Source organism: Nansenia antarctica (genome assembly GCF_963989245.1).
Source record: "Nansenia antarctica genome assembly, chromosome: 1".
NCBI classification, from domain to species: domain Eukaryota; kingdom Metazoa; phylum Chordata; class Actinopteri; order Argentiniformes; family Microstomatidae; genus Nansenia; species Nansenia antarctica.
The window spans coordinates 24,971,876-25,260,233 of record NC_137674.1 but is presented as its reverse complement, the minus strand read 5'-3'; the positions used below and the strand labels follow the sequence as shown (position 1 = coordinate 25,260,233).

Genomic DNA, 288,358 nt, shown 5'->3' with positions numbered 1-288,358 from the left:
AAGACATTCCCCCGTACAGTTGTTCAATGTACCGAAGCTTCAGGTCGACCGACAGGACAGTAGTTAATTAAAACCTGGTGTCGGACTTCGGCGTAAAGGCGCGGAGAGGCGAGGTTGGAGAGAGTAGGCGACTACATGCATGCTCGTTGGCTTTTCGCATTCGCTCCAGTAGTAAGAAGATCAACACTTTCCTTACTTTAAAGAATTGACGGATCGCTCTTTTTGAGGGAGATCAATTGCAGAGGATCCCACCAAATATGTTTTTTGAAGTACATGGCTTGAGGGTTTGGACATACGCAAGGTTAGTGAATTGTTTCGGTCCTAGATTTGATTGTGAAAGTCATAGCCATAGATGCGCCTGGGTTTACGACAAGTTGTGTCTATAGTTGAACTATGTATGAATATTTTTAGCCATAGCCTTTGTCACCAATAGTGCTTTTTATTGCACGAAGGGCAGTTCTCAACCTTCTAAACTGCCTTTGTAGGTTTGGATCATTGAATGCTATGTTGGGAGAATACGATTTGAATTAGTCTATTCATGAGGAAATCTAAAGTACTGAAACAACTCCCATCTTTTCAGAATGTTGACAGCTCTGGTATTTACTTTATTTTGCATCCACTCCGGAAATGGTCAGGTAAGATATATTATGCTTTCAATTATTCTTGAGATTGACCTCATGCATGGGTTTCATTCATTCCTAGCCCAGTGAGTGGGTTTGGAATGAGTTGTGTTGTGTGGCAGTTTGCCATTACAGCTTATGGGGGGTAGACTATCCTATTGAACCATAATAAGGAATTAAACTAATGTGTTGCTCCAAGTATTTCTATTTTTATTTTTACATGAAAAGCAGCTCACTAAAAGCATCCACTCTTTATTTAGTTGATTTAGTTGATCTATTCTAGATAGTGTATTTGCCATCACTGGTTCCACAAAACAAGCCTCTTTCCCCTTAGACCTGCACAGAGGGCTTCGCCTATGACCGCAGAGCAAGACAGTGTGTCGGTAAGATACTAAGTCATTTCTTATCGTGTGGATCTGTGTGGATCTTCTGAAAGCTGAACACCAGCTTAACCGATCTCTTTATCTACTAGATGTGGATGAGTGCCGTACCGTGCCAGAGGCCTGTCGAGGCGACATGCAGTGTGTGAATCAGAACGGAGGTTACATGTGTATCCCGCGGGGCCTGTACAGCCAACCTTACCCCAGGTCTGGCTCGCAGTCCGCACCTGAGCCGTCCTACTCTGAGACGTCGCTGGGCTTCCCCGACACCTTCCCCCCGCCCCCGCCGGGCCCCGTGGCGCCCAGCTACCCCATCGTGAGCCGCACCGCCCCATGTGTCCTTGGCTACACGCTTGGAGAGGATGGTGTTTGTAACGGTGAGCAGCACTCTTCTTATTCATCATCAGAGATTCTCTTCAAGTCTCCTAAATGCTATGTATGACCTACTACATGCTGAAATGAGTCTGTTCAATAGACTATGAGTTTTGTGGTCATGTTAAATAGATTAAGGTTAGACTGCATAATCCTACATAATCATAGTGGATCAAACTGAAGCCGACTATTTTTTTCTTAAGAGGCAGAATCCATCCAGACTAATTAAGATGCCGGTCTATAATTCTCTCATCTCTGTGGTGATGCTAATGAGGCAGTGGGCTATAGGAGGATGACTGTTAAACCAGACTTGCAGAAACCTTTGAAGCAACAGTGGTCAATTTCAATGTCAATTATTTTCTTTCTGCTAGTTCAGTATCTAATTCGGTTGTGCACAGTAACACATTACATATTAAGTCTAGATTTCTTGACTGAGATTTTCCCTGACTGGCCGATTCACATCTGCTACAATTGCTTTTGTCCCAATGAATCTTAAGGTGAAAAAAAAGCATTATGACTGGCCGCTGGCCCAAGCAGAGATTACTTTTCTTGCGATGACTGATGCATAGATGACTCACTCACTTACTTAGACACATGTATTTGTTGTAAGTCACTTTGGATAAAGGTGTCGGCTAAATGCCAAAAATGTAAATGTAACGTTATCTGGTAGGGACTCACTCTCTGCTCATTGGCTGAGGCAGCTCATGTTTGAGGTCCACAAGCCAGACTTCTAAAGCAGCCAATAGCAGCACTCCTGCCAGCACTTCTCCCTGGGTTAGTCCAGTTCTGTTGGCCAGCTGTGTAGGATGTTTTCCTATAGACTGCAGGTAGATAACATTGCACTGTACTGTAGCTAATTCGTGATATATATAATTAGAATTATAAGGTTCTATCTCCATTTTTGTCAAAATGTAGTGTTTTACATAATCTGATCCATTAGGTGTTTATTAATGCCTGTGTGATGTTATTTTTTCAAATGTTGACATTTTTTAGTTAGTAATTCATAAAATACAAAGGTTCCATCTCACAAAACATAATGGAATGTAAAAGCTTTGACGCTCCATATCTCTGAACTACCCTAAACGGAGATAGAACCTTGTAATTCTTAGCTCACAAATTGTCATTGTAGTGATCTGTCATCACACATGATTTTGGAAGGAAAACAGACTCACACTGAGCAAAATCAACTCTTTGGTAGATTGCACAACAGATCCAATTTTGATGTTAGAGAGTCTGTGGAATTTACAAAAGAGTACTGGATGCCAAAGGTTTAACACAATAGCAAATGTAACATAACCATAACATTAATAGATGCCAGGTTGCTAAACATAAGTTTACATAAGTTTACTTATGTTCTGCTGCCCTGTTCTACATACATTTTGGACTTGCATCATCAGGTAGAAACTCTCAAACCCTTAGGGTGTAGTGTTTCTGTAATTCCATCTAAATCAAGTGTCACGAAAGTAATAAGCGGAACATGTGTGCGTAACCGTACTCCAAGGCATGCTTTCAGCTCTGACACAAATATGCCTCTCTTTATGGGAAGGAAAAGCTCTCGGAGATCTTACTCTAAACCTTGTTTGGGTAAACCGCAGATCCAAGAGCTGCTATTTTCAACCGTCTGCAATGCCCATCAGCCAATGATGAGGTCATCTGTTGCCAAATCTGTGCCTTGTTGGCAGAACAGACATTCCACAGAGCTGGGTTAATAGCTGTGAGTCGTCCAACCTCACAAGGTGTGTGTGTGTGTGTGTGTGTGTGTCTGTGTCTGTGTCTGTGTCTGTGTCTGTGTCTGTGTGTGTGTCTGTGTGTGTGTGTGTGTGTGTGTGTGTGTGTGTGTGCGTGTGTGTGTGTGTGGAGGGTGATGTAAGAGGTTGTTGAGTGACACAGTTATGGACCAGCGACTTCACAGACCATGACATCCTGCCCCCTGCAGCCTGGGACAGACAGACAGGGCTTTGTCTTGTGCTTAATGTCAATGTCACCAAGGCATCAGTTAGGCAGAATGAAACAGCCAATCAGCCCTCTGGTACGGCCTTTCATACTATAAGAAGCTCTTCTGTCAATAACAGTATTTGTTTGCTTATTGCTACCACATGCAGGGAGCTCCAATAGGACTAGGTTATTTCAGGGTTCCCGCACTGGTCTTAAAAAGCCTTTAAGTCTAAAATCCAGCAGTCTGATTTATAAGGCCTAAAAAGGTCTCACATTTCAGTTATTTGGTCTAAAAATTAGGTGCTAGGTCTTAAAAATGAGATGAAATCAGTCCGACCACATCTATTTACACGGAAATTAATCAAGCTGGAACCAAAGAAATCCAATTCGCTTCCTTTTTTGTCTGTATGGCAGTGAAATCCCTAATTTCATCACCTCGAGGATGACAAAAAAGCTATCATATGGTGTTGCGAATAGGTCTAAAATTATATTCAAAGATGTCTAAAAAAAGGTCTAAAAAGGTCTTAAATTTGACTTGTTGAAACTTGTAGGAACCCTGTTATTTGTTATTCTTCTACTCGTATCCAATACTGTGCTCATGTACTCGTAAAACCACTCCCATACATCGGATCCCGATAACGCGGGTATCGTTATGTACCAGGTATCATAGGTGTCCCGACATTTATGGCAACATAACGTAACCTCTTGTAGAATATACGCAGAGGAGGAATAATGTCAGCAGTTTGGAGATATCTTAGGATAAGAGATGATGACGACAAAAGTAGAGCAGACTGCAAACTATGCTCTGCTAGATTCTGTATATGTGACAGGGTCTGGTGAAAGACAAGTTGGGAATCAAAAATGAAAGTTTAAGTGTTGAAGAGCCCACTCAATATAACAAACAAAAGTTTTTAGATCACTAAATACTTATAATTTGTCAGCGAATTCAGCTTGTTTTTGATTCACTGTAGCGTCTGCCTACCTGGTTTGTACCTGGGTGAGTGTTAGTGATACATGGCTTGTAAACAAACTTACATTTTAGGACTGTTCAAAAGCAAGGATTGTGTGATCATCTAGTTATGTGTAGTTATGTGTTTTTAGCATGTTTATCATCTTATCAGAATGTTGTGATGTGCTAAACATGCAGTTAGATAAGCTAATATAAAGCTATTTAGCAGTTTTTCTTTGTAGGAAGCAGGCTAATTTACAAGTGGTCGTTGTGTGTAAATAGCAGCTTTCCATTGTAAAGACTATGGTCATTTGACCCCGGAGGCGGCTCTTATAGTAGGTAACAGACACGGCTGTTCTAGTGTTAAGTACTCTTATCGGTACTCAGTATCGGCTACTACACAAATGTAAGTACCGGTACTTGGTCAGAAAAAAAGTGTTAGTGCTGCATCCCTACCTGAGTGTGGTCTCACCTGGTTTCACTGGTTTTTGTTTTGTTTGTATTATTATGTTTTTAATAGACTGTATGTTTTTCGATTGTTTGTTTGTCTATTTTGCATATCGTTTCATTTTAATCTGACGGCACAAATGTGTATGTCTCTTGTCCTCCCTCAAGTTGATGGAGATTGTTTACCCCAGCCATGTGGCCTGTTCACCAAACAGCCTATATAAGGAGCTGGACTGAAACGCTCCCGGTGTGAGACACAGTTCAGCACGCCGGGGTCACGGCACACATGGGGTGCAGATGCTCTGCCTGCCGTACGGAGGGTTCTAGAAGGACTGTTAACTGCAAGCAGGTGCTGGGCTGTGTTGTTGTTGGCCACCTGCCCAGGGCTCCAGCCTCCAACCCTGTCCTTCCCCCACAGAGGTCCAGTTGGACCAACTTGGCACAAAGACCTAACACTCGCCATCAGACATTATCAGCTTATCATGGCTGGCCTGTTTAAACAAAAAAGCGTTGCTGGACTTCATACTTCAGACTTCCCACCAACTTCTCACCCCGTTTCTTGTATCTTGATGACCTCATGGTCTGAGAACCATAAACATTGACATTGTGATTTGTGATGTCCACATAAGGAAATATGCTGATTATGAGGTAGTGTGTGAGCTGAGCTAAAGAGAGTTAATCTCTCTTATCTTGTGTAATGGCGTAATTAAACTGTGTTTGTGTAAATGTACAGTACATGCAGTTGCTGGCATATTGAAACTAATTGAATGAATATTTTGTAAGACAGAAAACGGTCCCTCTCTCACGGTCCCGGTCCCGCAACACTATGAACATGCAGAACTAACCACATTTCTTCTTCCCCCATCTCACTCTTTTTCTGTTCCAGACATTGATGAATGTGAGGCAAACTCCCACCAGTGCAACCCCACCCAGGCATGCATCAACACCGCAGGAGGCTACACCTGCACCTGTACTGAGGGGTACTGGCTCGTGAGTGGACAGTGCCAGGGTAAGAACTCCTTACGTACTTGGTAAATGGTAAATGGACTGACTTATATAGCCCCTTTATCCGAAGTGCTTTACAACGGCCTCTCATTCACCCATTCACACACACATTCACACACACATTCACACACCAATGGCGGCAAGCTACCATGCAAGGCGCCGGACGGCCCGCTCACTGGGAGCAATTTGGGGTTCAGTGTCTTGCCCAAGGACACTTCCACATGTGGCCAGCCCTGGGCTCGAACCGCCGATCTGCCAACCTTGCGATCATTAGACGGCGGCTCTACCTCCTGCGCCACAGCCGCCCCAACTCCTTTACGTACTTAAGTACTCCTTGCTCCTTAAGAACTTCTTCAAGAGAGAAATATGATGTCTGATTGAAAGGTGAGGATCAGGATTTAGTTTGACACACAATGAATCCTAATATTTCCAGAGTAATGCAGATCATATTGAAGGGGTTGTTTTGCTCGGTCAGTATGGGTCATGTCGAGCATTAATATACACTATGTACTATAGTTTCTGTGTAATTTCTTATTCTGTATGCGTTATTAAACCGTTTCCTCTCTCTGACCAGATATTGATGAGTGTCGCTATGGATACTGCCAGCAGCTGTGTGCCAACGTGCCAGGCTCGTACTCCTGCTCCTGTAACCCTGGCTTCTTCATCAACACAGACAGCAGGACCTGTCAAGGTACACACACACACACACACACACACACACACACACACACACACACACACTAACACTAACACGTACGCTAACACGTACACACCAAGAGACACAGACACAAACACACACACACACACACACACACACACTCACACACACAAACATGCTAACACGAACACACCAAGAGACACACACACACACACACACACACACACACACACACACACTCAGTCATGCACACACAAACTTGCATGACACAGCCCTTTGGATGGTCTGGCCATAGTGTGTTTCTAGTGTGTTTCTAGTGTGAGTATAGTGTGTTTCTAGTGTGATTCTAGTGTGATTCTAACAGCTCCCCCCCTCCCCTCCAACCCCCCCCCCCCCCCCCCCCCCCTCCCTAGACGTGGACGAGTGTGAGGACGACCCCTGCACCCACGGCTGCTTCAACACCTACGGCTCCTACCTGTGCAACTGTGACGAGGGATTTGAGCTGGCGGCCGACGGGACCTCGTGTATCGGTGATGAGAGCTAATTATGTTCTGTACCACAACAACCTAAGCAGTTCGTGACGTTAGAATTATAAGGTTCTATCTCAATTTTTGTCAAAATTGAGTTTTTTTTACATAATCTGATCCATTAGGTGTTTATTAATGCCTGTGTGGTGTTATTTTTTAAACGTTGACATTTTTTAGTTAGTAATTCATAAAATACAAAGGTTCCGTCTCACAAAACATAATGGAATGTTAAAACTTTGGCGCTCAATATCTCTGAACTGTCCTAAACGGAGATGGAACCTTATAATTCTAAGCTCAGGAGTTAGTTGAGCAAGGCAGAAGGGACGTGTGCCCATGGAGGTAGAACACTGGAGGTAGAACACTGGAGGTAGAACACTGGAGGTAGAACACTGGAGGTAGAACACTGGAGGTAGAACACTGGAGGTAGAACACTGTTCAGTCCTCTATGGGTGTGGTGTCCCTACCTACTTTCACCTGGGTGCTTTATGGGGATTGGAAATGAACTCCTTGACTTGTTATAATGTTTTGGTGAGTCGATACTAGTGTGGTAAAAAGGCATGTACAATTCAGAGACTGCTGCTAAACATGTATTTCTTTTGTTGTTTCAACAGTGAGTGATTACTTATGAATGAATGATCTTTATTGTCATTGTAACAGGTACAACGCTAGGTGCTAACAAACAAACACAGTCCTAAGATAATAAAAAAAACAAGAATGAGACATAAATAGGGGGGGATATAAATAAAAATATGGGGATAAGTGATCGGTAGACATCTGAGAATGTTGTTTGTGTCTGAGAATTGTTTGTGATGAGTGTTAATACTCTGTGTGTTGCTTGTAGACCTGGACGAGTGTGGCTTCTCTGAGTTCTTGTGTCAGCACACATGTGTGAACACCCCTGGATCTTTCAACTGTCATTGCCCCCCGGGGTACTACATATTTGAGGATGGCAGGAGTTGTGAAGGTAATGGGGACTATGATGATGACCCTGACTGACTTTGTGACCAACTTAACCATAACCTTTTCTTTTAGACATTTTGACAGTTGTCAAAATTGATGACTTTGGGGCATTTTTTTTTTTACATTGTTATTGTTACATGGGATTTGTACTATTTTGTACAAAAACAATTGCTCATTTCGCAATGTCTATACCCCTAGTGGATGTTATTTGCTATGATTAATGCTGTGATGTTATTTTGTTGTTGTTGTTGTTTATGTTGTTGATGTTGATGATGATGATATCTAAACTGACTTTAATTGTTGTGTGTTTGATTTTGAAGATATCAATGAATGTGAGTCTGGTAACAACACCTGTACAACAGCACAAGTATGTTTCAATTTCCAGGGAGGTTACACATGCCTGGATCCCTTGAAATGTGACCCACCTTACGTAGAACTCAGTGACAAGTGAGTATCTCATTGCTAGGTGATAATGTTAGCAATAGCTAGCTATGTACTGTAAACTTATCTTTGAAAAGTCTATCTGACCCAGTGACTAACACTGACAGATATTGACAGCTGACAGGGTGGTGGTACTCATGCCGTCTTCAATTTTTTCTCGATTTCAATGTATGACGCATCATTTGAAAGCTTACAATCTGTAGTTTAAGCTTATGTAAAAAACAGAAAAATGCCTACTTGTTGCTCATTTCACTAGAGCATGTCACATATTTCGACATCTCTCTCATTATAACTTAATTGCTACCCAAAAAATAATGTGCAGAATGGAAATGTTTGCTTTTTAGGTGTCTATACTATTATTATAGTATTTACACTGTCGTATTATTCTAAAAATATCTCTCTTCCTCTCCTTCCTCACCCCATCCCTCCCCCTCCCCCTTAGTCAGTGTATGTGTTCCGCTGAGAACCCTGCCTGCAAAGAAAAGCCCTTCACCATCCTGTACAGGCATATGGACCTGTCCTCCGGCCGCAGCGTGCCTGTAGACATCTTCCAGATGCAGGCCACCACGCGCTACCTGGGGGCCTTTTACATCTTCCAGATTAAGACAGGGAACGAAGGCCGGGAGTTCTACATGAGGGTGAGTGAGGCTAAAGGGTTCTACATGAGGGTGAGTGAGTGAGAGTTCTACATGAGGGGGAGTGAGAGTTCTACATGAGGGTAAGTGAGGCCCAAGAGTTCTACATGAGGGTGAGTGAGAGTTCTACATGAGGGTGAGTGAGTGAGAGTTCTACATGAGGGTGAGTGAGTGAGAGTTCTACATGAGGGTGAGTGAGTGAGAGTTCTACATGAGGGTGAGTGAGTGAGAGTTCTACATGAGGGTGAGTGAGTGAGAGTTCTACATGAGGGTAAGTGAGGCCCAAGGGTTCTACATGAGGGTGAGTGAGAGTTCTACATGAGGGTGAGTGAGAGTTCCACATGAGGGTGAGTGAGAGTTCTACATGAGGGTGAGTGAGAGTTCTACATGAGGGTGAGTGAGGCTCAAGGCCCCAGGGCTGGAGTAGAGGATGCTCCCAGGCCTTCAGTATTGACTGGAGCTGTTAAAATGATGATCTCTCAGTGAGATAAGGACTAGGGGCACTCTGCTGTCACTCAGCATGTGCACTATGTAAGGAGGAGTGGCCAGCAGGTGGAGCAATACGTGTGCAAAGTGTTTCAAGATGGGGCGGAGCCCCGTAGAGATGGGGTGGTGCTCCGTAGAGATGGGGTGGAGCTCCGTAGAGATGAGGTGGAGACCCGTAGACGTAGAGCCAGTGACTGGAGGAGATTCTGATTGCCATATCTTTAATGATAGGGCATTCCCTGAGTTGTTTGTTTTTGGTGTGAAAAAGTAATAATGAAAATATTTATGAAATGCAATGAGTACATTACAGCTATTGGCCAGCTGCAATTAGTCCAAAATGCAGCAGCGAGAGTTTTAACCAAAACAAGCAAACAAGCTCATATAACTCTGGAAACTCTACACTGGCTTCCTGTTAAGTTCAGAATAGATTTCAAGATCCTTCTGCTTGTTTATAAAGCTCTCACTGGCATAGCACCAGAATATTTGAAAGACCTTTTGCTAGCATATCAGCCCAATAGAGCTCTCAGGTCTTCTGACGCTGGTTTTCTCTGTGTACCACATGTACAAAAGAAGAGATTTGGTGAGGCTGCATTCTCATTTTATGCACCCAGATTGTGGAATGCACTGCCAGTTTACATTAGGGATGCAACCTCAGCAAAACTAAAAACCCATCTTTTTAATATTGCCTTTAAATGACTAAATAATTAAATTATGATTATATAATGATTGGAGCACTTTGAGCTGCAACGTTTGCAGGAAAAGCGCTATACAAATAAAAGTTATTATTATTATTATTATTATATTATTAAGACTGAGCCCAGAGTACATCCTGTTTGCCCTGGACGCAATCTGTGTTTGGTCTTACATTGTCACTCCTACATGAAAGAAATGGTGAACAGCAGAAAGTATACAGTAGGAACGCAACTCATTTAGGTGTCCTCATGGAAATCACAACCAACAGCCCTTGTATAAGGAAGCAATTTACCATGAGAGGAAGGGGGTTGTGGACTCATTTACCACTGGTACAGGGTTGTGTTGGAAAACCCTGTACAGTGGTAAATGAGTCCACAACCCTCGCCCTAAAAAATAAATACACAGTTTTTTAACATTAAATTCATTTATTTACAATCATTAATCGTTTCAGAATACATACACGTATCCTTCCGCCACTGAATATAGTCCCATAAACAAGATCAACCATTGCATTGTGGAAATGCGGTCTGAACAGTGGATTGTTGGGTTATTTACCACTGCTGCTAGCCAATCAGAATCCAGTATCCAAACATGCTGTTGTAGAACTAGTGTTCTATCCTGCAGCATTAAGATAACTCTCCTTTCTCTTATTTTACAGCAAACCAGCAATGTCAGCGCCACTCTGGTTCTGAACCGACCCATCAAGGGGCCCAAAGAACTGGTCCTGGACCTGGAGATGGTCACAGTCAACAATCTCATCAACTTCCGCGGCAGCTCCATCATACGGCTCACGATATACGTCTCAGAGCATCCTTACTGAAGGCCTCCCTCCCTCCCTGAGCTCTGATAGTTCCTCCTCGTGGTTGAAGGATACCCAGCATCCTGTTCTCTAACCGTCGTCCACCAGGCAGTTCCACTTGACTCAGTTAACGTTGATGGTGTTCATCTCACCAATCATTATCGTCAAAACCAGACTTTCACCTCTAAAGGGAACCACCTTGCTCTCCATTTCATCTTCACCGTCCCCATCCCCCCATTTGACTCTTTTCATGGCTGTATTTTACGCCAGACGTCAACACAGAAGGATATTTATGTTGTAAAGACAAAAATAGTTTTTCTCTGCTCTTGAAAACATGTAATCCAGCGTTGTCAGTGTTATCTGTTAGTCCTGCATACACGTTCTCTGTCATTTACTCACCATCACCTTATTTTCTGTGAACCATTATCCTTTAAATAAGCTGTGAAGTGAGCTTACAATATGTGAGTTGATGTATTAGTGATGCTTTATGATTTGTAATAACGGGCTCTCTGGGGCATACAAATCGTGACGTTAGAATGATATGGTTCTATCTCCATTTTTGTCAAAATTGTGTTTTTTACATAATCTGATCCATTAGGTGTTTATTAATGCCTGTGTGGTGTTATTTTTTAAAATGTTGACATTTTTGAGTTAGTAATTAGTATAAAATACAACGGTTCCATCTCACAGAACATAATGGAATGTAAAAACTTTGACGCTCAATATCTCTGAACTACCCTAAACGGAGATAGAACCTTATCATTCTAAGCTCACGAAATGTCATCAAGCCATCAAGGGACAGTGATGTATGACGTTAAGTATATGATCAGTATGACGTTTATTGAATTTGTCAGGTATATTTTCTATACCTGACTGAACTTTTAGCACACATTGTTTCTGTCACTGTATTGGGAAAGTACAACACAGGTACAACTGTATCTCTGATTGCTACAGGGCAGCTCCGATGAGCTGTATTATATACTTGAGTGGAGAAGACAGGATATTACTGCACATTGGTCATGTCCTATTTTATGAACTATTACATTTTGTTTTAATTTTCTCAAAAGCGTTTTAATGTTTTTAAGCGATGCTATAGAGAAAGTATAATAATAATAATAATAATAATAATAAAGTAACTTGGATTTGTATAGCGCCTTTCATAAAACCCAAGGACGCTTTACAATTCTAATGGTCCGACAGACAAACAGAAAACAAACAAAACAAAACCGAAACAGTGACTATATTAGGCTTTTATATTAGGTATAGGCTTTGTTGTTAAAACGTTTCCCCATTAAAAACCCAAGGTCAGTAATGTTTTCGGGGTTAGTTGATGAAGACTGTCATATTTCAGATTCCCCTTCTGTGAGAACCTGTAAGTGAGCCTGGTCAGTAAAATAAAACATAAGATATACTAGACCTGAAATCTGGATTTGGTGAAAGTTATTCCGATGAGACTGACAATCGTTCATTCGTGTGTATTTTGAGAATAAACAAAGGGAACAAATAGTCATATAATCAGGCCTATTGTAGCCTATAACCACTGGAATGTATGAATGTATGCACTCTATTTCCTTCGGGGTTTTCGGAGAAGGAATCCGAGAAAGGGAGAAGGGCAAACCACTCAGTAAAGAGAGAGAGAGAGAGAGAGAGAGAGAGAGAGAGAGAGAGAGAGAGAGAGAGAGAGAGAGAGAGAGAGAGAGAGAGAGAGAGAGAGAGAGAGAGAGAGAGAGAGAGAGAGAGAGAGAGAGAGAGAGAGAGAGAGAGAGAGAGAGAGAGAGAGAGAGAGAGAGAGAGAGAGAGAGAGAGAGAGAGAGAGAGAGAGAGAGAGAGAGAGAGGGAGGGAGATAGAGAGGGAGAGTCAGAGAGAGAGAGAGAGAGAGAGAGAGAGAGAGGGACAGTCAGAGAGAGAGAGGGAGAGCCAGAGAGAGAGTCAGAGAGGGAGAGTCGGAGAGAGAGAGGGTTACTGGAATGAGCGCTGGAGAGCTCTCGTCTTCCACCTGTCTTCATCGCGGAAGGATTTATTTAGGATTGAAGTTTCTCACGCGGTACAACAAACAGGTATTTCTACATGGTTTGACTTGGTAGCTAGCAATTATAAGATGATTTATTTCAGTGCAATATTGTTAACATTAGCTTTTCTAGATTTGACATTTTCATAGGATAGAAGACTGTCAGTCGTACTCTATAAATGAATGTAATTCAAGGCTATTCTATGGTCATAAAGAAGTTATATCACCAATCAATGTTTTCATATAGATCATAGGAAACTTTCACAGGTGTTCTCCTGTGTTCAGTGCTGCTGTACAGCCTGTCCTCCACTCTGAATCTACACATCTTTCAGTATGGCGATGGAATGCCTCAAAAACTGTTGCAAGAGCGTCCTAGTCAAGGAGGAACCGGAGACCCAAGGTGAGTTCCCAAAACGATTATATCGTGACGTTAGAATTATAAGGTTCTATCTCCATTTTTGTCAAAATTGAGTTTTTTACATAATCTGATCCATTAGGTGTTTATTAATGCCTGTGTGGTGTATTTTTAAAATGTTGACATTTTTGAGTTAGTAATTCATAAAATACAAAGGTTCCATCTCACAAAACGTAATGGAATGTAAAAACTTTGACGCTCAATATCTCTGAACTACCCTAAACGGAGATAGAACCTTATAATTCTAAGCGTCTTGTAATGGATTTTTTTCCCCACATGTATGGCAGTTCATAATGCTCTATACTGATCTTGTAAAGGATTTTTAACATGTATGTATTGTATGTATGCATGGTCTATCCATTTTCACGCAGAGTGTAACAGTAGATTTCCATGGAGTAATTCCCTGTGGGATTGTTGAGAGTCTGGCTGTCCTGTTTATGAACACAGAGCTCTGGTTGAGGGCCTTGTGTTCATGGACAGTGATGGAATGCAGACTCGTTATCAATGTTGTGACTATGTTGACGACTATGTTAATCAAATGTAGCAATGTGAAAGTTGTGTGGCAGTCTTTGAAAGCTTCCCATTATGAAGTCGATTTGACTGTCCCAACTCGAGTTTTCATTTTCAAGATCATTTTCTTTAATAAATATTATATATAGATTTAAAGCAAGTTCCTATCTTGAGTCTCATAATTCATCCACAACAGTCTTAACTAGCCTGTTTGTGTTTTTGATGGATTTCTTCTTCTGCTCTAAAGTGATTAGGGTGAAGATGCCCTCTCCCAAGGCTTTAACCAGGTCAGGTGACTCTAGGAAGGGGGTGGGGGTGTCAGAAGACTACCTCCTCTCCAAGCTGCCCCCAGATGGAAAGGATGTGCCGTTCGTCCTGCCTACCTTCAAGCCCTCCTACATCCAACCCAGGGGCTCTCGCTACCCCAGCTACCAGTCCAACGCACAGAGTATGTACTAACATGACCTAGTCGTCTGTGAAAAGTATGCTTTCTTTGTGTTATGTGCGATAAGGGCTTGTTGTATTTGAAAAATGGCCTAATTCAAATGACTAGCCACTGAGCACACATATAACTGTACTTACGTTAATCATTATGCTTATGATGCAGTGGTGGGCTGTGTGTTTTACACCTAGGCCTTCAGCGATATCCTCCCACAATTAGACCGCCTTGGAATAACCAATTCAATTCAATTTCAATTTCTGTATTGGCGTGGGAAACATACGTTAACATTGCCAAAGTACGTGTGAAGATAAAAAAATAAAAACATTTACATATACATTTTTGGCATTTAGCAGACGCCTTATTCCAAAGCAATTTAAAACTATAACATAACTCTCTAAGTCTGAACACAATGCATGTTGGGAAACAGGAAGGTACAATGCTAAGTGTGTAGCCCCGTCGCTATAATACGTTTTAAGGCATTAGACGGCTAGGCCAGATGGAAGGCTACGGCATGGCAAAGAATACGCCCAACATGGCAAACTTGAAATCTGATTGGTTAAAGAATATGACAATCAACAACATTGTGCCCATTTGCTTCAACAGCAAAGGGGATTCACTCGAAATTCTGAAGGCCTCAAGGGTAGATTTTACCAGAGACGGCACAGGTGGAAAATCTGATTGGATAAAAGCACTAATTTGTGACATGTTCTAATGCTTTGGTCCTCATATCGGGATCCGGTGTAATGATTGATTGATTGATTGATTGAATTGATTGAAAACTTTATTAGAAGATTTGCAGAAGTAGGTACATGAAAGTACATATTACATACAAGGTCAACTAAAAGGATAAAAACCCAAGAAAGCCACTGGCTTATTTCAATTGGGGTCCTTAAGACTTTTCTTTCGAAAAATGTGAATACATTTCCGCTTTGTTGAAAATCAATGACACATCGCTAGTCAACTAACACAGCTTGTTTTGTGAGCCTGCTAACAATGTAAAGTAGTGTTATTATAGTTAACTAGGTAGCAGTGTGGATTACTCACTGAATCCATTGCCTTGTTGCAGTATTTTGGCTTGACTAGTGAGTTTGTGTTGTGATTCTCAACAACGTTGAAACGTAGTTCAGTGTTTCAAGAGAAAAGTCAGAACATTTTGATTGGTTGCCGATATGAGGACCAAAGCATTAGAACGTGTCACATACTATATGAGCTGCACTGGAACCAGCGCAACTGAGGGAGAGAGTAGCAATGAAATGACGTTAATAGACTGATGGGAACTAACGTTGTAAAATACATATAGCATTAATTAAAATATATCTTAAATTATAGAAATATACTTTTCCGATTCTGACAATCTCTAGGCCAGCAGAGAAGGCCTTGCTGGCCCCGACGGCCCACCTATGCTTAAAGAAGCCATTTACCATGAGAGTAGAAAAACCCTGTACAGTGGTAAATGAGTCCACAACCACCGCCCTTCAATGGTCAATTGCTTTTCTACAACAGCCACCACATAATATAAAAAATAAATACATAGTTGTAACATTAAATTCATGTATTTACAATCATTAATCGTTTCAGAATACATATATCCTTCCGCCACAGAATATAGTCCCATAAACAAGATCAACCATTGCATTGTAGGTCAGCACAGGTGTTCTTCATCAGATTGATTGGGAGGCGCATTGATACTGGAAATGCAGTCTGAACTGTGGGTTGTTGGAGTATTTACCACTGTTGCTAGCCAATCAGAATCCAGTATCCAAACATGCTGTTGTAGAAATCAGATTTGATAATAATGCCTTATGATAGTTGCGGACACCAGAGAGTCGAAGACATTGTTGCACTTGCATGTGGTCCTCCGCCAAGCGGTCTTACTAGGGAGAAGGAAGAACATAACAGCCTGAGTGAACACCTGCCTTAAGTAGCTGGAAAAACCCTTTACAATAGTGTGGTGCTCCAAGTCAACACACGAACAGTCAGTTAAAGAAAAGGCTTTTATTCGCTAGGTCAAATTCAAATGTAACAAACCACAGGGGAACAGGACTAAGGGCCATGAAAGTGGGCCACCACAGAACAAACGAAAAATATCAAAAAGGCCCTAAGCTTGCCTACACCTCTTCCCTGATCCTAATCCAAATGCCTAGCTAACTAACCATCCCTACCCCGGAACCAAACCTACCTGCTACAGAAACAATGGGCGTGACACCACTTGCTTTTAAACTAGTGTACATAGACAGTAGTTGCCTACGTGATGCTGTGTGTACCCGGTGTGTCTAACCTAGCCCTTGTCCCAAGAAGACGGATTGGACAGGGGATCAGCACAACAAAACTATATTCGGTTGTTAAGTCTGACGTCACTCGTGACGTTTAGCAATTTCCGGGTCCAAATAAAGAATTCCCCGCACCATAGTACCAGTGTACTAAAGCGGTAGAATGACAGTTCAATCGTTTTTTAGACTCTGATCTATTCATACAACAAGGGACACAGCACTTTCCCGTTTTTCCCATATTGTCAGCGTCTTTGAGCCTCGGAAAAGCGCTATACAAATATAATGAATTATTATTATTACTGCGGCATTTCGAAGAGAGCGCCTCAGCCAACGTTTGACCCAGAAACACGTCACGACTTAACAACCGAATAGCAAGCTAGGGGAGACTGGGGGACTGGGGGAGACAGAGGAACACAACACAACAAAACACAAAAACAGCACAGACACATACCAGGTCGTAACACACTGCAGGCTGCTTATGAGCACTTGCAGTCTACACACATATAGGTTCATCTTTATAGAGCCTGCAATGTCTAATCGTGAGTTTAGAATTATAAGGTTCTATCTCCGTTTAGGGTAGTTCAGAGATATTGAGCGTCAAAGATTTTACATTCCATTATGTTTTGTGAGATGGAACCTTTGTATTTTATTACTAACTCAAAAATGTCAACATTTTAACAATAACACCACACAGGCATTAATAAACAACATTTGGACAAAAATGAAGATAGAACCTTATAATTCTAACGTCACGTAATGTCTAAGTACGCTGTAACCTCTGTAAACCAGGCTCTGCCAGGACCACCTATGCAGAGAGGAAGGCTGAGCTCTCTGGGAACAGTAACATCGCCTTCAACCCCGACAGTAGCTTCCATCATGGTCAGATATCTCCTAGAGCAAAGAACTGTCCCCAAGGTCCAGGTATGTATGTCATGTCCCTGTTGAGAATTTCCCATCAAGGTTACTTACTTTGTTTCTGTGATTGTGTGATTAATTTATCTTGTGACTTATCTGAAATTATCTTACCGGTGTTTCAAAAACAATGTGTATAAAGTGTATTTTGACCTGTTAACATTTTTTTTCATTGCTAAGTTGAAAAATAACAATAATAATAATAATTTAAAAAAAGATAATTGAAACTGATGATTGATATTTGTCTAGCTCTTCAAGCTCGCCTTCACCAGTTAACCCTCTCCCCCTCCCCTTCCCATGTGTTCCCAGCACTACCTTCATTAGGCCCCTATACTTTCTTTTATTTATTTTTTGTGTCTTTTTATTATTACTACTCAATCTTTTCAAAAAAGTGCTATATAAGTCTAATGTATTATTATTATTATTATTATTATTATTATAATATTTCATTTAGCTACAGAACAAAATGTCTGAAAGGAGCACCCTCAAGTTCTCTAGTATATATATGTGTTACGGTACATGTGGGAATACGGTACATGTGGGAAAACTAGGGTTAGGTGCTAGGATGCTAGGGTTATGGTTAGGGTTAGGGGTAGGGTTAGGGCTAGGGTTAAGGTTAGGGTTAGGGTTAGACATGCCAGCATGTACCAAGTCACCCTAGCACCTAACCCTAACCCTAGTTTTCCCACATGTACCGTATTCCCACATGTACCGTAACATATGTATTATATAATGGCATATTAGCACGTGTAACTCCTTGTTTGCTTGCCTTCCAGTTTGGGATCTGAAAAGACAAAGGCTGAGTACCTCCATGTTTGATCTATCCAGCCCTCAGGCACATCTGCAAGTGAGGATGTTTATACAATCAAACACCTTCGACCATTTCAATGAGATGCCCTTGTATACCAAGCACTAAATCCAATAGGCAATAGGCAACATCTATTTCTGTACTCCCTATGAAGTCATTGTGCGTCATTGGGTTCTAGAATATTGTCATTGACCAACAGTATTTATAAAGAAGGAGCAAAGCTTTAGTGATTGTGTTGGATGAAGTGGTCATTAATCACTGTTCACGTTTAGTGTTTTACAATGGGTGACGTCTGGGCTGGTCTGGGTGTGTTCTCTTTGCTGTATTAGTTATATAAAGGGAATTGTATCTGCTTGTCATTAACACTCCATTAGTTAGAACATAAATATTTGATAGCCAATGGGTTTGAGCACTCTGTCTGATGTCTCGCCCCAAAACCACCATAAACACTCTACAATGTCTCATTCAAAACGTCATTGTTGAGTTTGCAGAAATATAACTTTAAAGTTCTCCTTTATGTCTTAACACATTTTCTCTTGGTTTGTCCGTAGCGTTTTGACTCAGTGTCCAGTGTCCGAAGCAGCACGTCCTCCAAGATAGATTCCCTTGAAAGCCGAAGTCTCGGTAATTATTTCAGTTTCTTTTTTTTTGGGCAGTCCCACTCATATTTTTCTTTTTATTGTGATAGAGATAGTAGAGATATGACAGGAAGTATGGGTGAGAGAGAGAGAAGGGATGACATGCAGGACATGTCCGCGGCCGGAATCGAACCGGGAACCCTGCGGTTACATGGTCAACGCTTAGTCCGCTACACCACCTAAGCGCCCATTATTTCAGTTTCTAGCATTGTTTTTTTTTTACGAGGTTAATTTTGCCTCTTCTTCTTTTAGAGGAACATTAGAAAATGAAACAGTCTACATCTCTCACAGTCCCCACTCCCCCCCTCCACCTCTCCACCCCTCCACCTCTCCACCCCTCCACCCCTCCATCACTCCACCCCTCCACCACTCCACCTCTCCATCACTCCACTTCTCCAACACTCCACCCCTCCACCCCTCCATCACTCCACCCCTCCACCACTCCACCCCTCCATCACTCCACTTCTCCACCTCTCCACCTCTCCACCCTTCCACCACTCCACCACTCCACCCCTCCACCTCTCCACCCCTCCACCCCTCCACCCCTCCACCTCTCCACCCCTCCACCTCTCCACCCTCCACCCCTCCATCACTCCACCCCTCCACCACTCCACCTCTCCACCTCTCCACCCTTCCACCACTCCACCACTCCACCCCTCCACCTCTCCACCCCTCCACCTCTCCACCTCTCCACCCTTCCACCTTTCCACCACTTCACCCCTCCACCTCTCCACCTCTCCACCTCTCCACCCCTCCACCTCTCCACCCTTCCACCTCTCCACCTCTCCACCTCTCCACCCCTCCACCTCTCCACCCCTCCACCTCTCCACCTCTCCACCTCTCCACCCCTCCACCTCTCCACCCTTCCACCCCTCCACCTCTCCACCCCTCCACCCCTCCATCTCTCCACCCCTCCACCCCTCCACCTCTCCACCCCTCCACCACTCCACCTCTCCACCCCTCCACCCCTCCACCTCTCCACCCCTCCATCACTCCACCCCTCCACCTCTCCACCTCTCCACCACTCCACCCCTCCACCTCTCCACCCCTCCACCTCGACACTCCACCTTCCTGCGCAGTGTGACTGAGTTAGATAGAACTTGCTCTACATTGAGCAATCGTGAAAGGGAAGACAGTAATTGCTTCCAAATGTTTTAACTTCAGTCATGCGTTGGGATCCTCAGATAACTCTCAGATAACACTCAGATAACTCTCAGATAACTCTCAGATAACCCTCAGATAACTCTCAGATAACCCTCAGATAACTCTCAGATAACCCTCAGATAACTCTCAGATAACTCTCAGATAACACTCAGATAACACTCAGATAACTCTCAGATAACACTCAGATAACTCTCAGATAACTCTCAGATAACACTCAGATAACTCTCAGATAACTCTCAGATAACTCTCAGATAACTCTCAGATAACTCTCAGATAACACTCAGATAACTCTCAGATAACTCTCAGATAACTCTCAGATAACACTCAGATAACTCTCAGATAACACTCAGATAACTCTCAGATAACACTCAGATAACTCTCAGATAACACTCAGATAACTCTCAGATAACTCTCAGATAACTCTCAGATAACACTCAGATAACTCTCAGATAACTCTCAGATAACTCTCAGATAACTCTCAGATAACTCTCAGATAACACTCAGATAACTCTCAGATAACACTCAGATAACTCTCAGATAACACTCAGATAACTCTCAGATAACACTCAGATAACTCTCAGATAACTCTCAGATAACTCTCAGATAACTCTCAGATAACTCTCAGATAACACTCAGATAACTCTCAGATAACACCCAGATAACACTCAGATAACTCTCAGATAACACTCAGATAACTCTCAGATAACTCTCAGATAACTCTCAGACGCACACGCACACACACACACACACACACACACACATAAACACTCTCTCTTACCACACACACACATACACACACACACACACACACTCGCACGCACACACACACACACACACACACAGAAACACACGCACACACACACACACACACACACGCACACTCGCACACACACACACACGCACACACACACACACACACACACACACACACAAACACTCTCTCTTACCACACACACACATACACACACACACACGCACACACACACACTCACACACACACATTTCAGCGGACATTTGAGGATGTGAGCCTGTGTTGTAGAGTCCATCACCCTGTCGGGGGATGAGAGGGAGCTGGGGAAGGTGTGTGTCCGGCTGAGCTACCAGGAGGCCCAGGAGCAGGTGTGGATCATGCTGGTGCAGGTAAGGTTACAGGCCTGGAGGAGAGCGCGTTCAGGGGGGACAAAATGCTCCATTGTGTCTCCCTCCTTGGAGGCTGAATGGCCCCTCTGTCTGTATAGAACCCAGGAACCACGAAACTTCATCCCAATAACTCCCAATGACTGCTCTATTAACTTAGCTCACTTTTTTAGTTAGTAATTAATAAAATACAAAGGTTCCATCTCACAAAACATAATGGAATGTAAAAACTTTGACGCTCAATACCTCTGAACTACCCTAAACGGAGATAGAACCTTATCATTCTAAGCTCACGATGTGTAGTAAATACACTGTACTCCATACATACTGTAGTAGCGTAATCTCTAACGATGTTTTCTTTCCCTTTTCATCAGTGTAAGGATCTGAACTTTCCTGTGGAGGGCATCGAACAGCATAGGATGGGGATCAAAGGGATCATCACTATGACCAAACCCATCCAGTTCAAGAGCTCCGTCAAGGAGGGCTCCTCAGTAAGTTAGCAGGGTTCCTGGTCTTAAAAAGACCTGCGCTGGTCTTAAAAAGCCTTGAAGTCTAAAATCAAGCAATCCAATTCACTCCAAGGCCTAAAAAGGTCTCAATGTCCAGTTATTCAGTCTGAAAATGAGGTGCTAGGTCTTAAAAAAAATGTGATCCTGCAAAGAAATCAGTCCGACCAGATCTATTTACGTGGAAATGAATCAAGTTGGGACCCCAAAAAATGCCAATTCGCTTCCTTTTTTGTCTGTATGGCGGTGAAATCCCTAATTTCATCACCTCGAGGATGACAAAAAGCTATCATATGGTGTCGCGAACAGGTCTAAAATTCCATTCAAAGAGGTCTATAAAAAGGTCTTAAAAGGTCTTCAATTTGACTTGTTGAAACTTGTAGGAACCCTGAGTTAGGACACATTATTTTTTATTTTTTATTAAATCAATTAAATTGGCTCACAGATAAAGAATAAAAGAAAGAGCTTCATCACTGGTGGTCTGTTACCTTCTCATCTCACCAGCAACCCTGGCTGCCCATGTCTTCTTGTCTTTAACATTGGGCCTCTGTTTGGTAAGCCAGAGGAAAGGTTATTCTGTCTGGCAGCTGGCCTTCCCATCCCCTGGGCATTCATTTACTATTGGCCCCCCTACTGCTAGTTTACTAATAGAGACACAATGTCTCTATTGAGCTGTTGCATTTCACGGGCTACAGGTCGATTTGATAGACCAGGAATGAGTTAGATAGCACATTGATGAGAGTGATGTGATGAGATGATATTGTCTAGTTATTGTGACTCATTCAAACTGATCAGAGAGTAACAGAGTAGGTTGACTATACCCATTCCAGGGTTCACATGTTAACAGAGTTAACATTTTGTGATACTACATCTCGTGAGCTTAGTTCAGAGATATTGAGCGTCAACGTTTTTACATTCCATTATGTTTTGTGAGATGGAACCTTTGTATTATATTAATTACTAACTAAAAAATGTCAACATTTAAAAAAATAACACCACACAGGCATTAATAAACACCTAATGGATCAGATTATGTAAAAAAACTAAATTATGAGCTCTTGTTTTTCCTTCTTAGGACGTTGTCTTCATGGAGACCTTCGTGTTCTCGCTGCTCTTGCATCAGCTGCGCGGCAGCGCGCTGGTCCTGCGGCTACAGACGTACCACCCCAAGAAGCGCACGGTGGCTGAGTGTGTCCTCTCCCTACGCGAGTTGGACACCCAGGAGACGGAGCACTGGCTGGACCTCAGCCCACTGTCCAAAACCTCTGTGAGTGTCCCACTATTCGGTTGTTAAGTCGTGACGTGTTTCCGGGTCCAAAGTTGGCTGAGGCGCTCTCTTCTAAATGCCGCAGTAATAATAATAACTCATTATATTTGTGTAGCGCTTTTCCGAGGATCAAAGACGCTGACAAATATGGGAAAAACGGGAAAGTGCTGTGTCCCTTGTTGTATGAATAGATCTGAGTCTAAAAAATTGAACTGTCATTCTACCGCTTTAGTACACTGGTACTCTGGTGCGGGGAATTTCTGGTTTGGACCCGGAAATTGCTAAACGTCACGTTTGACGTCAGACTTAACAACCGAATAGTGTCCCATTGAGAACGGGGAGTAAAGAGAGAGTTTTTACTGTCAGCGTCCCTTGTCTACTCTTGGGAAATGTCAACAATATACTGTTTCCTTGACTACCCAACTGTCACGTATTCTATTCTTCTCACTTTACTGTCTCCTGCTCTTATTCATTACTTTCTTTTTTATTTACTGACCGAAAGAACTGCAACCACTGGACTTGTTAGTATAATTCTTTAGTATCATGTCATGTCATAGGGTATCAATAGGGTTTGTTGAAGCAGATGATGCTTAATGGTTTTGCAACATTCTGTTACAGAATGTAATAATAATCATAATAATAATAATAATGATAATAATAACTTGGATTTGTATAGCGCCTTTCATAAAACCCAAGGACGCTTTACAGTTCTGAGGAAATGGTCAGACAGACAAAACAGAAAACAAACAAAGCAAAACAGAAACAGTGACTAGGGGCCAAAGGCCTATGGACATGTTGTCCTGACAATTATTTGGTAGGAGGAATTGTATATTGACTTGAATTACGTATCATCTTCTCTTTGTCTTTTGTAGTAGGCCTTCTGTAATTGTTGCCAAGAGGATATGCCTGTCATGTATAGTGATTATATAATGATTAAAGCACTTTGAGCTGCAACGTTTGCAGGTCAAGCGCTATACAAATATTATTATTATTATTATTATTATTATTATTATTATTATTATTATTATTATTATTATGTGGGAAAAGCCCAGAAAGACCTAGGTCAATTATGTTATTTATTCTAAACTGTAGCTATTCTCAATCTCAACTTTCTTTTTATTATGACTCTTTATCAGAACACTACATGCACAATGAAACCAAGAGCTGCATGTGTCTCATAAAACTGTGTTTTCCTTTTGATATATTGCTGGCTGCTGGCACCTAAAGTAACCTGTCAATATTGATATACTGGGCCTCTATGCCATTGCATAATTTGAGAAGGAGGAGTATTAACAGGAGTATTAAGGAAGTTTTAGAGAAATGGGGGAATTGGAAGGGAAATGTTTATTGGGGAAAAAAACAAGGGTTGTGGATGGCTGGAAATGTAACAGAGGGGAAAGTAGGTCAACCAACAATTCAGACGAGAGAGGTTTTGTCGATAATGGCGCTTGTATCTGTGAAAGTGACAGTAATGTAAATGTGGGCCGTTTCTGCGGTTTAGAGATCAGGTGGCGGGTGAATCATCAACGCGCTCTTCGAGGGGGAGTTCCACACAATTCTCCCGGTTAACAGACATATGTTAGACGGTAAAAATGACCTCAATACCGCAATTCACAGTCAGACAGACAGACACACAAGCACAGTAACATATTTCTCTTTGATTCCACTCGTGAAAACGTCAAGAAAAGGGTTATGTCTGTGTTGTATTTCTCTACTCACTCTCTCATATTTGCTTGTGTGTTTGTCTCCTTCAAACCAGTCTGTGATGTTGTTGGCAGTTTGGCAAGCATACTTTTATTTTGTCTGCATTCCTGTAATTCAAAAAACTCATTTTAGATGTTTCTTTTATACAACAGTTCTACAGCACGATTTATTAGTTAACAGTAATAAGCGACAACAGAGTATGATTTGTTTGTTTATTTAATCATAAAAATAAACAAAAAATAGTTCCGCAACTGAACTTCAAATGGACTGTTGCCTAGTAACCTGAACACAAACATGTAGTCTAATTAACGGTCAGAACATCTGTGCGGCGGAGTGATACCTATAGTTAAAGGTCCCAGTGCTGTTATACTGTATATCAGCACTCATGGAATGCCTCTTGTCCAATCAAATCACTTGGTCGGAACTAACTGTTGTATAATAGATAGTACAGTGTTTTAACCAAGTCTTTAAGTAACCTCTTGAGATAAAATTATAAAAATATACAAAATAAAATAAATAAAATGTTTGCGACTGTACAAATCTATACTGCCCCCAGTGGCTGAAGCTCTCCAGGGGTGCAAACTTGTCTCCTTTCTTAGCTGTTTTTACCTGAAAATAGCTCATCCATGTGAATCGTGTAGATCTGCACAAAAAACTAAAAAACTTGGGGGGGGGGGGGGGGGGGGGGGGGAGGGGGTCCTCATCCAAGTCGCATGATGTGCGAGCTAACTAATCTTCCTGTCTGCTAAACTCCGCTGCTGTTTAAATAACTTTTAACTGTTTTCGAAGTAATTAGGCAGGTGTTACGGTCAGGGGTGTGCCGCTACGTACTAACTAGTGATATCCATTTAGCACCATTAGTGCTAGCGCTACCCCCCCCCCCCCCCCTCCTCTAAGGTTAGCTGCCATGATCATTGATCATTTTCTTTGTTTTCAGGCAAAAAATGTATGTCACCTTTTTGGGCCATCACCAGTTCGTGCAGTGGTGTGCCGTCAGGGCCAGCAAGGCCTTCTCTGCTGGCCTAAACATCATCAGAATATACATTTTATTTTAATATATTTTTTCCACAAATATGTATTAATGATTCCCCATAGTCTATTCTCTTCATTTCATAGCTTTCCTCTTGGTTGCGCTGCTTCCAGTCTCCAATTGAGATTTGGAGGGCTGGCCTTTATGTTAGAGCTTTTATCCAATCAAAATGTGTTGCTAGGGGGCTCCAAAATCTGCCCAGCCTGCACGCTAAACGGTGCCGCGGATACGACCTGTAACTTAACGTTGGAACGAGAAAACCTGTGGCGTTCCTAGTAAACCTACGTAGATGCGAGCAAAAGCAACAACGGCGCCTGCTGTAAGGCTCAATGATGTCAGCACCCAGCACGTCTTTTGATTGGATACGCACTATTGATACGCACTATTGATACGCACTATTTATATTCACTATTGAGATGCGTAACTATGCCGGTAGATGTGAAACTTTTGAAAGTGCCAGGGAAACGGAGCGCCACAACGAAAGCTTTCGTTGACTGATCGATAATACTGATCGATTGTGTCCTGTTTTTGGGTAAACAATAACTTTCATTTAGGGGACACGATAAAAGCGCCGAGTCCACAAACAGCAAACTACGTTGAGCTTCTTTCTTTTCTGGCTGAAAACAACCCAGATTTACATTACCACCTGTCCACAAACAAAGTGTTTACTGGGACGTCAGGCAAAATACAAAACGACCTGATTTTTGCTATTGCTGAAGTGGGAGAAGAGATCAAAATGGAGATTAAAAAGGCACCCTTTGTCGCTATTATGGTGGACGAGACGACAGACGTGGGTAATGTAGCGATCTTAAAGATGTTAGTTTAACACTCTTCATTGTAAATGCGGATTTATTGATTAAAAATGCTTCGGAAATATTAATATAACTCTGTTGTACTTGTCTGACTATGTTAAGGTGATGCAATGCCCGGTTATACTGTGTTTCTGTCTAGTTTCTAGAGCCATGGCGTCATAACGATGGTATTAAGAGGTAGAATAATTCAGGTAGGAATGTGTCGGACATCACTGAAGGCCTAGGTGTGAAATGCACCGCCCGCCACTGAGTTCGTGAGCTTAGAATTATATGGTTCTATCTCCATTTAGGGTAGTTCAGAGATATTGAGCGTCAAAGTTCTTACATTCCATTATGTTTTGTGAGATGGAACCTTTGTATTTTATGAATTACTAACTCAAAAATGTCAACTTTTTAAAAACAACACCACACAGGCATTAATAAACACCTAATGGATCAGATTATGTAAAAAAACTCAATTTTGACAAAAATGGAGATAGAACCTTACCTTATAATTCTAACGTCACCAGTTTGCGCCCCTTCCTTCCTCAGGTCTGCCATGCGGAGCTGCACCTGGCCACCTGCTTCCAGCCTGTCACTGGCCGCATCCAGCTCCAGGTCCTCGCTGCCCAAAATCTCCCAGCATCCTCTGCTCCCCTCAGCCAGGGTAGGTGTCTAGAACAGCCGTGCCTATTTTACCTACTAGTAGAGCCGCCGTGGGGGTCAAATAGACCCCCTTTTTAGAATGTAAATCTGCTATTTACACACAGAGATCACTAGAGGTGATCGCTTCTTTTTTTTAGCCTGCCTCTTACACAGAAAAACTGCAAAATAGCTTTATACTATCTTACCCTGAAGTGATTTTGAAAATGTAAGGATACTGGGTGGTAGAACGCATATATCTAGGAAAAGTCATGAAAGGAGGGTCCTGAAATTTGATCGAGTGCAAAGATAGATTTGATTTTTTACTCACAGGGGTCACCGTGACCCCTCACGGCTCGTCTAGTGCTAGATAGCCTGACCAACAACAGCATCTCATTGACATCATTTTATAAAACAGGTCAAATCAAGAAGTAACACATTTGTTTATGTTTTTCCCTTGTCAAAAAGCGTTCTTTGTAAAGACAGAGATGCACCAGCTGGGTAGGTTGGTGACCAAGAAGAAGACCCGTGCGCTGAAGTCCTCTGGAGGCCAACTACAGTGGACTGAGATCTTCTACTTCCCTGTGGCGTCTCTAGACCAGGGCTTCCAACTGTCAGTTAAACTCTACAGCCGCAGCTCTGTCCGAAGAAAATACTTCCTCGGGCAGGTGAGCATGACCGTACCAGACTCAGACCCACAATATTTATATGTCCACTATGACTATATGCCCACACACACTTCCTCTATTTGGGGCGGCTGTGGCGCAGGAGGTAGAGTCGCCGCCTAATGATCACAAGGTTGGCAGATCGGCGGTTTGAGCCCCGGCTGGCCACATGTCGAGGTGTCCTTGGGCAAGACACTGAACCCCAAAATTGCTCCCAGTGAGCGGGCCGGCGTCTTGCATGGCAGCTTGCCGCCATTGGTGTGTGAATGTGTGTGTGAATGGGTGAATGAGAGGCCTTTGTAAAGCGCTTTGGATCAGCTTTGGAGCAGCAAAAAAGGCGCTACATAAGTGCAGTCCATTTACCATTTATATTTCTCTCACCTGAAAAAACAGGTAGAAAGTAACAGCTGAGATAACTATTATGTGACATTTTCTACAGGTTCACCTGGGATTCGACAGCCCCACACTAGAAGCTGACGAGCAGTGGAGAGACACCATAGCACACCCTGAGAAGGTGGTGGCCACTTGGCACAGACTGAACGGATCCTGAAAGACTCCAGGCAGTAGACAGCTTTATCTATACTGCCGTATATGCTGCCATATGCTCGCTTTACAAGAGGACAGGGGACACTTCGTTACAGCTAAGCTTCTGGCCCTTCACTGTTTGCTGAAATGGATTGTAAAACACCACACATTCTGTGAATGTCTAGGGGGGGGGGGGGGGCGGTGTCCATGGCGATAGGTCAGATTTTAAGTTTATATAATTGTGTAGATATGATGTCAAACATTTTGTGCTACTTAGATTGATTGTAATGTATTTTGCCATATGGTGCCATGTGATCAAAGGGCAGATATCATGATGTTCTGAGGGATGGGGTTTCGCTTCTGTCTGAACGGAAACTCTCTTAAGCTCCGATGTAGGATGTTTATATTTAAGAGACTGCCAGGAATTGTGTTGAGTAATCCCAGGTCTTGTGCATCAACAGTGTTTAGTGTTTCAACATGCTGTACTAACTAAGTTAATTGCCTTATCTATACTGACGCCTAGAAGATGACTGCATGGTAAGAAGTCATGGTTTGTACTTACAATAATAATACATTTTAAATAGTTTGAAAGTACCTTGAGACTCTTTCTCATTTTGTTTCATGTCGTAGCGAACTAGTGAGTTTAAAAACGTTCATGCAGAGTAATAGTGTGACGTAGAGTTAAATAGTGGTGTGAAATTGGTCAGTCTATTCAGTAGAGGCCAGTGTGGACCAACTGTCAAATTGGGTCAACAACAATGACCCATTGGTCAGAATACAATACAGTGTCTGACATTTTTTTTGTCTGCTCATTTTTCAGAAGTGAAAAATGTATTTTAGCTAACATGAGCTAGTCATTTGTTGACTGCCCTATATAAAGAAAAAGACCAAAAATAATTTGTATCTGGGAATTTTAACAGATTGTTTATTGATAAATAAAAAAGTACCTTGTTAAAGTATGATAAGTAAAATAATTACAATTTAACTGAAAATAAAAGAGCACTGATATGGTTGATCTGCTCTTCTTCCAATATAGTTTTATTGGAGTTAGATACATATTATGGGTGTCAGATCAGTGAACAGCATTGTGTGACCATCTGTGGATGTAGTGGTTCTACAAACACACCCAAGGAACAATTACATTGTGAACTAAGACAACAATGTGTAGAGTGCACGTCAAAGTGTGTGTGACCAGATCATACTCCACGCAGCGCTCCACAAGAGCCCTGCTGTGTCAGATAACCAACATCCTGTGTGTTGGTGTTGAATCACCATCACTATTTACTCTTCATAATAAATGTTTGATTTAAGTTAATGTTTAGCCAGGACACATTCCAGAAACACACCTTGGACAAGGGCTTTGCCTCCTAGCACCCAACAGCACCTTGACAAAAACAGCTGAAAAGAGTCTGAAAAAAAGCATAGGGAAAGCATGTCCCTCATGTAGGGAGATCCTGTTAAAGAGGACTTGCCTCAGGAGTTTGTGTTGAACAGATGCTCTCCATGATCACGCTGGCAAGATACCAGATTGATTCGGTAACACATTCCGAACAGCCTTTTGTGCCCTCTTGTATGAACAAGTTCATTCCTCCACCACAGAGGGCTTGTGTGTTCTCTTTCCTATTCTAGTTGAATCCATGTCCACTGTGTCTACATTTCCCCATGTCTGGCACCACCTGCCACACTCACCTCATTGGCCACAGCTGTTACGGACCACAGGGGCTGTTGTTTACCTGCGCTGCTGTTTGCATTGCTGTCATTCATGCAAACGTGTCATTCCTCATTCCTGTCATTCATTAGATGTTCATACAACCATACAAAAGAGACTGAACGACTGCATAGATTCAAATGACTAGAACAACAACAACAACAACAACAACAACAACAACTCTAATATTCACAGTCATTAGATTTACAGTGTTTTAACCAAGTCTATAAGTAACCTCTTGGATAGATAGAATAAATATGTTCAATAGCATGGAGGCCATTTTTGCAACTGTACAAATCTCTGCTGTTTGTCCCCAGTGGCCGAAGCTCTCCCTCCCCGGGTCTGTCATCCTGAGCTGAACAACAACAAGTTCATTCCTCTACCACAGAGGGCTTGTGTGTTCTCTTTCCTGGATATCCCTGTTCTAGTTGAATACATGTCGTGAGCTTAGAATTATAAGGTTCTATCTCCGTTTAAGGCAGTTCAGAGATATTGAGCGTCAAAGTTTTTACATTCCATTATGTTTTGTGAGATGGAACCTTTGTATTTGATTAATTACTGACTCAGTTTAAAAATAACACCACACAGGCATTAATAAACACCTAATGGATCAGATTATGTAAAAAAATGTTTGACAAAAATGGAGATAGAACCTTATAATTCTAACGTCACGATGTCCACTGTGTGATGCCCCTGGTCTGGCCCCACCTGCCCCACGTCCCCATTGGCCACAGCTGTTACAACAGACCAGAGGGCCGGTTGTTTACCTGCACGGCTGTTTTTTAATCAAAAGAGGATCATCTCCTTGGTTACAACCTGTTTCTGATGTGACTGTCTGTCTCCAGGATCTGGGTTCCTCACATTCCTCACTCAAAATAATAGGGAACTAAGTCGCCATGGAATAAGAACACACACACACACACACATGCATGCACACGCACACACACATGCATGCATGCACACGCACACACACACACACACACACACACATGCATGCACGCGCACACACACACACACACGCACCCGCACACACACACACACACACACACACACACACACACACACACACACACACAACGTTTGTTTTTATTCAAAGAGTACATATACAAAGTAATAGACAAATATCACAGATGACTCTTTGGCTTTTAAAAAAAATATATTAACATGAACATCATACTCCCCCCCCACCCCTCCCCCCGTCCCCCAACCAACCCTGGTCTCCCTTTGGACAAAATAAAAATAACAACAAACGATACTCAGAACCCAGACAGTACAGAGAATAAATAAATAAAAGTGCACTTTAAAGCCATATTGCGAAAGCCAGACTACATGACCCTAAAAGACTAAAAGACCCCTGCAGCCAACAAGAGTCCCGCGAGAACTTCCTTATCCCCCCCCCACACAAGACTCCCACACCACATAGCCTCAAAGCCCTATCTTTCTATCTGATCTATCTTATAACTAAGTGATTATAAGACAGATTGCCTTGCTCCCTTTAAACAAAAATGATTATTTTAGATTTTTTTTTTGTTGTTGAAAATGTTGATTTCTTCACGACCATCGGGATGCACTGGTTAAAATGAGAAACTTTTAATGCAGTTAATCCGTTGGGATTGGGAATGACAGCCGATATTCCCAAATTGCAGAGATAGAAGGGACATAATTGGAATGGCATTGCTCCTCATAATGCATTCACGGAGTGAGCGCGCCCTCTAGTGGGAGCTTGCAGTAGTGGTCTATGTTACCGGTGCTGTGAACTATGTGCCTACAGGCTATGTGTCTGCACTTGCTTCCCGTAAATATCCGATGTTCTGACACATTTAATTTATGGTGGGTGTGCCACAATGACGCTCTCACTGGGGAACGATGCCATGCCTCGGTTGAGAACACAGGTACCAGGAACCGTGCGTGCAACATGGACGCGGACCAGAAATCGTCTATCCTAAAAGAGGGATTCTTAGTGAAGCGGGTGAGATTAAGATAACACAAAAACCGAATAGTTATTCAGTTGAACCACTAAACATGTATAAATTAGCCTGTTTATGACATTTATTCACATTTTTCATTTTGTTCAAGGGTCATATGGTTCATAACTGGAAGGCGCGCTGGTTTGTGTTGATGCCAGATAAATTGCTATATTATAAGTATGATGGGGGCAAAAGAGATTCATGTCAACGTGGGAGGATATTGTTGAACGGCTGTGTGATTACCTGCCCGTTTCTGGACCACGACAACCGGCCGGTGAGTATAGCCCTATCTATGGAACTTTGATTTAACCTACTGGAATCAAAGTCAATACACTGCAAAAAGGAAATCTCAGAGTCAGATGAAAGATCTTAAATCAAGGCAATATATGCATTTTTTGTTGTTGACTGCACTGGTTTTAAGATGTCTTTTACTTGTTTTAAGAAAATCTTGGGAAGTGACATTTTCCTGTTCTGTTGGCAGATAATTTAGCTTATTTTAAGTAATACTTCCCCCATTTTATACCTTTTTTTTTCTTGTTTTTGAGAGCTGACTTTTTGCAGTGTATTAATTCATTTGGAATCACCTAAATTCCATCATGGGAGCTTCTCCTCATAGGAATCGTTAATTTGACTTTACTGAGGCAGCCACACAGGGGCGGCGCTAAGGGGTAGCTACTGGGGCTCAAGCCCCGGATGTTTTCTGAAAAGCCCCGAATGTTTTACTTAAAAAATAAAATAAAAATAAAATACTCTCGTGAGTAACGTGCAGTACCGGAGTCCAACAGAGAGGCAGAAGCTGCGCGACATTAGCCTGCATACTGCGTAGCCTACCCTGCCCTGAAGAAGAAGTGATCTCAATCAGTGCCTGACTTGCAAAATTGTAAGGATGGATATCCGAAAGTTGTTTTCAACAAAACAAGTGCCAAGAACTGTTGCAGCAGCCATATCAGCAGCTGACAACAATGACATCACCAGCAGTGATGACATAGATGATGTTTCAGGTTTGTGAATCTTATTAGAAAGGTGACTGACTCACTGACACTACTTTTCCGGTTTGCTAATGCTAGCTGGCTATCATAACATAACGTTATGTTATAATGAAAATGAAACATAGCAAGGTACTGTTACAGTACATGGTAAGAAATCAAACAAAGGATAATACTTATACAAATAAAGTGAATAACAGGCTGATAGTCTTTGATATCTGCACTCTGGTTGACTGAGTAACAAGTGAAAAAGAATGATGTAACGTTAATGTTACAGCTAGTAAACATGGAGTAACCATAAGTATGCCCTTATGGTAGTATGTATGTATACAGAACATGACTCAAATCTATCCTAAGATGTAACGCTAACTAACTAAGTTTGTTTAATGTCCCAGGGGGGATTTGATTTCACAGTACTATACACAGGCCAACAATACATGTAATATATCGTCATATAACACAGGACAAGACTCTAAATACAATATAAGTGGTGAGCACAGAGTCTGCCCTGATATACATACTGTAACATAACTAGCCTCAGCCCATCAATTATGTAATTCTATACAAATATAAATGATGGTGACTGACAGGGGGAGCTACGTGTGCTGACCTCCCTCTGTGCCCAGAACCACCACAATTAGTTTGCTTCATTAAAGGGTGTGAATGTATATGTGTTCTCCAATGCCTTTTGTCCGCTTTAAGGTGGTGGTAAGTTGAAGGTTGAAGGCAAAATTTTCCGGCGCGCTCCGCGTGCACATTATATTCTCCCTCTGGGCTAAGCCCCGGATCTCCTACGATCCGAAATCCACCCCTGCAGCCACATATCAAGATCAGAAGCTATCCATAGAGTTTTACAGGGAGTGTTACTAACCTTTAAAGACCAAATCAGATGGGGTTACTCTGCTGTTATTAAATGAAATATTCTCCAAAAGATGGCATTGTGCTTATCAAACATATCAGGCTCTCTGAAGTTCTCTAAGGCTGTGTCATTGCTTTTGTTTAGTATAGAATCAGAAATATCTCTTTTTTTTTTTTTAAGTCTGTATCTGAATGAAATGAAAGTTAGTTTAGATTACCGTAAACTACTTTACATCCTACTTTAAATACTTTCAGATGCTCTTGGAAGCATCGTCTTCTTGTGTCCCCACGGTTGAAAAACGTCTTTCTTAAGTGCCCTTTTGAGTGGCGAAAATGAGAGGACGTGCCCTATTGGTGCCCCTCCAATGGTCTAAACTTGACCATGTGCCCCCACAGTTGAAAAATGTCACACTTACAGTAAGTGCCCTTTTGAGTGGCAAAATTTTAAGATGTGCCCTATTGGCTGCCCTTCCAATGGTCTAAACTTGACCATGTGCACTGATGGGGTCCCATGTTGTGCAGTAGGTGCCCTTTTTTTCTTTTCGCCCCTGCCCTTCAAACAGCCTGAGTCCGCCACTGTCTCCTATATTGACCCTCATTGTGATTCACCTCAGCTGGTCTTCAAGCTGCAGACACAGAGTTCTGTGGATCACTTCCTGGAGGCGTGCTCTCGGGAGGAGCGGGACGAATGGGCTGGCGTTATCGCTACGGCGGTCGAGAAGCTCCGCCCACCTGATGCCCCGCCCACCAATCAGCCGGACCCCACTGGACCCCAATCACTACAACTGCACAACGTCAATCTGAAGTGAGTCCTGGCTGGCTACTAATACTTTTGTTTGTGAATTTGATTGTGAATCTAATCCATATGTTTCTCTCACACAAACTTCACAGCTCTAGTGTGTTATGTGGAGATGTTTGACAATTAAGTCCATTGCTTATAAATTGTATATTGTACTCTCAGCCAGGTGGTGGACTCTATGTATGACATTCACAGTGGGCTAAAGATGACCAACCATGTAGAGCAGGGCAACTCCTACACCAACTGCTTCTCAGGTAAACTCCATAGGTCTCATACTGCATCTACTGCTGCTGTGACGGTGGTGGACAGAAAGAATATTGATGTGGGTGTTCATGAATGCAATGACTCTGCAGGGTTCCCGCGCTGGTCTTAAAAAGCCTTAAAGTCTAAAATCCAGCAATCCAATGTATAAGGCCTAAAAAGGCCCCAAATTTCAGTTATTCAGTCTAAAAATGAGGTGATAGGTCTTAAAAATGTGATCCTGGAAATTAGTCCGAATTTACGCGGAAATTAATCAAGCTGGAACCTAATAAAAAGCCAATTCGCTTCCTTTTTTGTCTGTATGGCAGTGAAATCCCTAATTTCATCACCTCAAGGGTGACTAAAAGCTATCATATGGTGTCGCGAATAGGTCTAAAATTCTATTCAAAGAGGTAAAAAGGTTCAAAAAGGTCTAAAAAGGTCTTAAATTTGACTTGTTGAAACTTGTAGGAACCCTGTCTCTGTCTCTTTACAGGCTCAGAGGTGGTGGACTGGCTGGTGTTCATGCAGCTGGCTCTGTCCCGCGTCGAGGCTGTCACACTGGCCTCCGCGGTGCTAGAGGAGGGGTTCGTGCGTCCGGTGGGGCTGAGGAGTGTAGAGGCCCTCCGCAGCGCAGGACTCGGCGAGCAGTTCCTGGACGACTCCACTGCACTCTACAGCTTTGTGAGTGTCCCCTCGCTAACTAACCGCTCATCTCCATTCGGTTGTTAACACTACAACAGCCCTACCTATTTTACCGACTAGTAGAGCCGCCTTGGGGGTCAAATTGACCCCCTTTTTAGAATGTACAAGATTTTGCTAAGTGATTTTGAAAATGTAAGGATACTGGGTGGTAGAACGCACATATCTAGGAAAAGTCATGAAAGGAGGGTCCTGAAATGTGATCGAGTGCAAAGATAGATTTTTTTTTACTCATAGGGGTCACCGTGACCCCTCACGGCTCTTCTAGTGTTAAGTCTGACGTCAAACGTGACGTTTAGCAATTTCCGGGTCCAAACCAGAAATTCCCCGCACCACAGTACCAGTGTACTAAAGCGGTAGAATGACAGTTCAATCGTTTTTTAGACTAGGATCTATTCATACAACAAGGGACACGGCACTTTCCCGTTTTCCCCATATTGTCAGCGTCTTTGAGCCTCGGAAAAGTGCTATATTATTATTACTGAGGCATTTCGAAGAGAGCGCCTCAGCCAACTTTGGACCCGGAAACACGTCACGACTTAACAACCGAATGGAAGTGGCACTTCTCGGCCAACACAAGCATGCTCTCGTGTATCACAGTGTTTTAAATGAATTTAAAAGTCCTCATAATGGCGTGACGTTAGAATTATAAGGTTCTATCTCAAATTTTGTCAAAATTGAGTTTTTTACATAATCTGATCCATTAGGTGTTTATTAATGCCTGTGTGGTGTTATTTTTAAAATACAAAGATTCCATCTCACAAAACATAATGGAATGTAAAAACTTTGACGCTCAATATCTCTGAACTGCCCTAAACGGAGATAGAACCGTATCATTCTAAACTCACGACATGCATGCTCTCGTGTATTACAGTGTTTAAATGAATTGAATGAATAAAAGTCCTCATAATGTGTCAATGTTCTCTCTCAGTCGGAGAGCTTCAAGAAGCGGGGCAGCGTGAAGGCGGAGCCCTCCCAGTCAGCAGTGCAGATGAGCGGGAAAGTCATAAAGAGAGGCTATCTGCTCAAACAGGTAAACTCAGCGCCAGTGGGTTATTACTTTCACAAATGTATATGTTACGGTACATGTGGGAATGCGCCGGTACATGTGGGAAAACTAGGGTTAGGGTTAGGTGCTACGGTGCTAGGGTTAAGGTTAGGGTTAGGGGTAGGGGTAGGGTTAGGGTTAGGATTACGGTTAGGGTTAGACATGCCAGCATGTACCAAGTCGACGTAGCACCTAACCCTAACCCTAGTTTTCGTAACATATATATTTTTTTTCTCTCTGTATGTTTCTCACACTTTAGTATCATTCTCTGCTCCTCCTTCCTTTAAAACAGGGACACAAAAGAAAGAACTGGAAGGTGCGACTGTTTGTGCTTCGGTCAGAGCCAGGTTTCTTGCATTACTATGACCCCAGTAGGGTGAGTAACCATTCATGGCCACTTAAAACTCTTTTCTTTCTTACTCATTTTTATTTGGTCTCTGTGGTAAAATTACCTGTTGTGTACTAGACTCTGTCTCATCCACATCCTGTGTGATGTCATACCTGTTAGGATGACATCACCCCCGCCGGTGGACTCTGTCTCAGAGGGTGCTTGGTCTCCTCCCTGGACGACAACGGCGTACCCTCAGGTGAGTCAATCATTGGCTCTCACCTGTCATCACAGGCGGGGCTGCTGAGAACAGTCTGGGACTGAACATTTACACAGGGTTCCCGTGTTGGTCTTAAAAAGCCATAAAGTCTAAAATCCAGCAGTCCGATTTATAAGGCCTAAAAAGATTATCCTACATTTCAGTTATTCGGTCTAACAACGAGGTGCTAGGTCTTAAGAATGAGATCCTGCAAGGAAATCAGTCCGACCACATCCATTTTCCCCGGAAATGAATCAAGCTGGAACCCCAAAAATGCCAATTCGCTTCCTTTTTTGTCTGTATGGCAGTGAAATCCCTAATTTCATCACCTCGAGGATGACAAAAAGCTATCATATGGTGTCACGAATAGGTCTAAAATGCTATCCAAAGAGGTCTAAAAAAGGTCTAAAAAGGTCTTATATTTGACTTGAAACTTGTAGGAACCCTGTTTACAGCAGTCTAATTCTCACCTCTCTCCTCATCCAGGTGTGAAGGGCAACGTACAGGGCAACTTATTCAAAATCATCACACAATCAAACACACATTACTTTATCCAGGCTCCAACTCGCCAAGACAAGATGGACTGGATAGATGCCATCAGGGAACAGACTTAAGTGTGTTAAGTTCTGTTAGCATCTGGACACAGCCCAGGAAATAAGATGCACATGTGGAGTAGGGGGAAGACTGTTCTCTTCTTCAAAATCAGTTTGGTTAACTTGTCCTTTTAACCATTTAAACAATATTTTCAGGCCTATTCGGTTGTTAAGTCGTGACGTGTTTCCGGGTCCAACGTTGGCTGAGGCGCTCTCTTCGAAATGCCGCAGTAATAATAATAATTCATTATATTTATATAGCGCTTTTCCGAGGCTCAAAGACCCTGACAATATGGGAAAAAACGGGAAAGTGCTGTGTCCCTTGTTGTATGAATAGATCCGAGTCTAAAAAACGATTGAACTGTCATTCTACCGCTGTAGTACACTGGTACTCTGGTGCGGGGATTTTTTTTATTTGGACCGGGACATTGCTAAACGTCACGCGTGACGTCAGACTTAACAACCGAATTGTACTTCTTTTAACGTGAGACTTTGTAGAACTATAATGTACATTCCATGAATGTAGTCACATAATGGGTGTGCACTATCCAAAGGAAGGTTTGGAATAGTTGGGGTTTAGACATGTACATAACTTTTATACTATATTTATCTTGTGTATCTGTTAAAGAAAATAAAGTGATTTCCCCCCCATTGATGTTCAGTCTGTCTGTAATATTTTCAGATGAGTTCAAGTGCACACAGGCTGTGCTTCAGGGTGTTTGTGTTCACATCCGTGTGGTTCAAGTGGAGACATGCAGAGCCTCGGGTGAAGGGTCTCACACCCACAACGAGCTGACGCATGCCTCTTCTCTCCTGGCATCAGGGGCGGCTGTGGTGCAGGAGGTAGAGTCGCCGTCTAATGATCACAAGGTTGGCAGATCGGCGGTTCTGGTGATCAGGGGTTATCAGACGTAAACCAAAAACTGTAGTTTGGGAAAAGAGTATCCGCAAGCCAGCATGACTGCAGCCTAGCCCTCCATTTAGGTCATGTTCTCACATGAAAATCGAATCATGACCCCGGAGAAAGTGGATGAGATTGCAACATTGTTGCATAAATTATTTCTCTGATTTGTGTTCTCACAGCCCTTTATGTAAACTAAGTAACATACGCAATCGAAGCAACAGACAGTGGTAGTTGATTGGTCAGAAAAATGTAACATTGCCCGTTCGTCCCGCTCTTATCCAGTCAACACGCATGCGCTGTTGTTTTCCTATGGACAGCCTCGATGCGTCGTTTCTAATCGGAGCGAAACCACCCTTTTCAAGCGGAGCATGCGTTGGTTGTTTGCTCCGGGAGCGACTTCGAATGCGCGTTCTCACAGCTCCAAACGACGCAGAGCAAAGCGAATTTTATCCTAAACTCCAATTCCAAGTGAAGCAAATGTTCTAGTGAGAACACACCCTTAGACTGCCAAACATATTGTATCCTTCCTTGAGGACTTGACGACACGATCATATTTTTGGAAAAAATTAAAGCTTTATTGCAGTAAGTTCTACAATCCATTTCAAACATTAAATTAAATATTGAGATACATGAGCAGTAAAAAAAAAAAAGACAAAAGGTGTGTATCTACAGGCAATTCATTTGCAACGCTGTTGCTAAGACTTGTTTTACAAGGTGAATGAATAGACCTTTTTAAGAGCAATGTTACTGTAAGTGCTGACAGAACGCTGACAGCAGTGCTGTAGATACTGTACATATGCTGCATATGGAATAACCCTACCCCCTAACCCTAAATCAGATTGTTCAAATGAGTAATTGATGGCTAAAATAACATACTGACCAATAGACAAAAGCATTGGCATGCACTAATTACTTGTACATCACTTAGCTGGGCACAGTATTAGCTAGGACATTATTCTTTTTTTGTTTTTTAGGAACTTTCAAGTACCGGTAGCTGCCTTTTTGGCGCATGAGCATTCATGTTTAAGAGGATTTATAGATGACAATCCAATTTCTTCTTCTTCTTCTTCTTCTTCTTCACATTAGAGAACAATTTCTTCTTCTTCTTCTTCACATTATAGAGAACAATGTGCTTTTACCCTATTTGCAGCATCACAGTTATTTAACGCAGCATATTTCGTGAGCTTAGAAGGATAAGGTTCTATCTCCGTTTAGGGTAGTTCAGAGATATTGAGCATCAAAGTTTTTACAGTCCATTATGTTTTGTGAGATGGAACCTTTGCATTTCATTAATTACTAACTAAAACATTTCAAAATACCACACAGGCATTAATAAACACCTAATGGATCAGATTATGTAAAAAACTAAATTTTGACAAAATTGGAGATAGAACCTTGTAATTCTAACGTCACGATTTGATTAGCTAACAAAACAAGTAGGTTATACACAAACGCTTCCAACCCTGTTGCCTTACTGGATTCCTCACCTACGAACATCGACCCACCGTTACATTCCAAAGTAAACACTAGTGAAGGCACTTGTCTCTTAACCAATGAGAAAGAAGCAGGTGTAATTTGTTGTGATCAACATTTGAAAAACATTCACTTGAATCAAGTTCTTCTATACCCCCCTCCCCCCCCTCCCACACACCCCTACCGCCCATCTTTACCTAATCTGCCAACTGTGAGTTAGGGCCTTAGGGTATCAGGCCACCTTGGTGAGCTCTAGATCTCCAGAGACTCGTAGGGCAGTGAGAGACGCCAGGGGTGAGACCCGATGTGTGAAGCCACACAGAGGCTGTCCGTCCACCAGGATACGGAACTGCTGGTGCTCGCAAACTATCTCCATCTGAGAAAGAGAAAGAGATCGTTATGTTAGAGCCCATGACATGTTAGTCAATTGCAAACTCGTGAGCTTAGAATGATAAGGTTCTATCTCCGTTTAGGGTACCGGTAGTTCAGAGATATTGAGCGTCAACGTTTTTACATTCCATTATGTTCTGTGAGATGGAACCTTTGTATTTTATTAATTACTAACTCGAAAATGTCAACATTTTAAAAATAACACCACACAGGCATTAATAAACACCTAATGGATCAGGTTATGTAAAAAATGTTGACCATAAATGGAGATGGAACCTTATAATTCTAACGTCACGAACTGTTCAATATGTTGGGCTGTTAATGAGTATACCTTGAAGGGCTCTCCGGCTGCGAAGGGGAAGTAGGACATAATATTTTCGGAGACTCCCCACTTCCCTGCCAGACGAGCGTTGCGCTGGATGGCCTTGTCCATGAAGCTGACCTTCAGCTGCAGACCCACGTCGCCCTCCGTGTCGTCATCCTGCATGTCGCTGGACACGGACACCTCCATGCTGTTCAGACACAAGATTGGTCAGGGTCTGATGAAGTGAGTGAATTACATTTTCTGGGCAGAATCGAAATTGCAAAACAACATTAGTTTAATATCAAATTGGGTAATTCATAGGTTAAATGGAATGAAGTAGGTGTATAAAAAGCTTATCATAATTAAACTACAACTATATATTTGTGTCAGTGATATAGCAGTGACATCTGCTCAATGGATGATCCTCATCCATTGTTCCCCTCACTGTCCCACCCTCAAAACTCAAAGGCTTCGGTCACCGTGCCTTTTCACGAGCTGCACCCCGCCTCTGGAACTCTCTCCCTCAACCACTCAGAGACTCACCCTCACTCCTCACTTTTAAATCCCACCTCAAAACCTACCTGTTCTCCCATGCATACAACCTCCCCTACCCCTACCCATCTATCTACCACTATCCATGCTGTTCAGATACAAGATTGGTCAGGGTCTGATGAAGTGAGTGAATTACATTTTCTGGGCAGAATCTAAATTGCAGTGGCCTGGGGTGGTCTAGTGGTCTAGCACCGCGGTCTACAGCGCACACATATGCCCATGTCGGCATGGGTTCGACTCCGGCCCATGCCCTGCTGACATGCCCTCTCTCCCTTCTTCTCCTTACTTTCCTGTCTCTCTTCACTATATCTGTCCAATAAAATGAAAAACTATGAGTGGGACTGCCCCACTCAGAATAAATAACTTTATTTTTTTTTAAAAATAATCTAAATTGCAAAACAACATCAGTTTAATATCAAATTGGACATAGGTTAAACGGAATGAAGTAGGTGTATAAAAAGCTTATCATAATTAAACTACAACTATATATTTGTGTCAGTGATATAGCAGTGACATCTGCTGGCTTTTGGGACTGGCACAATTTGTCAATACAATTTGCTGTAATCATGGCTTGCTGTGCTACTGTAACTGTCAATACAATTTGCTGTAATCATGGCTTGCTCTGGTACTGTAACAAATGTGCTATTTCAGTTTACATTGATGTATGGCTGTCGGGAACAAACCATTCAGAAACTCTTTTTATATGAAGCTGAGATTCTCATAATTATAAGAATTTTGATGTTGATGTTTTATTGGAGACAGAAACTCATAGCGGCCCAACATTTAGGATTGAAAAATAATGTTGTACTATAGGAAGTTGCACTATGATCACCTCAAAATCCTGCTTTCTATCCCCCTCCATTCACTCTAAATGAACAGGCACATGAACAGCCAAATAAGGACATGGTCTTATCTCAACAAACATTCATGGGATTTGCAATTTTCCCATCCACTGAATTAAGAAATGCAGTTTGTTTATTTATTGGAAGGATCCCCAGTAATGTTATATTTTCAAGAAAGACTAGTGCATGTTTTCAAAACAGGGATAATCTCCAATGTTGTCAACTGTCACTTCCTGAACATACAGCTCTGGAAGAAATTGCACATTTCTCTGCATGTATGGCAGCCATTCCATTCTCAGTAATCTCTTGGTACTGATTAGGTGATCACCTGAACCGAATCTTATTTAACAAGGAAAAGTATGAAAAACACTTCTGTGATCATCACTATCCTCTTTGTGACATTAGAATTATAAGGTTCTATCTCCATTTTTGGTCAAAATTGAGTTTTTTACTTAATCTGATCCATCTGAACCTTATAATTCTAAACGGAGATAGAACCTTATCATTCTAAACGGAGATAGAACCTTATCATTCTAAACGGAGATAGAACCTTATCATTCTAAGCTCACGTCTTGCAATAGGACCAGCTGGCGGACGAAAACAGTGCTAGCAGTACCTCAAAAGTAATTGGAATAAAGAAATAACTATTGACCATGCAAAAAGAGTTGAAAGGAAAAGTTTTGAGTGAGGAAAAGAAGGGTTCAATTTCGGTTTTACTGGCAGAGGGATAGTGAGCATCAGGTTGCTAGCTACCATCCTTAAAAACATTTCAAAGATGGCTCATATGATAAGATGTTCATGAACATGGTCAAGCAGCAGACGTTGACGAAAAATGACAAAACAGCAAAATGACTCTCCACTGACCAGGATGACCGCGGCACCAACTCACTCAAAAGTCACTCAACAACAACCGTAGGATGACGTCAAGTGACCTTAAAAAAAAGGCAAACGGCAGCTGGGGTGAAGTGCACAGTGAGGACGATTCGAAACAGGCTCTTTGAAACAGGGCTGAAGTCGTGCAAAGTTCGAAAATCACCCTTGTGGGGCGGCTGTGGCGCAGGAGGTAGAGCTGCCGTCTAATGATCGCAAGGTTGGCAGATCAGCGGTTCGAGCCCCGGCTAGCCACATGTCGAAGTGTCCTTGGGCAAGACACTGAACCTCAAATTGCTCTCAATGAGCGGGGCCGGCGCCTTGCATGGTAGCTTGCCGCCATTGGTGTGTGAATGTGTGTGTGAATGGGTGAATGAGCGGCCGTTGTAAAGAGCTTTGGATAAAGGCGCTAGATAAGTGCAGTTCATTTACCCTTCATCAATGAGAAGTGAAGAAGAGCCAAGCTGAGGTTTGCAAAAGACCATAAGGACCATAAGGACCATAGAGGACTGGAGTAAGGTCAGTCTGATTAGTCCAATTTGATGGATGAGTCTGAGTCCAATTTCCAGCTTTTCCCAACACCTGGTAGTCTAATAGTTAGACGGAAGCATGGAGAGGTCTACAAGCCACAGTGTCTCACACCCATTGTGAAATTTGGTGGAAGATTGGTGATAATCTGGGGATGCTTCAGCAAGGCTGGAATCGGGTTGTGAAGGACGCATGAATCAAGCCATGTACAAGGTTGTCCTGGAAGAGAAATTGCTTCCTTCTGCTGTGACAATGTTCCCCAACACTGAGGATTGTTGTTTTCCTGTAGGACAGTGGGCTGCGGCTGTGGCGCAGGAGGTAGAGCTGCCGTCTAATGATCGCAAGGTTGGCAGATCAGGGGTTCGAGCCCCGGCTAGCCACATGTCTAAGTGTCCTTGAGCAAGACACTGAACCACAAATTGCTCCCAGTGAGCGGGCCGGCGCCTTGCATGGTAGCTTGCCGCCATTGGTGTGTGAATGGGTGAATGAGAGGCCATTGTAAAGCGCTTTGGATAAAGACGCTATACTGTATAAGTGCAGTCCATTTACCAGTCCATTTACCATTTGCTCCATGCCACACAGCCAGGTCAATCAAGGTGTGGATGGAGGACCACCAGATCAAGAACCTGCCTTGGCCAGCTCAATCTCCAGACCTGAACCCCACTGAAAACCTCTGGAATGTGATCAAGAGGAAGATGGCCGGTCACAAGCCATCAAACAAAGCCGAGCTGCTTGACTTTTTGTGGCAGGAGTGGCATAAAGTCACTAAACTCCATCTGTGAAAGACTGATGGAGAGCATGCCAACACATGAAAACTATGATTGAAAATCAGGGTTATTCCATCAAATATTGATGTCTTAACTCTTCCTAAGTTAAAACATTAGTTTAAAACATTAGTATTGTGTTGTTTAAAAATGTATATGAACTTGTTTTCTTGGCATTATTCGAGGTCTGCATCAAAACACTGCATCTTATTTTGTTATTTTGACCAGTTGTAATTTTCTGCAAATAAATGCTCAAATTGAATAAATATTTGTATTTGGAATTTGGTAGAAATGTTGTCAGTATAGAATAAACCCAAAATGTTCAGTTTACTCAAACACATACCGATCAATAGTAAAAACCAGAGAAACTGATAATTTTGCAGTGGTCTCTCAGTGGTAATTTTGTCAAGAGCTGTATTTTCTAGCCAAGTCGGTATCACTCTCGGCTGGCAGTAGCCTACATTATTTAATATTTTGAAATAGGAGCATGCATTGTCTTTCGGGATTTCATTCCCTCCTGATCTTAACTAGCCTACGGTGTGATGCGCTGCACAATCCTCCCATTGTCTGAAACTTTTGGATGTACATGCAGCCAATATTAGCACCTGCTCAACCACCGAAACTCACTATTATTAGAGGTACAGAAAACAGGAATGTCTACCAACCTCTTTGGCTTCTTGTCAACAATCCCCACGACAATCAGTTTCATAGAGGGCCGCAGTCCACCTTTTATTTCCCCGACATAGTCCCCCTGAATAAGAAACATCGCATATCTGCTATAAACAGGCCTGAATGGCATTGCAACACAAACATAATCTCATACATGCTTGAATAATAACCACATAGCTGCATGACAGCTGTTGAAAGTTAATCGTTTTCCTTATCCCTATTTTCCTATTTGAAATGGGCTATCAGGGCGCAGCTAACTTTCAATACAAGGCAACACAATTCTATCAGAAAAATTCCTTTTGGATTAATAGATTTACATTTCCTATTTCTTTTTTCACCGTAATTCCGTTATGATGAAGATACATTAAGATAGACAAAGCGAGTGCTTTGAATGCTTTGTGTTGCAGCCCTATCCAATAGCTCTATTCCAACAGCTCTATTCTATTCAGTGATATATGTATCAGGCAAAATAAAATGAATTCGTACAAAGCAAATGTTCGAAAAAGGTTTACATACATTTTCTTTCTTGTCCTCCTTGTCTGCCATTCCCTTTTCGTTTCAGATGATGGCTAGACTACCAGGTGATTTTCTAGCGGCGATGCCAAGCTGATGAATTCAGATACAGTAGCCTGGTCCCCAGCTGGCAAACCCCGCCTGTTCGTTGTCATAGAGACAGGGTCCTGCCAAATTTGGCACTGATGGTTAGGCGACATTAAATATTCATAGAAGCCTGTCAGTGCGTGCGTGTATGTGTGTGTGTGTCTCCATTACACACTTTAAAAAACTGTCTACTTGCGAAATGTAAAGGTAAATGTAATTCAATAATTAATAGGCTCATTAGTTTGTCTATAGGCCTACATAAACATAACATTCCCCATCCGAGCAACTGTTGAATTGGGGCATTTAAAAGAGCACACGCATAATGCAGTATATTACAATTTATTGCACGATCGTGTGAACGCGGGCTCCTTCTTCGCCAGACAGCGCCAACGTTCGGAGGTTTGAACCGGCGTTCGGAACCGCCGGTGTGAAAGCCCTATGTCTGGACTGTGGAGGGAGCGCACCCAACCCAACACAGCGCACAGAGCGAGCGCACCAAAGATGTCTTTTTAGCGCACCGTCACTGGACACGCCCATGTCAACCTTTGAACCAACCGGCGTTCATCAGCTGATTTCGTCACATGACCCGCTTGCTCTCTTGCATGGCTTTGCGTCTGGCATAACACTTCTTCTGAAGAAGAGAGAGAAATCCACCTCCACTAGGGATAAGTGCACCTGAATGAAGAGTAAGCTATTCTATATCCCATTCAGTGCTTAAACTAGCTATGCATAATGTACGGTTGTTTTTCTCCAGGCCGCCTGGCAACACTGTCATAGTCATTTGAAATGTCACTTTCTCCTTCTTGCTTCATTTGACAGCTAGCTAGGTGGTGGCTAATGTTAGCTATCGTCTTGCTTATGAGACGTTTGGTTTATGTGATTTAGTCATTGTTGTTGCATCTCTTAAAAACATTCAAAGATGTCCCTCTTGCTCAAGTTATACATGTGTAGTGTTGCCTTCGAGATCAACTTTCTAATGCATTGATTTGTTGTTGTAGCCACATGTGTAGCTAGCTACAGTCAGTAGCCAAAGTGTTCACTACTGCAAACAGAAGTTACCTAAATATGTGAAGAAGTCATGTACCATCCTGTGATTTCATGTCCGTTCATCATCATATGAGCGCATGCCTATCGACATATGTCACGAGCATGTGGGTTCATCCACATCCTGTGATATCATGTGCTTTCATCATGACTACTATATGTTTTTTTTTTCTTTCTGTGCTCTAGATGTGGAAAGCTCCAGACCGCTCCTATGCTGTCCTGTTGTAGGAGTCAACCACCCAGTAGCGACCAGTCTGTGGTTGAGTGTCACAAGGGGCCAGATATGCAGCATTTAGGCTGTGAAGCAGAGAGTTCCCTTCAGGAGCTGTTTGGCTTCTTCACGCGGTGCCTCCAGCATGGAGAGTGGGGGCTGGCCGGTGCCTGCGTACCCCAGTTGGGGGACCCATCCTCAGGACTCTCAGGACGTCTGTGGGACATAGTCAAGGCCATCGTCACATATCCTTACCTGCTAAGGTGAGTTATTAAGATCAGGGAGAGGGAGATTTGTCGAAAAAATGCCAGGGCATTATATTCAAGTTTTAAGTTGTAGGGCTATGTCAATTAATTCTACAAGTATCCTACTTTTCTTTTAATGATATTGGGGCGGCTGTGGCACAGGAGGTAGAGCCACCCTCTAATGATCGCAAGGTTGGCAGATCGGCAGTTCGAGCCCCTGCTGGCTACATGTCGAAGTGTCCTTGGGCAAGACACTGAACCCCAAATTGCTCCCAGTGCGCGGGCTGGTGCCTTGCATGGCAGCTTGCCGCCATTGGTGTGTGAATGTGTGTGTGAATGGGTGAATGAGAGGCCGTTGTAAAGCGCTTTGGATAAAGGCGCTATATAAGTGCAGTCCATTTATATTGTCTTTGTGTGTTGGTAGATGGGATACTGCCGGGAGTCCTCACAGACTGGCTTGGCTTTGGCTTCAAGTCTTGGAGAAATGGACAAAGGAACAGGTATGGTATGAACAGGGAATAGGGAGTCTGAGAGATTCCATGTAGTTAGTTCCGACCAAGTCATTTGATTGGATTTGATTGGACAAGAGGCATTCCATGAGTGCTGATATACAGTATAACAGCACTGGGACTTTTAACTATAGGTATCACTCCGCCGCACAGATGTTCTACTAAATGACCGTTAATTAGACTACATGTTTGTGTTCAGGTAACTAGGCAACAGTCCATTTGAGGCCTGCGGCCTCGTACCTACGACCGAATCACAGCCGTGCTGATATTCAGTATAACAGCACTCCCTCTCGTGTGATATTGCTTAATTGTATCTTAAATGTGGTTCTTTTGTAACCTATGCCATCATATCTACAGTTTTTCACTGACTTTGATGCACCCCATTCTGCAGGTACCTGCCACGGTCAAGAGAGAGCTGGAGTTCCTGCTGCTCCTAGAGGAGCTGGGAGAGGAGGTTCCAGACACAGTGCTCAAGGTTTTTACTTTTGCTTATCTAAAAAAAAATAATCAGATGATCGGATGACAACAACTGCGTAAGCTAACTAAAACATTTATAGGACCATGAAGTTAACTACCCTTCAGAAAGCACAGACAGTAAGATGTTAAATATTACTTAGTGGCCGCGGGGCAGAGTGTTACATCACTCTCTCTGTGATGAATAATGTTCTTTTTTTCTTTGATTAGTACTAGTAATCCAATCAAGGGGAAATTATTAAGCACTATTCTCTCTTTTTATGTCTCTTTTTGTCTCTCCTTCCTAGGAGCTGCACCAGGCATTCTTAGAGACCCAGTCGGACAGAAAGGGACCAGAGGTAGCAGAGGCAACGGATACTCTGAGCACAGAGGTTACGTCCTGCTTCCATGCCTTACTGGAGCAGAGGAGGCCCCGACTCGCCCAGGCTCTTGTTGGTTTCCTGCAGGGGCACACAGCAGTGGGCGCGGGCACAGGAGACAACTCTCTGCACCACACGTTCATCCGATATCTCATGGAGAGAGTTGGACGGCCAGCGCCGGAGAAGATGGAGGTTTGGGCCGAAGAGATATGCACTGTGTTGTCTGTGATGCCCTTGCACTCGGAGCAAGGTGGGGGGGGGCAACTGGAAGCACTGTGTGAGGCCCTGTGGGGGGCCAGGGACGGACCCCTACGTGAGGAGAGGGTCCTGAGCTCCTTGTTACGCCCCCACTGCCACGCCCCGCTCTCCCTCTACTGCTCCACGGCTCTGCGGCTTCACAGAGACCGGCTGCTGAGGGAGGCGCCCAGCACACAAGGTGAGACCAGCGTCCGAGACTATGGCAGTGAAATCCCTAATTTCATCACCTCGAGGATGACAAAAAGCTATCATATGATGTCGCGAATAGGTCTAAAATTCTGTTCAACAAGGTAAAAAAAAGGTCTTAGATTTGACTTGTTGAAACTTGTAGGAACCCTGTTTACAGAACCCTTTTCTTCACGTCTGCATCTGTGGTTACAACTGCGTTGACATTTTTGTTTGCTGATTATCAGCATGTTTTCATGTGACTACTCTGCTGACACCTGTAACTCACCTTGCTCTGTTTTTAAGATCCACTAAAGTGTGAGTTTGTGTGTCACACGTCTTCACATATACAGATATGCAGTACAACAGGCTATACTGTATGTATGCATTTCCTGTTTGGTGAGAACATGTGAGCTCTCAAGGTAAATTCACATATTTTTTTGTTAGCCAACCCTTACCCTAACTCGTTAGCATGTTCTGTTTTAGGGCATGCTGTCACAACTGTCCCGGGTTGTTGCAGTTATCACAAGTTGACTGTATTATTGATAAGCAATTTATGTATGGCTATTGTGTTCACCAGCTGTCTGCTGTCTGTAACCTCACACCTTCTCTCCATCCCTCTTTCTCCATCCCTCTTTCTCCATCCCTCTTTCTCCATCCATCTCTCTCCATGCCGTCACAGTGGACCTACCTGAAGCAGAGAAGCTACTACTCAGCTTATGTTGTCATGGAGACCGACCCTCTGTTTGGAAAACTATCTATTTCGAGTGCCTTAGTAGTGGCAAGCACTTCCTAGAACAGATCCTAGTAAGTACAGCGCATGTTTTTGTTAGTACCACAGATGTTGACAAAAAAGTGACAAAAAACCCCGTAAATTATTATTAATTATGATTATTATTATTCTATTATGTAGAATTTAGACGTTTCTTGGTGACCCAGATGTAGATTCCTCCCATAATGCATCAGTCACAGGTATGACTTACCACCTCCTAAGGTCACTGCACTGGACCTGGTCAAACGGGAGGAGTTTGTTCGGCTGGAGGATCTGCTGAAGACGGAGTTCCAACCCCTCTCTCGCCTGCTGCTCCTCCTGGGCTGGACGCAGTGCCAGAGCCTGGGCTCGGCTCAGACCCTGCTGCGCATCCTCCACCACCAGCAGGACAAGGCCAGCGGAGGCCACTCTGTTTTGAGGGAGTTTGCCGACGTTCTGTCATCTCAGTTTCGAGTGCTTGAGTGGTGTGCTGAAAACAACCAGTGAGTACATTAATAATAATAATGTCATAGATGTATATGAATGAATGAAGAACGAACGAACGGACGGACGGACGGACAAACGAACGAACGAATGAATGAATCGTTTAATGAATGAATCGTTTGAATGAATGAATGAATAATGAATGAATGAATGGAATATAGCGCCTTTCTCAAACCAAAGGACGCTTAGGTTTGTTTTCTCTTTTCAAATATGTACCGGTAACCTTTTCGCCTTGATTTCTTGTGTTCTGATTGTTTGTTTTTTCATGTTTGTGAGAGTAGAGGGATTTCCAAGGAGGCGTTGCTTGCGCAGCTGCACACCCTGGACAACCACTCTGCCCTATTCATCCTGCACTCCCTCACCCCCCTGGCGCAGGTTGGGGAGCGGAGGGTGCTGGATCTACTGCAGGAGCTGCCAAAACGCCTAGGAGCAGGTCAAGCTTCTTTCCTACCTATCCACTTTTTAAATGTATTATTATTATTATTTTTCTTTTTTTTTAATCCTTTATTTAAGCTGCTCTAACCCGTTAACACGGGCGCAAAAAATTGAAACGCACACGCGCTGCTGAGGTTGACGCTTGGGGTGGTTTTTTTTCCGCCGTCAGTCTCTTTGGTGTCTTCTGTCATTGGCAGTTATCTTAAATAACCTGGTTCTCTCTTTCTCTCTCTCCCCTTGTGTAGAATGCGCTGAAGTCATCGGCACACCCAGTCTGACTGTACAGAGGAACGTGGTTCTGTTCCAGGGGTTCTGTGCCATGAAGTATGCCGTGTACGCTCTCTGTGTGAACGCACACAAGTACGCCCGCTGCCCCGGCTGTGAGGCCGCCAAGCAGCAGCCCTCTGTAGTAGAGGGGGACCAGAGGCAGTCTGCAGCTCCTTCAGAAGGTACAGCCGTGACTTTATGCATCCCTTATGGATCTTAGATCAGAACTATGGGGGCATTCAATATAGCCTGATGCTTGTTTATTTATTTTATTTAACTCCTGTCATTTATATGTATATATATACAGTATATATATATATTTATTTTTAAATTATTATTATTATTATTATTTTATTATTATATGTATATAATATATATATATAAAAAATATATATTAGTAGTATTTTCTATTGGCAATAGGTGTTTGGTTGATGGGTGGGTGGATACATAAGAAAAAGAAAAAATAGAAGGACCTTCATTCCTTATTTGTGTACCCATAAATGCTGTACTGCGTACTTCCTTCTAATATATATATTATTATTTTTTAAAGAAAAAAAAAGAAGGTACAGCCGTGCTGGATCCCTTGCAGTTATGCACCCTACAGACAGGGTTCCCGCGCTGGTCTTAAAAAGCCTTAAAATCTGAAATCCAGCAATCCAACTTATAAGGCCTGAAAAGGCAAAAAAATATGATATCAGTTATTCGGCCTGTTAATGAGGTGCTAGGTCTTAAAAATGAGATCCTGCAAGGAAATCAGTCCGACCACATCTATTTACGCGGAAATGAATCAAGCTGGAACCAAAAAAATGCCAATTCGCTTCCTTTTTTGTCTGTATGGCAGTGAAATCCCTAATTTAATCACCTCGAGGATGACAAAAAGCTACCATATGGTGTCACGAATAGCTCTAAAATTATATTCAAAGAGGCAAAAAAAAAAAAAAAAAGTCTTAAAAGGTCTTAAATTTGACTTGTTGAAACGTGTAGGAACCCTGTACAGATCTGTCTCTTCAAAGCCAAAATGAATGTTTGAAGGATTAGTGGTAGATTAGATCTGACGGCAAAGCCTTGGGGTATACACTAGAACGCCTGTCTGTTTGGTACGCAGTTTTGCCTTTGTACTAAAGCCAGGGTATCCGCGGTGTCTTGAAAAGTATTAAAAGTTGATAAATACATTTTGGGAAAATCAGGACCCTTAATAAGTATTAAAAAGTCTTATCACGATTTTATGAGGTCTTGAATTTTGTAGGTATTTTTCTGAATTAGACTGTCCAAAGAGTTTGAGTCCTAAAAACTTTTAGTAAAAGTTCGTGAATTTATTAGTTTTATTAAAAAACAAAGATGAACCGAGAATTCTGTTGTATGATAGTGGTCTAATCTATTGCAGACTAAAACTCTTAAGTTAAAGGTGTCACTGATGTAAATGGTTACAGCTCGAAGTGGCGGTGAGGTCTGGAAAAATATTGACAAGGTCTTTAAAAAGTCTTAGAAAGGTATTGAAATTAACCTCAAGATTCCTGTATATACCCTGCTTTGTACTAAAGTGCTCTTTGTTTGTTCAATTGTCAACTTAGACGGCCCACCACTGTTCCAGCACTACCTGTCAGAGTGTCAGCTCTACCTCGAAGCAGTACCAGCCATGTTCCGACTAGAACTCCTCGAGAACATCTTCTCTCTCCTCTTTCTGTCCAACACTGACATCAACCACCAAAACCACAACAGGGACATAAACACAGGACACCAAACAGACAAAGAGGTAAGGCACAAGAGAAGGGATGGAGAAGAGGTGGAAGAGAAAACAACCAAAGCCAAGATGGACCGCAGAGAGAAGGAGGAGGAGAGCACAAAGGAAAGAGCACAACAGCTGCCAAACCATCTCTCCGCAGCCCGTCGCACCCACCTGGACATGGGCCACTTCACGCAGTGCTGCCGGGGCTTCCTGGTGGACATGACGGCCATGGAGGGCTTCCTGAAGCTCCTGAGGGAGGGCCTGGAGGGCGTGTGTGTGGTGGGCCAGCGGGCGGGGCAGGAGGAGGGGCGGGCGCTGGCGGGAGAGGCGGAGATGGCGGAGAGCCTGGGCTGCTCTGTCACGGCGGAGACGTTCGGCGCTCGCCTCCAGAGACTGTCCAAACGCACCGCCGAGGCCCAGTGGAGGCTGCAGATCATCACCAGCAACCAGGGGAGTGGGAGTGGGAGTGGGAGTGGTGAGTAGCCATGGGAGTGGGAGTGGTGAGTAACCGTGGGAGTTGGAGTTGGAGTTGGAGTTGGAGTGGGAGTGGGAGTGGTGAGTAACCGTGGGAGTGGGAGTGGGAGTGGTGAGTAACCAGGGGAGTGGGAGTGGGAGTGGTGAGTAACCAGGGGAGTGGGAGTGGGAGTGGGAGTGGTGAGTAACCAGGGGAGTGGGAGTGGGAGTGGGAGTGGTGAGTAACCAGGGGAGTGGGAGTGGGAGTGGGAGTGGTGAGTAAGAGTAACCAGGGGAGTGGGAGTGGGAGTGGTGAGTAACCAGGGGAGTGGGAGTGGTGAGTAACCAGGGGAGTGGGAGTGGGAGTGGGAGTGGTGAGTAACCAGGGGAGTGGGAGTGGGAGTGGTGAGTAACCAGGGGAGTGGGAGTGGTGAGTAACCAGGGGACACACAGCTCTGTTGAATAATGTCTTTATTCTAGTCATACATTACATTCTTTTTTTTCCCTTGAAACTTTCTTCTCAATGGAAATGTTGTATGTTTCCCATGCCAATAAAGCCCTTTATTAAATTGAAATTGAATTGAACAATTGATGGATGGCAGCAACTGGTCTCTCTCCAGGCTCAGACAGCAGGCCCCTCCAGGCCTCGTCAGCGGCCCGCCCTCCTCCTTCCCAGAGGCAGAGCACCTCCTCTGGGGCGAGGAGGAGGAGGAGGCCTGGGCGCCACCCGTCTGAGAAGCAGGCCTCTGTAGAGAGACAGAATGGAGAGGCCAGCGCCAGCGCATCCGGTAAGACACAGAAATAATACATGATGCCTGACGTGCACTCCTCCTCCGACTCACTCACAACACCACTAGCCTTTTAAGTCGTTACATTATTGCACATTATACAACAGTTAGTTCCGACCAAGTAATTTGATTGGACAAGAGGCATTCCATGAGTGCTGATATACAGTATAACAGCACTGGGACTTTTAACTATATGAAATGACTGTTAATACAAAGTAGCTAGCCTGCAGATGTTTGTGTTCAGGTTACTAGGCAACAACAGTCCAGTTGCGGAACTATTTTTTGTTGATGGAGCCGAAATAAATGATTAAATAAACAAACAAATCATAATCTGTTGTCGCTTATTACTGTTAACTAATAAATTGCGCTGTAGAACTGTTGTATTAAAGCAATATCACACGAGAGGTCGGTCGTGCTGTTATACTGAATATCAACACGGCTGTGATTGTCTTCCTACCCGGCCTGCGGCCTCGTACCTACGACCCAATCACAGCCATGCTGATATTCAGTATAACAGCACGACCTCTTGTGTGATATTGCTTAATTAACATATTGGCTGTCATAGGAGCGCTGACATGGCTGGATCTCTCTCTCTCTCTCTCTCTCTCTCTCTGTCTCTCTGTCTCTCTCTCTCTCTCTCTCTCTCTGTCTCTCTCTGTCTCTCTCTGGTTTTGTCTGCTAGATGCAGGTGGAGGTGGAGGGGCAGAGGGTGCAGAGCAGGAGGTGTGTCTCTGCGGTGGTCCCCACGCCTGGCTGGTCCCCGCCATGCTGTCCCCTCCAGAGTCCCTGCTCATGTCCTGCATCCGCCGGGGGAACTTCATGGAGGCACACCAGGTCAGGGGGCCGAGCCCAGAGTGGGGTGGTCGATGGGGTGATATTTCGTGACGTTAGAATTATAAGGTTCTGATATGTGGAGATCTTTCTTTGTCAGGTGACCGGAAATGATATATATGATGACTCAGAGAGAAGGTTGAATCGTAATCATTGTATTAGGCAGATCTGGGTTACATTCTCTTGTACAGATGTTTCCAAGACAGCATGCTCTGTCAGGGCTCGACATTAAGGCTTGTCCGCTTGTCCGGGACAAGTACATTTTATGTTTGGACAAGTGGACTTCCTCCTGCAGTTGTCCGATGGACAAGTCAAAACAAAAAAACAAATCAATATGTATTAATATCTGCAAACATTAATTCCTCCTTCCGATCTGAATAGTAAAAAAAAAAAGCAAGCAAAGCGATGCCGCGCCTCATTCTCGCTGTTTCAGTCTCTCGTAGTTCGTTATCGTCATAGTTCGTAAATTCGCTCAGAGCGCACACTGCGTTCAACGTCATAAAGAGACCAAGTAATTTGATTGGACAAAAGGCATTCCATGAGTGCTGATCATATTCCAGAGCGAGTTTACGAACGCAGCCATAGTGTTGTAGGTCTCCTGTCACTAGTGCCATTCACGTGAACATGCGCATATTCGCTTCTTCTCAATGCCGCTTATTTTCATGTAGTTCGATGCGATCGTATATTTTAGGTTTGAAGTTTTAAGACCAGCACATCGCAATACGAACTTCAGAATGACACTAATGATAGATTTCTCAATTTGAATATAGAATACTATCCAAAGGCTAGCAAATAAGATTGCTTCCATTGGGGAGGGACTGTAGTTACAATTTTTTTATTTTTATATTCCTAGATATTCATCCCTTTTGTGGCCAATCTTAATCTAAAAGGGTTAGGGTTGGGGTAATCACTGATTACCCCTACGTTTTTAAATAATTACAAAATATTGTTTAATGAATACATTTGAAAATTAAGGATACATCATTATCAAATCAATAGTAGTCAAATGTGTTATTTGCATACACATACACTCACTGGCCACTTCATTAGGCACACCTTGGGGTTGGACCCCCTCTTTTGCCTTCAGAACTGCCATAATTCTTCGTGGCATAGATTCAACAAGGTGCTGGAAACATTCCTCAGAGATTTTGGTCCATATTGACACTATAATATCACGCAACAGCCCGTCTGGCACCAACAACCATGCCAGGTTCAAAGTCACTTAAATCACCTTTATTTCCCATTCTGATGCTGGTTTGAACTTCAGCAGATCGTCTTGACCATGTCTACGTGCCTAAATGCATTGAGTTGCTGCCACATGATTGGCTGATTAGGTATTTGCGTTAACAAGCAGTTGAAAAGGTGTACCTAATGAAGTGGCCGGTGAGAGTATAATATATGATTAATCATATATTAATCCTTTTTCAAAATCTTTGGATTTGGACAAGTAACTTGAGCTCTAGGACAAGTAAAAGATAAGTTCACTTGTCCGAAGGACAAATACCTGAAAAAGCTTAATGTCAAGTCCTGTCTGTTAAGTCCAAGCTTCAAGCATGGCTGCGACATAGGAGATGCCGAGCCTGGCTGCGGCATAAGGAGATGCCGAGCCTGGCTACGGCGGGTGCCGAGCAAAGTACTGATGTTTGTTACAGCTTATATACTTGTTCTCAGAGAGGGAATAGCTTTACCTCGTAACTTACAATACTGACATTGGTTCCCATATATGGCTCTATCCTGTGTCCATGCTGTTCTACCCTGCTGACCACTGGGCAAGGCTCCTATGTCCTTAGAGTTAAACTGGTCTCACTGTTACTTGATATGGTATATATGCCTGCTCCTAAGGATGTTGTTTACTACTGAGAGTGGGCAGTTTATGTCCTGAGAGTGGGCACACTTAAAGTATGTTTAAGGTTAAACAATGAGTATTGCTAGTATTGCTAATATTTGATAGTCACACAAAAACGCATCATATCAGGTTCTATCTCCATTTTTGGTTGAAATTGAGTTTTTTACATAATCTGATCCATTAGGTGTTTATTAATGCCTTTATTTTTTAAATGTTTACATTTTTGAGTTACTAATTCATAAAATACAAAGGTTCCATCTCACAAAACATAATCTCTGAACTACCCTAAACGGAGATAGAACCTTATAATTCTAAGCTCACGATTTGGTGCTGTGAATTGTGATAAGAACATCGGTTTAAGATAATCCTTGGGTTTATTATTGCGGGGCGGCTGTGGCGCAGGAGGTGGAGCTGCCGTCTAATGATCACAAGGTTGGCAGATTCGAGTTCGAGCCCCGGCTGGCCACATGTCGAAGTGTCCTTGGGCAAGACACCACTGAACCCCAAATTGCTCCCAGTGAGCGGGGCCAATGAGGCTCCTTGCATGGCAGCTTGCCGCCATTGGTGTGTGAATGTGTGTGTGAATGGGTGAATGAGAGGCCGTTGTAAAGCGCTTTGGAGCAGCTTTGGAGCAGCAAAAAAGGTGCTATATAAATGCAGTCCATTTACCATTTACTCTACTCTGGAGTGTCTTGCCCAGTGTCTTGCCCAACCCTCTGGAGATTAATCCTTGTTCTTTCCAGGTGTCCCTGATGTTTGGTCTGGAGGCGTCCGCGTGCTGTGGGGAGCTGGTGTTCATGGAGTGCTACAGGGAGGTTCTGGTGGAGTTGGGCCGCGTGGAGCAGAAGATCGAGACTCAGTCGTTATCTTCGTCCTCGTCTTCCTCGGAGGGCCTGGGCGCGGCGGTGGCGGCGGCGAGCGGTGGGCGGAGCCGCCTGGGCAGCAGTGGGCTGACCACCCTGCAGGCCATCGGGAGCGCAGCCGCTGCTGGTACTGCTGCATGCTTCGCCATTTACATTTTTGGGCATTTAGCAGACGCCTTATTCCAAAGTGACTTACAATCAATACATTTGACTAAGCAAGTGAATCATCAATCCACCAGTCGTAGCAGGAAGAGTAATCCAGCTCAGGCCCGGGGCCATTGATAGAAGGAAAAACCTTCTTCTATCACCATCTTCTAAACCTAGGTTTTTATTTTTATTTTTTATATTTAGATACTGGAGAAACAGAGAAACAGTACAAGGGGGGCAATAGAATGTTAGGGACACAGTAGAGGGGAAAAGCAGGTGTCTTCAGGAGACGCAGTGCTGGGGGGCAGTAGAAGTCTCAGGAGGAGCAGTTAAGGTGTAACCTGAAGAGATGGGTCTTCAGTCTACGACGGAAGATGGGTAGTGACGGGTAGTGGGTAGTGACGCCATATCTACACCTACGCCCTATGTACTCATCTGAATGACAATACAGCAGTGTGTTTTTCTTTCCTAACATAGAAAAAAACGTATATGAAGACTGTTTTATGTGGTTTGTCATTCCAGTTGTATTGTAGTGCTGTTAACAGGGTTCTCACGGGACCTTGAAATCCTTGAAAGTTTGTGAATTTGAGGAAAAAAAAATCAAGATCTTAAAAGTTTTTGAAAATAGACATAGTTCATTGAAAGTGCTTGAATTCCCTCTCTCTCTCTCTCTCTCTCTCTCTCTCTCTCTCTCTCTCTCTCTCTCTCTCTCTCTCTCTCTCTCTCTCTCTCTCTCTCTCTCTCTCTCTCTCTCAAATAATAATAATAATATATATTCAAAAATGTTTTACTTAGCTCGTCAACCAGTAAATAAGTCTCTGTATTGCTTAACTTTACACATATTTCACAATATATTGTTTTGCTGTGCTGTGGTAGAGAAGGCAAGAGACCATCTAGTGTTCACACATTCAAGCCTCATCTTTTTAATTGTTGTCTGTGAGCGGATAGTTCCTATTATATCAATTCTCATCTAGATCTGTCTCAAACTATGCCGTGTTGGGTCCTTGAATTTTAGGGAATTGAGTCTTGAAAGTCCTTGAAAGGTGCTTGAATGTGATGTTTCAGAAGGTGTGGGAACCCTGTGTTAACTTTTTTTGATACTACATCTTGTGAGCTTAGAATTATAAGGTTCTATCTCCGTTTAGGGTAGTTCAGAGATATTGAGCGACAACGTTTTTACATTCCATTATTTTGTGAGATGGAACCTTTGTATTTTATGAATTACTAACTAAAAAACGTCAACATTTTAAAAATAACACCACACAGGCATTAATAAACACCTAATGGATCAGATTATGTAAAAAAAAACTCAATTTTGACAAAAAAGGAGATAGAACCTTATAATTCTTTTATTTTTATTTTATTTGTTTTTCAGATTTTATCCCTTTTTCACCCAATTTGGTAGCCAATTTAACCCAACTTAGCATCCAATTATCCCCTGCCTATTGCATGGGATCCGCCGCACGACCCCGTGGCCGGCAGTCCCAGAGGAGGGCGCCAGGCAGACTAGGCTGACTGGCTCCTCGAGCCCAGTACCGTTATTCCGGCACCCAGGGGGCGGTGTTGCGCGACGGATCCTAGTCCAGAAATACTCCTATACCCCCCCTCGGAAGCGGCCGGCCAATATGCCGCTTCCCGTGTGCCTCGGCCATATCTGGATCTGGCGAGCCGGGATACGAACCCCGGCCCCGGTGGGCAGCATGCACTAGCGGCCAGTGCGTAGACCGCTACACCACCGCGGGGCGTAGAACCTTATAATTCTAACGTCACGATACTACATCTGAGTTTGACTCCCAGTGTTCCTCTGTGCGTAGGCATGGCCTTCTACTCCATCTCCGACGTGGCAGACCGGCTCCTCAGCACCCCGGGCCACCCGGTGCCCTCGCTGGAGGAAGGCTACTGGATGGACCCCTGCGTCCCGGACCCTCACGGCCTCCTGCGCCCCCTGCTGGAGGAACTCAGCCCCGCGGCCATGGCGGCCTTCGACCTGGCCTGCTGCCACTGCCAGCTGTGGAAGACGTCCCGGCAGCTCCTGGACACGGCGGAGCGCAGACTCACCAGCAGCCTGGAGGGCCGAGGTGGGGGCGGTTGTGCCGTGCTGGTCTTAAAAAGCCTTAAAAAGTCTAAAAATCCAGCAACCCAACCCACGGCCCAAGGCCTAAAAAGGTCCCAAATGTTAGGTATTAGGTAAAAAAATGAGGTGCTAGGTCTTAAAAATGAGATCCTGCAAGGAAATCAGTCCGACCACATCTATTTACGCGGAAATGAATCAAGCTGGAACCCCCCAAAAATGCCAATTCGCTTCCTTTTTTGTCTGTATGGCAGTGAAATCCCTAATTTCATCACCTCAAGGATGACAAAAAGCTATCATATGGTGTCGCGAATAGGTCTAAAATTCGAATCCAAAGAGGTCTTAAAAAGGTCTTAAAAGGTCTTAAATTTGACTTGTTGAAACTTGTAGGAACCCTGTGTACAGGGTGTTGTAGGGAATGTATACTTCTAGATGGGTTTGGGTTACTTGGGTGGGGTAAGACAGGGCATTGGCAACATGCGTTTGTGACTTCCGTCTGAGGTGGACATACCACAGCTGTCTCCCTCTCCTGAATAGTAAATGGTAAATGGACTGCACTTATATAGCGCCTTGTTCCAAAGAGCTTTACAACGGCCTCTCATTCACCCATTCACACACACATTCACACACCAATGGCGAGGTAGGCAAGCTGCCATGCAAGGCGCCGGCCGGCCCGCTCATTGAGAGCAATTTGGGGTTCAGTGTCTTGCCCAAGGACACCTCGACACGTGGCCAGCCGGGGATCGAACCGCCGACCTTGTGATCATTAGACGCCCTACGCTCTACCTCCTGAGCCACAGCCACCCCACCCTCCTCTGTCATCAAAATAGCACGTTGACACGACCTGTTGTTATGACAACAATGAGTGTGATCTCTCAGTATTACAGTAAATGTTTCTAGGGCAGAGGTCCCCTTTCTTTTCTTTTCTTTTTTTATCACTTGAGGTTCTATTGGGTTTCAGCGTAGACATGGACAGAACATCATATCTACATCTTATGATGGAACAAAGGGTAAAGAAACATAGCATAACCCATAAACAGATGGGTAAAAAAGTGAAAAGGAAAGGAAAAAAAGTAAGACAATAAGAAGAAATAAGAAGTCCGGAGGTGTTTCAATGAACATTGTTACTGGTAATATATTTTGAATGAGTATTAAATTAGAAGGTGTCACGTTTCATATAAATGTTACATTTTTCACAGTATTTTTCAAATATATTGAAGAGGTCCCCTTTCTAACCCCCACCTCCCTATATCCCTTCTCAGGACTGAGAGTGGATCCCAAGGTGCCCCATGCAGAGGGGATCATGGGGTTCCCCGTTGTGTTACAACAGATCAGCAAGATCCTGAGCCATGTAGCCAGCAGCAAGGGCTCTGCCAGCGCCAAAACAGGTAAGAGAAAAGGTGCGTAGAAATACACTCCGTGGCCTGGGGTGGTCCGGTGGTCTAGCACCGCGGTCTACAGTGCACATATGCCCATGTCGGCATGGGTTCGAATCCGGCCCATGCCCTGCTGACATGCCCTCCCTCCCTTCTTCTCCTTACTTTCCTGTCTGTCTTCACTGTCTCTGTCCAATAAAATGGAAAATATGAGTGGGACTGCTCCACTCAGAAAAAAATAAAATAATCAAGGCCTTAAAAGTTTTTGAAAATAGACAAGGGTCATTGAAAGTGCTTTGAATTCCCCTCTATCTCTCTCTCTCTCTAAAAAAATATACATATTAAAAAAATGTTTTACTTAATTATAGAGACCATCTAGTGTTCAAAAGCCTCTCTTTTTAATTGTTTGTGAGCGGATAGTTCCTATTATATAAATTCTCATCTAGATCTGTCTCAAACTATGCCATGTTGGGGCCTTGAATTTGAGGGAATTGAGTCTTGAAAGAAGTCCTTGAAAAGTGCTGTGGAGAATTTGATGTTGTTGTCAGAAGGTGTGGGAACCCTGCAGATAGAGCACAGAGCAGAGGGGTGTTCTTCCTCTCACTGGTCCCTTGTTTGCTTGTAGAAGGCATCGGCGAGGAGCATGTGGTGTCCAGCCCGTTCGGCTGCTGTGTCCAGGAGGTGCTGCTCTGCTGCCACCCCACGCTCAGCGAGGAGACCATTGCTGCCCGCCTCAGCCTGGCCCAGCGCCTGGAGCTCACCCTGCACACCCTGGCCGCCGCCACGGACCTCACAGGTCCGTCTGGTCTCACATTTTTACATTTCGCGACGTTAGAATTATAAGGTTCTATCTCCATTTTTGGTCAAAATTTAGTTTTTTACATAATCTGATCCGTTAGGTGTTTATTAATGCCTGTGTGGTGTTATTTTTTTAAATGTTGACATTTTTGAGTTAGTAATTAATAAAATACAAAGGTTCCATCTCACAAAACATAATGGAATGTAAAAACTTTGACGCTCAATATCTCTGAACTGCCCTAAACGGAGATAGAACCTTATAATTCTAAGCTCACAAACTCTTTAGTTCTGTTTATCTTAACTCACTGGGTTCCCCACGAAGGTGATAAGGATTCTTGACTTCCTGGCGTCAGGCCAAGACCCACGTGTACAAGATGTTTTGATGTTCAACTCGTTGACCACAGACTATAAGATATCTTTCATTCCTTTGTTCCTTGCTCATTCCCTGGTTAACCACAGATGACTCACCAGCCAGTTGTGTGAGCCCAGATCGATCTGAATAAAATTGTCTTAATCCAACTTACCTTTCCAACTTTCTGACCCATTTCAATGTCAGAAATCGTCATGGCACACTGCCATTCTGCCTCTAAAGTTGTGTATCTGTTATGGTACATGTGGGAATACGGTACATGTGGGAAAACTAGGGTTAGGGTTAGGTGCTAGGGTGCTAGGGTGCTAGGGTTAGGGTGCTAGGGTTAGGGGTAAGGTTAGACATGCCAGCATGTACCAAGTCGACGTATCACCTAACCATATGCTTACAACCTCCCCTACCCCTAACCATCTCCCCTAACCCTGCCACCCCCCCCCCCCCCCTGGACATGCATACAACCTCCCCTACCCCTAACCATCTCCCCTAACCCTGCCACCCCCCTCCCCCCCTGGACATGCATACAACCTCCCCTACCCCTAACCATCTCCCCTACCCCTGCCACCCCCCCTCCCCGTTCGTTAACTCTGTGTTCTATGTGCCCATGTTATCTGTTGCTTGTTGTTTCTGTGTTTTCCGTTTCACCCATATTGTCAGTGTGTTTGAGCCTCGGAAAAGCGCTATATAAATATAATGAATTATTATTATTATTATTATTATTATTAACCTGTAGCAGAGGGCCGTACAGGAGGGGCTCTGCTGGCGGCACTAGTGGAGCAGGCCGGGCTGAGGCAGGCGGAGCTGGACTCCCACCCTGTGCGCTCCCACATGAAGCAGCTGCTGCGCTCCCTGGACCAGCTCTGTCCCTTCGAGCCCGACGGAGACCCCCGCAGACCGGACTACATGCGCAGCTTCCTGGACTACGTCAACACGTTGGCGTCTGTGCTCGTGCGTAGCCTAAGTGCAGAGGGTGAGTGAGATGATTTAGTTAGTAGCTCTCATCAGGTACAACGTTGATTTGACTACTACGTTTACACAGGGTTCCCACGCTGGTCTTAAAAGGTATAAAATCCAGCGATCCGATTTACAAGGCCTAAAAAGGTCTTAAATGCAAGAGATTACCGTAGTCAAAATATGTCTAAAAAAAGAGGTGCTAGGTCTTAAAAAACGAGATTAGCTTGTCCTGCAAGGAAGCTTTTGTGCACTTTGTTCTCTTCACATTGAAGTGAATTTCTACAGTTAACTGTTAATGTTAATACATTTACTTTTGAGTAATTATGGGACTTATTTCTTTTTATAATAATTATCCTTCAGACTTTTTTTCTGTATGGCAGTGAAATCCCTAATCATCATCACCTCGAGGATGATAAAAAGCTATCATATGGTGTCTCAAAAAGGTCTAAAAAGAGGTCTTAAAAAGGTCTTAAAAAGGACTTGTGTGCTGTTCCCCTCCAGACCAAAGCGGGGAGGTGAAGTTGGGGAACCCCCTGCTGGTCTTGCTGCAGGCCCCCTCTCAGCTGCTCTCACACCTGCTGTTTGAACGGCAGGTGTCCCCTAACAGGTACGGGCACAATCCCTCTCTCTCATTGGCTGGATTTAAATATTGACCATAGCATGTGTTTTCAGTTGTAACGTTACTGTTTCATGTTGTGCCGTTCTCTTAGTTTTGGCTATAGCTCTTTGTTCATTATTTTGATGATAAATTCTAGCTAGCTATAACTTCTTCATATATATATATATATATATATATATATATATATATATATATATATACAGTATATCTCAAAAGTGAGTACACCCTTTAGATTTTTGCAAATATTCTGTTCTATCCTTTCAGGGGATAACATTATCCTACTGAAACTTTGATATAACTTAAAGTAGTCAGTGTGCTGCTTGAATAACAGTATAGATTTATTGTCCTTTGAAAATTACTCAGTACACAGCTGTTAATGTCTAAACAGCTGGCAACAAAAGTGAGTACACCCCATAGTGAACATGTCCTGATTGTGCCCAATGATGTTGTTTTCCCGCCCTGGTGTCATGTGACGCCACTTCATTAGGCACACCTTGGGGTTGGACCCCCTCTTTTGCCTTCAGAACTGCCTTAATTCTTCGTGGCATTGATTCAACAATGTGCTGGAAACATTCCTCAGAGATTTTGGTCCATATTGACACTATAATATCACGCAACAGCCCGTCTGGCACCAACAACCATGCCAGGTTCAAAGTCACTTAAATCACCTTTATTTCCCATTCTGATGCTGGTTTGAACTTCAGCAGATCGTCTTGACCATGTCTACATGCCTAAATGCATTGAGTTGCTGCCACATGATTGGCTGATTAGGTATTTGCGTTAACAAGCAGTTGAAAAGGTGTACCTAATGAAGTGGCCGGTGAGAGTATAATATATTATTATTCATATTATTGCTTTTTCAAAATCTTTGGATTTGGACAAGTAACTTGAGCTCTAGGACAAGTAAAAGATAAGTTCACTTATCCGAAGGACAAGTACCTGAAAAATGTCAAGCCCTTAATGTCAAGCCCTGTCGTTAGTGTTACAAGGATTCAGGTGTAAATGATAAGCAGGGCTGTTAAATTTGGTGTTTTGGGCACAATTCTCTCTGAATGCTGGACAACATGGCACCTCGTGGCAAGGAACTCTCTGAGCGGCTGAAAAAAATGATTATTACGCTTCACAAAGATGGCCTTGGCTATAAGAAGATTGACAACACCCTGTCCGTCGCCCCTGACAGAAGCCTCTTCTGAAACCGATGCATAAGAAAGACAATGAATCCAAGAACATGAGTTACTGGAACCATGTCCTGTGGTCTGATGAGACCAAAATAAACCTGTTTGGGTCAGATGGTGTCCGGCGTGTGTGGCGGCACCCTGGTGAGGAGTACCAAGACAAATGTGTTTTGCCTACAGTCAAGCATGGTGGTGGCAGCATCATGGTCTGGGGCTGCATGAGTGCTGCCGGCACTGGGGAGCTGCATTTCATTGAGGGACTCATGAATTCCAATATATACTGTGACATCCTGCAGCAGAGCATGATCCCCTCTCTTCGGAAACTGGGCCGTTTTTTAGGGCAGTTTTCCAACATGATAATGACCCTAAACACACCTCCAAGATGACAACGGCCTTGCTGAAGAAGCTGAAGGTTAAGGTGATGGACTGGCCAAGTATGTCTCCAGACCTAAACCCAATTGAGCACATGTGGGGCATCCTCAAGAGGAAGGTGGAGGAGTGCAAGGTGTCCAACATCCGTGGGCTCCGTGATGTCGTCATGGAGGAGTGGAAGAAGATTCCAGAAGCAACCTGTGCAGCTCTGGTGAATTCCATGCCCAGGAGGGTTAAAGCAATGCTAGATAACAATGGTGGTCACACAAAATATTGACACTTTGGGCACAATTTAGACATGTTCACTATGGGGTGTACTCACTTTTGTTGCCAGCTGTTTAGACATTAACAGCTGTGTACTGAGTAATTTTCAATGGACAATACATCTATACTGTTATTCAAGCAGCACACTGACTACTTTAAGTTATATCGAAGTTTCATTAAGATAGTGTTATCCCGTGCCCCACGGTGGTGTAGCGGTCTAAGCACTGGCCACTAGTGCATGCTGCCCACCGGGGACTGGGTTCGTATCCCAGCTCGCCAGATCCGGATATGGCTGGGGCACACACGGAGAGCGGCATATTGGGCGGCCGCTCCCGAGGGCGGGTATAGGAGTATTTCCGGACAAGGATCCGTCGCGCAACACCGCCCCCTAGGTGCCGGAATAACGGTGCTGGGCTCGAGGAGCCAGTCAGCTAGTCTGCCTGGCGGCCTCCTCTGGGACTGCCGGCCACGGGGTCGTGCGACGGATCCTATGCAATAGGCAGGGGATAATTGGATGCTAGGTTGGGTTCAATTGGCTACCAAATTGGGTGAAAAAGGGATAAAATCTGAAAAGTAAATGAAAAAAAAAAAAAAAAGATAGTGTTATCCCCTGAAAGGATATGACAGAATATTTGCAAAAATCTAAAGGGTGTACTCACTTTTGAGACTATGCAGGCTATATACTGATTAACGGTTCATCCCATTGGCAAATGCATCATCTATGCCTATTGAACAGATTTATTCATTATCCTATCTTAAGCAACTCAAAACAAATGTAACACTCATCTCGGACCCCTGGTCCTAGCATAGATGTTTTCCTTATGATGCCTGACGTACAGATGATTTCACTTACTTACTTACACAAATGCCCTTGTTGTTGTAAGTCACTCTGCAATCACAAAGGATTGACAAGAGGCGCTAAATGTCTCAAATGTAAATGTCAAACGCAGCCCTAACCCTGTGTTCCCCTCTCTCTAGGATGCTGTCTCTGCTGCAGCAAGAGGGCGTGCGTCTGAGCATGCAGCAGGTGATCGTCCAGCGCTGCTGTGAGCCTCTGCCTGTGTGGGCCTCCTGCCCCGGGGGGGGCCGTGGGCAGGCCAGGCCAGGGGACGAGGTGTTCGGGGTGGCCAGTATGACCGCCCTCCTCCAGCAGCACGCCCAGGAGCACATGCCGACACTCGGCCTCACCGAGCCGCCGTCTGACCCCAGCTCCGACTCCTCCGACGCCTCTGTTACATCCGTTTCCATCCTGTCTACCTCTCCGCCCTCTCCCTCACTCCCTTCCCCCTCTTCCTCCTCCTCTTTCCTCCTCACGCCGTCAGCCCTGTCTTTTTTAAAGTCTCGCTCCCCCCTCCTGGCGGCCCTGGCTTGCCTGAGCGCCAGCCGAGGGGCCGCCGCACGGGTGTCGTCATCGGGCTGGTCCGGCCTGCCCGCCTACTTCCGTGCAGGGCGTAAAGAGGCGGTGCTGGACGAGGAGCAGATCTCTAAGGAAGGAGACGGCCTCCTGAAAGACTTTCCCATCCTGCGAGCTTACCTGCAGGCCATGGCTCAGCCTGTGCTGGGGACCCTGGTGGGCGATAGCGAGGAGGGTGGTGGTGGTGGTGGAGGGTTGGGGACGGTCCTCTGTGGGAGACCCGTGGTCGGTCTGTTGCTCTCCGGGTCGCAGGGGGGGTCTGCTCAGGCTGTGGCGGCGGAGGCCTTCCAGCAGGCCCTCACCTCGCGGGACCTGGGGAGAGCCCTGAGTCTGCTGGAGCTCTACGGGCAGGACTGTGGCCAGGAGAGGGCGCTGCGAGACAAGCTGCTGGCCTGCGCTGCACTGGAAGGTGAGAGGGTAGAAAACATGGTATGAAGTCCAGTGGTTTTCAACCCTCTCCTCGGGGACCACCAGCTGTTCCACATATTTGATCTGTTCCACCACCAGCACACCTGATTCAACTAATCAAGTATAAACCATAATTGCTTTGTACTTGATTAGTTGAATCAGGTGTGCTGGTGGTGGAACAGATCAAATATGTGGAACGGCTGGTGGTCCCCGAGGAGAGGATTGAAAACCACTGGTATGAACAATATGGCATATTTAGTGGGAATGTTGTGATGGTGTACCTGCTTTCCTCAGAAATAAGCAATATAGTGTAGTTAGTATATACATAACTAATACTAGTAGTAACTAAGAAATATAAGTAACAGGGTTCCCGCGCTGGTCTTAAAAAGCCTTGAAGTCTAAAATCCAGCAATCCAATTTATAAGGCCAAAAAAGGTTCCGAATTTCAGTTGTCCGGTCTAAAAATTAGGTTCTAGGTCTTATAAATTAGATCCTGCCAGGAAATCAGTCTGACCTCATTTATTTACGCGGAAGTTAATCAAGCTGGAACCTCAGAAAATGCCAATTCGCTTCCTTTTTTGTCTGTATGGCAGTGAAATCCCTAATTTCATCACCTCGAGGGTGACAAAAAGCTATCACACTGTGTCGCGAACGGGTAAAAAATTCTACCCAAAGAGGTCTTAAAAAGGTATTTAAAAGGTCTTAAATCTGACTTGTTGAAACTTGTCAGAACCCTGTAGTAAGTAAGTAAGTCAGTCATATAAGTAAAGATGTACGTAATAGGATATAGGTAATAAGTATATTTGCTGTTCCTGCTGCCTCACTCCTCTCTTGCTCACCCAACCCTTGTCCCCCTGTGTTCAGATGGAGAGGACGGCATCGTGCAGCTGTTCAGAGTGCAGGACCCCTGCCTGCGGGCTCGTGTGGCGCTGCAGGCCCTGGAGGGCTGGCCTCTCGCTGCCTGTCTGGAACTACTGGAGTTCTGCCTCAATGACCCTAACATGGAGGCTGCCTTGAGGGGCGATCTGGAGCTGAGGAAAAGAGAACTGGCCATTTACCGCTGGGTAATCCCTCTGCAAAGTTGTACCTCTTGCAGGGTTCCCACGCTGGTCTTAAAAAGCCTTAAAGTCTAAAATCCAGCAACGCGTTCGTTCTATAAGGTCTTAAAAAAAAAAAAGGTCTTACATTTCAGTTATTAGGTCTAAAAAATGAGTGCTAGGTATAGAAAATTAGATTAGCTTGTCCTGCAAGGAAATCAGTCCGACCCTAGATCTATTTACGTGGAAATAAAAATTTACTTTTGAGTAATTATGGGACTTATTTATTTTATATTAATTATCCTTCGACTTTTTTGTCTGTATGGCAGTGACATCCCTAATTTCATCACCTCGAGGATGACAAAAAGCTATCATATGGGGAGGGTCGCGAATAGGTCTAAAATTCTATCCAAAGAGGTCTACAAAGGTCTAAAAAGGTCTTAAATTTGACTTGTAGGAACCCTGCTTGGATAGAGAGGCCCTCTATGATAACTAGCTAACTAGCTATCACTTTTTCCTCCCTCACTGAGTTGTCTGGCATAATTTCTTCTCCTCAGATGTTGGATCTGCAGCCGTCGTTGCCGTGGGCGACGTGGCAGGAGCTGAGGACCGAGTCCAGGCGTGACCCCGAGTCTATGCTGTCCTTGATGCTGGAGGCCAGGGTGAGGAGTGACCTTTGAATGGGACACATTTGCGTGTGTTAGCAGTTAGCTACAGAAACAGGAGGGCCATGTTCATAGTTCTAAAGTACGTGACGTTAGAATTCTAACGTCAAGGTTCTATCCATTTTTGTCAAAATTGAGTTTTTTACATAATCTGATCCATTAGGTGTTTATTAATGCCTGTGTGGTGTTATTTTTTAAAATGTTGACATTTTTGAGTTAGTAATTAATAAAATACAAAGGTTCCATCTCACAAAATATAATGGAATGTAAAAACTTTGACGCTCAATATCTCTGAACTACCCTAGACGGAGCTCACGGGTATTCTAAAGATGTTTCCTTTGCTTGTCTTTGAGTTAGTCACATGACATCCATGCTGTCTGTACTGGCAGGAGTTCAACCTGTGTGCACAGTGGGTGTGTCTGTACCCCGTGTCCGACCAGCTGAGGCTGCAGCTACAGACAGAACACCTGCTTCACCTGCTGGAGAAGGGCCAGACAGTGGAGGCTTTCCAGGTGGGCGTTTCTTTTCTCTCTCCATTTGTCTAGCTGGATTCCATCTTGAAAACATTACAGTTATACATTGATTAAAACAAATGTTCCTCTTTAACACTACAACAGCTGTGCCTATTTTACCTACTAGAGAGCTAGAGCCGCCTTGGGGGTCAAATAGACCCCCTTTTTAGAATGTAAATCTGCTATTTACACACAGAGATCACTAGAGGGCGCTTCTTTTTTTAGCCTGCCTCCTCCTACACAGAAAAACTGCAAAACAGCTTTATATACTATCTTATCCTGAAGTGATTTTGAAAATGTAAGGATACTGGGGTGGTAGAACGCACATATCTCGGAAAAGTCATGAAAGGAGGGTCCTGAAATGTGATCGAGTGCAAAGATAGAATTCTTTTTTTTTACTCACAGGGGTCACCGTGACCCCTCACGGCTCTTCTAGTGTTAAGGGAGAGGTCTCAATTGACTCTTTTATTTATTGTTCTTTGTTTAGCTGCTTGAGGGGATCCCAGACATGACGTTAGGGCTGGAGGTGTGTGAGCATGCCCTGGACCGTCGCCCGGGATTGGCTGCCTGTCACTTCCTGGCTGACTACCTCACTCTGCACTTCCAGAGCCAAGTGTCACCAGCCCGACGCTGCCACATCCATGCTCTTCACTTGGGCTCCAAAGTCAGTATTTGTATTTGTACATGAATTATAATTAGACACGGTCATCTGAGGGGGGACGTCATCTCTCTCTCTCTCTCTCTCTCTCTCTCTCTCTCTCTCTCTCTCTCTCTCTCTATCTATCTATCTCTCTATCTCTCTCTCTATCTCTCTCTCTATCTCTCTTTCTTTCTCTCTCTCTTTCTCTCTCTTTCTCTCTCTTTCTCTCTCTCGTTCTCCAACTCTCTCTCTTTCTCTCCCTCTCTCTCTCTCTCTCTTTCTCTCCCTTTCTCTCTCGTTCTCCAACTCTCTCTCTCTCTCCCCCTCTCTCTCTCTCCCCCCCTGTCTGTCTTGTACAATCCAGGGTTCCCGCACTGGTCTTAAAAAGCCTTAAAGTCTAAAAAGCTATCATATAGTGTCGCGAATAGGGCTACAATTATATTCAAAGAGGTCTAAAAAAGGGTCTAAAAAGGAACTTGTAGGAACCCTGTCAATTGGTAACACAAGGAACATCCAACCTTTAATTGAAGTAATGTATTCTGAACAAATAATTATTTCTAACAAAACATCCTCATCATCACCTGTATATAATGAACATGTATATAATGGGAGTGGTAGTACTTATTAAAGACTGGGGAGGGGGGGAGGGGGGGCAGATAGGCCCAATCCCCATTCCCTTTTCTACCCCTATTGCTCGTTTTTGAGTGTGACTCGATTTCGAGCCAAGGCCTTCGAACAGAGCCACAAGCAATAGGGGTTGAAATCTACCCCTATGAAATGGGACAGCCCTTCACGAGCGATACGTCATCAGCAGTGGTTTAAATAGACGCGGTACGGATGACGCGTTAATATGTTGCCGGCGAAATCACACATCTCACAATGCCTTCTTCAGCTGTGTTCATTTCTGTGCATCTTTTTTCGTTTGTTATCAACACACTGTAGTGTTTAGACGTTCCTTTTTTAGTCTCTTCCCGTGAAGGAGAGATGACAAATAGGCGGAAACAGTAGAGTTGAACGGTAGGGTTGGGTACCGTTTTGGTTTTATCCGGTACCGGTACCTAACCGATACTTTAAAAACGGTACCGGTACCAAAACGGTACTTAATTCGGTACTTTTGATTTTTTAAAATGACATATATATATATATATATAATAATAACACGGTCGACAACATTAAACAGCTTTTCACTTTTTTATTGCTGAGGCACAATATATATTAGTTAAATATACACTCAAATTAAAATAAATGAAAATAAAACTCCTGAGCCTTGGGGACCCCATTAAGCTGGGGGTGCCTATCGTTGGTACTGATGTCGAATACGAGTACACACTTGTTCGGCAGCCCCTCAAGGACATCAGAATATTCTTAGAAAAGGGATCTAGTGAAGAGGCCTGCATGGCCCCCAGAACCAAGAAGACCAAGAGGAAATATAACTCTGATAAACTGGAGCCCTCCACCTCGTCAAAATCCAAACTCTGTTGCCTCTCAGCTACTACTCCTCCCCTCCCCCTCTCTGGTCCATGATGACATGACGATTCATTTTTCAGACACAGTAGTAGGATAAGGACAGTACCCGAATATCAAGAGATCCCCGATCATGTTGTCCACCTCGCAGAGACGCAGCCACACATCCGCACTACGTCATCAACAGACGCGTCGAATCCTGGAGTGCACTGTCCAATCAAAGGCTTGCGTTCGTAAACTCGCTCTGAGAGCGTCGCAGCGCACACTGGGCCCGACGTCATAAGGGGAGCAAGTCATTTGATTGGACAGAAGGCATTCCACGAGTGGTGATCAGAATTCCAGAACGAGTTTACGGAACGCACCCATAAGTCGAGCGTCGCGTTACGCCAACCCGCTAGCGGAAGTTGCTATTAGCAACCTTCTCGTTATCCTTCCGTACTCGCTGCTTTCACTGAGTGGAAATTTAACAGGCGATGTGACGTCACGAGTCACCAGTTGACACCGGACACCAGGGGGCGAGATAGAAAAGTACCGAAATGAGGTACCGACATCTCCTTTGCGATTCGGTACGGGTACATACCGAATGTAAAGTAACCGGTACCTACCGGTACCGATTTTCGGTACCCAACCCTATTGAACGGTGATAGATCATCATCCTTTACGCATATCCTTAACTGTAGTTACATTTCGCGTGTCATATGCCATCAGACATAAAATATGTCAATTCGCGGCTGTCATGCACAAATCAGCTTGTAACGGTAGACATACAGCACATCGGCATAATAATGTTTTGTTGTTGTTGTGCTTGTTATAAAGAAAAGGTCTATAATGCATTTAAATGAATGATACAAACCATTAATAATATTACATAATAACAACTGCTCGGATTAGATTGCAGGTGCCGCTACATGGAAATAGGTCAAAATGCGCATCATGTACAAGTCAGCCTAACATTTGATAGATAACTTTACATAATGTGTACCATCATCCGCTGTAAAACGCCACAGGTAATAATTGATTTATGATTGTACATCTCTGAAATGCTCCACTGTCATGCAGCGTTGCGTTATTGTCACGTTAGACACAGCACCGACATAAGTGTTTTTTTGTTTGTTATGCTTGTTATAAATAAAAGGTCTATAATGCATTGTAATGACATTAAACTAAGATAATAGATGGTTATCATAATTTTTCAAATCTTTATTAATAAGTAATTATAGAGAAAGTAAAATGACATTTCCGCATTGAATAGAGCTACATACAATTTCTGTAGATGATTCGCAATGCATGCTGGAATCAAGGGGTAGCGTACCCCTATAGGGCTTCAAAGCTAGTCTGGTCCTGGAATCGCTCGAAACAAAGTCATAGTTAGCCCTCGAAATGAAGCCATGGCTCGATGAAATATGAATTGGGATAGCCCTACCCCTAAACGTGAACGCGCAAAACGAAGCCATAGGGGTGAACTAAGCCGTAGGGGTGAATTGGGATTGGCCCATAGACAACACTGTGTTAGCTTGTGGTAGTGGTAGTACTTATTAAAGACTGGGGAGGGAGGGGGGGGGGGGAGATAGACAACACTGTGTTAGCTTAGCATCATTCTCATCATCACCTGTATGTAATGAACATGGATATAATGGGAGTGGTAGTACTTATTAAAGACTAGGGAGGGAGGGGGATAGACAACACTGTGTTAGCTTAGCATCATCATTCTCATGTGTAAAGTCAATTGACCTATCGCTAAGCCACGTCCCCTTTGAAAACTCGGACAAACAAACAATGCTTCACTGACAGTGACTGACCCCCCCTCCCCCCCCCCCAGGTGCTGCTGACTCTCCCCCCCGCTGCCAGACACAACTACTTCCCCCTGCTCTCTGAGCCTCTGCTGATGCTGGAGCAGCTGTTGATGAACCTGAAGGTAGACTGGGCGGACGTAGCGATACGGACCCTCCGGAACCTTCTCCTAGGTCAGGAGCTCGGCTTTGACACGGAGGACATCGACCAGCTTCTCTCCGACTACGCCAGCAAAGCCCTGGACTTCCCCTATGCGCCGAGCGCCAGGTCACGTTCTGGTCAGTACCTCAGAACCTCAGCACACACTCTGACTACTTCTCACTCACGTACTCACTTAAAAATGAGATCCTGCAAGGAAATCAGTCCGACCACATCTATTTACGTGGAAATATTAATCAAGCTGGAACCCAAAAAATGCCAATTCGCTTCCTTTTTTGTCTATATGGCAGTGAAATCCCTAATTTCATCACCTCGAGGAAGACAAAAAGCTATCATATGGTGTTGCGAATAGGTCTAAAATTATATTCAAATAGGTAAAAAAATATAATCTAAAAAGGACTTAAATTTGAAACTTGTAGGAACCCGGTGTATGATTGATTGTCCAACCTCCCTCCCTCCCTCCCCCCCTCCCCCCCTCCCTCCCTTCCTCCCTCCCCAGACTCAGTGATCAGTCTGCAGGACGCCCTGCTACAGTGTCCTGGTCAGGACAGCTGCCCCTCCTCACCCCTTCGACTGGAGTCCCCTCCCCCCTCTGCAGGTGAGAGAGCATTCACACCAATTTCCCCTAAAGGGGAATTATCATTTAATAATATTGCTTTTTTTTCCGTAAAAGTTTTAATTTGATATTTCTAACATTATCTAACTTGGTTTTGTTTACCCGTGGTCTCTGACAGGCAGTACACCCATGCACACCCCATCTTCCAGAGAGGACAGAGAGAGGGATCCTGGTTCAACCAGTAGAAGGGGGCGCTCCCCCTCACAGTTCCACCCCCCTGAGAAACCCCCTGTCCGTAAGGACTGGGTCCCTGACACACAGCAGCACGTCTGCATGGTCTGTCAGCGTGAGAGGTTCACCATGGTGAGACATCCATCAAAAATAAAGCAGTTGAAAATCGATTTCAGGGTGCAGGAAGGTTAGAAATCCTGTAACTCTGACTCCATCCTCTCTCCTCCCCAGTTCAACAGGAGGCACCACTGCCGGAGATGTGGTCGTCTGGTGTGCCACGCGTGCTCCGAGCACAAGATGGCAGTAGAGGGCTGCGCTGAAGAGGATGTGCGTGTTTGTGATCAGTGTTACAGCTTCTTCCACCCAGAGTAAGAGCACACAGACCCACACCAGCTTGAAAACCTATACCTGGACGTAGAAACACATCTCCATTGGTATAATTAGATCTCCTGAACATTCTGTTTTGTTTGTTTCGATCACAGTTCCGACGAAGAGCTGGAGCAGGCTGAAGGTAAAGAGGCGATCATTATTGACATTTTTTTTTTAATGTATTTCTTTGTGAACTGATTCGTTGGGGCGGCTGTGGCGCAGGAGTTAGAGCCGCCATCTAATGATCGCAAGGTTGGCAGATCGGCGGTTCGAGCCCTGGCTGGCCACATGTCGAAGTGTCCTTGGGCAAGACACTGAACCCCAAAATTGCTCCCAGTGAGCGGGCCGGCGCCTTGCATGGCAGCTTGCCGCCATTGGTGTGTGAATGGGTGAATGATAGGCTGTTGTACAGCGCTTTGGAGCAGCTTTGGAGCAGCAAAAAAGGCGCTATATAAGTGCAGTCCATTTAGCATTTACAGAGTTGTGAGTGTGACCCTCTCTCTGCCCCTCCCCAGCGGCTGGCAGCCCCGTGTCTGCAGACGGAGCTTTAGACGGGATGCTTCATCTGCCAGAGGTCCCTCAGCGCCAGATCCGACTCAGCACAAACCTTGCAGAGAACCAACAGCTGCGCAGCGAGTTCTACTATGAGCAGGTCATTGTTCTAGAACAATCCAGTACACCGTGACCCACCACTAAGCTCTGCATTCAGTTCAGATGAGACGTTATTATACTGATGAATGGCAATTGCGCTCAAGCCATGTGCCCACGCCTTTAGATAACTTGGCTAATTATTTCATTTCCTCTTAACCTGTGAAGAATCTTCTTGTCGGTAAAGATGGAATGGATCAATCTATTGAGGATTTCGTGATCTTAAATGCGCTGTGTCATCTCTATAGATCAGGTGTGCAGCATACACGAATTGACATGGAATAGAGATCCAACACGGGTCGTAATGATGACTCTTAAGATTTTATTGGTCACCTTTAGTTCCTTCGTACAAGCATTACACAACTCATTCTTGAACACAGGCAGGTTTAAATACTTTTCATGTTATCACAGATGTTACGCAGTAAGTTGGCTCACACTCCCCTGCCCATATGTTTTAGAAAACCCCATTAGATCCAACACCTGGATGATTTAATCTCTGAGAGATCTGATCATGGAACTGACGTGGTCCTCCTGAACTGTGTCCTTCCCCCCAGGCCCCCAGTGCGTCTCTCTGCGTGGCCATCCTCTCCCTCCACAGTGACCAGACGGCCTGCGGCCACCGGCTCATCACCCACTGCCGCTTCCTGTCCAGTAAGCTGACCAACCCAGAGGTGGACGCCCGCCTCCTCACAGACGTCAAGCGCCAGCTGCTCTTCAGCGCCAAGCTCATGTTCGTTAAGATGGAGCGGAACCAGGACCTGGCCTTGTGTGACAGGTGAGAGGACGGACCGAGTTAATATGGAAGCAATTTACCATGAGAGGAAGGGGGTTGTGGACTCATTTACCACTGGTACAGGGTTGTGGACTCATTTACCACTGGTACAGGGTTGTGAAAAACCTGGATAACCCTGTACAGTGGTAAATGAGTCCACAACCCTGTACAGTGGTAAATGAGTCCACAACCCCCGCCCTCCAATGGTAAATTGCTTTTCTACAACAGCCACCACATAATATAAAAAATAAATACACAGTTGTAACATTAAATTCATCAACGAATGCATTGTAGGTCAGCACAGGTGTTCTTAATCAGATTGATTGGGAGGCGCATTGATACTGGAAATGCAGTCTGAACAGTGGGTTGTTGAGATATTTACCAAGCCTAGCCAATCAGAATCCAGTATCCAAACATGCTGTTTTAGAATTCTATATTCATACCATATGTTATCGTTACTACACAGCCTTGGTCTTGGTCTCATTGTCTGTCACTCTGTCTCTTGCCTCTGTCCGTAGCTACATCAGTAAAGTAGACGTTCTTAAGATCCTGGTGACGGCAAATTACAAATACATCCCCTCTCTGGACGACATCCTGGAGACTGCTGCTGTCACACGCTTACGCAACCAGCTGCTGGAGGCCGAGTACTACAAACTGGCTGTGGAGGTGAGACACTGAGATGGATTATTCACAGCATTGCCATCTATACACAGGGTTCCCGCGCTGGTCTTAAAAAGCCTTAAAGTCTCAAATAAAGCAATCCCATTTATAAGGCCTAAAAAGGTCTCAAACTTCGGTCTAAAAAGGAGGTGCTAGGTCTTAAAAATGAGATCCTGCAAGGAAATCAGTCCGACCACTATCTATTTACGAGGAAATTAATCAAGTTAAAATGCCAATTCGCTTCCTTTTTTGTCTGTATGGCAGTGAAATCCCTAATTTCATCACCTCGAGGATGACAAAAAGCAATCACACAGTGTTTTGCGAATAGGTCTGAAATTCCATCCAAGGAGGTCTATAAAAAAAGGTCTTAAAAGGTCTTAAATTTGACTTGTTGAAACTTGTAGGAACCCTGTGTACAGGCTCTGGTTCAGCGTAATGGATATTGCTTGTGAGAAAAGGTGTGAGAACAGGTGTGAGAACAGGTGTAATTATAAAAATATTATTATTATAATGATAATAATAATAATAATAATAATAATAATAATACATTAGACTTATATAGCGCTTTTCTAGACACTAAAATACGCTTTACAAACTGAAAAGATTGAGTAGTAATAATTAAAAAAACACAAAAAATAAGTAAAAGAAAGTATAGGGGCCTAATTAAGGTAGTGCTGGGGACACATGGGAAGGGGAGGGGGAGAGGGTTAACTGCTGAAGGCGAGCTTGAAGAGGTGGGTTTTGAGGGCCTGTTTAAAGTTTGTGTTCACATGGTAATCTCCTCTGGTCGTCTCCCTGTCACCCTAGGTGTCCACTAAGAGCGGTCTGGACCCGGGGGGGGTGTGGAGCGCGTGGGGCATGGCTTCCCTCAAGGCAGGCAACCTGACTGAGGCCCGGGAGAAGTTTGCCCGCTGCCTTAAAGGACCGGTGGACCGGAACCAGCTGAACCTGGGTCCACGACTGCTGCAGGAGATCGTCCAGCAGCTGGAGTCCATGATCCGCCCCGCATGGGCCACGGTACGACAGAGGGCAAAGCCTTCCACGTTTGTTTACATGTTAAACTGGTGTTCCCTATGCATCAGGGTTCCCACGCTGGTCTTAAAAAGTCTTAAAGTCTAAAATCCAGCAATCCAACCTACAAGGCCTAAAAAGGTCTCAAAGTTCAGTGGTGAGAAAAAAAATGAGTTGCTAGGTCTTAAAAATGAAATCCTGCAAGGAAATCAGTCCGACCACATCTATTTACACGGAAATTAATCAATTCGCTTCCTTTTTTGTCTGTATGGCAGTGAAATCCCTAATTTCATCACCTCGAGGATGACAAAAAGCTATCACATGGTGTCGCGAATAGGTCTAAAATTATATTCAAAGAGTCTAAAAAAGGTATTTTAAAAGGTCTTAAATTTGACTTGTTGAAACTTGTAGGAACCCTGATGCCTGTACTTAACTTGTCTGTGCTGCAGTTCCTTCTATTCCTTCTATTCCTTCTATGGAACCTGTTATGTAACTGCAAAAGGAAAATAGAGCTGCTGTTTAGAAATAGTAGTGACCACCAGATTACTAAACAAAGAAGTCCAGTCTTCAAGCTTCCCACCGCCTGTGTGCCAAGAGGTGTTCCCTTCTCTGCCGTTTGAATAAGGAGACGATGAGAAGTAAAGTAGATTAACGATCTCAAGCCTTTCATGCAGTCGTTCCTAATCACCTTGCCAAGTATTACTCAGTGACTGTCTGGTCTTAAAGACCAGTGGCTCTGTCCCGACAGCGCTACTAGATCAGCATGGTTTATGGTAAATGGTAAATGGTAAATGGACTGCACTTATATAGCGCCTTTTTTGCTGCTCCAAAGTTGCTCCAAAGCGCTTTACAACGGCCTCTCATTCACCCATTCACACACACATTCACACACACATGGCGGCAAGCTACCATGCAAGGGGCCAGCCGGCCCCGCTTACTGGGAGCAATTTTGGGGTTCAGTGTCTTGCCCAAGGACACTTCGATATGTGGCCAGCCGGGGCTCGAACCGCTGATCTGCCAACCTTGTGATCATTAGACGGCGACTCAAACTGAACAGGCTTTGAGCTATGAGCTTTATGCCCCCCCCCAAAAAAATATATCTAATGGATGTATCCTGAGTCATGTTGCCTGGATGCAGTTTCTTAGTTTATATAACATATAGCTTGCTTTAGGGATTTCTTTCTTCTGTTTTTAGTGCAATAGAATACCCACTGCTGTCCTCTTTCTGTCACTATACCATCATTCACTGTGTGTGTTTGTGTGTGTGGGTGTCAGTGTTAATTTTGGCAGGCTTTTTAGTCACTTAGTCTTTGGTGTTTAGATGAAGATGCACACCAGTTCTAGTCACACCCAGTCAACTCCATCCTTCTTAGTTCCAGTCCAGTTCCAGTTGACGAAAGCTGAAAACATTCCAGTGCAGTCTCAGTCCACAAAAACCCCAAAACCTTTTAGTCTAGCCCTTTCGTCATCGACGAAAACTTGACTAAAATCTGTTGAAGTTTTTGTAAACCAAAAACCACACTAAAAAGCCTTCAGTCTTCTTCAATCAAAACTAGACCAGAACCAAGAAGGACAGAAATATCGTGAGCTTAGAATGATATGGTTCTATCTCCGTTTAGGGTAGTTCAGAGATATTGAGCGTCAAAGTTTTTACATTCCATTATGTTTTGTGAGATGGAACCTTTGGTATTTTATTAATTACTAACAAAAAAAAGTCAACATTTTAAAAATAACACCACACAGGCATTAATAAACACCTAATGGATCAGATTATGTAAAAAACTACATTTTGACCAAAAATTTAGATAGAACCTTATAATTCTAACATCACAAATTACTAAATGTGACCAAAACCAATGTACAGCTTCATCCTAAAACCCAGACTAAACCACTAAAAAGCCAAAACTAACCCTGGTGGGTGTGCTGTCTTCCAGTCTTCCAGTGAGGACATCCTAGCCTCCCTGCGGGAGCTGGAGGAGGCCCTGTGTGAGCCGGGCCCGGTGGACTGGCCAGAGGGACCGGTCCAGCACCCCAGCCTCCACCAGGAGATCCTGTACTACCTGCACGGCTACGGGACGCACCTGGCGCTGGTCAGCTTCTACATGCACCACGACTGCATGAAGGAGGCCCTGACACACCTGCTCAGCAAGGTGAGGTGACGGCTAATTACTTAGGACGTATCAATGGATTGCACTTATATAGCGTCTTTATCCAAAGCGCTTTACAACGGCCTCTCATTCACCCATTCACACACACATTCACACACCAATGGCGGCAAGCTGCCATGCAAGGCTCACTGGGAGCAATTTGGGGTTCAGTGTCTTGCCCAAGGACACTTCGACATGTGGCCAGCCGGGGCTCGAACCGCCGATTTGCCAACCTTGCGATCATTAGACAGCGGCTCGACCTCCTGCGCCACAGCCGCCCCTACGTATACTTACGTACAGTTTCACAGTCAGAAAAACCCACGTGTCTTTCAGGGTTCCCGCGCTGGTCTTGAAAAGCCTTAAAAATCTAAAATCCAGCTATGTGATTTATAAGGCCTAAAAAGGTCTTACATTTCAGGTATCAGGTCTAAGAAATTCGGTGCTAGGTCTTTAAAAAATTAGATTAGCTTGTCCTGCAAGGAAATCAGTCCGACCACATCTATTTACGTGGAAATGAAAATTTACTTTTGAGTAATTATGGGACTTATTTATTTTATATTCATTATCCTCCAGACTTTTTTTGTCTGTATGGCAGTGAAATCCCTAATTTCATCACCTCGAGGATGACAAAAAGCTATCATATGGTGTCACGAATAGGTCTAAAATTCTATCCAAAGAGGTCTAAAAAAAGGTCTAAAAAGGTCTTAAATTTGACTTGTTGAAACTTGTAGAAAACCTGCTATGTCTCTTTGCTGTGTCCTGAGCTCTGCCCCCTCCCCTGTGTGTACCAGGAGTGTCCGGAGGAGGTGTTTCTGGAGGGCGTGTTGCAGCCCAGTCTGGAGCGGGGTCTCCTGGGCATGCTGCAGGGGCTGCTGGAGACCCTGGACCCGGGCCTGGATGCCTGCAGCCGCTACCTCATCTCCTCCTGCCAGCTGCTGCAGCGGCGCGGGCACTTCCACACCCTCTACCAGCTGCAGCAGTTCATGATGGTCAGTCTTTTTTCTTTTCTTTTTTTTGTAATTTTTTCTGAGTGGGGCAGTCCCACTCATATTTTTATTGTGTTAGAGATAGTAGAGATTTTGAGAGAGATTTTGAGAGAGAGAGATTTTGAGAGAGAGAGAGAGAGAGAGAGAGAGATAGTAGAGATTTTGAGAGAGAGAGAGAGAGGGAGAGAGAGAGAAGGGATGACATGCAGGATATGCCCGCGGCCGGAATCGAACCCTGCAGTTACGTGGTCAACGCTTAGTCCGCTACGCCACCTAAGCGCCCCTGTGATGGTCAGTCTTTAACACTACAACAGCCGTGCCTATTTTACCTACTAGTAGAGCCGCCTTAGGGGTCAAACAGACCCCATTTTTAGAATGTAAATCTGCTATTTTACACACAGGGATAACTATAGGGCGCTTCTTTTTTTAGCCTGCCCTCCTACACAGAAAAACTTTAAAACATCTTTATACTATCTTATCCTGAAAATGTCAGGATACTGGGTGGTAGAACGCACATATCTAGGAAAAGTCATGAAAGGAGGGTCCTGAAATTTGATCGAGTGCAAAGATCAAATTTTTATTTTTACTCACAGGGGTCACTGTGACCCCTCACGGCTCTTCTAGTGTTAACAATCCACTCCTCTCCCTACCTCCTCCACCACCACCTCCTTCACCTCCTCCTCCTCCTCCTCCTCCTCCACCACCACCACCACCTCCTCCTCCTCCTCCACATCCTCCTCCACCTCCTCTGTCCTGGCAGGATCACGTGCGGGCGGCCATGACGTGCATCCGCTTCTTCACGCGCGGGGCCCAGTCGTACCTGCAGCTGGGAGAGCAGCAGCGCTGGCTGGTCCGGGCCAAGGAGCACCTGAGGACGTACCTGCAGGAGCAGCAGGGCCGCGGGGCCGGACGCAAGAAGTCCCCCGTCAACTCCTTCAGGAAGAAGATGTCCTCCAGTGAAGTGTCCAGGTGAGATGTCCTCCATTGAAGTGTTCAGGTGAGATGTCCTCCAGTGAAGTGTCCAGGTAACATGTCCTCCAGTGAAGTGTCCAGGTAAGATCAGTGGTGTAGTCTAGGTGATACGCAGGACTAAGCCGTATACCCACTAGGAAAGGCCAAGGATTTCCATATACCCACTTAAAAATGTGTGAGGATACGTAACAGCGTATTGTGACAGAACTTTCACTTTCTTTCATAAAATTCACCCCGTCTGTGTTACGAAGCACTCGAATTTTGGACCATTGGGACTGACGAGAGCGTCATATACCATCAATGTGACATTAAATATGTCAAAATGCAGCACTGTCATGCACAGATCAGCCTCATAACATGTAATGTTAGATACAGTATATATAACATTAGACAGGGAGCGCAGATTTATTTTTATGGCGTTCCGAAATCACAGTATATACCCACTAGAAAGTAAGAAGGTAAGATGTCCTCCAGTGAAGTGTCCAGGTAAGGTGTCCTCCAGTGAAGTGTCCAGGTAACATGTCCTCCAGTGAAGTGTCCAGGTAACATGTCCTCCAGTGACGTGTCCAGGTAAGAGAGAGTCAGTGAGACAGAGGACAGCAGCTACCAGCAGCACTCTGTTTATTTCCATGTGTGTGTTGTGATGTCTCTCAATGAAGGAAGTACAGGTGAAAACCTCAGTAACACGAGGCGAATATGGAATAAACGCAGTGTTATGTTATTTATAGTTTAGGGCCGTCATTGAATCAATGCATTAGTGCAGCTTTTTTGCATTCCTACAAGCTTTTGCTGTGCTTTTTCCCCTTTACTGTGTCCCCTATGACTTCTATTGCCCCCCTTGTACTGTCTCTCTGTTCTCCAGTGTCTTTATAAAAAACAAAAAAACGTTTTCCTTCTATCACTGAGACTACCAATGGCCCCTGTCCTGAGCTAGATTACTCTTCCTGCTACGGCTGGTGGATTGATCATTCACTTGCTTAGTCAAATTGATTGTAAGTCACTTTGGAATAAGGCGTCTGCTAAATGCCCAAAATGTAAATGTAAATGTCTTTCTTTATCAGGCACATAAACACTATTGAGCTTCAGCTGGAGGTTACACGGTTCCTGCATCGCTGTGAGACCGCCAGCGCCTCCAAGAGTCCACAGACAAGCCTGTCCTCCAACTCCACAGCCTCCAGCTCCTTGCCCACGCTGTTTGGGGCCAGTGCTATGAAGATCGACATAGCCTGCAAGGTAAGCCCAGCTCTCATAGAAATATACTGCACTCAGTATTGGGTTAAGTCGTGACATGTTTCCGGGTCCAACGTTGGCTGAGGCGCTGTCTTCGAAATGCCGCAGTAATAATAATAATAATTTATATTTGTATAGCGCTTTTCCGAGAGTCAAAGACGCTGACAATATGGGGAAAATGGCAAAGTGCTGTGTCCCTTGTTGTATGAATAGATCCGAGTCTAAAAAACGATTGAACTGTCATTCTACCGCTTTAGTACACTGGTACTCTGGTGCGGGGAATTTTTTATTTGGACCCGGAAATTGCTAAACGTCACGCGTGACGTCAGACTTAACAACCGAATAGAATAGGTTTAATGTGACTAGATAGTTAAAGAATACATGGGCAAGGACATACTTGCACATGCTTGCATAATAGATCATAAACAGTAATGTGACTTTGTGTCATCGCAGGTCATGCTCGGAGGAAAGAACATCGAAGAGGGTTTTGGCATTGCATACAGAGTCATACAGGTAATGAAGAGGTTGTATTCTCACTGAAAGGAGAACCACCATTGACCTACATGCATCATTTCCTTTAAGTTGTTTACTTGTTGTAAATAAAGTATATAAAAACAAATATTCTACGACAGCATGTTTGGATTCTGGATTCTGATTGGCTAGCAACAGTGGTAAATACCCCAACAACCCACAGTTCAGACCGCATTTCCAGTATCAATGCGCCTCCCGATCAATCTGATTAAGAACACCTGTGCTGACCTACAATGCAATGGTTGATCTTGTTTATGGGACTATATTCTGTGGCGGAAGGATATATGTATTCTGAAACGATTAATGATTGTAAATACATGAATTTAATGTTACAACTGTGTATTTTTAAAATATATTATGTGGTGGCTGTTGTAGAAAAGCAATTTACCATTCGAGGGCGAAGGGGGTTGTGGACTCATTTACCACTGTACAGGGTTTTCCTACTCGGCTTCGACTCGTGCCACAACCCTGTACCAGTGGTAAATGAGTCCACAACCCTGTACCAGTGGTAAATGAGTCCACAACCCCCTTCCTCTCATGGTCAATTACTTCCATGTTCTAAGAATGTTGCATACATTTTAAATATTCCATTTGATGTCATAATGCACTCAAGCAGACATTCTCGTCCCCTTCCACCAGGTGTTCCAGCTGGAGGCGTTAGCGGTGTACGTGCGCGCGGGCCAGAGGCTGGTGCGTCAGCGTCAGTACGGGGCTGTGCGGCAGCTGCTGAAGTGTGTGGGCGAATCAGGCACCGCCACCAAGAACGACTGCGACGCCATCGTGCTCGGCTGTGTCTCTGTCGCAGAGAAGGGTCCCGCAGACGTGCGTACCGGTGGCTCACCTCTCCCAGCTTTCCCCACTCTTGTCTGTCTGAGATAATATGTCAATAAAGTTTTTTGTTTTTGTTTTTCCCCCTTTAAGGCCAAGGAGTTGGAGAGTCTCATCTTGGAAACGAAGGGTACAGAGAACAAGGTAACCGCCATTTTATTCTCTCCTTCCTTCCTCCTCATCACCTCTCTGTCTCTCAACCACTACTCCATCACTGCCTATCTCTCTTCCCCTACACCCTCTCTCTCTCTCTCTCTCTCTCTTTCTCTCTCTCTCTCTCTCTCTCTCTCTCTCTCACTACACCACTGCCTATCTCTCTTTCCTTACACCCTCTCTCTCTCACTACATCACTGCCTATCTCTCTTTCCTTACACCCTCTCTCTCTCTCTCTCACTACATCACTGCCTATCTCTCTTCCCCTACACCCTCTCTCTCTCTCTCTCTCTCTCTCTCTCAACCACTCCATCACTGCCTATCTCTCTTTCCTTACACCCTCTCTCTCTCTCTCTCTCTCTCTCTCTCTACCACTCCATCACTGCCTATCTCTCTTCCCTTACCCTCTCTCTCTCTCTCTCTCTCTCTGTCTGTAGATCAAGGCGTACCTGCAGTGCAGTAAGCTGCGGGCGGCCTACCTGCTGGCAGTGAGGCTGGAGGCGGGCAGAGCATGCCCGCTGGTCCAGGAGGTGCTGCTGGCCGCGGCGGGCGCGGGGGACTCTGTGATGCAGGACATTTGCCGCCAGTGGCTGTCTGAGCACCAGGACCGGACGCCACAACAGCGGCAGGGTCGGCCCAATGTCAGGTAACAACACGGGGGGATCCTGGCACGACCAGGGAACCACGGATAGCACTTAAACTAGTCACAAAACTAGGAAGTAGCATTACCTTCACACCTTGGCTGCCCCGTTCGTGTGTCGTGTGACTTCATCCCCTTGTTGGAAGCGGGACACAGTGGTCGGCGACATCTCTGTCAGCTAGGAAAGTGATCGCCAACATGACGGGCTCTTCCTTCGGAGAGGAGAAGTGTATAACCACATGGAATGACTGTATGCAAAGAAAGAACATACAGTACCAGTATCTTTACATTTTGGCTTGATACTTATGTTAGTTGTACTCCTACCTCGGCTAAAAGGGATTCCTCTATTATTAACCACAAAGCCTCTGTATTGTCTTTTTCCTAATACCTGTTTTGTCAGATAAAGACATTAATGAGAGCTATGGAACTGTAAAAGTGCCTCTAGTTAGAAAATAAGCACATCTGTGTTTGTGTTGGGAGTTTGTCAGATCTTGAAAGGTTACGAAAACTGAGAATAGATTGAATCCTTGGGGGCTAGACCACAGATTAAGGCTACTCCTGGATTGAATGAGTCCCCAATGAAAAAAAAGAAAGAAGATAAATTAAAAAGATGAATCTGTGTCACGCCAACCGGCCAATAGAGCTGGGTTGAATGTCTGTCGATTGGGTTTAAATTGATAGGGTTGTTTTTGAAGTGTCAGTGTTTACTTAGCGGCTGTTTATCTGCCAATAACTGTTTTCCCTAGAACATCCTAGAACATCTGACCATCTTACTGCTTTTTCCCTTCAAGGGAAGCTGGACACCAATGGCATTTGGGGTACTTTGGGGAACTTTAAGGGCATTTTAGGCGGCAAGGATGAGCTTACTACAGCATTAAATAAAAACCTTCAAACAAGTTGGATTTATTAAGGGACCCTGGACATATTTCAGGAGTTTAAATCAGGATTCATGCAGACCTTTAATGCCCTTGCTGGTCAGTATTATTTTCTCCTGTGTGTGTGTGTGTGTGTGTGTGTGTGTTTGTGTGTGTGTGTGTGTGTGTGTGTGTGTGTGTGTGTGTGTGTGTGTGTGAGAGAGAGAAAACAAACTGATCAGGAGTCACATGTTGTGGTTATGTTGTGTATGATGTATGTGTATTTATAACTGTTAGGTTTCATATGACCTCATGATTTCTCAATAGGCTTACAAGAATGTGTGTGTGCTTTCTGTGGTCAGATGTTGGCCTTCCTTGTCAGTGTGAATGAAAAGGAATCAGTCTGTAAATGTTTGTATTAGTAGTGTATTACACACATACTTGCCTTTAAACAATCAAAAGAGATGTTATGTCACATAAAGGGATAAGGTTTTTGCCATATTATACCTATTGTCTTTTTAACAACATACAAATGTTATCATTTCTCATTTGTTTAGATATTTTCTGCATTGGCTGTTGTTGTTACCACATTGCTAAAATGACTCAGTAGCCTCTCTCCTCAGAAAATACAGCATAACGTGTGTTAAATGTAATGATATGAGCATAACATTTAAGTTATTGTTGCAAATATTTTTCAGTACATTTGGCGCAAAATTCTCTATGATACTTGAGCACTCTGCATCCCCTTACTGAGACTGTCATCTCTTCACTGTTGCACTTTATCCACCTTGTCAAGATTTCCAGGCCCTAAGACACAAGCCAAAACCAGCTCATGGGGTTGTTAAGTTGTGACGTGTTTCCGGGTCCAACGTTGGCTGAGGCGCTCTCTTCGAAATGCCTCAGTAATAATAATAATAAATTATATTTGTATAGCGCTTTTCCGAGGCTCAAAGATGCTGACAATATGGGAAAAACGGGAAAGTGCTGTGTCCCTTGTTGTATGACTAGATACGAGTCTAAAAAATGATTGAACTGTTATTCTACCGCTTTAGTACACTGGTACTCTGGTGCGGGGAATATTTGGTTTGGACCCGGAAATTGCTAAACTTCACGTTTGACATCAGACATAACAACCTCATTACACAGTTTGGGAGAAAAAATATGATTACATAATATTTCAAGTACTGTGTAATGTATAAGTCAGAGGTTGGAATCTGTGAGGTGAATGGCTGGACTTGTTTTTGCTGATTGACCTCCCTGTTTGACTCTTGCCTTTGAACAAGAAAACTAAACTAACCTTAATCCACAGAAAACTGTATTAATCTGCTCTGGGGTTGTGAGACTGACTGCCAGTTTAACAGAATGAAAAGTAATTCAATAAATAAAATGAATTTGCTTTCCTAGATTGTTATGGTAATTACTGTCTTTAGTGGTGGCCATGTTAAGAAAAATAATAAGGTAAACAAAGCCCTATTTGTGGGCAAAGATTTAACGTATATGAGATGATTTCTCATTGGTGTGAAACTGTTGATAACACAAACCGTGACAGTAAGCATGTTTTGTTTTATTTACAGTGTATGTAAACATTCAACTCGTTCAACATGACTGCAAATGTAGTAAAAGGCATGTTCGACATTTGTATATAAAATACATCCATAGAAATCTTGGCAGCTTATCATGTGCTGGATGCTGAGTGGCACAACCAAACAACCAAACAGGTAAATAAAGCAAGCTTGGAATGGGCAGTAATATTAAATCAAAAAAAAGAAAATCCATAACAAGGATTTTACCCTGGCTAGACCTTCACAGTATCTATATTACAATATTATCATCCCTGAAATCCCATCAGGCAACTGTAATAATTAAAGGTACAGTATAAAGACAAATGATTAAAAAAATGTGAAATATCTAATCACATTTAAACAAGAAGAATTCCTTTGAGAACAGAGATGGTGGATGGTGATTAACAGGATGGTTCCCATTCGATGCCGAGTAGCTCGCTGCTGGCGTCCCAGAGTCTCCGTGAGGTATCCTCACTCCTACCCTGGGGGGCCACAAAGGCTGGGGCACAGTCACTGGAACAGACATGAAGAGGTATGTAAGTAAGTAAGTAAAATGTATTTATACAGCACCTTTCCCAGACCAAGGGTCACAAAGTGCTTTACATAACAAGGAAGAAACACAATAAAACATAATACAAGAGCGAAAGCCACAGCAGGTTAAAACAGGCAAACAAGTGAAAATAAAAACAAGTAACAGACAACAGGTGTACAACAACATCCGCAGGACACAAAAAGACAGGCCCTTGGGGCTATCCAAAAGCCTGTCTATACAACACAGTCTTTAGCTGTTTTTTTAAAAACCTTGACCGAGCCAGCTGATCTAAGTTCCAAGGCCAGAGCATTCCAGAGCCTGGGGGCCACGGTTTGGAATGCTCCATCACCCTTGGTCTTCAGTCTGGCACGGGGGACAGCCAGCAAACCCTGGTCAGAGGACCTGAGAGACCTACTGGGGCTGTAAGGACGCAGTAGGTCACAGATGTAAGCAGGTGCCTGACCATGGAGGAGGGCCATTGATGGAGGGCATGATGGCGTTACTTTAGTCAGTGGAGAAATGACTCCAATCGTGACGGGCCTCAACTCTTGCTTCAGAGAGAAGTGTATAACCACATGGAATGACTGTACGCACAGAAAGTACATACAGTACCAGTATCTCAATATTTTGGCTTGATACTTATCTTAGTTGTACTCCCTCTACCTCGACTAAAAGGGATTCCTCTATTACTAACCGCAAAACCTCTGAATTCTCTTTTTGTTAATACCGGTACCTGTTTTGTCAGATTTTTTTTTTTTTTTTTTTCTAACACCAGGGGAGCCACCCCTCCTAAATTTCGTTGTTTGGTACCTGTACTATAGCAATGACAATAAAGACCATTCATTCATTCATTCATTCATAATGAGAGCTATGTGTCTCTGTAACAGATGAAGAGGTGTTACTTTAGTTACTGAGGTAGTCAGTGTCTAAACCCCAACTGAACTCAATCCTGGTTATCCTCTCGTATGAAAAGCAGTCCATTTTGTTTCCTTTATCACCATTATTTTGTGAGCTTAGAATTATAAGGTTCTATCTCCATTTAGGGTAGTTCAGAGATATTGAGCGTTATTTTTTTTTATTCAACATTTTAAAAATAACACCACACAGGCATTAATAAACAACTAATGGATCAGATTATGTCAAAAACTCAATTTTGACAAAAATTGAGATAGAACCTTATAATTCTAACGTCACAATTTCAATCTAGCTACGGTAAGGAGCCAGATCTGCTGAGCTACAGTATATACACGACGGCATAACCCCTCTACCTACCTGAAGTGTTTTCCAGAAATGGATTCCAGCTCGTCAGCCACGGCGCAGTAAATGGACGTCTGTGCCCCCTCCCGAGGCTTCTTCAGGAACATGGAGAAGAGCGTGAACATCAGAGACATGATAGACGAGTGTCTCACCAGCTCAGAGCGGACAGACCCTGGGTGAACCGAGTTCACGGTCACACTGGAACCTGGGAAACAACAACATGGCAGAGGGCAGGTGGTCACCGCGGGGACAGTGTTACTCCATGATTACACACACACACACACACACACACACACACACACAGTTATACAGCCTGGACACACACACACACACACATAGTTATACAGCCTGGACACACACACATAGTTATACAGCCTGGACACACACACACACACACATAGTTATACAGCCTGAACACACACACACACACACACACACATGGTTATACAGCCAGAACACACACACACACACACACACACATAGTTATACAGCCTGAACACACACACACACACACACACATAGTTACCCACTGTATGAAGACGGTTATGGCTAATTGTAAGTCTACCCTAGTAAATGTGATAGTTTTTACCATTCTGTTTCTGTTTTGGTCGTTTGACCAATTGAAATTCTATGCACGTGATTCTACTGTATGCTACAGGGTTCCCGCGCTGGTCTTAAAAAGCCTTAAAGGCTAAAATCTAGCATTTCAATTTATAAAGCCTAAAAAGGTCTCAAATTCCAGTTATTCGGTCTAAAAATTAGGTGCTAGGTCTTAAAAATTAGATCCTGCAAGTAAATCAGTCCGACCACATCTATTTACGCGGAAATGAATCAAGCTGGAACCCCCCGGAAAAACCAATTTGCTTCCTTTTCTGTCTGTATGGCAGTGAAATCCCTAATTTCATCACCTCGAGCGAGGATGACAAAAAGCTATCATATGGTGTCGCGAATAGGTCTAAAATCAAAATGCTATTCAAAGAGGTCTAAAAAAAGGTCTAAAAATGTCTTAAATTGGACTTGTTGAAACGTGTAGGAACCCTCGAGAGAGAGAGAGGCTGTGAGGCTCTTAGCAGTGTTGAATGGTGACGGTCCCACTTAGTATAGTTGTGTTTTCGTTCCCTCTCTCGCCCCATCTATTTCAGCATGGGGGTCAGTCATTGGCTAGTACCTTTGAGTCTGCGAGCCAGCTCCCTGGCGAACAGCACGTTGGCCAGTTTGCTCTGGCAGTACGCCAGGCCGCTGTTGTAGCTGCCTTGGCTCAACAGGTCGTGAAAACGGATCCAGCCAAAGTTGTGACCGAAAGAGGAGACCACCACGATGCGTGCAGGTGCACTGCGCTTCAATAAGCCAATCAGGAGGTACGTCAACAGGAAGTGCCCTACCAGGAAGTAAACAAAACAACACGTTCAATCAACATTGTATGGCATTGTTATATATCATTGTTATATCATTGTTATATCATTTGTGGTCCTCTGTGGTTCAGTTGGTAGAGCATGGCGCTAACAGAAGATCATCGGCGCCCCCCTCCCCTCTCTGGAAGAGCTGTACAACACACGCTGCCTCAGGAAGGCCTCCAAGATCTCCAGAGACCCATCCCACCCTGGGAACGAACACTTTGTTCGGCAGGCGGTTCAGGACCATGTCCGCAAGGACAAATAGACTGAAGCTCAGCTTCTACCCTAGACCTAGGTTCTAGGCCCTGGACAATCTAGACAATTTGATGGCAGCTACTAGATTGTAATCATAAGTGCAATACTGAAATACAAATGTGAACATTTCAAACCTGCAAACTGCGACACTTTAAATGAATGTGCAATAATACTATGTGCAATATGACAACCCTCGTGTACATAAGGTTCAGAGATAGGAAATGTTAGGATATTTATAGCATAAAGGTTCAGAGATAGGAAATGTTAGGATATTTATAGCATAGCATAGAGTACAGCACAGTGTTTTATTTGTATAGTATAGTAGTATAGTGGATAGTGTATATAGCCTTTATTTATGTAAACCAGCTCTTTTCCCTTCTTGTTTTTAGTAAAAAAAAATCCTAGCAGCAGGGGAGCCCCCCCTCCTAAATTTCGTTGTATGGTACCTGTACTGTATTAATGACAATAAAGACCATTCATTCATTCATAACAACGCTTAGGTTGTGGGTTCGTTCCCCGCTGGGACCATATATACTGAAATGTATGTACCGTATTTTCCGCACTATAAGGCGCACTTAAAAGTCCCCCCCCCAAAAAAAACGGCAGTGCGCCTTATAATCCGGTGCGCCTTATATATGGATCAAAATGTAAAAATTACATGACCAATATTTTTTTTTTAATAATAATAATAAAATGTTTCAGTACGACTGGTAAACTACAAAGCCGCACCGCTTGCAGCATTACGGTAATCAGTAAACACCGGTGCTTACGGCCGCCATCTTGGAATCTCCGCGAATGCTATGCTATTGTTATGCTATCATGTGCTCTGAATGGATGCCGTACTCGCCCAACTGTTCAATTCGGACACTGAAGAAGAATAATTCAAGGGATTCGTGGACGAGGAATGAACTGAAAAAGTGAGCTTTACGTGTTATACATAACTGAACAATGTTGAGTTATGCACTAACGTTTGATTTAGTGGTATCAGACTGTTTCTTTTACTACGTGTTTACTGAAATAAAGTTTGAATGTTTGACTGAATTGAATTAATGAACATCTCATCCCTCTGTCTCCATGTCATTGTAGAACACCCATGCCTTTGGAATGTGAAGCTTGAGGTCTACAAAGACAAAGACATCTTAAATGAAGGAGGAGAACCTGACGAGAAGGAGGATAACATCCTGTCCTTTTCTTCACAGTTGCCCGTGTATCATAGGCTTTAGATTTTGAACTTAAGATCACTCTGATCATTACGTTGTTATGAACCCCAAGAGAAGAGAGAACATTATCGATGGCAGTAGATACGTTTCCGACGACACAGTATACCTAACGACAATACTATCAGACTGTTTCTTTTACTACGTGTTTACTGAATCAGGGAAAAGTTCCCCTCCACGTTTGGGAGAAGAGTGAACAAGGCTGGGAGATATTGTTAATATTGTTAATATGTTATTGTTAATATTGTTAATATGCACATTAACGTTTGAACAACGTTACCATGGGAGTGAACGGAGTTGTCAGAACGCTTAATAAAGTTTGACTTTATCGGACTGTTTTGTTGACATTCCCTTTAGCACAGCTCCATCTAGTGGATGCATAACGCAACCCCAGTCAAAAAAAAAAAAAAACGACAGTGCGCCTTATAATCCGGTGCGCCCTATATATGAAAACAGTTCTAAAATAGGCCATTCATTGAAGGTGCGCCTTATAATCCGGTGCGCCTTATAGTGCGGAAAATACCGCACTCACTGCAATGTACGTCGCTTTGGATAAAAGTGTCAGCTAAATGGCATATATTATTATATATTATTTGTGACAGCAACGGGAACAAGTCACCAACCAATCAAAATGGTCTGACTATTAATTGAGAAAAATGTCAAATACATTTCAATGTTGTTGAAAATCGATGACACACTCGTGGTTAGTCAAGCCAAAACATTGCATCCATGGATCAATGGATTTGGTGAGTAACCCTCCCCACTACTCTACACTAACTAGGTAGTAGTTGAACGCTGACATTTATTTACATTTTTCAGAATAAAAGTCTGACCGGTCCGTCGGTTGGCGACTTGTTCCCGGTTTCACCAGCTAGTGACGTTAGAATTAGAATTATAAGGTTCTATCTCAATTTTTGCCAAAATTTAGTTTTTTTTTACATAATCTGATCCATTAGGTGTTTATTAATGCCCGTGTGGTGTTATTTTTTAAAAAGTTGACATTTTTTAGTTAGTAATTCATAAAATACAAAGGTTCCATCTCACAAAACATAATGGAAGGTAAAAACTTTGATGCTCAATATCTTAGAACTACCCTAAACGGAGATAGAACCTTATCATTCTAAGCTCACGAGCTGCTGTCCCTTCTATCAGAACATGGATATTATTAGAATAGAAGCATACTGCATTGTTATGTAATTGAAGGGAAATTGGCTGCCTCATCCTTCCACCCACATGGCTTTCCTTCCATGACTGGCAGTCTCTTATGCCCCTGAGTCTCTCCCTCAACCACTCAGAGACTCACCCTCACTCTCCACTTTTAAATCCCACCTCAACACCTACCTGTTCTCCCATGCTTCCAACCTCCCCTACCCCTAACCATCTCCCCTAACTCTGCCACCCCCCCTCCCCTCCTGGACATGCATACAACCTCCCCTACCCCTAACCATCTCCCCTAACCCTGCCACCCCCCCTCCCTGTTCGTTAACTCTGTGTTCTATGTGCCCATGTTATCTGTTGCTTGTTGTTTCTGTGTTTTCCGTTTCTCCCACATTGTCTCCCATAGCGTCTTTGAGCCTCGGAAAAGCGCTATATAAATATAATGAATTATTATTAAGTGTGCTTGCAGTAGCAAGCGGGCATGGTCTTCGCCGGGGATGCAGTGGAGTGGCCCAGGGGGGGGGGGGCAAGCACACTTCACAATTTCCACAGGAATGCATACGGTTTACCCACAATGCCCCGTTAAGCGGCCAAAAAAGTCCATAGACAATGAATTGGGCAATATTGAAAACGCCACAGCTCGGCCTCTGGGTGACGTAAAGACACGCGGGTTTCGCCGGGGGGGGCAGGGTGGTGACCAAAACACACACACACATACACACACACACACACACAGACTTTTTGTGGAGAGAAATCGCCATTGAAATTCAATGGCGGAACTTTGAGAACAGAGTGAGCAGAAAACGTTTTTGAACTTTTTGTACACATTTTGCACACTGCTCCCACGGTTACAATTGTATGTCTATATTCAAAAATGGAAACGTAGAGCATGGAAACGTAGAGCAACTCTACGCCAAAATATCAACATATAAGCCCAAACATTAATAGTTTTTACGTTTCAGCTGTTTGTTTCAGAGCTAGCCAAAGACAAGCAGAGGTCTGGCTAGAGTGAGTTGCTATGACAACGAATTTGCCACTGTCAACAGATGTGTTGATAGGGCTCAAAACAGGTGCGGCCGGGTGGCAGAGAGAGTGGACCAGCATACAGACACAATCACTCACACATACACACGCGCACACACACACACACACACACACACCCCACAACTCGGCCCCCGGGTGAGCTAGAGAAACGCGGTCTTCGCCGGGGGGTGCAGGGGAGTGGCCCAGGTGGGGGGGTGGGGCAGGTGCAGGGGTGGGGAGGGCCCAGAGGCCACTGACCTGCCCCCTACTGGCTGTGAGGGGCAAGCACACTTCACAATTTCCACAGGAATTGTCCCTGTCTAGTTATTATTATTATTACTAGTCTTTTCCCCAGCATTACTCTGCAAAGCCCCTCTCACCTAGGTGATTGACACCCAGCTGCATCTCAAAGCCGTCTGCTGTTTTGGTGTAGGGACACATCATCACCCCGGCGTTGTTAATCAGGATATGCAGGTGGTTGACCTCTGACGTGGAGAGAGAAGGGGAAAAGCACAACATGACAACAAGTTTGTGCTTTACTGTCATTCAGATGTCAATCTGGGAGGAGTTTTAGAATTTAGAATTTAGAATTTTAGTGTTAAAAGTCACATGTAGCATGCACACCTTTGAGGAATTTCTGTGCAAAGGCACGTATGGAGCAGGTATCGGCTAGATCGAGCTCTCGGACCTCCACCTGTGCGTTGCTGTACACAGCACGCATCCACGCTGCCGCCTCCTCACCCTTCTCCACGTCCCGGCATGCCAGAATCACCCTGGCACCTGGAAAAGATGAAAAATGATCAACATATTCTCTGTTGTTGTAAAAATTCTTCTTGATGAGATGCCAGTGCCAGTGGCCAAAGACAATACTGGATGTTTCCAAATACAGAAACGGCATCATTTCCTCTTCCTTTAAGGTTTACTGCTCAGTGAGTTGATTGGGAGATCAAATCACAGCTTCTCCTGGCTTTTGAGGTCACAGGGTAGAAGGAGGCAAAGAAAAGACACCTGAATTACTATTAGGCCCAAGGAACAAAAGTTTATCACCTCGTATTGCCAGGTCTAGTGCTGTCTCCTTCCCGATGCCTGTGTTGGCTCCAGTTATCAGGGCTGTCTTCCCATCAAGGCGGGTCATGGACTGACACACTCCACCAGCAGAATATTTCCTTGAAAAGAAAGTGTATTCTAATCAAATGTCGAAGCAGATCTTTTCCTGTTTTGTAATGACACATTATGCATTACAATGTTACTGTTTGGTTACAGGGAAAGGAAAGGACCCACCATGCACAGTGCTACAGTATTCAGTGAGCAAGAGGACATTTCGCAAGACAATCCCCTCTGATAACAATCACCGTAGGTCTACTTGAACGTCAGGTCGTGCGACGAAATGAGGCGAAGTACATAACCAATGGCTCAGCGCAGAGACGCATACAGTTATAACTCCGCCTACGCTCGACCGCCTGATATGCATAATATGCGTAGATCGACTCCCCCGATGTATTTCTCTTTGCATTTAAACAGTAAACACATTAAAACCTCAGTAAAGACTTGATTCTTCATACTTAATTACCATAATACCGTATGCTGGCCTTATTATGAACATTATTGTGTTTTATGGGCTGTGACACAGTAATCTATGTATACTGTCATGTACTCTATTCCTGACCAATAGCCTTGATATACGGTCAAACTAAATCACCTTTTGCTGTTGCAATCATTTCTTTAAAAAAAATTTTTTATTATATGACGTTGTAACCTAAATAAGGAGGTGATGCTGCTACCTTGACAACAAAATGAATAGCCCCAATTGCATATCATAAGAGAATAGCCTAACGTCACGTCACACTTACCTTATGTGTGGTGCAAACAAAATCATCAGGAGTGTTACCACTCCGAGGCCTGCGACAATTAGTACAAGCACCATCATGACACGGATCTACGGCCAATCCTCTGCTCTCACTCTCGGACCTGAGTTCGGCTCTGTGGCCGACAGCTGACGGAGGGGAGGCGGGTGTGTGTGGAGCAGGGAGCGATGCTCGTTGAATGGGATCCTGGGATTGTAGTTTTCTGTCATTTAGATTCAAATGCATGTACGGTATTGTATGCACGCATGCATTAATTGAATTACATTGTGAATTAGTGATAGGTGTAGGTGTAATATCAATTTGTTAAATCTCGTATGTTTCCTCTTAAGCCTTTGATACATATAATATGGGGTTTTTCGTGTTACAGGCTTACCTGAATTTATTTGGTTAGTGATGAAGATTCTCTTTTCTAAATCTATCAAATCTATCTTTTTGTTTTGTTTTGGTTGCAATTTTATCAAACGTGCCATTTGATTTGTAAGATAGAGAGACATTATATGAACGACATGTTTATGTGATGATTCCATTGACTTATGAGTTATTTAACAACTACATTTACCGGAATTCACTAGTCGTTTAGCTGTCATGGTAAAGCCTGTATAGGTATTTTAGACGCATCATTTAAATTCGACCGTAATGTAGTACTTTTTGTAGTTGTATCTGAAGTATACAACATGACCTTTAAATATACAAATAACATTTTTACAGCATATGCTTAGACTTCTAATGGTGATGATTTTGTTCAGGCAGTCAACATGTGACCAGATCACGAGGACCAGTGAGAATGCGGAAACAGTCTCGAGGATCTTGTTAGGGATTTTATTTGATCAACAAAGGGTGTTTGTCAGGGTTTGAGTTCATGTTTGACGTCTTTAGCGGGATAATTGACCGTTTTTGTGTCAAGAACCAAACGTAAACTTAAAGACATAGATATAAGTCAAAGTTGTTGCAAAAATGTCGTCGGAAGAATTTGAAAAGTTGCAAGAGATCTACAAATCACTGTACGACGAGCTGAGGCTGATGCCAGACAGAGCCCAGAGATGTCATGGAGGTAAAGACAAACTTCTACAACGAAACGAGTTCTCTCACCTGTCTCCTTAGCTACCTCTGCCGCTACCTGTCTGCACCCTGTCTACACTAGGTGGATTATTATGCAGTGTGTATGTCAACATTTAACAGAATGAAGTGGTTCACACTGAGTCCAGCTTTTAAAAACCATGTCCAAAGATCTTTGTCGGTAGTGAAAGTGTATATAGCCTGGGCCTTTTTAAGACAAGAATAGTCGTATTTAGAAAACAAGAACGTATTTCTGATTCACCCACATCACGCCAAGCATTAGTGTTAACTGTAACTAGGGTTAGGGTTAGACATGCCAGCATGTACCAAGTCGACGTAGCACCTAACCCTAACCCTAGTATTCCCACATGTACCGTAACATACTGTATGCATGCTCTCTTTTTCAGAGGAGAAGAAGAGGTTGCTGAGAGCCTTTGATGAGAGGGTTGGAGAGGCGGAGGAAGTGGTAAGTATGTCTGCCAGCCACCGTAGCAGAGGTGAAGCTTGTTGTCTTGTGTGTGTGTGTGGTGGGTTTGATGGAGTTTATCTTAGATTCCCCTTGCAGGTTATTTATTATCTTAGATCTAACGACTGCCCAGGAGTTGTTTGATCTGTCATGTTTTTTTTTGCCCTCTTTTCAAGTCTTTCATGAAAACCTGGAGACCTGCAAACCTTTTGTTCTCATTATTTCCTTTAGATGAGAGATATATATTAGTTACCACATTTTCTACACCAGGGGGCGCTAGTGAATTGATAGTCAGACTTATCGTGGATAAACGGAGACAGTTCACTTATTAAACCCTGACAGTTCACTGACTAGACCCTAATTAACCAAATTGACCAATAATAATGTAACCTGTAATAATGTAACTTCCCTCAGAAGGGTGTTTACATCTTGTGTTTCTTATGGTGAACCTACAGCTGCAAGGAATGGACAAAGAGTTGCTGGGTGCTCCCTCCACCTACCGAAATGCCATGTCCACAAAGCTGCGCATGTACCGCCGAGATTTGGGCAAGATGCACCGGGAGATGAAAGGTTCTGAACCAGGTCTGGGCTTCCAAGCCAGGCCAGTAGAAGGCGGTTATGGTGTCTATTCATCTCAGAATGAACACAGCGTGAGTAAAGAGCACATGGTGACGATTCTCACTTATTGCACTACTGTCACTTACTACCCATCTTCCGTCGGAGACTGAAGACCTCCATCTCTTCAGGTTACACCTTAACTGCTCCTCCTGAGACTTCTACTACCCCCCCCCCCCCAGCACTGTGTCTCCTGAGACACCTGCTTTTCCCCTTTACTGTGTCCCCTATGACTTCTACTGCCCCCCTTGTACTCGCTCTCTGTTCTCCAGTGTCTATATATATTTTTAAAAATAAAAACGTTTTCCTTCTATCACTGAGACTGCCAATGGCCCCTGGCCTGAGCTAGATTACTCTTCCTGCTACGACTGGTGGATTGATGATTCACTCGCTTAGCCAAATGTATTGATTGTAAGTCGCTTTGGAATAAGGCGTCTGCTAAATGCCAAAAATGTAAAATGTAAAAATGTAAATTGCACCTCTTATGCAGGTGTTGACTATGGGAAGTTGTTTTTTCTTCCCCCCACTTATTCAGACACATGTGCAGTCACAGAGGACCTTGCTGCTTCAGGGCACAGATTCCTTAAACAACGCCACTCAGAGCTTAGAGCGCACCCAACGCATCGCCGCTGAGACGGACCAGATCGGTACAGACATCATAGAGGAGCTGGGAGAACAGAGAGAGCAGCTGGATCGCACCAAAGACAGGGTGAGTTGGAGAGCTTTGAGGGATTAACAAAAGGGTTGTAGTGGGTGGCACTGAAATGACATATGATTGGGGCAATTGGTACTGGGGCGGCTGTGGCGCAGGAGGTAGAGCCGCCGTCTAATGATCGCAAGGTTGGCAGATCGGCGGTTCGAGCCCCGGCTGGCCACATGTCGAGGTGTCCTTGGGCAAGACACTGAACCCCAAATTGCTCCCAGTGAGCGAGCCGCGCCTTGCATGGTAGCTTGCCGCCATTGGTGTGTGAATGTGTGTGTGAATGGGTGAATGAGAGGCCGTTGTAAAGCGCTTTGGAGCAGCAAAAAAGGCGCTATATACAGTACAGGCCAAAAGTTTGGACACACCTTCTCATTCAATGTGTTTCCTTTATTTTCATGACTATTTACATTGTAGATTCTCACTGAAGGCATCAAAACTATGAATGAACACATGTGGAATGATGTACTTAACAAAAAAGTGTGAAATAACTCTAAATATGTCTTAGATTTTAGATTCCTCAAAGTAGCCACCCTTTGCTTTTTTGTTGTTAATAAAATAAAAAATTGTTGTTGTTAATAAAATATATAATAAGAATATTAAATATATATATATATAATAACATATTATTATTAACACATATTATATTTCATATTATTATTATATATTTTATTAACAACAAAAAAGCAAAGGGTGGCTACATTGAGGAATCTAAAATATAAGACATATTTAGAGTTATTTCACACTTTATTGTTAAATACATAGTTCCTATGTGTTCATTCATAGTTTTGATGCCTTCAGTGAGAATCTACAATGTACCAAATAGTCATGAAAATAAAGGAAACGCATTGAATGAGAAGGTGTGTCCAAACTTTTGGCCTGTACTGTAAGTGCAGTCCATTTACCATTTACCATATGATTCTGTTGCCTCTGTGCCATCTTGCAGTTGGTCCACACCGGAGAGAACCTTAGCCGAAGTCGTAAGATCCTGCGTGCCATGTCTCGTCGGTGAGTGCCATCTCTTATTGCAATTTAAACCATTTCAAATGTGCTCTATAGTAGGGTTGGGTGATTTTCTTAAAAAATGTTTTACTCATGATATTATAATATACAATAATATGGTGCATTGCTGTTCCCGCACTGGTCTTAAAAAGCCTTAAAGTCTAAAATCCATCAATCCAATCTGTAAGGCCTAAAAAGGTGGCAAATTTCAGTTATTTGGTCTAAAAATTAGGTGCTAGGTCTTAAAAATTAGATCCTACAAGGAAATCAGTCCGACCACATCTATTTATGCGGAAATTAATCAAGCTGGAACCCCCAAAAAATGCTAATTCGCTTCCTTGTTTTGTCTGTATGGCAGTGAAATCCCTAATTTCATCACCTCGAGGATGACAAAAAGCTATCATATGGTGTCTCTAATAGGTTTAAAATTATATTCAAATAGGTCTAAAAAGGTCTTAAATTTGACGTAAAGTTTAAACTTGTAGGAACCCTGTAGTGACATGCCAGTGTGAGCAAAATTGACTGAACTGCAGCGTGTATGGCTGTGTATGGCTGGTGTTGTAAACAGACTGGTGAAACAAAGACATGTTTTCACTGCTAGATGTGCTTTGCCCTGCAAAACGTGGGACACTGCACTTGCAGTTATGCACATATTTTGGGTTTTAAGCACTTTCACAGACTATTTTCTGTAACAAAACAAAATCACGATACGCTCCAAATATACGCTCAGATAATATCTCGTCTGCCCAACCCTACTCTAAAGCCAGGGTATCCGCGGTGTCTTGAAAAGTATTAAAAGTTGATAAATCAATTTTGGGAAAATCAAGACCCTTAATAAGTATTAAAAAGTCTTATCACGATTTTATGTGGGCTTGAATGTTGTAGGTATTTTTCTGAATTAGACTCTGTCCTAAAAACTTTTAGTAAAAGTTCGTGAATTTATTACGGTAGTTTTATTAAAAAACAAAGATGAACCGGACATTCTGTTGCATGATAGTGGTCTAGTCTATTGCAAACTAAAACTGTTAAGTTAAAGGTGTCACTGATGTAAATGGTTACAGCTCGAAGTGGCGGTGAGGTCTGGAAAAATATTGACACGGTCTAAAGTCTTAGAAAGGTATTGAAATTAACCTCAAGATTCCTGTATATACCCTGTAAAGCTGTTTTGTTAATGATCTCTCATGTGTTAGTCGAACCTTTTCTCTTGAAATGAGTTGTTCTGTTCCTCTTTCCCCTTGTAGACTGATGACGAACAAACTACTGTTATCCATCATCATTTTAATGGAGTTGGCCGTACTGGGTGCTGTTGTCTACCTGAAGTTCTTTCGCAAGTAGGAAAGCTGTCGCATCTACAAGCAACAACAAGTTTGGTTGTCCGGCAAAGTTCCTCTCTTTCAACTTTGCCATTTATTGACCGACCACCCATCTCTGACTGTCCTCGTGACCCCATCACCACTCCTAAACTCTTGTGATTTTTCCCAGGAGTGCATAAATGAAGGACAAAATAATTGCTAAATTTTCAAGGGCGAAGAGTTCAGGACAAATAAGAGCGGAATTACGTTTTCTGCTCACACAGGAGCGTTTATGAGACTCAGTGAAGGATGTTTCCGAGGCATACGGACCGTGGTGTAAACTCTGCATATGGACGTCTGATACAGGATTCAGTTGTCAGCCTTCTGCCTCTCAGACTGTTGTGATGATGATGCCGTGTTAGTTACTGACGGCTCCAAGACGCACAGTCAGGTCCATGTGTGTCTCAGGTCCGAACATAGTTACGTTCCAAAATGAACCCTACCTTCTTGTGACATCTTTCTGACAAAACCTTCTGTGTTGACCAGTTAGAGGAATCACAAACTCACGGTCGTTAAAATGCATGAAATTAAAATGCGTCTTATAAAAATGTATTCCCAAATAGAATTATGCACTTTATTTTAACAGTACAGAAATGACCAGGCAATAACATTATAACAACATGGAAATTAAACAACAATAACCCTATGAACTAGCTGTTTTAATCTCATTCACTAACATTCATCATTCACTGACTTATAATACAAAAAAATGTAATTAATTATGAATTATCTATGACATATTATACTTACTACACTGTGAACATGAAAGTAAACAAATGATGTTTTGAATGTATTGTACTGTTATATTTGGGGTAATTCCCCAACTCTGAACCCATATTCCAAATCGAAAGGTCAGGGGATAAAGATTGGTTTTGACATGAACATAGAGTCTTAAAGCTAGCTCTTAACCTCAGTTTGTCTTTGTTTGTTTGGCTGTAGCTGCTGTCTGCTGTCACCAGGGGGGTATTCTATCAACATCAATCTGGCAAGATTTATCAAAATTAGCCTAGATTTCCCTTTAGCGACATTGATGCAATACCCCCCAGGAGCTGGCACATAGTTTAACAACAGCGACACAACACAGATAAGACCATGTTAGTGCTGTGTGTGTAGTGGGCATCTGCTACTATAAAGTTAATTCACACACAGATGATAAGGCTGATGTTATTGTGACATCACAATGGTGTTACTGTAGTTCAAAAACTAATCTTCTACAACAGCATGTTTGGATACTGGATTCTGATTGTCTAGCAACAGTGGTAAATACACCAACAACCTTCAGTTCAGACCGCATTTCCAGTATCAATGCGCCTCCCAATCAATCTGATGAAGAACACCTGTGCTGACCTACAATGCAATGGTTGATCTTGTTTATGGGACTATATTCTGTGGCGGAAGGATATATGTATTCTGAAACGATTAATGATTGTAAATACATGAATTTAATGTTACAACTGTGTATTTATTTTTTATATTATGTGGTGGCTGTTGGAGAAAAGCAATTGACCATTGGAGGGCGAAGGGGGTTGTGGTACAGGGTTTTCCTACTCTGCTTCGCCTTGTGCCACAACCCTGTACCAGTGGTAAATGAGTCCACAACCCTGTACCAGTGGTAAATGAGTCCACAACCCCCTTCCTCTCATGGTACATTGCTTCCTTCCCAGTCTGGATTATCCACTCAGCATACATATTACTCTATAGCTCATTTTTGACAAGGACAAGAAGTTAGAGTGAGTGATGTGTGTCAAGTAAACAAGATTGTTGTACCAAGGAAGCTCAAGCAAATACCTCTGTGAATGAGAATGGCAACTCACACTTTTGGATCATAGATTGGTCATAGATTTGGATTCTATCATTTCATTGTTAGTGTGTAAAGTACCCTATTACTCCCCCACTTATTGTTTAGGAACCATGTTGTAAACAAAATATTTTCTGACCACCTAAATTTCGATTAATTCATTGGTAGATTAATCAACTACCGGTAACAGGAAAATATTTGTCAACTTTTCCTTTTTTGTATCGACTGACAGCCCTAATATAAACACACAGACTGATCGAATTGTGGAAGACTAAAATAACCATTCTTTATTTAAAAGACAGTCATTCAGTAGTCACATCAAAGGCAAATTAAATTTGAACATACATCATACGACACTCCTCATAACTTACTGGAATTAAATGGAAAAATGTCCACTAGCCATTTAATACTGGCTAATACCTGACTATTGTAAAACCACACAATTAGTAAATACATATACATAGATTAATTGACATTACTACAGTACAAAACTAGAAACAACATTCTAGTGAAAATATATATAACCACAGCTGGTCCAAAAGTGCATTTTTGTTCACACCAGACTGAAAGTTCATACAACACAGGTGGCATACTGACTGAAGCAGTCTCATGCTTTTCATGTAAACCAAGTGCATACTGTACCAGCCTTTACATGTAGGGCAGCAGTGTCATCTCAATATTAGGTTTATGTTGATGATGCTCTAAATAGTGAAACTATCAACATATAATAACATTCAACTAATGGAGTAGGACCCAGTCTTTTCAAGGCCAGGGCTTACAAGCCTCAAATGTCCTCAGTAAGCAAGTCTATTACATAAAAAAAAAAATGTTCAATCATATTTTATATGACTTGGGTTTGACTGCTGAAGTTGACGCTACTATAATTTACAGTAAATAGGCAGAGAGAGAGAAGAAAAAAATACATCACAAGTTCCATGCTGTAAAAGTCTTTTGTTCAAAAGGAATGTCCAGTGGTGATATAAGTTCTTGGTGCCTGCTAGCTAGCCGCTAGCTGTTCTAGAGACGTAGCTGCTCTGTGTCCTCCTTGGCTGACGGAACCTCTGAGAAAGCACCATGTGCTCCCTCGCGCGACTGCCCCAGAGATGACGCGATTACGTCAACCGCCAGTCCTGCTGTGGCCTCCACTGCTTCGCGGCTCACTCCGAGAACAGGATTCACCTCCACCAGGTCCATCGCTGACAATAGCCCTGTAGTAGCACCACACAAGCACAATCTCTTAGCTTTCAATTCATCTGCAGCATCATCCTTGAAAATACTGAGAAATTTTACTTTTATTTGAAAATGCTATTTTCTTGAGTTTGTTACTGGTCCACTGGCGGACTCAGGGGGGGGGCAGGGGGGGCGACCGCCCCTCCTGGTGCCCCCACGGTTGAAAAACGTCTCTCTTAAGTGCCCTTTTGAGTGGCAAAAAAGCCCTTTTGAGTGGCGAAAATTAGAGGACGTACCCTATTGGTGCCCCTCCAATGGTCTAAACTTGACCATGTGCCCCCACAGTTGAAAAAACCTGCCTAAAGTGCCCTTTTGAGTGGCAAAATTAGAGGATGTGCCCTATTGGCTGCCCTTCCAATGGTCTAAACTTGTGTGCACTGATGGGGTCCCATGTTTTCGCCCCTGCCCTTCAAACACCCTGAGTCCACCACTGAACTGGTCCCATTCTACTCGTTAGATCTCTTATCGGCAAAATTAGCACTTCTGCGCCTCACAGTGTGTTTATTGTCAATAACATTCAATTATCACCAGTGCATAATAATAATAATAATATCTTAGATTTATATAGCGCCTTTCTCAGACCCAAGGAACCAAGGACTTTCTCAGACCCAAGGACACTCGAGCGCTGCAGTAACAATAGTGTACTTAGCCACTATCACATGTTTTTTGTTGTTGTAAAGTTTAATGGTTGAAACCTGTGGCATCTTGCACATAACTCCTTAACATACCTGTGTTATGGATTTCCTCTGTGATGTAGATGCCCTCTCTGTAGGTCAAACCCCCATTTACTGGGGTCCCCGTGGCGGGGGCCAAGGAGGGGTCGAAAGCGTCTATGTCGAAGCTCAAGTGGATCGGCCGCTGTTTCCTATTCAACAACAGAGGAACACCGGGTTGGACTCTCAATAATGCATAGTTCAAATGTTAGTTATTCGTCTATGGAAGCTTTTTGAACATAGGAAATCTCAAAGTCATACAGAGATGCAGGTTTCAAGGATATGCTCTAATCTTCTTGAGATATTCAATTACCTCGTCAAAAGATGATCAAGAGTTTCTTCCATAACCCTTTGGATTCCGATTCTGTCAATATCTCTCATAGTGAAATACTGGATACCCAAGTTCTTCAGGATGTAGCTGTTAAGAAGCAAGGGGAATATAATGCCATAGGTCATTTTGCAGAACTGGTGTAGTTGAGAATACAAAGTCAATACTAATCGTGACGTTAGAATTATATGGTTCTATCTCCATTTTTGTAAAACTTGTACGTTTTTTACATAATCTGATCCATTAGGTGTTTATTAATGCCTGTGTGGTGTTATTTTTAAAATGTTGACATTTTTGAGTTAGTAATTCATAAAATACAAAGGTTCCATCTCACGAAACATAATGGAATGTAAAAACGTTGACGGTCAATATCTCTGAACTACCCTAAACGGAGATAGAACCTTATAATTCTAAGCCCACATAAGGTGTACAAAGCAACCGTGTGAAGTAACTATATGTGTAGTAATGTACAAGGGCACTTACTGCTCGCCAGGGTCCACGTCCCGCAGCCCGATGTACACTAGGTCTTTGGAGGAGAGGAATGGCTTCATCCAGGAGAACCCTGGGAGGTCTGGCATCTATGGTGAGAATGCAGAAGGTAAGGTTAGAATGCAGAAGGTAAGGTTAGAATGCAGAAGGTAAGGTTAGAATGCAGAAGGTAAGGTTAGAATGCAGAATAGAATGCAGAAGGTAAGGTTAGAATGCAGAAGGTAAGGTTAGAATGCAGAAGGTAAGGTTAGAATGCAGAAGGTATGGTTAGAATGCAGAAGGTATGGTTAGAATGCAGAAGGTATGGTTAGAATGCAGAAGGTAACCAGTGGTGTAGTCTAGTGTTTTCTAGTGGGTATACTGTGATTTTTCCCTCCCAGCTTCATATCGTTCATTTCGGAACGACATAAAAATACACCTGTGCTCCCTGTCTAACGTTATATATATCAAACATTGTTTGATGTTATAAGGCTGATCTGTGTATGATAGTGCTGCATTTTGACATATTTCATGTCGCATTTCCCCCCGTTTATGGTATATGACACTATAGTCAGTCCCGATGGTCCGAAATTCAGGTGCTTCGTAACACAGACGGGGTGAATTTTATGAATGAAAGTGAAAGTTCTGTCACAAAACGCTGTTACGTATTCCTCACACATTTTTAAGTGGGTATATGGAAATCCTTGGCCTTTCCTAGTGGGTATACGGCGTAGTCCTGCGTATCACCTAGACTACACCACTGAAGAGATGTGGAGTGTCGTATGGTCCATATTGACATAGCAGTAGATAACTGCCCTGCTTACCTTGTCTTGCAGCTCTTTGAGCATGAAGGCCACTGACTGGCCGTGGAGGTTGCCTGACGGCGAGGTTGTGGGCGTGTTGACATCTGCATGGGCGTCGACCCAGATCAGACCCAGATCAGGACACTGCTGGGCGTGGCCTAGCACTGAGCCAATAGCAAGGCTGTCAGGGAGACGAATTAGCATGTTATGACCTATCTATATTAATTCAATACATGATGTATTCTCTACACAGGGTTCCCGCACTGGTCTTAAAAAGCCTTAAAGTCGCCCCGCGGTGGTGTAGCGGTCTACGCACTGGCCACTAGTGCATGCTGCCCACCGGGGCCGGGGTTCGTATCCCGGCTCGCCAGATCCAGATATGGCCGAGGCACACGGGAAGCGGCATATTGGGCGGCCGCTTCCGAGGGCGGTATAGGAGTATTTCTGGACAAGGATCCGTCGCGCAACACCGCCCCCTGGGTGCCGGAATAACGGTGCTGGGCTCGAGGAGCCAGTCAGCTAGTCTGCCTGGCGGCCTCTTCTGGGACTGCCGGCCACGGGGTCGTGCGGCGGATCCTATGCAATAGGCAGGGGATAATTGGATGCTAGGTTGGGTTCAATTGGCTACCAAATTGGGTGAAAAAGGGATAAAATCTGAAAAACAAAATTTATAAAAAAAAAAAAAAGCCTTAAAGTCTAAAATCCAGCAATCCAATTTATAAGGCCTAAAAAGGTCCCAAATTTCAGTTATTCGGTCTAAAAACGAGGTGCTAGGTCTTAAAAATGAGATCCTGCAAGGAAATCAGTCCGACCACATCTATTTACGCGGAAATTAATCAAGCTGGAACCCCCCCCCCCAAAATGCCAATTCGCTTCCTTTTTTGTCTGTATGGCAGTGAAATCCTTAATTTCATCACCTCGAGGATGACAAAAAGCTATCATATGGTGTCACGAATAGGTCTAAAATGTTATCCAAAGAGGCCTTAAAAAGGTCTAAAAAGGTCTTAGATTTGACTTGTTGAAACTTGTAGGAAACCTGTCTCTAAGAGAATAACAGTCGCATGTTGCATGTGATAGTCACCTGTGGTCACCTCCCAGCATCACAGTCGTGTGTCCGGCGCCCACCGCGCTGCTCACGGCGTTTGAGAGCAGCTTATTGGCTCGGCCGACAGTGCGAGGGAAGGGCACGCGCATGTAGGGTTCGTCGTTCTCAAGGTGCTGGAAGCTCAGGTCTCCAAAGTCATGCACAGGGCAATCTGCGGAAGTCAAAAGGCCCAGTGTTTTACTCAATAGAACATTTTATGGATTCATTTAAGCACCTTTTGCGGGTTACACCTTAACTGCTCCTCCTGAGACATCTACTGCCCCCCAGCACTGCGTCTCCTGAAGACACCCGCTTTTCCCCTCTACTGTGTCCCCTAAAACTTCTATTGCCCCCCTTGTACGGTTTCTCTGTTTCTCCAGTGTCTATAGGTTTAGAAGAAGGTTTTTCCTTCTATCAATGGCCCCGGGCCTGAGCTGGTTCCTGCTACGACCTGGTACGACTGGTGGATTGATGATTCACTTGCTTAGTATTCAAATGTATTGATTGTAAGTCGCTTTGGAATAAGGCGTCTGCTAAATGCCAAAAATGTAAATGTAAATGTAACTGTCAGGTCTGAGGCTGAGCCCTGCTCAGTCTGAAGACTATATACGCTGACTGACTCAGCCTGCTCCCCTTCCCGTCTCCTTGATTCACGAGGCTGAGTCATTCAATGCCGTTGGACTCTAGTGTGTCTGACTGACCGTGCACTTTTCACGTGGTTCAGTTCCAAGCGGGGACTACTAAGGAACACGACATGCTGTGGCGGAGTAAACACAGAGGAATGTCAGCCGGTTCAGACGGTAAACGAACTCCTCAAGGTGCCATTGAACCCCCCCCTGTGCCATTGAACCCCCCCCCCGTGCCATTGAATCGCCGTTCAGTGGTGTGGCTGGTTAATGACGGAGTTCAAGGAAAAAATACTGTTTACATTACTATTTATTAATAATAATAATAATAATAATAATAACTTTAATTTATATAGCGCCTTTCAAAAAGCCCAAGGACGCTTTACAAGGGAATGATCGGACAGACAAAACAGAAAACAAACAAAGCAAAACTGAAACAATTATTTACCCTAACGCCTGATACTACTGGTATCAGCAATTAAACTTTTAAGAGATTAGGTTTATGAGATGAAGTAAATAAGTGTTCTGATCAACAGGGGTACACTATGACCCTTGATGGAGGTGTAGTGTTACCCCCAGGGGGGCCAATGTGGTACCCCTTTACCATTCGTAGACATCATGACAGGAATAGCTCTGAATGTAAATGTACTAGTGAAACAGATGTCACGTTGTTGCAGTAGCCCCACAATTCAAATTGCTCCGACCAAGTCTGAAACTAGTGACCATCTCAACTTGGTTACACTAGTATGGAATGCAGTTTGCTGTTTGGTAACCTAACTTTATTCTACATTTCAATGATACGTCTACACAATCGTTGAATGCACATAATGATTAAAACAATAAATGATTACTTATCTTGGAAGGCCAGTTCAATAGTCATTACATTTACATTTGACCATACTTTATGGCCCTTCCCACCCATAGATCCTATTCTGAACCCCTTTTCTTGTGGAAGTGACTTTGCTCTGAAGCTTTCTGTTAGACTCTGGTGCCATGTTGTCAAGTGTCGTGTTTATGGATTTTCTTTTGGTGAGATATTTGCTTATTGGTTGGAGTTGGAGTGGAAGTTTTTAAACTGATGCAACAATGCAACTGGAGATGAAGTGGCCCGTCTTTGGCAAGTGCTCACGGCTCAGTATCGGGTTATGGCAGCTATATGAAGATGGATATTGAGTTTCTAACTTGGCTGTTGCCAAAGTGGAATCAGCAGAATGTCTTTCACAGAAGCCGCTTTATACATGTTCCAGCTCAGCAGATCGGGTTTGGCTACTTTTGAAGTAGAACTAGTAGTACGTTGAGAGATCGACTTGGTTTAAACAGTCTTGTAAGGTGTCATTGAGAGCCTTGAAAGGCGCCCATAAATAAAATGTATTATTATTATTATTATTATTATTATTATTGTTATTATTATTATTAAGATTAAGCCACCAACGTTTTCTTGAAGCCCAGGACAAACCCTGCAACCTTAGCCTAACTGACACGGATTTCTTTGGACCACATCAGACAACGGAAAAAAACACATCTAAAGATAGGCTTCTCGTGTTACACTTCTGGGAGGAAACTTGGTTACATAACTTAGTGCGCACGCGATGTTTATATACAGCTGATTGTAGACCGGCTAACCAGACGACCATCACCGGCTTGTGTTACCGAAAATGACTTGCACATTACAGATCAGAATTTGGTCCAAGACTCAACATTTAAATACATTTAGGCTAGCCTAGGATAAAATGGTGCCCAAACGCTGGTGCTATCGCAATCAAGAAAACTAACCCGTCTCTTTTACTGTGAACAAGAGTAGTCTATGGGCTAGAGGCAGACAATACATCTCTTCAATCCCAGACCTGCCACATTTTGGATTGGCCTAGATAAACCGCGACTGTAGACTACTGTGGAAAATCACCAATAATTATATAACATGACATTAAACGCTAAATGCTTTTTTCCCCATCCTTTTATTTTTTCCGCCATTATTATAGACCTAGTTTTTTTTCCAGATTATTTTTCGTAAAACTGTGTAGCATACCTTGTTGCATAATTTCCGAGAAGTAGCCTATAATCCTGTTGATTATATATTATGCTACAATGTTCTTAGTTTCACAATGATAGAGCATTCTGCCGGAGCCTACATGGGGGAGCGTCTGGCGCGTCTGGAGAGTGACTGTGCAATGACGACACAGGACTTGCCCATCCCGCGCCCATGTGGCTTCAGAGGACGCCGTTTTAATTACATAATCCTTGTATGTGTGTAGTGTGTAATAACTGTGTATATTGCTACAGTTAAAGATTTAGCAACATGAGACAACACCCCTTTACAGTAAACTACATGACTATGACGTAAATACATACTACTTCCTTGGTACTGGGGGTACCCAGCTAAAAACGGAGTAGTTCCAAGTTCAACCTTTGCTGTAGGTCAACGTTAGATAACGCACTTTAAAGAATTGCCGCCATCACATACCTAAAGTTGAAAGCCTCTCGATCAGCCCCGCATCTCTGATGGCTTTGGGGCCATGCTCTACTCCTCTTCTTTTCTATTGGAGAAACACGTAGGCTAAGTTAGCCTAAATCCTTCAGTCACAGCAACATTCTAGAGAATACATATCTCAAACTAATCACCGCTACAATGAGATTTCACTTTCTTTAAGTTATTATTGTGTCTTACCTGTCCTTTGGAGAATGGGGCACCTAGAATAGCCACAGATTGTGACCGGCTTTGCTGACAGTTGTTCAGTTGTGTTTTCAGAACACGACACATTGGCCCTCTTAAAGCCATTTTAGTGTTGTCCCAGGAAACAAAACGAAATAATAGTAAATGTTGAAAAGCTGACAAAAGCTCTGTGTGATCTTGCTCCAATGGATGCTGACTATGATCGCGCTGTGGCGGGGGGCTGGTCTTATGGTCCCTCGTTTAATGCATATTCATGAGGCGATGAGTTGGGCAAGTCGATATGGACGATGATGCATTCGGCAGCTGTAGGAAATTCGGAGATACGAGTTCCCGAGTAGGAAATAACCACTAGAACGACCCTTTTAAGTGGACCCTTTTAAGTGGGAAACTCGTATGATGATACCCGAATTGAGACCACTGTGTCCACTGTCCCCTTAAACTTTCTCGTCAGAAAACAGACGTTGATATTGACAGTGATGGTAAACATGTAAACAGTATTCATCTGTCTGTACAATTTATTTGTACATAATTAAATTCTAACAATCACACGTGTGTATAATGGTATGCTTGATGTTCATTATGGATTGCAAACGAAAGCGTACTGATTGAAGAGTTCCCACTTCAAAAGCACTCGAATGCATTCATTTCGGAGTCATGACCTCACCAAACGGGAACTACGTGTTCCCGAGAACCAAACGAACACACCATACGCCCAAGCAAACTAGAGTAAGGTTTTAAAGCACATTAATTTTATCACGAAATGTTTTCCCTCCGGACACTAAAGAAATGTGTGTCCCCAAATGTTTTTATTTCATAATCGCAGGCACGTTTAATATAATATTGTTACAATACATTTCACATAAATATTAGGTTACAATTTCCGTGTGATTATTATTCAGACGCGCTCCTGCGTCAAGTTCGATGTCACACCTTCACAGTAGCCAATGAGAGACGTCAAAAAATGGGTTTGTTCCGAAGGCGTGTCTTGTGGAGCGGGCGCATTGAAATGCACACATGTTGTCCCCTAAAATCGCGGATATGGAAATTTCCACAAACGCAGGCATGATTGGCATGTGTTTACTGACCTAGATGATCAGCCCTGGCCCTACCCATCGACTATATAACATATCCGATTACCCCTTGTTTACTTTAATGATCTACAACATTAATAAGGCCTAACTATAAACCATCTGGTCTGGCATTTCTGTATGCACATTAACCGTGGTCAAGTTGATTCATTTTGGTCTGTTGTATTTATCTTTTGGGAAATTAATAGAAAGTAATGTAAACATTAATATTTTTCTGTATCAAATGTGCACATATTGACAGTCATCAATGTCCATACGTTCTACGTATTATTGTGTGATAGACCTCTGTTGTCCCCAAGTGCTGGAAAACGGTACAATACCCCAAAACGGGATATCCCATATTGCAATGCGACAAGAATCGATTCATGCTAGGCTAGCTGCATGTGCACATCTGGAGTCGGATCGCAAACTTGTTTATGAATTAATGTAGATATCTGGAAAACATTGACTTGGAAACGGTCCTACGTGAATACAGGTTTATACGTTTTTTTCGAGATTAGATACATTATATAGACGCCGTCTGATTTCAGGTGAGTAAATTGCGTTGTAAGCTAACTCGGTAACTTAGCTAGCAAGCAAATAGCATTGCTAGTGGCGGTTCCGACTAAACCCTGACACGGGAACGCTTCATATAGAAATATAACATTGTACCAGATGAGTATAAATGTAATTGTAATGAATATCTTAATGATCAGAAACTCGCTAGTTTATAACTACATGAACTCTGAGCGAGAATCGTTTTCTGCATAGAGTCTAACAACATTATTTATAATAACGTTACAGCAATTAGACTGACCCATGTGGCTAAGTAGCTACACAACAGGACAGACATGGGGCTGCTGCTGTGTCATTATAACATTGCTTAATGTTTCACTCGATAGTTGGAAGCTGAACACAATTTCAATTGTGTCATTTTAGTTGTTCAAATACTCACTGTACAAGCTGTTAGCCGCTAGCTAGCTACCCAACTAGGTGACAGTTAACCTAGCTGGCTGTGTATGGCTGTCTAATAATGGTTTATTACATTTATAACAATGTTTTTAATGATAGTATCTTGTTTGAGAGCGCTTATCCACATAGTTGATGTTGACACGTTCTCGGGGAAAGTGGCTGAGTGAGAAGGCTACAGTGTGTTGTTATGAATGGTTGGTCCTGAACCTGTTCATCACCACCACCACCTCTCCTTCTCCAGGTTACCTCTCCTTCTCCAGGTTACCTCTCCTTTCCAACATGTCTTACCCCCCTCACCTCAATCGCCAGCAAATTGGCATCCCTCAGCTTCCCCCAAGGATCCCACCTCCCCAATTTTCAGGGTTTCCCCAGACAGTCCCACCAGGTGAGTTAAAGGGCCAGCTAGGCAGCACCATCAACCTGTATGGCGTACAATACTATTAATTACATTTTTCAGTACAATTAGAAATCAGTCAATAGACTACTTTAGATGGAAGGGCTTCTTCACCTAGTTTTTTTATGATTGTTTCCTCTTTCAGGTACACCCATGATTCCAGTACACATGGGCTTAATGACCTCCACACCAACGGTAAGCAGTAACTGCTGTACTACTCCTGTGTAAATCAGATTGTAAATCTATTGGCGCTTTTCCATTATCGGCCCGGATCGCTTCGGGTCGGCTCGCTTCGGCACGCTTCGGCACGCTTTTGAACAGTTCTGGTTTTCCACTATACACAACAGACCAGGAACGAGTAGGAGGAGCAGGAGATAGTAGGCGGAGTTACGCGTCATAACAGTGTCATAAGATTCCCCCCGCTATACAGATCAGCAGGGGGAAATGCGATAAGAATATTGTCAAAATGCAGCACTGTCGTGCACAGATCAGCCTTACAACATGTAATGTTAAGTGCCTGTAACTTGCCGCTTTCAGTTCTCGAGTAGATCTCGCAACCAGGGAAATGCCGACACAATTCTATTTTTATTTCTCCTGACACGTTGAGTAGTTTGAATCCGCTGTAGACAGCTCCGGTTTCGGAGCAAGACTATCGGCATTAGTCAAATACATGCTCACATCAAGTCATCCGCTCACTGCTGTCCATCAAAAATGGCACATCCATCAATAATATTACACAATAACAACTGCTCTGATTAGATTGCTTAGATTGTTTAATACATCAACGGGGGGAAAAGCGAGATGAACTCTGCACGAGTATCATGCTTCATTGAACGGAAAGTCCTATCTATCCCATTCAAAGTGTTTTAGCCATCCCCCTTTCCACTGGTAATAAGGAATTGGCAAGAATAGATCGATATAAATAGATCAACATAATGCAGCACTATCATGCACAGATCAGCCTTAAAACATGTAACGTTAGATATATAACGGAGCGATGTATTTCTACGGAAAGGCTGACTGACGCGGGGCTCATTCAATCTCCGCGTTCGTTATAGATACACTTGCAGCAGCGGGTGGACTCCCGGTTCATTGAGTTTACGGTTAAAAGCATAACTTCTCGGGGTGTCAGCGCGGTGGTTCAGGGCTCAAAATGACCGTATACCGATAGTGAAGTTAGCAAAGGAGTATTGTGATTTTACCACCTCCATAGCCGGTGTTATTCACGGGCAAAGACGGTGCCCTTTGCGGGTTAATAACTGTGAGTTACCGTGGGTTAGGATAACAATTCAAACGTGTCCGGATAGGGGAGAGGACAGGGAATCCAAAACCATTTGAATGGTGTCGATACGACACTGCTATCACGGTCGACACAGCGCGGAGCGAATTCCCTGTTAAAACGATTCTCTCGCCCCGCTGTCAACGGGAGTTTCAACCAGCAGGCACGGTGCTGCGAGCAGCAGCGGGTGAACTCCCGGTTCATTGAGTTTACGGTTAAAAGCATAACTTCTCGGGGTGTCAGCGCGGTGGTTAAGGGCTCAAAATGACTGTATACCGATGGTGAAGTTAGCAAAGGAGTATTGTGTTTGTACCACCTTCACAGCCGGTGTTATTCACGGGCAAAGACGGTGCATAATAGCGATTTTTGTGTTATGCTTGTTGTAAATAAAAGTTCTATGATGCATTGAAATGACATTAAACTAAGATAATACGATGGTCAGCATAATTTTTCGAATCTTTATTAATAAGCTATTACAGAAACTGTAGTGACATTTTCCAAGAGCGAATGTGGTATTTAAAGATGGCGGTTAGCGAAGAAATCTATGAACATGGGATGACGATTTCCATTGACCAATCAACGGTGTGCAGCGTCACACGTCACACGCAGCCTGGCAAAAAGGTACCCTTCGGCCCTATGGTTCCTGCTCACGATGGGTAGCTAAAGAAGCGACCCGACCCGACCCGACCCGACCCGACCCAGGCCGACAAATGGAAAAGCGCCAAAGAAGCAGGCCAGCCCGGGCTGACCCGGGTCAGCCCTCTAGTGGAAAAGCCCCATATGTGACTTGGAATATTCTGCTCTCAATAGTCTCAATAGGCTTGCTTGGAAACTCATGATTTGTCGTTGTCAACCTTAATTGAAATACCTTTTGGAGAACCACGTAAGGGATTAACAACAGGCCATTCTTGACCATGGATGAAGTGCTAGTATAGTTCTAATGACATTGTCTTGAAATAATGACATTCCTGCAGGGTTCCCGCGCTGGTCTTAAAAAGCCTTAAAGTCTAGGGTTAGGGTCCGACTTACGGCCTAAAAGGGTCCCACATTTCAGTTATCATAAGATCCTGCAAGGAAATCAGTCCGACCACATCTATTTACGCTGAAATGAATCAAACTGGAACCCCAAAAATGCCAATTCGCTTCCTTTTTTGTCTGTATGGCAGTGAAATCCCTAATTTCAGCACCTTGAGGATGACAAAAAGCTATCATATGGTGTTGCGAATAGGTCCCAAATTCTACCCAAAGAGGTCTTAAAAAGGTCTTAAATGTGACTTGTTGAAACGTGTAGGAACCCTGTCCTGTCTTATGTCCCTGGGTGATCATTGACACTGACTGTTGTACTGAGTGTTGCAGTCTGGTACTGATTTGATTGGTGTTTGTATGTGTGTGTGTTTTTATTCTTATTTCAGGTCCTTGTTCCTACCACGGTCTCTATGGTACAGAAGCTCCCTCCCCCCAGAAAAGAGCTGAACACAGTCAGAGCGAAGGAGACGGAGGAGGGTGGCAGTGGGGGCCCGACCACAACAGTGTTTGTCGGGAACATCTCGGAAAAGGCCTCTGACATGTTGGTCAGACAGCTGTTAGCGGTGAGCAGGGCGAGCAGGGCATGGAACAAGATTCTCTCTACATGCAGGGTTCCCGCGCTGGTCTTAAAAAGCCTTGAAGTCTAAAGTAAAATCCAGTAATCAGACTCATAAGGCCAAAAAAGGTCTTAAGTTTCAGTTATTAGGTCTAAAAAATGAGGTGCTAGGTCAAATGAGATTAGCTTGTCCTGCAAGGAAATCAGTCCGACCACATCTATTTAAACGTGGAAATGAATCAAGCTGGAACCAACAAATTTAGAAATTGATTGGCGCACAAAGCTACGGCAGGATGACAAAAAGCTATCATCTGGTGTTGAGAATAGGTAAAAAATTATATTCAAAGAGGTCTTAAAAAGGTCTTATTTTACTTGTTGAAACTTGTAGGAACCCTGTTAACCTCTGTGATGAACATGTCGTTGAGTTCAAAGCCAATTGCTGCTGTCGTTGTGTGAGAATAATAATGATAATAATAATAAACTTTATTTGTCCTGCCCAACCCTAGTTCATTAGTTATGATGTGTCCAGCGTGTTGTTATAACGGGTTACAGTCTCTGATTGATGGAGTCCCTGTGTTTGTTTTCTCCCTGTCTTAGAAATGTGGCTTAGTCCTGAGCTGGAAGCGGGTTCAAGGAGCCTCTGGGAAACTTCAAGGTAAAAACAAAACAGGTACAACACTTCTATAATACTTTCCCTCCTTTTCTTTTCATGGGTTGAAATCTAGAATGGCATGATTGACCCTTCACATGTACCGTATTTTCCGCACTATAAGGCGCACCGGATTATAAGGCGCACCTTCAATGAATGGCCTATTTTAGAACTGTTTTCATATACAGGGCGCACCGGATTATAAGGCGCACCGGATTATAAGGCGCATAGAATAGAAAATACTGCAGTCAAACGTTTGACTGGGGTTGCGTTACGCCCAAGCTCCACCTACTGCGTTGCGTCACCTCTCCATCGGTGTTGTGTCAACTTCCCGTTGTCCATGCTCCACCTGAGCGTTGTCACCGTCAATGTTCTACCTGCTCCACTGTCAAATATATATATTTTTTCACCTCAAGTATCAGCCGTTCGTCATCCATTTTTGCAACAAGCGTCAAGGACCTGCGGTGATTCACAGCTGACTCGCGTGAATAGCAATTCGCAATAGCTGCGACCACGAGCTATAGAGTAGTTAGCTACAAGCATTTTCAATCTGGTATTATCTCTATTAGTGGATTAACCGCTGTGGTGATTTAACAGCTGATAAAAATACATCAAGTAGACTACAAACAGAGCAAAACAATAAAACACCAGAAAACAACCAATAGGCTATACAATTATAACCAACAACCAATATGTGACAGCTCCTGGTGAAATGTGCAACGTAATTTTTTACACATGCTTAAACTACAGATTGTAAGCTTTCAAATGATGTGTCATACATTCAAATCAGAGAAAGATTGAACACGACAGGCGTATTTGAATGTTGGTTCACCTCAAACACTGAATGGGAGAAAAGTGACTCTGAACGCAGCCCCAGCTACGAACGCTGCTAACAAAATACATCGCTAGGAAGGTCCAAACTGTATTTTAATAACATGACAACATACTGGGAGAACATCGACATGCTAAAAACACATAACTACACATAACTAGATGAACACACAGTTCTTGCTTTTGAACACGAGCTAAAACGTATATGTTTACAAGTTTACAAGTAAACCCTCCCTTACCGGTAGCCTCCGGCAAACGAGAATAATGAATCCAATACACACATTATAAGTGTTTAGTGATCGTTAAACTGTTGTTTATTATATCGAGTGGGTACTTTAAAACTTCAAGTTGAAAGCACCAAGAAGGACGACCGCCTCGAAATTCATCGATGTTCATGTCCCGTGCTCGCGCTGTTGCCTTCATTCGAATAGTGAGACGCTTCTACTTGCGGCTCTCTGTTCAACAACCCACTGTTCGAGTTTGTCCTCTAACTGTGTTTGTCCTCTAACTGTGTCTAACTGTGGCCATCTCGCTTTGTTCCCTCGGAAACTCTGTTTAGTCTTCTTTACTTGGGGTCTTGTGGTGTGGGACTGTGAGTAAACACAACACCGGTGTTTACTGATTACCGTAATGTTGCAAGCGGTGCGGCTTTGTAGTTTACCAGTCGTACTGAAACATTTTGACAGAGCGCCTTGAGCGCTGTGTACAACCAGTATGGATCAACCAATTAACAAATTGATCCATATATAAGGCGCTCCGGGTTATAAGGCGCACTGTCGTTTTTTTTTCAAATTAAAGGCTTTTAAGTGCGCCTTATAGTGCGGAAAATACGGTATTTATAATGGCTTTATTTGGCATGTTGGGCTGTTAGCTAGTTATTAGCCATGCTAATGGAGACTTCACATAAAGCATTAGAGTATATTTATTCCCCCATCTGCCCCCTCTCAGTTCCTCTTACTTTCCTGTTTTTCCATGCCTTAGTGCTCGGTTATAAACTTGAGCCTTTGTGTTATTTCTGTGGAACCATTTTTCATCTCACTGGAGGTGACTTGGTGTGACTAGAACTGGTGTGCATCTTCATCTAAACACCAAAGACTTAAGTGACTAAAAAGCCTGCCAAAATTAACACTGTCTCACTCTCCTTCTCTCCGTTAAGCGTTTGGCTTCTGTGAGTACAAGGAGCCTGAGTCGACCCTGCGGGCGCTTCGGCTCCTCCACGAGCTGCAGCTAGGAGACAAGAAGCTGCTTGTCAAGGTTGACGCCAAGACCAAGGCTCAGCTGGAAGAGTGGAAAGCCAAGAAGAGGAGTGCCAACGGGGTGTGTAACGTAACGTGTGTCCTGTGTGCAGGGCCGGTCCTAGGCATTTAGGTGCCCTAAGCGAGAGTATGATTTGATGCCCCCCCCCCTCCCCCCAAATGTTTGGGGTGCCACCACCAGTACTGCCTCATCACCACCCACACATTCAACAGTAAGCCACCTTCGAGAGAGGGCACGCACGTTAGTTGCGGGCAGGTGGGCGGGAGGTTGAGGGGAGGTTCGCAAGAGGCGAGTGTGACTAATCGCGAAGCATAATAGAGACAGTAGGCTGAGACATATTTTCATAGAGACATGAAATTCATAGAGACATACAATTATTTAAATGTGCCATTTGGCGCCCTCAAGGCATTTGGCGCCCTAGGCGACCGCCTAGTTCACCTATGCCTAGGACCGGCCCTGCCTGTGTGGCAACCGCTAGTATAGAATGGGGTAAACACGCACCCAGGCTAGACTAAGTAAGTATGTAAGGTCATGTTCTCACATGAAAATCCGAATCATGAGCCGGAGCAAGTGGATGAGATTGCAACATTGTTGCATAAATTATTTCTCTGAATTTGCGTTCTCACAGCCCTTTATGTAAACGAAGTAACATACGCAATCGTCGAAGCAACAGACGTGGTAGTTGATTGGTCAGAAAAATGTTTAAATTGCCCCGTGCAGAGAGGGAGCGCCCGTAGTGGCTTGCCACTCAATTTGCCACTCCTGGTCGTTGCTAGGGAGACAGCACAGGCACGGCAAGGCAAGGCAGGTTTATAACAGGGGCAATTCAAAGTGCTTTACATGCATTATTTAAAAATACAGCAAAAGCAGCATAGTAAGAAAATACAAATTACAATGAATAAAAGCAAATATAAGAAGTAAATAAATAAAACATGAGGGTCTATGAGGGGGAGCAGGTGGGAATAACTGGGTAAATGGACTGCACTTATATAGGGCCTTTATCCAAAGCGCTATACAATGGCCTCTCATTCACACATTCACACACCAATGGCGGCAAGCTACCATGCAAGGCGCCGGCCCGCCCACTGGGAGCAATTAGGGGTTCAGTGTCTTGCCCAAGGACACTTCGACACGTGGCCAGCCGGGGCTCGAACCGCCGATCAGCTAACCTTGCGATCATTAGACGCCGGCTCTACCTCCTGAGACACAGCCGCCCCGGAAAAAGTGGATCACATGTATTCTGCCATTCCTGAAAGATTATTTGTTTTGTTTTGTTTTGAATATGGCAGTTTCTTTAGCTTCTCTCTCTCTCTTTCTTGTCGTGCTCCATCCATCAGGGAGCCAAGTCTGAGGAGGGACCAAAAGAGGAGGAGGAGGAGGAGGAGGAGGAAGATGTTATTGACGAGGACACAAAGCGTCGTGACCAGATAGTGAAGGGGGCAATAGAGGGTCTTATTCGTGAATATGCCAGTGAACTCAATGCCACGTCCCAGGACTCAGACAGCCACCCCCGCAAGAAGAGGAAGGAGAAGAAGGAAGAGGTACATTGCCCCCATGCTGTTATCCATCAGTTACTCATCAATGACTATCTATCAATAACTGATGTACAGGAAATAGAATGAACCTTATCGTTACACCCTTAGATAAACATTTTTGATCAACCTCTCAATGAGAGGACATGCTTACAACCTCCCCTACCCCTAACCATCTCCCCTAACCCTGCCACCCCCCCTCCCCCCCTGGACATGCATACAACCTCCCCTACCCCTACCCATCTCCCCTAACCCTGCCACCCCCCCTCCCCCCCTGGACATGCATACAACCTCCCCTACCCCTAACCATCTCCCCTAACCCTGCCACCCCCCCTCCCCCCCTGGACATGCATACAACCTCCCCTACCCCTACCCATCTCCCCTAACCCTGCCACCCCCCCTCCCCCCCTCCCCCCCTGGACATGCATACAACCTCCCCTACCCCTAACCATCTCCCCTAACCCTGCCACCCCCTCTCCCTCCCTGGACATGCATACAACCTCCCCTAACCCTGCCACCCCCCCTCCCCGTTCGTTAACTCTGTGTTCTATGTGCCCATGTTATCTGTTGCTTGTTGTTTCTGTGTTTTCCGTTTCTCCCATATTGTCAGCGTTTTCGGAAAAGCGCTATATAAATGTAATGAATTATTATTATTATTACATGTTGTGTTTGTTGTGTTTGTGTGTTATGTGGCAGGAGGATATCAATGCAATAGATATGGAGGACGACAAGAGAGACTTGATTTCCAGAGAGATCAGTAAATTCCGAGACACACACAAGGTAACATTTCACGTTTTTTTAATACTGAAATTAGGTTTTGGAGAAAAGCTACCCACATCTAGATTGTACTTGGTAGTGTTGGAACATCCTTATCAGCAACAGGAGTTCAACTTCAGATTCTTTTATGTATTGTCCCCATCTTATGACCGCTATTTTCAAATAGCAGTAGTCCAGTAGTTTGTTTATTTTGTAGGTCAATTGAACTTGATGAAATTTATCAACAATAAAAAAAATATATATTATATAGTAGCTAGCTCTGAAGACTGTGCATATGTAGTATGTCCGTCAGTCAACAATGCCTTTATAGTTATCTCCAAGGAATTAAGGGTAGAAATTAAAACTCTGTTCACAATACTGAATTGGGGGGCAAATACAAAGTAAAAACTACAGAGTAGGTTATATTTACCAACACAAAGTGCATGGACATAATGTAAAATTCCCTTAAAGCTAATCTATTCATTAAACCCCACCATTATGATAGAGATCATATGGTGACTAAAGCAAGATGAATCAGAGCTTTGGAAAAAGTTGTCGAGGATAGGATGTAAGTATGAGCTTTACTTTCTTCTTTACACATCTTGGGCGCCCCCTGCTGGAGGACTTGCAAAGGGGCAACTGGCTCTGAGTCACAACAACTCTCCCCCAGCCTGTCCATTCGGTTGTTAAGTCGTGACGTGTTTCCGGGTCCAAAGTTGGCTGAGGCGCTGTCTTCGAAATGCCTCAGTAATAATAATAATTCATTATTATATTAATAAATATTATTATTTATTTAGTGCTTTTCCGAGGCTCAAAGACGCTGACAATATGGGAAAAACTGGAAAGTGCCGTGTCCCTTGTTGTATGAATAGATCCCAGTCTAAAAAATGATTGAACTGTCATTCTACCGCTGTAGTACAGTGGTACTCTGGTGCGGGGAATTTTCTTGGTTTGGACCCGGAAATTGCTAAACGTCACGTTTGACGTCAGACTTAACAACCGAATGGTTCATCATGGTGTAGCATTTCTCCATGAACGTCAAACGTTAAATTCCAAAGTGACAACCTGTTAGCTACGGTTGACTGGGTTAAGGAGGGTCACTGGCTCTCAGAGGGAGAGGCCAGGGAGCACAGTGAACCTATGCAGGTCCTAGTTTTAGAAATGGCGTGTTTTGAAGACACACAGAGACAGACTGAGACAGACTAACCCACTGCAGTGATTTTAGCTGCAGCCAATGCTAAAGCAGGGCGCGCCTCTCCACAGCACTCTGCGTTCTGAAGACTAGCCAGGTGAGACCCTCTCGTATCATTCCATCCTCTACCTTTTTTCCACTGATCTTTCTCTAATTTTCTGTACCCCTTCATACCCCCCCTGTCATTGTGAGGTCCTTGTCCTGTGTTACTCATACTCTCTCTGTTCTGAATATTGAACACTTTTATTTTCAAGAGCTTCAAGGTTTAGTTACACTACACAGAAAGCGTTAAACACCAGATTTTTAATATTTTTTTAAAGCCAATGAGAGGAGTTTGCAGTTGAAGGTTGGTTGTATAGTTAATTTACACTCATCTTTAGTCTTATGCTCAAGATATTAAATTAGTGGTCTGGTCTGCAATGGTGATAATTCAAGCATGGCTTGCTGAAAGTGTGTGTAAGTGGAAAGTGACTAAATCGCTGAGCTTCTCCGTAGACTACAAATTATTTAAAACAAAACCATAATCTTATGACAAGTTTCATACGTAAATTTTTTTTGTAATCAATTATTTATTGCAAAACAGTACACATGAAAAACTCACATTATTACACCAAACAAAATAAGTGTCTGTCCTGATTTTTTTTTTTTTTTTTATCTTACCCCCCCCCCCACACACACTATAAACACATGAGTAAAGTTTCATACGTTATTAGTTCATTTTTTAAGTAGCTTTTGGCTGCACTTCTTCTCTTGTACCAAAAAAAACATGTTTGTCATCAGTGGAGTGTTGAGAAAGAGGTAAGTCAAGGAACATTTGTAGAACATCAGTTTTGACTGTCAGTTGATCTAAAGACATCTTAAAAAAAGATGCAGCATTAGGGATCTCTTGTCTTGGCTAAATCTCTTTCCTCAAACCTCTGTCTGTACTCCTGTTCCTTCCTTCCCTTTCTCTCTCTCTCCCTCACCTGTCAGACATGAGACCCACAGTTCTCCACAGCTTTGATGTTTCGTTCTGTTACAGAGCTATATGAGAGCAGTGCACTATGGGATTTTGACCCGTTCAAATCAATTTCCTTTATAACCTTCTTGAGAATGGTGCTTGGCTCAGCCATTGTAATGTTTATGTTTAGGACCATATCGTCTTAAAGACGAGAGCTCTTTGAATTATGGGTCTCACTCTGGCTTAATGGTGAGTTGTATTTATCATTTGTTGGGTTCGAGAGTGCTAGATGAACATCAGAAGACTACATGTGGGTAAGACCGCTATAATTTCATTCCTTTTGCCAAAGTGGAATACCTGCATTGACTCTACCACAAATGTAAAAGAAGTATGTCACTATTTTGTACCTAGACACAGATCTGTTGTATGTAATGATGATATGCTTGTTGATGAATTTACTGGTTGGTAAGGTAGCTTTATTTTGTCTTATGAATTTTACCTGCTTTTCCTCCCAGGCGTAGCTTATAGGCTTGTAGGGGCAGAGCCAGCGCTGAACCCATAGTTCATCACCTGTAAGTCACCAACAACTAGCTTGAAATGGATCCAATCTCTGTTTCCTGACACACTGAGAGAGGGGGAACCTTGATCTGTGTTTCTGTGGTGTTCCATTGACCAAGGGCCAATACTCCGGTTTGATTAGTTAAAGTGACTTTGGAATGCTTAAGTCTGATTACAAGGTGACTTAATTGAAGTGGTTTCCGGGGTTCTCTCACTCAGCCATACTGTCCTCCTCCTCCTCCTCCCTGCCGCAGTGGAGTACATGTGCTGGAGGCAGGGTCTCTGGAGCTAGCCTCTCAAATAGCTATGTATAAAACACATGGGACCTGATTATTTAACTCACTTAGTAGGGCCTAACGCCACACATTCAACAGTCATCCATTTGGCAGCACACTTCGGTAAGGACACAACAAGAATGTATAAGGCACTCTTCTCAAATGTACCGTGAGAACAATCTGAACCCTAGTGCTGTTAAAGCATGGTGAAGCTAGCTAGTACCTTGGACCTTGATACTTACTATGCTGGTGCTGGATTCTCTAGATAATTAGGCTATTGCGTCGCTCTGAAACAGGGAAAATAGTCAAATGTAAATTCGTGAGCTTAGAATTATAAGGTTCTATCTCCGTTTAGGGTAGTTCAGAGATATTGAGCGTCAAAGTTTTTACATTCCATTATGTTTTGTGAGATGGAACCGTTGTATTTGATTAATTACTAACAAAACATTTTTAACATTTTAAAAATAACACCACACAGGCATTAATAAACACCTAATGGATCAGATAATGGAAAAAACTCAATTTTGACAAACATTGAGATAGAACCTTATAATAAGGGTATCCGCGGTGTCTTGAAAAGTATTAAAAGTTGATAAATCAATTTTGGGAAAATCAAGACCCTTAATAAGGATTAAAAAGTCTTATCATGATTTTATGAGGTCTTGAATTTTGTTGGTATTTTTCTGAATTAGACTGTCCAAAGAGTTTGAGTCCTAAAAACTTTTAGTAAAAGTTCGTGAATTTATTAGTTCTATTAAAAAACAAAGATGAACCGGAAATTGTGTTGTTTGATAGTGGTCTAGTCTATTGCAAACTAAAACTGTTAAGTTAAAGGCGTCACTGATGTAAACGGTTACATCTCGAAGTGGCGGTGAGGTCTGGAAAAATATTGACAAGGTCTTTAAAAAGTATTGAAATTAACCTCAAGATTCCTGTATATACCCTGATAATGCTAACGTCACGAATTGGCAAAGCACAAAGAGCCTCTCTTGTCTGGCTCTGAGATTCTAAATGGGGATTCATTGCAAAGTCAAGGTGTACAAGAGCTTGACCAACAGAACGGCCTAGTCGTACTAAACCTCTATGGGACCATCAACAGTACCGTCTCAGTGACCAACCATCACTGCAGGCCCACACTGGGTCCAGGGTTTGTTTACTTGACAAGAAAAGCGTACATCCTCGTCGTAGCCTACTGGCTATTAAAACTAGTTTTCCTGAACCCATGTATGTATACGTTTGACATATAAACTGATCATATGATTATGAGCTCATAATCGGTTGCCCGTTGCCATAGTGAACTGGCTTTCCGTCACGGTCCCGAGGCGTTATCTACTGTTACCCAGACCTGTTAAAGCACCAGAGCTGAAACCTCTGAGGAAACATCAGAGACTCATGGAGGACAACAATCCCATGGGGCCGTTCTCCTTCCCTGGCTCTCCGGAGGCAATGAGTCTCGGCGCAGTGTCAGTATGTGAGCATGGCTGGCCCATGGACTGTGAACCACTCGTAACATCCTGTGTTCACCTCTTCTTCTGCACGTTGGTAGATTTGTGAAAATAACTTGTGACTGTTGCTGCCCCGGTTGATGCAGCGGTCCAAGTGACCCTCTGCAACTTTCTTCCCGTTGGGCCCTGCAGAAACTGGAGGAGGAGAAGGGAAAGAAAGAGAAGGAACGCCAAGAGATTGATAAGGAGAGAAGAGAGAGGGACAAAGAGAGGGAGCGAGAGAGGGAGCGGCGGGACCGCGAGAGGGAGAAGGAGCGGGAGAGGGAAAAGGAGAAAGACAAGGAGCGGGAGAGGGACAAAGACCGAGACAGAGAACGAGACCGCGAAAGGACAAAAGACCGAGAGCGGGAGAGGGAGCGGGAGAAGGAGAGGAGTCGTGACGTCAGCCAAGACCGCAGTAGATCCAGGTTTGCATGAGTTTGACATTGGCGCAGCCTGTGCTGAGGTGACAGACATCTAACTCTACAAAAGTTAAAAATGACTCCCCTATATGTTGTTCAGAGAGAGAAGCCGAGATGAGAAGAAACGAGACCGCGAGGAAGACGAGGAGGAAGCGTATGAACGCAGGAAACTGGAAAGGAAGCTGAGGGATAAGGAGGCCGCCTACCAAGAGGTACGTTAGCATCCACCTCAGTGCTGATTGGCCTGTGGTGAACCATACCTAGTTAGGTTAAACTGAACCATACCTAGTTAGGTTAAACTGAACCATACCTAGTTAGGTTAAACTGAACCATACCTAGTTAGGTTAAACTGAACCATACCTAGTTAAGTTCAACTGAACCGTACCTAGTTAGGTTAAACTGAACCGTACCTAGTTAGGTTAAACTGAACCATACCTAGTTAGGTTAAACTGAACCGTACCTAGTTAGGTTAAACTGAACCATACCTAGTTAAGTTCAACTGAACCATACCTAGTTAGGTTCAACTGAACCATACCTAGTTAGGTTAAACTGAACCATACCTAGTTAGGTTAAACAAAAAAAACATTCATACTGCAGGGTTCCCGCACTGGTCTTAAAAAGCCTTAAAGTCTAAAATCCAGCAATCTAATTTATAAGGCCCAAAAAGGGTGGAAATTTCAGTTATTAGGTCTAAAAATGAGGTGTTAGGTCTTAAAAATGAGATCCTGCAAGGAAATCAGTCCGACCACATCTATTTACGCGGAAATTAATCAAGCTGGAACCAGAAAAACGCCAATTTGCTTCCTTTTTTGTCTGTATGGCAGTGAAATCCATAATTTCATCACCTCGAGGATGACAAAAAGCTATCATATGGTGCCGCGAATAGGTCTAAAATTCTATTCAAAGAGGTCTAAAAAAGGTCTAAAAAGGTCTTACATTTGACTTGTTGAAACTTGTAGGAACCCTGTACTGGCTCTGTCTTGAGTGGAAATGGAAGTAACATCAGTTGTTAACGTACTGTAGCTGATGTAGTTTATGTATTTACTGTAGGTGATGTATTTACTGTAGTTACTGTAGTTGATGTAGTTACTGTAGCTGATGTAGTTGATGTAGTTACTGTAGCTGATGTAGTTGATGTATTTACTGTAGTTGATGTATTTACTGTAGTTGATGTATTTACTGTAGTTGAGGTATTTACTGTAGTTGATGTATTTACTGTAGTTGATGTATTTACTGTAGTTTATGTATTTACTGTAGTTGAGGTATTTACTGTAGTTGAGGTATTTACTGTAGTTGAGGTATTTACTGTAGTTGAGGTATTTACTGTAGTTTATGTAGTTACTGTAGCTGATGTTGGTTAATTCTGACTTTTCTTTCTCTTAAAGCGTTTGAAAAACTGGGAGATCCGGGAGAGGAAGAAGGCGCGGGACTACGGCAAGGAGACGGAGAGGCAGGAGGAGAGACGGCGTGAGATGGTAAATACGTACGATTTATGTCAATCAATCAAACTTTATTTATACAGCGCGAGTCATACATTGAATGCAACTCCAAGTGCTGAACATAAAAACATTAGTAAGTTAAAAAAGAAAAAAGGAACGTGAGTTCAAAAAAAAGAACATGAACTTGAATAAATAAAATACAACACAATAAAATAAGAGATAAGAAATAGGTCAAAGCCATGTCCTCTCTTTCTTGCTTGTCCGGGATATCTGGATCAATAATTCGTGACGTTAGAATTATACGGTTCTATCTCCATTTTTGGTCAAAATTTAGTTTTTTACATAATCTGATCCATTAGGTGTTTATTAATGCCTGTGTGGTGTTATTTTTAAAATGTTGAAATTCTTTAGTTAGTAATTAATAAAATACAAAGGTTCCATCTCACAAAACATAATGGAATGTAAAAACTTTGACGCTCAATATCTCTGAACTACCCTAAACGGAGATAGAACCTTATAATTCTAAGCTCACGAATTGTAAATCGCTTTGGAATAAGGCGTCTGCTAAATTCCCAAAATGTAAATGTAAAATAAAGTGGTAATGTTTATTTTCTCAGACTAAAGAAGCCAAACGGCTGAAAGAGTTTCTGGAGGATTACGACGACGACAGAGACGACCCCAAATACTACAGGTGAGAACCCTTCTGGAACCTTCCAGAAACCATTTGTACAAACTAAGGGTGTGTTCTCACTAGAACATTTGCTTCACTTGGAATCGGAGTTTGGGATAAAATTCGCTTTGCTCTGCGTCGTTTGAAGCTGTGAGAACGCGCATTCGAAGTCGCTCCCGGAGCAAACAACCGACGCTTGCTCCGCCGCCTGAAAAGGGTGGTTTCGCTCCGATTAGAAACGACGCATCGAGGCTGTCCATAGGAAAACAACAGTGTATGCGTGTTGATCTGGATAAGAGCGGGACGAACAGGCAATTTTCAAATTTTTCTGACCAATCGACTACCACTTCTGTTGCTTCGATTGCGTATGTTACTTTGTTTACATAAAGGGCTCTGTGAGAACGCAAATCAGAGAAATAATTTATGCAACAATGTTGCAAACTCATCCATTTGCTCCTGGTCCTGATTCGGATTTTCATTTGAGAACATGACCTATGACATCAGAGCCCTCTCTATGACATCATGTGAGAACATGACCTTACTTTCTCACTCCCAGGGGCAGCGCCTTGCAGAAGCGGTTGCGTGACCGAGAGAAGGAGACGGAGTTAGACGAACGGGATCGGAAAAGGGAGAAGGAGGAGCATGAGGAGATCAGACAGAGGCTGCTGGCCGAGGGGCACCCTGACCCGGACGCCGAGCTCCAGAGGGTGAGTTCAGTGTATATCTGTGTATGGGTCTGCACCAGTGGTGTAGTCTAGTTTTTTCTAGTGGGTATACTGTGATTTTTCCTCGCACATTTTCAAGTGGGTATACGGAAATCCTTGGCCTTTCCTAGTGGATATAAGGCATAGTCCTGCATATCACGTAGACTACACCCCTGGTCTGCACCTGTCAATGCATGCGTGTATGTGTGTTCCCTCAGGCCTGTGGCTCTGCTCCAGGGTTCCCGCGCTGGTCTTAAAAAGCCTTAAATTCTAAAATCCAGCAATCCAATTTATAAGGCCTAAAATGGTCCCACATCTCAGTTATTCGGTTTAAAAATGAGGTGCTAGGTCTTAAAAATGAGATCCTGCAAGGAAATCAGTCCGACCACATCTATTTATGCGGAAATTAATCAAGCTTGAACCAAAAAAATGCCAATTTGCTTCCGTTTTTGTCTGTATGGCAGTGAAATCCCTAATTTCATCACCTCGAGGATGACAAAAAGCTATCACATGGTGTCGCGAACAGGTCTTGACATGTTGAAACTTGTAGGAACCCTGTCTGCTCTGACCTGGTGTGTCCGTGTGTCTCTGTGTAGATGGAGGAGGAGGCAGAGCGACGGCGGCAGCCCCCAGTGAAACTGGAGGCGGAGCCTGAGGAGGAGGTGCCGCAGGAGAAGACGCAGAGAGAGCAGCAGCGGGGGGGGAGGAGGGGGGGGAGCAGCAACGCACCGTTGCAGATCGCCCCCCCGTGCCCACAGCCCCATTCAGACGACGACGTGGAGGAAGGTGAGGACGAGGATTATCACTACCAGGGCGAAGACTCGTCAGAGGCCAAGCCGTACCTCAAACCTACGTTGCGGCCGATCACGTCTGCGCCCTCCGTCTCCTCCGGCAGTGGAGGAGCGACGCCTAACTCCCCCGGCAACGAGTCTCCCTGCGGCATCATCATCCCACACGAGAACTCTCCAGAGGCTCCGCCTCCCGAAGACCTGCGGCCCAAGATAGGCCTCAGCCTCAAACTGGGTGAGTCAAACAGCTCAGCAGGGGTAAACAGGGAGGCAGGGTATCCGCAGTGTCTTGAAAACTATTAAAAAGTAATTATTGTAGTATTACGATTTTATGAGGTCTTGAATTTTGTAGGTATTTTTCTGAATTAGACTCTGTCCAAAGAGTTTGAGTCGTAAAAACTTTTAGTAAAAGTTCGTGAATTTATTAGTTTTTATTAAAGAACAAAGATGAACCGGAAATTCTGTTGTATGATAGTGGTCTAGTCTATTGCAAACTAAAACTGTTAAGTTAAAGGTGTCACTGATGATGACATGAAGTGGCAGTGAGGTCTGGAAAAATATTGACAAGGTCTTTAAAAAGTCTTAGAAAGGTATTGAAATTAATCTCAAGATTCCTGTATATACCCTGGGGAGGGCATAGATTAGATTAACAACTTTATTGTCATTGCAGAGGACAAGTACTAGACAATGAAATGCAGTTTAGCATCTAACCAGAAGTGCAAATAGTTGTATAAGATTTTTCACTATTTTGGCTCCTGGTCAAATTCAGGATCCAATTCAAAATCCTACTCACCACTTACAAAGCCATCAACAATCTGGCCCCCCCTCCTACCTTGCCGACCTCGTCCCCCTCCACACCCCCTCCCGTTGCCTCAGGTCTGACGACCAAACCACAACCTCAAGACCACCAGGACCCAGCCCCGTCCCTCTGGAACGCCCTCCCCAACCACATCAGACAGGCCAACACCCTCCCAACATTTAAACAGGCCCTCACAACACCTCTTCAAGCTCGCCTTCACCAGTTAACCCTCTCCCCCTCCCCTTCCCATGTGTCCCCAGCACTACCTTAATTAGGCCCCTATACTTTCTTTTATTTATTTTTTGTGTATTTTATTATTACTACTCAATCTTTTCAGTTTGTAAAGCGTCTTTGAGTGTCTAGAAAAGCGCGATATAAGTCTAATGTATTATTATTATTATTATTATTATTATTATTATTATTATTTTCCAACATATCTGTTCATTGCCTTCCTCCCTCCCTACCGCCTCAGGCGCCACTGGCAGCCCCAGCCAGCCCAACACAGTGAAGCAGCGCAAGAAGCTGGCGACGGTGGACAGCGTCTTCAACAGGGACGACGAGGAGGCAGACGAGCTGCCCCGCAAGAGGAAACTGGTGCCGCTGGACTACGGAGAAGAGGACAAGAACCTGGGGCTGGACGGGGCGGAAATACCCGGGGGCAAGGGCGGCCAGAACACGGAGGAGAAACGCAAGCATATCAAAAGTCTCATTGAGAAGATTCCCACAGCCAAGCCTGAGCTCTTCTCCTACCCTCTGGACTGGACTATGGTTGACACGGTAAGGGGGACGTTGTTTCAGCGGAAGTCACATAGGTCCAGTTGTGTACAGGGTTCCCGTGCTAGTCTTAAAAAGCCTTAAAGGCCTCTAAAATCCAGCAATCCAATTCATAAGGCCTAAAAAGGTCCCAAATGTCAGTTATTCGGTCTAAAAATTAGGTGCTAGGTCTTAGAAATTAGATCATGCAAGGAGATCAGTGGAAATGAAAATGTACTTTTGAGTAATTATTATTATTTATTTATTTTTAAACTTATTTATTTTATATTAATTATCCTTCAGACTTTTTTGTCTGTATGGCAGTGAAATCCCTAATTTCATCACCTCGAGGATGACAAAAAGCTATCACAAGATGCCGCGAACAGGTCTAAAATTCCATTCAAAGAGGTCTTAAAAAGGTCTTAGATTTGACTTGTTGTTGACTTGTAGGAACCCTGCACAGAGGTCCAGTTGTTTAGCAGAGTTCTGTGCTTTACTGTACAACAGCATATTATACTCACTCGTGTGATAAAGTAGAAGCTCTGTTTCAAAGCTTTGAATACGACTGATAATCATTTTCTTCCTCTCAGACCCTGATGGACAGGCGCATTAAACCATGGATCAATAAGAAGATTATTGAGTACATCGGCGAGGAGGAAGCCACTCTAGTTGATTTCGTCTGTTCAAAGGTTAGTAAGCAACTAAACACCCTGGTCTGGAATGAGGATGTTAACTGTTCTCCTAAGGATGATAATAATAATAATAATAATAATAATATCTTAGATTTATATAGCGCCTTTCTCAGACCCAAGGACGCTTTACAGATTTCATAGACAGACAGTCAGACAGACAGAACAGAAAAACAAAACAAAGAAACAAAGACAACGAGAGTGCCAAACTAGACTAGAGGCCAAAGGCCTTAGAGAACAGGTAAGTTTTGAGGGCTGTGTCCAGGGTAGGGGGGCGTTGCGGATCGCTGTGGGGAGAGAGTTCCAGAGGGTGGGAGCTGCCACACTGAAAGCTCTGCCCCCGAAGGTCCGTAGGTTGGTGCGGGGGGTGGAGAGCAGACCCATGTCTGAGGACCTAAGGATAGTTATGTGCTGAAGTTTCTCCTCATTGATTATGTAGGAGTTGAGGCGAGAGTCAACGGTAATGGTGATTGGAGAACTAGTTGACCGCTGCTGTGAATATAATTTGCTGTAGTACAATGTATCCGCGGTGTCTTGAAAAGTATTAAAAGTTGATAAATACATTTTGGGAAAATCAAGACCCTTAAGTATTAAAAAGTCTTATCACGATTTTATGAGATCTTGATTTTTTTTTCTGGACTCTGTCCAAAGACAGATAAAAACCTTTAGTAAAAGGATAGGATGGGATAGGAAAGGAAGGATAGTGGTCTAGTCAATTGCAAACTAAAACTGTTAAGTTAAAGGTGTCACTGATGTAATCGGTTACAGCTCGAAGTGGCGGTTAGGTCTGGAAAAAAATATTGACAAGGTCTTTAAAAAGTCTTAGAAAGGTATTGAAATTAACCTCAAGATTCCTGCATATACCCTGCAAAGGTAATGGTGGTTCAGTGTTTCCTCCAGGAATTTTTACATTGGTGGCGGCGCGCGCGATTTTTTTTTCCGCGTGCACGCGCATGAAACGCGCACGCGCGCTCAAAACAACGACCTAATTTCAACCAAAACTAGAGGTAGGATGGCAAAAAAAAAAAAGAGTATACAGAATATAAACTTGTGATACCGGTTTCCATCCATCAGCTCTGAAGGTTTACATTACTCACGGATCCAATGTCCTTCCAAACGAGCAGTCTTGGCTCCGTCTCAAACACAACAGAAAAAGTATGTCCAACTTGGCGAAAGTTTCCCAGTGTTTCCAACTTGCGCGAGTTCTTCAATTTGCGACAGTTTTTCAGCAGGGATGGTTGAGTCTGCACGGTTCTCATGCCGGTTCACATTTAGACCAATCAGGAGTAGCCCTTGTGTCACGTCGTCAACTGAATGTTTAATGTCATTAATCAGCGTCATTTTGGATCAGCGGTTAGAGAGAGATGGCCGTGGATTTAGGTGCACTTATAGTCAACATCCATTATAGCGCTGATCTAGGATCAGATATATTTTAATCAGCAAAAATGTTCAGAGGTGGATATTATTATTATTATAAAAAAAGAATTTGTGGACTGAATCAATTTGTGGCGGAGGAAATTCATTCGTGGCGGCCCGCCACCAATAAATGCATATAGAGGAAACACTGTGGTTGGAGAACTAGTTGACCGCTGCTGTGAATATAATGATTTGCTGTAGTATGATGGCGTGGTTGCCATGGTTTTCTATTCAGCATCTTCCTCTTCTCAGGTGATGGCACATGGCACGCCCCAGGGTATTCTGGATGACGTCGCTATGGTGAGTGGATCCTGGATGTACCTCCTCCTACTGCTTCTTATGAACACGTCAATTCGTTTGGTGCATCATTGGAGTGTCAATAAAAAAAACATAAATACAAATACCGGTACCATATTTTGAATTTAAAAGTTTAAAAAAGTTGTAATCATTGACATGTTTCTTCTGAGAAACAATTTTAGCAACCCAGATAGCCACAAACTAATTAACTCCAAACTGATCCGTTTACAGGTTCTAGATGAGGAAGCGGAGGTCTTCATAGTAAAAATGTGGAGGCTTTTGATATATGAAACTGAGGCCAAGAAGATTGGACTGGTGAAGTGAGGGACACCCAACACCCGACAGTCTGTCTCTAACCCTGGTCCTTATTACACTGACTGGTCATCACACCACCCATAATAACAAGCCTTTCAGATTTTGAGAAACTGTGAAAATGGGCCTTCACCCTTCACCCTCGATCCCCAACCCCCGTTCCGTCACCGGAGAGCAGCGTCTGCTGTGTATGTGTGTCTGCAAGAATGAGTATTGAATTCATGAGTACTCACACAAGCTTATTGCATGGAAATGTTTTTGTCGAACTGGGTTCCCAATTTGTGAGAGACTGTCCAGGCAAAGCCAGTTGTGCATTTTTACCCATTTCTGCTCCTGTGTGTCTGACACATTCTGCTCTATTATTTAGTATTGTCAAGTGGAGGCACTTGCTCCACTGTGTGACCTAAAGAAATAAAAACACTTTTTAAAACATGAAGTATTCCATTAATGATTACTAAACGTATGTTGAGTGTAGGAAACTGTACTGATGTAGCCTACTGATTTTATTTTTTTCTAGGAAATGTACTGATTTTATTATTTTCGTATTCAATATTAAAATGATTCATAATGGTTGAGTAATGTCGATCACAGAAAAGGGCTTCACGTATTTCTAAATGAAAATGAAACATGTTTCAACATCCAGCAACGTTGACACCAGTCTGGTTAACAACATACATGATGACGTTTCGGACACGTTTACGTGGCACATGTTACATGAGCAGCGCACAAGAAAGTGATGTTGGCAACCCGGAAGTAATTGCCTCTGCAATTAAAAGATGGAGACAGACTTGATAGTCAGCTAACCATTGTGGTCGAAACGGGAGCATTGAAGGATTTGTAGATAGGCACGTGTGAGAAAACGATGTGGACTAAATAGGCACATCGCCTATGAGTGATTTAGCTAGGACATAGAGCTGTCAACATGGCTGTTAGAGCTCTGTCAAGCTAGGCTGGCCAGAACATAGCTAGCAAGCTAGCTACGCTAACTGTTAGCATCGACGTCTTTGATCATTGTTGTGTTGACACAGCTCGCTGGTTGGACCTGATCAGTGGCGTTGATCTGACTCGCTACTCCTGATCTTCAGTAGCTAGCTGCAATCTGTTGTATCTGTTTAGCCGTGGTCGGGCAAACCTACCCAAAGCTAAAGCCAGATATCTGGAAGTTTGTTCAACCCTTCTTTCGTGTGTGTGAATTCAGCGACAGAGCTAGCCAGTCTACCGGTGTGCATACCTACCTACTAGAGGTTGGAGCAAATCCAAGTGACTTGCCATCAAGCGATCCACAAAGAAGCAAGTATGGACGATTTCAGCTCGATCAGCTGTTTCTCTCTGGCTATGCTGGTGGGATGTTACGTGGCCGGGACGATCCCGCTGGCTGTCAACTTCTCAGAGGTGAGTGTGATGGCTCAACACTTCTCAGAGGTGAGTGTGATGATGGCTAAACACTTCTCAGAGGTGAGTGTGATGGCTCAACACTTCTCAGAGGTGAGTGTGATGGCTGAACACTTCTCAGAGGTGAGTGTGATGGCTCAACACTTCTCAGAGGTGAGTGTGATGGCTGAACACTTCTCAGAGGTGAGTGTGATGGACAAACACTTCTCAGAGGTAAGTGTGATGATGGCTAAACACTTCTCAGAGGTGAGTGTGATGGCTGAACACTTCTCAGAGGTGAGTGTGATGCCTGAACACTTCTCAGAGGTGAGTGTGATGGCTGAACACTTCTCAGAGGTGAGTGTGATGGCTGAACACTTCTCAGAGGTGAGTGTGATGGCTCAACACTTCTCAGAGGTGAGTGTGATGGCTGAACACTTCTCAGAGGTGAGTGTGATGGCTGAACACTTCTCAGAGGTGAGTGTGATGGCTGAACACTTCTCAGAGGTGAGTGTGATGGCTAAACACTTTCTCAGAGGTGAGTGTGATGCCTGAACACTTCTCAGAGGTGAGTGTGATGGCTGAACACTTCTCAGAGGTGAGTGTGATGGCTGAACACTTCTCAGAGGTGAGTGTGATGGCTCAACACTTCTCAGAGGTGAGTGTGATGGCTGAACACTTCTCAGAGGTGAGTGTGATGGCTAAACACTTCTCAGAGGTGAGTGTGATGGCTGAACACTTCTCAGAGGTGAGTGTGATGGCTGAACACTTCTCAGAGGTGAGTGTGATGGCTAAACACTTCTCAGAGGTGAGTGTGATGGCTGAACACTTCTCAGAGGTGAGTGTGATGGCTGAACACTTCTCAGAGGTGAGTGTGATGGCTAAACACTTCTCAGAGGTGAGTGTGATGGCTCAACACTTCTCAGAGGTGAGTGTGATGGCTGAACACTTCTCAGAGGTGAGTGTGATGGCTGAACACTTCTCAGAGGTGAGTGTGATGGCTCAACACTTCTCAGAGGTGAGTGTGATGGCTCAACACTTCTCAGAGGTGAGTGTGATGATGGCTTAAACACTTCTCAGAGGTGAGTGTGATGGACAAACACTTCTCAGAGGTGAGTGTGATGGCTGAACACTTCTCAGAGGTGAGTGTGATGGCTGAACACTTCTCAGAGGTGAGTGTGATGGCTAAACACTTCTCAGAGGTGAGTGTGATGGCTGAAGTGAACACTTCCCTGGACAAACGGTGTCTTCCATAGTGAGCTAGCTTAGTAGGCTATCTGGTCAGTCTTCTTCTTTCTCTTAAGTTCTTCTGAATGTAGTTCTCAATGCTTTATTGGTCTGTTGGTCTACGAATAGAATTGTAAGCAAATGCTAACCAATAATAATGAAAAATAAAATATACAGAGGGGGTCAAAGTTCACTTTGTTGTCAGATGTCTGGAATGTGTGGCATATTGACCACTCACTCACTCCTCAGATTTGGGGGTAATACCATGTCAAATCAATTGTCATGGGAATGCGTTTTAACTTCAATGAGTTTGTTGGAATTTGTCTTCATCTGCCTGTGTCAAACACGAAAACCAGTCATCATGATTATGCCTTGACCAGGCATTGATTTGTTGATATTAGTGTCTTCATAGTAGGTTACTCCTAGATGACCTTTTAGGAGGTGCAAAATCCAATTGAATTAAGTAATAGATCATGTAGGACGATAAGCCTAACGTCCTGCATCAGCAAATGTCCCCTGGCAACAGAACAGATAACAGAGTAGAGTACATCAAATCGTGACGTTAGAATTATAAGGTTCTATCTCCATTTTTGGTCAAAATTTAGTTTTTTTTACATAATCTGATCCATTAGGTGTTTATTAATGCCTGTGTGGTGTTGTTTTTAAAAATGTTGACATTTTTGAGTTAGTAATTAATAAAATACAAAGGTTCCATCTCACAAAACATAATGGAATGTAAAAACTTTGACGCTCAATATCTCTGAACTACCCTAAACGGAGATAGAACCTTATCATTCTAAACGGAGATAGAACCTTATCATTCTAAACGGAGATAGAACCTTATCATTCTAAACGGAGATAGAACCTTATCATTCTAAACGGAGATAGAACCTTATCATTCTAAACGGAGATAGAACCTTATCATTCTAAACGCAGATAGAACCTTATCATTCTAAACGGAGATAGAACCTTATCATTCTAAACGGAGATAGAACCTTATCATTCTAAGCTCACGAAATGAGTAATGCTGACGTGCCCCTCTCCCCTTGGTCTGCTGCAGGGGAAGCTGAAGCTGGTGACAGTGTTGGGAGCAGGGCTGCTGTGTGGCACTGCGCTGGCTGTCATCATTCCAGAGGGGGTCCATGCACTCTATGCAGAAGCCCTGGAGGGTGAGATTTATTTGTTTTATTTATTTATTTATTGGAAGGATCCCCATTAGCTATACCCATAGGCATGAGCTACTTTTAGTGGGGTCCGCATTTAAAACATACATAACAAATAACATTTGACATGTAAAACATAAATTACAAATATCAAACATTAAAATATATCATACAATTTTACATTTGGCATAATATAAAACACTTACGTATATATCCAGTTGGAGTCTACATTTAAAACATACATTACAAGTAACATTTAGCATATAAAACATACTTTAAATTACAAATATCAAACATTAAAATATATCATTACATTATACAATTTTACATTTGGCATAATATGAAACACTTATTCTAGTTACATAAAAATACAACAAACTACAACCATGTTAGAGAGGAGATAGAGAGCATACCGTTTTCTGTGTATTTTGGTTGTGTGATTGAGTTGACAAACACGGTTCATGTTCATCCCAAGTGGTACATGTCATGTATGACTTTCAGGAGGTTCTTTTATTTATGATGTCTAAAGATGTCTAGTAGGGATGGTGAGTGGAAGACTATTCGGTTGTTAAGTCTGACGTCAAACGTGATGTTTAGCAATTTCCGTGAGCGCCTCAGACAACTTTGGACCCGGAAACACGTCACGACTTAACAACCGAATACTATAGTGAATGGTACCAGTGGTTTTGAATAACAAAAAGTGATGTCTGTGATTTTAGATTCTGAAGTGTATGTTTGAAATGAATACACATTGGTTGTCATGTTTTGATTGTATCTATGCAGGTATGCACCAAGGCCATGGGCAGGCTGAGGGGGAAGGGGTGTCAGAGCAGAAGGGGGAGGTGAACGCAGCTGTGGGGCACAGTGGGGAGCACGCCCACAGCCATGAACACCTCCACGCCTACATCGGCGTGTCCCTGGTTCTGGGCTTCGTCTTCATGCTGCTAGTGGACCAGATCGGCAGCTCCCACGTGCACAGCAGTGACGGTCAGTGAGCTAACTGGCCATTAGGGTTATGCTTAGTTAACGCAAGGTGTATTTGTCCCCTAAATACTCTGTCTCACTGTGTGTGTGTGTGTGTGTGTGTGTGTGTGTGTGTGTGTGTGTGTGTGTGGTGCTGTGCACTTTCTTCGTTTAGATCCAGAGTCAGCGAGAATTGCCAGCTCAAAAATCACTACCACCTTGGGGCTGGTGGTCCACGCTGCAGGTAGGTCTCCCAGTCAGACATCCATGGCACAGAGAGGAATGCTTTAGCAGGGTTACCACGCTGGTCTTAAAAAGCCTTAAAGTCTAAAATCCAGCATTCCAATCTATAAGGCCTAAAAAGGTCCCAAATTCCAGTTATTCAGTCTAAAAATGAGGTGCTTGGTATTAAAAATGAGATTAGCATGTCCTGCAAGGAAATCAGTCCGACCACATCTATTTACGCAGAAATGAATCAAGCTGGAACCCCCAAAAATGCCAATTCGCTTCCTTTTTTGTCTGTATGGCAGTGAAATCCCTAATTTCATCACCTCGAGGATGACAAAAAGCTATCATACGGTGTCGCAAATAGGTCTAAAATTCTATCCAAAGAGGTCTATCTTCTTCGGCGTATGGGTAGTTGTTTTCCTCTCCACTCCACCAGGCTTGGGCCGAGGGGCTACCCTTTTACCACCCCGAGACCTGGTTGAGGGGCTCACCCGGGCTATATTTCTGGACAGCCCTCCAGAAGCCACGTCATCGTCTCGTCATCTAATACCGACAGACCATGCATCCCGTTGGGTGGGTGGGTGGTACACCGGGCAATCCAGGATAACATGGTCTGCGGTTTGGTCCTCTGCGCCACACTCGCGCAACGCATTTGGGGCCAAGCCCCATCTGTGCATTGATGAGCGGAAACGCCCGACGCCGGTCCGGAGACGATTGAGCCTCACCCAGGATAGCCTTGGAAGTCCATCCCGAGGGGCTGAGGGCCGGCGCCTGGGATGTGGTGGCGGAGTTTGGCGGTGTTAGCCTCCCACTCCGCACGCCACATATAATCCGCCTATCCTGCCTGATGTTAAGATCTCTGCGTTGCTGCCTGAGATCCTGTGCGGCAGGCACAAATGGGTGTCTCGACTTGAGACGCCGGGAGGGCTCCGCTGTTATAGTGAGCCTATCATGGAGCAGGTGGTTATTAAGCTCCACGGCCCGGTAGGCGAGACGTGCTGTGGCTCCCATGCGGCGGAGGCCTGCGGGCTGGATGCCTGCTAGGATGGGAAGGTTGTCCACCGGGGTAGGACGCAGGCATCCTGTCACAATGCGCAAGGCTTCGTTTATAGGTGTATAATAGAGGACTATTAAAAAGGTCTAAAAGGTCTTAAATGGAGATTTGGAGAGACTTGTTGCTGTAAATTCTTATGTCATTTTCTTGGTTTCCCCCCAGCGGATGGAGTGGCTCTTGGAGCGGCCGCCTCGACGTCCCAGACCAGCGTCCAGCTCATCGTCTTTGTGGCCATTATGCTCCACAAGGTGATGCAGGGTTCGACATTAACGCTTGCCCGCTTGTAAAACAATTCGCCAGGTTTGTTTGCGTGAGCCCGACGACGCTGCTGGATCCTGGATATGTTTACCTGTGTGCAGGAAGAACAACAGACGGCGCAGGCGACCAGACCAGACTAGACGATCGTGGAGTGAAGATATTATGAAAGCGTGCACTTCGATGCGACGGGTGATCGACAGGCGCTTTGATAATATCTTCACTCCGCGATCATCTAGTCTGGTCTGGCGCCTGCGCCGTCTGTTGTTCTTCCTGCACACAGGTAAACATATCCAGGATCCAGCAGCGTCGTCGGGCTCGCGCAAACAAACCCGGCAAATGTTTTACTTGCTCCGGGAAAGCGGGCAAGCGTTACTGTCGAACCCTGTGATGAGTCCTTTGTTCCCACATTGTAGTCTACCGATCTTGTTTTTCCTAAAAAAAAAAAAATGTGTGTCCGTATTGGGTTCCTTTGGTCACTTTTTGTGTGTTTAACCACGTCTACCCCTGACTCTAACTGTCCCCCAGGCCCCGGCTGCATTCGGCCTGGTCTCTTTCCTGATGCACGCCGGCCTGGAGAGGAACCGCATCCGTAAACATCTGCTGGTCTTCGCCCTGGCAGCTCCTGTGCTCGCCATGCTTACCTTCCTGGGTCTCAGCCAGGTGAACGAACCACCCCGTCCAGTCATGATTCTCAAGGCCAATGCACACGGCGTGCGATTTTCTCGCACCGCGAATTCGATTCCATTGTTTTGAATGAGACAATGCACACGGCGTGCGATGCGATATTGTTGCACGACAACATTCGATTCTCAATTCACACCACCGAAGTGTGTGGGTGTGAATGGAGAATTTAATGTTGTCGTGCGACAATATCGCATCGCACGCCGTGTGCATTGTCTCATTCAAAACAATGGAATCGAATTTGCGGTGCGACAAAATCGCACGCCATGTGCATTGGGCTTCACAACCACGGCCTGCTACTCCAACTCATTCCAGGGTTCCCGCGCTGGTCTTAAAAAGCCTTAAAGTCTCAAATCCAGCAAACGAAATGCTACGGCCTAAAAAGGTTGCAAATTTCAGTTATTCGGTCTAAAAATGAGGTGCTAGGTCTTAAAAATGAGATCCTGCAAGGAAATCAGTCCAATCTATTTACGCGGAAATTAATCGAGCTGGAACCCCAAAAAAATCAGATTTGCTTCCTTTTTTTGTCTGTATGGCAGTGAAATCCCTAATTCCATCACCACGAGGATGACAAAAAGCTAGCATATGGCGCCGCGAAGAGGTCCAAAACTATATTCAAAAAGGTCTTGTTGAAACTTGTAGGAACCCTGTCATAAGAATCAGGAAAAAAACTTCACATGCTAATATGAGAATCCCCCTCCCTTTCCCCCTGGTCCGTCCCCTTCCTCTTCCCCCTGGTCCGTCCCCATCCAGAGCAGTAAAGAGGCGCTGTCGGACGTCAACGCCACCGGGGTGGCCATGCTGTTCTCCGCCGGAACCTTCCTCTACGTGGCCACTGTCCACGTCCTGCCCGAGGTGGGCGGCACCGGGCATAGCCATGCCCCCACGGGAGGGAACGGAGCTAAGGGACTGAGCAAGGTGGAAGTGGGGGCGCTGGTTCTGGGCTGCCTCATCCCCCTGGTGCTGTCTGTGGGCCACCAGCACTAGACAACAGAGCCCAGGGCAGGAGAGACGAGGCAGGAGAGAGGGAGAGAGTTCATCAGAGGGAGAGTAAGAAGCAGGGAGGGTTAGGGAGAGCAGCCAAAACAGAAACCTCAAATGTCACAGATCTCAAATGTCTTATTACCTTACCTGTTGTCAGGACTGCTGATGAGATGGACAGAGGTTGTTTACCAGAGTTTACTAGAGTTTTTCATCTACTTGTGGCTGAAGGCGAACGCACCTGAGAGCAGGAAGGGGGTGATGACGTCACAGCCGTCAGAGTAACAACAACAACGACCGCCTCCACAACACTCACCACGGAGAGCTTTGTGCTGGTACTGTTGACGAGAGACTGTCTTCTACCATTTATCCTTCTTCTTCTTTTCTTGTTTTCATTAGACATTTGTATCTTCGTTTTGTCTCAGTACTGGGTCTACCATCTATGTAGACCGTTAAGGTTTTTGGATTATTATTATTATTATTATCGATCCTGTTTTAGTGTTACAGAGATGTCCATGACCTGTCAAAGTCCGAGACTCTTGTCTATTTTTTTGTTTTGAAGTAAGAATGGGCAGTTCAAGGTCACGGTGTTGTTGGGGTGAATTCGGGGCATCTTGCAGTAACAGTGAAGTGTTTCATTTGGTTGTACGTAGCGGCCATCACCCTCACTGGTATTCAGGTTGATTTAAAATGAATATTTAAGTGCCATCATGGATCATTGACGCATCAGCCATAGGAACTTCACTCTTACTGTAAGACACTTACTGTTCTTAAGTGTCATCAAGCTCTCTTGTCTCTTGGAACTTCACATCCAGGTGTGTCAGTTAAAGCCTGACTCCTAGGCCGTGTACAGTAAAGTAACGTGTGACTGCGGGACATGCATGCCTCACCTGTAGGGTGCGTTCGTTCCTCAGACCCTAAACTAAGGTGAATGATTCAGATTGCTTGAACTACGTTAATGGATGCTCTGCACCCAGGACCATGGGTGCGTTCGTAAATTCGCTCAGAGAGCGCCGGAGCGCACGCTGGGTTAAACGTCATAGAGCGACCAAGTAATTTGATTGGACAAGAGACATTCCATGAGCCCTGATCAGATTTCCAGAGCTTATTTACAAATGTATCCCGTATATTTACCAGCCTCAAAATGATGACACAACAAGATTTAGACCCACTGTAACGCCTGCCTCCCTTATTGAATGGTCCTTGCTCTTGCTAATTTCCTTGAATTTGCCTGTATTCTCCCATCCAGTTGTCTTTGCAAAGGAACTGGTGAAAGAACATATTTAGATGATTGTATAGAGACTGAATGGCCTGGTATACTGGCCTATAGAGACAGAATGTGTGGTGGAGGGCCCGGATTAAGCCTGGATTAAGCCTACTCCCAGAAAAAAAGCATCTTTAATGGTCTTAATCCAAGATTTGGCTTAACCTGCGTCTGGGAAAGTGTTTATATATGTCGTTTTAACTGTTTTGCATTTGTCAATGAGATGCCACCTGCCAGATTGGGGGGCATTTGTTAAATTAATTATGAATCAAGGGACCAGAGCTCGCCTCTAGACAGCGGTACTGCGTTAGAACAGAGACACTTTTTAATAATTTGGGCCAAAAACAAACAGACAGTTCTGAGTCAGATAGACTTTTTTTTTTTGCTTGTTTAGATTTTCCCTGCATCTTTAGTGTCCTCAGATCTTAGCAATACTCATGTATGTGTGTGTGGTACATTATTTCTGAAATGAGGACATCACCTACCCTACCTTACTTAAAATGTCACCTGCTGGGTGTCAACCATGGTGAGTCTGTGCTACTTCTGGAGGTAACAATGTTGTTGTATTTCCAATGATTTTGGCTACAGAGGCTAACCGCGTTCTCACACGGCCGAATGAATGAAGCTGATTCTATGGATTCATATGGAAACTCTGCCGCCTCCATGTCTGATGAGGTGGGGTATGTCGATGTGTCTGTAACTGTGCCTGTCTAAGGCAGGCCTCACGTTTATGTATGTATATGTATGTATGTATGTATGTATACTGTACAGAATAACTTTTTTCCACAATATAATTGTCTCATTGCGAGACCAACTGTACTGTGTGTGTGTGTGTGTGTACGTACGCTCTTTCTCTCTCTCTCTCTCTCTCTCTCTCTCTCTTTATTTTAGTGTGGGATAGAATGCTCCATTTTCTATTGATTGATTGATTGATTGATTGATTGAAGTTGAGCAATGCCATTGGAATTTTTTTAACAACTTCACCTTCATGCAGACACACAGTACATACACAGCTCTTTTGGGAGGTAGACAAGTCTTCTTACACACATGCATTAAACTTCTGTTCAATGGATATCACTTCATGGTCATTGTGATGTTTTTAAAGAAGGTATCAAGTTGGTACCCTACTTGACATGTAAATGTGACATGTATGTGATGGAAGGTTGATGGCGTAGGTTCACTTGACAGCTGCGTGGTGTGAAGTTATGCCCAAAGGGTATGAGTTTAGGGAGTAGTGCATGCAGACCATGTGCAGCATATTTAGTTTTTTTACTTTGCGATTTATGAACAACAGCAAGTGTGTTCCAAAGGGAAATCTCTAGCGCAGCCCCTCAACATCAGAGCTGTCCCACCCCTGGGGGGTACGGTGGAGGGGTGTGTGAGAGAGAGGGTTGTTAGGCGGGGTGGTCAGGGTGAGGGGAGAGTTTCCAAGGGTCACTGTTTGGAGGTTTTAATGTGATCATTCATTCCATAAGGACTCTGCCTTATTTCCATCTTTTGATTGTGAAATGTTAAGCAGTTGCAAAACAAACTACGTGTTTTAAATGATGATTTAAATAAAGTTTTTTAAACTGGTGCAATCAGAAAATGTGTTGTGCTATCTATTGTTATTATGCATGTTTCAAGGTAAGTGTCTTGCTGTGTCGAAAGCTCTGAAATGGGTCATTTGATTGGACAAGAGACATTCCATCCCATGAGCGCTGATCAGATTTCCAGAGCTTATTTACAAATGTATCCCGTATATTTACCAGCCTCAAAATGATCCACAACCAGATTTAGACCTACTGTAACGCCTGCCTCCCTTATTGAATGGTCCTTGCTCTTGCTAATTTCCTTGAATTTGCCTGTATTCTCCCATCCAGTTGTCTTTGCGAAGGAACTGGTGAAAGAACACATTTAGATGATTGTATAGAGACTGAATGGCCTTTGGTAGCTTTTAATGTCATTCAACTTCAGCCTAAACTTCTGGTGGTATGATGGTTGTGATACTTGTCCATTAGACTATGTTTCCTGAATGGTTGGAGTGAGGGCAGTGCTGCCTAAAGACGTAATCTTTTATCCATTAACCTACTCAATCTGACATGCATATGTCTACATGTGTGATGGAGAAGTGTAGTGTAGTGTAGTGTACTCAGCAGGATAAAGCAGAAATCTATACCTCGGGTGGAATATAAACGGCTTAACATTATGACTGACCATGCATGGCTTTGGCCACTGATACAGATGTTTATTTAATTCTGTGTGTGTGAAAGAGAGAGAGAGAGACATCACAACATTCACACCTAACCTGCTAAGAGTTAAATGGAAAGTCTGCCACTGGAAACATAGTGATCTGAAGAACAGATTTTACTGGTGGAGAGTTATGACAGGGATGTATTGACCCAGCTCTCCAGCTTTAACGACTCATTCCTAAAGCCTCTCCCCCCACTCCTGCCCTCCCCCAGCTCTCTCTCTCTCTCTCTCTCTCTCTCTCTCTCTCTCTCTCTCGTTCTCTCCATCCCATCCCTGCTTTTATCTCAGTCTGCCTCCAGCTGATGTCCGTATTGGCAGCTACATCATTCCACCCCACTGTGTTATTGGGATTTGTTTGTTCCTTTGTGAGTGTGTGTGTGTGTGTGTGTGTTTGTGTGTGTTTGTGTATGTGTTATTGGGTTTGTGCCTGTTGTATTTAGGTCTATTTTTGATTCCATTGATATTTCTTCTTCTCATCGCTGCCCTGTGATGTCCCTGTGGAAGTAGAGGCGATGTTCTCGTCCAGATCCTCTGTTTCCCTCTGGACCAACATGGACCCGGCTGACTCCTCTGACCTGCTGGCCATCAGCACCAAGGTGCAGCTGCACGGGGTGCTGTGGAAGAGGCCCTTCGGACGCCCGTCTGCCAAGTGGTCTCGCAGGTAAGGAAACATCTGACCGTCTCCTGTGTGAGAGTATGAGAGTATGAGGGTATGAGAATGAATGAATGAATGAATGGTCTTTATTGTCATTAATACAGTACAGGTACCATACAACGTAATTTAGGAGGGGGGGCTCCCCTGGTGCTAGGAAAAAAATACTAAAAACAAGAAGGGAAAAGAGCTGGTTTACATAAATAAAGGCTATATCCACTATCCACTATACTATACTACTATACTATACAAATAAAACACTGTGCTGTACTCTATGCTATGCTATAAATATCCTAACATTTCCTATCTCTGAACCTTATGTACACGAGGGTTGTCATATTGCACATAGTATGATTGCACATTCATTTAAAGTGTCGCAGTTTGCAGGTTTGAAATGTTCACAGTTGTATTTCAGTATACATGGTATTTCAGTATATACGGTATGAGGGTATGAGAGGATGAGAGGACGAGATTATGAGAGTATGAGAGTATGAGAGTATGAGGGTATGAGAGTATGAGGGTATGCCAGTCTGCATAGAGGATGAAAATGGAACAGCCTTCCTAGCCAGTTAAGGGCAGTACAGAGCCTATGGAACAGCCTTCCTAGCCAGTTAAGGGCAGTACAGAGCCTGTGGAACAGCCTTCCTAGCCAGTTAAGGGCAGTACAGAGCCTGTGGAACAGCCTTCCTAGACAGTCAAGGGCAGTACAGAGCCTGGACTCTTTTAAGACAGGCCTAAAAACCTTTTTATTCAAAAAGGCATTTGACTGCTGAACCTGTGTTCATTCTTGTGTTATTTATTTTTATTTTTATTTTTACTATGTTTTTAACTTATTACGGTTGTTGTTGTGTTTTTCTCTCTGTAGCACTCTGAGATTCTTTTGAATGAAAAGTGCAATACAAATAAAATGCATTATTATTATTATTATTATTATTAATAATAATAAAATGCACAGCTCTCAGATTGAATGGTATTTTGTTATACTACAGTACTGTATACTTTTCTGTTAGAGCCCTATAAAGGAGGATATCACGGTCATAGTGTGGTGTATGAAAGTAAGACCAGCTTTGTAGTTTATTTTTTGTTTTATTTATTTTTTCTCAGAGTGGGGCAGTCCCACTCATATTTTTCATTTTATTGGACAGATGTAGTGAAGACAGACAGGAAAGTAAGGAGAAGAAGGGAGAGAGAGGGCATGTCAGCAGGGCATGGGCCGGATTCGAATCCATGCCGACATGGGCATATGTGTGCACTGTAGACCGCGGTGCTAGACCACTGGACCCCCCCAGGCCACAGCTTTGTAGTTTTGGCAGCAGTGGGAACATATCGTTATGGAACTGAGCCAAAAGGCATTCCAATTGTGTTTGCATTTGGATGGTAGGTTGAGGTTCACATTGCGTTCACCCTATCCCAACGTCCGCCAGTTATAGAGCACTGTGTCAATCAAATCTCTCACAGATAGAGAGACTTCAGTTGTTTGAGGGTTATGGCCAAGCCTAATGTACTGTAGCATGAGTGTCTGATGAACCCAGAACAGAAACCAACCGACAACCACCTGCCATAATCGATCAGTCAGCAAACACACACCTATGGGCATTTGAACTTTGAACTATAACCTGTTAGTATGTTGTGCTCTATCAGGACCAGACCGATACAAATATATAATGTTCTCTAAAAGTCAGGATGCAATCTGGTGCTGTGACTGTCTCATCTAGTTAATGACACACAATTATCTCATAGGTTCTTTGTCATCAAAGACAGCTTCTTGCTGTACTACGCAGAGGGGGAGAAGAAGAGCTTTGAGACCAACAGACTCTTTAACATCCACCCCAAGGTGAGTATGTGCATGACCCTGAGGTTGGGGTTGAGTTAATGAACAGGTGAGGGACAAATAAAGTGTTTTTTTGTGTTGTGAGGTTGGAAAGGTTGTATGGTATGTATGAATCTACAGTAAACGTGATGCCAAATGCAACATTTTGCTTGAGTTCTGGAATATCAGGGATTGTTGCAACAAAATGCATAAAATGCAAAATGCAAATGCACTTTTAAATCAGCCCTCAAAACCCACCTGTTCTCTAAGGCCTTTGGCCTCTAGTCTAGTTCGTCACTCTCACTGTCTTTGTTTCTTTGCTTTGTTTTTCTGTTCTGTCTGTCTGAATGTCTGTCTATGAAATCTGTTAAGCGTCCTTGGGTTTGAGAAAGGGGCTATATAAATCTAAGATATTATTATTATAATAAACGCTCAAAATGGAATAGCTTTAGCCAACATAAACATAGCAAAGATGTGCTGACCTCAATTGCTCTCCAAAATATCCAGGTTTCCTTTATGAGATGTTTTGTCCCGTTTCTGTGTGTCTGTCCCATGTCTGTGTGTCTGTCCCATGTCTGTGTGTCTGTCCCAGGGTGTTCTCCCGTTGGGAGGATGTGTTGTGGCACCAAAGGAGGACCAGGGAATGCCGTTCGCCATGATGATCAACCTGGAGGATTTCACTGTAAGCACATAGCTGTACGCTTATTTTAACATACTTGTCACCTGCATCACCGAGTTCAATGATGATCAATCACAGCCATGCTGATATTCAGTATAACAGCACAACCTCGAGTGTGATATTGCTTTTATACAACAGTTCTACAGCGCAATTTATTAGTTAACTGTAATAAGTGACAACAGATTATGATTTGTTTGTTTATTTAATCATTTATTTTGGCTCCGTCAACAAAAAATAGTTCTGCAACTGGACTGTTGCCTAGTAACCTGAACACAAACATCTGCAGGCTAGCTACTTTGTATTAACGGTCATTTCGGAGTGATACATATAGTTAAAAGTCCCAGTGCTGTTATACTGTATATCAGCACTCATGGAATGCCTCTTGTCCAATCAAATTACTCGGTCGGAACTAACTGTTGTATAAAGGTGCTATATAAGTCAGCCCATTTAGGATGCACTACTTTACTGCAGTATGACTGGTCCCGCTGTAGTACAACTACCATCACTTTATCACTTTATTACCATATTTAACTTTTTGGTGATATGTGATGTTTGCGATATACCAACAGGGTAACATCGTCCTTGCTGCCGAGTCAGAGTCAGAGCAGAGCCAGTGGCTGGAGATGCTTCAAGACTCAGGGAGAGTGTGAGTAACTGTCTCCACCTAACCCTAACCCTAAATCTACTGACTACAACTAACCCTAACCCTAAATCTACTGTCTACAACTAACCCTAACCCTAACCCTACTGTATACTGGGTAGGGATGGGATCTAGGAACTTTGCTTTAGAAGTCTGTGTCAGTCATCGTTCAGTAAAAAGACCATCTAAGAGGATGATCCTCTCCTCAGACATGTTGCTTGAAGACTGTTTTCAATTAATTGTAACAGTAACTGTTGTATTGTGTCACATACAGTATATTGTATATTCAGATTAATTAAACACAGATTCTACAACAGCATGTTTGGATACTGGATTCTGATTGGCTAGCAACAGTGGTAAATATCCCAACAACCCACAGTTCAGACCGCATTTCCAGTATCAATGCGCCTCCCAATCAATCTGATTAAGAACACCTGTGCTGACCTACAATGCAATGGTTGATCTTGTTTATGGGACTATATTCTGTGGCGGAAGGATATATGTATTCTGAAACGATGAATCATTGTAAATACATGAATTTAATGTTACAACTGTGTATTTATTTTTTATATTATGTGGTGGCTGTTGTAGAAAAGCAATTGACCATTGGAGGGCGGGGGTTGTGGACTCATTTACCACTGTACAGGGTTTTCCTACTCGGCTTCGCCTCGTGCCACAACCCTGTACCAGTGGTAAATGAGTCCACAACCCCCTTCCTCTCATGGTCAATTGCTTCCATTGAACATACAAATCGTGAGTTTAGAATCATAAGGTTCTATCTCCGTTTAGGGTAGTTCAGAGATATTGAGCGTCAAAGTTTTTACATTCCATTATGTTTTGTGAGATGGAACCTTTGTATTTGTATTTTTTATTTTATTTTATTTTATTTTACTAACTCAAAAATGTCAACATTTAAAAAAATAACACCACACAGGCATTAATAAACACCTAATGGATCAGATTATGTAAAAAACTCAATTTTGACAAAAATTGAGATAGAACCTTATAATTCTAACGTCACGAAATGTTGGTGGTGCCGTGCTCTCTGACACTGACAGGACATGGAAGAACTCCCAGCTGGGTGAGGCCATGATTGAGAGCCTGGAGGCCCAAGGTCTGCAGCTGGCCAAGGAGAAGCAGGAGTACCTGGGTAAGAGCAGGAGTACCTGGGTAAGAGGATGAGGATGAACAGCCGTCTGGGGGTGGCTGTGGCGCAGGAGGTAGAGCCGCCGTCTAATGATCGCAAGGTTGGCGGATCGGCAGTTCGAGCCTCGGCTGGCCACATGTCGAAGTGTCCTTGGGCAAGACACTGAACCCCAAATTGCTCCCTGTGAGCGGGCTGGCCGGCGCCTTGCATGGCAGCTTGCCGCCATTGGTGTGTGAATGTGTGTGTGAATGGGTGAATGAGAGACTGTTGTACAGCGCTTTGGATAATTAAGCAATATCACACAAGAGGGAGTGCTGTTATACTGTATATCAGCACGGCTGTGATTGGGTCATAGTAAATTGCGCTGTAGAACTGTTGTATAAAAGCAATATCACACTCGAGGTCGTGCTGTTATACTGAATATCAGCACGGCTGTGATTGTCTTCAGCAGTGCTGATATTCAGTATAACAGCATGACCTCGAGTGTGATATTGCTTTTATACAACAGTTCTACAGCGCAATTTATTAGTTAACAGTAATAAGTGACAACAGATTATGATTTGTTTGTTTATTTAATCATTTATTTTGGCTCTGTCAACAAAAAAGAGTTCCGCAACTGGACTGTTGCCTAGTAACCTGAACACAAACATCTGCAGGCTAGCTACTTTGTATTAACGGTGTGATACATATAGTTAAAAGTCCCAGTGCTGTTATACTGTATATCAGCACTCATGGAATGCCTCGTCCAATCAAATTACTTGGTCGGAACTAACTGTTGTATAAAGGTGCTATATAAGTCAGCCCATTTAGGATCCACTACTTTACTGCAGTATGACTGGTCCCGCTGTAAACTACCATCTCTTTATCACTTTATTACCATATTAAACTTTTTTTTTTATTACTTATTTTTGATGTTGTATCCTGCTGCTATGCCAGTGTCGAAGAACCTGAGCCTAAGAATTGTAATTGGAAAATAAGGCTTTTTTTGGTTTGTTTTAGTTTGTGGGCATTTTTATTTCTCCCTCCAGATAAACTGATGGAAGAGACAGAGGAACTGAGTCTGCAGAGAGAACAGAAAGAGGTAAAGCTTTCGACTTTGTCTCATAACTAACTAACTTCTGAAGACTTTAATACCACTATATCATGTTCCCATGGTAACAATAGTATCCTATTATTGTGTGCATCAACACATGCCCTCATACAGTATGTGTGTGTACAGGAGCTGGAGCGTCTGAACATGGTTTTGGAGGAGGAGAAACAGAAGTTTGAGGAGGTGGTGCTTGAGCTGAAATCGGAGCAGGAACAGATCAAACTGTGAGAAGAACAGACTGTGATTGTCTAACGTAGCTTTGAACATGAACGATATATAACCCAAGTCATGTGAGACCTCATATACAATTATTTGACCTTCAGATGTGTGGTCTGTGTGGTCAGGGTTCCTACAAGTTTCAACAAGTCAAAGACCTTTTTAAGACCTCTTTGAATTGAATTTTAGACCTATTCTCGACACCATATGATAGCTTTTTGTCATCCTCGAGGTGATGAAATTAGGGATTTCACTGCCATACAGACAAAAAAGGAAGCAAATCGGCATATTTTTGGTTCCAGCTTGATTAATTTCCACTTAAATAGATGTGGTCGGACTGGTTTCCTTACAGGATCTCGTTTTTAAGACCTAGCGCCTCATTTTTAGACAGAATTACTGAAATGTAAGAACTTTTTAGGCCTTGTAAATCGGATTGCTGGATTTTAGAGACCTTTATGGCTTTTTAAGACCAGCGCGGGAACCCTGTCTGTTGTTAACAGAGACCTGGACGGCACAGCTCAGTCCCTGAGAGGGGTGGAGTCTGAGAAGGAGGAGCTGAACAGCCTGACAACACTGCTGCAACAGTCTATTGAGGTAGAGATAATAGTGTTCAAAACATCCCATTAAGGGGGTAAACACACACACACACACACAAAAAACCTACACACACACACACACACACAAAAAGTCTATTGAGGTATAGATAATAGTGTTCAAAACATTCCATTAAGGGGGTAAACACACACACACACACACACACAAAAACATCCACCACACAAAAAAAACCTACACACACACAGTACAGTATATTCCCTTCCTCATCATGTGTTTGACGTTGTCCAGGAGCTGTCCCATGAGAAGCAGCGCACCCTGGATCTGCTGGGGGTGCAGGAGCAGCAGGAGGGGGTGGAGGGACCGGAGGCGGGCGCCCAGACTGCTGCCTGCAGTAAACCTGAGGACCCGGCAGACATTAGCCTGATCAAGGACCTGCGCCACATCGAGGAGCAGATGAGGACCCTGCAGAGAGAGAAGGAGCAGGCGGAGGAGAAGTGAGTGGGCCGTCGCACACAAATGAATGAATCAGTAATAATAATAATAATAATAATAATAATAATAATAATAATGATAATAATACATTTTATTTATGGGCGCCTTTCAAGGCTCTCAAGGACACCTTACAAGACAGTTTAAAACCACATATCAAAACATTAAAATCAACAAAGCAAAATGAGATAAACAAAACAGCAAAATCTGATATAACAACAAACAAAATACAGGAGATCAAACCAAGTAAGCCATTGTGAAAAGGTGTGTTTTTAGACTGGATTTGAAAGTGGTGAGAGTGTCAATATTGCGAATGTTAGGTGGCAGAGAGTTCCAGAGTGTTAGGTGGCAGAGAGTTCCAGAATGTTAGGTGGCAGAGAGTTCCAGAATGTTAGGTGGCAGAGAGTTCCAGAGTGTTAGGTGGCAGAGAGTTCCAGAATGTTAGGTGGCAGACAGTTCCAGAATGTTAGGTGGCAGAGAGTTCCAGAGGCGGGGAGCAGAACGGCTGAAGGCCCTAGACCCCATAGTAGCCAGGCGGGCAGAAGGGATGACAAGTTGGTAGAGGACTGTGGATGTAGATTGGAAAGAGGACTGTGACGATGAAGATAGATAGATACACCATATTCCATGGGGGGGGGGGGGGGGGTTGAACCTGGTTTATCGCAAGCATATGACCAGTTATACTGTCTGTCCTGGGGCTCCTTCAGTGTAAATAGGGCTGAGAGAGGAAGTGAACCACTAGCGGAAATGTGTATGGATTCCTCCAATACAACCAGTGTGTTATCGATCATCACCAATGAGTCGGCAGTGAGAGACAGCTGGGATTGACTCCAAGGCATTAGTGTTCTCTTATACAGAGTAAATACAGTGAGAAGAGAGGGGATCTTTCTTTCAATGGAGCTCCCAGGGAAAGAAGTTAAGACGTTTTCACCGTGGCAGTAACCGTTTCTGTTAGCTACATAGGATGTAGCACTATATTGCACATTTAGTGTGAGCTCATGTCTATAATATTGGGAGTTTGTGATATTTTCTTCTAAGAAACTAATCAAAGTGGTATTATTAGATGGTTAGAGAGAGACACACTTATTTACACTATGCCCAGCAGCTGTACTGTTCTGAGCTGTACGTCTTCTGCTACCCTTGTGTTGACTTTGCAGGGTTATATACCGGTACTGTAGTTTTGTGCATAAATAGCTTTGCTCTCACGGTAAGTGCTCACTGTCGCCCCCTGCAGGCTGAAGAAGAAGGAGACGCGAGCCAAACTGCTGCAGAAGGAGAGGGAGTTCTACTCCTCGCAGGCCCAGACGCTGCAGCAGTCCCTCACACAGCTCACTGTGGACAAGCAGCAGACAGAGGCAGAACTGAAGGTAATAATAATGGGGCGCTTATGTGGCGTAGCGGGTTAAGCGTTGACCATGAAACCGCAGGGACCCCGGTTTGATTCCGGCCGGGGACATATCCCGCATGTCATCCCTCCTCTCTCTCTCATCCATCCTTCCTGTCAAGTCTCTACTGTCTCTATCACAATAAAAAAGAAATATATGAGTGGGACTGCCCCACTCAGCAAAAATTACTTTAAAAAAAAAGAATAATAATAATATCTTAGATTTGTATAGCGCCTTTATCAAACCCAAGGACGCTTAACAGATTTCATAGACAGACAGTACAGGTAAAACAAAGCAAAGAAACAAAGACAGCGAGAGTGACAAAACTAGACTAGAGGCCCAAGGCCTTAGAGAACAGGTGGGTTTTGAGGGCTGATTTAAAGGTGTCCAGGGTAGGGGGGGCATTGCGGATCGCTGTGGGGAGAGAGTTCCAGAGGGTGGCTAACTGCCACACTGAAAGCTCTGCCCCCGAAGGTCCGTAGGTTGGTGCGGGGGGTGGAGAGCAGACCCATGTCAGCCCAAGGTAGCCAAATATCTCACATACTCTCAGTTAGTTATGAGCTTATTGAATTCCGCATACAGTAATAATGGCGCTCGACTCAAATCACTTGACTTTCCTTCCTCCTCGATCAATAATGATTAGATCATACCATACTTTATTCCTTCCTTCCTGCTACCTCCATTACAACCTCCGACTCAATGTGTTGTGTCTAACTCTTTCCTAACATCTCTCCCTCCCTGAGCCAGAGCCACCCCTCCTCCTCGTGTCTCCTGAAGACACCCGCTTTCCCCTCTACTGTGTCCCCTAAAAACTTCTATTGCCCCCCTTGTACTGTTTCTTTGTTTCTCCAGTGTCTATATAAAATAAAATGTAAAAAGGCTAGGTTTAGAAGAAGGTGATAGAAGAAGGGTTTTCCTTCTATCAATGGCCCCGGGCCTGAGCTGGATTACTCTTCCTGCTACGACTGGTGGATTGATGATTCACTTGCTCAGTTAAATGTATTGATTGTAAGTCGCTTTGGAATAAGGCGTCTGCTAAATGCCAAAAATGTAACAATTTCCTACTCCTCCTCACTGTGTACATTGATTGTGCTGACATGAACTTTGACCTCTGTCGCCCAGGCAGAGATGGCGTCACGGGTGGAACTAGAGCGCAGGCTGAAGCTGGCGGAGGAGGCACTGTTGAACCTGGAGAAAGGCCTCAACTCCATGGAGCGCTCCAGGGATAAAGACGAGAAGATGAAGGGTGACGTCAACCATCTCAAGAGTGAGTCAGCATTTACACTTGGTGACGTTAGAATTATAAGGTTCATTTTTGTCAAAATTTAGTTTTTTACATAATCTGATCCATTAGGTGTTTATTAATGCCTGTGTGGTGTTATTCTTAAAATGTTGATTTTTTTTTTGCTAGTAATTCATAAAATACAAAGATTCCATCTCACAAAACATAATGGAATGTAAAAACTTTGACGCTCAATATCTCTGAACTACCCTAAACGGAGCTTATAATTCACCTATTGTCAAGCTTGTGTTGCCAAAGAGAAAGGGTAGGGCAGGGTGCCTTTACTTCTGTTGACCCGCTTTGTTTTAATATCCAATGTGTAATGCCATCTGCACCAGTAGCATGTTCATCTTATAATAGAACACCATAATTGGTATTATGGACTCCTGCATCTTCTTGGATTATAAGCACGTCGGTCAGACAGATTCACCTGCACAAACCCACACGGCCATGAACTGATCACACGTGGGTGCAGTTAAATGAGAAATAAAATGTAATACAACAATGCACTATTCCCACAATGCACTATTCCTCTACAATCCCACTGCCCTCTCCTGCTTTATATAAATGTACGACGATGATGATGATGATGATGATGATGATTACACATTACACAGTGTGTGTTTTTTCCCCAACCAGAGTTCTTTGAGGAGTGTATCTGTGCTGCAGAGATCGAGGCGAAGCTTCCTGCTATAATGAAGAACGCTGTGTACCTCCACAAGGCTGCGGCCCGGCGCATTAAAAGCTGCCGAATCCAGAGGAGGGCCTCTAGACGCCACTGGTGTAAGCATGTACTGCTGGGTTTCCCACTCACAAATAGTATACTGTACATACACACACACACACACACACACACACACACACACACACAATGCATTCAATCCAACGCACACACACACACAAAGACACAAAGATACACACACACACACACACACACACACGCACACACACACACACACACACACACACACACACGCACACACACACACACACACACACACACACACACACACACACACACACACACACACACACACACACACACCCACACACACACACACACACACACACACTTTCAGAACATGCATTTGGTTGGATATGTTAGCTTATTTTCAATCCCTCTGTGTTCATCTACAGTGAAGCACTCCCAGTCTTTCGCCGCTGCGTCTCAGAGCGGAGACGCCCCCAGCATGGACAACCTCAGGGACGCCGCCCGGCGAATGACCGCTGACATCGGCTTCAGAGAGAGAGTGTACCAGATAATGGCTGACAAAGATGCCCCAGAGACAGAGGACTGAGAGAGAAAATGAGGGAGGTATAGTGTTCAAAACATTCCATTAAGGGGGTAAAGTAAACACACACACACAAAAAACCTACACACACACACACACACACACACAGTACAGTATATTCCCTTCCTCATCATGTGTTTGACATGGTTCAGGAGCTGTCCCATGAGAAGCAGGTAGGTAGGTGAGAGGTAGAGTGAAAGAGAAGTAGAAAAAGAGACTAGGAGGACTGGATAGCTTTACCTCAGTGCAATATACAGTGTGAAGTCCTGTGCCACCTAGAGATCTCGTGACGTTAGAATTATAAGGTTCTATCTCCATTTTTGGTCAAAATTGAGGTTTTGACATAATCTGATCCATTAGGTGTTTATTAATGCCTGTGTGGTGTTATTTTTTAAATGTTGACATGTTTTAGTTAGTAATTAATAAAATACAAAGGTTCCATCTCACAAAACATCTCTTTGAATATCTCTGAACTACCCTAAACGGAGATAGAACCTTATAATTCTAAGCTCACGATTTAACTTCTATTTGCGTTAAAAATAGAAAAATCTAATGTATTCTACATGGTGGTATAGAGACTGTGTGTACTGTTACATATGATCTAGACTTGAGGTCGACACACATATTATAATTCTGTGTGAAATACTCTGTATAGGTAATGTATATTATGTTGTCAATGGCCAAAATGATAACACTGTGAAAATATGATAGCAAAACTACACAAAGAAGGATGACCTTAAACCTGATTGATAGTGTGTGCCCACTACTGTATGACATCAAAGAATTTAATTAACATGATCCATATTGTATCTCTTTTAAGACACATCCAAGACAACACGTCATGTCACGTCATGTTTGGAAAAAAAATGAATTTATTGTTCACGTATTTGATTGTATTTACACAGATTGTATCTTTGACAAACAGGGTTTTTATCCATTTGTGGGTTGATGAAAATGATGGATGACTCTGCATTGTTTTTCTCTGATATGGAACTCAAATCCTCTGCGGTGGCAAAACCCCATTAGCCTCCAATCAATGCTACATATGTATGCATATTCTGCCCAAGAAAATCTAATACACTTATAAAACAACTGTTCTGACTGTATATGATAATGTACACAATGATAAATTAAATCTTCACCTGTGACCGTGTGAGAAAGGAGACATTGTGTTTTGGGGAGGGGATACGCTAACATAACTTTCTTGTATTTATCTACATGCCATGATGTTATCAAAGTGTGCCATCCTTACGGAAGCAATGTACCATTCGAGGGCGGGGGTTGTGGACTCATTTACCACTGGTACAGGGTTGTGGAAAACCCTAAAAACCCTGTACAGTGGTAAATGAGTCCACAACCCCCGCCCTCGAATGGTGAATTGCTTTTCTACAGCCACCACATAATATAAAAAAATAAATACACAGTTGTAACATTAAATTCATGTATTTACAATCATTCATCGTTTCAGAATACATATATCCTTCCGCCACAGAATATAGTCCCATAAACAAGATCAACGATTGCATTGTAGGTCAGCACAGGTGTTCTTAATCAGATTGATTGGGGGGCGCATTGATACTGGAAATGCGGTCTGAACTGAGGGTTGTTGGGGTATTTACCACTGTTGCTAGCCAATCAGAATCCAGTATCCAAGCATGCTGTTGTAGAAATTGTCTTTTTTTACTGCTACAGTGTAGAGGAGGTGATGTGTGAGTAGGTAGAGTGCTCTTAGCTGTGGGTCCTTCCAGAATATTCTGTCAGGCAGGAAGGTTGATGAAGACTCCATCATCCACACAGAAGCTGAGTCACCTACAAAAACATGAAGTAAGTAAGTAAGTAAAGCTTTATTTATGTAGCACCTTTCATACAAGAAATGCAGCTCAAAGTGCTTTACAACAGGAATAAGAACATAAAGTGAATATGAACACATATACATGCATAGAATGAATAGAAAAGCAGGGGAAAACAGTAAAAAGAAAAGGTAAAGATCTAACTTTCCATTAAGAAATGTCAATGTTAGAGAAATTAATGGTGTTTCACCATCCCTCGGCTTAAATGTATCAATTGTTATCCTATGCATAAATAAAGAACTTTCACCGTATTTTTTTTACCACACCCAAACAACCTATTCTGGATCTGTGGGGGCATTTCAGTTCTTGGCATAGTAGATTACGGTAGTAATTCTGCCATTTCATTTCCTCTACCCTCTGGCTATGAAAAACAAAACACACAGTACAGTCAGTGCTGCTTTTAAGCCTGGCTTCTGTCTTTCACCAGCCTAATGCTACTACAGTATATCATAAAGGGCTCAAATAAATTTGGGTTTTATCTTAGTATTAAGATGACTGCTGTTGGCAGATTACCTTTTCTATTAAAATCATGTGAGTGTCTGTCTGTAGTGGTACAGGTTCCAATCTAATCAGGCAGAGTGAGCAGGCCACAGATGGCCTCTGTGGAGGTAGCACTCCTGCAGAGAGAGACCTGCCCTGTAGGTCACAGTCTTAACACTAGAACAGCCATGAGTAAAGAAACATGTTATATCTTTGCACTCAATCAAATTTCAGGACCCTCCTTTCATGACTTTTCCTAGATATGTGCGTTCTACCACCCAGTATCCTTACAAAATCACATCAGGATAAGCTAATATAAAGCTATTTTGCAGTTTTTCTGTGTAGGAAGCAGGCTAATTTACAAGCGGCCAACTAGTAGTCGTTGTGTGTAAATAGCAGCTTGAGCATTGTAAAGAGGCGGCTCTTTTAGTAGGTAAAAAAGGCACGGCTGTTCTAGTGAGTTTCTTCCAGAGTGAACCACCAGGTCCAGGAATGCCCAGAAAGCACTGCAGTCATTTCCCTGCCCAACAGAATGTCAATATAGCGTAGACTGGAAGGCTGAGCTGTTTTCCAATAATGTCCTTTAGGAACCTGCTAGAATGCCCTCCCCTCCTCCTCCTCCTCCTCCTCATCCTCCCCTCTATCTCCCCCCCCTCCCTTCCCCTCCTCTCCTCCTCCCTTCTCCTCCTCCTCCCCTCTCCCTCCCCTCCTCCCTTCCCCTCCTCTCCTCCTCCCTTCCCCTCCTCTCTCCTCCCTCCCCTCCTCCTCCTCCTCCTCCTCCTCCTCCTCCTCCTCCTATAGCAGCCAGCCCCCCCACTGTCTGTTCCTCATATTCCCACGCACTCTGACTCACTTCACTCTGGCATTTTGCCACCCCCCCAGTTCCATCCCTGATGCCGTCGCCATGGCAGCAGCGGCTACATCACAGGGCAAAAACCCCAGTGTGTATTTCTCTTTTTTTTTTTATCAGAGATTGTGGGATTAGTACAGAGGCCTCTAATGCCTGTTGGCTAGGATATCAGCATGGCGTGTGAACATTTTAGTGTGGTGTGTGTGTGTGTGTGTGTGTGGGGGGGGGGGGGGTTGTGTTATAATAATTTACACCACTTTTCTGAATTCCTTAATGAGAATGAGTGACAGCAGCAACCCTATTGGACTATTGTGACCTAACTTTGTTTCCATTGCAATTAAGAGAGCCTGTTAACAAAACAAAAAGTACATACCTGTTCACCTTCACATAGACCCATTTGATGCTGGGTGGCTGGGGACAGAATGTGGGGAGCCTATTTGGGTGTCTCAGGGTCTCTCGAGGACATGTCCTGTTCCTTTATGTGAGGAGAGACAGAGACAGGCAGGTCCTGGAGGGTCCATGATGTTGCACCCGTGGCAGAAGCGCGGTTCCGATGCCTCATCAGCAACTGGGTTGTGCTGAGATCACTCTTAGTGATGTCACTTTGCTCAGCCGTCAGCAATTCAGTCCAGTAGAGACAGTAACAGCCAAGGGCTCTGTACAGACTCCGCTCTCCATCTGCATCGCACTGTATCGCACAAAAGGGCCCCTCTCGTTTGCTTTAGGGCATCTCAAAGCATTCACTTCTCCCTTCTTTATCTTTCTTATTTCCCCTTTAAATAAGTGCCCTCCATTAAGAGGCATTGCAGTTGTCATGGAGTTGTGCTTCCTGGTCAACAAAGGCGCTTTTCATTCCAGCAAAGCATTCAGTCCGCTAGCTGTGATGGCCAGGGAGCAAAAAAGGAGGGGTTGTTTTACCCTTACCTCACAGGGCAGCTCACTCTCGACATCTTATATGTAGGAGTAGGCCACTTACAGGATAACTGTTCATCTTTCTAAATAACAGACATTTTGTCTCATTGAATGAATCCACTGAAGAAAAGTATTTAGTATTTTCTTTTGGGTTGCATTTGCTGAAGAGAATATACTTCACGATACAGTAATGTTAAAAACAAAGCAATGATTAAAATCAAATGTGATCAAATCCAATTGACAGAGAAAGATATTTTGAAGACTTTTGAAGAATCATGACAGGAGCTATAGTTCCTTATGAGAAATGATCTAAAGCTGTGCAACCGTGAGGCCGGCATGGAGGCTAATGTCAAGCTCATGGCCAATCATAACCAGTAGTCCACAGCATGAAGGTGGGCTCACTTCTCATCCAGGCTAGCATGGAACTGGGCCTCGAGAGCCATCTTATCGAAGGTGCGCATATTGGTCTCCTCCCGCACTTTGTCCCGTACGTGGAAGGAGGCGCGGGCCGTGTCGCGGGCGCTGTCCAGCACGGCGCGTTTCTCCCTGAAAATCTGCTCGCTCTTCTCCAGCTTCCTCTCGATGGACTGAAGCAGCTCCAGACGCCTCCGCTGCTCCTCGTCCTCCACACGCTGCCTGTTCAGCCTCTGCAGCCTCTCCTTCTCTTGCCTGCTCTGCCCCGCCCTCTGGGCCTTCTCCCTGGCCCTCTCCTCTGCCACCAGGGCGGCCTGCTGAGCCCGTTTCTCCGCCTCCTTCGCCCGGGCCTCCGCCTGCTGCCTCTGCTGCTTCTCGAGCCGTTCTGCGGCCTTACGCGCTTTCTGACTCTGCTGCTCCCCGCGTTTGGCCTTCTCTTTCAGCTCCTGCCCTCGACGTTCCACTATCTGTCCGTAGTTCTCCAGGGAGCGGTTCAGCTTCTCTTCCACCGCCTTCCTGGCCACCTCTCTCTCCTCCTCCTCTCGTCGGGCGATCTCTCTGATAAGGGCGGTGTGTCGCCTGCTCTCCGCGCGGTTCAGCCCCCGTCGCTCCTCCTGGGCCTGGTGCTCCTTCTCCTGCTTCTTCAGCTCAGCCATGGAGAGCTTCTCCTTGATGAGTAGCAGCTCCTGGTCTGAAACGGCAACCCTGTCCTCCTCCAGGGCCTTCAGAGTGTGTTCCTGCAGGGTCTTCCTCTGCTTCTCCTCTCTGGCGGCCTGCTGCAGCCTCTGCTGACGACTGCGCTCCTGCTGCTCAGCCATCTCCCGCCACCGCTCCTCGCTCTCGGCGGCCTGACGGAGCTTGGCGGCCGCCGTGTCGTGCTCCTGCTGGCTGAGGCGCCGTTGGCGCGTTGACACCTGGCACTGCCACGCCCTCTGGCACTGCAGCACGGCACGCTGCTTCTCCCTGTCCTCGCGCTCGCGCTGGAGCTCCCCCAGACGGCGCTCGCTGTCCCACTGGAGGTGAGCCACGTAGCGCGTCTGGCTCATGATGTCCTCCTCCTGGTATCTGGCCAACATCAGCGCCGCGATCTTACGGTCGCGCTCCGGCACGGCTTTAAGTCCCCGCCGCCTCACCTCCCTCACTATCCGTTCCACCTTCTGCGTGGTGTGGACGGAGTGGCTGAGGTCGCCCAGGCTGAGGCTGCGGCCCATCAGGGAGTTGAAGGTGGCCAGGGTGCGAGCGCGGGGGCCGGACGCTTTCGCCCAGTGGTCCCTGGGGCCGTCCCAGCTGTAAGAGGAGGAGGCACCGGACTCGGAGGAGGTACATGTGGTGGTGGTAGTAGTTGTGGTGGTGGGGGTTGTGGAGGAGCAGGCAGTATCCATCCGCCTCTGCAGGGACTCCAGGGAATGGCTTTTTCCTTGACCCTTTGACTGAGACCCTTTAGCATGTCCATTGTGCTGAGCGAACAACACTCCGCCCGTGGCGCCGTTGAAAGACGCTGCAGTCGGGACGACCGGGCTCTGAGTCGAGGTCTTCGACACAGTGGGTGTTAACAAAGAGGCAGTTCTGGGGAAGGAGGAGGTGGGTGGTTTTGAGGCTGCTCTGGGAAAAGTGTTTGAGGGTTTGGTGGTACCGGGGGCCTTTCTGACCACTTGTGGTGGACCTGAAGAGACCGGGCGTGTAGCTGGGAGGAGGGCACTTGGGGACACCTGAGCATTGACTGGGGCTTTTATATGCTCTGAGAAAGATCTAGAATGCTTAGCGGAACCAGAGTACGGAGGACCCTTAGAGGACACAGAGCTAATTGAACTATTTTTCGAGGACTGGACAGATTTAGAGGAGGGACTATGGCTAGACAGAGCAGCTTTAGATATAGTAGCTGTGCCAGTTTTAGAGGTTGGACTTGACGTTGTTCCAGTTGCTCTAGAGGACGAGCTAAAACCACCGGGGGCAGATGATTCAGGGGCTGGAGTAGAGGTCACCGGTACAGTTTTAGATGACTGAGTTGAGCTAGAATCGTCTGTAGGTTCGTGCTGCAGTTCCGCTGATGACGCAGGGTTGCTGCCGTTGCCGTTAACTGCAGCCTGCAGGACCCGTCTCTTCTCCTCCCTAACGATCCTCTCTCTCTCCTCCCTGCACTGCCTGAGTTTGCCATGCCTGTCCCTCTCGTACACCTCAAACAGCCCAGCGGCGACACGCATGGAGCGGCCTGGAGCCTCGCGGGCAAAGTCGCCTAGTGGGCGTGACAGGAGCTCCACCGGTTTGACCCCGCATCGAGCGCAGGCCTCCAGAGAGCGAGGGCTGGTCAGAACGTAGCGACTGCCCTCTGCAGTCGGGGTGTCAAAGTTGTACAGGTCCAAGTGCAGCTTGGGGGGCGACTGTTCCTGCTCACCGCACTGGGGCTGCTGGCTGTCCTGAGGACTTGCCTCCTGCCCGTCCGGGGCTGCAGTCCTCTCCTCCTGGCCAGCCGAGGGTTCTTCTGTCTCAGCTTTGCTGTCCACGCCCTCCTCTGACGCCATTCCATCGCCCTGGTCTGGTACTCTGGGGGCTTCGGAGGCCACGGACGACGGTGTCCCGAGCTGTGGGCCTCCTCCTTTGCACTTGTTCTGGTCCTCTGCCTCCGTGGTGTCAACCATAGTTGGCTAATAGGAGGTGGAGAAGGGAAGGAGAGAGGGATTGATGGTGGGGCACATGACACATGAGACGAAGGAGATTTTTTTAAACAGAGGATTATATTGACGTGTAGGTTCTTAACAGTGATGCAATCTGTGGGGGAGGGACAGCAAAGGTCCAACATGCATGCGTGCATGCACACATAGGCCAAACATTAATGCATTATGCTCCAGATGAGGCATCCTGCTTCAGGGGAATTACATAACACCAAGGCCATGAATAGAATAGAATTCTAGAATTATAATTCTAGAATTATAGAATTCTACTATAATGGGGAATCTGTTTGTTTTCATTTGATTCAACGATTTGAAATAATTTTATATATTTTCTATATTTCTTATGCACAAACATGCATGGAATAGGACTAGGGGCTCCACATGACAACTCAACACAAGCCTAGAATAGAAATCACTCGCTATTGCAGGGCCTAGACCAATTTCTTCCAACGGAAAATTAAAATAAAATTCATTTCATGAAATTAAACCAAAAGACATTCAAATATTCAAAAAAGGCTAATTATACATCTAATATAGTAGGTATGTTACTGTTCTTGGACATTTAGAGGGGTCACATTGGCTACAGAGGGTTACTCAGTGCTACCACTGAAATATTGATACAGCACATTAAGGGCCGTCTGCACCAACATCTCGTGCACATCCCATCAATGTTCATTTACAGCTGAAACCACATTCATTCACTCGCGCTCCCGATCAATCCTTATTTTGAAAAAAAGAAATGTAGTATATCATTTATGTTTTAATAAAATACTTTTAAATGTGCTAGTAGAAAGACACTCTCTCTGATTCCAGCAGCGCCAAGTAAACACCGACTGACCTGCCAGTTCGCCGATAGTTTTCAAAACCGATGCTTTGTTCCAATGTAATAATGTCTTCAGTGTTGTCCACCGTACTCTGCATAATATTAGGTTACAGAGGAAACGTTTACGCCGCTGACTCAGCGATGGAAGATCACATCGTCACAGTGACACGACGCAGATGGTGTCTCTCTCCATGTATTCATCAAGAGCAATTCTCGAATAAACTCAATTCTAATTTCTGCGAATATGGATCCACAGTCTTCAATTTTCCCACTTAAAAGGGGCTTGGTGGTTTTTCCAATATAAAATCAGGATCGGTCCCTGCGCAGCCTTTATCTGGGCAGCATCCACCTGCTATTCTGCACTCGCATCCCTCCATCTCACCCCTCCATCCCCAGCATCTCTAGCTCCGCCTGCTGCTTGTGACCAAAAAATATTGCTGTTTCTCCTTTGTCCGCTTGTTGATTTAGCCAAGTGTCAATGAACTGTAGCCTACTCAATACTCATCTACTTACTGGTGGGCGAATGAATGTGGCAAAAGTGTATCTAATCGTGTCTTTTTACATTTAATTGAGAAATAATGTATGCCAATATAAATATCGTAACATAGCTCTATTACAACGCCCAGATGCTCTCATTCCAAATATTGAGGTAAAAACTGCAGAGGCGAGTGTGAACTTCGCCTGGGAAAAAATGCATTTCCAGTATCATTTGATAAAGTTATGGCTAATGTAGTTTATATGAGTGTAGCCCATTTTTTTTACACTGTTGCTAAAACATATATGTTTCAGAAGATCATTGGATTGTTTTTTAATATATTGCACAAAATTCAGTGCTAAAAATAAAATGTATATTCTGTGTAATGTCATGTCAACCATTTGCGTTCAACTGCTACTGGGCTATTTTAAGATTCTGTGTAATGAAAAGGAAAAATAGTGACCGCGGCTGTAATAAAAGACCATAACAACTAGGGGGTGGTGTAAGCTCGCGGTGAGGCTGGGAGGGATGCGCATACCTTTGTCAATCAGCATCACAAGCGTCAACGTGCATTTACTTTTCTTAGTGATGGAACCATAACGATTTGATAGTCTCGACGCTTCTGTCGGGAAACTTTGTGTAGAAAACCTGTATTACATTATTAGAGACAGGCCAAGCAGAGTCTGAGAACCAAATATGACCACTCTTCAATGTTATGGAGTCCGATGGTAGCCTGATTTTCCATCATGTAGGCTATATTTCATATCTCTACTTACGTACAGTCATGCAACACTTCAAAGTAGTTAATCGTTTTTCTTTGTGATAGAACCAGAGGTTCCAGAGGTTCTATCCCAAGCATCATCCCATGATCCTCTCTGTTGACGCCTCGCAATATGTTCATGTTACATTCCAGGAATAGAATATGTTCTGACAAGGCATCTGGCTCTGAATATATGCTATTTTTGAGTCCTCCAAAACTCCTCAAATTTTTTTTCTTCAAGCTTATGATTAATGATGAGGTTGTCGTTTCTTGAAGAATGTACTAAACCACTTTGCTACTGAACCACCATCATCGTCCTGGGATCTGGTGAGAGACATCCCGAGGGCCACCCATCACGGGCAGGCAGAATGAGGGGACACAGAGCAGGATTATATAACTTGGGGGGGTAGTAGAATCTACAGTGATGACCCACTAAACTCTTGACCCAGTGTGGGGGGAATAGTGCGAGTTTAATTGGCCCCTCCCGCGAGCCGTATCAGAGGAACAACGGTAAGAAGTGACATCAGAAGTGAACGTGCGGGCTGGCTTGTTAAACGGGGGCAGCATGGGTTCTAGAGAGGGATGGAGGGGGGTGTCGCTGCACAGTTCACTGGTGCAGGGGTATGTTCCCCCAAAGCTGGACTAGGGGGGTTCATCGAGAGGTTAGTTGTTCTGCCCAGTCATGGACTCCGCGGCCTGGGAGGCGCTGCTTAATGCCGCCTGTAGGAGGCGCTGCTTAATGCCGCCTGTAGGAGGCGCTGCTTAATGATGTCACCGCCTGTAGTTCACATTATATTTACATGTTTGGCGTTTAGCAGAAGACGCCTTATTCCAAAGCGACTTACACTCAATACATTTGATTAAGCGAGTGAATCATCAATCCACCAGTCGTAGCAGGAAGAGTAATCTAACTCAGGCCCGGGGCCATTGGCAGTCTCTGTGATAGAAGGAAAACATTTATTTTTGTTTTACACTGGAGAACAGAGAGACAGTACAAGGGGGGCAGTAGAAGTCATAGGGGACACAGTAAAGGGGAAAAGAGTGTGTCTTCAGGAGACGCAGTGCTGGGGGGTAGTGGATGTCTCAGGAGGAGCAGTTAAGGTGTAACCTGAAGAGATGGGTCTTCAGTCGTAGTCCGATCCGGAGTTCCCATATCTACAGTATAAGAGAGAGGAAGGCAGAGTTGGTAATTGTAGGGAAATCACAAGCACAGAACTAATCGCAATGGCATTCTCCGTGTCTGCTTTGAATTGGTAGTTTCCATCTGATGAACATTTTGGGTTCTAATTGATGTTAAACGACTACAACTACTTTCCAGGTAATGGTAACTTTCAGTGTCCAATTATGCCTCCTTTACAGCCTTTGAGGCCGATAAGATTTCTGGAGCGGCCCCAAAACACCACTCCCCCTTTCCCCTTTTCAGATTTTCCACATTATCACACAACAGTGTTATCATATTTGTAAAAAAAAAATCTCAGGAAATGGAGTGGGACATTGTGGAGGCTGGTGGTGTTCAAGGCCGGTGGAAGTTTTAGAAACACTCTATAATGACTAAATTCTTCTACTTCTCCCTGCTTCTCTGCTTAACGCCCTTTGGCCTGAAAGCAGCCCTGCAGGGTATTTAGGACCCTGCGACTAACTAGGCTCTCTGGTCCTGTGAAGACTGGGACCTTTGGTTGCCCCCAGTTCACATTTCCAGCCGGTTTGCCAACAGAAAAGGGCCACGTTTTCTTGACAGTTTCAAACAACTCCCCCCCTGCCCCCCCTCCACCCCCACCCCCACCCTCCCCCCACCCTCACCCTCTCTCTCCTCTGTGGGATGGTGGTACAGGGGTCCCATGTAGCTAGATAGTGCCTGCCCCTCCTCGTTTCAGGGGGAAAAGGTCCCAGAGACAGAGCTGTTAATTCAATCAGGAGAGTGGTATGCTCAATTAGGCATCCATAAGGGCTCAGGATGGGTCCCGGGGCCCTGCAGAGGGCAGGCCGTCCAACCCCCGAGGGGCATTAATTGTGGATGACAGTGTGTAAACAGAGGGGTGAATAGGCAGCGCAGGTGCGGGACACCCCAGGCCTGGCTCAATAGCCCTTTTCACACCCGCTGCTCTCTTTCTTGCGCTCTCTCTCTCTCTCTCTCTCTCTCTCTCTCTCTCTCTCTCTCTCTCTCTCTCTCTCTCTCTCTCTCTCTCTCTGTCTATCTGTCCTTCACTCTTTCTCTTTCTCACTCTTTTTTCTTTTTCTGCTCTCGAGTTGCCTCGCTCGCTCTGATGAATGGAACAGGATGATTTGGGTGTTTTGTGTTTTGTGTTTGAATTCATTTTGTGACTGTGGCTTATTTATGTGTTTATGTATGTGTTTGTGTGGCTTGGTATTAGTGGGTATGTGTCTTTGTAAGGGAGTGCGTGCGTGTGTGTGTGTGTGTGTGTGTGTGTGTGTGTGCGTGTGTGCGTGTGTGTGTGTGTGTGTGTGTGTGTGTGTGTGTGTGTGTGTAGAAGAGGTAATAAGAGGCCAGGTTGCTGCTGTCCAGAAAGCTAGGCCGGCCCCAGGACTGTGCGGAGCCCCAGATTCAGGAGCTAGTGAAAATTGCAGCCAGTACATGTAAAAGATGTGGAATTTATCAAATGAAATCCAGATGAGGGACTTTAAAGGGAGAGAGGGGGCTTTCTATCTGACCTCACATTTTTCTGTTTGAAGTCCCCTCTTTTGTTTATCTTTCTGTCTTTCTTTCGTTCAACTTGTTCAACCTCTGTGATTCCGTTTCATGTTGTGGACCTCAAGACATCTTCTCCAAACCTTACACTGAGTCAGACCCCATTGCTCCATTTCTGGAGATTTCCCATGGGGCCTTGGGTTTTTAGAGCACTCGATCTGAAGAAGTACTGTACTTTAATGTCACCACAGACCACAGACGCAGATGTAACATAAACCCTGACATAATACATGCTCCATAAATATTGTAATTATTGCCCTTTTTTTTGTCCAAATGTGTATTAGTTAATTCCTGGTGAATACAGTATTATGTTTATAAAACCATCGTTTTTTTTGCACCGAAAAAAGTCGGTCACTATGGTCATTTTAAATTTGTAATGTTTATTTTTAAATCAGAAAAAAATAAAAAATAATGTTCACACTCACTGTCATCGACAGAACACACCATGTTTGAACTCTGTGTGAGTGTATACAGTATGTTCTACCTTCTTCTGACATAATTGAACACCAGTGTTGAACATCTCTTGGTGGTCGTTGGCCGAATCGGTCTGTTTCTGTGTCTGCAGACACCTGCTAATTTCCTGCGTTATGTGGTTGTTGTAAGCTGGCAGGGGACGGCAATTGAGGATCTATGGAGGACCGCCTCAGTAATTGGAAAGTACATTTCCTTTCAGCTTGTTCATTCAGTCTTTTTTTTTTTTTTTTTTACCAGAGAGAGTCTTTCAAGCTCCGCCAAATGACAACAGAATTAAGTGTCGAGCCATGCTTTCCCTACAACAGTTTTACACCCCAGAAAACTCTGTGTCTTTGTTGAGGGTGGGTGGAGGATTGTATGAGGAGTGAGGAAAAAAGGGGAATACAAGACATAAACTGATCTCGTTAACATTCCTAGAGACACTCCTGTTCCCCATGTGCACCCCCCCCCCGCACCCCCCCACCCCCTTACTTCACCTCCCCCAGCATAACTTCACACAGCCCAGGACCATGAGTGTACCGGCTGGCACAGAGCACAGGGGGCCCAGCCAAAGCCCCAGGGTGAGAACCAGAGCCAGAGCGAGGACGCATCCCACCTTTCACTGCTCTGATAATGATACTGTGTTGACGCTCTGTGTGGAGGACACCCAACATTTTCTATGATGGTCTAAACAAGACTCCAGGGTTTTCTCCAGTTAGAAAAGATGTTCGTTTGGTTAAATGTCCTTTATTTGTTTTGTTCACCACTTCCCCTTCTCCCTCCCTCGCTCTCCACCTCTCTACCAAACCTCCCAAATTCCCCTCCATCCTCACTTAGGGAAAAAGGCCCCTCTGTTTAAGCGACACACACACAGAAATCATTAATGCTGACCCTAATTGTGCCAATTCACACTGCTCAATAGCTCTAATTACAAGCCTCTTCATTGAGGCACTCAGAAAGCTGCTGAACTGTCATAGCCAACAATTAAATAATATCTATAGGGACAAAGACTGGGGATGGAGTGTGGGGTGGGGTGGGGGGGGTGGTCACACATTCTTTTAAAGGGTAACCGGATGGCCCTTTTCAGCTCTTTAAAGGCCTGTTTCTCTGGGTGTAAGGAGTGCTGGACGAGAGCTGAACACCTGCACTCAGCACTCTGCTTCCCTCGCTCGCCCCAGCTCTCTCTCTCTGCTGCTCTCAATCTCTCTCTCTTTCTTTTTCACTCCGCAATGGCGCACACAACAAATTTGAGGGGCGCGAGGAGGAGAAAGTGAAAGAGAGAAGTTGAGGTTGAGTGGACAGATCAAGTGTGGGCGCTCAATCTTCCCATATGATGCACAATATATATATATATATATATATATATATATATATGTTAATTAATCTGTATCTAACTTTTAATAATGATCTTTTGAGGTACGCCTCCTCAAATTGAAAACAACTTTGTTAAGCAAGTGTGCGCCCATTTAATGTTTTGCCCATTTATGTCAATCCTATGTACAGTATAAGAACATTTTTTAAATGTTCACTATCATAGAAATTATATGGGGTAAATATAGACTGGATATGAAGGGAAGACAGCTGGTTTTGTCCTATTAGCCCCCCCCCCCCCCCCCCAAATAACACCCAGGCTGACCTCCTGATGTGCTTGTGACAGCTATTGACTTTTGTCAATAGATGTTTGCCATTGTATCCCTGGTAAGAAGGGGGCTGAATGTCACGCTAGCAAAATACCAGGCTATTTCCATAGGGTAGACAGCACTTATGTCTTTGAATATGAACGAGAGACGTCAACATTGACCTCACTTCTTACGGCAACAACACCTTTATTTCTTTTTATGGCAGATCATAAGAGATTGTGTGTGAAGCCCATGACTCTCTCTCTCTCTCTCTCTCTCTCTCTCTCTCTCTCTCTCTCTCTCTCTCTCTCTCTCTCTCTCTGCATCATTGCACTGATATTCTATTCAATCAAATTCAATTTGAGCTGTGTGGGTCTGTCATTGGATCAGCTAATGTATGTACTAATGTACAGCTAATTTGTTAAATGTAATAAGCATACCCGACTTATTATTAGTAATACCTGTGTACCTCATTAGGATTAAGCCAGATACTGTAGGTAATATTCATGTCATGTTTTACAATAGGGCAGTAACCGATCATTATCAATGAATGGGCAATAATAGCATCGGTGTGAAAGATTTAGTCATGTCTAAGGGGGGTGGGGGTTAATTTCCTGTTCTCAACTGTCATTGGTCCTCCGTGGTGTCGCTCATTACTGCTACACCCACCCCCTGCTTTTAAAGTCAGTTCCAATGGATGCAGAGGTACTCAACCTGTGGCAGTCGAGATGAACAGCTGGCCCTCAAGGAGTGGATCAAATCTGTCACTATGGTGACCGTCAATGCATGAAAGCCCAGTACCCCCGGTGGCACTATGTGAATATACATGATTATAGAATTCTACAGAAATAACCAAAGGAAAAAGCTCACAAAGGAAGAAAAAACAGTTTGGAGAAGAAGAAGAAGAAGCAGAGGGAACGTTTGGAAGTTCTTCTTTCTGCCATTGGGACTTTGGTGGGACGTGTTTGGCGCATCTGGTCCATTCGACAGACTGAAAAAGATCACCTACTTACTACCACCTTGTGTAGTCCTCTATACGACGGTTAACTATGTTACCTCGAAGTGACCTTATCTTGACTTTTTCCCATTTTTTGGTGCTCCTGTTGCTGTGTTATCTGCCTCAGATCTGCACTCAGAAATCAACTGGTCCCCGGGTGAGTTGCAAGTATACCTGTACTAGGTTATTTTGGACTTACTGCTGCAATTTTTTTGCATGACAAAAAAATATTAATTCGTTGGCTAAAAAAAAAACGGTCTTTTATCACACTGAGGCTCTTTCAAAACGCAGAATCTGCATGCACGCATCATGCACGTGCCGGTAAAATCGAATCATCTCAATAATAGATGATTTTGGGTGCAAATTGTCATCTTTCTTTTGAGTGTCAAAACTCAAAAATACCTATTGAATAATGTCTGAATGACTTTGGTGCCAGATATGTTTTTTGCGCCCTCATCCTCCACAAATGAGTGCAGTTCGCAGGTGCCCTGCCTGGCCTGGGTCAGGTTAGTCCTGTAGCTTGTTGAAGGACAGGTCAGCAGGGGACGTTTGGACATCGGGAAGGTAGAGAGGTTTATAAATAGAAGAGACGACAGGATGATTGATCGAAACATACTTGTAATGTAGTCGGTTCAGTGGACAATGTTATGTTAGAAACTTCCCTCATCAGATCTATGAGATGCATTTCAAGAAAGCGCAAAACTCACAATATTATGAATATGATTATATTGTTATTCGTACTGATATTGTAATAATGACCGCTGTGGTGTTGGTATTTGGAGCACAATGTTGTAGGCTAGAATGTGCACTTTTGATTTGCAAATGTCCTTTTTATGCACAGAGAAGTAGACGCTAATCTCTTACTCTCTCTTCTGTGATGTAATAAAAACGACTTCCATTGTTTTTCCATTGCAGCTTCTTTCAAATGATATCAAACAGAGACCTAAGATCTGTCTTACCTAAGTTGTGTGCTCACAAAGTATACAGTAGGATTACCTTCTGACACTGAATCTTAAATGGATGTGTTAGTGATGGTCTAATGGTGCTCTCATATGTGAGTCAGTGATGTGCTCACTGCCTCTCCCTGTTCCCTGTCTCACTCTTCAGAAACCCCCCCTTATCTCTGTGGGACAATTAGTACATCTCAGTCTCTCTCGCTCTCCCTCTCCCTCTCCCTCTCTCTCTCTCTCTCTCTCTCTCTCTCTCTCTCTCTCTCTCTCTCTCTCTCTCTCTCTCTCTCTCTCTCTCTCTCTCTCTCTCTCTCTCTCTCTTTCTCTTTCTCTGCCCATCTGTCTGTCCTTTTAGGTCCTCCTTTCATTGGTTTAAGCGAAGAGAAACTAACCCAACATATACATGACTTAAACATGAGCTAGCCAACAGTTGTTCAGTTCAATCTTCTTGTGTAATAAATGCCCCGTCCAGGGAGAGAGTGAAATAATAAAGATGAAACCGTGCTGCAAATCACAGATGGACTGTCTGTAATATTTGTGGTCAGAAGGGGGGAGGATATGACTCAGATGAATCTTTTGTTTTCAAAAGCCTGCACAGCAAAACAATGTACCATCAATCGATTTAAACGGTACAGGGGTTAGGTATGGCATATTGCCGTTTTGTACTAACTAGTGTAACAAGCTGTAACAAACTGTTTTATAAACATTAAATAGCCTACAGCACCCAAAAATAATCAGACAACTCAAATGAAAAGCAGAATTTAAAGATTCGTGTTCACGACACGTACCACAGTGCTCTCCACACTACTCAGCTTCTCATCTCAAGAAACCTCTAACATTAGCTTTATATCCCCCTCGTATAATGACCTTAAAAAAACCTACTCACAACACCCACATCACACAACATCCCTGCTCTCTTGGCATGGCTCGTACGCTGAGGAGGAACAGCACGGCTTCACATAGTCTGCCACACGCCCCCACTCCACCACAGATACTTTTAACATTGCTCACAGCTGCCGTAATAATCCCAGAATTCACACCCCCACTCTCCACATTGATACAGTAGAGCAAAGTCTTAAGCTAACACTACTACATAGTATAGCGCCATTCTGGGTAACGTCTTAACAATTCCTCTAGATACCCCCCCAAGGAGTCCTATGATGATGCAATATCTGTGTACGTCCAATTATTTTTCGTCACTTGTGAACGCTAGAGAGGTACACAAACAGGGTCACACACCCAACCAGAAGCAGATGCCAGTGCACTCGATTTAATTTGGTTTACTTTACACTTCAGAGTTGTTATACAATATTGTTGTGGATAATTCAATCACACTCATGCAGTTGAGACAACACACACTCTTCTCTCATCTGTAGGCTGTTGGACTCTAGAAATGGCTAGCCGGTAGGCCTAATTGGTCTAGAAAGCGAGGGCTTGGGGATTGTGCGTCTTGTGGGAGTGGATTTATGTGTTTTTTCTGGAACTGCTAACAAGGGTGTCTCCTGGCCAATTTGTACTGACTTGGAATGCTGTATATTTTTTTTAGACTTAGCATCCTTCCACATTTTAATATGAATAGAGATATATTATAAGGTAATGAGAGAGATAAAGTAATGACATCAATCGTAATCGGACAAGGCACTGTGGCAGATGCTATTGCTGTCGTCGCACTGTGTGAATTAATCAATGTGATTCACAAGTGTCAGGTTAATGTGAAAGAAAACATTTGTAGAATGCTAAACAACTGCTCTGCCTCCCCCTCCTTGCATTTGTGGCCAGAGAGTACAAACCTATGGTACTCTCTGAGAGTACAAACCTATGGTACTCTCTGAGAGGACAAACCTATGGTACTCTCTGCAGAGTTGATGTGTTTTTACCACTTGCCTTATTTCTTCGTCCTGGGTGTGCTGAGCTAGTGAAACCACCTGTTAACTTTTAACATGTATTTACTTATTTTCACAATCAGACAAACATGGGCCCTGGGGTCTGCCTGACGCCAATGCTCCCCATGCAGGGTAAAGTGCACACAGACAGTACATATAAGTGGCATGGTGTCATGGTATCTCACACGTGATACTGCACATTTTAGTTTCCCTGGCTGAACTGATGAACTCATTAACTGGATATTTTTGTGAGAGGAGCAAATGAAATGCAAAAGGTTTAAATCCATTAAATCAATGTGCTTTAGTGAGTTGAGCTGTTGATTAAGAACTTAACTAACCCCATTTACTGACAGATGATATTCTCTGACTCATTATGAGTATATCAGAGTATCGTCATCTGGCGTTTGTCAAATGAAGATGAGCAGGTCTGTCGTACTGGAGGAGGAGGTGTTTTTGAAGCTAGAGTGAGAGCATCAGAGAAGACTCACAAACCCATTAAAAGAACAAACACAAATAGCCACGGCCCATGCACCATGCACCATGCACCATGCCACGACTGCATAAGGAGCTCCTCTAAAGACTTTTATTGGTGTGGGGTAGAGCGCAGCCACAGTGCAGGTGTGAGTGGTCTGTGTCCGTCTGTGTGTGTGTCTGCGTATGTGTGCGTGCGTGCGTGTGTGTGTGCGTGCGAGTGAGCGAGAGTTTGCCAGATGACTTTGAGATAATATTGATAACGACAATAATACTAATTATTGTTATATGACTATGATATACGTGCTGTACATGATAGGTCACAGTAAATTAGGAGTTTATATTGCATTTGAAAGAAATTAATTAAAGAAGAATTGTATCAACAGGAATGGACAGTCTAGGAATCTGAACTATTCACGCTATGTGAGCGTCTCATGTTTGTCAAATGGGAATTGATGAACTCGTGGCTACAGCTGTTCAATTGCAGCACATTTCAGATGTAGGCCAAGAGGGGAAGGCTCTCATTGGACAGTAGCCTCCTCCATCCAGACTGCAATTATTATCCGTCATTGGGTTATAATGTTGGGAAAGTGGTGTGGAAAAAAAGGTTTATTTTCCTTATAGGTGGATGACGTATAGGTGGGACAAAGAGGTTAGCACTACAGGCCTCTGAAGACGTGGAGACCAATTTCTTTTTTTAATTTGTAGAAACAAGAAACAATGCATTCAATCCAACGCACACACACACACACACACACACACACACACACACACACACACACACACACACACACACACACACACACAGACACACACACACACACACACACACACACACACACACACACACAAAGACACATACACACACACACACAAAGACACATACACACACACACACGCGCACACACACCCACACACACACACACACACACACACACACACACACACACACACACACACACACACACACACACACACAGATGCATTCTCCCGATCCAGGAACCTCAAACTACCCCTCACGTCCCTCAGGACACAGAAGAAGGCTCTGCCACGGTGACTTCACCAGTGGCCAATGAAATTACATACACATGTTGACTCTCTACGATGGCTGCAGCACAATCAACAAATGTATTTCATGCTCAAGGTCTTTCTAATCAGTGTAATGAATTGCAGTCTGACTTGCTCTGTGCTCTGATTCGGGGCCGTTGCTGTCTGCACTTGGATCAGACAATCATAGGCGCTCCACCTCTTTCCCCTGTTGTAGATCCATACGATAGTCACGGTTCACGGATTGTTTTGACCATTTAATCATCGAGTCGAATACAGGACCCTATGCACTACGCAGGGGGTTGCTATCACGGTTAGCATACTCATATGTTACATACTCTGGCTTCACCAACTCTGTACTCACTTCAATTGATGTCTTATTAAGTCTCTTGTTTCAATAAAAGTTTTGGCTTTTGATTAATGAAGAGAGGAAAGAAAGACATAGCGGTATTAGTGGTCTCTTGTTGAGCGGTTTAAATGTTTAATCTCTTACATTAGGGTGGCAGATTACCGACGGATGGCAGAAATACTTCCCCTTCGTTTTCGTACCAGCTTAGTAGATCCGTCTTGCTCTACCACATAGCTAATCTTGTTCTTTGCTTTGATTCTAGCAAGGCTGTCCCTCAGCTGAACAGTCGTAGGGGGTTTTGGGATGTGAGGTGGGCGACCATGTCCTGAGAACAGGAGAGAACCGTGACTGTTCTTCGGCCAGGATGGGGCATTAGTGACAAACAAGGAATGTTGATAATCAGATTTTTCGACCCTAACTTCCGGACAGGAAGTTATTTTTTCTTCCTACAACATTTTCAATAATCCTTTCAAAAGGGAAAATAGGGAAGTAACAGATTTCCTTTTTTCTTTCATGTTATGTTTAAGCACTTTGGCTACAAGCCTAGGGAGAGGCCACACAATGTAGTACTTTTGTGGCCAAATATTTAATGATTTCAGTTACTGTCAAGTGACTTTCATTATCACAGTTTTGGGAGCTATCCTCCAGGGTGGAGAATAGCAGCTCCATATTTCTTTTATCATATTTACTCCCATGTGTCTCCACATTATGGGCCAAAACCATTAAAGGGTGGTCAGATTGTCCCATTGCTGTAGGCCTACAGTACATGTTCATTTGGCTGGGTACCACCCCTGCTGAGAGTGGCACACACACTTCGCACCTTTTGTGTGAAATTGCGACCAGCTCCTTTTCCGCTAGCCAGTTATCAACATGCCTGCCGCAAACCCCATTTAAGCGGTACTTTGAAAAAGTTAAATTATAGGTTTCTTTTTAAGACTAAACCTAATGAGAATTTAAAAAAGAATGGGGGAACGGGGGGGGGGGTTAGCTTTTTATACATTCCTTTTTATTTTTCTCACTTTTTTATAACAACGTAACAAGTAAAGTGTGTTAATTGAAACAGTATGAGAGATGGCATTTGCTTTATAGATTTCCTTTAACTAAAATGTTAATTGTTGGACAAAAGTGATTAAATTGCCCTGTTAAAACCCACATACTGTACACAATTAGTCCTGGCATTGGCGGACTCCTTTCTTTAGCCTCCATGAGGGGAAAATGTGTTACCTTTTGTTCGGACTGGTTTGATTGTTCTTTTCTTTCTTTTTCTTCTTTTTGTGTAGCCTCGTAAAAACCAGCCAAATATCGCGAGCTAACATGCTATTCACTATTTCACAAACCCGAATGTCAGCTTTGCGATATCTGGCTGTTTTTTTACGAGGCTACGTTTTTGTGCCCACTCCGTGTCTGACGAGGGAGTGCCAGCGGCCCCTCACCATTAATCACGCAAGGATGTATCGGACGGGCTGTGTGTGTGTGTGTGTGTGTGTGTGTGTGTGTGTGTGTGTGTGTGTGTGTTGTTATTGTTTGTTGTTGTTCTGCCCAAAGGGATAATGACTCTCTCACACGTTAGAGCAGCGCTGGCACATGGAGCTCTGCTTTCCCTCTCTCCCACCCACACCCTCACGCACGCGGCTGTAGCCCAGCCAACACGAAACCTTCATATGTGCATCGTGCATACATGCTTGTAGTGGCTTACTCTTCCAAACCAATGTGTCATAGATACCAAGCTGCCTGTCACAGTAGTGGTCTGGTCTCAACAACCTGACAGGTAGGCCTAACTATGTACTAATGATGCTGTTACAGTAGATTAGTACTTCAAGCTATTGCAATTATTGTAACGTTTGTTTGTAATTATTATTATACCATAAGAGCATGGTGATGTTTAACTCTATAAGACAAATAAAAAAATAAAAAAAGCTTTTGTTTGTGTTTGTGCCCAGTTACTAGTAGCTGAACCAGACACTTAATTCCACCCTGACTTTTGGTCCATCTCATTCCCCTTGGCAGCGTAGGTATCTGGCACTTAATCCAGGTGGAATCACGTCAGGCACGTCATACCCATGCAAGCCAATTAAGGCCCCCTACTAAAATAGGAATAAATGGCTAGCTATATCACAGGTGAGCATGCTATAAATGATTTCGCATATTGTGTAGGGTTTTATAGTGGAGTTTTAGGAGAAAAACTGTCCAAATAAATGAACCCTATCCAACATGTATAAAATCAATTGGAAAGCTAAATTTTATTGCTGTAGAACACCTATTATATACCCTGACTTTCTTATGTGGTTTTGGAAAAACAACCTTTATTACATTTGACATAGTTTCTATTCTTTTGTTCAAGGTTAGGCATAAAAATTATTGTTCTCTGAATGTGTTGTTTCATCTTAGGTTATTGTTCAACTGCAGTGGGTCAGAATGGAATCAAACTGTTTGCCAATGATGGTAAAAAAAGACCATTTCGGTAATGTTGTTATGGTTGCACAATGGGGTTGTATTTCACAGATTTTTTTGGGTGAGTGGTGGTGGGGAGCTGGGGCTCTTCAAGTGCTCCTGACTAAAGGGGGGATGTGTCTCGATGGCTGGCAGAGGTCAGCATCTGAATATTCACCGTCTCCACTCGAGACCTCAGTGGCCGTGGTCCAAACCATTATAAATGACTCCCCAGGATATTTCTCTCAGAAGGCTGAGTGAAGTGTTTACATTTTTAACTCTTACTGTAAGAGGGGGGTGAAATGCCAATAAAGACCCTCTATCATATTTCCCCATTGTTTGAGCAACTTCTGGTAAGGCAGCAAGCAGCTCGAGACGTCAGCGGTTGCCAGGTTCATCCTGTTTACATTTGGGAAAAGCTTCTTTGCCGTCATGAAGGGGAGATTATAGCCTCAGGAGAACATTTATTGATACATTAAGTTGTTTGGCACGTAGCTGCTTTGTAAACCTTTAACATTTAGGCTGTAAAGTACAATACAAGGTTAGTCTGATGACGACCGACAGGGGAGTATTCAGTCCTCCCCACAGTTCACATGAACAAAAAAGTTATTTTCCCTTCCGAAAAGAAATTGAGATTCATTCCTCCCTCAGTCAGTGTTTTTATCCAGGACTGTCTTTCTTTGACTGTGTTTTCTCTTAAGGTGTGGTTACTGTAGGTGTCTGTTTGTCTGACAGCAGTGAGGACCTATCCCTCCCCATTGTTAACCTGACAGGATGGGCCCTGTCTCAGGAGATAACATCTAGCCCATAGGGGGGTCGCCTGCCTGCATCCCTGCTGATATCACCTGATCAGTCAATCACCTCTATCACTGTGGGCGACAGGGTGTCCCGCCTGCATCCACCGCAGGTCGTTCCAGCGTTTCAGGGGGGTCGTCTTTGTGGGAGAGCTACACTAGGGTAGACTCTATCAACTGAAGGCCTAATCTTTGGCGGTGGATCTGCCGTTGTAGAAGATATTTATGGATGAGATAAGATATCTATGTTAGACTGTAGAAGAAGTGGCCCTGATACAGAACAGAGAGGACCTGTCACTGAGGGATTAGATTGTATTGTGCTTTGCTGTCATTGGGATATTCTGCTGCTGGGGTTTCAGTCAAACTTTAGCTGATAGGTCGGTGCTGACCTATGCAATTGGATTTTTAGTGGGTGGTGGATTGAAAAAGAGATGACTGTCATGTCATTTCTATTGGAAATGGACATGAGCGTTACTCATACTCACCATGCACGTAACGGTGCCTCCCAGAATCATGTCCTAGTACGGGTGCAGAACTATTAGGACGCTATTAATCAGGACCGTAGCTGATGATGGGTTTGTTTGTCTTCACAGATCCATTAAGGCTCTGTGACTGAGTCAGGGCAGGGAGGATATGGCCTCTGTCTGTGGGTAATGGAGGGCCAGACTCCCAGGCTTAGACAGTAGGGGAGGGGGGGTGACAACCTGGGGGAGTCTACAGAGGGGTTTAAATCACTGTTTAAAACAGTTTGCTTTGGATGCTGATTTTATGGTGCATCTTAGTCTGAGCTGCACTTTGGCTTGCTGAAAGAAAGCTAATGCCCTTTTTTATGTAACGTTTGGATATATTCTCTTTTCTCAACCAAAGCCAATAGGAGGAAAATACAGATTAAGAATAAAATGATCTCCCTGTTTTGCAAGTCTCTGCTGCAAAATTAGCATTACATTTCAGTTTTAACTCTATCTGCACAACGAGAAGTTCTCTGTTGCTCTTGAGTGCCACGTGTTCAGATGCTTTAAGTTAAGCTATCTCTTCTGGACGTTGAGATTGTCCAATTTGAATTTTACTATCTAACCCTAAATCATTACAATTGATTTATCTGACCTCTGCTTTAATGTGGCCATAGGTGGAATTATTTGTGTGGTGATTTACACAACTAACCTGGTGTTTGTCCCAGACATCTACAGTATTTCAGACATAACGTGGTCTTACTTTGTAGAAACTATTGCCTAGGCTGTCTGGGTCTGTCAACCCTGACAGTTACCCAGGTGTCAGTGAAATAACAAAGACTTTGGCTTCTAAATCAAGCAAGCATAATACTTGGCAGTTGGCAGTTGATTGACAGCTTCATCTTTACCTGTGTCTTCTTCATTTCGTTACGGTTCTAGACGTTTTATATTTTCAGCTCTATTTCTGGCTCCGTTTTTTTCCTTTTTTATATTCCCTCACCTTCCCTTTCTGGTATTATCAATATACCAGATGTTTGTGTTGAAGACCTCATAATGGAGACAGCTAACAGCATCTTGAAATACTTTAGTTTGTGAGTGTTCAAGCCTCTCTGCACTGTCCTGATAAAGTCCCAATCTAGCTGATGGAGACTTATCTGTTTAGGCCCACAGGAGTATTGATGACACAATAAACAATGGACAATATGTGGTATATATATATATATATATATATATCCTCAGGAAAGGCAGTGTTATGTGTGGTGTCCCGTTTTAAGATGGGCTGTTGATATCCTATTAACAGCCCTGAAGCTAGTGTTCTAGAGGGAACCAGTGGTCACAGCAGCCACATGTAAGGGTTCATAAGCAGGGTTCCCGCGCTGGTCTTAAAAAGCTGTAAAGTCTAAAATCCAGCAATCCGATTTATAAGGCCTAAAAATGTCTTACATTTCAGTTATTTGGTCTAAAAAATAAGGTGTTAGGTCTTCAAAATGAGATCCTGCAAGGAAATCAGTCCGACCACATCTATTTAACGCAGAAATGAATCAAGCTGGAACCAAAAGAAAAGGCAATTTGCTTCCTTTTTTGTCTGTATGGCAGTGAAATCCCTAATTTCATCACCTCGAGGATGACAAAAAGCTATCATATGGTGCTACGGTCTAATAGGTCTAAAATTATATCCAAAAAGGTCTAAAAAGGTCTTAAATTTGATGAAGTTGAAACTTGTAGGAACCCTGAATAAGACACTCAGGCAGGGAATCTTAAGTCTCTTAAACTTTCAGCAAGTGACATGAGAGCCATGATCGAGAGCCATGAGCCATGACAGAGAAATCTCCTGGAATACACAGAGGAGGATAGGTATGGAAAATATGATTTCATTGGCTGTTGTCTCACAGTGAGAGAGAGAGAGAGAGAGAGAGAGAGAGAGAGAGAGAGAGAGAGAGAGAGAGAGAGAGAGAGAGAGAGAGAGAGAGAGAGAGAGAGACAAAGATGGATATTATGAGGATGAGGATTTGTTGAGCATTTTGAGCACATGACTTTGAGGCTATCTTTGGTCAAAATCATGATAAATGGGTCTATAGACTTTCAGACAGACAGACAGTCAGGCAAGGCAGACAGACAGACAGAGGTCTGTAGACATTCAGACAGACAGACAGACAGAGGTCCGTAGACGTACAGACAGACAGACAGAGGTCTGTAGACGTTCAGACAGACAGACAGACAGACAGGCAGGCAGGCAGACAGACAGACAGACAGACAGGGCGTAGGTGAAGGCGTAATTGTGTGTTGAATATCCTTGATGATTCACCAGTACTCCAGTGCATTAGTGACATCACTAGTTTGGCATCGTACCCACTAGATTTGTTCAGGTCTGCCTAATTGCATTTTTATACTCAGACTCAGAGAATCAGTCACTAAGCAACGTTGTGGTAGTGTGTCCAAAACACACAACAAGCACACTTCTGTTTTGTGACTGAATGTAATGAGTTGCGTTTTGGGGTGTGTTTGTGTGCGTGTAGAGTTAAGGGTTGGTTTGTGTATATTGGTGTGTGCGTGGCGTACGTGTGTGTCTGTGTGTGTGTGTGTGTGTGTGTGTGTGTGTGTGTGTGTGTGTGTGTGTGTGTGTGTGTGTGTGTGCGTGCTCCATACGTATGTGGGTTATAAAAAAAAACAATGGTTCCAGATTTGCTGATACAAGTTGGCAAGCGAGGAATGGAAATTGTGCCCTTTGTTTAGGGCTGTCTCTCATTTCCCACCAGTTCTCTCCCTCCCTCCATACCTGCCCAGGGTTCCCGCGCTGGTCTTAAAAAGCCTTAAAGTCTAAAATCCAGCAATCCGATTTATAAAGCCTAAAAGGGTCTCAAGTTTCCGTTATTAGGTTAAAAAAATGTTAGGTACTAGGTCTAAAAAATTAGATTAGCTTGTCCTGCAAGGAAATCAGTCCGACCACATCTATTTACGTGGAAATGAATCAAGCTGGAACCAAAACAATTTCAATTCGCTGCCCCTGGGAGAAATTATTGGCGAACGAAGCTACGGCAGGATGACAAAAAGCTATCATAATGGTGTCGCAAATAGGTCTAAAATTCCATTCAAAGAGGTCTAAAAAAGGTCTAAAAAGGGCTTAAATTGTACTTATTGAAACTTGTAGGAACCCTGCCTGCCCTCTCTTAAGGCCTCCTCCATGTCAGACCCACACTCCAGTCCAGCAGGCTGGTATCTGGTAACAGCTGGACTGCCATCCACAGCTTAACACTAGAACAGCCGTGAAAAAAAAGGTGTTATATCCTTGCACTCGATCAAATTCCAGGACCCTCCTTTCATGACTTTTCCTAGATATGTGCGTTCTACCACCCAGTATCCTTACATTTTCAAAATCACCTCAGGATAAGCTAGTATAAAGATATTAAGCAGTTTTTCTGTGTAGGAAGGAAGCAGGCTAATTTACAAGCGGCCAACTAGTGGTCGTTGTGTGTAAATAGCAGATTTAAATTCTAAAGAGGGCGGCCGAGGCGGCTCTTTTAGTAGGTAAAAAAGCACGGCTGTTCTAGTGATAGACAGAGCTTAACTGTCACTTATATTCAACTGTCACTTTCAAATTTGAAATAAGATTTGGCAGTTGGTGATGTGGTGTTCTAGTGTTAAACCACACAGTCAGTCAGGCACCTCAAGGCTGTTCTAGTGTTAAGACCCTGGTGTTCCTGCTCGGCTGGCATCTGAGAACACCTCCTGCCCCCTGGAGGGTAGACCCCAATGAGCGGGCCGGCACCTTGCATGGTTGTAGGGTTCCTACAAGTTTCAACAAGTCGAATTTAAGACCTTTTTAGACCTTTTTTAGACCTGTTTGAATATAATTTTAGACCTATTCGCATCACCATATCATAGCTTTTTGTCATCCTCGAGGTGATGAAATTAGGGATTTCACTGCCATACAGACACAAAAGGAAGCGAATTGGAATTTTTGGGGGTTCCAGCTTGATTCATTTCCGCGTAAATAGATGTGGTCGGACTGATTTTCTTGCAGGATCTCATTTTTAAGACCTAGCACCTCATTTTAAGTCTGAATAACTGACATTTGGGGCCTTTTTAGGCCTTGTAAATTGAATTTCTGGATTTTAGACTTTGAGACTTTTTAAGACCAGCGCGGGAACCCTGTATAAGTGCAGTCCATTTACCATTTACCATTCCTCACACAACCCCGAGCACCAATTTTGCCCCATTCTCCACCAGCCTCTATTCTATTCTATTCTCTATTCTTCTCTCTCTTTTCCCTCTCCTCTGATACCCAGCTTGGCCAGAATCATTCCTTTCTGAATTCCCTGAGACTTATGAGACGGTAGGGGAAAGCCAAAGGTCATTATGACTGTGAAGAGAAAGATTGTCATGGCAGAGAAACCCCAGTTCTGGAGATAGAGAGGAGAGTAGGGCTGGGCAAACGATAAACATTTCTTTTTCGATAATCGCAAGAATTAACGATCAATTATCGATTAATTGATAAGCTTTTTTTTCCATTAAAAAAAGAAATAACAAGCATGTTTTCCTTGGGGAAAACACTTTATTTGTGTTGCTATTGCACACATTCATTCATTCACATTCAAACTAGACACTACAGTCAGATAACAATCCTCTTAAATTTAGGCAGTGAGTAGCCTAAATTGTTTAACTTAAAAACACATTTTACGTTATAAATAAAAATATAGAAAATAAGTAACTCACCATAGGAGCAGTAAAAAAAAAACAGTTACTCACAAATAGGAGGATGACTGAAAACGTTAGTGTCCTTAAAAAAAAAAAAAAAAAGTTTTTAATGATTATCGAGCAAAATATTTTGTGATCGACCAAGATCCTTATCGATCAATTATCGATCGTCGACCATTGATGCCCACCCCTAGAGGAGAGCTCAAATTCGGTTGTTAAGTCTGACGTCAAACGTGACGTTTAGCAATTTCTGGGTCCAAACCAGAAATTCCCCGCACCAGAGTACCAGTGTACTACAGCGGTAGAATGACTGTTCAACCCCCCAAAAATCCCCAAGTAGAAAGTTGTACATGTTGTGGCTGAGGGTGGGGTGGGGGTGGCATTGAGGGCAACTCTAGTGCTTGTTTTGAGCCAATGAAATTGTCAGAAAAGACAGACAAGTAGCCTATGCTAACCCCTGCGTATTCCAATCATATCTCAAGAGTGTGAGACTGATATTGTATTGAAACTTACCAATAGGCTTATGTGGAATTGAGTTTCATTCTTACTGCTATATCAGGGTTCCCGCGCTGGTCTTAAAAAGCTGTAAAGGCTAAAATCCAGCAATCCAATTTCCAAGGCCTAAAAAGGACTCAAAGTTCTGTTATTCGGTCTAAAAATTAGGTGCTAGGTCTTAAAAATTAGATCCTGCAAGGAAATCAGTCCGACCACATCTTTTTACGCGGAAATGAATCAAGCTGAAACCCCCAAAAAAGCCAATTCGCTTCCTTTTTTGTCTGTATGGCAGTGAAATCCCTAATTTCATCACCTTGAGGATGACAAAAAGCTATCATATGGTGTCGTGAATAGGTCTAAAATTCGATTCAAAGAGGTCTAAAAAAAGGTCTAAAAAGGTCTTAAATTTGACTTGTTGAAACTTGTAGGAACCCTGTGTATTGACTCGTGGTGTTTCTGCTCTGCAGTGGTTGATTGGGGACAGGGAAACCCACTGTGGGATCATCTGCTCTCGGACGCAGGGCAAGCCCGTATGTGGCTCTGATGGGCGGAGCTACGATACCGGCTGTGACCTGCAGAGGGCGCGCTGCAAGGAGCGCTCTCTTACGTTAGCACACCGGGGCCGGTGCAGAGGTGAGACAGAACCCTTTTCACACACACGCACACACACACACACACACACGCACACACACTCACACTCACACACGCACACACACTCACACTCACACACGCACCCACTCACACACGCACACACACACACACACACACACACACACACACACACACTCACACTCACATTCACACACACAGACACAGACTCACACACACACACACACACACACGCACACACACACACACACGCACACACACTCACACTCACACACGCACCCACTCACACACGCACACACACACTCACACACGCACACACACTCACACTCACACACGCACCCACTCACACACACACACGCACACACACACACACACACACACACACACACACACACACACACTCACACTCACATTCACACACACAGACTCACACACACACACACACTCACACACGCACCCACTCACACACACACAAACGCACACACACACACACACACACACACACACACACGCACACACACACACACACGCACAGTCTGTGTCACACCACCTTAGGATGTGTGTGAGTCGAGGCCTCCAGCTCAGTGAGCAGGGCTGTTTGTGGATATATGGGGCGGCTGTGGCGCAGGAGGTAGAGTCGCTGTCTAATGATCACATGGTTGGCAGATCAGCGGTTCGAGTCCCGGCTGGCCACATGTCGAAGTATCCACCATACCCCAAATTGCTCCCAGTGAGCGGGCCGGCTCCTTGCATGGCAGCTTGCCGCCATTGGTGTTTGAATGAGTGTGTGAATGGGTGAATGAGAGGCCGTGGTAAAGCGCTTTGGAGCAGCTTTGGAGCAGCAAAAAAGGTGCTATAAGTGCAGTCCATTTACCATTTACCTTTCAGGTAAAAACTGGGTGAGGATCGATCAGCCGCCAGTAGTTCCTGCGCCGACGTCAGCCTCCGAGGGGAAGGACCTGGAGCTGAAAGGTATGTCCTCCTGGCGTCCCAACCCCCCCCCCCCCACACACACACACACGAAAACCTCCCCAATGAACCAATATTCTGAGGGCCGGAGGGGCCCAGGACTGGTGCTGCCGAGCCAGAAGGTGTCTTTCATTTTCCGCCCCTCGGTAGGCGTGTAAGTCTTTACAGACCAGGACCGCACACTCCCAGAGTCTTTGGATGCCAGCCACTCCACCAAAGGGAAGATTGATAGGCCTAGAGTCAAGGTTGGGAGCTTGGTGTTTTTTGTTTTTCCTCCTCTTTCCTTTGTGGTAAAATATCTGAACGCATTCCAGTTTTAGAATGAAAATATTTTGATGCTGATAAGCCGTTTTTTTTATAGATTTTGCATCGCTGCTCCCAGGAGTCACGGGAGAGACACAGGAGAGATACAGGGGGGACACAGGAGAGACACAGGAGAGACACAGGAGACACACAGGAGAGACACACAGGAGACACAGGAGAGGGAGGAGAGAGAAAGAGGGGGGGGAAGAGAGACAGTAGAGAGAGAGAGAGAGAGAGACACAGGAGAGACACAGGAGAGACACATGAGAGACACAGGAGACACACAGGAGAGACACAGGAGAGACACATGAGAGACACAGGAGACACACAGGAGAGACACAGGAGAGACACAGGAGACACACAGGAGAGACACAGGAGAGACACAGGAGACACAGGAGACACACAGGAAAGACACAGGAGACACACAGGAGAGACACAGGAGAGACACAGGAGAGACACAGGAGAGACACAGGAGACACACAGGAGAGACACAGGAGAGACACAGGAGACACAGGAGACACACAGGAAAGACACAGGAGACACACAGGAGAGACACAGGAGAGACACAGGAGAGACACAGGAGACACACAGGAGAGACACAGGAGAGACACACACACACACACACACACACCTCACATCAGGGCATCTTCATAGCACACAATTTCACAGTAGATGCTTTGTTATTACTGTATTATAAAGTAGTAGTAGTAGTAGTAGTAGTAGTAGTAGTAGTAGTAGTAGTAGTAGTAGTAGTAGTAGTAGCAATAGTAGTAGTAGTAGTAGTAGTAGTAGTAGTAGTAGTAGTAGTAGTAGTAGTAGTAGTAGTAGTAGTAGTAGTAGTAGTAGTAGTAGTAGTAATAGTAGTAGTTGGTGTTGTTTTTGTTGTTTTTGTTGTTGTTGTTGTTGTTGTTGTTGTCAAAACTATAACCCTAACCACTGTCTGGACCCAGTCTGTGGATCTTGCATGGTGACGTCAGTGCTCCGTGTCTGTCTGTCCACCCAGCCTCTGGCCTGGCTGGAGCTCAGGGCTGCATGACTCTGCCACTGTTACTGTCTACTAAGAAATGACCCCCAGTTCACATCCCCACCTCTCCCTACATGTGGCTCCCTGTCATCCCATCCATCACCAGGCTCAGGGGGTCAGTCAGCACAGCAGGTGTTTAACGTTCCTCCATTACGGACAAGCATCTGCTCTGAAGTGTGAAGATGTTGGGCCCTTCGGACGAACAACAGTTGAATGATCTGTGTTTACTGAGGGGTCTGGGGTGGCAGGTTGTAGTAGGAAGTTGTTCAATGTCTTACTCTTGGGATCTTTTTAGTTTTTTGGGGGGGGAGTTTGTTGAGTTGTTCAGGATACAAAACTGTGTAGAAGCTAATGAGACTGTTTAGGATATTAAGGTGAGTTTCTATCTTCCTGCACAGTACAAGTCATATGTTTCACATGTGTGTAGGTGCCTAGAGAGTGTGTGTTATGTGTTATGATCACAGGCTTGCTGTGGGCCTATGTGTTGAGTGTGTTGTCAGGGTTCCCGCGCTGGTCTTAAAAAGCGTTTAAGTCTAAAATCCAGCATTTATAAGGCCTAAAAATGTTGTACATTCCAGTTATTCGGTCTAAAAACTAGGTGCTAGGTCTTCAAAAGAGATCCTGCAAGGAAATCAGTCCGACCACATCTATTTACACGGAAATTAATCAAGCTGGAACCCCCCCAAAAATGCCGATTCGCTTCCTTTTTTGTCTGTATGGCAGTAAATCCCTAATTTCATCACCTCGAGGATGACAAAAAGCTATCATATGGTGTCGCGAATAGGTCTAAAATCCTATTCTTCAAAGAGGTCTAAAAAAGGTCTTAAATATTCTTCAAAGAGGTCTAAAAAAAGTCTTAAAAAGAGCCTGTGGTTGTGTTGGCAGACGCGGGCCAGTCGAAGTGTCGGGTGGAGAGGAGCCAGGCGCTGGAGCAGGCCAAGAGGCCGCAGGAGTCCATCTTCATCCCAGAATGCAATGAGGACGGAACCTTCGCCCAGGTCTGTCGGAACACGGAACATCTTCATCAGCTTTTTGTTGTCTCATCTCCCAATGAATCTAATAATCTCTCTCATAAACTCCTTTTTTTCCCCCTGTATTGAACTCTCTCCATTTTCCCCACTAAGAACAATCCGGACTAAGAACAATCTCACTTCATGCATACATACATACAAGCATACCTGTACTTTAGCCACTTTACTGTATTATACTGAGCCAATTACCACTATTGCACTATTGTCATTGTTCATATTGTATTCCACCCCTGTACATTGTACCGCACATTTCAAATATTTTATCTAGTATTTTTGTATATCTAGTTATTTTTTTATCTTGTCGTATCATATTGTTACTTATTGTTTTTGTTTGCTATGCACCGTGGATGAGAGGGAAACGCAATTTCAGCCCTCTGTATGTCTGTACATATATTGGATTGACAATAAAGCTGACCTTTGACCTCTCCCTGTCTCCGCTGCTTCCACAGGTGCAGTGTCACACTCTGACCGGCTACTGCTGGTGCGTGACCACCGACGGCAAGCCCGTGAGCGGCTCCTCAGTGCACAACAGGACCCCTGTCTGTTCAGGTACTGTGAGCAGGGTTCCCGCGCTGGTCTTAAAAAGCCTTAAAGTCTAAAATCCAGCAATCCAATTTATAAGGCCTAAAAAGGTCCCAAATTCAAGTTATTCGGTCTAAGAACGAGGTGCTAGGTCTTAAAAACGAGATCCTGCAAGGAAATCAGTCCGACCACATCTACTGTATTTACGCAGAAATTAATCAAGCTGGAACCCCCAAAAATGCCAATTCGCTTCCTTTTTTGTCTGTATGGCAGTGAAATCCCTAATTTCATCACCTCGAGGATGACGAAAAGCTATCATAATAAGGTGTCACGACAAAATAGGTCAACAATTCTATTCAAAGAGGTCTAAAAAAGGTCAAATTAAATTTGACTTGTTGAAAGTTGTAGCAACCCTGTGTGAGAGAGGGGTGGACATGCTGTGGTGGGCAGGGTCAGGCTCTGAGCAACTATGGTTTGTGGGTTAAGACGACTGGTTAAGAAGGTCTGAAGCCCAGTGTATGAAGTGCTACTCACTGTAGGCCCGTCTGTACTGTATATGTCCCACAATACGCCAGGTGTGAGGTTATGAGAGAGGGATAATGAACACTCTTCGGGGCGTCCCCCCTCTCTCTCACTCCAAAGATCACTTTCTGTCTCTCACCTAAGTGCTTTCAGAGGAAGGTGGGGGGAGCAAAGAGGGCTACACACACACACACACAGACACACACATATGCACACATGCTAGCACACACACACGCACACACAGACACACACGCACACGCACACACACACACACACACATATGCGCACATGCACACGGCACACGCACACGCACACACACACACACACACACACACACACACACACACACACACACACACACACACAGACACACACATATGCACACATGCTAGCACACACACACACACACACACACACAGACACACACATATGCACACATGCTAGCACATGCACACGCACACGCACACACACACACACACACACACACACACACACACACACACACACAGACATACACATATGCACACATGCTAGCACACGCACACGCACATTTACACACACGTACACACACACACACACACACACACACACACACACACACACACAGAAACTGGATGGGAACACTTTATGATAATGACCATCATTTTCCCACTGAAGATAATACACTGAGCCTTTGCCAGATTTGGATTGCAGAGGCAATGGAGCATATGGTCCAAATTTATGAGGAGAAAATGGTCACATGGCATCCTCTGGCTGCTGACCAGAACCTCTCTCTCTCTCTCTCTCTCTCTCTCTCTCTCTCTCTCTCTCTCTCTCTCTCTCTCTCTCTCTCTCTCTCGCTCTCTCTCTCGCTCTCTCTCTTTGGGTTGATTCACCAATCACCTGTGTGGCCTCCTTCAACTTCTGCTTCATATTTTATGCAACATATCTTTCCTCTCACATTCCTGCAATCAACATCATCATCAACATCAAAAAAGCAGCCTGACAATTGAACACAGGAGTATGTCCATGTTCAAAGCCAAGAAGAAGTTGTGATTCTTTTATATTTTCGGAATGTATACAATGTACAATACGATACAACTTCTAAGATCCTACGATCTCTACCTGTTTTCCTTGTCCTGCATAAGGTCCGATATTTTCATTATTGTTTCTTGCAAAGGTCTCTCTTTTTCTCTCTCTCTCTCTCTCTCTCCCCCTCTCCCTCCCCCCCCCCCCTCTCTGTATATGTGTCTGATTTCCCTCAGACACATATACCAGAGGCTGTCCTAGTCTGCTGTACCATCTCATAATTAGCGCTAAAGGTCAGCTAGCTAGTCCACCATCACTGCTGAGCTGAAACATAACCACACCGACTGCATAGAAGTGACTCTCCCTTCCTCCTCCTCCTCCTCCTCTCAACTCCCACCATCTCTCCAGTGCCTCCTCTACTCACTCATGATCAAATGCCCCCCCCCCCCCTGTCTTGGCTATAACACAAATCAATCATCTTGCGTACATTTGCAGGAAACTTCCGTGAATTTATGGGATCTCATGCTGGGACAAGTGGATTGTCAGGTAGTAAATTTCATTCCAATCGCCTTCGTTTACAAATTCTCTCTCCTCTCCCTCCCCTATTCTAATTGGTCTGAGTGTCTATTTGGATTAATTCCCCTCAGAACCCCCCGTGCATGCACCCGTCTTGTCTATGCTGCATGCACATGAAGCCAGAATGATACTCAGTGTGACATGTAGGAACAAACTGGAGGGTCCAGCGTCCTCCCCTCCTGCCTCACGCTGAACCACGGGACCCCCGGCAGCGGGGGCTACAGGACTCTCAGTTCTGCTCATTGATGTTGTTACTCAATGTGACTTATGTTTGGGGCAGAGCTGTATACTACCAGTAACAGTAATGGCAACCAGATGAGTAGCACTGTGTTGGACCATCGGCTCACTGCAGTTTGAAAAACCAACATCCTTTATTAGAGGGATTGCCTTTAGTTAGCTGATGTGTGGTTTTATTATTGATAGTAGAAATGTTGTTGTTCTGTGTGAATCTACTAGTCTCATTAATGTTTGTTTGGGGATATACATACAAGACATGTTTGGTCCAATCATATGAGTTTGAGATAAGTGAGAGAACTTGTATGCATTTGTGACAGCAGCTGGTGAAAGGGGGAAGTCAGCAACTGTTCAGACTTTTTTTTCAGGCAGTCCCACTCGTATTTTTCATTTTATTGGACAGCTATAGTGAGGACAGACAGGAAAGTAAGGAGAAAGGGTATGTCAGCAGGGTATATAACCATGCCGACATGGGCATATGTCTGCACTGTAGACCTCGGTGCTAGACCACTGGTCCACCCCAGGCCACACTGTTCAGATTTTCATTCTGAAAAATATAAATCAATTTCAACATTGTTGACAAGCAATGACACACTCGCTAGTCAAGCCCAAGTATTGCAATGTAATGGATTCTGGCTTTTGCTAACAATGTAAAGGTAGTGTTATAGATAACTCGGTAGTAGTAATGGGGATTACTCACTGAATCCATTACATTGCAATATTTTGACTTCACTAGCGAGTGTGTGCCATTGGTTTTCAACAACATTTACATTTATTTAAATTTTTCTGAATAATTTTGTTTGGTTGCCGACTTTGTTCCCCCTTTCACAAGCTGACGTCACATTTGTTAAAATATCTCATCAGTTTGTTATTGGGAGTTGTATTCGGTTGTTAAGTCGTGACGTGTTTCCGGGTCCAAAGTTGGCTGAGGCGCTCTCTTCGAAATGCCTCAGTAATAATAATAATTCATTATATTTGTATAGCGCTTTTCCGAGGCTCAAAGACACTGACAAATATGGGAAAAACGGTGTCCCTTGTTGTATGAATAGATCCCAGTCTAAAAAACGATTGAACTGTCATTCTACCGCTGTAGTACACTGGTACTCTGGTGCGGGTAATTTCTGGTTTGGACCCGGAAATTGCTAAACGTCACGATTGACGTCAGACTTAACAACCGAATAGTATCTGCATATGGCTCTGGGCTGGAAGGTGTTATGTTTGAATCTTGTCTGAGTTGAACTAACCCCTGTCTCCGTCCCTCCCCTGCAGTGTTGTAGATGTTGCATAAACGCTGTGCTCTCTCTTTAAAGGTTCAGTCACTGATAAACCGCCCGGCCCTCCTAGCTCTGGGAGAAAAGGTGAGTTGAGATCTGCTGGCGTGTGTGGCGTGTGTGTGACTGGCAGAGTGAAACATCTATCTCTTTTGACCTGCCAGACTGCTCTCTCTCTGTGCAAAGTCCATATTTGTGTAGAGCAATCAACTTTCTCCTCCTCTCTCCTGATTTCTTTGTACTTTTAGTTTCAACCAAGGCGAAGCTTTGTCATTCTGCTAATAGTATTCTCACTGGTATAATTCCATTATATGATAGCTATATTGTGTCCGGTTTTAGTATGCTGCCTGACACAAGCCACTGACTATAACCTTCCAGCAGAGCTTTACTGAATTTGTAATACCTGAGAGATTTTCTAGAATAGGTGCCAGGCTTTCTGGGACCATAAACAATGGAAAGTTATTAGCTAGTTGATGTTTATAAGTTTTTAAGTGTTAAGAACAATTGTATAGCTGCCAGCCCTCTCCACCAAATATGCACTGTTTGAATAAGAGATGCCTTACCTCTGTCTGCTCACATCAAAGGCTTGGAGGCAAACGCCTGGCCCCAGGACCTCACTACAGACATACGGCCTCTCCCTGCCCCAGCCCCAGCCCCAGCCCCAGCCCCAGCCCCAGCCCCAGCCCCAGCCCCAGCCCCTGTCCCTGAGATCTCCTCAGACCTGACATACTGTATATACATTCTCTACAACTAGAGAAGAAGGGGAGCTTCTCAGACTGTTGGAAAGCCCTTAGAACGATAAGGTTCTATCTCAGTTTAGAATGATAAGGTTCTATCTCCGTCTAGGGTAGTTCAGAGATATTGAGCGTCAAAGTTTTTACATTCCATTATGTTCTGTGAGATGGAACCTTCATCTGAAAAATTTCAACATTTAAGAAATAACACCACACAGGCATTAATAAACACTTAATGGATCAGATTATGTAAAAAACTACATTTTGACCAAAAATGGAGATAGAACTTTATAATTCTAACGTCACCATTTGCTAGCCCCAGGGGTAGTGTTTACAGTATACAAGTATACAAGAGTGTGAGTGTGGGTAGTGGGTAACAGAACTGGAGGGGAGGGGAGGGGAAGGGATTGTGTTACACTTGGACTTGGGGTGCCCCCCAGTCTCTCTCACATAGTAGCAGTGACACCTCTGTGTTTGAGTCTCTTGTTAAATAGATGTGTGTGTGTGTGTGTCACTTTGACGTGGGTACAGAGTGACACTGCCCCCGCTCTGTCCAGACCTCCACTCTACTACCCAGCAGGCCGTGCTTTAGTCATGCTCAGTAAAGGTTCCCCGTCCTTATCTCACAGATGGCCTTCAGGTGACAAAATAAATGTCATTACATGAGGCAAGACTGTAGTTGATTTAGATACTGTATACAGTATATACAGGGTTCCCACGGGTCCTTGAAATCCTTGAAAGTTTGTGAATTGGAGAGAAAAAAAAATCAAGGTCTTAAACGTTTTTGAAAGTAGACATGGGTCATTGTAGACATGGGTGCATTGTAGACAATTCCCCTCTCTCTCTCTCTAAAAAAATAAATAATATATATTAAAAAATGTTTTACTTAGCTCGTCAACTAGTTCTGTCTCAAACTATGCCGTGTTGGGTCCGTCAATTTGAGGGAATTGAGTCTTGAAAGGTGCTTGAAAGGTGCTTGAATTTATTTGATGTTTCAGAAGGTGTGGGAACCCTGTGTATACTCTTTTAGCCTCCTGTCTTCAGCCAGCTCTGTTTCAACTTCTATAACCACAGTTACTTTAGTTTAACCTATGATGCCACGCCACCACCTCATCCCTGTGCCACCTGACGTACGGTGCTAGTAAGGCCCCTCCCCTCAGCAGGGCCTGCGTGGTTTGCGTGTGGTTGACGGTGTCCCATGGGAGACAGGACAGGGTGTAACGCCCCCCACACTTGGTAAGTATCGTAGGTCTGCTGCTGCTTGTTCACTCAACCAGGGCTGGGACTGAGAGTCCTCAAATCCACTCAAATCAACTCCGCTCCAAATCTACTCATCTAACAGTCAGTATTACAGCCAGGAAAGCCCCCGAGGTCAGTGTGGATATTAACCATTAACATCATGTTTTTTGTAGTACAGTAATATGTGATCATATTCCATTCCCTTTGATTTAATAATTTGTAAAGATCATTAGATCATTAGATTTCCTGTGTGTGTGTGTGTGTGTGTGTGTGTGTGTGTGTGTGTGTGTGTGTGTGCGTGCGTGCGTGCGTGCGTGTGTGTGTGTGTGTGTGCGTGCGTGCATGTGCGTGTGTGTCACCCATTCTGTATGATCCCCAAGTGACACTATTGCACTCCATACTTGCGCACACATTAATGCACAATACACACAATACGCAGGGTAAGAATTGGAGCTTTTCTGTTCCCTGTGCACTGTGTGTTATGGTTCCCGTGGTGGGTGGGCCTCTCTCTGCCCCCCTTTGGTGTTGTGGAGGTATTCTCCACCTACAACGGCCTTATGCGGGCTGCACAGTGTACGGGTGCACGGGGAGAGGTGATAGGGGTGTCTATATGAGTGTGTGTGTGCGTCTGTGTGTGTATGTGTGTGTGAACGTGTGCACGCTTGTGCGTGTGTGTGTATATCAGAAAATGACAGTGAGAATGGATGGATGTGGAAGTTAGTGGGAGATCTCCTCCTCTATCTATCTATCTATCTATCTATCTATCTCTATCTACCACTCTATCTATCTATCTCTCTATCTGTCTCTCTATCTATCTCTCTCTCTATCTATCTATCCTTTCTTTTCTGTGCTCTTGGCCGGGCCATGTGCAAATCCCAACCATTCAACAGTTCTGGAGAGTAGATTGTATTAACCTCAATAATGGTAGTCTCTTTCCGTTTCTTTCTCACTCTGAACCCAGATGATGGCTCCAAGCCCACGCCCACCATGGAGACTCACGTCCTCCCAGATGGGGATGGTAAGTCTCTCTTTCTCTTTCGTACAGTAGACGTTGCCATTTAGGCCAAAGTTATGTGTATTTTGGGCGCTACATTCTATTTTCTTAACTCCTCCTAAAACGATTTTCCAAGGGCCGTGACGTAGGGGTATTTCGAGCTCCAGAGTGTCATGCGCCGAGTGTGTTTGTAAAGTTAGCGTCCAGAGTCAAATATAACCCTCCCAACCCCTTTCACCGTTTTTTTTTGTGACTGAGTCAAACATCCTTTCGACACATTTTTATTGAGAATTGCTCCGAGCTATATATCTGGCGCTACTTCCCCCTAATAGCTCCCAGAATGACTAACGTCATAACTCGGTGCATCTGTTCTTTACTTTCAAGAAAAGTCAGGAAGCAAAACTGGCCGGCGTGGGCCTTTAAGTCTCAAACCTTCCCCCCACTGTTCATCTATCATTTGAAACCATGTATGTGCGTACTGCGTACATCAAGTACATGTTTGGTCCAATCATATGTCAGTGTCTGTGGTTTAGTCCAATCATATGTCAGTGTCTGTGGTTTGGTCCAATCATATGTCAGTGTCTGTGGTTTAGTCCAATCATATGTCAGTGTCTGTGGTTTGGTCCAATCATATGTCAGTGTCTGTGGTTTGGTGGTCCAATCACATGTCAGTGTCTGTGGTTTGGTCCAATCATATGTCAGTGTCTGTGGTTTGTTCCAATCATATGTCAGTGTCTGTGGTTTGGTCCAATCATCTGTTAGTGTCTGTTGGTTGGTCCAATCATATGTCAGTGTCTGTGGTTTGGTCCAATCATATGTCAGTGTCTGTGGTTTGGTCCAATCATGTCAGTGTCTGTGGTTTGGTCCAAACATATGTCAGTGTCTGTGGTTTGGTCCAATCATATGTCAGTGTCTGTGGTTTGGTCCAATCATATGTCAGTGTCTGTGGTTTGGTCCAGTCATATGTCAGTGTCTGTCGGTTGGTCCAATCATATGTCAGTGTCTGCTGCTGATGCATTCTGGTCCATTGCAGAGATCACTGCCCCGACCCTGTGGATCAAGCAGCTGGTCTACAACAACAAGCAGAACAGCTCCAGCACCCGGAGACCAGGTGATACAGGCCAACATGCCGCAAGTCAAAAGTCAAAAGTCAAAAGTCAAAGTCAGCTTTATTGTCAATCCAATACATGTACATACAGACATACAGAGGGATGAAATTGCGTTTCCCTCTCATCCACGGTGCATAGCAAACAAAAACAATAAATAACAATATGATACGACAAGATAAAAAAATAACTATATATACAAATAATACTAGATAAAAGATTTGAAATGTGCAGTACATTGATGTACAGGGGTGTGATACAATATGAACAATGACAATAGTGCAATAGTGGTAATTGGCTCAGTATAATAGAGTCAAGTGGCAGGTATGCTTGTATGTATGTATGTATGCTTGTATGTATGTATGTATGTATGTATGTATGTATGTATGTATGTATGTATGTATGTATGCTTGTATGTATGTATGTATGAAGTGAGATTGTTCTTAGTCCGGAGTCAGTGGGGGCAGAATAGGGGGGGGGGGGGGGGGGCAGAGTAGGGGGGGGGCAGAGTAGGGGGGGGGCAGAGTAGGGGGGGGGGGCAGAGTAGGGGGGGGGGGGCAGAGTAGGGGGGGGGGGCAGAGTAGGGGGGGGGCAGAGTAGGGGGGGGGGGCAGAGTAGGGTGGGGGGCAGAGTAGGGGGGGGGGGGCAGAGTAGGGTGGGGGGCAGAGTAGGGTGGGGGGCAGAGTAGGGTGGGGGGCAGAGTAGGGGGGGGGGGCAGAGTAGGGTGGGGGGCAGAGTAGGGGGGGGGGGCAGAGTAGGGTGGGGGGCAGAGTAGGGGGGGGGGGCAGAGTAGGGTGGGGGGCAGAGTAGGGGGGGGGGCAGAGTAGGGGGGGGGGCAGAGTAGGGGGGGGCAGAGTAGGGGGGGGGGGCAGAGTAGGGGGGGGGGGCAGAGTAGGGGGGGGCGGGGAGAGAGTTCAGCTTCCTGACACAATGACACATTAATGACACATGAGACACTGGAAAAGCTGTGCATTTGACCATCGGATCTTCAATAAGATAGATATGATTGACTTTACAGACAGTACACACGCTATATATATGTATATGCACTGTCCTCTACACTGTACTCTAGAGTCTAGAGCACTTTTTTAAAAGATACTTGTAAATTCTTTTTTGCTCCAGCAGATTTCGTTGCACAATATTTTGGTCTTGACTCTTTAACCACTTTAAGCTAAATGTAAAACATGCTCAACGTGAAGACAGCCTGGGCTATTGGGATTATGTTTCTCAATGTCTTTCTCTGGGTGTAATTTGTTTAGCTTTCTGTGTCTCCCATAAAATTCTCCATCATCATGTCCCGTGCCCTCCAGACATGCCAAGTCAGCGCTGTGGAACTGTTTGTTTCACGCTTCAGCTCAGAGTCGAAAAAGAGGGGTTTGTGGGGGTCGGTAGGATGTGTGTGTGTGTGCGCGTGTGCGTGTGCGTGTGCGTGTGTGTGCATCATGCGTGTGTGCGTGGGTGTCTTGGAGTAGTAGCTTAGAATGACTAAACATAGCAGTGATTGAGACTATTTGCTGAATCATGTTGAATCCCGATCAGTTAATAAACCAGTTAATAAACCAGTTAATAAACCAGTTAATTAAGCAGTCGCTCTCCAGAGTGATTTGTAGGAGCTCCCTTACTGGTATTTGGTTGTTAAGTCTGACGTCAAACGTGACGTTTAGCAATTTCCAGGTCCAAACCAGGAATCCCCCGCACCGGAGTACCAGTGTACTACAGCGGTAGAATGACAGTTCAATCGTTTTTTAGACTGGGATCTATTCATAGATGGACAGAATGTTCCATCAGGGGCCATTTGTGTGTTCTGTCAAGGAAACAGTGAGGACCGTATTCAGCGGACAGATATTCACTGTGACAGCTCTTTGGAACTTCTGTGGAAACACTGGCTTCCTGTTTCTAATTAGCATGTGATGTCCTCAGAGGACAGGGACACAGAGGAGGGGGGGGGGTGGTTAGATGTCGTCACTTCTGACTAAGGCAGGGGGTGGCGGTGCGTGGGGGGTTAAAGACTGAGAGGAGAGGCAGGATTGGCAGTGTGTCCAGTGGCTCTCGATAGCTCAATTAGTATTCCTGAGCCATCTGTGACTGTCCTGAGGTACTGAGTAGGTGAAATTGGAACTGGGGAGACGAGAGCCTCACAGTGGAGAGTTGGTACAGGCAGACATTATTCAACCCCCCTCTCCTGATCAGAATCTCTCAGTGCTGGAAGGTTCTGTGTGGCTCACAAAGCAAACCCTCCTCCTGTGAGCGAAAACGAAAAAAACCTGCTATTCATTTATTGGCTTGTCCGTCTCTGGAGATATAGTAATTGTGATTTAGAGAGATATGGAGGGACTGTGTTAGTGAAGTGTGTTTGCTTAGGCATATCGTAAAGGCTGTTTTTCAAACAGACGTGGTTCCCAGTGCCAGACCTCGACGACGCACTGTTGCTCTAAACGTGGCAAGAAGAAGAAAACGCTCTGTCATGGAGATTGTTTGTAACGTGTTAGAGAAACACATACTGCAGAAACCTTAGTCCTAACATACCCTCTCACTTCCCAGCGACACACAAAAACTACTGTGTTAAGAAGGACTGAGCCCCGATTATGTCATCTAAGCACACACAGTCCTGCCTCCCCTGTTCCTCTACCACTCGCATTTCCGACCATTTGTAACTGCACAGAATGCATACAGACAATATTGCAGTGATTACCCCACAGCTGAAAGCTATTGGAGAGGAGTGGAGAGGAACGGAGAGAGGCGGGGGGTGGGGGGGGATGGGGGGGGGGGGAAAGGGGGGCGGGGGGGTCTGCTGGCTACAGTACTGTTAGTGTCTCAGAGGGAGAAAGAAAGAGAGAGACAGAGAGACAGAGGGAGGGGAGAGTGCAGAACATTGTGTTTACAGCAAACTCTCAAGAACGACCACTCTGAAGTTTGGGACTGTTTTCGTTGGCCTGAACCTGGGCAGATGAGGGGCCAGAGACCAGACTTGGGAACAACAGGGGGACAAGTCTCATTAGAAAGACTGACACATACCTCTTATAGATTTATACTTTCATTTCGGAGTGAAAGAGTGAATTGGCACCACGTGTAGGTCTACCCTCCTTGTCTTTGATGCTTATTTTTAGGACGGTTGTGTTTATCTGTTTACATAAGGCTTTGACTTTCTCATCATTCGCAACATTGGCAGCTGAAATGGACGGAGCAAAGTGAATAAAACAAAAACAAAAAAATAAATAAATAAAGCAGGAAATTAAGATATGCAAGAGGGGCAGAGAGGAGGAGGAGTGAGTAGACTGAATTTCACATACACACACCGAAAAAAACTGAGAGGATTAAAAAAAAGCTCAAACATCCATCCAGCCCTTTTTCCATTTATATGTATAAAAAACAATTTTCTTTTGGGAATCACAGAGCCTGGCGCCAGTATACCCTCTGTATAATAAACAGTGCTAAATAATTTGGATGTGAAGGAACCTTGGCTAGAACCGGGGGAGCCGCGCAGTGCTACGAACACTTGAGCGTGAGCCTTCTGTGGAAAAAAAGGGCTAGAGTGCACGGACACGGACAGACAGGCCTCGGCCCGGGATGGCAGCAGCCCTGCTCAGGAAACGCGCCCCCCCACCCCCCACCAGCCCCCCCCCCCCCCCCCCTCACCAGGTCCCACTTACAAGGCCCTAGGGCCAGAGTCGAGCATGCCAGCACTGTCAACTCCATCACTATTAACGTTACGGGGAGGACAAAAAGGAAAACACTTGTATTTTGTTTCAAAGACCTGAGGGTTGTGGATCATGTAGTATTTTGTTTACCGAGTTCAGTCAATCAGGCCCTGCGGCTTCTTGCCCTTTCCCCTAACATGGATCACGGCCCTGCGGCTTCTTGCCCTTTCCCCTAACATGGATCACGGCTTGGCTCCGCCCCCTGTAGGCCTCTACCACCTTTAAGTTACCCCCCCCCCTGTAGACGTGAAATCCTAATAGACATAACACAGGTAACACACCAGTACAGTGAGGCGCTGTGCTGACAGGTCAGATTACACTTTGATTTATTCGTTGTGTTTGTGTCATTGAAACCAGGTAAGCTGCGGTCTCACGTGACAGACTTCCTGTCTCACGTGACAGACTTCCTGTCTCACGTGACAGACTTCCTGTCGCTCTCATGCCTCTACTAATATGGGGACATCATGGTGCAGACAGACAGACACAGACAGGCAGACAGGCAGACAGACAGGCAGACAGACAGACAGACAGGCAGGCAGGCAGACAGGCAGGCAGACACAGACAGACAGAAATACACAGACAGGCAGACACAGACAGGCAGGCAGACAGGGAGACAGACAGACAGACACAGACATGCAGGCAGGCAGACAGGCAGGCTGGCAGACAGGCAGACAGACACAGACAGACAGACAGACAGACAGACAGGCAGGCAGACAGACAGACAGGCAGACAGACAGGCACAGGCAGACAGACACAGACAGACAGACAGACAGACAGGCAGGCAGGCAGGCAGACACACACACAGACAGACAGGCAGACAGACAGACACAGACAGACAGACACAGGCAGGCAGACACAGACAGACAGACAGACAGACAGGCAGGCAGACAGATAGACAGACAGGCAGACAGACAGACAGACAGGCAGACAGGCAGACAGACAGATAGGACAGAGCCCTGCCAGTGTGGAGCTGTTAGTTGTTGTTGTAGCGTAATGCTTCATAAACACACTTGATTGAAACAGAGAAATGGATCATGGGTGGTAAAAGGGACACAGGCAGGCAGACAGACAGACAGACAGACAGGCAGGCAGACAGGCAGGCAGGCAGGCAGACAGACAGGCAGGCAGGCAGGCAGGCAGACAGGCAGGCCATGGCCACTTCAGAGCCCCGCTGCACACAGGATTAGCTTCCACATGTGGTCCTGTTGTACTTGGCTCCTAGCGGGGTGCTAAGGGGCTAAGGGGCGAGCGACGGACTAAATGGATGAGAATATAAATACAGCGTGGTGGGATGAGGTGTTAAATGAACATCTCTCAAGTGCCGCGCGCTGCCCGCTGCCGTTCAGTAGACAAGATATGAAAAAGCTCGTAAGGAATCGTCTAGAGAACCCTGAGGAGAAGGGAAAAGGTATAAGAGAGGCCATTAGAGAGTTCGACAGTGTCCGTGCTGCTTTGTGTACCGTACGTCCATATAGGGTGTGATTCTCTGTGTGACCGTGATCTACCAGTGATATACTGGAGTTTACATCTACGTAGCTTGTGTCTATCCATCATGATCAAACAGTACAGTACCGTGAGCCTGTGTGTGGCTTATGACATGTGTATGTAGTATTGTGTCTCATCTATAATGAGTTTCTGTTTTATATTCCCCTCTTTGTTTTGTCTGTGTATTGAGTGTGTTTCTCATGGTTTTAGAGAAAGTTCCCTCTTGTGACCAGGAGAGACAGAGTGCCCTGGACGAAGCCCGGCAGAACCCCCGCGAGGCCATCTTCATCCCAGACTGCGGGCCCGGGGGGCTCTACAAACCGGTCCAGTGCCACCAGTCCACAGGGTACTGCTGGTGTGTGCTGGTGGACACGGGCCGACCCATCCCTGGCACCTCCACCAGGTAAGGTCACAGTCAGTCATGGCACTTTTCCACTACCGGGCCGACCCGACCCGGGCCGGCCCGGTTTGTTTTCCACTTTCTCCATTGCCAACCGAGCCGGGCCGTTTTAGCTACGCTTCGGAAGGGGTAGCGAAAGGTACTTTTTTGCCAGGCTGTGTGTAACGCTGCAGACTGTTGATTGGTCACAACATCGTCATCCCATGTTCCCGAGTTCACCGTAGGTTTTTTTATTGTTGAGGTTCCCAAAAGCCTTGTAACACCTAAGGGTGTGTTCTCACTAGAACATTTGCTTCACTTGGAATCTTGGAGTTTTGGATAAAATCCGCTTTGCTCTGCGTCGCTTGGAGCTGTGAGAACGTGCATTCGAAGTCGCTCCCGGAGCAAACAACCGACGCATGCTCCGCTTGAAAAGGGTGGTTTCGCTCCGATTAGAAACGACGCATCGAGGCTGTCCATAGGAAAACAACAGCGCATGCGTGTTGATCTGGATAAGAGCAGGACGAAGGGGCAATTTCCAAATTTTCTGACCAATCAACTACCACGTCTGTTGCTTCGATTACTTATGTAATCGTCGTTTACATAAAATCGTCGTTTACATAAAGGGCTGTGAGAACGCAAATCAGAGAAATAATTTATGCAGCAATGTTGCAATCTCATCCACTTGCTCCGGGTCCTGATTCAGACTTTCATGTGAGAACATGACCTAAGATCCTCTTATCGCCTTTCCTTCCTCTTCTACAATCGCTTGTGATCAAGCGGTCTTCAAGCTTTGAAGCTTTTGGGAAAGAAATCACGATCCTTCCAGCTGCAAGGAAATCCCCACCTCTGGGGCGGCTGTGGCGCAGGAGGTAGAGCTGCTGTCTAATGATCGCAAGGTTGGCAGATCGGCGGTTCGAGCCCTGGCTCGCCACATGTCGAAGTGTCCTTGGGCAAGACACTGAACACCCAAAAATTGCTCCCAGTGAGCGGGCCGGCGCCTTGCATGGTATCTTGCCGCCATTGGTGTGTGAATGGGTGAATGAGAGGCCATTCTTCTTCTTTTTTTTCTGATCAAATGTTTTCAAAACATAGATGCAGTATGAACTTCTTTCAAATTGTTTAAAGGTTTTTATCATTTGTTTTTAGAACATGAAGAATATTACAATCCAGTACAATCCAGTACATTTACTCAAGAAAAAGACAAAGAGGTGGGGATGTCTAAGGGACTGTAAACATACAAGGGGCCAATAGATGATGTGTTTTCTTTCAGATGAAACATCATTATTCTCACTCCAGAGTTAGGTTTACAGTACAGTATGTGCTATAAGCGCTCTTTCCTGGCAGCTCACCCCCCCTTGATGAATGAGCTGGTGTATTCCCATTTTATCTCAGTATGGACATGTAGCAGAATTTGTGACGTTAGTATTATAAGGTTCTATCTCCATTTTTGTCAAAATGTAGTTTTTTACATAATCTGATCCATTAGGTGTTTATTAATGCCTGTGTGGTGTTATTTTTTTTTAATGTTGACATTTTTGGGTTAGTAATTCATAAAATACAAAGGTTCCATCTCACAAAACATAATGGAATGTAAAAACTTTGACACTCAATATCTCTGAACTACCCTAAACGGAGATAGAACCTTATGATTCTACGAGATATTAAGCTGTGGAACTACAAACCCCTCTGCTGTCTGGGAGACATTGGGTAGATTATCGGGATGGGTTATTCTCACTGACCCACTCTATCTACATAATATGCACAAGCCATGCTTCAAGTACTCCATCTTGGAACACTGTCCACACTGTCCATTCTGATTTTGAACGAAAAATCCACAAACAACAAAAGAGCAAATGAGACACACATGCTTCCTAACACATTTTTCCATTCATGAAACACTGATAGTACGAAGGCCAGGAGTGAGACAGACTGTCCAAAGCCATTCACATTCGCTCAACACTGTTTTTTTTCGTTCTTGATTACTAATGACACGTTGATACGTTCTACTAATATGTGATACGTTCTAGTACACTACTACCACTGTCTGTCAGATTGACATTCACAGTTCTACGGAGGAGGAGGATAATCACTACTGGACAAGAACCCAGTCGGTTCCCGATGGACTGGACCCAAACGCCTTCAAAGTGTACTGTCCTGCGCCCCCTCTCGTCCTGCTAGCATTGCTAATTCACATTCCTGGTTTTGAGACTCTTGGCAGCTCCGGTTGTTTTCTGAGGTTCTGCTACGTTATGACAGCAAAGGGAGTTTTTGTTCATCTGGAATGTTGTACTCTGTCAGTGATGTGTGTTGTACGTTTCATCGCATTTAGGCAATGTTTTGTCTCCCGCCTTATTACCAGAGACTCCTTGCTTGTGCCTGGAGGTCTCTAGTCAACGGTTGTATAATCCACCCTGGCAGCACAAGGAACAGTACTCCAACTAGTTTTCCCGCTTTTTTTTCCTTCACAGAATCATGCTCTCTTGTCATCTTTTCTCTCTCATTCTTTTCCCTCTCTCCACCCCCAACCCCCCCCCCCCCCCCCCACGCTTGCCCCCCCCCCCTACTCTCTCTCTCTCTGTAACAGGTACCAGACCCCAGAGTGTGACAGTGCTGCTCGCTCGCGGGTCTCCGACGTGGAGGATCCTTTCCAGGGCAGAGATCTGACAGGTGAGGGGAGACAGTAGACCAACACCGTGAGGCCGCCAACCCCCTACGAACGATTAAACACAGAAGCCAGTCGGATGTTATAGAAATGATAGATACTTAAAATGTCCTGCTAAGTCATTTCAATAATGTGCATTTGGCCGTGAGGTTTGCCGACCAAACCTTCTGCTCTTTAGGGGGCTGCCGAAAGTAGACCTTTAGAGAGGCAAGATCACAGCCTCTCCTTCTGAAACCCGAGGTCGTAACCCAGTTCATATGCCTCTTGCCCTTGTTACTGCTCACTTATTTTTGTTGCCCCTCTGTTTCCCCATCATTTAAAGTTGCATTGTAACCCTTATTTAATTCCCCATCTGGTGAGTTTACAGAGTCAAGCATGGCTTCTGACTGTGCAGCAGATGTGTGGGTATGTTTTATGGTAGGTGTGAGTGTTGCAGGGGTGCAGCGCGGCCTGCAGGGGGGCCGGTGAGGGTGTCGGTGACCATGGGGGGCTGAGTGGAGTTATTTTTATGTACTGTAGTGGGATGTTTTGAACCACCACAACAACGTACTGCACTTTATCAGAGTCACATCAAGGCGAAATGTTGAAAAGGGCAGTCGGTTAACTTGCAGGGCCTGCTGGTCTGATCTTACCTAGAGTCAGTGCCACATTACGTTCTACGACTACGAGATGGAGAAAGGCTATAGGCTATTCGGTTGTTAAGTCTGACGTCAAACGTGACGTTTAGCAATTTCCGGGTCCAAACCAGAAATTCCCCTGCACCAGAGTACCAGTGTACTACAGCGGTAGAATGACAGTTCAATCGTTTTTTAGACTGGGATCTATTCATACAACAAGGGACACGGCACTTCCCTGTTTTTCCAATATTGTCAGCGTCTTTGAGCCTCGGAGCGCTATACAAATATAATGAATTATTATTATTACTGAGGCATTTCGAAGAGAGCGCCTCAGCCAACGTTGGACCCGGAAACACGTCACGACTTAACAACCGAATAGGTGAGGGTCTCAGTGTTCAGAGACACAATGTGCCCTCAACCCTCAACCACATACAGGGTTCCCGCGCTGGTCTTAAAGTCTAAAATCTAACAAACCAATTTGTAAGGCCTAAAAAGGTCCCGAATTTCAGTTATTCTGTCTAAAAATAAAGGTGCTTTCCTGCAAGGAAATCAGTCTGACCACATCTATTTACGCGGAAATGAATCAAGCTGGAACCCCAAAAAATGCCAATTCGCTTCCTTTTTTGTCTGTGTGGCAGTGAAATCCCTAATTTCATCACCTTCGAGGATGCCAAAAAGCCATCATAATGGTGTCGCGAATAGGTCTAAAATTCTATTCAAAGAGGTCTAAAAAAAGGTCTAAAAAGGTCTTAAATTTGACTTGTTGGAACTTTGTAGGAACCCTGCAACATAGGGTTCAACGTTAGGGGTCGTGCTTCATAACGCCCCAATTTAACACTCGGGTTCAGTTGCAGTGAGCCGGCGCCTCTCAGAGCCTGGTCGTATCTGAGGAGATGCTAATTGGATTCACCTGGCAGGGCACTGGACCCCACCTCCCAGAATGCACTGAGCCAGCAGAAAAATGGAATGAACAGAGAACAGAAGAGAGAGAACACGACATTGGATAAGGAGGCCACAAAGCAGGGGAAGTGGGTAATAAGAGAGAAAAACGAGAGAGAGAGAGAGAGAGAGAGAGAGAGAGAGAGAGAGAAAGAGAGAAAGAGAGAGAAATAGAGAAATAGAGAGAGAGAGAGAGAGAGAGAGAGAGAAAGAGAGAGAGAGAGAGAAAGAAAGAGAGAGAAAAAAAAGTGAAATGTGAAGATTAGCTTATTATGTATGCACTGGTGTTTGAAGTTTCTCTTTAAGAGACACAATTTGGTGGGAAAAAAATCTAGCTAGTTGAGCATGTGCAATTAAAGCCATGCATCTGGGCAATTAAAAAGAGCTACCCAAGGTGTTCAGCGTTGTGTCATAAAACTTAACAGGTCTGCACTGCCCAGCGTAGCTCTGTTGTCACACCACACGCTCCGGCCTCTCGTCTACGGCCTCTCTTTCCCTGTGCTCCTGCCCTCTCGCTCCCCCCCTGCAAACACTCCAAAACAGCACTTACGTTCTTAAACAGTTTGTGTTTCCGTCATGGAACTTGCACTTGCCAAAACTACTGCTAGTTGTTGTTTCATGTGTGTTTACCAGAGAGACATTTTGTTTGAAGTTGAATTAAGCTTTAAGAAAAGAAATGCTCTTAACTTTTATTGAGCCTCCCTCCCTCCTGTTAAAGTCTCCCTAATTGCCTGGTGGTGGGTGCAAATACGATGTAAATGAAAAAGGTACTTCACCTCAATTGTTTCTTAACAAATGTAATTGGATGTGAAAGGTCATTGTGATGTTTTTGTGTTTACCTGTGTCAGGCTGTCCCGAGGGTAAGAAAGTGGAATTCATTACCAGCTTGTTAGATGCCCTCACCACAGACATGGTACAGGCCATAAACTCACCCACCATCTCTGGTGGTGGCAGGTATGTAGTAATAATGCGCCCTTCAAGAATAAACTATGATACGGAGCCCCCCTGGGGTCACATGGTAGAAAAACATTATTTGATGTGTGAATCTGTTCCCTCGATTTAGTAATTCGTTCCCTCGGTTTAGTAATTCGTTCCCTCGGTTTAGTAATTCGTTAGGGTTAGGGTTAGGCCCTAGGAGCCAGAACGATCGCAAGGATTAGGGTTAGGGTTAGAATCCTTGCGATCGTTCTGCCTAAACCGAGGGAACGGATTACTAAACCGAGGGAACAGATTTACTAAATCGAGGGAACAGATTCATACATCAAAATGAAAATGTCTACCATGTGACCCCAGGGGGGCTCCGTACTATGATCTACACATTGTTTGAATCTCTTACAGTATGTTAGGTTTGATGGGGAGTCAGATTCTCTCTTGGTTCATCTTCTATGTCTCCAGTCTGGTTGTGAGTGTGAGACATTTAGTCAAGGTTTTAAAGAAGCCTTCTCCTTTTTTTTATTACTGTGTCTATGGTGTGACATGGTCTGACCGGGGCGGCTGTGGCGCAGGAAGTAGAGCCGCCGTCTAATGATCGCAAGGTCGGCAGATTGGCGGTTCGAGCCCCGGCTGGCCACATGTCGAAGTGTCCTCGGGCAAGACACTGACTGAACCCCAAATTGCTCCCAGTGAGCGGGCCAGTCAGCGCCTTGGCTTGCATGGTAGCTTGGCTGCCATTGGTGTGTGGATGTGTGAATGTGTGTGTGAATGGGTGAATGAGAGGCCGTTGTAAAGCGCTTTGGGATAAAGGCGCTATGTAAGTGCAGTCTGAGCCCTAGGTCTGCCTGTGCCTGTGTGCCTTTGCAGGTTTGTGGAGCCGGACCCCAGTCACACTCTGGAGGAGAGGGTGGTGCACTGGTACTTTGCCCAGCTGGACAACAACGGCAGCCACGACATCAACAAGAAAGAGCTGAAGCCCTTCAAGCGATACGTCAAGAAGAAAGCGAAACCCAAGAAATGTGCTCGCAAGTTCACCGACTACTGCGACCTGAATAAGGACAAGGCCATCTCCCTGCTGGAGCTCAAGGGCTGTCTGGGCGTCAACAAGGAGGGTGAGTGATGATGACGATGATGATGATGAGGAAGAGGAAGAGGGCTAGGTCAGAGAGTGTGTAAACAAAAAAACACCCACCTCTGTGATAAGTGGATTACAGGAAAAGTTGACAAGCCCGATTGAAAGAAAGTGCAACGTTTGTTTTGGTCCCAGATAGGTAATTCTCAGGTACAGTATTTTGAATAATTATTCAATATTTCATAATACATTTTCATGTAAAGAGTGATCCTTCAGTTCCACACGCAAAGAATAAACCTCAGAAGTACTAGAAAATCACTCTCTGAAGTGTGTAACAAAGCGTCGTACTGATGGTTTACTGAGGGGGAAGAAGACAAACGTACAAAGTAACTCCTCCACACCCCGTCCGGGCTTAAAGCACGGAAAACCAGGAACAACTTAATCATGAGAGGACTAGCCTTTTCACCAGAGGTCATAACCATCTGTCTGCTGGTGGGAGAGGAGTGGAGAGGACGTGACAGGGAGGTCACGAGGAGACACACTGACGTCCTGGTCTGACGTCCTCCTCAGTCATGTTTTTTTTCTTTTCTTTCTCCTCTTGCAGGTAGCTCTGTGAGCAGTGTCAACCAAGGGACAAGGCAAGGGACAAATTTGTTCAGTAAGGCACACTAATACGCTTCTGCTAACCTTCGCACAGGCTTCTAGAAGGCTAGATGCAAGATGGCTTGAATTATAATCCATTAACATCCATAAATGTGAGCAAATTATGATGTGACGCAGCGTTTTAGACTTGCTTCGCTAACTGGTTCGACAGGCTTCTCACTCAGATGCACACAGCTCTGCATTTAAATGTTCTACTTGGAATATTTTTGTTTTATAATAACTGCTGTTGTTGGTGTTTAACCAAGTTTTCAACAGGATGTTGTGGTAAGAATATCTTATTCTTATAAATGATTGTCCGGAAAGAAAGTTATGTTATAAAAAAACTGTTGAGTCACTGTTGAACCAAGCACATAACGCCATCATAATGCCGGATAAATTGAATGGGATTCTTACACATTATCATCGGTGCATTCCCGTGGAGAGAAAGGAGAACATACAAATGAAAGAAAATATTGAGTTTGATACCCGTGGAAAATTCCTGTTAGCCAAGTGTATTACTGTAAGCAAGGTTCCTTCAGAGTGAGAAAACAGGAGAAGGACCAGGAAATGAAAATGAAATTCACTTCCGATCCTATGGTGTGCCCTGGCAACATGTACTGTAGATGTTGTTGATGTGTGTGTGTGTGTGTGTGTGTGTGTGTGTGTGTGTGTGTGTGTGTAGTGTGTGTGTGTGTGTGTGTGTGTGTGTGTGTAGTGTGTGTGTGTGTGTGTGTGTGTGTGTGTGTGTGTGTGTGTGTGTGTGTGTGTGTGTGTGCTCGTACTCGCACGCACGCATTACGTGTTTGTGTATTTGTGTTTTGGGTAGTGTGTGTGTGTGTGTCAGGAGTGTGCTGTGCCCTCGGATGCCCAGTCATGGCTGCCAGTGTGAGACACATTTTGGCACCTGGACACTACTTGGCAAGAAAGAGTCGCCACCATTTTGCATTGTCTGTTACATCATAAAGCCGTATCACCATTCTAGAATCCTCCACATGTTTTTGAAAACATTCTAGAAGAAGATGCCACAGTCCTTGTAATCCATGTTCATTTAGCTTCTATTACACTGATGGTGGAGACAGTGATGGTGGAGACAGTGATGGTGGAGACAGTGATGGTGGAGACAGTGAAGGTGGAGACAGTGAAGGTGGAGACAGTGATGGTGGAGACAGTGAAGGTGGAGACAGTGAAGGTGGAGACAGTGATGGTGGAGACAGTGATGGTGGAGACAGTGAAGGTGGAGACAGTGATGGTGGAGACAGTGAAGGTGGAGACAGTGAAGGTGGAGACAGTGATGGTGGAGACAGTGAAGGTGGAGACAGTGAAGGTGGAGACAGTGAAGGTGGAGACAGAGATGGTGGAGACAGTGAAGGTGGAGACAGTGAAGGTGGAGACAGAGATGGTGGAGACAGTGAAGGTGGAGACAGTGAAGGTGGAGACAGTGAAGGTGGAGACAGTGATGGTGGAGACAGTGAAGGTGGAGACAGTGAAGGTGGAGACAGTGATGGTGGAGACAGTGAGGGTGGAGACAGTGAAGGTGGAGACAGTGATGGTGGAGACAGTGATGGTGGAGACAGTGATGGTGGAGACAGTGAAGGTGGAGACAGTGATGGTGGAGACAGTGAAGGTGGAGACAGTGAAGGTGGAGACAGTGATGGTGGAGACAGTGATGGTGGAGACAGAGATGGTGGAGACGGAGATGGTGGAGACAGTGAAGGTGGAGACAGTGAAGGTGGAGACAGTGAGGGTGGAGACAGTGAAGGTGGAGACGGAGATGGTGGAGACAGTGAAGGTGGAGACAGTGAAGGTGGAGACAGTGAGGGTGGAGACAGTGATGGTGGAGACAGTGAAGGTGGAGACAGTGAAGGTGGAGACAGTGATGGTGGAGACAGTGATGGTGGAGACAGAGATGGTGGAGACGGAGATGGTGGAGACAGTGAAGGTGGAGACAGTGAAGGTGGAGACAGTGAGGGTGGAGACAGTGATGGTGGAGACAGTGATGGTGGAGACAGTGATGGTGGAGACAGTGATGGTGGAGACAGTGAAGGTGGAGACAGTGAAGGTGGAGACAGTGATGGTGGAGACAGTGAAGGTGGAGACAGTGATGGTGGAGACAGTGAAGGTGGAGACAGTGAAGGTGGAGACAGTGAAGGTGGAGACAGTGAAGGTGGAGACAGTGAAGGTGGAGACAGTGATGGTGGAGACAGTGATGGTGGAGACAGAGATGGTGGAGACAGTGATGGTGGAGACAGTGAAGGTGGAGACAGTGAAGGTGGAGACAGTGAAGGTGGAGACAGTGAAGGTGGAGACAGTGATGGTGGAGACAGTGAGGGTGGAGACAGTGATGGTGGAGACAGTGAAGGTGGAGACAGTGAAGGTGGAGACAGTGATGGTGGAGACAGTGAAGGTGGAGACAGTGATGGTGGAGACAGTGAAGGTGGAGACACTGATGGTGGAGACAGTGAAGGTGGAGACAGTGATGGTGGAGACAGTGATGGTGGAGACAGTGATGGTGGAGACAGTGAAGGTGGAGTCAGTGAAGGTGGAGACACTGATGGTGGAGACAGTGAGCGTGGAGACAGTGATGGTGGAGACACTGATGGTGGAGACGGTGAAGGTGGAGACAGTGATGGTGGAGACAGTGAAGGTGGAGTCAGTGAAGGTGGAGACAGTGAAGGTGGAGACAGTGATGGTGGAGACAGTGATGGTGGAGACAGTGATGGTGGAGACAGTGAAGGTGGAGACAGTGAAGGTGGAGACAGTGAAGGTGGAGACAGTGAAGGTGGAGACAGTGAGGGTGGAGACAGTGATGGTGGAGACAGTGATGGTGGAGACAGTGATGGTGGAGACAGTGAAGGTGGAGACAGTGATGGTGGAGACAGTGATGGTGGAGACAGTGATGGTGGAGACAGAGATGGTGGAGTCAGTGAAGGTGGAGACAGTGATGGTGGAGACAGTGATGGTGGAGACAGTGAAGGTGGAGACAGTGATGGTGGAGACAGTGATGGTGGAGACAGTGAAGGTGGAGACAGAGATGGTGGAGACAGTGATGGTGGAGACAGTGAAGGTGGAGACAGTGAAGGTGGAGACAGAGATGGTGGAGACAGAGATGGTGGAGACAGTGAAGGTGGAGACAGTGAAGGTGGAGACAGAGATGGTGGAGTCAGTCAGGGAACAGTCAGGGAACATTTCCACAGGAGCCAAACCAACTAAGGCTCATTACTCTGTATTCCCTGAGCCGTCTGTCTGCCTCCGTATATTTTCCCTTTTCCTGTGTCATACAGGCTGTTTCACAGTACAGTGAACTCACTGTCTTCACTCACTGTCTACTAGTCACGCTGAGGTGAAAGTAATATAATCACATGCACACCATTTTTATTTCTGGCTTGTTTTATAGCTTCTGCTGAGTACGGTGCTCATGTGCTCCAGCATGTTGTTGTGATGAGTCTCCAGCTTTCCCTTTATGCTGCTGTTGGCAGTAATTCTAATAAAAGTCCCACTTATAGAATTCTCCCTCCTGATATTGGGGTTATAGCCTACTATATAAGAATGCTTATTCAGACAAACCATGTAAGATGGAAAACAAAAATTTTTCCAAACTCTGTTGCAGCACTGTTGCTGTGCATATCAACGTTTATAGCCTGTTTACTTTCATGCAAAACATTTTGAGAGGAAAATATAAAATGATTGGGACAGCGTGCATAGCAGCTCATTAGAAAACTCATACTGATATATATATATATATATATAAACTCATACTATATATAGCAGGGTTCCCGCGCTGGTCTTAAAAAGCCTTAAAGTCTAAAATCCAGCAATCCAATTTACAAGGCCTAATGTCTCAAATGTCAGTTATTCGGTCTAAAAAGTAGGTGCTAGGTCTTAAACGAGATCCTGCAAGGAAATCAGTCCGACAACATCTATTTATGCGGAAATTAATCAAGCTGGAACCCCCCAAAAATGCCAATTCGCTTCCTTTTTTGTCTGTATGGCAGTGAAATCCCTAATTTCATCACCTCGAGGATGACAAAAAGCTATCACATGGTGTCGCGAATAGGTCTGAAATTCTATTCAAAGAGGTCTTAAAAAGGGTCTAAAAAGGTCTTAAATTTGAAACTTGTAGGAACCCTGTATATACACATAAGGAGCAGCCGCCTTCTATCCTTCCAGCAGGCCACTGATCAGCCAGATTGGGGGTGTCCTGTACGGTACAGTTGCACACTTCCTCCCCCCTGGAAAGTTCCAGAAGCATCTGGTGACAGTATGGGTCCCCCCCAGTGCAGCCCCTCCTCCCCCTCTCCCATCATTCACTGTAATCCTGAGAGGAATTCTGCAGATTCCTGTACATCTCCCTCAGAAGCTGTCAGCACTTCCTGTCCTCCCCATGTCCACGGGGAAGGGAGTGGGGGGGGCGGGGGGGGGGGGGGGGCGGGGGGAGCAGGGAGAGATCAGGACCAGAGCCATGAATAACCCCCCCCCCCCCCTCGTTGTCCCCTCTGGGGGTCACCAGCTGGGTCCACTCCCCTGTCAACGGGAGGTCAATGACCATCTACAGAAACTGTGTGTGTGATGATGCAGTGCACCTGAGAGGTGTCACTAGAACAGCCTCGAGGTGCCTGACTGACTGTGTGGTTTAACACTAGAACACCACATCACCAACTGTCAAATCTTGTTTCAAATTTGAAAGTGACAGTTGAATATAAGTGACAGTTAAGCTCTGTCTATCACTAGAACAGCCGTGCCTTTTCACCTACTAAAAGAGCCGCCTCTTTAGAATGGGAATCTGCTATTTACACACAACGACCACTAGTTGGCCGCTTGTAAATTACCCTGCTTCCTACACGGAAAAAAAATGCAAAATAGCTTTATATACTAGCTTATCCTGAAGTGATATTGAAAATGTAAAGGATACTGGGTGGTAGAACGCACATATCTAGGAAAAGTCAGGAAAGGAGGGTCCTGAAATTTGATCGAGTGCAAAGATATAACACTTTTTATTACTCACAGGCTGATTAAGTGTTAACGTGCAACAAAAAAACAAAACAGTGCTATCTGCTAGCCTCCGTTTCTGTGTCTCTTTCTGTGCATATCTCTCCGCCCCCCCCACCCCCCACTCTCTTTTCTCCTCCTCTTCTGTCTCACTCTTTAACCCTCCGCCCCCCCCCCCACTCCCCCGTCTCTCTCTCTGTCTTGTTTGGTCCGGTGGGATTCCCCAGTTATTAGTCTCGTAGGTGCTGTTGACTCTGGCCTGAGGGCCCGCGGAGCCGAGCGGCGCTGAGTGCTTAGGTCATGTGTTTACCCTGGCGCTGCCCGCCGCCGGGCCTACAGAACAGTGGCTCGGAGCGGGCATAACGTCAGGCCTAGCGGACCGCGGCCAGTCGTGCCAGGATAAACAGCAGGGGCGTTAGGAGAGCGCAGGGTCGTCGGCTTCCCAAAACGGGGAGGGAGTTTGTTTTAGTTGTAGTCACGACTCTCACTACTCTGTGACCTTACATGTTGTAGTTGTAGTCACTACTCTCTCACCTCGTGACGTTAGAATTATAAGGTTCTATCTCCATTTTTGGTCAAAATTGAGTTTTTTACATAATCTGATCCATTAGGTGTTTATTAATGCCTGTGTGGTGTTATTTTTTAAATGTTGACATTTTTGAGTTAGTAATTCATAAAATACAAAGGTTCCATCTCACAAAACATAATGGAATGTAAAAACTTTGACGCTCAATAGCCCTCACCCTAAACGGAGATGTAGTTGTAGTCACTACTCTCTCACCTTACATGTTGTAGTTGTAGTCAGACTCTCTCACCTTACATGTTGTACTTGTAGTCACTACTCTCTCACCTTACATGTTGTAGTTGTAGTCACTACTCTCTCACCTTACATGTTGTAGTTGTAGTCAGACTCTCTCACCTTACATGTTGTAGTTGTAGTCAGACTCTCTCACCTTACATGTTGTAGTTGTAGTCAGACTCTCTCACCTTACATGTCGGAGGCGAACGTAACGACATGCCACTCAGGCGATCTGGACACTTGATGAGTCTTGTGGGGGGTTTTGTGAGTCTGGGAGACAGGCAGGCAGGCAGGCAGGAATCACAGAGGCCATATGGCAGCATACTGCAGGTATTGTACTGTCTTTGACTGTGATAGACGTAGCTTTGTGTGTAATCATTCAGGTATGCCTCGATCGCTTTTTTAGCCAGTTGGAGGCTTGTGGAGGCAGCACACATGGTGTCGGATACCATCCCTCATTCCACTCTGTGCATTACAATGAGCCCCGTCCTCCGATTTCTACCTCCGCCAGCCTCCCCTGCTTCTAGCCCACCGTGAGCAGCCAGCCATGCGCCTTGGAGGGTTGGATGGGGGTTGAGAACTTTAAATCTTAGTTAGCTCTGTTGAAGTTTTTGGGAACTGCAGCCTCCTGTTGTTAACTGGAAGTGTTGTACAAGATATTTACAATATACTTTTCATGAGGGATTGTGGGAGTGCAGGGAGAGGGGGAGAGGGGGGGGGGAAGCACATCTGTGAGAAGTACATCTCGACCTATTGGCGGACGCAAAGGAAAGTGTCTGAATGTCTTGTGTGTGTCTTGGAGCGACGGAGAGGGTGGCATCCGTCCTCTAAGGAGGTTATGAAGACCTGGTTATTACCTAGGTTATTAACTAGGTTATTACCTCGATTATTAACCGAACGCCAGGACAGCCTGTTAGCCGTAAAGCGTTCTCCCTCTGCAGCCAAAACGACACCGCTGTCCAAGCCTGTAGGGTCGGTTCTGTTGGATCGGCCGTTCATAAAGTATGTTGGCCTCGTCCGCCAGATGAGTGAAATATAACATGTCAGGTTTTGACCAATGCATTTGTTGGAACAGGAGAGAGTAGACGAGACGATGTAGATTCATTAATAGTCTGACTGCTCTCACACACACACACAGCATGTTCTTTCCGTCTCTATCCTGTGTGGACTGGATGGGGATTACGAGGCAGAGTAGTACAGGATGTTCCCATTATGTAGTAACTGGAGTGATTAATTTTGACATCTTCCAAGAACCTACGACCATAAATGACTGTTGGGGTGGGCAGCTGGTTATGCATAAATGTCATGTTTGATAATTGCCTCACAGCTTTAATACAAAACCTGCAATGAAGCTGTTGAGTAGAGTAGGACGGCGTCACTAGGAGCTGTGTCTCCCAGCAGCACTGCGAGGGGTGACCCAGACTGGACTCTCTTCTCCTCTCCTCCTCTCCTCTCCTCTCTTCTCCTCTCCTCTCCTCTCCTCTCCTCTCCATCCTCTCCTCTCCTCCTCAGCTGCTTTCCTCTTCTCTCCTCCCTGTGTGTGTGCACGTGCACGTGCGTGTTGTGTGTGTGTGTGTGTGTGTGTGTGTGTGTGTCCTGCTTGGCTGCCCTGCCTGTCATTAGGCTGGTATGAAAGGGGGGCATTATGAGAAGGTCTGGCACGGTGGCTCCACGGCCATTAGAGAAAGGCCCTGTCCTCCTCTCCTTGAGCCAGCAGTAATTACGACCCACCACTTGTGTTTTAATTACACGTGACGTCAGCCTGATGTTCTCTGTCTGTTAACATGCTTGTGCGACGGCTGTGGAAACTGGTAGATGGGGTACTTACTTTGTTTGACGTTATGTGAAACCTGTGTGTTGTGTGAAACTGCACGGCTCTGGTGTAGATTATATACTCACCTGTTACTCTGTCTGGCAGTCCACTCTCTGTCTCTCTAACCCACCCCCCCCCCCCCCCCACCCCTATCATGCTAGGAATACAGAGCGGAACCAACAGTAGAGTGTTGCAGTGTTGAGACCCTCTTCTGACCCTCAGCACTGCGTCTCCTAAAGACATCCGCTTTACCCTCTACTGTGTCCCTAAAAACTTCTATTGCCCCCCTTGTACTGTTTCTCTGTTTCTCCAGTGTCAAAAAAAAAAAAAAAGTTTAGAAGAAGGTGATAGAAGAAGGTTTTTCCTTCTATCAATGGCCCCGGGCCTGAGCTGGATTACTCTCCCTGCTACGACTGATGGATTGATAACTCACTTGCTTAGTATTCAAATGTATTGATTGTAAGTCGCTTTGGAATAAGGCGTCTGCTAAATGCCAAAAATGTAAATGTAAATGTAAATGCAGTACAGAAAAAGCTCTGCTCAAAGTTGAATTATCAGTCCCTGATAATCAGAATCAGAATTGCTCTTATTACGTCCAATGTACGGGCAAGAGTAAAATTCTTAGGCTCAGGTTCTTCGACATTGGCATTGGCATTGCAGCTGAATACAAAATCAACAATAATCAAGGTTCCCACGGGTCCTTGAAATCCTTGAAAGTTTGTGAATTAGAATTCCCCCCCCCCCTCCCACCCTCTCTCTCTCTCTCTCTGTTTTTTTTTACCTAACTTAGTAGAAGTCTCTGTATTGCTTAACTTAACACATATTTCACAATATATTGTTTTGCTGTGCTGTGGTAGAGAAGGCAAGAGACCATCTAGTGTTCAAGCCTCTACATTCAAGCCTCTCTTTTTAATTGTTGTCTGTGAGCAGATAGTTCCTATCATATAAATCCTCATCTAGATCTGTCTCAAACTATGCCGTGTTGGGTCCTTGAATTTGAGGGAATTGAGTCTTGGAAGTCCTTGAAAAGTGCTTGAATGTGATGTTTCAGAAGGTGTGGGAACCCTGAATAATAGAAGACAAGCGTAACAGCGTACAGTAGACTAAGAACGCTGCAAATGGCTGTATGTGCTATATAGACCTGCAGCCAGCACAGGTGTACCACGATTCCCATTCTGCAGAGTTCCAGGTTTCTTTATCAGCCGCTGGTCCCAGGTGAGGTGAGGCGATTCACAGGTGGAGAGGATCTGTTTTCAGGTCTTTATCACTGGTGGGGCCGGGGTGTCCATGGAGAGGCGGGGGGCGCAGGGGTGGGGAGGAGGAGATCATTGTGTTGTTAATAGCCACAGACATTTGGGCCACTGTGTCGCAGTGAAAGGGTGGAGGGGTCTCTCTGTTTCTCTGGAGCCCTCTAATTGACAACCCCAATTCAGTCTGACTCTCACTCACTACTTCAGCTCACACAGGAGAGAGAGAGAGAGAGAGAGAGAGAGAGAGAGAGAGAGAGAGAGAGAGAGAGAGAGGGGGGGGGGGAGAGAGATTTATCTGTGCCAATGAAAGGAGTTTTACTTAACCTGTGCCTTTTGTATTTTCAATGAACATAAGTACTGTAAGCTTGACTAGGGATGCATTGAATCAACTCTGTTTTTAGTCTGTTGACTGTATGCAACTGTTATAATGTGTGGTGATGATTGATCTGTTTACAGTGCACAGTACATTGCCTTGGCATTTCATTCAAAGTGGACAAGCCAACCACTACATTTGGACATCTATAGACAACAACTAGTTTAGTAGTTTAGGACATCCATAAACACATACCGACAGGGAGCTAACTCGCATATCTCACCACCACCCCCATGGCCTGCAGTACCCTCCCTTCACACACTAGTCACATACAGTACACACCTTACACACACTGTTTCACTTATTCATTTGATTTTGCTGTCTTTTCTCTGCACACACAAGAAGCAGGCATGCATACTCACCCCTGCACAAACAAACAAACAAACAAACGCTGCACGCACGCACGCACACACACTCTCTCGTTCTCACTCTCTTTGCTCTCTTTCTCCCTCTCTCATGTTCTCTCCAGGGCTCAGGACCCCCTCTTCTTCACAGCCCCCTCCCCCATAGGGAGAGCTACACAACTCCCCTCTCTGACAACCATCTGTAAGCAATCTGGGCTCTTTACCCATCTCCCTGCCTCCCATCCTAGGCCTCTCTCTCTTCTGTCTGATTGATAGGCCCAAAAGGAGTCCGTTCCCCAGTACAGCATACTGTACTGGTCCCGGCACCAGCACTAGGACCAGTACCGTTCACGCTACAATACACAGGGTTCCCGCGCTGGTCTTAAAAAGCCTTAAAGTCTAAAATCCAGCAATCCGATTTACAAGGCCTAAAAAGGTCCTACATTTCAGTCTAAAAATGAGGTGCTAGGTCTTAAGAATGAGATCCTGCAAGGAAATCAGTCCGACCACATCTATTTACGTGGAAATTACCCCCCAAAATGCCAATTCGCTTCCTTTTTTGTCTGTATGGCAGTGAAATCCCTAATTTCATCACCTCGAGGATGACAAAAAGCTATCATATGGTGTCGCGATAGGTCTAAAATTATATACAAAGAGGTCTACAAAAGGTCTAAAAAGGTCTTGAATTCGACTTGTTGAACTTGTAGGAACCCTGAATACACCTTCAGTCCTGTCGTAGCCTCTCAGCCCCAGTCTGGTAGGAGAGGGACGTTCAGAAGGCAGGGACGCTGGTCGTCTTACCACACAGACGCAGCCGTTCGTTTACTGTTTCATTCAAATCCTCCGTAACTCTTGATGATGTATAAAATGATGCAAGAGTAGACACAGAACCAATGTGCAGAAGAAGGAAGGAGAGAGAGGGAGAAGAAGAAGGTAGTCAGAGAGAGAGAAGGAGAGAGAGGGAGAAGAAGAAGGTCGTCACGGAGCGTTAGAGGAACCGCAGAGGATGAGTCTGTTTCCCACATGATTTCTCGGGGAACAAACTCACCCCAAGCACGTACAAACACTTGCACATGCACATATGCGCAAACACACACACACACACACACACACAGCCTGGCCCTGCGAGCTCCTGGTTCTGACAGCCTTGTCCTGCCAATATGTTTGCCCCATCACTCTCTCTGTATTTGACCTTGAAGGCCCTGTCACAGACAGGAACTAGGGTGGCCCTCAATCATAAGAATGTGTGTGCATGTGTATCCGTTCGTGTGCGTGTATGTGTGTGTGTGTGTGTGCGTGTGTGCGTGTGTGTGAGTGCGTGCGCGTGTGCGTGTATGTGTGTGCGTGTATGTATGTGTGTGTGTGTGTGTGTGTGTGTGTGTGTGTGTGTGTGCGTGTGCGTGTGCGTGTGCGTGTGTGTGTGTGAGTGTGAGAGAGAGACAGAGCTTGGGCATGTAGAGGAATGCCGTTTCTTGTCTTGTCACGCAACGGTTTTGTGTTTGAGCGCATCTGTGAGCCGGATACTGAGACGGCCGCCTCATGGCATTCTCTCTCCTTGTCTGTCTAACCCCAGTAGGTCGTCTGGTCTGAAGAAGGAAGGTTCCAGAAGCTGAGACAAGAGCAAGAGGGCACACAGGGAAGGCATCTGTGCGCTCTCCGACAGGAAAGAAGAGAAAGACGGAGCAGAAAAATTAAGAAGAAGTTCCTGTACAAAAAAAAGAAAAAAAAGTGAAAAATTAAGTGGCGCCAAAATATTTGCACTTTCTCCTCTCCTCTCCGATTTTTTAATCTGTTTTACATGTGTTTGATATTTTTTTAGTATGACTAAAAGGGTCTGGATAAGAGTAAGAACACATTCAATTGTAGTTACGTTATCAGTTAAAGCAGACTCTTTGTCGGGACGTCGTTCATGTTTATGTGAAGATGTCCGTGTCACCTTTACCTTTGTTCATCTGATAGCCTCAGTGGTACACAGAGAGCAGTTAATTTTAATTTAATTTTGCCATTTAGCAGACGCTTTTAATCCAAAGCGATTTACAATTACACGGACATTCCCCCTGGAGTAACTGAGGGCTAAGTGCCTTACTCAAGGTGTACACTAGTAGTGGTGTGGTTTCAGGCGGGATTTGAACTCACAACCTTCCGATCACAAGTCCAACTCACTATCCACCACTAGACCACCAATACCCCACAGTTGGCAGTAAGATGCTTTTTGTGGCTACAAACAAGAGTCTCCGTTAGCTTGACACTGTTAAATGTACAGTAGCTGCATACAAAACAATCCGTTAGGATCAATTAGAGGATAATTTAGTTTTCAACTGCAGAAGCTATCGAATTCCATATCTCACACCTCTTACAGAAATAAAGTAGCTTTTTGAAACCATTAAGTTTTAACATCGGTTCCCAAATAGAGTGCATTTAAGAGGTGGGGGACATAGAGCACCAATACAAGCGAATGTGTTTTGTAAAATGTACAGTATATGAACTGCAATATCATTATGTGAAATCTGTATGTATGAAAATGAAACTGTGAGAGTCAAGTCTAAAGTATTTCTTTGTGAAGGTTTAGATGTTGAAATCCTTGGCACTGTATAGCAACACAGAACCAGTAGAGGTTTTTGGCAATACAGACTCAGACCAAGTGACAGATGGAGTTAGGCTGGAGAGCCTGCAGTGTTGTTGCATTAGGGACAACGTTGCCTACGTTAACTGTTGTCTTGTGACAAGCACAGCACATCAGGCCATTATTACAGTGTGTGGTAATCCATCGACAGGAACTTTGAGAGACAATATCACTGGACTTGGACGTCATACAAAAAACACACAAAAAAAATACAATAAGCAAGACAAAACATGTAATTAGATCCCCTCATATTGAAAAGATGATCTTTCTAAATCGGGAAAGATGAGGTTTGTTATGTTTGTTTGAGTGTTTGTTTGTTTGTTTTATTTTGTGTATTTGTTTGCTTATTATGGACATATCCCTGAAAGCCGTTGCAGTGGCTCATGGAAGGAAAGCAAGAAGGCTCCTGTTGTAAATATGTATCATATTCTTTTGGTTTTTCACTTATTTCATTGTGGAGCTTGTGTTTTGACTAAACATTTGATAAGCAGTTCCATCCTTATGCTGCCTAGTACTATACTATACGCTTGTAATTCACATCATGGAAAATATCATGAGTAAAAAAAAAAGACTTTTACATCACCAGAATCAGAACGGTGAGAGCATACACAAACGTTAACAACTTGGAAGGCAGTTTATTGAGACGATGAAACAATAATTATGTCACTACTGTCCGAGTCATGCACTAGTTACTATATGACTTGTGACTGTACAGCTATGACTCCAGTCCTTACCTCAGCCCTGGACTTTATCCCAGCAAGACCCAGGAAAAGTGACCTGGTCTTTCAGTCCTTCTCCTGCATCCCCCCCGCCCCCCCCCCCCCCCCCCCCCTACCAGGAACACTGGGCCTGTGTGTCCACTGAAGTGCTTCCAGACCCCAGAGGGGCATAGATCACATTCAGATCTAAAATAGTCTGGCGGAGTCGTAATCACGTCTAATCTAACCAGGGGAGGAGTTGTGTATGCGACGGAGACACAGACACAGACGACTGTCAGTTGTACTGGGAGGAGAGGAGGAGGGAAGGAGGGTCAGAGGGGAGCTCCGAGCTCAGCTTGCCTCAGGAGGGCCTCTCTCTCTGGCTGAACCTCCTCACCTACTGGCACTGAGAGGCAGGGAAGGAGCTGGGGCTCTCCTGGAGGAGTAGAACACATTACTGACATCTACTGGTGAAGATGGGTAACTGCTTTTTGTTAAATGGTCACGCCAAAACCCAAGCGTCCAAATCACAATACCTTTTTTAGACAGGTATGTTATAACATGAGGAGTTTAAGCAATAACTTTTTTTGGACCAAGGCAATTGACTTCCGTTATTTGAAATAAATGTTTTTAAAAGACTCATTGCTTCTTTTTTTTGTATTGTTTAAATGTTTCACCGATAGGGTTCCATGCATGGGTTAGTTCAGTCATTGCCATAGTTAAAAAATCATGATCGGAAAACTATTTTTAAATCTTCTTTATATTTTTCATTTAATCTGTGTTTTAACAAGCTGTCCAGTCATACATTGATCCTGGTGTTTCTGATGATGATGGTGGGATATGGAGGTACTACTATATGGGTGTCACAGGTGCTGGTTTGGGGATGGGATTTGAAAGGTGTGGATGTTGTTGGTACAATGGAGGTGGTGGTTTAAGGGTGAGGGTGATGGAGGTGGTTCAGAAATGGGGGTGGTGGGGGTAGCGGAGATGAAATTGGAGCCAAGAGGCAGCTGCAGTACATCTGTCTTGCACTGACACATGTGGCATTTGACTTCCAGTGTGAAGTTCAAAAGAGTTTTATAATGACGCAGCTGTTTAGGGATGTATGTGCGTGTGTGTGGTTTTTTTTTTCGTCCTTTTTTGTTGGGGGGGTTAGAGCGGAGGGGGTGGAGGGGGGGCTTTCTCAAGGTGGTTCATAGGTGGATAGGTGAGCAAAGGAATTTGGGGTTTTGTATGTGACATGTGGGTACTGCAGATCATGCTGTCTACTGTACAATATGTTTACAAGCTTGTTTGGTCACATATGATAACACTTGTTTTATTCAGATACTGTACCTTTAGCATAAACATTTGCTGGACACCTTTAGACATATATAATCCATATACACTCATGTAACACTTTATTAGGAACACCTGTAGACCATCTTATTCATTCAGGTGGTGTAATGGTGTGGGGAATGTTTTCTTGGTAGACTTTGGGCCCGTTAATACCCATCAATCATCGCTTGAATGCCAAAGCCTATTTGAGTGTTGTTGCTGACCATGTGCATCCCTTCATGGCCAGAATGTACCTATCGTCTAATGGCTACTTCCAGCATAATAATGCACCATGTCACAAATCAAAAGTCAAACTGGTTCATGAACATGACAATGAGTTCAATGTTCTTCAGTGGCCTTCCCAGTCACCGGATCTGAATCTGAACCAAAGACACCTTTGGGATGTGGTAGATTCACAGCTTGAAAGACAAGTGCACCTGAAAAATCTGTGTGATACAGTCATGTAATGTAATCATTGACCAGAATCTCAAAAGAATGTTTCCAACATCCAATGCCACGAAGAATTGAGGTTGTTTGGAGAGCAAAGCGAGGCCCTACCCAGTATTAGTATATTGTTCCTAATAAAGTGTTCGGTGTATGTATATACTATAATCTATAGATAGAATCTCCAGTGAAAAATGTTCTCTTCTGAATGCCCATGGTGAAAAGTCATTTACCTGTAACTTATTTGTAGTCAATAGCCTTTTTAAATAACAGTAATGTAATATAGATCAGAAACTGGTGCAGCAGTAAAGTACAGTCCATTCTGCTTCTAAACAGCATTATGATATTACGGTAACATGGAACTACTTATTGTAAACAGGCCCTTTGGGATCAATTATAATGATGAAGTAATAACTTCAATGTTCAGTTCTATTTACTTTTTTTAACCACATATTTGAAAGATTTAAAGTAATTTGATTCAGATGCTGTATTATGGATTATTAGTAATCATTAAGGATTGGGTATTAGGGGATTTACATTTTAATAGGTAAAATTCACAATGTGTCAGTAGGGAAAAAGACATCCGATTCAGTAGTTATAGTAGTAGTATGTTCCTGTTTTCTAATTCTTTAAGATACTGTGAGCTTAGAATGATAAGGTTCTCCGTCTAGGGTAGTTCAGAGATATTGAGCGTCAACGTTTTTACATTCCATTATGTTTTGTGAGATGGAACCTTTGTATTTTATTAATTACTAACTTTAAAAAAAATCAACATTTTAAAAATAACACCACACAGGCATTAATAAACACCTAATGGATCAGATTATGTAAAAAAAAAACTACATTTTGACCAAAAATTTAGATATAACCTTATAACTCTAAAGTCACGATACATCAAACGCCATTAGAGATAATGATAGTGGGCCTTGGCCATTAGGGGGGTATGATATAGCTAATCACTGTGGTGGGGGTGACAGGGTCAGAGTAGTACAGGGGGTGTGCAGCGTTCACCATTTGTGCTTGACGCCCTCCCCGCCTGCCTGCGCCAGCACCTGCCCAGCAGCCTGAGCACGGGGTCAGGGGTCACCTGCCAGGAGGCCAGGGGTCAAGGGTCATGTTCCAGACAGGCGTATCCACACACTGATTGAGAACTCAGCTGGAGAAACAGGGGTACATAATTTGCAGGTGGACAGATTCCCCCCCCCCCCATCCCTTCCCACACACACACACACACACGTTTTCTGTTTTTACATGTGTTCGTAAGGGATTGTGCTAGACAGAGAGAAAGAGAGAATTGAGAGTGAGAGAGAGAGATAGAGAAAGCAGGTACTGTATTTTTTTGACAGTTTCGTCTCTAGTGAATAGAACCTATACTTTCCTTGTTACTTCAATATCATGCACAGTTGAAAACTACTATGTTATCTACCAGTAGCTAAATTGCTGTCAAATTGCATAAAGATCTGCATATGGTATTTTAGCTTAGAGAGAATGGATTTTCTCAGCACAATAAAAAGCAATCGAGAGTAGAGTAGGCCTACTGAGTAATTAGGCAACCGTTTAGCAAGAACTGCCTGCAATAAAACGTGCAAAATGTTCTGTTTCACTGAATATCTTATATCAGCTAATATCAGTTATAAAATTGTCCGGGGACATGGCCAAAGCCAATTTTATCTCTGATTTAATGCACACTGCACAGGTTCCTTATTAATATTTGAATACATCGATGACCCGGCAAGTTAATTAGTGAGGCTGATAGGCATAACAATTGTGCATTTTATGACTAAAGCATGAAACTTTCTACAGTGTTTCTATAGACTGTAAACTTCATTTTTAGACGTGGAACCACTTCAGATTTGACCTCTGGCGTCAGGTAGACTCTAAAGAAATGTCAGGAGTAAAAATGTTCTGCAAATCTTTCTAGAATTTTACTGTGCAATCTAGAACTTCCATTAACAGCAATGTATAATGTCTGCTTGAGTGCATTATGACATCAAATGGAATATTTAGAATGTATGCAACATTCTTAGAACATGGAAGCAATTTACCAGTACATTTCCAACCCTGTACCAGTGGCAAATGAGTCCACAACCCCAACGCCCTCGAATGGTAAATTGCTTTTCTACAACAGCCACCACATAATATAAAAAATAAATACACAGTTGTAACATTAAATTAATGTATTTACAATCATTAATCGTTTCAGAATACATATATCCTTCCGCCACAGAATACAGTCCCATAAACAAGATCAACCATTGCATTGTAGGTCAGCACACAGGTGTTCTTAATCAGATTGATTGGGAGGCGCATTGATACTGGAAATGCGGTCTGAACTGAAGGTTGTTGGGATATTTACCACTGTTGCTAGCCAATCAGAATCCAGTATCCAAACATGCTGTTGTAGAAAGTACATTTTTAAATAAATTTTAGCAAGAATGGTCTGTTTCTGGGATGTCTATTTGCCAGACAGTCTAAAGGTACAACAAGACAGAAGAGAGGGAAGGGGATAAGGAGCCGCATGATTCCAACCACTCCTCTGCCAAAACATTGGAAAGACTTTCTGCGCGTTAACAACGGTGCCGCATCAATATGCCGACAGCCCTCCCTGCATGTGAATGCTCTCCGCTTCTCTGTTACGGTACATGTGGGAAGACGGTACATGTGGGAAAACTAGGGTTAGGGTTAGGTGCTACGTCGACTTGGTACATGCTGGCATGTCTAACCCTAACCCTAATCCTATCCAAAGACATATTACTGAACGGGCCTACCGGGCCCCAGAGATCAGGGGGCCCTTTGCATTTCTTGTCGCAGGGATGCCGGTAGAAAATGTCCTACTGTAACTGGGACAAATGAGATTCCTTATATGAACGTAAAAAAACTATTTTGAATATACTTTTGAATATACTATTTTGAACAATTTTATAGGGGCCCACGTCTTGCAAAAAAAAGAGAAGCTTGTGTGGGCTACATAGTTTCTATAGCCTACTCAGATTCTAATGCGAATACAGGCTACATTCCCATTGGATTAATGAGTAGGCTATAGAAACTAGACACTAGAGGGCGCCATTAAAGTTTGTGTACTGGGGACAGGTCACGAGGTCACACTGGTGCAGGTCTTTTACAGATCTTTTATTAAGGCTGAAGATGATAAAAGCCCACAAGGACTACTCCGCGTAATTAGCGATTGTGGCCTGCAATCTATGTTTCCAAATGTCTATGCTGCGCTGCGGCTATTTTTGACTCTGCCTGTAACCAATTGCGAAGGGGAGCGGTCATTCTCTGTGCTGTCCAGGATTAAAAACGAATTGCGGACTAAAATGACGCAACACCGTCTCAAGGCTCTTTCTCTCATGGCAATTGAGAGCGAACTGACCAAATCACTGGACTTTAATGATATCGTGGATGATTTTGCACGAAGCAGAACCAGGAAAAAATGCATTGCATAAGGTAAGACTATTTTATGATTAATTTAGTCTTATAAAGCCATCCTGTGGTTGCTATATATGACACCATAGTGTTGCCAATTGTTTTTGGTTGAAAGCGGTGTATTTTGTTACTGTACATGTACTGTTGTTGGCTTCAATTGAGTGTGGCATGCCTGTGTTGTAAATCCTGTGTCGTTGAAATACAGGTGAATTTTTTCTAGTTATTGTGCTGTTGGCTTTGAGTGTTCCTCCGCTGTAAAACCTGTTGAGATGCAGGTGAACGTAGGCTGTCTTATATGCTGTTGGCATTGTGTTTACTTGCGCTCTAAAAAATAAATAAAAATAAATAAATAAAATGTTTGCGCTGGGGAGGGGGGGGGGGCCTTTCTACACATCCAGGCCCAGGGGCCCATTTTTTCATGATCCGTCTATGATCCTATCCCTAACCCTAATCCTATCCCTAACCCTAACCTTAACCGTAGCACCCTAGCACCTAACCCTAGTTTTCCCACATGTACCGTCTTGTCAGCTCTCACAGAAATCCGCTAATAAACTGTCGGCATCGTGGTCCGTCGGCACAGCGGGTGGGCCCCGTTGACAACAACCAAACAGAGCTGTTTGGATTCCTCGCCGACATGATAGAATGATCACAGAATCATTATATCATTCTATAGTATAATATGATCTATTATTATCATTCTAAGAAAAAAAAGAACACAATGCACAATACCTTCCATATATCAGCTTATCTGTCGCACTATATCAAGATAAAGGTAAAAGATGTGCTTTGCACATAGGGACTACTTTTTTCTAGGCTGCTAAGAGTTTGAAGAGTTTTCTAACCCTAAGGTTTGATGCCCACATGCTCTGAAACACTCACTTCTAAGTTCTAACCTATCTCAAACGACCAGACAAATTGTCAAATGAACAAGGTCAAACAGCCAAACAGCAGGGTTCCCGCGCTGGTCTTAAAAAGCCTTAATCCAATTTACAAGACCTTAAAAGGTCTCAAATGTCAGTTATTCGGTCTAAAAATGAGGTGCTAGGTCTTAAAAATGAGATCCTGCAAGGAAATCAGTCCGACCACATCTATTTACGCGGAAATTAATCAAGCTGGAACCCCAAAAAATGCCAATTCGCTTCCTTTTTTGTCTGTATGGCAGTGAAATCCCTAATTTCATCACCTCGAGGATGACAAAAAGCTATCATATGGTGTCGCGAATAGGTCTACATTTCTATTCAAAGAGGTCTTAAAAAGGGTCTAAAAAGGCCTTACATTTTACTTGTTGAAACCCTGAAACAGGTTCTCCTGTGGAAACAACTAGGAGAGGTGGGATTACCTGGATCTCCAGGACCTCCAAGTCCCAGAGGGCACTTAGAGGGCATTTACATTTATTGCATTTGACTTTGTTTTTATTGTAAGGAGTTTTGCCCACAAGTGATGTGGTCTTTGCTCAGGAATGTTCCTTCCCCCAGCATCATGATCCAGGCATTTATTCCTCCATCTTTTATTTGCTTGGATTAGCCCTCCATGCAGTAGGTGCCATGAGAACCCCTTTAACTCCCATTTAGTTTTGTTCTTTTTAAGAGGGGGCGGCGACATAGGTGGGAGGTACGATGGGTGGACTGGGTGGAAGCTGGATCGGGGTAAATACCCCTCGCTGAGTCCTTATGAGAATGAATAACCCTGGTATCTGCCTACAAACATGACTCACTCCACGCTGCAGCGGCTGATGCACCCCCTACCCCCACCCCCTCACACACATACACACACACACACACACACACACACACACACACACACCAGCCAAGACACCTAGCACTTCATGCCCCATCACTCCCTCTGGTGAGTTCTGCACATGTTTGCTCTTTTATCCGGGTATGGGTTGGATTAGCCCCTGTGTTGATGCTAATGTCTGAGTGTGGTGACTCTGGGAGCATGCTTCTCTCTCCATGCTGCTCTCAGTCAGAGCTCTAGCATGGCCCGCCATGTGAGAGAGGTCCCCAGAGGCTACAGAGGCAGAGATAATTGTTAGCATAACAGCTTTCTCCATGAAAGGCCAAAATGATGCCTAACAGTGGTCAGGTTCATAATGCGTCGTGGTGTTTTTTAATCTTATGTAGGAGCTGGTTTGAAAAGGCTCATTAATCAGTCCATTGACTGAAGACCTCCATCTCTTCAGGTTACACCTTAACTGCTCCTCCTGAGACATCTACTGCCCCCCAGCACTGCGTCTCCTGAAGACACCCGCTTTTCCCCTCTACTGTGTCCCATAAAAACTTCTATTTGCCCCCCATGTACTGTTTCTCTGTTTCTCCAGTGTCAATTAAAAAAAAAGTTAGGTTTAGAAGAAGGCGATAGAAGAAGGTTTTTCCTTCTATCAATGGCCCCGGGCCTGAGCTGGATTACTCTTCCTGCTACGACTGGTGGATTGATGATTCACTTGCTTAGTCAAATGTATTGAGTGTAAGTCGCTTTGGAATAAGGCGAAATGCCAAAAATGTAAATGTAAATGTAAATGCTTTGAGGGATATTGGGTCCCAGGATGATGAAACGCAGAGGGACACTAGAGTGTTCTGCAGGGACTTTATATACTGAAAAATGTATGTGTTACGGTACATGTGGGATAACGGTACATGTGGGAAAACTAGGGTTAGGGTTGGGTGCTAGGGTGCTACGGTTAGGGTTAGGGTTAGGATTAGGGGTAGGGTTAGGGTTAAGGTTAGGGTTAGGGTTAGACATGCCAGCATGTACCAAGTCACCCTAGCACCTAACCCTAACCCTAGTTTTCCCACATGTACCGTATTCCCACATGTACCGTAACATATGCACTGCATGTAAGTCACTTTAGATAAAAGCGCCAGCTAAATGGCATATATTATTATTATTATATATATATACATATATTATTATTATTATATATAGAGTGGAGCAGCCTGTTATGATGAAGAGAAAAAACAACCGCAGAGCAATAACTGAGGAACAGCACGTTCCGCCATAGCTTTTCGTCACATCAACCACCATGCCAAATGATTTAAAACGTATAATGCACGTGTAACACTTATAACCAAGTAATAACTAAGTAATGAGTACCTTAGTAGGAACACAAAGTAGAATCAAGGCTACAATCAATAATGGGCTAGTGCTAGGTTCGTGTGGGAGCTGTGTGAAGGGTAATGAGGAGACGGAGACCAAAAGTAAGTTTACCGGTATATTAGGAAAAGATATTGCAACATACAAACATGACACATAACACAACATAAACATAGAAACAAAAAGAAAGAGAACAGTTCAACTGGGTTAGTTGGTTCCTACTACTAGTAGTGGTGGTTCAGGGTCAGGTGCACCTTTAACCTTAGGTTCTAACCAAAGTCAAGTCAAGGAATGTTCCAGGTGCAGGCTTTGAGGCCTGCTAAGTGGGCTCTTGGGAATGAGCTTCCAAATCCTTCAGAGATTCATATTCCAGGTGTGGCTCGCCATCCAATTAGAGTCAGTCAATTAGGCAATTCAAAGTGTTCAATGAAAGGGGTTCAATGAAGTGATTCAATGAAAGGGTTCCAAGAAGCCTGACCAATGCAGAAAGCAGCAGGTTTCCTCACACACACAACAGCAACAAACAGGTCATCCACTGAGCAGCATTGCAGCTGGGGGAAACTAGTATCTGAATGTGAAGCACATGAATTCCTTGGGTCCAAGTTCAGTTTCCAGTTGGTTTTCAGGCGTCAAGATCCAGGATGAAATGTTCTGTGTCAGTGGTGAAAACTCACACAGAGTGTCTCTGAGATGAGCACAGGTGCTGCTAATTGAATGGAGTTTGGGCTCCTTTTCAAAGGGAAAAAAGGGGTGGGTGCAGGGAGGAGCCTGCATCCATTGGTTCAGGGATTGAGACATGGAATGAGTCAGTGGGCGTCCCCACAGACATCAATTAAGTCAACCCCTCATCTCACCAGGGTTACACACGCATCTTCCACAATCGACTCAAATTATTCTATTTAGTTTCAGCATTCAGCCAATCACCTTCATGTGCTCCGAAGGACGAAAACTCAGTGAGGAGAAACAACCAAAAGGATTTGTGAGAAGCTTTTAAAACATAAACCACGTCAGAACACAAATTGCCAGAACACAAAACCCACGTCAGCACACACATACTTGCTCACACTCACACACACACACACACACACACACACACACACACACACACACACACACACAAACTCACATTCAACAGCTGGCGCAGGCACGCGCACACACTCACACACACATATTACATATTCTCAGAAGGCTTGTAAGGATGTTTTGGTATAGGCAAAGTCAATTAAATCCTTGTGGCTGTAAATTGTCACACCCCTGTGAGATGGGAGTGGCCTTTAGAGTCACCCCCCATGATGGATACTAGTGAAGGCTATAGCCCCTTAGCACTGCGTCTCCTAAAGACACCCGCTTTCCCCTCTACTGAGTCCCTAAAAACTTCTATTGTCCCCCTTGTACTGTTTCTCTGTTTCTCCAGTGTAAAAAAAAACTACCAAAAAAACCCCCAAAAACATAGGTTTAGAAGAAGGTGATAGAAGAAGGTTTTTCCTTCTATCAATGGCCCCGGGCCTGAGCTGGATTACTCTTCCTGCTACGACTGGTGGATTGATGATTCACTTGCTTAGTAGTCAAATGTATTGATTGTAAGTCGCTTTGGAATAAGGCGTCTGATGAATGCCAAAAATGTAAATGTAAATGTAGACCCTGGCCTCCACAAATAATATATCGATTTTAATAATAACTTAACTTAATAATTTGTTACTAATACTAATACTACCATTTAATGATTACAATGTGTTTATCACTCCACTTATATGGTACATGTATATGCATTAGCACAAAACATTGAACACTATGGAACTATAGTAATCCGTAATCTTAGATCCAATCTCAGTTTATTCTGAACAGATCAAGGCGATACAAGTGCTGTGGTAGTAGGTGGACTCTGACACATTAGTCTTTAGTACTCTACGTCTAATTACAAGGAGAGGGGTGTTTTATTGTCCAAGGGGGCTGCCCGCTGTCTCAGGTGCACAGGGAACCACTGCCTGTCCCCTCTGACCACTGGAGGTCCATCGTTACCATTCTCTCAGGCCTGCCTCAAATTCACCAGCTGGGTGTGACTTCATCACTGCTCTCATGAGGCTGGAGCTACAGTGGCAGGGCAGGGTGCGGTGGGGGGGGCTGGGGGGGGGGGGGGGGCACTGAGGAAGCAGACCTGCTGATCTTGGAGACGAATGAGGTGCAAAACTCATGGATGAAGATAGGACCAACACAGGACGTTCTGAGGAAGGAGTGAGGACTTACAAATATATGAAATAAACACCATCAATCATCCTCAATAGGGATCAGCCAATCGTAAGCAGTTTACTCCACTCCACAACACAGGTAAGTCTCTGTTGGAGATGTTACGATAGGTCAGTAATAGTTTCAGATGTCTATGATAATCTATGACCTATAAAATGGACTGTAGGCTACTGCTAATATATTTGGATGATGAATCATATGTGAGACAAGAGCAGTCATTTGATTCAGCATGGAAAGTGAGATACAGTGCTTTCTTGCCAATTGATATTGAGGTGAACGTAAGTCCTGGTGGACCATCTTGTATATTAATTTGTGTATCACATGTCCTTTTAACAGTCAAGAAAAGAAGAAGACAATAAATGCACCTTTTTTCCTCCGGGAGTGATACATCACATCTCGCTCAACTAAATGGCTTCCAAAGAGGTTAGTTTTATAGTTTTGGAAAATAACATACAACCTGGGGATTGGACAGAATCTTGACAGACACTTTTTGGTTGTTTGAATGCTGTAAATCTTTTAGATAGTGTGACAGTCAGTCCGTAATTCATGCCTGCTTTGTCCTTTGGTTTTGCTCTACCTAAAATAAACCCAATGCTTAGTTCCAAGGGGCCAAGAGGGCACATGTCATGCCTGGCCCAGTCCTGGTGTGAACTGACCTCTATGTTGGGGTTTATTCCCTGGTTGGGTTCAGAGCCAGATGACGGCCACGCTCCTGACCTCCATACTGGCCGCGGTGTTTGGCTCCCTCCAGATTGGCTACCACACAGGCAACGTCAACGCTCCAGCCAGGGTGAGCAAAGTCAGACTGGGGTTGGGGGGGTGAGCACCGTGAAGCCTGGTTCAGTACCTCCATCGGCACGCAGACATCTCACAGCCTCTATAAAACATTGAATAAACTTAACAATCCCATGCAACTTTCCTATTCAGGCCCCAGTCGTATTCCTATTCAGGTTTTTGGACCGTTCACTGTTTGCACACAGCTACTTACCATCATGGAATCCAGTTATAGACAGTGTGTGTTGGCTGTTCCAAGTCAGGCTGCTCTCTCTAGAGTTAGTCTTATATTGATTCAAGTGCTTCGAGACAACTGTGAGTCATTTTAATCAGACTCTTCTTGACTTGATTTGTTATCGAACAGGTGTTCAAAACTATTACTAAAACGTTCTTCACCCCTCTAAAACTTTCTTCTTCCTCAGATAATCGAAGAGTTTTTCAACAACACCTGGAGGTCCAGGCATAACCAATCGATGCCAGACCATAGCTTGACATTCCTGTGGTCCCTCTCCGTCAGCATTAAGGACTTTGGCGCCTTGCTTGGATCTCTGGGGGTCAAATGGCTGGCCGACTCCTATGGCAGGTGGCACGACTATCATATCACCTTCAACTATGATCATGTGATTTCGTGAGCTCAGAATTATAAGGTTCTATCTCCGTTTAGGGTAGTTCAGAGATATTGAGCGTCAAAGTTTTTACATTCCATTATGTTTTGTGAGATGGAACCTTTGTATTTTATGAATTACTAACTCAAAAATTTCAACATTTTAAAAATAACCACACACAGGCATTAATAAACACCTAATGGATCAGATTATGTAAAAAACTCAATTTTGACAAAAATTGAGATAGAACCTTAAAATTCTAACGTCACGATTTGTCTTTGTGATCTTGTGATCTTACGGGAAATAATGTAGTGATATGAAGCACTTCTGACCAAAGTAAAGTCCACTGAAACTAGCGTGGTATGCCCTCTTGTGCCCTCTCTTCCCTCAGGAGGAACTCTATCCTGATCGTGAACGCTCTCTCAGTCCTGGGTGCCTGTCTGATGCTGGCCTCCAAGGCCAGCGAGTCTTTCGAGGTTCTGATAGTGGGTCGGCTGGTGTTCGGCCTGTTCTGTGGCCTGGTCATGAGCCTCAACCCCCTCTACATCCAGGAGGTGTCTCCCACCAACCTGAGAGGGGCCTTCGCCACCCTCAACCAGGTCTCATTCGCCTCTGGCATTCTCCTGGGCATGGTGAGAATGCCTCACAGTCATTTCCATATTATAGCTCATAATTGACATTATTATTAATTAATCTTCTACTACTGCTACTACTACTACTACTACTACTATTACTATTACTACTACTACTACTACTACTACTACTACTACTACTGCTACTGCTGCTGCTACTACTACTACTACTACTACTACTACTACTACTACTACTACTACTACTACTACTACTGCTACTACTACTACTACTACTACTACTACTACTACTACTACTACTTCTACTACTACTACTGCTACTACTACTACTGCTACTACTACTATTACTACTGCTACTACTACTACTACTACTACTACTACTACTACTACTACTGCTACTACTACTACTCCTACTGCTGCTGCTACTACTACTACTACTACTACTACTACTACTACTACTACTACTACTACTACTATTAATAGTAATAGTAATAGTAATAATAATAATATGATTTACAGAATAGCTTAGTGATGATCCATGGCCAAAAGTACCTCAGTATTTGCCATATATTATATTTTCATAATTCTTACCATATGCAATGGTGAGAAGATAATACGCGTTGCGTGTGTTTGCGGGGTTGGTTGTTGCAGCTGGCGGGTCTGGAGACGGTGCTGGGTACAGAGCACCACTGGGCTATGATGCTGTCCCTCTCCCTCATCCCCGCCCTGCTGCAGTACCTCGCCCTGCCCTTCTGTCCTGAGAGCCCCCGCTACCTGCTCATCAACCAGGGGAAGGAGAGTCAGGCAGAGACTGGTGGGTCCCACTACAACACACCGTACACTAACACCGTATTTTTAGATTAGATTAGATTCACTTTATTGTCATTACATAGTACAAGACAATGCAACGAAATTATTGTGCGTCTAACCAGAAGTGCAACAAATAGCAATTATATTGCATTGATAAGTAGCAGTATTTACAGCATCTATACAGTAAAGTGCAAATGGTAGCGTGATGTGCAATGACATACCATGTCATACAATGGTGACTGGATGTATATGTGCAGTGGTATATATAAATTGTGATTAGATACAATGTGCAATTGTACAGGCTATGAAACATATGTATCATAATCATTTATGTTGTTGTTTTTTTGCCATTTTATGGGTAATACTGGTTTGATGTTGCTGCCTGTAGATAGATGATTGTCAGTGTAAACCTATTGTTTGCAGTACAGAGCCTGGACTCTTTTAAGACAGGCCTAAAAACCTTTTTATTCAAAAAGTGAACCTACTGAACCTGTGTTCATTCTTGTGATTTATTTTGTTAGTTTTTTTACTATGTTTTTAACTTATTATGTTTTTAGGTTGTTGTTGTTTTTAACTTATTATATTTTTAGGTTGTTGTTTTTAACTTATTATGTTTTTACGGTTGTTGTTGTTTTTTTCTCTCTGTAGCACTCTGAGATTCTTTTGAATGAAAAGTGCAATACAAATAAAATGCATTATTATTATTATTATTATTATTGTTGTTATTGTTGTTGTTGTTGTTGTTGTTGACCCCTTGCAGCCCTGCGGAGGCTGAGGGGCAGCTCAGACAAGGTGTTCGCTGAGCTGGAGGAGATGAAAGAGGAGGCAGCCAATACCCAGACAGGGATGACCGTCCGGGAGTTCTTCACCAAGCGCAGCTACAGGCAGCCAATCATCATCGTCCTCATCGTCAACCTGGGCAGCCAGCTGTCTGGATTTAACGCGGTCAGTCAGTTTAAGATTTATTTCTAAAGCTTTAGCTACTAATGCAAACGTGATCTTAGAATTATAAGGTTCTATCTCCATTTAGGGTAGTTCAGAGATATTGAGAGTCAACGTTTTTACATTCCATTATTTTGTGAGATGGAACCTTTGTATTTTATGAATTACTAATTACAAATGTCAACATTTTAAAAATAACACCACACAGGCATTAATAAACACCTAATGGATCAGATTATGTAAAAAAACTCAATTTTGACAAAAATGGAGATAGAACCTTATAATTGTAACGTCACGAAAAGACGATTGGTAGAGAATAATTCACCTCCCCGTCTCACTCCCTCCTCTCTGTCGACTGTGTTCTGGGGCAGTATGTCAGAACGGTGCCTCAGGTTCTCCCGCACGGCATAGAAACCTCCTACAGGGTTCCCACGCTGGTCTTAAAAAGCCTTAAAGTGTAAAATCCAGCAATCCGATTTATAAGGCCTAAAAAGGTCTTACATGTCAGTTATTCAGTCTAAAAATGAGGTGCTAGGTCTTAAAAATGAGATCCTGCCAGGAAATCAGTCCGACCAGATCTATTTACGCGGAAATGAATCAAGCTGGAACCCCAAAAAATGCCAATTCGCTTCCTTTTTTGTCTGTATGGCAGTGAAATACCTAATTTCATCACCTCAGGGATGACAATAGGTCTAAAATTCTATTCAAAGGTAGGTCTAAAAAAGGTCTAAAAAGGTCTTACATTTGACTTGTTGAAACTTGTAGGAGCCCTGTACTACCTACTGCTACACTGGTCTCAAAATATACTGTACCCCACTCTCTTTCCAGATCATCAATTATTCCACCAAAATGTTCTCCAACGCGAATTTCGACGAGGCCAAGTACTTGACGCTGGGGGTGGGGGCTGTGAATGTCACATTCACCCTGGTGGCAGTGAGTAGTGATAGAATTTGGTTTGTATTGTGTTCACCACAATAGGATGATAATATTGCAGCATGGTACAGTAGGCCCTGGTGTGGTTTACTGTAGTGTGTGGAGATTTTCATTCTATCGTTTCTAATAAGAGACACTAGCTCCACTTCATTCAAGATGTGTAGAGAGTAGAGACATTATACTATACGTCTATTGTTCTGTTTTACCCCTACAGTTCTTCCTGATGGAGAGAGCAGGGCGAAGGAGACTGTTGCTGACTGGCTTCATATCGTTAGCAGTGTGCAACCTAATGATGACTGTCACAGATTCAGTCCTGGTAAAGTCCTAAGAAGTTTATAAAATCCATCATATCTAATATGCTACCCAGGAATATGATTCAATTAATAGATGATAAATATCTTTATGAAATAATTGCCTTTTCTCTGCTTCTCCCATTTTCTCCTCTGTGCCCCAGTATTTGGTCCCAGATCTGCGTAGCCTCCAAGTTCTTTTGGTGTTCTGCCTGATCTCTGCGTATGAGGTTGGCCCTGGCCCCATCTCTTGGTTCATTGCAGCAGAGCTGTTTGATCAGCCCGCTCGACCTATCGCCATGGCTTTCACCAGCATGCTCAACTGGGGAGGAAAGTTTGTGCTAGCGTTGCTCTTCCCACCACTACTGGTACGTTTGTCATACTCTGAAAACAGCCTAAGTGTTATATTACAATTTCTACCACAGCATGTTTGGATACTGGATTCTGATTGGCTAGCAACAGTGGTAAATATCCCAACAACCCACAGTTCAGACCGCATTTCCAGTATCAATGCGCCTCCCAATCAATCTGATTAAGAACACCTGTGCTGACCTACAATGCAATGGTTGATCTTATTTATGGGACTATATTCTGTGGCGGAAGGATATACTATGTATTCTGAAACGATTAATGATTATATAATATTATAATGATAATATTTTTATTATGTGGTGGGTGTTGTAGAAAAGCAATTTACCATTCGAGGGCGGGGGTTGTGGACTCATTTACCACTGTACAGGGTTTTCCGGCACTCGGCTTTGCCTCGTGCCACAACCCTGTACCAGTGGTAAATAAGTCCACAACCCCCTTCCTCTCATGGTAAATTGCTTCCATAAAGCCTGAGAGCTAGAACTCAAATTAAGAGCTTTTTGGCTGAATTCCTGGAAGAGGGTGCTGTTGTCTCTGTGCCCCTTTTGTTTATATAGATACAGTAGTTGTAACATACTGTATCAATTCATGGTGCTGTATTAATGATGTGTTGGATTGATGTCATAGTGGATTGGACTGTAAACATGAATCACAGGACGTACAAAGACAGTTGTCTTAACTCAGTGCTCCCGTGTCTGTGCAGAAACTGTGCGGCACCTATGTCTACCTCCTCTTCATGACGATGGCTATCATAGCCTTCATCTTCACCTGGTTCCGCTTCCCCGAGACCAGGGGTCGCACCTTCGAAGACATCGCAGCCGAGTTCCGAGGGGCAGAGGGAATCCCCCTGCACAACAAGACTGGTTTCAACACGTTCACCACCTGATCACCCCATCGCATGTTGACCTGGTCCTGACCTGACAGGCAACTCCCTCCGGTGCAGGTTGAGGATGTGCTGCACATCATACCGGGGGGTCAGGTGGTGAATGAGTCAGCCTTGACATGGGACAAATAGACTCTCTGCTCTTATTGGGGGCAAAGTTGGCCCTCTCTCATAGTTGTCTGATGAAACGCACATTCTAGACATCAGAAATACCATCTGCTCTGTTTTTTGCCACACATTATTATTTCTGTATCACAACCAAAGTGTGATTTTTTTTATTGAGGTCATTGTGACCATTGTTTGTTCTTTTCAGATAAAATATCTGTAGATAAAAGGATTGAACCTCCTGTTCTGGGTGAAACAGCGAATGTCTTGTGGAGCTGTTCTCCTCCTTCATCCCCTGACCAGACTCGCCTGTAGACAATCCACCCCCCTGAAATTGGATCTCCAACCAGGAAGAAACTGGGCCTTTCCAAATCGTTATTGGTCTGTGAAATCTGGTGTATCCCTGGCATGTGTACATTTGTAAGACGCCTGTGAAAAGACTGAGTGCCAAGACAATAAATATTTTATCAAACGTGTTGTATTGTGGCTGACAGGAACTCAAACAGGAGAGGATCCAGTGAAGGTTCATAACAGAGAGGTAGACCAGGCCCTGGCCTCGAGCCCTGGTTTCCTCGTCCCCGTTCAAATTCAACTCAGGGTGTAGTTCCGCTGTTACGGCACCAGGGGGCAGGTTTACTTTGTCCAGTAGTACAGCTCAGACATGTCGAGATGAATTTCCTCTAAAAGTCAAAGCCAATTCACCCTTATTAGTATCAGGGTGGTCGTGTTTACAGTGGTTACTAAGTAATGTCCATGTACATACAGCATGTATTAATAATAATAATAATTCATAATATTTATATATCGAGGCTCAAAGACGGTGAAAATACATGTTAAGTGATGTAAATACATTGTGTTTCATAACATCTGCTGTCACTTTACAACACTAGTAAGGTCCAGATTGTTACTAAACATTAATTCAACACCCCTGTTTAAAATTGGAGAGTAATTTTGTTTTAAAGGATGAAGATATATATTTTTTATAAACTACAGGTTGATCTGTGCAAAAGGTACATTTAAAAATAGTTTATTGAGGACACGGCACAGTGAACAACCAACAACAAACTCTGAGAAACATTAGATGGATCATACTGTCTTGTATGTTGTCTATAACAAGGCTAACTAATTACTGAGTTACGAGAAAAGGGGGAATTTCTCATTAGCTGTGGAAATCTATTAAAAAAAAAGAAAAATACAACAAAGCACACAAATGATTCTGGAAAAATACAAACAGACCAAACAAGGCTTTGGATTTTTTACTGCTCAATTAACAAGACCTGTAAAAAAATATCTGAATTTCTTAACAGGTCTTTTCTAACCCCCTTTTATGTCTGATAATGAAAACCGTTTGTACCTGTCAGATGTCTTTCGTGAGGAGATTCCCTCACTAAGTCACGAGAAACGCGTGCTGATAAAGGCTTGGCACGCTCTTAGAAAGAGAGATGGAGGGATGGAGGGGCTCATGGTGGTGAGTTTTATTTGACCTCCCATTCAAAGTGTGCAGGGCTAAATGCAACAATCCTTACATACCGTATTATAAAAATGACAGTTAGAGTATATCTGTGACACACACACACACACACACACACACACACGCACACACACACACACACACACACACACACACACACACACACTGAGAGAGAGAGAATGGGGAGGGAGAAAGAGAGAGAATGTGGGACAGAGAGAGAGAGAGAGAGAGAGAGAGAGAGAGAGAGAGAGAGAGAGAATGTGGGACAGAGAGAGAGAGAGAGAGAGAGAGAGAGAGAGAGGCAGATTTCAATCCATGGAGTGATACGGAACACATATCCGTCCTCATTCACTGAGCCTCAAAAGCAAACAGCGCCATCTACAGTACTGTATCTGAACAGTTGTGGCGTTGTGGATAAAGTAATGTTTTCTGGTGTGCTTTTCCTGCACACATATTTTTGTTAACCTAAACTACTCTGTTCAATGTCAATAATTTAATCTTGTAATCTGGGACAGTATGGCTGTAAAAATGTTCGTTCCTTTGTTCTCTTCTACATGTTTGTGAAACTATTGATGTTCGTTGATGTTTAATAAATGTATTTCAAACTGTGAATTCTGGTTATCTGAAGTATGACAACAGCACACTTGGCTTGTGTCCAGATAATGTTCACTATTACGTGTGCATGAATATTAGTGATTATGCTTTTGTCTTGGTTTAAGTTGTGTCACATGACCTCGTCCAGACCAATATCCTCATCACTGGCACTGAACAACCCCTCAGTGTTTAGCTGACGACAGGCAACATGTTTGTTTTGCTGATCCTGTCTCTGTTTGAAATGGGTAACATTCACTTTGGGAAAATATATCTCTAAAATATACCACTACGATGAGAAAGTATTATATGAGTATTATATAAATATGAGGATACGGAATGATTGTGTTCTGCCATTTGTGTAGAATTGCTATAATTGTTTATTTTTATAATTTATTTTATATATTTTTTTTTTCCATGTTTAGGACTGGCACTGAAGCAACTTCCTGGTGTGTTTGTTGACATGGGGAAGCCTGTGAGCCTCCCCTGTGCTCAGGAGGACTGGACTACCCCCAGGACTGTCATGCTGTGGTACCAACAGAAAGGAAGGTAAATGCTGTACAACCACAGATTTTTAGATGATTTTATTTCTCATATCAAACCGTGGCAATGTACACCTGACTGAAATGTGCAGCTTTTTAGATTACACTGTCCTGTAGCAAGATGGCAAAATAAACCCTGTGTTGATTAGCCAATGACCTTTTTGGATATGACAATGAAGCCCTTTTCTTTTTCTTTTTCTTTTTCCAATGTACCTTACAGCGCCTTTGAGCTGCTCCTGATTTCCGTCGGGAAAAATGTGGATGTTGAGGTCCAGGTGGAAGGCTTCAAGGGAGATAGGAAAGGCGCATCCCTGTCTCTGAACGTGGACAAGTCCCAGCTCTCTCATAGTGCTGTTTACTATTGTGCCATAACATCACTACACAGTGAACGCTCCACACCTGGGCCCTGTCAAAAAACTGGGGAGCAGGGGAGAGGGGGTTGGGGGCGTGGGTGACAATCCACTAGGGGTTGTCAGAGACCTCAGTTCAGTCTCAGAACATGGCTGTCGTGTGCCTTCTCCTCCTGATACTGCCACTGGGTAATAACATAGTGTGATTCTACTTCACAGAGAACATTTGAACCGTTTTGAGTTTGAGTTTTTTTGTTTTTTGTCCTGATAATCAGGTCATTTTCACACTTTTAATGTCATGTCAGCGTCTCTTTGGCGCTAATCAGTTTGTTTTAAATATCTTTTCTCTCAGGTTATGCAGTAAAACAGTCACCAGACCTGATCGTTGCAGAGGGTCTTAACATAACCGTGACCTGTTCCCAAATCAACACAACCTTCGACAGCATGGCCTGGTACCGGAAGAAACCTGGGGGGCAGTCTTTGGAGTTTATAGTGAATAGATATGTAGAACTGGTGAACATAGAGAAAATATTTGAGGAAAGATACTCTGTCAATAAAAAGGGAGCCACCCTGGACCTTACTGTTACAGCTCTGAAGAGATCAGACACCGGTGTCTTCTACTGTACCAAGCAAGAACGGAAGTTTCTTTTTTTTTTTTTCTTCTTTTAACAGATGGTTAAGATAAGCTGTTGTATTTTCAGCTCACTTGCCACTCTGTGGCTGCTGCTCAAAATGTATTGGAATGTTGAAGCATTATGTTTTTCACCATCTACCCCTTTGTGTCATATTTCCTCACATCCTATCATACACATAATCTGAATATACAGTAGTACTGTATACTTACAGAGAGTCTGTCACACAGAGCAACAGTATATAGTAGGTAAGGGGCTTAGTTCAGAACGGAAAGCAAAAAGAAGTTCATTTTCAGGGTATGGACTCACCAATGACTCATCACAAGCTAAATGTATAGGTATTACATTTGACATTTTTGGCATTTAGCAGACGCCTTATTCCAAAGCGACTTATAATCAATACATTTGACTAGCAAGTGAATCGTCAATCCACCAGTTGTAGCAGGAGGAGTAATCCAGCTCAGGCACAGGGCCATTGATAGAAGGAACAACCTTCTTCTATAATTTTCTATAATTTTCTTCTTCTATCATATTGCCTTGATGTGGTAATTCTCACCTTCATTGTGAGCCAGTAGGGGGAAATAAAAAAACAAATGTTGAGTGAGTAGGGTGGCAGGTAGCCTAGAGGTTAGAGAGGCCGGCCAGTAATCGGAAGGTCACTGGTTCGATCCCTGAGCTGGATGTGAGCTGGGGCCTCATTTATAAAAAGTACTTGAACGTCATCTTTGACTTTCACGTAAGCACATTTTTCTAAACGGACGTAAGCATTATTTATAAAACGGGCTGCGATGGTTTAAAGTTGCGTACGTGCTTCCTTCTATAAATACCAACGCAGGTAAAATGAACGCAGGTAAATGAGGTTTGTATCAGTGGCGGCTGGCCGATAGAGGGCGCTGGGGAGCCGCCCCCACCTTCACTTCCTAGTTCCCCACCTTCACTTCCTAGTTGCGATTTGTAAAAGTTTTTTTTAAAAATAAACATTGTTTATTCACAAAATGCGGCTGATATTCTGTCGGCGCCTATCAGCATTCATTAAAAATCCTCCAATACAATAAACATTTTATCTGTGTGTGTGTAAAATTCACTGTTAAAATACATAGGGGAGGAGTCGGGGCGCCGGTCAATGCCAGTCTATGGCAGGCCGAATACTTTCGCTTACACGTGAGCTGTAGCAGCGCTCCAATTGGCTGTGTCTATTTCTAGGCCGGGGCGCAAAAATGTGCGTCCTGAATAACCAGTTGTATTGCAGACAATGCATTATGCTGAGGACTTCCGACTTCCGGTTTTCCGGACTTCCGGGCTTCCGGAGTATTTTAAATGAACATTCGTAATGTCTGTCTCTGATGTTCATGGTCAATTAAATCAGCCTATTTTGTGCAACTAATAATGTTCCCGCTAATGGGTTAACCGAGCAGCCTCGCACCTAACGTATGCGCGGGGCAAAAATGATCTATTGCCTCTGAAATCACCACGAACAGAACGGCGGAGGTACGGGTAAACACGGCTCATGTTGGTGTCCTCAGAGGTAAGAGCTGTTTTTCTTTAACTCAACTGATGCATTACCTTGCTGTTGTTGTTTACCGAATGCTCCATCTGACTGTCACACTGTGATTGTACTTGTGTAAACAGTAACACAGACGGGGTGAATTTCATGAATGAAAGTGAAAGTTCTGTCACAAAACGCTGTTACGTATCCTCACACATGTTTAAGTAGGTATTGCGTGGGTAAAGTGAAATTACGTCTTTAGCTTCGTGCACACCGCGGACCGTGACCCACCGTTCTGGCGCAACCTGGTGGGATGGGCTTGAAGTACGTCAACGTGCGATGCAGACGCAACAACACAGCGGTAATATATATGTCCGGCAGTGGCGGGCGGTGCATTTCACACCTAGGCCTTCAGTGATGTCCTACCTGAATTATTCCACCTCTTAATACCATCATTATGACGCCATGGCTCTAGAAACTATACATTTAGACAGAAACGCAGTATAACCGGGCGTTGCCATTGTTATTATAGCGGCACCTTGTCTGGGTGTATTCAATTCATTGCATGAAAACGAAAGCGTCAGTTATTTCCCGAACGTTGCGGTCTGTCGATCTCGATAGGAGAACCGTTTCGAGGTTCCATTTAAGGATGGTTATCTTCCTCGTGTTCATACGGTCACGGGGGTGTGTCGTTTTCCATGGTAGCAGCCCGGGAAGTGGTTAGAAGATCGCATTGAACCCCCACTTACTCACACAACTGAGCCAGGCAACACAACACACATATCTCTATGGACCCCAGGGTCGCTCCGTATGTCTACATCTCTTGCAGAAAACATTAAATGCTTTGTACTCACCAAAACAACTGATTATTTGAACACAAAATCCATCCTCCTTTCTTTCCTCAAGAAGACTTCAATGACTCTGTTGTACAGTTGATCAGTTCCACCAATAAGTCCTTTTACATGGATATCGTCGCTAACGTCGGGGTTCGGCTTGTAGAACAACACCTTCCATCTACACAAATTAGCGAGATCAAGTTTCAGTGTGTTAGCTCCGCCTCCCAATAGTTTGTATCCAATCAAAAGACGTGAAGGGGCTGATCAGGTGCTCCGCCATCCAGAAGGCCCCTTCGTCGGATTTGCTTGGATTTGCTGCCAATTTGAGATCTGACCACGGCACGCCACAGTTCTTTTCTCGCTCACTTTAAATTACAATCTGTACTCGCGCCACTGTTGAATCTGCAGGCGGGCAGATTTCTTGGTACCCTGGCAACACATTATGGCTGAATTTGATTGGATAAAAGCTAAAGGCCAGCCCTCCAAATGTCTGGAAGCAGCGCAACCAAGAGGAAAGCTATGAAATGAAGAGAATAGACTACGGGAATAATTTAATACATATTTGTAGAAAAAAATATAAAAATTAAATGTATATTCTGATGATGTTTAGGCCAGCAGAGAAGGCCTTGCTGGCCCTGACGGCACACCACTGATGTCCGGAGGAGATAGCAAAGATGGCGCCGTTAGCATCACAAACACTATGCCATACAAGTTAGCATCAGAGGTAGACTAATATCCTCAACTTATGTCCTAATCACACTACTGTCATACAAGTCGTACCTTCTCCTTGACATGGACATAAACACCTGCTACCTTCTTTGAAAGAAATCGCGATTTATTCAGTGAAAACTAGTACACCATTCAGATAGCATAACAATAGCATAGCATTCGCGGACAGTCAGTCAATGCACCTAGCACAACAATAGCATAGCATTCGCGGACACAGTCAGTATGTTAACATCAGATATATAAACGGGTTATTTTGATAAACTGGACACATTTTGTGAATATATATGGTTACTTTCTCGCCTGAAAACATATAAAAACTTCATAAAATGACATATTAACACTTGTAGAGCCAAATTAAAGATTTTCGCCAATGGCGGATTTTACATCTGTGGCGAAAGCTCTGGTCAAGAAACTACTTCCGGTTTACTTCCGGTTGTTTTGACGGATCCAACGCAACGCAAAAGCTGACATATTTTGACTGATTACCGCACCCTGCCGGACAAGAAACGCAATGCAGAGCAACGCAACGGATCAACGCAACTGCCCCATTGAGATGAATGACTTCCGGTGCAACGCAATGACCTGGTGTGCATGCAGCTTTAGTTTTGAGCGCCAGTGCGTTTTATGCGCGTGCACGCGAAAAAAAATCGTGCACGCGAGAAAAAGAAATCGCGAGGACCCCCCCGCCACTAATGTGAAAAATCCTGGAGGAAACACTGCTGTGCCCCACCCAAAATGTTTAGCACCAGCCGCCACTGGTTTGTATTAACGCCCTGTGATAGCGGCTGAATTATAGCGGCTGAATTAAGACAAGTGCTATAATATGCGTTCGTCTGGAAGCGGGAGAGGGCAGAGAAGGGTGGCTTCCCGGTAAGTTGCATTTCCGGATTTAGGATCGTAGGAGATCCGGGGCTTAGCCCAGAGGGAGAATCTAATGTGCGCGCGGAGCGCGCCGAATTTTTTTACCTTCAACCTTCAACTTACCACCACCTTAAAGCGGACAAAAGGCACTGGAGAACACATATACATTCACACCCTTTAATGAAGCAAACTAATTGTGGTGGTTCTGGGCACAGAGGGAGGTCAGCACACGTAGCTCCCCCTGTCAGTCACCATCATTTATATTTGTATAGAATTACATAATTGATGGGCTGAGGCTAGTTATGTTACAGTATGTATATCAGGGCAGACTCTGTGCTCACCACTTATATTGTATTTAGAGTCTTGTCCTGTGTTATATGACGATATATTACATGTATTGTTGGCCTGTGTATAGTACTGTGAAATCAAATCCCCCCTGGGACATTAAACAAACTTAGTTAGTTAGAGTTACATCTTAGGATAGATTTGAGTCATGTTCTGTATACATACATACTACCATAAGGGCATACTTAATGTGGTTACTCCATGTTTACTAGCTGTAACATTAACGTTACATCATTCTTTTTCACTTGTTACTCAGTCAACCAGAGTGCAGATATCAAAGACTATCAGCCTGTTATTCACTTTATTTGAATAAGTATTATAAGTATAATATTACTTTATTTGAATAAGTATTATCCTTTGTTTGATGACGTGGTTTTCTACGTACTACACGGGTAAGATCAACATTTGATCTGAGTACTTTCTATAAATGAGGCCCCTGGTGAAGGAGGGTTGCTGGCATCATATCTAAGGTGCCTACCACTGCTGTTGTGCCCTTGAGCAAAGCACTTATGCAAAGCACTTAACCCCTAATGGCTGACCGCTATAATTGAATAATGAACGGGTTATAAGTGACTTATTAACTAATTCTAAACTATTTATAAAGCCTTTACAAATGTGACCTTAATGTAAAGTGTTACCTATATTTCTACAGAGCTGGCCTATAACACTTACTTAGCACTTACCACACAGTAGGGAAGAATCCTGATGTGACACCTCCCCCAGTTAATTTACAGCCTCTATTTCAGAACTGCCCTCTTTTTGGTAGTGAGTGAGAGATCTCATCGGTTCGATGACTGCAGTTAGTCAAGTTAGTCACAACTGCATGATCCCTATACTAGATAGATGAACCATGATCTTAGAGTTCATGGTCTGCTGTCTCTGCCTGCCATGGATCAAGGGTGAGGAGCACAGTATTCCAGAGATCCAGAGAGAATGAAAAAGAGATTGATATATAAAAGTATATAACAAATAATCTTCTATGTGTTGGTTATTACCGTAACTCTCTCTCTCTCTCTTTCCACAGGCTCCTCTATCAAAGTTCACCAAACTCCTTCTGGTCTCATCAAGAAGCAGGGTGAATCTGTCGAAAATGAGATGCGCTGTTCACACAGTATAGAAACATATGACCGCATCCTCTGGTACAAACAGGATCGGAACCGGGTTATCAAATTCCTAGGATATCTAAATCTAGAGTATCCCTATCCAGAAGACGATGTGAAAGGGAAAATCAGCTTTCAAGGAGATGGACGTTCCAGTGCCAACCTTTCCATTTCTAACCTCCAGTCAGAAGACAGTGCTGTGTATTTCTGTGCTGCCAGTCTGCACAGTGCTTCAGACTCCCTCCCTCCTGTACAAAAACCCTCGTCTGTCTGTCCCAGCAGTCTGTACAGTAAAGCCAAGCTTCCTCTTGTTGGTTCTTGTTTTAAATAACTTGTATGAAATAGATCACGAGTGAAACTTCTGAATTCTAAGACTTTTTATTGAACAGAATTACAGTTTACAGAAACACAGTGAAGGTGGCTGATGTTGCGGCTGGAGGCTGGAGTGAGAGAAGAGGGCGTTTTTCTTTATTTTTCACCTTAAATAACCCTAACCATATGCAAATACAAGGTATTTCTACAGGCCTATCACATTATTTAGAGATGATCAAGGTGTGAAAAGAGGGAGACCCACATATGATGTTATTCTAGGCTAATGTCATTCCAGGTTAAGGGTCAGGGCAGATTCACAGGAAGTCATCCTAAGATGACCATATTAGGGCAATGTCCTGAGCAAATGGCCTAGACAAAGAATCGTTAAAAACAAACACAGCCAGGAGGACCTTATAGCAAAAGGCAAATTATACAGTTTATATGGTTTATGTGTGTGTGTGTGTGTGTGTGTGTGTGTGTGTGTGTGTGTGCCAAAATATACCACACTCTACACAACCACAGAGATTGACTGATAATGTTTGAACGACAATGTGACCTGTTTTGAGGACAAGTTTCAAGAGCGCGCTGAAGAGAGAAATACATCTGCTTAAAGTCGATATTGTTGTGGAGGTTGTGACAGTTTACGGCACTTGAGTGACCAAACACCTTGAGAATCCTAGGGCCTATGCCTAGACTGTTCTTTGTAGACTTCAGCTCAGCTTTTATCACCCTGCAGTCTCATGCTCTCCTGAAAACACTGCAGCAGATTAACGTCAACCCCACATCATTATTAAGTGGTACCACTCGTTCCTGTTCAATCGCACCCAGCAGGTCAAGGTGAACAAGACCCTGTCTGAACCCCTGACCACCAGCATCCCCGCCAGGGGTGCGTTAGTTCCCCAGTCCTGCTCACCCTGTACAGTAATGTACTGTAGGAGGACCTTGAGATCTACTAATGCTCACATGTTCAGTCTCCAGATTTTATGAGCCTACTGGGTATCTGGTTCTACGAAGACTCCTATCGACAATGTGCACCAGATGGCAGATTTGATAAGTCTATTGTGCCTGATGCTCACTGTGAGCTGCAATCAGCAAGTCATAGGAAATTGTGAAAAAAAAGTGGAACTTACTGTACCACTTCTTTCAAAATGGCATAAGACCTGACCACTCCACTGACTGTGTCTGTGTGAATATCCGTATAATAAATCCTGATGACACGTCAGTGTTTGTCCCACAGAGGAAGAAGACTGAGGATCTCTCTCTCTCTCACGTCCTGTAGGAGGACCTCTAGTTCTACTGATGCTCACATCTACAATCTGCGTTTTGATGAGTCTATTGTGCATGATGATCACTGTGAGCTCCAATCAACTTGTCACAGAATGTCATGACACTCCCATTCACTGCACCACCACCTTCAACATGATGAGTACCTGGCTGTATCTGTGTGACACTTGTCCCTTTGCAGCACTGGGACATTAACATGATCAAACATGGTCTCACTTCTCATCTCCTTTACTTTCTCACTGCTCTGTGTTACAGGTAAATTAAAAAGCATATCATACCTTTCCAACATGTTCAATTCACTTCACGGTAGCATTGAGTTACTCATGTATAACTTTACTTAACTGTATTGACTGATCTCTGATATTGTATCTCTATAGGTCTTGTGAAGGGGATACGGTACGCGACGCATACGGTACTAGTTGACCAGGAGCCCAGAATTCTCTGGGGACAGGAAGGTCGTTTTGCTCAGATGGACTGCAGTATAACTAGAACTACTAATAACCTTGACTATCCTCAGATGTACTGGTACCGACAACTACCAGGAGAGGGAATGAAGCTCATAGTTTTCACAGTTCCTTACAGCAAACCTGACTTTGTCGCTTTTAATGACAACAAGTTTGCCACCAACAAGACGATATCTAAGAGTGGATCTTTCACAGTGATGAAGTTAGCACCGGGGGACAACGGCATGTATTTCTGTGCTGTGAGTCAACACAGTGATACAGACTCCCTGCACAGCTGCACACAAACCTCAGTGTTTAAAAAAAATAATTAAAAAAAATTGACTCTGATGATCTCATTCATGTCCGGTAGGGGGACCTCTAATTCTACTAATGCTCACCTCCACAATCTGCACCACATAATACACACTCATGTACTATAGGGGAACCTCTAATTCTAACAATGCTACTTTCTCTAATATCATTTGTTCTCCTCATCGGTCTGTGTCTCGTACAGGAATGAAATATTCAGGTCATGTGATCCTACCATACATGCCGACACCCACTAACCAACACCCATTATGCTCCTATGCCTATAACAGCCCTCTCTTTTCACCAGAAAGCTTCATCCATACTGAATGACCCTCCTCTCTCTCCGTACTGGAGCATCACCATGATGAGAGTTCTGATCCACCTGGCAGCTCTACCACTCTGGGTGACAGGTACAATGAGAACACTCAGGAAGAAAACCCCAGCAAATCCATTGGTGCTTCAAAACTGAGTACAATGTTTGTTTCCTCTTTGTCTACAGGGCAGTGGCTTGATAGCAAGGTTCATCAGACCCCTACTGCACTCATAAAAGGGCCTGGAGAAAATGTGCAACTCAGCTGCAGCCATGCTATTCCAAACTACGACATGATACTGTGGTACCAACGGTCTGTAGGAGACACAGCTCTGAAACTCATTGGTTACATATATTATGCGGCAAGTACAATGGAGGAACCTTTTAAAAATCACTTCAATGTGAGTGGAGTTGGCGGAAAAGAAGCCTTTCTTCATCTTCTTAAACTGAGACCAGGTGAAGACAGTGCAGTATATTTCTGTGCTGCTAGTATCACAGTGCTGTAGATGTCTTTCCCCCGCTACAAAAACCCTCTGTGATAAAAGGTCCCAGTATCTATCAGCACATCACCCACACCTGCTGGTGAGGTTACATTTTGATTCTGTGCCATCATGTAAAGACAGACAGCTTATGGTGTACTACAGTACAGCTATCTTATCTGGTCTGATACAGTGTGTCTACAGCTTAGTCTCGTTAACATGACTGATGTGGTTGTGATGTCATATCCTCCGTCTCTTGCCCTTCAGACAGTTCTGCTCAGACACAGTTCTGCTGTTTCTTCCTGTCCCAACAGAGTCACATGATCACAGCTGTCATCACATTTCTCTCCCCCTCCTCTGGCTCCCAGGTAGTGTAAGTAAGTAAAGTAAGTCAAACTTTATTTATATAGCACCCTTCCCAGCACGAATGCACAGGGTGCTTTACATACTGTATACAGTGCAAATTTGAAACATCAATGATTAGACAACATAAACAGAGCAGGAACACAAAAAAAGTGCACATTTGAAACATCAATGATTACAAACAGAAAGGAGAGCCAGCATAGACGACTAGCTGCCGAACAAAGGCGTGGCCATCTTGCTCTCGTCATAGAATGAAGAAAAAGAAAAGAAAAAGGCGGCGGCGAGGCAGGGGGATGGGGCAGGGTGCGTGTCCATGTATGTGTGTGTGAGTCCTTGAAAAGGAAGTCTGTGTCTGATGTTGGCTCCTGGTTGTTCCACAATCTCGGCGGCTCATTCCGCAGAGTGTCATCGCGATAACACAGCAGGTCGCTATGGAGACGACCTCGATCAGGCCCAGACCAAAAAGTCAACAACAGGTCTCCATGAGGGATGGGGGAGGGTGGAGAGCGCGTCTTCGTATGTGAGTCTTGAATCTTCTTTTGGGGGAGTTTTCTGCAAACGGCCTTGCCCGGCCGAGCAGGGGGGGGCGCCGCCGGAATGAAGATTAGATGTTTGGGTTAGCGGGGTCGAGGGCAACCTTGGATTCAGGTTGCTATGGAGATGACCTCAATCACCCAGTTGTGCTGGCTCTTAACCTGGCTTCTTGCAAAGCAGTGAATTTCTCCAAAACGTTATCCATCTTGCGGTTTAGTTCAAATATCATACCAGTCTGAGTACTTACTGCTCTGCCCATCTCGTTTAACATGACGGGCAGGGTTGCTTGGGTATCAGCCATCTTTCCAATTTTCCGATAGATCAGGGCAATACACAATCCCATTAGCAGATGTCCTGTTAACATAAATCCAAATAGGTACATGTCTTTGACGTCCTGTGTGCGTCCTTAGTTAGAATATCTGTAAAATAAATCCTGATAACACGTCAGTGTTTGTCCCACAGAGGAAGAAGACTGAGGATCTCTCTCTCTCACGTCCTGTAGGAGGACCTCTAGTTCTACTGATGCTCACATCTACAATCTGCGTTTTGATGAGTCTATTGTGCATGATGATCACTGTGAGCTCCAATCAGCTTGTCACAGAATGTCATGACACTCCCATTCACTGCACCACCACCTTCAACATGATGAGACCTGCTGTATATTTGAGTACCTGACTGTATCTGTGTGTCTCTTTGCAGCACTGGGACATTAACACGATCAAACATGGTCTCACTTCTCATCTCCTTTACTGTCTCACTCCTCTGTGTTCCAGGTACAGTCATGAGAAGATATTCCTGTTTTCAAACTAACATTCAGTTCAGGTTAGCATTGCATTATTCCATCTTAGTGTAGTTGATAACTGTATTGATGTTGGTGCCACTTTGTGCCTACAGGTCTCGCTGAGGGCAATGATGTCACTCAGACCCCCAGCGTACTCTGGGAACAGCAGGGTCGTTCTGCTAACATGGACTGCAGTCACATTAAGGGGGGTGGCTATTTCCAGATGTACTGGTACAGACAACTACCAGGAGAGGGAATGAAGCTCATAGTTTTCACAGTTCCCAACAGCAAACCTGACTTTGGTGCTTTTAATGGGACCACATTTAAAGCCACCAAGACGGCAGCTGAGAGTGGATCTTTCACAGTGATGAAGTTAGCACCGGGGGACAACGGCATGTATTTCTGTGCTGTGAGTCAACACAGTGATACAGACTCCCTGCACAGCTGCACACAAACCTCAGTGTTTTTTTTTTTCATTTTCATTTGACGCTGATGATCTGATGATCTCATTCATGTACGGTAGGGGGACCTCTAATTCTACTAATGCTCACCTCCACAATCTGCACCACATAATACACACTCATGTACTATAGGGGAACCTCTAATTCTAACAATGCTACTTTCTCTAATATCATTTGTTCTCCTCATCGGTCTGTGTCTCGTACAGGAATGAAATATTCAGGTCATGTGATCCTACCATACATGCCGACACCCACTAACCACCACCCATTATGCTCCTACGCCTATAACAGCCCTCTCTTTTCACCAGAAAGCTTCATCCATACTGAATGACCCTCCTCTCTCTCCGTACTGGAGCATCACCATGATGAGAGTTCTGATCCACCTGGCAGCTCTACCACTCTGGGTGACAGGTACAATGAGAACACTCAGGAAGAAAACCCCAGCAAATCCATTGGTGCTTCAAAACTGAGTACAATGTTTGTTTCTTCTTTGTCTACAGGGCAGTGGCTTGATAGCAAGGTTCATCAGACCCCTACTGCACTCATAAAAGGGCCTGGAGAAAATGTGCAACTCAGCTGCAGCCATGCTATTCCAAACTATGACATGATACGGTGGTACCAACGGTCTGTAGGAGACACAGCTCTGAAACTCATTGGTTACGCATATTTTACAGATATTACCATGGAAGAACCATTTAAAAATCACTTCAATGTGAGTGGAGTTGGCGGAAAAGAAGCCTTTCTTCATCTTCTTAAACTGAGACCAGGTGAAGACAGTGCAGTATATTTCTGTACTGCTAGTTACGCACAGTGCTGTAGATGTCTTTCCCCCGCTACAAAAACCCTCTCTGATAAAAGGTCCCAGTATCTATCAGCACATCACCCACACCTGCTGGTGAGGTTACATTTTGATTCTGTGCCATCATGTAAAGACAGACTGCTTAAGGCAGGGGTCGGCAATTAAGTTTGGCTTCGGGCCCCCAAAAAATTAGCCACTAGATGGCGGGCCCGAACCTAATCAAAGGCTAATTTAAGTAATTGATTGTTTAAAAATGTGACACGTTCTAATACTTTGACTTTTCTTTCGAGAGATGTACACATCGCTAGTCAACTAACACAGCTTGTTTTGTGAGCCTGCTAACAATGTAAAGTAGTGTTCTAGTTAACTAGGTAGCAGTCCAATCCATTACGTTGCAGTATTTTGGCTTGACTAGCGAGTTTGTGTTGTGATTCTCAACAAAGTTGAAACGTAGTTTCACCCTTTTCCATATTTTTGAATAATAAATGTGTGGACTGACGATGAAGCGCAGCCTAACTTATTCTAATAATTATTTAACATACTTTTATTCATAATTATTCCCCCCTCCTCCCAGACAAGGTCACATTATTATTGGATTGGTTGTTTGCGTGTTGGGTGAAAGCTAAACATTTAACCTGCTAGCTAGCAAGAGAAACATAATGTCACTCTCCACAGGTCTAAAGAGGAAAGTTGACGGTGAAAACAGGGCATTTAAAGAGGAATGGACAGTGAACTATACGTTCATCCTAACTGGTTTCATCAATGCAAAGCTGTTGTGAGACTCACATTTTCCGTGCTCACAATATTTCCTTTCAATACATGCGAGTCGTCCTTTTCGTCAATGAATGTGATAAAGACGCACGAGAGGAATTGATTGATGCATAAAAACCTTGAGAACTGCCGGATTAAAGTGACGTCCATATCACCAGATATCAAGCAAATACTGACCGATGGGAGATGCCACTTTTCACATTAAGTGAGTACCAAGCCTGTCGTAATTGTATTTAATAACCTAATTGTATTTTGTATATTTTGAATGAATGGCTCATTGTAATTATTATCCCTAATAGCGTGTTTGCTCTGTCGTTTCAGGAGCATAGGCCGCCTATGCACCACCACCCCTCGCATGATCAAGCGGATTCTGTTTTTTTTTTTTTTTAAATGCCGGTTTTGTTGTCAATTCAAGTTTTTCAGAAAATTAAACTGAATGTGCTTTGTTACTGTTCATATGTGTGTTGCAGTCACATATACGTAAACATTACGTTTGAATGATTTACTGAGCTAGTGTTCTTTTTTTCAAACCACACACCGCATGTCGGCTATTTCAGCACAACGCATTGTCCACCTGCTTATGATTCACTATGAGGGGTTCAGCGTCAGTGCGCTTCGGTGCACCCCGCTGCCTGATTGTCTGTCCCTGTGTCATTCACTCTCAACATGGATAAAAGTACAATAAGCATTATTCAGGTGGAGGTAGATTCTCTATTCGGACATTATAGGCGCTATATGTGGGACTGTAGGTCCGATATTGTAAAAAAAATAAAAAGAAGAAAAAAGTGGACTCTCAAAATAATCTGCTGGGCCAAATATTATTGGTGATGGGCCAGCAATGGCCCGCGGGCCCCCTATTGCCGACCCCTGGTCTAGATTGTCCAGGGCCTAGAACCTAGGTCTTTGCTGTGTTCAGGGCCTGAATGGCCCTAGGGTAGAAGCTGAGCTTCAGTCTGTTTGTCCGTGCGAACATGGTCCTGAACCGCCTGCCTGAGCGCAGCCGAACAAAGTGTTCGTTCCCAGGGTGGGATGGGTCCCTGGAGATCTTGGAGGCCTTCCTGAGGCAGCGTGTGTTGTACAGCTCTTCCAGAGAGGGGAGGGGGGCGCCGATGATCTTCTGGGCCGATCTCACGACTCTCTGTAGCGCTTTCCTCTCTGCGGCTGTGCAGCTGGAGAACCACACGCAAATGCAGTAGGTGAGGATGCTCTCCACAGTGCAGCGGTAGAAGGTCACAAGCAGCTCCTGTCTGAGGTGGTAGTTCCTGAGGACTCTCAGGAAGTAGAGCCGCTGTTGTGCCTTCTTGATGATGGCTGCTGTGTTGGTCCTCCAGGACAGGTCCTCCTGTATGTGCACCCCCAGGAATCGGAGGGTTGAGACTCTCTCCACGCTCCCTCCATCGACGAGCAGGGGCTGGACCTCAGATTTTTTCCTCCTGAAGTCCACGATGATTTCCTGGGTCTTTGACTGGTTCAGCAGCAGGTTGTTAACCTTGCACAGCTTGCCCAGCTGCTCCACCTCATCCCTGTACGCCGCCTCCCCCCCCCCCCGAGATGCAGCCCACCACGGTGGTGTCATCTGCAAACTTTACGATGGAGTTGCTGGGGTGGACGGGGGTGAAGTCGTAGGTGTAGAGGTTGTAGAGGATGGGGCTTAGCACGCAGCCCTGGGGGGACCCAGTGCTGAGTCTGAGGGCTGTGGAGGTGTGGGAGCCCACCCGCACCCTCTGGGGGCGGTCAGACAGGAAGTCCTTGATCCATGCACAGATAGAGTGTGATAGTCCCAGGTCTAGTAGTTTGGTCACTAGCCTGTCTGGAAGGATGGTGTTGAAGGCAGAGCTGAAGTCCACAAAGAGCAGTCTCGCGTAGCTGTTTCCCCTCTCCAGTAGGGATAGAGTGGAGTGATGACAGGGAGATGATGCGCAATTGCTCTGATGAATGGTTTGTTGTCGTGCGACGTCGCATCGCACGCCGTGTGCATTGGCCTTTAGCAGTCGCCTAACATCTGTGATAACATGACAAGTATTTAAACCTGCCTGTGTTCAAGAATGAGTTGTCTAATGCTTGTACTCTGTTGGGAGAACCTATTTGAAGAACTAAAGGTGACCAATACAATCTTTAGAGTAATCATTACGACCGGATCTCTATGCCTTGTCAATTCGTGTATGCTGCACCTGATCTATAGAGATGACACAACGCATTTAAGATCACAAAATCCTCAATAGATGTATGTGCACAAACATATACTGTAGATGTAGCAGTGTCAGTATCATTACATGTATCAGTATGACCATGACATGTAAGCATACGTTGGGACATCAAAGAGATCTCGGCTTGAACTAGAATAACTACCATACGATCAACTCTCTTGTCTACGCAAGGTGGGAAGACCTCTAGCTCAACCAATGCTCATCTCTATGCTCACCTGGCTGTTTCCCTTCATGTCTGTGTCTCATCATTAGAAATGCTCACTCTGAGGTAGCAAGATCACACTGTACCTTGAGACACTCCCACTACAAGTCGTAGAATCTGTCTCTCACTGCTTCACCTTACCATCGCATCTCTCACGGCACTGAGCTATCATCATGGTTAGAATTCTGATACATTCGGTAGCTCTACTATTGGTGACAGGTATAAAAAATTACTAGTGGAAAAATACTTGATACTGATTTATTTACATAATCTATTACTGTCAATATGTTGAGTGATATATTGAGTATTCATATATTTTCTGTTTTTGTCCACAGGGCAGTCACTAACTAACAAAGTCCATCAAAGCCCTGAAGCAGTATTTGGAAGACCTGGCAACAACGTGCAACTAAATTGCAACCATATTATCTCTAGTTATGATATGATACTGTGGTATCAGCTGTCAGCAAAAAGTTTCGCTTTGAAACTCATTGGGCATGTGAGATACACAAGTCAAAGTATTGAAAGTCCATTCAATGATCATTTCAATGTGAGTGGAGATGGTGCAAGTAACAGTCTGGCTTCTCTTCATATTCAGCTAAGAGGCCCTCAAGACAGTGCGTTGTATTTCTGTGCGGCTAGCGAAGCACAGTGTTGCACGTACCCTCTCTCTGCTACAGAAACCTCTGATCCACACAGTCAGTAACAATCACTACTCAACACACCTGCCTTCAACCTCTTCAACAGCATTTTGTCATCATGAGCTATTTGATATCAGACAGATGGTAAAAACTGCACTTCTGTAGTTTTCCATCAGGAGGCAATATATCTTCACACACACGTGTGTGAGATGTCATATCCTGTGTTCCTCCCCAAGAGTTCATCTCAGGTCAGGTCTCGGGAGGTTTGTACTTTCTCATAAGGGGGCAGCATACCTCTACCTATACACTGAGGGGAAAGAGCGCCTGTAATGATTGTGTAAGACTCTGTTCATGTGAACCATTATAGTCATTGACATATTGGTGACAATAGCTACGTATGAGATTTCATCTAAAAAACTCTTTATTTTGGTAGCACTGAGACTCAACATGATCAGAATTATTATCAGCTTAACCGTTTATGGCGCCTGGGTTTCAGGTATTCCAAGTGGATTTTATGACCCATTCTTCATGGCTTTCTGACTGTCATTTGTTTAAAACTGTTCTGTCTAGTTGAATGTCAGTATCTGTTGTTCCTTCTGCCTCTCCCCAGGTTCCTCTCTGAGTGACCAAGTCCACCAGGCTCCTGCTGCCCTGTACAAGAACCCAGGACAACCTGCTGAGATTCACTGTTCCCACAGTATCCCGAGCTACAATCGCATCTACTGGTACAAACAATCCAAGAACAGAGAAATACTATTTTTGGGATACATGCTAGCGACCTCTGGAAGTCCTGAGGCTGGATACACACTTGAAGGGGACGCAAATCAAGGCAAAAATAGCACATTAACCATCAGAGAGCTTTATTCAAACAGCAGTGCAGTGTATTTCTGTGCTGCTAGTTTCCACAGTGCAGCAGATCGTCTCTCTCTGTTACAAAAACCCCTCCATGACCCGCAGGCTCACCCCGCTCTGCAGCAGACCTCCTCACACCTGCACTCACCCACTGTAACCGACTCTCACTCAGTGCCAAAACACAGAACAGTTGTCCATCAGAAAGGGAGGTTCTCTCTAACGCCTTATTCTACAACAGCATGTTTGGATACTGGATTCTGATTGGCTAGCAACAGTGGTAAATATCTCAACAACCCACTGTTCAGACCGCATTTCCAGTATCAATGCGCCTCCCAATCGATCTGATTAATAAGAACACCTGTGCTGACCTACAATGCAATGGTTGATCTTGTTTATGGGACTATATACTGTGGCGGAAGGATATGTGTATTCTGAAACGATTAATGATTGTAAATACATGAATTTAATGTTACAACTGTGTATTTATTTTTTATATTATGGGTGGCTGTTGTAGAAAAGCAATTGACCATTGGAGGGCGGGGGTTGTGGACTCATTTACCACTGTACAGGGTTTTCCTACTCGGCTACGCCTCGTGCCACAACCGTTTACCAGTGGTAAATGAGTCCACAACCCCCTTCCTCTCATGGTCAATTGCTTCCTTCGACAACTACCTGAACTGAGACACAAGCAATACTCCCAACGTGGTACGGTACTGAACCCCCTCCCCGGACCCGCCTCTCAAAGGAACCCAGTTTAGATCAGTGTTCTGTTTACAGTATGTCTCCACTGAGATCATTGGCAGGGTTGAGACGTCATATCCTGTGTTCCTCCCCCTGAAGAGTTCATCTCAGGTCAGGTCTCGGGTGGTTTGGACTTTCTCATAAGGGGGCAGCATACCTCTACCTATACACTGAGGGGAAAGAGCACCTGTCATGATTGTGTAATAATATAAGACTCTGTTCATGTGAACCATTATAGTCATTGACATATTGGTGACAATAGCTACGTATGAGATTTCATCTAAAAAACTCTTTATTTCGGTAGCACTGAGACTCAACATGATCAGAATTATTATCAGCTTCACCGTTTATGGTGCCTGGGTTTCAGGTATTCCAAGTGGATTTTATGACCCATTCTTCATGGCTTTCTGACTGTCGTTTGTTTAAAACTGTTCTGTCTAGTTGAATGTCAGTATCTGTTGTTCCTTCTGCCTCTCCCCAGGTTCCTCTCTGAGTGACCAAGTCCACCAGGCTCCTGCTGCCCTGTACAAGAACCCAGGACAACCTGCTGAGATTCACTGTTCTCACAGTATCCCGAGCTACAATCGCATCTACTGGTACAAACAATCCAAGAACAGACAATTACTATTGTTGGGATATATGATAGGAGACTCTGGATATCCTGAGGCTGGATACACAATTGAAGGGGACGCGAATCAAGGCAAAAATAGCACATTAACCATCAGAGAGCTTTATTCAAACAGCAGTGCAGTGTATTTCTGTGCTGCTAGCTTCCACAGTGCAGCAGATCGTCTCTCTCTGTTACAAAAACCCCTCCATGACCCGCAGGCTCACCCCGCTCTGCAGCAGACCTCCTCACACCTGCACTCACCCACTGTAACCGACTCTCATTCAGTGCCTGAAAAAAAAAGAAGAAAACGAAACAACTGGCCTATCAGATAGGGAGGTTTTCTCTAGTGCCTTATACTGAACTCCCTCCTCCCCAGTGGTGTCGTCTACGTGATACGCAGGACTACGCCGTATACCCACTAGGAAAGGCCAAGGATTTCCATATACCCACTTAAAAATGTGTGAGGACACGTAACAGCGTTTTGTGACCGAACTTTCACACTTTCATTCATAAAATTCACCCCGTCTGTGTTACGAAACACTTGAATTTTGGACCATTGGGACTGACTATAGCGTCATATACCATCAAACAGTGGTGTGCCGTCAGGGCCAGCAAGGCCTTCTCTGCTGGCCTAAACATCATCAGAATATACATTTTATTTTAATATATTTTTTCCACAAATATGTATTAATGATTCCCCATAGTCTATTCTCTTCATTTCATAGCTTTCCTCTTGGTTGCGCTGCTTCCAGTCTCCGATTGAGATTTGGAGGGCTGGCCTTTATGTTAGAGCTTTTATCCAATCAAAATGTGTTGCTAGGGGGCTCCAAAATCTGCCTGCCTGCACGTTAAGCGGTGCCGCCGATTCGACCTGTAACTTAACGTTGGAACGAGAAAACCTGTGGCGTTCCTAGTAAACCTACGTAGATGCGAGCAAAAGCAACAACGGAGCCTGCTGGAAGGCTCAATGATGTCAGCACCCAGCACGTCTTTTGATTGGATACGCACTATTGATACGCACTATTGATACGCACTATTGATATTCACTATTGAGATGCGTATATGCCGGTAGATGTGAAACTTTCGAAAGTGCGCAGGGAAACGGAGCATCACAACGAAAGCTTTCGTTGACTGATCGATAATACTGATCGATTGTGTCCTGTTTTTGGGTAAACAATAACTATCATTTAGGGGACACGATGAAAGCACCGAGTCCACAAACAGAGGAAACTACGTTGAAGCTTATTTCTTTTCTGGCTGAAAACAACCCAGATTTACATTACCACCTGTCCACAAACAAAGTGTTTACTGGGACGTCAGGCAAAATACAAAACGACCTGATTTTTGCTATTGCTTAAGTGATGGGAGAAGAGATCAAAATGGAGATTAAAAAGGCACCCTTTGTCGCTATTATGGTGGACGAGACGACAGACGTGGGTAATGTAGCGATCTTAAAGATGTTAGTTTAACACTCTTCATTGTAAATGCGGATTTATTGATTAAAAATGCTTCGGAAATATTAATATAACTCTGTTGTACTTGTCTGACTATGTTAAGGTGATGTAACGCCCGGTTATACTGTGTTTCTGTCTAGTTTCTAGAGCCATGGCGTCATAACGATGGTATTAAGAGGTAGAATAATTCAGGTAGGAATGTGTCGGACATCACTGAAGGCCTAGGTGTGAAATGCACCGCCCGCCACTGCCATCAAAGGGGTGGAAATGCGACATGAAATATGCCAAAATGCAGCACTATCATGCACAGATCAGCCTTATAACATGTAATTTATATAGGGTATATACGGTATATCGTTAGACCGGGAGCGCAGATTTATTTTTATGGTGTTCCGAAATGAACGATATGAGGCTGGGAGGGGAAAATCACAGTATACCCACTAGAAAAAAACTAGACTACACCACTGCTCCTCCCCCTGTCATAGGAACTTGGTTTAGATCAGAGTTTCTGTTCAGTGCTCCTATAGCCGAGGGTCAACATGTTTATCCAAGCTCTCACCACAGCCACTGTCGCGTTACTCTGGCTGACAGGTAAAATGTGATCACTAACAATAACAAATTACTCTCTAGATAGGCCGTTTGTGTCAAAGATGCACTGTATGCACACATGAAAGCATAATTTATATATATATATATTTACCTAATTTCTATCCCTACATGTAATTTCAACAATTCTGTTTTCTTCCCACAGGTCACTGTGAAGGGAGTGATGATGTCACACAGTTTCCTGGCATTAGCTGGAGTTTTGCACAGACATTTGCAGAGATGAACTGCAGCCACAAGAAAGATGCTGGTCATAATCAGATGTACTGGTACAGGCAGCGTCCAGGGGAGGCAATAAAGCGTATAGCATTCACATCTGTCGGTGGAGCACCAGACTTTGGGGATTTCAGTCAAGAGAAATATTCAGCCGTTAAGACTACATTTGAGAGTGGATCTTTCACTGTCAAAAACCTGCAGCCAGGTGACAGTGGCATATATTTCTGTGCCGTCAGCAAGCACATTGATGCAAACCCTTTATGCAGTCGAACAAAAACTGCTTGCGATGGCTTTGCTTATAAAGATGACAATATTATATTTTTCCTGTAGATGGAGTTAGAGCTCAATAAACACTGAATCAACAGCTACAGCATCACAACAGGAACACCTTAACTGCTCCTCCTGAGACTTCTACTGCCTCTCCTGAAGACACACGCTTTTTCCCCTTTACTGTGTCCCCTAAAAACTTCTATTGCCCCCCTTGTACTGTTTCTCTGTTTCTCCAGTGTCTATATAATCAAAAAATAAAAATAAATAAATAAAAAAGTAGGTTTAGAAGATGGTGATAGAAGTAGATTTTTCCTTCTATCACAGAGACTGCCAATGGCCCCGGGCCTGAGCTGGATTACTCTTCCTGCTACGACTGGTGGATTGATGATTCACTTGCTTAGTCAAATGTATTGAGTGTAAGTCGCTTTGGAATAAGGCGTCTGCTAAATGCCAAAAATGTAAAAAGAAAAACAAAGAAACATACAATACTCTGAGATGGATTAGAGAGCTGGACACACTTTCAGACCAGCCTGTGATTTCCTCCTTGCCTTGTTTCTATGAACATTTTACTTCTGTCAACGCTCTTAGAGGTTTAGTGAATTTCTTAGTAATTTAACATGTAATGGCAGTACCTCCCTCATTTCAATTGTGATGTCATATCCTTTTTTTATATATATATATATATATATATATATTATTGTGATGTCATATCCTTTTTTTTTGGGGATGTCATATCCTTACCAGAAAGTTCATCTCAGTTCGTCTGATTAGTGCTCATTAACTGGGAGTCAAAATGATCCGATTTCTCATCCCACTCACTGTCTTACACCTTTGGCTTACAGGTAATCATTTTATATTAATAAACATTGTTTCGATGTGAAGTAAATACATTTGTCATCAGCTCACATGTCCTCTCCATCTCTGTCCAGGTCTCTCTCTCAACGTTGAGGTTCGTCAGACACCCTCTGATCTCATAAGCAACGCTGGAGATCACGTGCAACTCTTCTGCACCCACGAGAAATCTGACTACACCATGATGCAGTGGTACCAGCGATCACCGGGAGTCACAACTCTTAAATACATTGGATATTTATTTGTCAACTCTCAAACTACATACATGGATAATACAAAAATAAGGGGAGATTTGAGTGGAGCTGGCACCAAGAACAGCTCTCTTAACATTTTCAAAGTTCAAAGATCTGACCACACTGCAGTGTATTTCTGTGCTGCGAGCAAAGGCACACTAGTGCAGACCCCCTCTCCTCTCAACAAAAACCCTCTCTCATCCACTGTCTCTGTGGTTCACAAAAAAAGTGAAACATCCCCATAACACCTGCATCTGAGATCTGATTTACTTCTGTTATAGTGTCATCAAAGCTGGGTTTTTAAAAAAAACAGCAGTCCCACTCATATTTTTCTTTTTATCGGGACAGAGACAGTAGAGATTGGCAGGAAGGATGGGTGAGAGAGAGAGAGAGAAGGGATGACATGCAGGATATGTCCCTGACCGGAATCGAACCGGGAACCCTGCGGTTACATGGTCGGCAACTTAGTGTGCTACACCACCAAGCAGCCCATCAAAGCTGTTTTAGGGATCATTGTGACATCACTTCCTGTTCCTCATTCCACTCTAGACAGACCAACCCAGACATTAGTAGGTTTTACATGTGCAGCACTGAGCCAACATGACCAGACCTCTCCTAACTGTCCTAGTCTTACTCTTGTGGATGACAGCAGGTACGTATATTGGCATACATCTTGGGAAAATACAAATTACAAATAGTTTTTATGTAAAGTACACAACAGTTCGGCTGAGCCTGTGGAACAGCCTTCCTAGCCAGCTAAGGGCAGTACAGAGCCTGTGGAACAGCCTTCCTAGCCAGCTAAGGGCAGTACAGAGCCTGGACTCTTTTTTAAGACAGGCCTAAAAACCTTTTTATTCAAAAAGGCCTTTGACTGCTGAACCTGTGTTAATTCTTGTGATTTATTTTGTTCGTTTTTTACTATGTTTTTAACTTATTATGTTTTTAGGTTGTTTTGTTTTTAACTTATTATGTTTTTAGGTTGTTTTGTTTTTAACTTATTATGTTTTTACGGTTGTTGTTGTTTTTCAATGTGCTCTCTGTAGCACTCTGAGATTATTTTTGAATGAAAAGTGCAATACAAATAAAATGCATTATTATTATTATTATTATTATTATTATTATTATTAACAGTGAATTTTTGTTTTTCCATTCCAGGTCCCTGTCTCAGTGTCGAGGTTCATCAGAGTCCCTCTGACCTCGTAACCAAGGCAGGAGATAACGTCCAGCTCTCCTGTGCCCATGACAAATCTGATTACACAATGATGCTGTGGTACCAGAAATCCCCAGGAGACACAGCTCTTAAACTCATTGGGTACATGAATTATGGGACTCAAAACATTGAAAGAAAGTATGAAAAACATTTTAATTCGAGTGGGGATTTGAGTGGTTCCAAAGCCAAGAACAATTCTCTACTTATCTTCAACCTTCAGAGATCGGAGCATAGTGCAGTGTATTTCTGTGCTGCTAGTTACGCACAGTGACACAGATGCCTTCTCTTCTCTACAAAAACCCCAAACCCTCTCTCATCCACTGTCTCAGTGGTTTGAACCAAACACCGCCGTAACACCTGCAATTTCAGATCTGAATTTGGTGTCATTCGGTGTCATCCCATCTATAAAGCTGTCCTATGTCATACTGAAGTATTTACATCACTGATGACATCACTTCCTTTTCCTCCCTCCCCTCCAGACACTTCAGCTGAGACATCAGTTGGTGTTCCATGTTCAGACCCGAGAGTCAACATGACTAGACCATTCACAGGGTTCCTACAGGTTTCAACAAGTCAAATTTAAGACCTTTTTAGACCCTTTTTTTAGACCTCTGAATAGAATTTTAGACACCATCCGCGACACCATATGATAGCTACAGTATTTGTCATCCTCAAGGTGATGAAGTTAGGGATTTCACTGCCATACAGACAAAAAAGTCTGAAGGATAATTAATATAAAATAAATATTGGTTCCAGCTTGATTAATTCCCGCATAAATAGATGTGGTCGGACTGATTTCCTTGCAGGACAAGCTAATCTCATTTTTAAGACCTAGCACCTAATTTTTAGACTGAATAACTGAAATGTAAGACCTTTTTAGGCCTTGTAAATCGGGTTGCTGAATTTGAGACTTTAAGGCTTTTTAAGACCAGCGTGGGAACCCTGCATATAAAGGCTACAATGTGAGTGGAGATGGTGAAAGGAAAGAAGCTTTCCTTCACATTCTCAAACTGAGACAATCTGAAGACAGCGGAGAACATTTCTGCGCTGCCAGTGACACCTCTATCTGTTCCATCAGACCCGTCTTATAACAGCTGCATTACACCACATTAACAGCCTATTGTTCATAGAGCGGGGAGAGGAAAAGGTAGAGAGAGACAGAGATACAGGCAGGCAGGCAGGCAGGTAGACAGACAGACAGACACAGACAGACAGGCAGGCAGGTAGACAGACACAGACAGGTAGGCAGGCAGACAGACAGACAGGCAGGCAGGTAGACAGACAGACACAGACAGACAGGCAGACAGACAGACAGGCAGGTAGACAGACAGACACAGACAGGCAGGCAGTGAGACAGACAGACGCAGGTAGACAGACAAAGACAGGCAGGCAGGTAGACAGACAGACAGACAGACAGGCAGACAGACAGGCAGGAAGGTAGGCAGGTAGACAGACAGACAGACAGACACAGACAGGCAAGTAGACAGACAGACACAGACAGGCAGACACAGACAGGCAGGTAGACAGACACAGACAGGCAGGCAGACAGACAGGCAGGCAGACAGACAGACAGACAGACAGGCAGACAGACAGGCAGGTAGGTAGGCAGGTAGACAGGCAGACACAGACTAGCAGACAGGCTGGTAGACAGACAGACAGACACAGACAGACAGGCAGATAGGCAGGCAGACAGGCAGACAGACAGATAGACAGACAGATAGACAGACACAGACAGACAGACAGACACAGGCAGGCAGGCAGGCAGACAGACAGACAGAGGATGCAGGGCAGAGCATATCTGCCCATCAAAGTTCACTGTGATGATGTCATTTCCTCTGTCTGTGTGTGTGTGTGAGATAAGTGTATTTCCCCTGCTGTCCTCTCCAGTCCTGGTCATCATGATCCTCACAGCCACGTTACCACTGCTCTGGCTCACAGGTAAGAAAGACCATCTGGATATTTTAAGAGACTGACAGAAGTTTAATTTACCATAAAGCAACTGTAGGCTGTATACAGTACAATGCTATCCAATTGTTTAGGCGTAACTGCTCCTCCTGAGACTTCTACTGCCCCCCAGCACTGCGTCTCCTGAAGACACCCGCTTTTTCCCCTTTACTGTGTCCCCTAAAACTTCTATTGCCCCCCTTGTACTGTTTCTCTGTTTCTCCAGTGTCTATATATATATTAAAAAAAAAAAGAAGTCTAGGTTTAGAAGATGGTGATAGAAGTAGATTTTTCCTTCTATCACAGAGACTGCCAATGGCCCCGGGCCTGAGCTGGATTACTCTTCCTGCTACGACTGGTGGATTGATGATTCACTTGCTTAGTCAAATGTATTGATTGTAAGTCGCTTTGGAATAAGGCGTCTGCTAAATGCCAAAAATGTAAATGTAAATGTGTACAGTGCAGTATTGGAATATTATGTCTGTGTGCATCTGTGTTCATTCTTCATGTATTCACATGACAGTAAATGTATTCTCTCCATCTCTGTCCAGGTCTCTGTCTCAGTGTCGAGGTTCACCAGACACCCTCTGATCTCGTAACCATCGCAGGAGATAATGTGCAACTCTTTTGCACCCACGACAAATCTGCCAGAATGACACAGTGGTACCAGAAATCACCAGGAGACACATTTCTTCAACTCATTGGATACTCGTTGACCTACAAACATTCAACCATTGACCGTTCGAAGTATGACTTTGACGCACATTTCAATTTAAGTGGGGATTTGAGTGGTGATAAAGTCAAGAAGAACGGCTCTCTCAACATTTTCAACCTTCAAAGACCTGAGCACAGTGCAGTGTATTTCTGTGCTGCGAGCAAAGCACAGTGCTGCAGACCCCCTGTCTTCTCTACAAAAAACCCTCTCTCATTCACTGTCTCTGGTTCGAACCAAACACCCCCATAACACCCCCATAACACCTGCATTTCAGTTTGTGTTCCATGTTCAGATCTGAGAGTCAATATGATCACTGAACAGACCACTCATAATATGAATTATTCCACCGTTTTTGATTACAGGTACTTTAGGTTTCCATCATGAATTCATTTACGCCTCGAATGCTGGAATATGCTAAAACATGTGCAACAATAGTTATTTAGAAATGGTTGTATACACATTTGAAGGGTGTTTATATGTTATTATACAACATTATGGAATGATAATGTTCTCCCCTGCTCAGAGTCCTGCTCAACCTCTAGAAAAACCACCAGACCCATCTTACCAACACCTGCATTACACCACATTGAAAAACATTTCAATTTAAGTGAGGATTTTGAGTGGTGGTAAACTCAAGAACGGTTCGCTCAACATGTTCAACCTCAAAGGACAAACACCTGCATTAAACCACATTAACAGCCTTTTGTTCAAGTGGAGAGAGAGAGAGAGAGAGAGAGAGAGACAGACAGACAGATATAGTAGACAGACAAGGACAGACAGAGAAGGAGGGTGCATACCTTGGTAGATAATATTATTATCTGCCCATCAAAGTCACTGTGATGATGTCATTTCCTGTGTCTCTGTGTGAGACAAGTATACTCTGTTCTTCTCACCAGTGCTGGTAGTCACCATGATCGTCACAGTTACTTTAGCCCTGCTCTGGCTCACAGGTAAGAAAGACCATCCAGGGTTCCTACAAGTTTCGACAAGTCAAATTTAAGACCTTTTTATACTTTTTTTTTATACCTCTTTGAATAGAATTTTAGAACTGTTCGCGACACCATATGATAGCTTTTTGTCATCCTCAGCACCTCATTTTTAGACCGAATAACTGAAATGTAAGACCTTTTTAGGCCTTATCAATCGGATTGCTGGATGTTAGACTTAAAGGCTTTTTTAAGACCAGTGCAGGAACTCTGCCATCATGATATTTTAAGAGATCTGACATTTAATTTCATCCTCCATGTACAATAACGTCCATGTACAGTACTGTGTCATTCCTCAACCAACCTGTCTGTGTGTTCATTTTATTCTCTCATTGTTTTCCTCTCAAAGGTTCCTGTCGAGGCATCAAAGTTGACCAGACTCCTGCTACCTTGATCACTAACTCAGGAGATTCTGCTGAGTTGCAGTGTTTGCACACTGTCAAGGACTACAATGTCCTCCTCTGGTACAGACAATCCCAGGACAGACGTCTTACACTGCTCGGATATCTTTACACAGACCAGGAAAATCTAGAGCCTGTTTTTAAAGACAAGATCAAATTGAAGGGGGATGGAAGAGTGAAAGGCTGGTTAACCGTTTACAACCCGACACCTGAGGACAGTGCAGTGTATTTCTGTGCTGCCAGTCAGCACAGTGCAGTAGATTGTACCTCTGCCTTTACAAAAACCTGCTGGTCTACAGTTTCATCCAGTGCGGTTTTAAGAATCGCAGAATGAGCTTTGAAATCCCTCTCGCTGTTAATATTCATCACTTCATGCGCTGATCTCAGAATAAAGAAAGTCTTAATTTCTACATATATTTTCTCATTTCTTTAAAATAAGTTTACAAAGTGACCCTGTGTAACCAGTGACCCTTAAAAGCATACCTGAGAAATCTGCAGGAATTGTGTGACGCAATCATGACATCATGGACCAGAATCTCAAAGGAATGTTTCCAACATAATATGTTGTGGAATCAAAATGGACTGCACTTATATAGCGCCTTTATCCAAAGCGCTTTACAACGGCCTCTCATTCACCCATTCACACACCAATGGCGGGCAAGCTACCATGCAAGGCGCCGGCCCGCTCACTGGGAGCAATTTGGGGTTCAGTGTCTTGCCCAAGGACACTTCGACATGTGGCCAGCCGGGGCTCGAACCGCCAATCTGCCAACCTTGCGATCATTAGACGGCGGCTCTACCTCCTGCGCCACAGCCGCCATGAAGAATTGTTTTGAGAGCAAAGGGAATCCCAACCCAGCATTAGTATAGTGTTCCTAATAAAGTGTTCTGTGGGTGTATAATCAATGCATGCCTGCCATAGTGTTTAGGTTATTTTACCAAGAATTCCAATTGATACAGCAGAGAGCAGTAATGTCACACGTAGGGTAGATACATTTACATTTTACATTTTACATTTTTGGCATTTAGCAGACGCCTTATTCCAAAGCGACTTACAATCAATACATTTGACTAAGCAAGTGAATCATCAATCCACCAGTCGTAGCAGGAAGAGTAATCCAGCTCAGGCCCGGGGCCATTGATAGAAGGAAAAACCTTCTTCTATCACCTTCTTCTAAACCTAGCCTTTGTTTTTATATAGACACTGGAGAAACAGAGAAACAGTACAAGGGGGGCAATAGAAGTTTTTAGGGGACACAGTAAAGGGGAAAAGCGGGTGTCTTCAGGGGGTGCTGGGGGGCAGTAGATGGCAGTAGATGTCTCAGGAGGAGCAGTTAAGATAGATAGGCTTGAAACTCCTCCCACTTCAACATAAAGATCAGGTGGCTCAGTTAAGGTCTGTGTTTCTGTTCTTCTCCTCTCTCTGCCGCTCCGACCATCAGTATAATCACAGTTCTCATCCCCGCCACGGTCACACTGCTCTGGCTGGCCGGCGAAGGTAAGTGAGGGCTACAGTCAGTGGGTGACTTGTTTGTTTTAGGTTGCTCTGATCTCACTGTGTTTCCTTGTCCATCTCCTCTCATCTCTCCTGCGTCTTCACAGGCGTCTGTGAGAGCCTCCTCGTCGTCCACCAGTCTCCGCTCGACGTCTTCCGGAAGGCAGGAGAAGCTGTAAGGTTCACCTGCAGTCACCACGACAGGAACTACGATAACATTCACTGGATGCGGCAGATCGACGGACAGCAAGTGCTTCAGGTCCTGGGCTCCCTGTCGTTTAAAGAGGCATTTCTGTACAGTGAGCACTTTAATATCTCAGGTGACGCAGAGGCTGAGGGCTTCCTGGAGTCGTCTGGTGTGACAGCTGAAGACAGCGCAGTGTACTTCTGTGCTGTGAGTAGGACACAGTGACGCAGCTCTAGTATACACTTCACACAAAACCCCTCCTCCTCTCCCCCGTGGGACCTGCCGACATGCAGCACAAGTGCCCTGAAGTGACTGGTAGACTGATGTGACTGGTAGACTGATGTGACTGGTAGACTGATGTGACTGGTAGACTGATGTGACTGGTAGACTCGATATGAGCTATGCTGGACCCGTTCACGTAGCTACGAATGATTTAGGATCACCTCATTATCTGACAAAGAGTCATAAACACTCTTCTTAAAGCTATCAGCTTTAAGATATCAGCTTTATGATTTTATTCTTTTCGTGGCTACAATATAAAGACAAACATAAACAAAGATAAACATGATTAAAGTATTGTTTACATGTGTTGTTGCACTCTCCTTGCTCACAGGTAAGCCTTAGTGTCATATTAATATTAACGAATGCAAGTGATCTTAGCTACTGTACTTGTTGTAACTTTGTTCTATTTTTATGTAACTAAAGAGTGTTTTATATTATGCCAAATGTAAAATGTATAATGTATGATATATTTTAATGTTTGATATTTGTAATTGAAAGTATGTTTTATATGTTAAATGTTACTTGTAATGTATGTTTTAAATGTGGACTCCAACTAGATATACAGTATAAGTGTTTTATATTATGCCAAATGTAAAATTGTATGATGTATGATATATTTTAATGTTTGATATTTGTAAATTTAAGTACCGGTATGTTTTATATGTTAAATGTTATTTGCTTTTACAAGTTTTAAATGTGGACCCCACTAAAAGTAACTCTTCCTACACTTAAGTATTTTCTCTCTTCCCTGCAGAGGTAGTGCTGTCCTCGCTCCTCATCCAGCAGTCTCCTCAACATCTCCTGAAGACACCTGAACACGAGGCATTCCTTGGTTGTTACCACGGGGATAACGGCTACCCCTATGCTGTGGTACCAACAGAAGCGAGGCCAAAGGACCATTGAACTGATTGGTACACTACATTACCAAAACGCTGCTCTGGAGGAGAAGTTTCAGACACGGTTCAACATAACAGGCCATTCCAAGGGCAATGCCACTCTGGTCATCACCACCACAAACCTAGAAGACAGTGCAGAGTATCTCTGTGCAGCCAGTCAGCACAGTGCTGCTTTTACATTAGTTCCCTGACAAAAATCCCCCCCCCCCCCACCCCCCCCCCCACCCCCACACACACACACACACACACACACACACACACACACACACACACACACACACACACACACACACACACACTTGCATCAAACCACTACTCTATGGTCTGATTTGGTTTGGTTTTCTATGTCACTGGGAAGATAGTCCAACAATCTAAAACATCCCTCAACATTTCGTGAGCTTAGAATCATACGGTTCTATCTCCATTTAGGGCAGTTCAGAGATATTGAGCGTCAAAGTTTTTACATTCCATTATGTTTTGTGAGATGGAACCTTTGTATTTTATTAATTACTAACTAAAAAATGTCAAAATTTTAAAAACAACACCACACAGGCATTAATAAACACCTAATGGATCAGATTATGTAAAAAAAATCTATTTTGACAAAAATGGAGATAGAACCTTATCATTTTAACGTCACGATTAGCCTTTTCAGTAAGTGGCATTGGAAGGGGAAAGTAGTGAAAATTGAACTCCATTCACACCACTAGGTCCAGGACCCCACTAGGGGGCAGTTGGGAGCCATGACAAAAAGAAATCTTTTTACCACAGAGAGAACATCCTGCACTGTATCAAACATGCAACATTCACTACTACTGCTCTTTTCAGCACTGAGGCGTCACCTCAACATCAACATGATCACAATCCTCCTCCTCATCTCCTCTCTGCTCCAGCCCACGGGTAAACAGAACCTCATCTGACCAGTCTGAGACAGAGGGAGAGGAGGAGAGGGAGAGGAGAGGGAGGAGGAGAGGGAGAGGAGAGGGAGGAGGAGAGGGAGAGGAGAGGAGGGGAGGGAGAGGAGGGGAGAGGAGAGGAGAGGAAGGAGAGAAGCTTGAGAGAGACATCTTCCCTCTTTCCATCATACTGTATGTATGTTTATGATGTGATAGAGCATTCCAAACCGTGGAGCTCCCAGGCTTTGGAATGCTCTGCCCTCGGATCTTAGATCAGCTGGCTCAGTCGAGGCTTTTCAAAAACAGCTAAAGACTGTCTTGTATAGACAGGCTTTTGGATAACCCCAAGGGCCTGTCTTTCTGTGTCCTGTTGATGTTGTTGTACACCTGTTGTCTGTTACTTGTTCTTATTTTCACTTGTTTTGCCTGTTTTAACCTGCTGTGGCTTTCGCTCTTTTATTATGTTTTATTGTGTTTCATCCTTGTTATGTAAAGCACTTTGTGACCCTTGGTCTGGGGAAGGTGCTGTACAAATACATTTTACTTACTTACTTACTTACTTACTTCTCTCTCTCCACAGGATCCTCTCTGAGCAACCTAGTTCACCAGAGTCCCCAAGTTTTGATTAGGTACCAAGGAGAGTCTGACGAGCTACACTGCTCACACAACGTTTCAAACAACGACCGTATCTACTGGTACCAGCAATCAGGAGTGGGGAGGAAGCTCAAATACCTTGGAAATCTCTTTATTACAGAGCAGACAATTGAGGCTGGTTTTGAGATTAGGTTCACTGTGAAGGGGAATACAAGGTCCAGTGGCTCGTTGCACATATCAAACCTCACTCTGCAAGACAGTGCAGTGTATTTCTGTGCAGCAGGAAGCACAGTGCAGCAGGCCCACACCTTCCTTTACAAAAACAGTCTGTTACAATTGTAGTATCATAGTATCCTATTTAGAGTTTGCAGAGAAAACTGGGTTGAGCGCTTTACACTAACCGCACCACACCTTTCTCAGTACAATAAGTCAGCCTTTACACATGTGAGATGGAGGGAGGGAGAGAGAGATGGAGGGAAGGAAGGGAGGGAGGGGAGGGAGGGGAGAGAGAGAGAGAGATGTAGGGTAGAGGAGGGAGGGAGAGAGAGAGATGGATGGGAGGGAGAGAGAGATGGAGGGATGGGAGGGAAGGAAGGGAGGGGAGAGAGAGAGAGAGAGAGAGAGAGAGAGAGAGATGGAGGGTAGGGGAGGGAGAGAGAGAGATGGATGGGAGGGGAGGGAGGGAGGGAAGGAGGGAGGGAGGGATAGAGGGAGGGAAGGAGGGAGGGTTCATGTGTAGGTGTGATGATGTAGGGGACGGCTGTGGTGCAGGAGGTAGAGCCGCCGAGGTAGAGCCGCCGTCTAATGATCGCAAGGTTGGCAGATCGGCGGTTCGAGCCCCGGCTGGCCACATGTCGAAGTGTCCTTGGGCAAGACACTGAACCCCAAATTGCTCCCAGTGAGCGGGCCGGCCGGCGCCTTGCATGGTAGCTTGCCACCATTGGTGTGTGAATGTGTGTGTGAATGGGTGAATGGGAGGCCGTTGTAAAGCGCTTTGGATAAAGGCGCTATGTAAGTGCAGTCCATTTAGATGTAGTTCAGAGGATGTCCAGCAGGAGCAGCATTGCTACAGTCATAAGCGCTGTAACTTTGTTCATGACAAACACACAGGTGGACTCCTCTGGAGCACGTCGATCCCTCTGCTGCCGAACAGCACAATGACGATCAGAGATGTTGCCAACTTCTCCTTTGTACTACTCTTGCTTGCAGGTGAGCTTGTCATGTGCTTGGCACGGACAACCTAAAAAAATTATCAAAGAGTAGAAAAACTAATGGTTTTGTTACAAATGCTATCATTTACATTGACATTTTTTGCATTTAGCAGACGCCTTATTCCAAAGCGACTTACACTCAATACATTTGACAGGTGCAGCACTTATCTTTCTGCTAAATAAATTAAAAAATGTGTATCTATCTCTGATGAAGGTGTTTCACACAGCAGCAACCAGATCTCTCAGACACCAGCAGCAGTGGGAAGGCCGGGAGGAAGCACCGACCTCAGCTGCAGCCACAGCAACAAAGATTTCTTCTACCTTTACTGGTACCAACGGCGAGCGCAAGGCGAGGCGTTCATCCTCATTGGATATCTCTATACGACCACCGCCAACCCCGAGCCCAGCATGGCTCCTCACTTCACTCTCCATGGAAATGCACAAAGCCGCGGAAACCTGCAGATCTCCAATCTCACAGTAGAGGACAGTGCTGAGTATTTCTGTGCTGTCAGTGAAACACAATGCTGTGGATTTCATGTTTCCTCTACAAAAACCTCTCGATGTGTCATTTCACTCATCTAAGTTTGTTGTGGATTAATTGTGAGACTCAAGATAGGAACTTTTTATTCTATCATTGTTACGGCGGTTCGAGCCCCGGCTGGCCACATGTCGAAGTGTCCTTCCTTGGGCAAGACACTGAACCCCAAATTGCTCCCAGTGAGCGGGCCGGCCGGCGCCTTGCATGGTAGCTTGCCACCATTGGTGTGTGAATGTGTGTGTGAATGGGTGAATGAGAGGCCGTTGTAAAGCGCATTGGATAAAGGCGCTATGTAAGTGCAGTCCATTTAGATGTAGTTCAGAGGATGTCCAGCAGGAGCAGCATTGCTACAGTCATAAGCGCTGTAACTTTGTTCATAACAAACACACAGGTGGACTCCTCCGGAGCACGTCTATCCCTCTGCTGCCGAACAGCACAATGACGATCAGAGATGTTGCCAACTTCTCCTTTGCACTACTCTTGCTTGCAGGTGAGCTTGTCATGTGCTTGGCACGGACAACCTAAAAATGTATCTAAGAGTAGAAAAACCAATGGTTTTCTCGTTCACGCTTTTCATGCTCTGGCATACAGGTACTGTGCTAAAGAAGATTCATATAAATACATATCTTTGTATCTTTTTTGTTTAGTTTTTTCGTTTGGCAACACTGAGGTGCCTCTTCTCTTCCCTTCTCTGTTGTATCCTCTGTGTTTCAGGTGTCGGTCAGACAGTGCTGATCACCCAGTGGCCTGGGGACATCTCCAGTCAGCCCGGTGGCTCTGTGGACATGTACTGTTACCAGAACAACACAGGCTATGACTACTTGTTCTGGTATATACAGCCCAAAGGAGAGGGCCCTAAACTGATGGCCACATTAATAGCTGGATCACCCAGTTATGAGACAGAATTCAAGTCTGGCTACAAGGTGCAGCGCTCGGGGGAGAAGAAGAAGTGGTCTCTGACGGTTCAGGTGGCAGACGAGGCTGTGTTCCTGTGTGCTGCCAGCCTCCACAGTGAAGTAAGGACGCTTGACTCTGTGACAAAAATCCCACATTGTGTTGGACGGTTGCCAAGAGTCTCTCACACCTGACTAACACGGCCCTCTTCATTTCATATGAGTGATGGAAAATTGTTTTACTCCCTACCTATTGAAAAGATGACATCTCTATATGCACAGGCAGCAATGCTTGTCAACTTGACACAACACAACTGCCAGAGAAGCCCATTATATCAGTGGCGGGCGGTGCATTTCACACCTAGGCCTTCAGTGATGTCCGACACATTCCTACCTGAATTATTCTACCTCTTAATACCATCGTTATGACGCCATGGCTCTAGAAACTAGACAGAAACACAGTATAACCGGGCGTTGCATCACCTTAACATAGTCAGACAAGTACAACAGAGTTATATTAATATTTCCGAAGCATTTTTAATCAATAAATCCGCATTTACAATGAAGAGTGTTAAACTAACATCTTTAAGATCGCTACATTACCCACGTCTGTCGTCTCGTCCACCATAATAGCGACAAAGGGTGCCTTTTTAATCTCCATTTTGATCTCTTCTTCCATCACTTCAGCAATAGCAAAAATCAGGTCGTTTTGTATTTTGCCTGACGTCCCAGTAAACACTTTGTTTGTGGACAGGTGGTAATGTAAATCTGGGTTGTTTTCAGCCAGAAAAGAAAGAAGCTCAACGTAGTTTCCTCTGTTTGTGGACTTGGCGCTTTCATTGTGTCCCCTAAATGAAAGTTATTGTTTACCCAAAAACAGGACACAATCGATCAGTATTATCGATCAGTCAACGAAAGCTTTCGTTGTGAGGCTCCGTTTCCCTGCGCACTTTCAAAAGTTTCACATCTACCGGCATAGTTCCGCATCTCAATAGTGAATATCAATAGTGCGTATCAATAGTGCGTAGCAATAGTGCGTATCCAATCAAAAGACGTGCTGGGTGCTGACATCATTGAGCCTTACAGCAGGCGCCGTTGTTGCTTTTGCTCGCATCTACGTAGGTTTACTAGGTACGCCACAGGTTTTCTCGTTCCAATGTTAAGTTACAGGTCGAATCCGCAGCACCGTTTAATGCGAAGGCGGGCAGATTTTTGAGCCCCCTAGCAACACATTTTGATTGGATAAAAGCTCTAACATAAAGGCCAGCCCTCCAAATCTCAATCGGAGACTGGAAGCAGCGCAACCAAGAGGAAAGCTATGAAATGAAGAGAATAGACTATGGGGAATCATTAATACATATTTGTGGAAAATATATATTAAAATAAAATGTATATTCTGATGATGTTTAGGCCAGCAGAGAAGGCCTTGCTGGCCCTGACGGCACACCACTGCATTATATAGTACGTTGTTCCCATGGTTATTTTGTAATTCGACACTGTAATAATATTGCTTTGTTTTTTATATTCCATACAAAACCAAATCAAGTGCAACACCAAGGTCTCTTTACATGCTTCTTAATTTCCATATACATACAGTATCAGGGTTCCTACAAGTTTCAACAAGTCAAATTTAAGACCTTTTTAGACCTTTTTTTCTACCTCTTTGAATATAATTTTAGCCCTATTCGCGACACCATATGATAGTTTTTTGTCATCCTGCCGTAGCTTCGTTCGCCAATCATTTCTCCCGGGGGCAGCGAATTGGCATTTTGTTGGTTCCAGCTTGATTCATTTCCACGTAAATAGATGTGGTCGGACTGATTTCCTTGCAGGACAAGCTAATCTAATTTTGTTTTAGACCTAGCACCTAATTTTTTAGACTTAATAACTGAAACTTGAGACCTTTTTAGGCCTTATAAATCTAATTGCTGGATTTTAGACTTAAAGGATTTTTAAGACCAGCACAGGAACCCTGATATATATGGAATATAAGATATATTTATATGGAATATAAAAAACGATAGATATATATACCTGTATATATATATATATGCAACTCAATTATATGATTTTTCTGTGATACACTACTGTATCTCTCAGATATGAGCTATATAAAATATTGTAGGCATGACTGGCAATGTCTGTATCCGATAGGGGGAAGCACAGCTCAGAAATAAGAGATTGAGAGGATGTGGTGATGAATAAAAACCCTCTCTGTCTCCTCACACACAGCCCGGAGGAGCCTGCGACTCTCCCACAGCACAACTGTCGAAGAATGTTTCCAGCATTATATGCACTTGGATTTATCTTCATCTTGTTTCCATGTAAGGTTTGATTCTTGCAAAAGTTGCACTCAATTGAATCTGAGTCATGCTGTCTGAGTCTTCATGCTTTGGTGACTTTTCTATCTGATAATCGTGATGTTAGAATTATAAGGTTCCATTTTTGTCAAAATTTAGTTTTTTACATAATCTGATCCATTAGGTGTTTATTAATGCCTGTGTGGTGTTATTTTTTAAATGTTGACATTTTTTTGTTAGCAATTAATAAAATACAAAGGTTCCTCCTCACAAAACATAATGGAATGTAAAAACGTTGACGCTCAATATCTCTGAACTACCCTAAACGGAGATAGAACCTTACAATTCTAAGCTCACGTAATATGGTCTCTCTCCACAGGCCAGGTAAAGAGTGTGACCTTTCAGCCATCTCCCTCCCTGATACTAAAGGAAGGGACCAAGGTAAACATAAACTGCAACCATGACGACAACACCCTCAATGTCATGCTCTGGTACCAACAGAGACAGGGCAGTCAGGCGTTGACTCTCATTGGGTACGGCTACACGGGTAGTGAGCCCGACCTTGAGGGTCAGTTCCAGAGGCGATTCCAGATGACGAGAGAGAGCGCAGTGAAAGGAGCTCTGATCGTCTCCAGCCCGACGTTATCAGACTCGGCTGTGTACTTCTGCGCTGCCAGTACACAGTGATGTGGCTCAATGCCACTGCCTCACCAAAAACCTGTTACGCTCAAACATACAGGAACCTGCCAGCTGCTGCCAAGTCTTTCAATCCTTTCTTTTTATCAACCTGGTTCGTCTATCAAAAGTTGAATGAAACCATCTCAACACATTTGTATTGATTTCATTTACATTTACTTTTACATTTTTGGCATTTAGCAGATGGCTTATTCCAAAGCGACTTACACTCAATACGTTTCACTAAGCAAGTGAATCATCAATCCACCAGTCGTAGCAGGAAGAGTAATCCAGCTCAGGCCCGGGGCCATTGATAGAAGGAAAGATCTTCTATCACCTTCTTCTAAACCTAGACTTTTATTTTATTTTATTATTATTATATAGACACTGGAGAAACAGAGAAACAGTACAAGGGGGGCAATAGAAGTTTTAGGGGACACAGTAAAGGGGAAAAAGCGGGTGTCTTCAGGAGACGCAGTGCTGGGGGGCAGTAGAAGTCCCAGGAGGAGCTTTCCATACAAACAGTGTATATTATACATGTTTTGCCATCTACATTTATAGACTCTGTAACTGTATGTGACCTTTGCAGTTGCCTAAGCACAAACATCTTTAATATAGAGAGAGAGAGAGTCAGAGAGAGAGAGAGAGAGAGAGAGAGAGAGAGGGAGAGTCAGAGAGAGAGAGATAGAGAGAGGGAGAGAGAGAGAGTGAGAGAGAGAGAGCCAGAGAGAGAGAGATAGAGAGAGGGAGAGTCAGAGAGAGAGAGAGAGAGAGAGAGAGGGAGAGTCAGAGAGAGAGAGAGAGATAAAGAATAAAGATTACCATACATATCTTTTTTAAATGACAGTATTTTCATATCAAAGCTACCAGGCAACATTGTGGCTTTGCCAGATCAGGGGGGCGATAGTGAGAGCTCTAGGTTCACACAGGGACGAGCACAGACCCAGATGTCTAACTGCCTGAGAAGTTGGTTCTATATTCTTTTTACAAGTGAGGAATAAGTAAATGGACTGACTTACCATATATAGCGCCTTTATCCAAAGCGCTTTACAACAGCCTCTCATTCACCCATTCACACACACATTCACACACCAATGGCTGCAAGCTACCATGCAAGGCGCCGGCCGGCCCGCTCACTGGGAGCAATTTGGGGTTCAGTGTCTTGCCCAAGGACACTTCGACATGTGGCCAGCCGGGGCTCGAACCGCCAATCTGCCAACCTTGCGATCATTAGACGACGGCTCTACCTCCTGCAGCACATTGCCAAAACCACTCATAAGCTTTCGCAGATTCATGTCACCCACTAACTCATTATTGTGTCTCTTCTACCCCCCCCCCCCCCCTTCTCTCTCTAGCTCTCTCTCTCTCTCTTTTTGTCTTTAGTTCCAGCCTTGTCTCAGGCGGTTCACATCACTTCAGGATTCTTTTCCACAAAGGCAGTTTGAGAGCCGGTGCCTAGTCTCGAGCCAGTTCTTTGTCAGCAAAAGAACCGTCTCTTAGCCTACGAGGTATGCAAAATAGAGCTGGAGTTGGCCGCCTCGTAACAACAACAACTATGAACCTAATGGCCTCATTTCCTGTTTTCTCTGAGATGAGATCACACGGTGTGACGTGTGGTTTAACATCACACACCTGGAGAAGGGGTTAGCAGTAACATGCTCCTCATACTTCTTCTGACTGTGCTGGTTCACTTTCCCTCAGGTAAGAGCCCATCTGAGACTATCCTTGTGTGTAACTATGCCCAGAGTAGAGACCCACATAAGCAATTGAATAGTGGATGTGTGTAAACTGAAACTGAAAACTTGGATAGACTTGTTTCTACTCCACAACTGCATTGCTTTCCTAATGTTTTAACGGCTGGCCACATGTCGAAGTGTCCTTGGGCAAGACACTGAACCCCAAAATCGCTCCCAGTGAGCGGGCCAGCGCCTTGCATGGTAGCTTGCCACCATTGGTGTGTGAATGTGTGTGTGAATGGGTGAATGAGAGGCCGTTGTAAAGCGCTTTGGAGCAGCTTTGGAGCAGCAAAAAAGGCGCAATATAAGTGCAGTCCATTTACCACTTACCATTTACCACAGGTCTGGGTGCTGATGGACCCACAGTGCTCCAGCCAGGAGACCACATAACAACCTCCCACCAGACAGCCCCTGTGACCTTACAGTGTAGCATGGCTGCAGGCTTCAGCATGGGCACCTATACCATGTCGTGGTACAGGCAAGTCCACTATGGTGCACCCGTGGAGTATCTCACAAACGAGTTTGATGACAGCACAGATGGGCACCTCAAGATGTCTCGTGACACATCTAAGAACAGCTTCACCCTGGCGATCGCTGAGCCGGTCCTGAACAACAGCGGCATCTACTACTGCGCTGCCAGTCACAGTGCTGCAGGCAGACAGGGGAGCCGTACTAATAAATAGTGTGCTGAAGCACGTGGCAACGTGTGTGTGGAACACAGATGGCATACTATGGGCAGGAAGACTTTGTGGCTCTTCTGGTTTTTGATAATAAACCGTCTGTGTCTCGCTGTCGCAGCGCCTTGCATGGCAGCTTGCCGCCATTGGTGTGTGAATGTGTGTGTGAATGAGAGGCCGTTGTAAAGCGCTTTGGAGCAGCAAAAAAGGCGCTATATAAGTGCAGTCAATTTACCATATCATTAGAACTACTCTGTGTGTGTAGAATTGAATATGACATCTCTTCTCTCCCACAGGCTCAACTTTTGGAGGATTCAGGATAGCTCTAACTTTATTTTCCAGAAAAAGGGTGACTAGAAATGTGTGACAATGATGAGAACCACTACAGAATGTTCTGGTGCAAACAAAGACAGCAACAGATCAATGCAGCTGATTGCTTATTCTGGAGCACAGAACATGTCCGATACTGAGCCTCTTTTGGAGAAATCTAAGTACACAATGTACACAACGTTTTTTATTTATTATTTATTTAACCTTTATTTATACAGGTAAAAACACATTGAGCCCCAAGGGCTCATTTTCAAGTGTGACCTGTTCACAGGCATACAACAACAACATCCACCACAAACAAATACAATACAAAACCTGGCCTACATAGTCTAAAACTAAAACTAGTCTAAAACAGTCTAAGATTACTAATCTTACTAAAAACTAAAACTACAAAACCTAAAACTAGACAGCTAAAGAGCTAGGGACAGGGAGGGGTCAGCAATGGGCAAAAGGGAGGGTCAACTCAATTGCAAGAACAAATCATAGACTCGCACTGTATGTCTCTCAGCAAGAGCTTGAAACTGGAAAGAGGGATCAGATGAGACAGTTTCAGACTCTGCTGTAAAGAATTCCAAGAGGAAGGGGCTGCAAATGAGAAGTACACAACGACCCGCTGGACATTAGAGTCCTCTCTCCAGATGACTAATGTGGAGCCTGGAGACCAGGCTGTGTATTTCTGTGCCTCCAGTAGCACACTGACCTCAGATCTGCTACACTGTTCGACAATAACCTCTAGCAGCTACAGGAGGGGAGAAGAGGACGGGGGGAGAGGAGGGGAGGAGAGGAGGGAAAGAGGGGAGGAGAGGAGGGGAGGTGAGGAGAGGAAGAGGGGAGAAGAGGAGGGGAAGAGGGGAGGAGGAGAGGAGGAGAAGAGGGGAGGAGGAGAGGAGGGGAGGGGAAGAGGGGAGGAGGAGAGGAGGAGAAGAGGGGAGGTAAGGAGAGGATGAGGGGAGAAGAGGGGAGGAGGAGAGGAGGAGAAGAGGGGAGGAGGAGAGGAGGAGAAGAGGGGAGGAGGAGAGGAGAGGAGGGGAGGAGAGGAGGGGAAGAGGGGAGAAGAGGAGGGGAAGAGGGGAGGAGAGGAGGGGAGGAAGAGGTGAGGAGAGGAGGGGAAGATGGGAGAAGAGGGGAGGGGAAGAGAGGATGAGAGGATGAGAGGAGGAGAGGAGGAGAGGAGGGGAGGTGGGGAGGAGGGGAGGGGAAGAGGGGAGGAGGTGAGGAGAAGAGGGGAAGAGGGAAGGGGAGGAGGGAAAGAGAGAAGGGTGTGATGAAGGGGTACGCTAAATTGTATATGCTGTATTGTTTTTTCTAAAGACATACTGTATGACATCACTTCCTGATCTGCTAAACGAGTGGGTAAGATTGGAGGAACATGAGACAGAAGAGACAGAGGAGGAGAGAGGCTGGCTGTGTGGAGAGAGGAGAGAGAGAGAGAGAGAGAGAGAGAGAGAGGAGAGTCCAGGAGAGAGAGAGAGAGAGAGAGAGAGAGAGAAGGAGAGAGGAGATAGTCCAGGAGAGAGAGAGAGAAGGAGAGAGTCAAGGAGAGAGAGAGAAGGAGAGAGAGAGAGAGAAGGAGAGAGGAGAGAGTCCAGGAGAGAGAGAGAAGGAGAGAGGAGAGAGTCAAGGAGAGAGAGAGAGAAGGAGAAAGGAGAGAGTCAAGGAGAGAGAGAGAAGGAGAGAGAGAGAGAAGGAGAGAGGAGAGAGTCCAGGAGAGGCCAGGCTGTCCCCCCCCCCCCTCTCATCTCTGTCAGCATGAGGCGTCTCTGCGTGGCTGTGCTTCTCCTCCTGACTGACAGTAAGAGCCGCAACAGCCTCTTCTTAGTGACATGAATAGAAACGAACGTGTCTGAATAGAGGAACGGGTTTTGTGTTCGTGAAATCAGTCTAAGAAGAGTACCTGCCAGGGTTCCTACAAGTTTCAACAAGTCAAATTTAAGACCTTTTTAGACCTTTTTTTTCCTCTTTGGATATAATTTTAGACCCATTTCCGACACCGATAGCTTTTTGTCATCCTCGAGGTGATGAAATTAGGGATTTCACTGCCATACAGACAAAAAAGGAAGCGAATTGGCATTTTTTTGATTCCAGCTTGATTAATTTCTGCGTAAATAGATGTGGTCGGACTGATTTCCTTGCAGGATCTCGTTTTTAAGACCGAGCACCTCATTTTTAGACCGAATAACTGAAATGTAAGACCTTTTTAGGCCTTATAAATTGGATTGCGGGATTTTAGACTTTAACGCTTTTTAAGACCAGCGCGGGAACCCTGACCTGCACTGCTTGAAAGTTTAGAGATGAGTTCGTACATATCAGAAGTTCATTTGCTTGTTTGTTTTTTGCTTTCTTTCTCCTTCGCAGATTTCTCACGCGCTGTCAACATCCAACAGAAGCCTCCGATTGTGTTCAGTACAGAAGATGAGTCAGTGACTCTACATTGTGGACATGATGACAGTACTCATTTGCACATGTATTGGTACAGGCAGAGAGGCAACAAGAACATAGAAATGGTTATTTATTCTCCAGGAAAAAACGTAGGGGATATTGAGCCTCCCTTTGAGAAATCAAAGTACACGTTCACCCGGACCGTGACGACAAACTCCTCTCTGCAGGTTAAGGGAGTGGAGCCTGGAGACCAGGCTGTGTATTTCTGTGCCTCCAGTAGCACACTGACTCAGGTCTGCTGCACTGTTCAACAATAACCTCTAGCAGCTACAGGAGGGGAGGGGAGGAGAGGAGGGGAAGAGGGGAGGGGAGGAGAGGAGGGGAGGAGGGGAGGGGAGGAGGGAAGGGGAGGAGAGGAGGGGAGGAGAGGAGGGGAGGAGGGAAGGGGAGGAGGGGAGGAGAGGAGGGGAGGAGGGAAGGGGAGGTGTTCACTGTTCAACAATAAGGAGGAGAGGAGGAAGGGAGGGGAGGAGGGGAGGAGGAGAGGGAAGTCAGTTCAAGTCACTGTTCAACAATAACCTCTAGCAGCTACAGGAGAGGAGGAGAGGAGGAGAGGAGTGGAGGAGAGGAGAGATGGGGAAGAGGGGAGGGGAGGAGAGGAGGAGGGGGGTAACAGATGATTGGTATACCCATAGATATTCACTAAAAGGATACGCATCTCAGACATTATCAAACACTGCCCTCTACAGGGTAAATGTGGGATTGCACATCAACCATCCTTGAAGTCTTGAGAACGGAGATAGATGAATGAATGAATGAATGAATGGTCTTTATTGTCATTGCTATAGTACAGGTACCAAACAACGAAATTTGGGAGGGGTGGCTCCCCTGGTGCTAGGAAAGAAAAAAAAAGAAAAAAAACAGGAAGGGAAAGGAGCTGGTTTACATAAATAAAGGCTATGTACACTATCCACTATTCTATACTGTACAGGTAAGACGACTAGGGTTGTCATATTGCACATAGTGTTATTGCACATTCATTTAAAGTGTCGCAGTTTGCAGGCTTGAAATGTACACATTTGTGCCTCAGCACTACACCTGATTTTTTCAATCCAGCAGCTGCCATCAATCCGTCCAGACTGTCCAGGGCCCAGAACCTAGGTCTTTGCTGTGTTCAGGGCCTGGATGGCCCTGGGGTAGAAGCTGTGCTTCAGTCTGTTTGTCCTTGCGGCCATGGTCCTGTACCGCCTTTTCGAGGGCAGCCGGGCAAAGTGTTCGTACCCAGGGTGGGTTGGGTCTCTGGAGATCTTGGAGGCCTTCCTGAGACAGCGTGTGTTGTACAGCTCTTCCAGAGAGGGGAGGGGGGCGCCGGTGATCTTCTGGGCTGTTCTCACGACTCTCTGTAGCGCATTTCTCTCCGCGGTTGTGCAGCTGGAGAACCAGTTGCAGATGCCGTAGGTGAGGATGCTCTCCACTGCGCCGCGGTAGAAGGCCACCAGTATCTCCTGCTTGTTGTGTTCCTTCCTGAGGACTCTCAGGAAGTAGAGCCGCTGTTGTGCCTTCTTGATGGTGGCTACTGTGTTGTTCTTCCAGGACAGGTCATCCTGTATGTGCACCCCCAGGAATCGGAGGGTTGAGACTCTCTCCACGCTCTCTCCGTCGATGAGCAGGGGCTGGATCTCAGATTTTTTCCTCCTGAAGTCCACGATGATTTCCTGGGTCTTTGACTTGTTCAGCAGCAGGTTGTTAACCTTGCACAGCTTGCTCAGCTGCTCTACCTCATCCCTGTACGCCGCCTCGTCCCCCCCCGAGATGCAGCCCACCACGGTGGTGTCGTCTGCAAACTTTACGATGGAGTTGCTGGGGTGGACGGGGGTGAAGTCGTAGGTGTAGAGGTTGTAGACAGGATGGGGCTTAGCACGCAGCCCTGGGGGGACCCAGTGCTGAGTCTGAGGGCTGTGGAGGTGTGGGAGCCCACTCGCACCCTCTGGGGGCGGTCGGACAGGAAGTCCTTGCACATATAGAGTGTGATAGTCCCAGGTCTAGTAGTTTGGTCACTAGCCTGTCTGGAAGGATGGTGTTGAAGGCAGAGCTGAAGTCCACAAAGAGCAGTCTCGCGTAGCTGTTTCCCCTCTCCAGGTGGGATAGAGTGGCGTGGAGAGTCGTCGCGATGGCGTCCTCTGTGGACCTGTGGGCTCTGTAGGCGAACTGGTATGGATCCAGGTTGGGCGGGAGGCGTGTGAGTATGTGGGCCCGGACTAGTTTCTCGAAGCACTTCATGATGGATATGTTACGGTACATATGGGAATACGGTACATGTGGGAAAACTAGGGTTAGGTGCTACGTCGACTTGGTACATGCTGGCATGTCTAACCCTAACCCTACCCCTACCCCTAACCATAGCACCCTAGCACCTAACCCTAACCCTAGTTTTCCCACATGTACCGTAACAGATAGACTGATCACCCCGATGGAGCCATACCAAGTTGTATAATATATGGTAGTACAGTTACATGTTACATTTCGGTTAAATTCATTTTAATTAATTGATAGAATAATTGAAAGACAAATGAAATAAAGTTAGTTTAGATGTTGTTGTTGTTGTTTTTAAAAATATATTTTGGAGCAGTCTATAATACTGAAACTAATACTTGTTAAATGCCAGAAGTGCAGAATTTAAAAAAATCCGAAATTCTTCAATTCGTACCATTTGAAAATAATCTATATTTAGATACTTCGAGGAAACACATGAATGTGAGTGACACATCATTGTAATCCTATGATAACTTTGAGAGTGACGTATGACAGGGCGGGGTGTGACGACAAGAGACGTTCTATTCTCGAGGAGAAGGGAAGCGACACAAAACAAGGTGTTCACCTGTCCTCTTTTCTTACTACTCACAGAAATAGAACCACCAGTCACCCTGGAACAGGTTCAAACATCACCAACCCACGTCAACCTGCACCTGCTTGTGGAGACAGATAGTGAGAGATGGGGAGAGAGATAGAGGGAAGCAAGGGGGGGAGGAGAGAAGAGGAAGAAAGAGAGAATGAGTGTTTTTGTGTGATGCTTTAACACCGTGGGGACAGGGGGCCACGGTGATACATCCCTATTGAACCGCCGTACAAAAACCTCCTCCCGTTCACATACACAGAGGAGAACGCTACCGGGGAGCTGGGACTGATGGCTCTGGGGAAACCATCAATATTGAAGGATAATACAGGATTTCTAACCGTAAACAAGACTGCAAAATCAACTTTGATGACAATGTTTGTTCAGAAAACATTTGAATCAAGTCACATCTGTTAGATAGGCCTATGGGG

At 44.2% G+C, this 288,358-nt stretch overlaps 14 protein-coding genes across 15 annotated transcripts; 10 read left to right on the top strand and 4 right to left on the bottom strand.

The window, feature by feature from the left end:
- Positions 1–190: 190 nt before the first annotated feature.
- On the top strand, positions 191–10,928 carry fbln5 (fibulin 5; the record flags this gene model as incomplete). Its single annotated transcript, XM_080537442.1, has 11 exons — positions 191–301; positions 581–635; positions 955–1,003; positions 1,093–1,377; positions 5,590–5,712; positions 6,283–6,399; positions 6,780–6,896; positions 7,735–7,857; positions 8,174–8,300; positions 8,737–8,932; positions 10,767–10,928. The coding sequence occupies exons 1-11, from the start codon at positions 258–260 to the stop codon at positions 10,926–10,928; spliced, it is 1,398 nt and encodes a 465-aa protein (XP_080393568.1). The 5' UTR covers positions 191–257.
- A 1,896-nt stretch (positions 10,929–12,824) lies between these two features.
- Positions 12,825–28,569, top strand: tc2n (tandem C2 domains, nuclear). 2 transcript variants are annotated; one of them, XM_080537424.1, is made up of 12 exons: positions 12,825–12,965; positions 13,249–13,316; positions 14,089–14,289; positions 17,343–17,474; positions 18,242–18,312; positions 18,825–18,897; positions 21,115–21,215; positions 21,587–21,703; positions 22,794–22,985; positions 27,063–27,177; positions 27,621–27,820; positions 28,257–28,569. In XM_080537424.1, exons 2-12 carry the CDS (start codon positions 13,250–13,252, stop codon positions 28,365–28,367), a joined length of 1,380 nt encoding a protein of 459 aa, XP_080393550.1. In that variant the 5' UTR covers positions 12,825–12,965; position 13,249; the 3' UTR covers positions 28,368–28,569. The 2 variants fall into 2 exon arrangements, with proteins under 2 accessions (XP_080393550.1, XP_080393551.1); XM_080537425.1 differs by having other exon boundaries at positions 12,844–12,965; positions 13,164–13,316.
- A 3,396-nt stretch (positions 28,570–31,965) lies between these two features.
- On the top strand, positions 31,966–37,851 carry plek2 (pleckstrin 2; the record flags this gene model as incomplete). The annotated part of the gene is made up of 9 exons (XM_080537466.1): positions 31,966–32,019; positions 32,127–32,291; positions 34,476–34,666; positions 34,823–34,914; positions 35,397–35,584; positions 36,534–36,635; positions 36,943–37,026; positions 37,159–37,237; positions 37,724–37,851. 9 exons carry the CDS (start codon positions 31,966–31,968, stop codon positions 37,849–37,851), a joined length of 1,083 nt encoding a protein of 360 aa, XP_080393592.1.
- A 2,588-nt stretch (positions 37,852–40,439) lies between these two features.
- On the bottom strand, positions 40,440–45,223 carry LOC308168819 (galectin-related protein B; the record flags this gene model as incomplete). Its single annotated transcript, XM_080543463.1, has 3 exons — positions 40,440–40,583; positions 40,929–41,109; positions 45,123–45,223. 3 exons carry the CDS (start codon positions 45,221–45,223, stop codon positions 40,440–40,442), a joined length of 426 nt encoding a protein of 141 aa, XP_080399589.1.
- Positions 45,224–47,053: 1,830 nt separating this feature from the next.
- On the top strand, positions 47,054–85,655 carry zfyve26 (zinc finger, FYVE domain containing 26; the record flags this gene model as incomplete). Its single annotated transcript, XM_080543347.1, has 39 exons — positions 47,054–47,244; positions 47,651–47,726; positions 48,127–48,210; positions 48,497–49,004; positions 49,674–49,798; positions 49,986–50,245; positions 50,528–50,679; positions 50,927–51,130; positions 52,520–53,149; positions 53,748–53,915; positions 54,604–54,749; positions 57,336–57,582; positions 59,417–59,680; positions 60,936–61,061; positions 61,675–61,845; positions 62,948–63,184; positions 63,670–63,775; positions 66,577–67,421; positions 68,285–68,484; positions 69,015–69,119; positions 69,512–69,634; positions 70,122–70,298; positions 73,558–73,807; positions 74,188–74,286; positions 74,423–74,607; positions 74,707–74,843; positions 74,958–74,986; positions 75,360–75,496; positions 76,047–76,267; positions 76,783–76,930; positions 77,732–77,941; positions 79,870–80,085; positions 80,874–81,071; positions 81,829–82,037; positions 83,102–83,273; positions 83,724–83,783; positions 84,441–84,623; positions 84,723–84,773; positions 85,220–85,655. 39 exons carry the CDS (start codon positions 47,054–47,056, stop codon positions 85,430–85,432), a joined length of 7,863 nt encoding a protein of 2,620 aa, XP_080399473.1. The 3' UTR covers positions 85,433–85,655.
- A 2,164-nt stretch (positions 85,656–87,819) lies between these two features.
- On the bottom strand, positions 87,820–96,649 carry rdh12 (retinol dehydrogenase 12). Its single transcript, XM_080533123.1, has 7 exons — positions 96,525–96,649; positions 95,722–95,840; positions 95,299–95,454; positions 95,055–95,159; positions 90,796–91,005; positions 89,643–89,832; positions 87,820–88,351 (listed from the first exon to the last, which is right to left on the bottom strand). The coding sequence occupies exons 1-7, from the start codon at positions 96,599–96,601 to the stop codon at positions 88,240–88,242; spliced, it is 969 nt and encodes a 322-aa protein (XP_080389249.1). The 5' UTR covers positions 96,602–96,649; the 3' UTR covers positions 87,820–88,239.
- A 739-nt stretch (positions 96,650–97,388) lies between these two features.
- vti1b (vesicle transport through interaction with t-SNAREs 1B) lies at positions 97,389–103,014 on the top strand. Its single transcript, XM_080538481.1, has 6 exons — positions 97,389–97,590; positions 98,003–98,061; positions 98,517–98,711; positions 99,212–99,385; positions 100,323–100,384; positions 101,620–103,014. The coding sequence occupies exons 1-6, from the start codon at positions 97,494–97,496 to the stop codon at positions 101,711–101,713; spliced, it is 681 nt and encodes a 226-aa protein (XP_080394607.1). The 5' UTR covers positions 97,389–97,493; the 3' UTR covers positions 101,714–103,014.
- Positions 103,015–104,545: 1,531 nt separating this feature from the next.
- On the bottom strand, positions 104,546–111,556 carry arg2 (arginase 2; the record flags this gene model as incomplete). The annotated part of the gene is made up of 8 exons (XM_080550582.1): positions 104,546–104,736; positions 105,487–105,623; positions 105,785–105,889; positions 106,283–106,377; positions 107,092–107,251; positions 108,152–108,326; positions 111,242–111,314; positions 111,446–111,556. 8 exons carry the CDS (start codon positions 111,554–111,556, stop codon positions 104,546–104,548), a joined length of 1,047 nt encoding a protein of 348 aa, XP_080406708.1.
- Positions 111,557–112,939: 1,383 nt separating this feature from the next.
- On the top strand, positions 112,940–134,921 carry rbm25a (RNA binding motif protein 25a). Its single transcript, XM_080539398.1, has 18 exons — positions 112,940–113,069; positions 113,732–113,875; positions 114,030–114,079; positions 116,576–116,752; positions 117,343–117,400; positions 119,382–119,542; positions 120,820–121,023; positions 121,711–121,794; positions 126,373–126,647; positions 126,742–126,853; positions 128,027–128,116; positions 128,698–128,771; positions 129,307–129,457; positions 130,051–130,477; positions 131,514–131,818; positions 132,385–132,483; positions 134,152–134,199; positions 134,428–134,921. Exons 2-18 carry the CDS (start codon positions 113,770–113,772, stop codon positions 134,518–134,520), a joined length of 2,514 nt encoding a protein of 837 aa, XP_080395524.1. The 5' UTR covers positions 112,940–113,069; positions 113,732–113,769; the 3' UTR covers positions 134,521–134,921.
- Positions 134,922–135,297: 376 nt separating this feature from the next.
- Positions 135,298–145,227, top strand: slc39a9 (solute carrier family 39 member 9). Its single transcript, XM_080531797.1, has 7 exons — positions 135,298–135,900; positions 138,167–138,275; positions 139,053–139,256; positions 139,408–139,476; positions 140,677–140,762; positions 141,298–141,432; positions 142,207–145,227. The coding sequence occupies exons 1-7, from the start codon at positions 135,805–135,807 to the stop codon at positions 142,438–142,440; spliced, it is 933 nt and encodes a 310-aa protein (XP_080387923.1). The 5' UTR covers positions 135,298–135,804; the 3' UTR covers positions 142,441–145,227.
- A 1,215-nt stretch (positions 145,228–146,442) lies between these two features.
- Positions 146,443–157,173, top strand: plekhd1 (pleckstrin homology domain containing, family D (with coiled-coil domains) member 1; the record flags this gene model as incomplete). The annotated part of the gene is made up of 13 exons (XM_080543230.1): positions 146,443–146,591; positions 148,323–148,416; positions 148,985–149,074; positions 149,641–149,717; positions 150,770–150,861; positions 151,887–151,939; positions 152,078–152,172; positions 152,665–152,758; positions 153,008–153,213; positions 154,443–154,575; positions 155,716–155,860; positions 156,515–156,658; positions 157,013–157,173. 13 exons carry the CDS (start codon positions 146,443–146,445, stop codon positions 157,171–157,173), a joined length of 1,533 nt encoding a protein of 510 aa, XP_080399356.1.
- Positions 157,174–161,657: 4,484 nt separating this feature from the next.
- On the bottom strand, positions 161,658–164,309 carry ccdc177 (coiled-coil domain containing 177; the record flags this gene model as incomplete). Its single annotated transcript, XM_080540825.1, has 1 exon — positions 161,658–164,309. The coding sequence occupies one exon, from the start codon at positions 164,307–164,309 to the stop codon at positions 161,658–161,660; it is 2,652 nt and encodes an 883-aa protein (XP_080396951.1).
- A 7,919-nt stretch (positions 164,310–172,228) lies between these two features.
- Positions 172,229–221,489, top strand: smoc1 (SPARC related modular calcium binding 1; the record flags this gene model as incomplete). Its single annotated transcript, XM_080543121.1, has 15 exons — positions 172,229–172,333; positions 186,207–186,372; positions 187,237–187,320; positions 189,530–189,642; positions 190,125–190,224; positions 192,223–192,276; positions 193,848–193,895; positions 196,710–196,799; positions 197,809–197,886; positions 203,275–203,467; positions 206,031–206,113; positions 208,513–208,618; positions 209,465–209,713; positions 210,278–210,307; positions 221,450–221,489. The coding sequence occupies 15 exons, from the start codon at positions 172,229–172,231 to the stop codon at positions 221,487–221,489; spliced, it is 1,539 nt and encodes a 512-aa protein (XP_080399247.1).
- A 12,640-nt stretch (positions 221,490–234,129) lies between these two features.
- Positions 234,130–239,920, top strand: slc2a1c (solute carrier family 2 member 1c; the record flags this gene model as incomplete). The annotated part of the gene is made up of 10 exons (XM_080543012.1): positions 234,130–234,144; positions 234,413–234,511; positions 234,918–235,078; positions 235,492–235,732; positions 236,342–236,504; positions 237,261–237,445; positions 238,271–238,375; positions 238,590–238,691; positions 238,830–239,033; positions 239,738–239,920. The coding sequence occupies 10 exons, from the start codon at positions 234,130–234,132 to the stop codon at positions 239,918–239,920; spliced, it is 1,458 nt and encodes a 485-aa protein (XP_080399138.1).
- Between the last annotated feature and the right edge of the window lie 48,438 nt (positions 239,921–288,358).

Bases quoted from the DNA above. Each gene is read 5' to 3' on its own strand.
- tc2n (XM_080537424.1), top strand. From the start codon at position 13,250: ATGGCGATGGAATGCCTCAAAAACTGTTGCAAGAGCGTCCTAGTCAAG. The intron at 17,475-18,241 runs GTATGTATGTCA...CTTGCCTTCCAG, and splicing joins GAACTGTCCCCAAGGTCCAG to TTTGGGATCTGAAAAGACAA. The intron at 18,898-21,114 runs GTAATTATTTCA...CCTGTGTTGTAG, and splicing joins CCTTGAAAGCCGAAGTCTCG to AGTCCATCACCCTGTCGGGG.
- rdh12 (XM_080533123.1), bottom strand. From the start codon at position 96,601: ATGATGGTGCTTGTACTAATTGTCGCAGGCCTCGGAGTGGTAACACTC. The intron at 95,455-95,721 runs GTGATAAACTTT...CATCTTTTCCAG, and splicing joins ACTAGACCTGGCAATACGAG to GTGCCAGGGTGATTCTGGCA. The intron at 95,160-95,298 runs GTGTGCATGCTA...TCTCCACGTCAG, and splicing joins TGCACAGAAATTCCTCAAAG to AGGTCAACCACCTGCATATC.
- vti1b (XM_080538481.1), top strand. From the start codon at position 97,494: ATGTCGTCGGAAGAATTTGAAAAGTTGCAAGAGATCTACAAATCACTG. The intron at 98,062-98,516 runs GTAAGTATGTCT...GTGAACCTACAG, and splicing joins TTGGAGAGGCGGAGGAAGTG to CTGCAAGGAATGGACAAAGA. The intron at 98,712-99,211 runs GTGAGTAAAGAG...CCACTTATTCAG, and splicing joins CATCTCAGAATGAACACAGC to ACACATGTGCAGTCACAGAG.
- slc39a9 (XM_080531797.1), top strand. From the start codon at position 135,805: ATGGACGATTTCAGCTCGATCAGCTGTTTCTCTCTGGCTATGCTGGTG. The intron at 139,257-139,407 runs GTCAGTGAGCTA...TTCTTCGTTTAG, and splicing joins CCACGTGCACAGCAGTGACG to ATCCAGAGTCAGCGAGAATT. The intron at 141,433-142,206 runs GTGAACGAACCA...GTCCCCATCCAG, and splicing joins CCTTCCTGGGTCTCAGCCAG to AGCAGTAAAGAGGCGCTGTC.
- rbm25a (XM_080539398.1), top strand. From the start codon at position 113,770: ATGTCTTACCCCCCTCACCTCAATCGCCAGCAAATTGGCATCCCTCAG. The intron at 121,795-126,372 runs GTAACATTTCAC...TGGGCCCTGCAG, and splicing joins AATTCCGAGACACACACAAG to AAACTGGAGGAGGAGAAGGG. The intron at 128,772-129,306 runs GTGAGAACCCTT...TCTCACTCCCAG, and splicing joins GACGACCCCAAATACTACAG to GGGCAGCGCCTTGCAGAAGC.